General features: G+C 43.4%; 1 protein-coding gene across 2 annotated transcripts; it reads right to left on the reverse strand.

Annotated features, from left to right (window-relative positions):
* Positions 1–6039: 6039 nt before the first annotated feature.
* On the reverse strand, positions 6040–199432 carry LOC140204370 (tripeptidyl-peptidase 2-like). 2 transcript variants are annotated; one of them, XM_072271060.1, is made up of 29 exons: positions 199241–199432; positions 186895–187023; positions 183302–183397; positions 169113–169217; positions 168301–168425; positions 165969–166132; positions 163255–163409; positions 161739–161815; positions 148470–148597; positions 132467–132566; positions 114157–114305; positions 110583–110698; positions 109828–109999; positions 108418–108575; positions 103918–103994; positions 97778–97884; positions 95354–95508; positions 91029–91145; positions 83322–83422; positions 76900–76996; positions 58761–58898; positions 48464–48708; positions 44676–44754; positions 37664–37812; positions 34072–34159; positions 31571–31701; positions 20432–20642; positions 8173–8292; positions 6040–6965 (listed from the first exon to the last, which is right to left on the reverse strand). In XM_072271060.1, the coding sequence occupies exons 1-29, from the start codon at positions 199394–199396 to the stop codon at positions 6876–6878; spliced, it is 3735 nt and encodes a 1244-aa protein (XP_072127161.1). In that variant the 5' UTR covers positions 199397–199432; the 3' UTR covers positions 6040–6875. The 2 variants fall into 2 exon arrangements, with proteins under 2 accessions (XP_072127161.1, XP_072127162.1); XM_072271061.1 differs by lacking the exon at positions 199241–199432 and adding an exon at positions 198826–199094.
* Between the last annotated feature and the right edge of the window lie 88926 nt (positions 199433–288358).

Below are 288358 nucleotides of genomic sequence, written 5' to 3' on the forward strand. Positions count from 1 at the left end.
AAATTGGCAAATGAAATACAATATTGGAAAATGCATGGTCATGCACTTTGGTAGAAGAAATAAATGAGCAGACTATTGTCTAAAAGGGGAAAAAAATCCAAAAATATGAGATGCAAAGGGACTTGGGAGTCCTTCTGCAGAACACTGTAAAGGTTAACTTGTAGGTCGAGTCGGTGGTGAGGAATGCAAATGCAATGTTAGCATTCATTTCAAGAGGTCTAGAATACCAGAGCAAGGATGTGATGCTGAGGCTTTATAAGGCACTGGTGAGGCCTCACCTTGAGTATTGTGAACAGTTTTGGGCTCCTCATGTAAGAAGAGATGTGTTGGCACTGGAGTGGGTCCAGAGGAGGTTCACAAGGATGATTCTGGCAATGAAAGGGTTATCATACGAGGAATGTTTGATGGCTCTGGCTCTGTACTCACTGGAATTTAGAAGGATGAGGTGAGGATTTCATTGAAACCTTCGAATGTTGGAAGGCCTAGACAGAGTAGATGTGGAAAGTATGTTTCTCATGGTGGGGGAGTCTAGGACAAAAGAGCACAGCCTCAGGAAAGAAGGGCGTCCATTTAAAATAGAGATGAGGAAAAATTTCTTTAGCCAAAAGGTGGTGAATTTGTGGAATTTATTACCACAGGCAGCTATGGAGGCCAGGTCATTGGGTGTATTTAAGACAGAGATTGATAGATTCTTGATTAGACATGGCATCAAACGTTACGGAGAGAATGCCAGGGAGTGGGGCTGAGGAGGGGAGAAAAGGATCAGTTACGATTGAAAGGCTGGATCAGAGTTAATGGGCCATTGGTCTAATTTTGCTCACATGTCTTATGGTCATAGTGCAGTTTCAGTACCACGCAGTGATGCAGCTTGTCCAGATGCTCCCTGCTGTGCATCTGCAGAATGATGCGGGTATAGGTGTACAAAGTTGGGCTATCTTCAGCCGCCTCCTCATTATTGTGAGGCATTCTGAGCGGCCAAAGGTACAATAGAAATGCAGCTTCTTCCCTCTGCCCCACTTCCTGCCCTAGGGTATTTGAATAAGTCCCTCCATGGCACAGCAGAAGCTGCTAAATGGTAACTTATTACCTTCTGTGTTTGTGGAATCTTGTCAGGTTTGTGTAAAGAGTTGCAGTAGCGATTTCATGGTGCATAATAACATAACAAATAGAACAGGCGTAGACCATTCAGCATCTCGCGCCTGTCCCACCACTCAATGACATCAAGGCTCATCTTAAGGCAGCACAGTAGTGTCGCGGTTAGCATGGCGCTATTACAGCTCAGGGCGTCGGAGTTCAGAGTTCAGTCCCAGCGCAGTCTGTACGTTCTCCCAGTGATTATGTTGGTTTCCTACAGGTGCACCGGTTTCCTCCCACAGTCCAAAGACGTACTAGTTAGTAGGTTAATTTATCATTGTAAATGATTCCATATTAAGGCTAAGGTTAAATCGTTGGCAAAGGCTAACTGCTGATGAGACGTCAACTGTCTCAACTTCACCACCCCTCTCTCCAATTCCATTGGTCATTGTAAATTCTCCCATGTTTAGGCTAAGGTTAAGTCGCTGAGTTGTTTCCAGAATGGCTCCGGGGGCCGGAAAGACCTGTTCCTCACTGCAACTCTGCCAGCACATCCTTGGGTGTTTTGGTTAATATAAGTGACACATTTCACTGTACCTTTCCATGTACATGTGATAAACACATGAAGCTGAATCTATCTTCCTCATTTATGTACCTGTCTACTTCTCCCTTAAACATAGAGATTGTATCTGATGTCACCATCTCTTCCCGCAGTGAGACCAGCTATCAACCACTCTCTGTGGGGTGGGGAAAAATGTTTCCCTTCAAATCCCCTTTCAAGTACCTTCCACCTCTCCTCGATGATCTTTGTTGTCCTCCAAGCCTTTTTTCTGTCCCGTACATAAAAATTGCCTTCACGTTGGAGTTGTACAGTGAACAGCCTGAACTTCATACATTGTAACAACTCCTTGGAGCACCTTGTTTTGATAAGGCCGCAGAGTGGGGATGAGGAGGGGAGACACAGATCAGCCATGATTGAATGGTGGAGCAGACTCGATGGGGCAACTGGCCTGATTTTGCTCCTCTGTCTTATGGTCTACTTAAACATTTTCAGGGCAGGCATACCTCAAAGAGACTTCACAGCAGAGCGACAAATCATAAACGCAAGAGATTCTGTAGATGTTGGAAATGTGGAGCAATGCACGCAGCATCTCTGAAGGGGAATGAACAGTCACTAGCTTGTTGCAGTTGACTGCTTCGGGACACTGAAGAGTAACGGTGTTTGAGTTGATAATGCCATTATTGTTAAGTCAGTGAAATCCAATCAGTATCAGAACAATGTAGAGGTTGCGCACTTTGTCCGACTTCAGCAGAGGGAGCAGGTCAGCCACTCTACCTTCATTGTATGTCCACAAGTTCTAGCCATTCTCTCGTGCTTCATACACTTTGCATTGCTGGGATATTCTGCTGTGGCCAGAGAGAGACTATCACTGGAGTTCGCTTCCCAAAAGGGCTGTTAGCTCAAAAGAGGGGTCAAAACCAGGATTAAGGGACTATCGTTGAACTGAAAGCAGACTGGGAGGGTTGAAAAGCACAGTGTGAGTGATGTGTATAAGAGCCTTTGTAAAGGATCTTGAGAAAATGCTTTAGAAGAGAAGGCAAGACGATTATAAGCCTGCCTACAAACGATAGCCAGTCATACTCAGAATTCAAGTCAGTACAGAAACAGGCATGTCCATCGCTCCTGTCCCTGACTCTTTGTTAGTGCCCCCTACCTCTAACTGATGCAATGGCATCAGCACCGGACTCCAGAGTGAAGATTCCCGAGTTCAAATCCAAGTCGGGCCACCCCCCGAGCACGCTTTCTATCCGTGCAGGGTTGAGCATTGAGCTAGCCACTCGGCCTTGTAAAATAAAAAACATGAGTCAGGAACGTTCATATCGTGACCTGGTTAATCCGAAAGGAGACCAATTCTGACGCCACGCGCCAGACAAGATTGGCTGACTGTCTGGTGCAACACGCAAAGAAAACCTCAAACTCACTCTATCCCTGTCCCTAACCAGATCGCTAACTCCCCATTTTCCCCCCAAGCCATCCCTCCAAACCTAATATTGCATTAGAACCAGAGGCATAACCTGGATTAAAAAAAAAATCAAAGGGTTGCGATTTGGAAAGCATCACGTTTAGAAGACAGCGGAGCTGCCTTGGGCATTGCAACAACAATTGGGCAGCTCTTTCAACAGACTCTCAGAGCACTATTGAACAGAAGCAGACCAGTTTGGCCCAGCTAGTCCATGCCGAACCATTATTCTGCCCTAGACCTGTCCATGTCCATACCACTCCCATCTATGTACCTATCCAAATTTCTCTTAAATGTTGAAAATAAACCCACATCTACCATTTCCACTGGCAGTTCATTCTACTCTCACCACCCTCTGAATGGGGTGATGAGAGTAGAATGAACTGCCAGTGGAAGTGGTAGTTGTGGGTTTATTTTCAACATTTAAGAGAAATTTGGATAGGTACATTTCACCTTTAACCCATGACCTCTAGTTGTATTCTCACCCAACCTCAGTGGAAAAAGCCTGCTTGCATTTACCCTACCTATACCCCTCAATTTTGTACACCCCTATGAAATCTCCCCTCAATCTACTGTGTTCCAGGGAATAAAGTTCTAACTTATTCATTCCATCCTCGTAACTCAGGTCCTCAAGTCCTGACTATATCCTTGTAAATTTTCTCTGTAGTTTTATAATCTTATTGATATCTTTCACTTCGGTGACCAGAATTGCAAACAATACTCTGAATTTAGCACCATCAACGCCTCATACAACTTCAATCTAACTCCCAACTCCTGTGCTCAGTACTCTTGAGTTATACAGGGCAATGTGACAAAATGTCTCTTTACAATTCTATCAACCTGTGATACCACTTTCAAAGAACTATGGGTCTGTAAACCTCTTGCAGTCCAAGCATCCAACATCTGCAATGCTGAACTGCTTTCTATGAACCTTCATTTCCAGAGAACAGGAACATAAAATCACTCATCTGTTAAACAACTTATGATTTATTTGGTTGGAATATTTAGTAATTTTTGCAGAATGCATAATCACAATTGTCAGGAAGTTTATATGAAGTAGTCTTCTTTCCTTAATGTCACAGGGCAACACATTTCCTTCACTGGTAAGAAATGAGATCCACCAGTCCTTAATTAGCACATTGATCATTCGTTGATAAACACTGATATGCATTTACAAAAGGCTGCTCCACATCTGAAGGCACAATGGGGATATTCCTTCTTCCCCTGCGCGGTATAAAGAATATACTTTTCTTGTTTTGAAATAATGATCACGTGGAAAGCAACAACATGCAGTCCTAGATATAATTAAACAGCATTTATATAAATAACAGCTGAAATTATTTCATATTAAAACCTGCATTGCACAACAAAAGCAACGTAAAAATATTTATCCAATTCCATGACAGACCAATGTTGTTTTTTACCAGCTAATGGATTGTCTCAGGCTACCGAGTTGTTTGTCTCAGCCAGGCTATTTCGGCTAGAGTCTCAATTGTTCGTAAATCCCTGTCTCATCAAAAGTGAGGGAAGCTGGAATGGGGAGGGACACTGGGGGTGGGGGAAGAGGGTAGCTGGAGGGGAGAATTATTTCGGTGAACAGGAAGACAAGTTCTGACAACTATGGGACAATGGAACAAAGAAACATCCTGCAGAATTGGCGGCAACAGCCTAATTCACACTACAGTGGTTGACAATTTAATGTGTTTGTTTTTCCTGCGGGTGTAATGGTTATTGGTGGAGGTGACAGTCGTGGTTCTGCACTGAATACTTTGCTGGACATCCTTGAAGAGGAGACTCAACCGTTGCTCTCCTGGTTCTGGAGTCAGATATAGACCCAGCCGGGGCAGCAGGGAAAGGCCGTATCTTCACATCTGTCTCAGCTTCATGATGACGTTTACCAAGATAATTCTTATTTTTTTAATTCAGAGATACAGTGGAATAGGCCATTCCGGCCCAACAAACCGCACTGCCCAGCAATCCACTTACTTAATCCTAGCCTTATCACAAGGCAATTTACAATGGCCAATCAACATACAAACCAGTACATCTATGGACATAGGGTGGCTGTACAGAGGACATTAGAATTAAACTCCAAACTCTGACACCCTTGCCGTATCAGCATCGTGCTACCATAGCTTCCAGGAGAGTGTGGCCAAAAAACAGTGAAGACACAGATGCTGGAATCTGAGGCTACACACAATTTGTTCTTGGAACTCAGCGGGTTGAGCAGCATCTGTGGAGACTGCTGCTGGGGTTGGAAGAAATTACAAGTCCTGATGACAGTCTTGATGCAGGGTTTCAGTCTGAAACATTAACAATCCCTCCCCTGCAGATGCTGTTTGACCTGCTGAGTAATACCACCAGTATAACTGCTGGGCAGATGCAATGTTGCACAGGAAGTAGAGACCACATCAGGGCACAAAAGTGACTCAGGGCCACATACACCTAGCTGAAGTTCTGGAGTGGGGTAGTGGAAACTGCTTTTACTATGATTCATTCGGGGATTTGGGGAGGGTGGGGAGTTTTCAGCATATCTGTTCACAAGGGCAGAAGACAGGGAACAACACAAAATACTGAGGAACTCAGATTAGCAGCATCTTTTGAGGGGGAATACACAGTTGACCCAGGACATGCCCTCTTCTCATTGCTACCACTAAAGTGGAGATACAGGAGCCTGAAGACACACACTCGACATTTCAGTACCAGCTTCTTACCCTCCGCCATCAGATTTCTGAACGGACAATGTACATTAGCTCACTATTTTTTCCTTTTTTTTCGCTCTGTTTGTATTTGTTATTTCATTATTTATTTCTTATTGTAATTTATATTTTTAATTTTTATGTATTGCATTTACTGCTGGCACAAAACAAATTTCATGACATACACCAGCGATATTAAACCTGATTCTGATACTTACTTCATCCCCCCCTCTCCTACCCACCCACCCAGCCTTACCTGCAGCTTGTACTCCTGCCCCTCCCCTCACTTGCCAGCCCTGAAGAAGGGTCTCGATCTGAAATGTCGACTCTTTATTCATTTCCGCAGATGATGCCTGACCTGCCGAGTTCCTCCAGCATGTTGTATGTTGCATGTTGACAGGAGAAACATTATCCCAACAGCTGCCAATGCTGAAGGGCAATTGTTAGATTGACATTGGTAAATTTTTGATGGGCATTTGTCATTTAGAGTTATGGAACTGATCGACTGGACTGTACATCAGGTTGCAAAGACAGCTAGCTTCCTCCTGACTGTTCTTTCCTCAAAATCTCCCTGGTCTGTTCCCCCTTCTTCAGGTGTCCCAGGCCAGGTTCTGGCCACACTGTGGAAGGCCAGACCCCATCACATACAACACCCCAATGCCTCCTTTGGATTCGCTAACACTGCTGGTGCACGATTCCCAAATAGAAAGAAGAGCATGTTTCTTGTGGTTCTGAGAGGAAGGCATGAAGAAATCTACCGGGATTGAAGGAAGGATGTTGGATGGTGATGGAATTCTGACAAACCTGAAGGAGTCCCTGCCTTTTCCGAAACACAGCCTGGGCAATGTCACAAAGGGAGAAGATTCCTCGACCAGCTGGCAAACAAAACCTGAAGATTTCCTAACACCAACCACACACAATTATCTTGTAGATTCCACCACAGTCCAATTATTTTTTTTTAAAAGAAGGCGACATATGAAAATAATCCAAACATAAAGTCCACTCCAATCATCCATCTGGGTCCTCACGGACCAATCCTAATTAAATAAGCACTCGATATTCTTCACTCCACAGATGTGAATTAAAAGGGAACATAATCCGGAGGGTACATCACCAGCAGAGAATTCTCGCAGAGAGAGGCGCAGTGCTCCCAACCCAGGGACTTCATCAACTATAAGAGAAAACATGTTAGTTGACACAATCATCAACTCCATTTATAAACACAAAGAGATTCTGCAGATATTCATTTACTTATAGACACAGTGTGGAATAGACCCTTCCAGGTACGCCACCCAGCAACCCTGGACAACCCCGATTTAACCCTAACCTAATCATTGGACAATTTACAATGATCAATTAACCTACTAACTGGTATGTCTTTGGACTATGGGAGAAAACCAGAGCACCCAGAGAAAATCCAAACATTTCACAGCATGGACGTTCAGAGACTCGTTAAAGGGGATGCCGGGATTGATCTCCAAGCTCTGTTGCCCCGAGCAGTAACAGCATTGTGCTAAGCAGTGATGCCGAGAATCCAGAGCATCACACACAACATGCTGGAGGAACTCAGCAGGTCAGTCAGGAAATGAATAAATGGTCAATTTTTCAGGCAGCGATCCCGCATTAGGACTGGAAAGGAAGGGGGAAGATGCCAGAATAAGATGATGAGGGAAGGCGAAGGAATACAAACAAGAAGGTGATAGGTGAGGTCAGGTGGGTGGGGGGGGGGGAGATGAAGTGAGAAACTGGGAGGTGATAGGTGGAAAAGGTAAAAGGCTGGAGAAGGAGGAATCTGATAGGAGAGACAAGAGGAATCGTCTCAATTCACTGCGACTTCCAGTGAAGTCACGAACAATAAATGAAATCCAACTCAAGCACTTTTAGAACTCGCTGTATGATAAAAACATGCTTGTGGTCTTGTGTGAAATTACCTATCTCATCCTGTGTTGATGTCTGAGTGCCGGGAACACTAAGAGCAGAGTGAGGGGTCTGGCACAAGGCTTGGGTAATTTCTCCACATGGTCGTTGCATACAAACATCTCCCATCCAGCCAAATCTCCCCATCCCACACCCCTCCCAAAGATTAACCCTTTAATTCCAGGAATCATTCTGGGTGATAAACCATAAGAGACTGCAGATGCTGGAAATTCAGAACAACACAAATAAGATGCTGGAGGAACACAGCAGGTCACACAGCATCTAAGGACGGGAATAAACAGTCAATATTTCAGGCAATCCCAGCTTCACAGTCTCTTCATGAGACGGGGGAGCCAGGCACCACCCTGTCCGTGGGGAATGCAAGTTTAGCTGTACTACGTGAGGGCAGCTTGGATCAGCTCATCTTTCCTCACTTGTGAGCAAAGGACGTTTGCACCAACCTGAATACAGTTGTTCCAGTTCTCTTGGCTTGGCTTATTCTCAACAATTTTTGTAGCAAACTTCAATGCACGTCCAAAATGCTGCTTCACCAATGCATGCTTATACGCAAAAGTCAGTGCCTGGAAACAGAAAGGTGCACTATGAGAACACCAACAGTACTTCACAAATCCACCCATAAGGAATGCATTCCCTAATAATATATCCTCCCCTTAAATATCCTCTTCTAGATTAAAAAGATTCAGGTGTCAGGCTCAAGAGCAGAGGGTGTACTGGTGGTCAGCTCACTATTTTGTGAAGCTTTACACACTTCAGTGCTGAACTGACCCTGTAGTTATGGTCTGCAGCCATCAGCACTGAACTTGGCTGTGACCTGTAGCCATCAGCGCTTGCCTCAGCACTGAACTTGGCTGTGACCTGTAGCCATCAGCGCTCGCCTCAGCACTGAACCTGGCTGTGGCCTGCAGCCATTGACTCCTGGACTGGCTCTGTGCCACTTTTGGGGACACTGCTGTTCATGTTCTGTGTACTGTTTGTTTTTTTTTATTGTTTGCATGATTTGTGATTCTGTTATAGTTACTATTCTATAGCTTTGCTCAGTATGCCTGCAGAAAAATGAATCTCAGGGTATATGTGGTGACATATATGAACTTTTAAGCTTGTGTGCAAAAGGAGGAGGGTTGGGCATGAGGCTAACAACCCCATCTTGTAAAAACCCAGAGCAACAGATATAACAGTAGAAGCTCCAAAGACCTCATCCCTAAGAGGGGAAGATCCTTTGTCAATAAGATATACAAAGTTGTGTGGTGAAATCAGAAGCCACAGGACTGACAGTGCAGAACAGAGAAGTCTGTCAAGCTGCCGTCGGTAGCCTATGCCCCAGCAGGGGTGATGGGCTTAAGAAGAGACACAAATGCCACCATGTACTACCCTGAGATTCATTTCCTTGCAGACATTCACAGTGAAACAAAGAAATACAATAGAATCAATGAACAATTACACTCAGAAGAGACTGGCAATCAACGTGCAAAAGATGAAAAACTGTAAAAACAAAAAACAATTACAAGTAATACTAAATAAGTAAATAAATATTACTGTGAACGTGTTTTAGAGTGAGCTTATCGGGTTTGGAATCAGTTCCATAAAGAAGTACACAAGCCGACTGGTGGCGCAATGACATCGGCGCCGGACCTGGGAACGGAGGTTCCCCGGTTCAAAACCAGTCGGGTCCGCTCCTGAGTACGCTTTCCATCCGCGCCGGGTTGAGTGTCGAGATCGCAACTCGACCTCGTAAAAAATAAAGGGAAGAACACTGCAAAATGGCTGTGTGAGGAGCGGCGTGCCACACAGTCTCTCTCTCGCTCCGCGCCTTGTAAAAGCCATGAAAAAGATATCATCACAGACGGACGCACACGCACAGCCGTGCACGCACACACATGCAGACGCACACACACAGACTTGCACACACGCAGCTACACGGCAAAAAAAAAAGTACACAAAAATACAAGAGGCAGACATAGGGACAACTGTCAAAACCTTTTTGTCCCCATGGCAGGGATATCAAAACAAGGAGTTGTTAGGGTGTGCTAAGTTCACTGTTCAACTCCAACATGAGGGCACTTTTTTCTGTACAGGACAGACAAAAGGCTTGGAGGACAACAAAGACCATCATGAAGAGAGGTGGAAGGAACTTGAAAGGGAATTTGAAGGGAAAATCTTCCCCCACCCCACAGAGAGGGGTTGATATCTGGATCTCACTGCCAGAAGAGATGGTGAAATCTCTATGTTATAGGGATAACTAGACAGGCACATAAATGAGGAAGATAGATTCAGATTCATGTTTATCATATTTACATGAAAACTCACAGTGAAATGTGTCATTTGTATTAACCAACACACCCAAGGATGTGCTGGTGGAGTTACAGTGAGGAACAGCAGGGGCGTATCTACGGAAAATAGCACCCATGGCAAGCACTGAAATTGCGCCACTGTCCAAACATCTGACACCCATCTTTTAGATAACTTTACCATAATATCAGCTCAAAAATACAAGTCAAGCTTGTTAATCTTTTAATTAACAAATTATGGCACTACATGAAGATTATAACTGCACCTTCCTTGCTTTCACTGATGCAAATTGGTCTATGATGTGATCAAAGTCAGTTTTTTCAGTTTCTTCTCTTTCTACACTCAGCAGAGCAAGATCACAGAGTCCACCTTGACCCATGGAGGCTCTCAAATATGAAAGTATTAGTTTTAACTTGCTGAATGATCTCTCGCAGCTGGCGATGGAAACTGCGATGGTTAGCATTATCTGAATAGCAATGTGAAGATTGGGGAAGACGCTCTTATCTCCATACTGAACAATAAATTCAAAAAGCTCTTCAGGTTTGATATTTTCATGTTGACCCGCCTTAATAGCAACATTCTGCGATCTAAAATTTCTTCATATAGCTGCTGTCCATCAACATCAGAGCTGTACAATTCACCCAAACTTTTGCACTTCTTCTTTAGGTCATTACTGTCGGCACCATAACACAGTCCCTCGACATCGAGAAGTAAGTGTCATGCAAACGAACGAACCTTTTGTCCATTTCTCTGTGAAGACGGTCGAGTGTTCCCTTCATGACTCTTTCGATTTCCTCCTTAGCTGTTAACCCAGCATTTCTCGAGTTCTCATCAGCAATTCGTTTCTTTCATCTCTGACGTCTTTCAGCTCCACTGTCCTTCTTCTTCGTGAAGAAACGTTTCATGGTCTTCGTACACAATGCTCTGAAATAAGGCCATCCTAGTGCTTCTCACCCATGATAATCAAAGACAGATCATACATCTGAAGAAAATTCTTTTTTTGCTATCCGAAGATGGCTTGTCTGACTTTAATAGAAACTGCTCAGTGCCCCCATCCCTTCAAGTCGCACCCAGGACACGTGCCATACCTGCCATACCTTAGATAATGCCACTGAGGAACAGGCCTTTCTGGCCCTTGGAGCCATTGCGCAGGCAACTCAACAATTTAACCACAAACAAGGGAAATGCAAGCAACACACACAAAATGCTGCAGGAATTCAGCAGGTCAGGCAGCGTCTATGGAAAAGAGTACAGCTGACGTTTCGGACAGAGATCCTTCAGCAGGACTGTTGAAAAAAAGATGAGGAGTCAGAGTTAGAAGGTGAGGGGAGAGCAGGAAGAAACACAAGGTGATAGGAGAAATTGGGAGTGGGAGGGGTGAAGTAAAGAGCTGGGAAAGTTGGTTGGTGAAAGAGGTACAGGGCTGGAGAAGGGGGAAATTGATAGGAGAGGACAGAATGCCATAAAAGAAAGAAACAGGGGAGGATTACCAGAGGGTGGCGATGAGCAGGCAAGGAGATATGGTGGGATAGGGAAAAGTGGATGGGGAATAGAGAATGAGGGGGAGGGGGGTCATTACCAGGAGTTCAAGAAATTGATGCTCATGACATCAGGTTGGAGACTACCCAGACAGCATATACGGTGTTGCTGCTCCAACCTGAGTGTGGCCTCATTATGACAGTAGAGGAGGCCATGCATGGACATGTTGGAATGAGAATGGAAAGTGGAATTAAAATAGGTGGCCACTGGGAGATCCTGCTTTTTCTGGCAGACAGAGCATAGGTGCTCGGCAAAGCAGTCTCCTAATCTACGTCTGGTATCATTGACATACAAGAGGCCACACTGGATACAGTAGATAACCCCTACAGACTCACAGGTGAAGTGTCGCCTCACCTGGAAGGACTGTTTGGGGCCTTGAATGGTGGTGAGGGAGGAGGTGTAGGGGCAGGTGTAGCATTTGTTCTGCTTGCAAGGATAAGTGCCAGGAGGGCGATCAGTGGGGAAGGATGAATGGACAAGGAAGTTGGGCAGGGAGCAATCCCTGTGGAACACAGAAAGTGGGGAAGAGGGAAAGATATGTTTGGTGGTGGGACCCCATTGGAGATGGCAGAAGTTACGGTGAATTATGTGCTGGACACGAAGGCTGGTGGGGCGGTAGGTGAGGACAAGAGGTTACCTAACCCTGGTGGGTGGCGGGAGGATGGGGTGAGGGCAGATATGCGCAAAATGGAAGAGATGTGGTTGAGAGCAGCGTTGATGGTGGAGGAAGGGAAGCCCCTTTCTTTGAAGAAGGAGGACATCTCTGTTCTGGAACAAAAAGCCTCATTTTGACAGCAGATGTGGCGGAGATGGAGGAATTGAGAGAAGAGGATAGCATTTTTACAAGTTCATTTTGGTAGGTCAAATTTGAAGACAGAATATAATATTAATGGTAATACTCTTGGCAGCGTGGAGGATCAGCGAGATCTTAAGGTAGGACATTCAAAGCTGCTGCACACCTTCCAGTAAATGGAGGAGAGCGGTGGTGGTGGGAAACTGGTTGGGTCTGGAGTCTAGAAAGAAACGGTGAGCTTTAAGGCCTTCCTGTTGGGGGATGGAAACTGGACATACATGCTGAAAATAAGATGCTTGGAGCCAGGGAATTTGAGATCATTGAAAAGATCAGAAGTGTGTGAAGTGTTATAAAGTGGGAAGGGACTAAATCCAGGGGGGATAAGGCTGAGTCAAGGTATGCAGATATAAATTCAGTGGGGCAGGAACAAGCTGAAGCAATGGGTCTACCTGGACATACAGGTTTGTTGACCTTGGGTAGGAAGTAGAAATGGGAGGTGTGGGGTGAAAGAACTATGAGGTTGCTGGCAGTAGATGGGAGATCCTCAGAATTGATAAGGTCAGTGATGGGGTGGGAGTCAAAGGCCCTGTGCTCCTTAGTGGGATCCTGTTCAAGGGGTAAACAAAAGGAGCTGTCTGATAGATGTTGCTCAGCCTCAGCAAAGTAGCCTAAACGTGGGAGAATTTACAATGACCAATGGAATTGGAGAGAGGGGTGGTGAAGTTGAGACGGTTGATGTCTCATTGGCAGTTAGCCTTTGCCAACGATTTAGCCTTAGCCTTAATATGGGATCATTTACAATGACCAATTAACCTACTAACTAGTACGTCTTTGGACTGTGGGAGGAAACCGGTGCACCTGTAGGAAACCAACGTAATCACTGGGAGAACGTACAGACTGCGCTGGGACTGAACTCTGAACTCCGACACCCTGAGCTGTAATAGCGCCATGCTAACCACGACACTACTGTGCTGCCTTAAGATGAGCCTTGATGTCATTGAGTGGTGGGACAGGCGCGAGATGCTGAATGGTCTACGCCTGTTCTATCTGTTATGTTATTATGCACCATGAAATCGCTACTGCATCTCTTTACACAAACCTGACAAGATTCCACAAACACAGAAGGTAATAAGTTACCATTTAACAGCTTCTGCTGTGCCATGGAGGGACTTATTCAAATACCCTGGGGCAGGAAGTGGGGCAGAGGGAAGAAGCTGCATTTCTATTGTACCTTTGGCCGCTCAGGATGCCTCACAATAATGAGGAGGCGGTCGAAGGTAGCCGGACTTTGCACATCTATACCCACATCATTCTGCAGGTGCACAGCAGGGACCATCCGGACAAGCTGCATCACTGCGTGGTACTGAAACTGCACTATGACCATAAGACATGTGAGCAAAATTAGACCAATGGCCCATTAACTCTGATCCAGCCTTTCAATCGTAACTGATCCTTTTCTCCCCTCCTCAGCTGCACTCCCCGGCATTCTCTCCATAACGTTTGATGCCATGTCTAATCAAGAATCTATCAATCTCTGTCTTAAATACACCCAATGACCTGGCCTTCACAACTGCCCATGGTAATAACTTCCTCAAATTCTGGCTAAAGAAATTTCTCTGTGGCTCTGTTTTAACTGGACACCCCTCTATCCTGAGGCTGTACCCTTTTAGCCTAGACTCTCCCACCATGGGAAACATCCTTTTCACATCTACTCTGTCTAGGCCTTTCAACATTCGTAAGGTTTCAATGAGATCCCCCTCATCCTTTGACATTCTAATGAGTACAGACCAACATTCCTCGTACGACAACCCTTTCATTCCTGGAATCATCCTTGTGAACCTCCTCTGAACCTTCTCCAGTGCCAGCATATCTTTCCTTAGATGAGGAGCCCAAAACTGTTCACAATACTCAAGGTGAGGCCCCACCAGTGCCTTACAAATCTTCAGCATAACATCCCTATTCTTGTATTGTAGACCTCTTGAAATGAATGCTAACATTGCATTTGCCTTCCTCACCACCAACTCAACATGCAGGTTACCCTTTAGGGTGTTCTGCACAAGGACTTCCATGAATGACAGTGAGGCTTTAAAAGAGGAAGTCAAAACTGCCCAATGCATCAATGGGACCAGCATACACGTCATCCAGGACATATGTACAGAAAGATGCCAGCAAGGGGCCGGTAACATCAAGAAGGATGTTACCCTGCTCATGGACTGTTTGTCCCACACCCATCAGGCTGGAGGCAACGCAGTCTACACAAAAAACACCAGACTCAAAAACAGTTACTTTCCCCAAGCACTAAGGCTGATCAACACCTCCACCCACTAACCCACCTCTTACCGCTACTTCTTTATCATTTCCACAGACACACCTGTGCCTAGTGTCACTTGATGGACATACAATCAATGTAGGCTCTCTTATGTATATTGGTTGTGTTTTTTAAATTATTATGGTATTCTTTATGCATATTGTGTTTTTTTTGTGCTGCACCAGTTCCGTAGTAACAATTATTTCGTTCTTCTTTATACATATGTACTGGGAATGACATTGCTGAGTCTTGAATCTTGAAAAGTCACTGTTGTATCACTGGAGGCCTGCTGCCAATTCACACAATGCAAATTGCCTCCAGCAGCAAGGAGATAAATTACCTGTAAAGCCGATTTGATGACATTGGTCCAGGGTAATGCAGAATGGAAATGAGCCCTACAGCCCAACCAGTCAATGCTGACTAAAACATCCAACCCACTAGTACCAGCTGCCTATGTTTGGCCCACTGCTCCTTCTTTTCAGGTTGAGTCGATGGTCAGGAAGGCCATATGGTGGCAGCATATGTTTTCAGAGGGCTAGAATATAAGAGCAATGATGCAATACTAAGGCTTTAAAAGGCATTAGTCAACTGCAGTTGAGTATTGTGAGCAGTTTAGGGCTCTTTATTTCAGAAAAGATGTGCTGGCATTGGAGAGAGTCCAGAGGATGTTCAAAAGAGTGATTCTAAGAATGAAAAGGATTACGTTTGAGCTTTTGATGGCTCTGACCCTGTATTCGCTGGAGTTTAAAATAATGGGGGGGGGGAATATCACTGAAACCGATTGATTATTGAAAGACCTTGATAGAGTGGAGGTGGAGAGGATGTTTCCTATAGCGGAGGAGTCTGGGATCAAGAGGCACAGCCTTATAATACAAACCTGTCCACTTAGAACAGAGATGAGGAGGAATTTCTTTAGTCACAGGATTGTGAATCTGTGGAATTCATTGCCATGGGCAGCTGTGGAGGCCAAATCAATGGGTATATTTAAAGCAGAGGTTGATAGGTTCTTAATTAGTCAGAGTGTTAAACATTACAGGGTGAAGGCAGGAGAATGGGGTGGAGAGGAATAATAAGTCAGCCATGATGGAATGGTGTAGCAGACTCAATGGGCTGAATAGCCTAATTCTGCTCCTATGTCCAATGGTCTAAGAGTTGGGGAAATACACAAGTTAACAAAGTCAAAGAAATGCAGCTAATGAAGAGGTTTGATTTTAGAGGGCCAGAATGGAAAAGCAGGCATTATTTAAACTTGAGGACTGTGCCATGATCTGGATTTTAGACTTTGGAGGTGTCAGATTTAGAAGGATGCTTGACAACAGGATTTAGATGTTTTCCATACCAATAAGATTGAAGAGGCTAGAACAGTTCTGTGTCGGACAAAAGAAGCTTGTGTGAACTTGGTGGTGGCCTCAGATAACAAAATGGTTTGCCAGTTTCAACATAGGGTATACAGTATGTGCCCATATTTTCTAGAATTTCTAAATATAAGAAAGTGACAGAAGACATACTTTCACTCGTGGGTAGACTGTTGCAGGGTTTTTGACCTGAAACACTGACTCCTGTTCTTTGGACAGATCACGTACGAACTGCTGAGTGTTCCAGTATATTCTGGTTTGATTTTGCTACAAGGACTGGAGACTGGACTACACAAGTATTGTAGACAGATTTAAAGGGAAATATGCAAATCCAAAAGAGAGAAAAAGTTACACAGTTGTGCTGGCAGTCTGGGTGAAGTGTGTGCACTGCCTAAACACCAGCAGAGACCAGCCGAGATCAAAGGCTGGTTTCTGTGCTGTAGACAGATTTTAAACATCAGTTTTATTTGTCACATATACATTGAAACATCCAGTGAAGTGCAGTATTGTATACCATTCCATCAAGTGTCTTTCATTTAGATTTAGAGATACAGCACATTTCTGGCCCAACGAGCTCGTGCTGCCCACTTTCACTCATACGATCAATTAATCTTCTTGTCTATATGTCTTCGTAATGTGAGCGGAAGCTGAAGCACCCAGTCATGGAGGGAATGTACAAACTCCTTACAGACAACTGCAGGAATTATTAGAGCATTACACTAACCGTGACTGTGCCATCCCCTCAGAGAACTTCATAAGCAAGTGGTTGTATTTAGAAGCATCATAATATATGCATAGATAGAGCGAGCAGTCAGGAAGACAGCTGGTGGCCGTTACTGTCAGTCAGGAAGTCCTCTGACAATTTGTACATTGCTGTGTGAGACTACACCTCAAAGATTAAGAGTGCAAACTAAACTTATTGTCAAAGTATGTATTTGTCATAATAGACTACCTTGAGATTTAATTGAGATACCTTGAGACCATGTTTGATAAAAGAATATTTTTAAAATGTTAAACAAGTAAATGCTGGCAGTGGAGAATGTACAAACTCCTTACAGACAGTGGCGGATTTGAACCCGGGTTGCTTGCTTGGTAATAGAGTTATGCCAACCATTACACTAGCATGCCACCTAACTCAGTGGTCTGATCAATCATTAGCTATACTGATCTTACACAATTCCACATATGCAGCCTTCAGGGCAGAGAGAGCAACTGTATGTCAGGAAGGTATGTAAGCGTTTAAGGATCAGCAGCAGTATCAATTGGAAATGAAATGCAGTGAGGACTGACTCTCCTGTGTCGTTGTCTGCCTCTGATGTATGGGAAGGGTGCTGCTCAACTGCGTGCAATGTTGCCTAAATATAAAATGCTCCTGGCCTCCAAAGAGGTATAAGTTGCTAGGGTAACCCAGCACGTACACAAAAATAATCAGCATAGTTGCTACAGTAACCCAGAATATGCTGTAGATCATGAAACAGCTCAACAGCCTGTCGACAACATTAAAGCACCAATGTTCCATCGATGCCCATCACTGAACGTGAACAGATTATAGGATAGTGAATTCTGAAAATCCATTCAAAAGACTGCGGAACGTTTTGGGATGGCATTGTGTCCGACAGAGATCAGAGTTAGAATATAAAACATAGAATAGGCCATTCAGTCCACAATGTGCCGAACTAATTGGTAACACCGTTGGACAATGAGGTTGGGTATGGATCAGCCCAAATCTAGAAGACTGGCAGCCATACAGCAATTGGTGTGCTCCCATCAGGGAGGAGGCTACGAAGCATTCACACTAGGAACACCCACGCTATTCAGGGAGTCTGTCTCACTCGCATCAGCAAGGAGACTACGTAGCATCCATGCCTGGACCACCAGACTCAAAACAGTTACTTTCCCCAAGCAGTAAGGCTGATCAATACCTCCATCCACTAACCCACCCTCCACACCCCCAGCACCACTACTTTATCATTTCCTGTCAGTCACCTTATGTACAGACATCCTGTGTCCAACACCACTTTATCGACATACAATTTGAGCATATATCCTATCTGATGCATTTGTATTTTTTGTTTTTATTATTATTATTGTGCTTCAAAGGTACATTTAATGTCAGAGAAATGTATTTAATATACAGCCTGAAATTCTTTTCCTTTGCAACCATCCATGAAAACAGAGGGGTGCCCCAAAGAATGAATGGCAGCTAAATGTTAGAACCCCAAAGCCCCCCCCCAGCTCCCCCCTCCCACGTGTAAGCAGCAGCAAAGCATCAATAAAGACACAGACTTGCAGTACCACAAAGACTACTCGTTCACCAGGTAATTCGACATACCACAGGCTCTCTCTCACCCTAATAAGGGAAAAAGAGGTGCATCTGTTTCACAGCGAGAGGGGAGACATAACAAACAACTTTATCTTATTGTTTTTCTGTGTATTGCATTAGATCAGGAGTAACAATTATTTTGATTGCCTTTACACTTGTGTACTGGAAATGACATTAAACAATCTTGAATGTTGAAATGTGAGCATGTTCTCCCTGTGACTGCACTTCCTTTTCTTCTCGTTCCCTTGTACATTACAAACACACGCAGGTTGGTAGTTCGTAGTGTGAATGGCCTTATTCTACCCCTATGTCTTATGGTCTTGGCTAGCCACTGGAGTGTATCTGAGTGGTAGAGGGAATTGAGAGGAGTGGGGAAGGATGGGTTATATAAAAAGTAATGGGGAATAGGATTACTCTGTGAGCCAGTTTAGACTGGATATTGAAATAGTTTCCTCAATAACATGAGTTGAGTTTACTGTCATCTGCATGTCCACGTGTGCGCAGGTGCAATGAGAAACTGACTTGCAGCAGCATCACAGGCACAGAGCATCAGGTAAGCAGCATCCAGAAGTGAAAAATATAGATTAAACACAATTAAAAAAAGACACTTTAGTGCAAAATAATCAAAGTGGTCATAATGTTATTAAACTGCAGTGATTAGGGTTGTGCTGGTTGGTTCAAGAACTAAATGGTTGAAGGAAGTAGTTGTTCTTGAACACGACTTCAGGCTGCTGTACGTCCTGCTGAATGAAAGCTTCAAGAAGATGGCCTGATGGCGGGGACCTACAACACCTCCAGTAGATATTATGAACGGTAGCGAGGGATGTACCTATCACATACTGGGCAAAGTCCACAACCCTCTGCAGTTTCTTATGTTCCTGCACATTCAAATTACTGTACGAGGTCATGATGCAAACAGACAGATACTTTCAACAATACATTTGTAGAAGTTTGTTAAAAGTGTTCAGTGACAAGCTGAACTTCTTTAACCTCCAAAGAAAGTAAAGACACATGTGATTATATTTCTGTGCTGAGCCCAAGACAACAGACATGTTAACATCCAGGAATATTCTATGCTTTAAGGGAATATGGAACTTTCTGTGTTTTAAGGAAATATTGTAATTGTACCAGGTTTATGGGCAGTTTTGGATCTCGACAACAAGACAAGAATGCCATAAGACAATGAGACATAGGAACAGAATTAGGCCTTTGACCTATCGAGTCTGTTCCACTATTCCATCTTCATCATTATGTGCCATGTCATATGACGTAGGCACTCATGGTCTCTGTGACCATGATTGCTCTTGGCAAATTTTTCTACAGGAGTGGTTTGCCATTGTTTTCTTCTGGGCAGTGTCTTTACAAGATGGGTGAGCTCAACCATTATTAATACTCTTCAGAGATTTTCTACCTGGCGTCATTGGTTGCATAACCAGGACGTGATATTTACCAGCTGCTCATTTGACCATTCACCACTTGCTCTCTTGGCTTCACATGACCTTGACTGGGGGGTGAAGCAGGTACCACACCTTGCCCAAGGGTGAGCTGCAGGCTACAGGAGGGAAATCATGGCTGATTTATTATCCCTCTCGATTCCATTCTTCTGCCTTCTCCCTCTAACCTTTGAAGCCCCTACTAATCAGAAACCTATTAACTTTCACTTTAAATATACTTGGTCACCACGGCTGTCAGTGACAACGAATCCCATAGATTCATCACCATCTGGTTAAAGAAATTCCTTCTAATCTCTGTTCTAAATGGATATCCCTCTATCTGAGGTTGTGCCCTCTCGCCCTGGACTCCCCTACTATAGGAAACATCCTTTCCACATCCACTCTATCTAGGCCTTTGAATATTTGATAAGCTTCAATATTATTCCCCTTCATTCTTCTAGACTTTTTCATTCCCTGGGATTATTCATAAATGCACTTGTAACTGGTTGAGAATGTTGTCCAGACTGACTCCAGTAACACGGAGTGATTCAGTGAGAACAATACTGTTGGATGGGGCTATTGCTAGTACGGTTTAGAAACATGCAGAGGTAATACTTTGAAACACATGGCTCGACAAGACAGAAGTCAAGTCTATTATTTACCTTACTGTCAGTGAGATCGATCCACTTTTGGACATCGTGGAACGTTTCCGTCAGACTCTTGGATACGTCATCTACCTCATCCTCATTCTGACCGACTGATCTGATTGAAGCCACTTCACTTTGTGACTGGGATTGAAGACATGTATCAGCCAGGGCACATCCTTTCACACAGAGAGCTTCGATCAGTGCTGACTTCTGTTTCTCCATCTCACTGAAAATAGAATGATTCAGTCTAAGCTCTAGAGCTGTTTGTTAACGAGGTAGAGGTTTGAAGAACATATCAACCACTAACCAGCAGAAATAATCCTTTCATTGCAACACATTTATATCTCTTGCTTTGTAAGCTTATCTCAAACTACATCTGCTCACCAAACTCTGAAGTGGCTTGAGTACAAATACAGTCACACTCAAATAGTTATGTGTACATTGTGTTTTATAGGATTGCTTTTATATTTATTATGCTATTTATGCTTAGTTTGTTTTTTTTATGCTGCATCGGGTCCAGAGCAACAATCATTTTGTTCTCCTTTACACTCGTGTACCGAAGAATGACAATTAACATTCTTAAATCTCTACGTGTGATTGCTGAACTATCAGCAAATTCAACTGATGAAGGACTCGACCCAAAATGTAGACTGTTCATTTCCCTTTACAGATGCTGCCTGACCCACTGAGTTCCTCCAGCAGTTTGTTTTTTTTTGCTAATTGCATTTATTATTAGGTAACTGAGGAAAAAGGCAGTAAGCTTGAGGTAGTAATATACCAATTCACCAGAATTTAAAAGCGAGAAGAGTTTAAACAGAGACGATTATTTCTTCAGCAGTTTGATCGGGGCACGACTGCGCAAGTGCGTGGTCGTCAGCCAGTGAGAATAGCAAGAAGAGTTTAAAAGGAGACAGCTGTATAGATTGGGCGTGAGAGTAGAGGGAGACAGAGTAGGAAGACTTTGGCTCAACGGGGCTTCGGTGATAACAGGTCGAGGCGACGTAGGTTGCCTGAATAGAATACAGACAGGAAGTATGTGCATGAGGCCGGCTTTCTGTGCTCGATGTCAGACGTGGGAAGTCCGGGAGACTCCCAGCCTCACAGAAGGCCACATATGTGCCAGGTGTGTCGAGCTGCAGCTCCTTAGGGACCGTGTTAGGGAACTGGAGCTGCAGCTCGATGACCCTCGTCTGGTCAGGGAGAGTGAGGAGGTGATAGAGAGGAGCTATAGGCAGGTGGTCACACCAGGGCCTGGGGAGACAGGTAAATGGGTAACAGTCAGGAGAGGGAAGGGCAGGAGTCAGAGGCTACAGAGTACCCCTGTGGCTGTACCCCTTGACAATAAGTATTCCTGCTTGAGTGCTGTTGGGGGGGGGAACGACCTACCTGGGGGAAGGAACCAAGTCAGGCCCTGTGGCTCAGAAGGGTAGGGAAAGGAAGAGGATGGCAGCAGTGATAGGGGACGCTATATTTAGGGGGTCAGACAGGATATTCTGTGGATGCAGGAAAGAAGCACGGAAGGTAGTTTGCCTCCCAGGTGCCAGGGTCTGGGATGTTTCTGATCGCTTCCAAGATATCCTGAAGTAGGAAGGAGAACAGCCAGAGGTTGTGGTACATACTGGTACCAACGACATAGGCAGGAAAAAGGAGGAGGTCCTGAAAACAGATTTCAGGGAGTTCGGAAGGAAGTTGAGAAGCAGGACCACAAAGGTAGCCATCTTGGGATTACTGCCTGTACCACGTGACAGTGTGTATAGGAATAGAGTGAGATGGCTCATGATAAAGTAGCAGAGCAGACTCGATGGGCCGAATGGCCTACTTCTGCTCCTTTGTCTTATGGTCTTATGGTCTAAATGCATGGCTGTGGGATTGGAGCAGGGGGCAGGAGTGACCTGTATAAAAAGGACGGGTTGCACTTGAATCCCAGGGGAAGCAATATCCTGGCCGGGAGGTTTGCTAAGGCTAAACGGAAGAGTTTAAACAAGGATTGCTGGAGAGTGGGAACCGACCTGAAGAGATGGAGGAAGAGGCAGTTGGCTCACAAATAGAGAAAGCCTGGAGACAGTGCAAGAGTGAGGATAGGCAGGTGATAGAGAAGGGATGCGCTCTGACCGATGGTTTGAGCTGTGTCTATTTTAATGTAAGGAGCATTATGAACAAAGCGTGGGTCAGTACTTGGAGCTATGATGTTGTGGACATTACAGAGACTTGGATGGCTCAGGGGCAGGAATGGTTACTTTGTGTGCCAGGCTATAGATGTTTCAGAAAGGACAGACAGGAAGGCAAAAGAGGTGGGGGCATTGCTGATCAGAGATAGCGTCACGGCTGCAGAAAAGGAGGAAGTCCTGGAGGGATTGTCTACTGAGTCTCTGTGGGTGGAAGTTAGGAACAGGAAGGGGTCAATAACTCTGCTGGGTGTTTTTTTATAGACCACCCAATAGTAACAGGGACATCGAGGAGCAGATAGGGAGACAGATTCTGGAAAGGTGTCATAATAACAGGGTTGTCGTGGTGGGAGATGTTAATTTCCCAAATATCGATTGTCACGTCCCTACAGCGAGGGGTTTAGATGGCGTGGAGTTTGTTAGGTGTGTTCAAGATGATTTCTTAACACAATATGTAGATAAGCCTACAAGAAGAGAGGCTGTACTTGATCTGGTATTGGGAAATGAACCTGGTCAGGTGTCAGATCTCTCAGTGGGAGAGCATTTTGGAGAGAGTAATCACAATTCTATCTCCTTTACCATGGCATTGGACAGGGATAGGACAGACAAGTTAGGAAAGCCTTTAATAGGAGTAAGGGTAAATATAAGGCTATCAGACAGGAACTTGGAAGCATAAATTGGAAACAGATGTTCTCAGGGAAATATACGGAAGAAATGTGGCAAATGTTCAGGGGATATTTGCATGGATTTCTGCATAAGTACGTTCTAATGAGACGGGAAGGATGGCAGGGTACAGGAACCATGGTGCACAAAGTCTGTTGGAAATCTAGTCAAGAAGAAAAAAAAGAGCCTATGAAAAGTTCAAAAAACTAGGTAATAATAGAGAGCTAGAAGATTATAAGGCTAGCAGGAAGGAGCTCAAGAAAGAAATTAGGAGAGCCAAAAGGGGCCACAAGAGGATAAGACGTGAGAGAAAAGGACCAATCAAGTGTGACAGTGGAAAAGTGTGTACGGAACCGGAGGAGATAGCAGAGGTACTTAATGAGTACTTTCCTTCAGTATTCACTAAGGAAGAGGATCTTGGCGATTGTAGGGATGACTTACAGCAGACTGAAAGGCTAGAGCATGTAGATATTAAGAAAGAGGGTGTGCAGGAGCCTTTGGAAAGCATCAAGTTGGATAAGTCACCGGGACCGGACGAGATGTACTGCAGGCTACTGTGGGAGGTGAGGAAGGAGATTGCTGAACCTCTGGCAATGATCCTTGCATCATTATTGGGGCCAGGAGAAGTTTCGGAGGATTGGAGGGTTACGGATGTTGTTCCATTACACAAGAAAGGGAGTAGAGATAGCCCAGGAAATTATAGACCAATGAGTCTTACTTCAGTAGTTGGTAAGTTGGTGGAGAAGATCCTGAGAGGCAGGATTTATGAACATTTGGAGAGGCATAATATGATTAGGAATAGTCAGCGTGGCTTTGTCAAAGTCGGGCCATGCCTTACGAGCCTGATTCAATTTTTTGAGGATGTGACTAAACACATTGACGATGGTAGAGCAGTAGATGTAGTGTATCTGGATTTTAGCAAGGCACTTGACAAGGTACCTATGCAAGGCTTATTGAGAAAGTAAGGAGGCATGGGATCTAAGGGGAAATTGCTTTGTGGATCCAGAACTGGCTTGCCCACAGAAGGCAAAGTGTGGTTGTGGACGGGTCATATTCTGCATGGAGGTCGGTGACCAGTGGAGTGCCTCAGGGATCTGTTCTGGGACTCCTACACTTCATGAATTTTATAAATGACCTGGATGAAGAAGTGGAGGGATAGGTTAGTAAATTTGCTGATGACACAAAGGTTGGAGGTGTTGTGGATAGTGTGGAGAGCTGTCAGAGGTTACAGCGGGTCATCGATAGGATGCAAAAATGGGCCGAGAAGTGGCAGATGGAGTTCAACCCAGATAAGTGTGAGGTGATTCATTTTATAACCATATAACAATTACAGCACGGAAACAGGCCATCTTGGCCCTTCTAGTCCGTGCCAAACTCTAACCCTATCCTATTCCCACCGATCTGCACTCATTCCTCTCCTGTCCATATATCTACCCAATTTAACTTTAAACTTTAAATTTTGGTAGGTCAATTTTAATTCAGAATACATAGTATTAATGGAAAGACTCTTGGCAGTGTGGAGGATCAGAGGGGTCTTTGGGTCCGAGCCCATAGGACACTCAAGGCTGCTGTGCAGGTTGACTCTGTGGTTAAGAAAGCATACGGTGCATTGGCCTTCATCAATCGTGGGATTGAGTTTTGGAGGGACCCTGCTCAGACCCCACTTGGAGTACTGTGCTCAGTTCTGGTCGCTTCACTATAGGAAGGATATGAAACCATAGAAAGGGTGCAGAGGAGACTTACAAGGATGTTGTCTGGATTGGGGAGCATGCCTTATGAGAATAAGTTGAGTGAACTCGGCCTTTTTTCTTTGGAGCGACGGAGGATGATAGGTGACCTGGTAGAGGTATATAAGATGATGAGAGGCATTGATCGCGTGGATTGTCAGAAGCCTTTTTCCCAGGGATGAAATGGCTAGCACAAAAGGGCACAGTTTTAAGGTGCTTGGAAGTAGGTACAAAGGAGATGTCAGGGGTAAGTTTTTTTACGCAGAGTGGTGAGTACGTGGAATGGGCTGCAGGCAACAGTGGTGGAGGCGGATACGATAGTGTCTTTTAAGACACTCCTGGACAGGTATACAGAGCTCAGAAAAATAGAGGGCTATGGGTAACTCTAGGTAATTTCTAAGGTAAGGACATGTTCGGCACAGCTTTGTGGGCTGAAGGGCCTGTATTGTGCTGTAGGTTTTCTGTGTTTCTATGTCTCTAATCACATTGAGCACTGAACAACAGGAGGACATTTAGAATGTCGAGGATGATGTAAAGAGCAGTCTTAATTTCGATCTGGAAGCTTTACAGAGAGTGCAAAATAGCCTTTCCAGAATGTTGCCTGAATTAAACAGCGGGTCTTATGAAGAATGGTTGTGCGAGTTAGGGCTTTTCTCTTTGGAGTGAGGGAAGATTAAGGATGATAAGAGGCATAGATAGAGTGGACAGTCAGAAACATTTTCCCAGGGCGGAAATGGATAATACAAGAAGCATAATTTTAAGATGATTGGAGGTAAGTATTACGGGGATGTCAGAGGCAAGTTCTTTACACAGTAAGTGGTGAGTGCATGGAATGTGGCTAGGGATGGTAGTAGAGGCCATTAGTAGCATTTAAGAAACTGCTAGATAGGCACACGGTTGATAGAAAAATGCAGAGCTACAGTTGAAGTCAGAAGTTTACATACACCTTAGCCAAATACATTTAAACTCAGTTTTTCACAATTCCTAACATTTAATCCTAGAAAACATTCCCTGTCTTAGGTCAGTTAGGATCACTATTTTAAGAATGTGAAAGGTCAGTATAATAGTAGACAGAATGATTTATTTCAGCTTATATTTCTTTCATCACTTTCCCAGTGGGTCAGAAGTTTACATACACTTTGTTAATATTTGGTAGCATTGCCTTTAAACTGTTTAACTTGGGTCAAACGTTTTGGGTAACCTTCCACAAGCTTCTGACAGTAAGCTGCTGGAATTATGTTCCATTCCTCCAGACAGAACTGGTGTAACTGAGTCAGGTTTGTAGGCTTCCTTGCTCACACAGCTTTTTCAGTTCTGCCCACAAATTTTCTATTGGATTGAGGTCAGAAAATGATCTCAAATCTGGTTCATCGTTGGGAGCAATTTCCAGACGCCTGAAAAATTCAGTCAGGCTCGTAAGGCATGACCTGCCTATGAGAAAGCCATGCTGACTATTCCTGATCATATTATGCTTCTCCAAATGTTCATAAATCCTGCCTCTCAGGATCTTTTCCATCAACTTACCAACCATAGAAACCATAGAAACTACAGCACAGAAACAGGCCCTTTGGCCCTTCTTGGCTGTGCCGAACCATTTTCTGCCTAGTCCCACTGACCTGCACACGGACCATATCCCTCCATACACCTCCCATCCATGTATCTGTCCAATTTATTCTTAAATGTTAAAAAAAGAACCCGCATTTACCACCTCGTCTGGCAGCTCATTCCATATTCCCATCACTCTCTGTGTGAAGCCCCCCCAATGTTCCCTTTAAACTTTTCCCCCCCTCACCCTTAACCCATGTCCTCTAGTTTTTTTCTCCCCTTGCTTCAGTGGAAAAAGCCTGCTTGCATTCACTCTATCTATACCCATCATAATTTTATATACCTCTATCAAATCTCCCCTCATTCTTCTACGCTCCAGGGAATAAAGTCCTAACCTATTCAACCTTTCTCTGTAACTGAGTTTCTCAAGTCCCGGCAACATCCTTGTAAACCTTCTCTGCACTCTTTCAACCTTATTTATATCCTTCCTGTAATTTGGTGACCAAAACTGAACACAATACTCCAGATTCGGCCTCACCAATGCCTTATACAACCTCATCATAACATTCCAGCTCTTATACTCAATACTTCGATTAATAAAGGCCAATGTACCAAAAGCTCTCTTTACGACCCTATCTACCTGTGACGACACTTTTAGAGAATTTTGTATCTGTATTCCCAGATCCCTCTGTTCCACTGCACTCCTCAGTGCCTTACCATTAACCCTATATGTTCTACGTTGGTTTGTCTTTCTAACATGCAATACCTCACACTTGTCAGTATTAAACTCCATCTGCCATTTTTCAGCCCATTTTTCCAGCTGGTCCAAGTCCCTCTGCAAGCTCTGAAAACCTTCCTCACTGTCTACTACACCTCCAATCTTTGTATCATCAGCAAACTTGCTGATCCAATTTACCACATTATCATCCAGATCATTGATATAGATGACAAATAACAATGGACCCAGCACTGATCCCTGTGCAACACCACTAGTCACAGGCCTCCACTCAGAGAAGCAATTCTCTACCACCACTCTCTGGCTTTTTCCATCGAGCCAATGTCTAGTCCAATTTACCACCTCTCCATGTATACCTAGCGACTGAATTTTCCTAACTAACCTCCCATGCGGGATCTTGTCAAAGGTCTTACTGAAGTCCATGTAGACAATATCCACTGTCTTCCCTTCATCCACTTTCCTGGTAACCTCCTCGAAAAACTCCAACAGATTGGTCAAACATGACCTACCACGCACAAAGCCATGTTGACTCTCCCTAATAAGTCCCTGTCTATCCAAATGCTTGTAAATTCTGTCTCTTAGTACTCCCTCCAATAACTTACCTACTACTGACATTAAACTCACCGGCCTATAATTTCCCGGATTACTTTTCGATCCTTTTTTAAACAACGGAACAACATGAGCCACTCTCCAATCCTCCAGCACTTCACCCATAGACAGCGACATTTTAAATATTTCTGCCAGGGCCCCCGCAATTTCAACACTAGTCTCCTTCAAGGTCCGAGGGAACACTCTGTCAGGTCCCTGGGATTTATCCACTTTAATTTTCCTCAAGACAGCAAGCACCTCCTCCTTTTCAATCTGTACAGTTTCCATGGTCTCACTACTCGATTCCCTCAATTCCATAGATTTCATGCCAGCTTCCTTAGTAAATACAGACGCAAAAAACCTATTTAAGATCTCCCCCATTTCCTTCGGTTCCGCACAAAGTCAACCACTCTGATCTTCAAGAGGACCAATTTTATCCCTCACAATCCTTTTGCTCTTAATATACTTGTAAAAGCTCTTTGGATTATCCTTCACTTTGACTGCCAAGGCAACCTCATGTCTTCTTTTTGCCCTCCTGATTTCTTTCTTAAGTATTTTCTTGCACTTCTTATACTCCTCAAGCACCTGATTTACCCCCTGTTTCCTATACATTTCATACAACTCCCTCTTCTTCTTTATCAGAGTTGCAATATCCCTTGAGAACCAAGGTTCCTTATTCCTATTCAATTTGCCTTTAAACCTGACAGGAACATACAAACTCTGCACTCTCAAAATTTCCCCTTTGAAGGCTTCCCACCTACCAATCACATCTTTGCCAGAGAACAACCTGTCCTAATCCACGCTCTTTAGATCCTTTCTCATTTCTTCAAATTTGGCCTTCTTCCAGTTCAGAACCTCAACCCTAGGACCAGATCTATCCTTGTCCATGATCAAATTGAAACTAATGGTGTTATGATCACTGGAACCAAAATGCTCCCCTACACAGACTTCTGTCTCTTGCCCTAATTCGTTTCCTAACAGGAGATCCAATATTGCATCCCCTCTAGTTGGTCCCTCTATATATTAATTTAGAAAACTTTCCTGAACACATTTTACAAACTCTAAACCATCTAGACCCCTAACAGTATGGGAGTCCCAATCAATGTATGGAAAATTAAAATCCCCTACCACCACAACTTTATGTTTCCTGCAGTTGCCTGCTATCTCTCTGCAGATTTGCTCTTCCAAGTCTCGTTGACTATTGGGTGGTCTGTAATACAATCCCACTAATGTGGCCATACCTTTCCTGTTTCTCAGCTCCACCCATAAGGACTCAGTAGACAAGCCCTCTAATCTGTCCTGCCTGAGCACTGCTGTAATACTTTCCCTAACCAGCAATGCTACTCCCCCACCTTTCATTCCTCTGCCTCGATCACATCTGAAACATCGGAACCCTGGAATATTAAGCTGCCAGTCCTGCCCCTCCTGTAGCCAGGTTTCACTAATTGCTACAACATCATAATTCCACGTGTCAATCCACGCCCTCAACTCGTCCGCCTTCCCCGCAATACTCCCAGCATTGAAATATATGCACCTCAGAAGATTTTCAAGTACCACTCAAGGAAGACTCACTGGTCTATAATTTCCTGGGCTATCTCTACTCCCTTTCTTGAATAACGGAACAACACCTGCAACCCTCCCCCACCCCCCAATCCTCCGGAACCTCTCCTGTCCCCATTGATGATGCAAAGATCATCGCCAGAGGCTCAGCAATCTCCTCCCTCACCTCCCAGAGTAGCCTGGGGCGCATCTTGTCCGGTCCCTTATCCAATGTGATGCTTTCAAAAAGCTCCAGCACATCCTCTTTCTTAATATCTACATGCTCAAGCTTTTCAATCCGCTGTAAGTCATCTCTACAATTTCCAAGATCCTTTTCCGTAGTGAATACTGAAGCAAAGTATTCATTAAGTATCTCAGCTATCTCCTCCGTTTCGATACACACTTTTCCACTGTCACACTTGATTGGTCCTATTCTCTCATGTCTTATCCTTTTGCTCTTCACATACTTGTAGAATGCCTTGGGGGTTTCCTTAATCTTGCTCACCAAGGCCTTCTCATGGCCCCTTATAGCTCTCCTAATTTCATTCTTAAACTCCTTCCTGCTAGCCTTATAAGCTTCTTTGGAAATTCAAAGGTCTGAAGGTGGATAAGTCACCTGGGCCAGATGGTGCACACCCCAGGGTTCTGAAAGAGGTGGCTGAAGAGATTATGGAAGCATTAGTAATGATCTTTGAAGAATCACTAGATTCTGGAATGGTTCCGGAAGACTCGAGAATTGCAAATGTCAATCCACTCTTCAAGAACGGAGAGGCAGAAGAAAGGAAACTATAACACCAGCTAGTTTGACTTCAGTGTTTGGGAAGATGGTGGATTCAATTATTAGAATGAAGTCTCAGGGTACTTGGAGGCACATGATAAAATAGGCTGCAGTCAGTATGGTTTCCTTAAGGGAAAATCTTGCTTTACAAATCTGTTGGAGTTCTGTAGGAAGAAAGTCATGCACTTCGGTAGAAAAAAATGAAAGGGTTGTCTATTTTCTAAATGGAGAGAAAATACAAAAAACTGAGGTGCAAACGGACTTGTGCAGAATTCACTAAATGTTAATTTGCAGGTTGAGTTTATGGTGAGGAAGGTATATGCAATGTTAGCATTCGTTTCAAGAGGACCAGAATATAAAAGCAAGGAGGCAGCCAACTACAGCATGCAGTCAGGTCAGCACTGGCTGTAGTCTATCATCACTGCAGGACTTGTATGTGTCCAGGACAAAGCAGGCAGAAAAAAAATCATTTCAGACACTATCCGCCCGCATATTGCCTTTTCTAAAACATCTCTTCTGAAAAGCACTATAGGGCTATTAAAACAAAAACTTCATGCCACCTTAAACCTCTTTTCCCTAAGGCAGTTAGTCTAATCAACCATTCTAGTTAGCTACTCACACCTCCCATCCCATATCTATTACCTCAATCATTGCATTGCATAGTAAACCGTTTAAACCACTTTTTTAATACTGTTTACATTGTAAGTACATGCTGATATTTATGCATTTGTGCACATTTTATTCTAACGGTACTTTTAACCTCTCTGTATATAATTCTTTATTCTTTATAATTGTTGAATGTTGTTTTTTTTGTTGTGCTTGTTGTGCCAACATACCACAGCGAATTCCTCAGACATGTAAATGTATATCCTCCATGAGGACCATACCCTTATTGAAGGGTTTGAAGGCTTCTGTGTCTCAATGAATCAGAGAGCTATGTTGGCTGGAGTCAGGGCCTTGTGCTTTGACTCTTGGTAGGTCACTCATGCCATAAAGGTCAAAGGGTAGAGGCCAAACTAAGAGTGGTCCACCAGTCCTCCAGGTTTGGAGGTTCAGCTCCGGGTTAATGCCTGACTGATAAAAAAAAACTGTAAATGGAAACAGGAATGAAGAATCCTTCTACATCTGTGTGTGACAGTATTCCTGAGTCTCCACCCAAGACTTGTACGACTGACAGTAGTGAAGACCAAAGGAAACTACTGGTATGATGAAGGAAGGACTGAACACTGCCAAAACTAAGACAAAATTAGGTTTGATGGTCCAGGACAGACAGAGATGGAGGACCTTCATTGCTGCCCTAAACACCAGCAGTGTAACAGGCAGTAAGGTATATGGAAGATAAAGTTAATCCATGATCTTAATCTCCCCAGCCTTTTCATGGGCTATTGTTTACACACACATTTGGGCACATACCTTTTGATTGCTGCAGCATCTGGTCTTGGGTCAGTCTTCATGACCAAGTTAGTCACCAAGGCTTTTTGGTCAATGTGTGAGATAACCACATCAGCAGCTTGAACGATTTCATCTAGCTTCTTCAGCCGTTCCTAGGAATGGAAAGCAACCTGTCAACTGAGTGCCCACTGAGGCAGCCTTGAGAAGAGGTAAAAGGAAGCTTTTGGGTGAGAATAGTTCAGTGGGACAGTGGAGAGAATTAGTACAAGGGATCAGGTTGGAGCAATATTCTAGAAAGGAATGTCAATTATTCCTCTGCCTCAACAAATGCTGCCGACTTGCTAATTTCCTCTGCGGTATCTGTCAATAGAGATAATGGAAATGCAACAGTGCAGTATGAGAATTCAAATTCACCTAAAAAAAAGCACAACAGAATTAACAGTACAAATGAAAATCAATTCTTTTACTTAAGAAAATCAGGATAACATGCCTACACAACCTAGTCACTTTGACATCTGCCATCATGAAGTGTTTCTGGAGGTTGGTCATGCCTTGCATCAACTCCAGCCTTAAACAACCTCAATTGCCTACTGCTAAAACAAGTAAAGACGCCCTAGTTAGACTAGTGTTTATTGACTACAGCTTCAACTTATTACTGTAATTCCAAGCAAACTCTTACAAAAACTCCAGATCCTACAAGTCAACACCTCCTTCTGCAATGGGATCCTTATCTTCCTGACAAACAGACCCCATCCACCCTCTCTTCTCCCACTTCTCATTGGGCAGAAGGTAGAAAAGCCTACAAGTACATACCACCAGGCTCAAGGATGGCTTCTACCCCATTGTTATAAGAGTATTGAATAGTTCCCTGGTACAGTCAGATAAACTCTGGACCTTATAATCATTATGATTGTACTGTTTACCTGCATTGCACTTTGTGTTACATTTTACTCTGCATTTTATTATTTTACCTTGTATTGTATGTACTGTACATTATGCAAGACAAGTTTTTCACTGTACCTCAGTACATGTGACAATAATAAGCCAATTTACTGCTAAGGCCAGCATTTGCACCTTATTCTACAATGCTCTTTTAAAGATAGATCAGTAGCAGGATTACAGGATTCTACCCCACAAACCATGAAGGGGCTGTCAAGTTAGAATGTTGGCGTGATGGGGTTCCTAAGTGACCTTGTGCTCCTAGATGTTGGAGGCTGAAGATTTCGAAGGCATGTCAATTGTTAAATCAGCTGAATTATAAACTGAATTATAACTGCATGAAGTGAATAAGAATAGATCAAGAACACAAAGTAACTAAGAACATTTTTGGCACTGTTACAGCAGGTATAGGCAGCGAAGTCCTGATGCAGTCCTTGAGGACTGCATAACTCGGGAAAGCTGAATTTGCCTTAGTACTGCAGTACTATTACAATGCTAACTGCAATGCTACTTAGGGGTACCACGGTAGTGTTGCGGTTAGCATGACGATATTACAGCTCAGGGTGTCAAGAGTTCAGTGTTCACTTCCTGCGCCATCTGTAAGGAGTTTGTACGTTCTCCCTGTGAACTGTGTGGGTTTCCTCCGAGTGCTTCAGATTCCTCGCTCAGTCTAAAGATGTACAAATCGGTCATTGTAAAATTGTCATGTGATTGGACTAGGGTAACATCAGTTGGTTGCTGGGCTGTGTGGCTTGTTGGCTAGAAAGGCCTGTTCCACGCTGCATCTCTAAATAAAAAAAGATAAGATTCCCTAGATTAAATGCTGGGATGGGCAGATTGTTCATTAAGGTGAGAGTGGGTAGAATAGACCTAAATTTTCTGGAGTCAGGAAGAATATGAATGATCTTATTATAGTCATAGTCATACTGATCACGGGGGAAATTGGTTTTCGTTACAGTTGCACCATAAATAATAAATAGTAATAGAACCATAAGTAGTTAAATAGTAAAATGTAAATTATGCCAGTGAATTATGAAATAAGTCCAGGACCAGCCTATCGGCTCAGGGTGTCTGACCCTCCAAGGGAGGAGTTGTAAAGTTTGATGGCCACAGGCAGGAATGACTTCCTATGACGCTCTGTGTTGCTTCTCGGTGGAATGAGTCTCTGGCTGAATGTACTCCTGTGCCCACCCAGTACATTATGTAGTGGATGGGAGACATTGGCCAAGATGGCATGCAACTTAGACAGCATCCTCTTTTCAGACACCACTATGAGAGAGTCCAGTTCCACCCCCACAATAAACGTAGAACATCGACACTACAGCACAGTAAAGGCTCTTCAGCCCTTGATGTTATGTTGAACTTTTAACCTACTCTAAGATCAATCTAATACTTCACTCCACATAGCCCTGCATTTTTCTATCACCCATGTGCCCAAGAGTCTCTTAAGTGCCCCTAATGCATCTCCATCTACCACCACCCCAGGCCATGCATCTAGCACTCTGTGTAAAAATATCCTACCTCTGACATACACCCCTCCCCCCCCCCCCCCCCCGAAAGTAAGTAGGCAAGAGACAACGTACCTTTCCAGAATCAAGGCTGGTGAGGTAAGCAATATGTACAGGTAAGTTTTCAGGGTACATTGATGTCAGTTCCTCATGTTGTTCCAGTCTGTGAGAGAAGATAAAGTTCAGAGATAATCTGGGTCTGTCACTGTTTTGGAGAGACAGGTTCCCCACACAGAACTGGCAAGCTGCTGAAAGCTTTGGATCTCCAGCAGCTGAAATTACAGAATGGGTGCATAGAAGAGGTACAGCATAGGAACCAGCCCTTCAGTCCACAATGTTGTGCCAAATCAATTAAATTAATAGCAACTAAACTAATCCCTTCTGCTTATACAATGTCCATATCATCCCATTTCCCTCACATTCATGTGCCTATCTGAACGTCTCCAAAAAAATCCCTCATGTATCTACCTCTACCACCACCCCAGGCAGCACATTCCAGGCACCCAGCATTGTCTGAGTAAAAAACCTGCCCCTCACTTCTCCTTTGAAATTATATCCCCTCACCTTAAATTCATTTCCTCTGGTATTAGACATTTCAACCCTGGGAAAAAGATATTGCCTGTCTATTCTGTCTATGCCTCTCATAATCTTATAAACTTCTATCAACTCTTCCCCTCAGCCTCCACTGCTCCAGAGAAAACAACCCAAGTTTGTCCAACCTCTCGTTATAGCTCATGCCCTCTAATCCAGGCAACTTTCTCATAAACCTCTTCTGCACCCTCTCCAAAGCCTTGCCATCTTTCCTCTAACCAGAGGAGTAACCAGAACAGTATGCAATACTCCAGATTAGGCTAACTAGAGTTTTATAAAGCTGCAACATAACTTCCTGACTTTTGAACTCAATGCCTCGCCTAGTAAAGGCAAGCATGCCATATGCCTTTGTAACCATGCTATCAACCTGTGTAGCTACTTTCAGGGAGATACGAACTTGGATCCTTCCGCTCATCCCTCTACTGTCTCTTTACATTTAACCTACCAAGGTGCAACACTTAACATTTGGCTGGGTTAAACTCTATTTGCCATTTTTCTGCCCATATCTGCAACTGATCTATATCTTGCTGTATTCTTTGCCAGTCTTCTATGCTATCTACGATACCACCAATCTTCATATCATCTGCAAACTTACTCAACCATACAACCACCCTTTCAGGGTAAAAGGCTGCACCTTATAAGGGTACAGTTTCAGGTTGAATGGACAGGAAGGTTATTCAATTTGAACTACTTTTCAAGGGTTCAGAGATCAAATATCAATCGAAAAGAAATAAAGATGAAAGCAAACTTTTAAGTATAACAAGAGCAGAACATAAATTTCCATGAACTGGCTTTAGAACTTTAAGAGATACAGCATGGTAACAGGCCCTTCTGGCATAATGAGCCCTCTCTGCCATGTACCCACTAACTTGCAGGTGTTTGGAATGTGGGAGCACACTGGTGTACCCCGAGGAAACCCATGCTGTGACTGAGAAAACGTACAAACTCCTTACACACAGTTACAGAACTGAACCGAGGTTACTGGGTTTGTAAGGGTGTTATACTAAGTGCTATGCTACTATTCCGACCCAAACTCATCTCACCTCTCACATTACCCTATTTTTCACGATTACCTCATCAATCTCAGTGTCAAATGAAATGGAACGATGAAGAGCCACAGCTCCCTAGGCTAGAGAATTCCAAGAAGCACAATGTGCTGAGGTAAATACTGTCTTATCCCAATCCTGGATCACAGGATCGTTATCCCAAAACTATGCTCTTCAATTCTAGACTTTGCAGCAGCAGAATCAGTATTTCAGTTTCTAGTTTTTTTTAAATAATACTTTATACTCAAGTGGTGGGGTTGAGATATGTCTCTACCAAAGGAGGTGTAAGGTGCTCCTTCCCTCCACTGGCCTGCAAGTCATCCTTGGGCAAGGTGTAGCACCTGCTTAGCCCCCCCGATCAGGGTCACATGAACTCATGGAAGCAGGTGGTGGATGGTTGTATGAACAGCTTGTGCATATTACAAGACCACTGATGTCAGGCAATCTCTGAACAGTATTGATAATGGCTGGCGTCACCCATCTTGTAAAGACCCTGCTCAGAAGACAATGGCTAACCACTTCTTAGAAAAATTTGTCAAGAATAATCATAGTAATGGGACCATGAATGACTACCTCATACGACATGGCACATAATGAAGATGATGATACTTTAAACTGGCAGGTGGAGCTCAATCCGAAAAAGTGTGAAGTGATTCACTTTGCAGGTCAAACTTAAAGGTAGAGTACAGGGTTAATGGCAGGACTCTTAGAGTGAAGGTACAGAAGGATCTTTGGGTCCACGTCCATAGATCCCCTCAGGTTGACGTGCAAGTTGATAGGGTGGTTAAGAACATGTATGAAGTGTTGGATTTCATTAATCAGGGAATTGAGTTGTAGTTACATAGAACTCGGTTACACCACATTTGGACTATTGTGTCCAGTTCTGGACGCCTCATTATAGGAAGGATGCGGAAACTTTGAGACTTATTTTTACCGTGCCCATGGTCTGTTCTTCATCAAATTACATAGAACATAGAATAGTACGGCACAGTACAGGCTCTTCGGCCCACAATGTTGTGCCGACCCTCAAACCCTGCCTCCCATATAAGCCCCCACCTTAGATTCCTCCATATACCTGTCTAGTAGTCTCTTAAACTTAAGGTATTGCTTTGCACTGTTGTAACTATATGTTATAATTATGTGGTTTTTGTCAGTTTTTTTTTAAGCCTTGTGTTTCTGTGATATCATTCTGGAGGAACAAATTGCATCATTTCTTAATGCATGCATTACTAAATGACAATAAAAGAGGACTGCGTGTCCTCATAATCTAATCTAATAAGATTCTAAAGCGTTAGAGGGAGTGCAGAGTAGATTTACCTGGATTAGAGAACACGTTGTGTGTACTCTACCCTCAAGAGGATATGTTGAGCGAGTTACGACCATTCTCTTTGGAATGAAGGAGGATGAGAAATCGCTAGATACAATAAGAGGCATAAATAAAGTGAACAGCCAGCGCTTTTTACCTGGGAAGAAATGGCTAAGATGAGAGGCAACAAATTTAAAGTGACTGGAGGACAGTATCGGGAAAGGGTGTGTAAAAGGTAGTTTTTTTTATATATAGAGAGTTGTGGGTGCATGGAATGTGCATCAGGGGTGGTTGAGTTAGTGTAAGGAGTTTGTACATTTTCCCTGTGACCACATGGATTTCCTCTGGGTGCTCTGGTTTCCTCCCACTTTCCAGTTAGTTGGTTAATTGGTCATCTGGGGGTAATTAGGCAGTGTGGGCTCATTGGGCTGGAAAGGCCAGTTACTGTGCTGTATCAATAAATAAAAATAAATAAAACTAACCCCGCAACAATTGACAGACTATGCCTTCTTGTCACTAACATGATCACAGAAGAATACAGCCCCACATCATGCCCCTGTCTTGAGTACACTGAAACCTCTAGCATGGATTCATCCTGAAGAAAGATCATTGCAGGGACCATCAGCTATCAAGCTCCCACCTTCACAATGAGCTGTACATCCTGTTTAGCTGACCCTTAGCTCTTAATAGATTGGTTTTGATGGGCTGAATTTGCGTTACATACTTGGGCAGCCATTGGATCCTGAGGTCTCTTAAAGCCTCCTCATACAGTTCCTTTGGGTCTTTTTCTTTTTCTTTGGATGGCTTATCTTTGCTGCCATTCTTCATCTTGTTTGGAGGGGGTATCAGATGGTAGAACACGGTGTGCACGTCCTGAAAATAATTACACTATTAGTATGCATGGTAATGCTCACTTGGCAACAAGCTCACCACCGAATCAGAGTTACACGTGCAAGCTCCAGCCCAGAGACTGATCACAACTCCAAATGACATTTCAGTGACAGCAGCACAAGGCAAGAATCTGAATTTGTGTAACTTCATTTGCCACCTCACCTTCTGATTTCACTGGAAGGTTCTCGGCAGTGAAAGGTTTACTCAAAGTTCATACAACACCAAACATTACAGCACAGTACAGGCCCTTCAGCTCACAATGTTGTGCTGACCTTTTAACCTACTCTAAGATCAATCTAACACTTGCCTCCTACATATCCCTCCATTTTTCTATCACCCATGTACCTAAGAGTCTTTTAAGTGCCCATATGTATCTGCCTCTACCACCAACCCAGGCAAGCGTATTCCATGTAAACACCACTCTCTCAGTACTCTGACATCCCCCCTATAACTTTCCTACAATTACCTTAAAATTATGACCCCTCGTATTAGCATTTCTGCCCTGGGGAAAAGTCTCTGGCTTCCAACTAAATCTACGCCTCTTATCACTTTGTATACCTCTAATCAAATCAACTTGATCAATTATCTGTTTCATTAGTTTTTTTCCCTGTGGGAGGAGGCATCTGGGGGTCGATCTATGTTTTTTGTTTCTTTTTTGTGCAGGAGGAGGGATTTGGGGGTTGATGCGCCTGTTCCGTTTTGCTTGGTTTTTGTGTGGGAGGAGGGATTTGGGGGGGGGGGGGGGGTCAACGTGCCTGTTCTGTTTATGTTTGTTATCTTTTGTGCGGAAGGAGTTTGGAGTTGATGATTGTGTTCCCATTCTTTACTTTCTTGTTTCCATGGCTACCCGGAGAATTGAAGAATTTTAGCTGTTAACTTTGATAATAAATGAACCTTTGAATTATCGATCTATCAATTCATTTGATATCCAGCTATCTTAGGGACACTGAGTTTAGGGGCAAGGATAATGGCCGTCTAATACTATCTTACAGCTCATCCAAGATCTTCAAAATTGTGAATGAAGTCTCAAGGAAAATATAAAGGACGGTGGGATCCATTGGCACGTCAAATTTCTACATTCAATATAACAACAGATTATCTATCAGTCTTTGTCATTTGTAGTTTTTTCCTGAATTCTAATATCATACCAGGTGGTCTGATAAATATCTGCTTGACAGCATATAAGGCTATAAGACATAGGAGCTGAAATAGGCAGATGGGACTAGCTCAGCAAGTCAGCATTGATGACCAGGGCTAAAGGGCCTCTGTATGCTATATGATTCTATGACTTGATATATTGTACCGAGTCAAAAGGGCAACAGCGATGCACGGTGTTGGGATTTGCTGCCAGATGCAAAAAAACTCAGTATAATATTCTTTCAACTGAACAAGCTGAAGAAAGATGAAGAGCTTGACCAGAGTTGCCAGGTGCAGAGAGCACGGCTGATTAATTCAGTCTGTGAACAGAACCATGAAATCTACTTCCTATCAGAATGACCACCCGCAGTTACGAAACCTCGAACCAGCCAGACTGAATCATCGACACAAGGAGTAAAATTTCAACTTAACATCTGTGCTTTGCAAAAACAATTGTGCAGTTCAGCTGTAAGAATTGTAGGACCTTTGTTCAGCTTGTAGCACCTTTCTACTGCAAAAAAACACATTGATGTCACAGCCAAGAATGTTCACCAACACCTCTACTTCTTCAGGAAACTAAGTAAGTCTGGCAATTCCCATCGACCCTTACCAATTTTTATTGATGCACTACAGAAAGCATTCTGTCTGGATGCATAACTGCATGGCACGGCAATGGCTCTGCACATGACAGCAAGGAACTGCAGAGCTCAGCACGTCACAGGAACCAGCCTCCCCTCCAATGACTCTGTCCACACTTCTCGCTGTCTCAGTAAAGCCGCCAGCATAATCAAAGACCCCACCCACCCCGGACCTTTTCTCTTCTCCATCCTCCCATCGGGCAGAAGATACAAAAGCCTAAAAGCACGTACCACTAGGCTTAGGGACAGCTTCCACCCACTGTTACAAGAGTATTAAATGGTTCCCTAGTATGATAAGATGGACACTTGACCTCAAAATCTATCTCATTATGATCTTGTACTTTTATCGTTTACTTGCACTGCACTTTCCCTGTAGCTGTTACACCTTATTCTATATTGCTACTGTTCCTCCAGCATTTTGTGTGTTGCTTTGTTATTGTTTTCCCTTGCTCTATCTAAATACATTGTGCAATGATTTGATCTGTATGAAGAGTATGCCTGAAAAGTTGATCAGCCAGGGCATGAAGGGATACAGGGAGATGGCAGGAGACCTGGGCTGAGAGGGAAAATGGATCAGTCATGAGGAAATGGCGGAGCAGACTTGAGGGACCAAATGGCCTAATTCTACTCCTAAAACTTATGGTCTTATACATTATGGTTTTTCAGTGTATCTTGGTACATGTGACAATAATAAACTCATTCCAATAGAAAAGCTGTTCCATACAGACATTACCCCTTTGAAAGGACATTCAGTGCTTCACTCCAGGTTCTGGCTGCTCTGCGTTATATTGGATCACAGCAGAGTTTAATCATAAAGTGAAAAAGTCACCAACAGCAGCCAGCAGGGACTGGTTATTAAGAGCAATTGGCCTCTACTTTTCAGGTTCCAGAAGAGTAAAGAAAAAACGCAACATCAAGCACAAGGAAAAAACAGCTTCTTTCATGAATTCAATGTCACAAAGAATTTTATAACCAAAGGAGTACTTTTCCTATTGTAATATACAAAAGGAAACACTTAATGACAGCACACAAGATGATAGGGTGGCTGAGGTGGTGTATGGAATATTGGCCTTCATTAGTCAGGGGATTGAGTTCAAGAGCCGCGAGGCAATGTTGCAGCTCTGTAAAACCCTGGTTAGACCACTCTTGAAGCATTGTGTTCAGTTCTGGTCACCTCATAATAGGAAGGATGTGGAAGCTTTAGAGAGGGTGCAGAGGCGACTTACCAGGATGCTACCTAGATTAGAGAGCATATTTTTGTGAAGGAAGGCTGAACAAGCTAGGGTGCTTCTCTTTAGTGCGAAGAAGGATGAGAGGTGACTTGACAGAGATGTACAAGACGATAAGAGGCATAGACAGATATAGACAGCATCTTTTTCCCAGAACAGTAATGGCTAATACTTGGGGAATGGTTGGAAGTTTAGGGGAGATGTCAGAAGTAAACATTTTTTTTTAAACAGAGAGCACTAAGTGCATAAAACACTCTCAGAATTGGTGGTACAAGCAAATACATTAGGAGCATTTAGGATGCACATGGATGAAAGAAAAATGGAGGGTTACGGGCTGTGTAGGAGGGAAGGGTTAGATTGAGTGAGGAGTAGTTTAAAAGGACGTCACAGCATCATGGGCCAAAGAGATCAGTACTGACCCAGACAGTGGAAACAATCTTCCAAATAACTATGATTTTCCTTCCTTCTGGGCAATAGCTTCAGTTCTGAGGAAAAGGGAGAGGAGAAGGTGGAAGATAGCCCAGAGTGTGAAGCCTCAGAAAGAATGGAAGCCAAATGTGGAGCAAAGGGCAATGGAATTCAGGAACTCTACAGGTGCGAATACTGGTGGTCAACTGAAAAATTGAGAAGACTTTTTTTTAAAAAAGGATCAACGATCAAAGTTATTCACCATATACATTTACGTGTATTAGGAACATGCTGTGCTGTGTTGGTCAGGACGTTACATGCACAAACAAAAACATTCAACAATTATAAAAATTATGTAAAAAATAAAGTTAGAGGTTAAAGGATGGATAGGGAATAAAATGTTTATAAATACAGCACATAAATACCAGAATGTAAACAGCATTATAACAAGTGGTTTAAAGTGCCTACAATGCAGGACAGTGGCAGGCCTACTAGAAATTTTATGATAATAATAACTTTATCTATAGGGTACTTTTCAGACAGACAAGTGTAACTCAAGGAGCTTTACAACGGGATAAAAGTGCAAACATGAAAATACGATGAAGTGGTATTAGTTATAAACCAGGTTAAGTAAATAGGTCTTCAGTTGGTGTTTAAATTTGTATCCCATAAAGTTTTCTGATAGTTGTGGGTGTTCGGGGTTTCTTCTTTGTTATGTTAACCTTCTAAACTGCTGCATGTGTGGATGAAAATGGCTTTCTTGTTATGTTAAATGCTGAGAAAGTCTCTAGCTGGAAATTTACTTGGGTTAAAACAGACAACGGGGTGCTATCAGCCAGTGGGTGCTCATGGTATGTGATAATGCTGTCTCATATGACTGTGGACGGGGTTTTTGACGGGGAGTCGGAGGAGAGACGAGGAGGACGGTGGAGAGACGGGGAGGACGGTGGAGAGACGGGGAGGACGGTGGAGAGACGGGGAGGACGGTGGAGAGACGGGGAGGACGGTGGAGAGACGGGGAGTCGGAGGAGAGACGAGGAGGACGGTGGAGAGACGAGGAGGACGGTGGAGAGACGAGGAGGACGGTGGAGAGACGAGGAGGACGGTGGAGAGACGGGGAGTCGGAGGAGAGACGGGGAGTCGGAGAGACGGGGAGTCGGAGAGACGGGGAGTCGGAGGAGAGACGGGGAGTCGGTGGAGAGACGGGGAGTCGGTGGAGAGACGGGGAGTCGGTGGAGAGACGGGGAGTCGGTGGAGAGACGGGGAGTCGGAGGAGAGACGGGAGTCGGAGGAGAGACGGGAGTCGGAGGAGAGACGGGAGTCGGAGGAGAGACGGGAGTCGGAGGAGAGACGGGAGTCGGAGGAGAGACGGGAGTCGGAGGAGAGACGGGAGTCGGAGGAGAGACGGGAGTCGGAGGAGAGACGGGGAGGACGGTGGAGAGACGGGGAGTCGGAGGGGAGACGGGGAGGACGATGGAGAGACGGGGAGGACGATGGAGAGACGGGGAGGACGATGGAGAGACGGGGAGTCGGAGGAGAGACGGGGAGTCGGAGGAGAGACGGGGAGTCGGAGGAGAGACGGGGAGTCGGAGGAGAGACGGGGAGTCGGAGGAGAGACGGGGAGTCGGAGGAGAGACGGGGAGTCGGAGGAGAGACGGGGAGTCGGAGGAGAGACGGGGAGTCGGAGGAGAGACGGGGAGGACGATGGAGAGACGGGGAGGACGATGGAGAGTCGGGGAGGACGATGGAGAGACGGGGAGGACGATGGAGAGACGGGGAGGACGATGGAGAGACGGGGAGTCGGAGGAGAGACGGGGAGTCGGAGGAGAGACGGGGAGTCGGAGGAGAGACGGGGAGTCGGAGGAGAGACGGGGAGTCGGAGGAGAGACGGGGAGTCGGAGGAGAGACGGGGAGGACGGCGGAGAGACGGGGAGGACGGCGGAGAGACGGGGAGGACGGCGGAGAGACGGGGAGGACGGCGGAGAGACGGGGAGGACGGCGGAGAGACGGGGAGTCGGAGGACAGACGGGGAGTCAGAGGACAGATGGGGAGGACGGTGGACGTGCGGGGAGGCTCCGGTCGATCACTCAGGGAAGTCCCAAGCCGTGAGTCGACACGATCCGGGTGGTCGTCAGGAATCAATTGAGCTCTAACGGTTGCGCGCGAAGAACTTGGACTTTGATAAGTCTGGCACCTTTTCCCATTCCTTCTTTTTCTGTATTGAACTTATATTAATTTCATAGACTTAATAATATCTATAAAAGTGTACTTGATAAAATGTACTGTGGGTGCTGGCTGATGACTGACATTTGGGATTGACTCGGGCGGCAGGGGTACAGTAACCGACCCAGCGGGAAGCATTCAGGCGGGATTTCTCCGAGATACATACGAGCCAATATAGCTGAGCGTTACACAGGCATTAAAAATGCCTAAGGCAAAAAGGGCATAAGTTTAAAGTGAAAGCATGGGGGTGGGGAGGAGGTCAGAAGTAGTTTTTTTTTAAACACACCTCAAGAGTACATGGAATGCCCTGCTAGAGATAGTGGTAGAGGCAGATACATCAGGGATGTTTAAGAAACTCGTAGATAGGCACATGGATGATAGAGAGATAGGGGCCTATGCCAGAGAGAAGTGTTGGATTGTTCTTTGAGTAGGTTAAAAGGTTGGCAGAACATTTTGGGTCAAAAGGCCTGTACTGTGCTGTGATATTCTATGTTCCATATTAAATAAATGTTAAAGGTCAGGCAAAATTTGATCAACAGAGCCTCGTTGAAAGGTTTCCATATTCTAGGAATTGTAGAGTTATGCTGAAGTTGTATAAGACATTGGAGTATTGTGTATAGTTCTGGACACCTACTTATAGGAAAGATGTAAGTAAAATTGAAAGAGTGTAGAGAAAATTTACAAGGATGTTGCTGGGATTTGAGGACCTGAGTTATAGGGAAAGGTTGAATATATCAGGACTTTTTTCCCCAAGAGGGCAGAAGAATGTGCAGAGATTTGATAGAGGTATACATGGGGTAAATGAAAGCAGGCTTTTTCCACTGAGGTTGGGTGAGCCTACAACTAGAGATCACGGGTTAAGGGTGAAAGGTGAAATGTTTAAGGGGAGAGGGTGGTGAGAGTGTGGAATGAGCTACCAGTGGAACCCGTGGATGCGGGGTCGATTTCAACATTTAAGAGAAATTTGGATAGGTACATGGGTGGGAGGGGTTTGAAGAGCTATGGGTTAATGGGGCTAGGCAGATCAATAGTTTGGCATGGTCAAGGTAGGCCAAAAGGCTCATTTCTGTGTTGTAGTGTTCTATGCTAACAGCTAAATCTGGCAGCAGCTGGTTACCAAAACTCTTATTAACAAACTAACATGCAATGTAGACTGCAGGAGTTTAGGCTGGCCAGTGCCGAGATAGCGAGGATAAAAAACAATACTTACAGCTTTCTTGCCCATTTCAGTTTTAGAAAGGGTGAGTGTTCCCATAAGATAGCAGCCAATATCAATTCCTTTGGGAACTCTGCAGATGAAAAAGAAGGAATTAACATCATCCTTATTCATGGGCATAAAGACACAGCAGAAACAGTAAACACAGCCAGTTAGAGTGATATAACAGTTGACACCGAGAGCCAAGCCGAAGTTCCAGTGGGGTTGGACAGGAAGGAAGGAGGATCACAGATCATCTCACCTCAGAATGGAGGTCAATGGACAGAATACAAGTTGAAACTGCTTCTTCTGTGAGTGGACAAACTATTGCAGCTTTATCATTCTCATCTCCCTTTGTTGTGCAATCTTTTCCTCACACAAAGATGGCAGGCCAGCGTCTATATTTCATTAGTAGTTTGATGAGATTCAATATGTCAACAAAGACCAGCAAATTTCTACAGACGTACTGCGAACAGCATTCTAACTGGTTGCATCACTGTCTGGTATGGAGGCTCTATTGAACTGGATGGGAAAAAACTGTAGCGGGTTGTAAAATCTGCCAGCCCCATCACAGGCACAACCCTCCCCACCATCAGGGCCTTCTTCAAAAGGCAATGACTCAAGAAGGTGGAATTCATCATGAAGGACCCTCACCATCTGTGACGTGCCCTCTTCTCATTGCTACCATCAAGGGGGAGGTAAAGGAGCCTGAAGACTCACACTCAGTGCTGCTTGTTCCCCTTTTCTGAATGGTCCAGGAATCAATGAACACTATTTCACTATTTTTTAAATATATGTTTCTTATTGCTACCTATAATTTTAAAAAAATATATTGCACTGTACTGCTGCCGCAAAATACCACATTTCACCACATAATGTCAGTAATAATGAACTCATTTCTGATTACACTCAGTATCTTTGTGCTCCTGCCTAATGGATTGGAGATTCTCAATGTCATTCCAAATGCTGCATTTTAAGTAATCACAGGTCAGGAATTCCCAAAAGGAAGTGGGAATGTTATGCGTTGTCAAGGAGATTTTGAGAACATCTTAAAACTGTCACAGGTTAAGGTTAGTAAGTTATGGACATGTTTTGCTGGTACTGGAAGGAATGGTGCCACATGCCAGTTGTCCCCAGCACAATTGCAGACAGTGCTTGTCATTGATGCAAAAATGGCATGTTACTGTACGTTTCAATGTACATGTGACAAATAAAGCTAATTCTTATATACCCAGCGTGTACCGAATGAGTATAATTGGGACGTGGGGCTATTAACCTGGGAGAGGATACCATTGTTGGTACACTCATCTTGTCAGAAGTTCATGAGAATAACCCAGGAATGAAAGGGTTAACAGATGAGGAGCGTTTGCTGGCTCTGGGCCTGTACTCACTGGAGTTTAGATGAATGACTGGGAATCTCTTTGAAATCTATTGAATATTGAAAGGCCTAGGTATTTCCTAATTGGGTGAGTCTACGACCAGAAGTCACAGCCTCAGAGTAGAGATGAAGAGGAATTTCTTTGTTCAGACGATGGTAAATCTGTGGAATTCATTGCCACAGACAACTGTGGAGGCCAAATCACAGGGTATATTTAAAGTGGAATTTGATAGGCTCTTCAATAGTAAAGGTTACAGGGACAAGACAGGAGAACAGGGTTAAGAGGGAAAATAAATCAGCCATGATTGAATGGCAGAATAAGTGAATAAGTATTTTGCAACAGTCTTCACTGTAGAAATTCCAAATATCAGGAATCATGAAGTGTGTGAAGTTATCGTAACTAGAGAGAAGGTTCTTGGGCAACTGAAAGGTCTGAAGGTAGATAAGTCATCTAGACCAGATGGTGTCCACCCCAGACTTCTGAATTAGAATTTTATTTCTTGCATCCATCTCGCAGTGAGGGAGTAAAAATCTTGATGTTACATTTCTGTCACAATGTATAAGCAATACGGAAGGGAAATCTAGGAGGATATTGCCCAAACACTAAGATTGTATACATGCATGTACAATAGGATACAATGTACAGTCAGATATGCAATAAGATCAATGTGTATTGATAAATCTGTTGGCCTGGTGAAAGAAGCTGTCCCATAGCCTGTTGGTCCTGGCCTTAAAGCTGTGGTACCGTTTGCCAGATGGAAGCAGCAGAAAGTTTGTAGTTGGGGTGGCTGGAGTCCCTGATGATCCACTGGGCCTTTTTTGCAAAAGAGGAGGCTGAAGAGATTGGGAGGCATTCGTGATGATCTTTCATGAATCACTAAGTTCTGGAATGGTCCTGGAAGACTGGAAAATTGCAAATGTCTCTTCAAGAAGTGAGAGAAACTACAGGCCAGTTAGTCTGACCTCAGTGTTTGGGAAGATGTTGGAGTCGATTATCAAGGATGAGGTCTCAGGGTACTTGGAGGCAAAATGATAAGATAGGCCATAGTAGTCAGCAAGGCTTCTTCATGGGAAACTCTTGCCTGACAAATCTGCCGGAATTCTTTGAAGAAGTAACAAGCAGGATGGACAAAGGGGAAATAGGTTGATGTTATGTACTTGGATTTTCAGAAATCTTTGACAAGAGTCTGCTTAACAAGCTATGAACCCATGGTATTACAGGAAAGATTCTAGCATGGATAAAGCAGTCAGGAGGCAAAGAGAAGGAACAGAGCCTTTTCTGACTGGTTCTCAGTGACTAGTGGTGTTCCACTGCGGTCTGGGCTGGGACTGATTCTTTTTAAGTTATAAGTCAATGGAATTGATGGCTTTGTTGCAAAGTTTGCAGATGGTATGAAGATAGGTGGAAGGACAGTTTTGAGGAAGTACAGAGGTTACAGAATGACTTGGATTAGGAGAAAGGGCAAAGAAATGGCAGATTGAATACAGTGTCAGGAAGTGTATGGTCATGCACTTTAATAGAAGAAATGAAATGGTTGACTACTTTCTAAATGGAAAGAAAATACAAAACAGTGAGGCACAAAGGGACTTGGGAATCCTTGTGCAGGATTCCCTAAAGGTTAATTTGCAGGTTGAGTCTGTGGTGAGGAAGACAAATGCAATGCTAGTATTAATTTCAAAAGGACTAGAATATAAAAGCAATGATGTAATGTTGAAACTTTATAAAACACTGGTGAAGTCTCGCTTAGAATGTTGTGAGCAGGTTTGGGCCACATATCTTAGAAAGGATGTGCTGAAACTGGAGAGGGTTCAAAGAAGGTTCACAAAATTAAATCCAGGATTGAATGGTTTGTCATATGAAAAGCGTTTGATGGCTCCGGGCCTGTATTCACTAGAATTCAGAAGAATGAGGGATGACCTGATTGAAACCTATTAAATGGTGAAAGGCCTTGATAGAGTGGATGTGGAGAGGGTATTTCCCATGTGGTGAAAGACTCTAAGACCAGAGGACACAGCCTCGGAATAGAGGGGCATCCTTTCAGAATGGAGATGAGGAGCAATTTCTTTAACCAGAGAGTGGTGAATCTGTGGAGTTCTTTGCCAAAGGTAGCTTTGGAGGCCAAGTCTTTATGTATATTTAAGGCAGAGGTTAATAGATTCTTGACTGGTCAGGGCATGAAGGGTTATGGGGAGAAGGTAGGAGATTCGGATTGAGAGGAAAATTGGATCAGTCATGATGAAAAGCAGAGCAGACTTGATGGGCCAAATGGCCTAATTCTGCTCCTATATCTTATGGTCTTATGGTATTCAATCTTATTGATATCTTTCTTGTAGGTAGGTGACCACAACTGCACACAAATCACCAAACTTTCTCAAGCTTTAAGCAATGTGATTTAGTCAACTCCACTTTGTTCTAATTTCTTACTTGTCATCGGGCAACGTCGTGACGTAGAATGGGATGGTGTATTTTGGATCCAGCGTAATGCTGCCACACTTGTTCTTGGTGAGCAGGGCATTGACGTGGGTCCGGTATACGTCCAGGTTTAACGGGGCTGGGAGCTTGCGGCTGATATGGAACGGCAAGTCCGTTAAGTGTTCCAGCTCGCTCAGCGACTCATGCCGGATCTGGAGGCGAATCACATAGTCCCCTTTGTCCAACTTCAGTGAGTACTGCGGAGAAATGTAAAGTACTTAATGATAGCTTAGCTTGAATCTTGATTAATTATAGGAGCAAAGGAAATACATTTCAGGTGGTGGATTTCAATGATCTCAGATTCCCTGGCCCTTGTCATTTTATTTTTACTATGGATATCCAGTCCCAATACACCTCCATCCCCGACCCGGAAGGCCTCAAAGCTCTCTGTTTCTTTCTGGACATCAGACCCAACCAGTTCCCCTCCACCACCACTCTCCTCTGCCTAGCAGAACTTGTCCTCACTCTTAAGAATTCCTCCTTTGGCTCCTCCCACCTCCTTCAAACAAAAAGGGTAGCCATGGGCACTCGCATGAGTCCCAGCTATACCTGCCTGTTTGTCAGCTACTTGGAACAGTCTATTTTCCAAGCCTACACTGGTGACTGCCCCACACTTTTCCTACACAACATCGACGACTGCAATGGTGCTGCTTCCTGAACCCATACTGAACTTGTCAACTTCGTCCACTTTGCCTCCATCTTCCACCCTGCCTTCAGGGTGACGGGGCGAAGTCAAGATGATGCTGAAAGGCGACTCCTTTGCTTGTATCTTCGGAAACAGCTCTATTTCTATCTTTGATATTTCTTTCTTTTTCTTTTCGAGGTGTGGGGGGGGTCTTTTGAAGAGCCTGACCTGGAATTACACTCTGACCGGTTCTTTGCAGGAATGGGACCCACTCTCAGAACCTCAAGACTGGTCGCTTTTTGATATCCTAAGGACAAGGCCTGGGGGATGAGCATGCCTTCAGGATTCCAGATTTTCATGGCCCTGGGGACATGCTGATTCTGGGCTGGTGCCCCAACTGAAGCGTCACAGGAAAACACGGAGCATCAGGTTAGCTGCTCGGGGTTGGGTGTCCAGAGAGCTGTGCCTTTTTGGTGCTGACTCTGTGCAGAGCTCGGAAAAAGTGACGCAGCAGACTTTTAACATCGTAAACCAGCAAGTTGTTTGTTATGCCTCCCCCTCGCTGTGAAACAGGACACCTCTTTTTCCCTTATTGGGAGGGGAGAGAGAGAGCCTGTGTTATGTTGAATTACCGGGTGTACGAGTAGTCATTGGGTACTCAAGTCTGTGTCTTTATTGATGCTATGTTGCACGCATGAGTACTCGGTGGAGGGTGACGATGCTTTTTTTCTGGTGGGAGTGGGGGTGGGTTGTTTCCTTGCTGCTGCTTGTGTGGGGGAGGGGGAATTTTGGGGGGCTTTGGCGTTCTAATGTTTTAACTGTCATTCATTCTTTGGGGCACTTGTCTGTTTTCAAGGATGTCTGCAAAGAAAATGAATTTCAGGAGGTATATTGTATACATTTCTCTGACATTAAATGTAGCTATTGAAACCTATTGAATTTACCTGGTCTATTTCTGTCACCTCTCTCCCCTTGATATCTCTGTCTATCGCTGGAGATAGCTTATCTACTGATGTCTATAACAAAACCGCCAACTCTCACAGCTACCTGGACTATACCTGCCTCCCACCCTGTTACTTGTACAAATGCCATTCCCTTCTCTCAATTCCTCAGTCTCTGCCACATCTGCTCTCAGGATGAGGCTTTTCATTCCAGAACAAGGGAGATGTCCTCCTTCAAAGAAAGGAGCTTCCCTTTCTCCACTATCAATGCTGCCCTTAACTGCATCTATTCTATTTCACACGTCTGCTCTCACCCCATCCTCCTGCCATACTACTAGGGATGGGTTTCTCTTCTCCTCACTTACCATCCCACCAGGCTTCGCATCCAGCACATAATTCTTCAGAACTTCTGCTATCTCCAATGGGATCCCAGCACCAAGCACATCCTTCCCTTCCCCCCACTTTCTGGGATTGCTTCCCACACAACTCCCTTGTCCATTCATTCCTCCCCACTGATCACCCTCCTGGCAACTATCCTTGCAAGCAGGACAAGTGATATGCCTGTCCCTATACCTCCTCGCTCAGTACCACTCAGGGCCTCAAACAGTCCTTCCAGGTGAGGCGATACATCACCTGTGAGTCTTTTGGGGTCATATACTGTGTCCAGTGCTCCCAGTTTGGCCTCCTGTGTATCGGTGAGACCCAACGTAGATTGGGAGACAGCTTCACCGAGCACCTACATTCCACCCACCAGAAAAAGTGGGATCTCCCAGTGGCCACCCATTTTAATTTCACTTCCCATTCCCATTCCAATATGTCCATCCATGGCCTCCTCCACTGTCATGATGAGGCCACACTTATGTTGGAAGAACAACACCTTATATTCCATCTGGATAGCCTCCAACCTGATGGCATGAATAACGATTTCTCGAACTTCCGGTAATGCCCCCCGAACCCCCCTTCTCCTTCACCATTCCTCATCCCATTTTCCCTCTCTCACCTTATCTCCTTGCCCACCCATCACCTCCCTCTGGTGCTCCTCCCATCTTTTCTCTATTCCATGGCCTTCTGTCCTCTATCAGACTCTCCCTTCTCCAGCCCTGTATCTCTTTCACCAATTTTCCAGCTCTTTACTTCATCCCTCTCCCTTCAGGTTTCACCATTCACCCTGTGTTTTTCTCTCCTCTCCTCCACCTTTTAAATCTACTCCTCATCTTTTTTCCTCCAGTCCTGCCGAAGTGTCTCGGCCCAAAACATCGACTGTACTCTTTTCCATCGATGCTGCATGGCCTGCTGAGTTCCTCCAGCATTTTGTGTGTGTTGCATGGAATAGCTTTCAGAGTTGTATATATACATGCGTTGAAATAAATGAACTTTTGAACATGACCAAACTGGTGTTGTGATTTCCTTTGTAGGAGCAGTAATGGGCGCCACAGCAGCCTAATGATTAGCATGACATTGCTAAGGGTGTTGGAGTTAAATTTCAGTGTTGTCTGTAAGTTTGTATGTTCTATCCTTGAAACACATGGGTTTCCTTCCACAGTCCAAAGATATACCAGTTAGTAGGTTAATTGGTCATTGTAAATTGTCCTCTGATTAGGCTATGGTTAAACAGGTGGGATACTGGCCTGTGCAGCTCGTTGGGCCAGATGGGTCTGTTCTGCACTATATGTCTAAATAAATAAACATAAATAAAAATCAAGTAATAATCAGGCAGGAGATACTGGATCATTAGGATAAGAATTATTAGGATGAAAAACAGCTCCTTCCCCCGGGGCATATGACTATTGGACTCCCTGACACCACCCAGGTTTCATCACCTATGAAGTGCCAATATGGTTTATGTTTTAATTTGCATCATAAATGCACCTTATGCTAAGCGTCAATCTTCTGGATGTTGTTCTGGAATATATATTATTATTTGTGGTAATACAGGTTGAGTACTCCTCAACCAAAATGTTTGGGGCCAGAAGTCTTTCAGATTTTGGATTTTGGAATATATAATAAGATTGCTTGGGATTGACTCCGAATTTATAAGCTATCTTTGTCTTATACTTGTTCCTATGTACAGATGCAGTGTGTAAGATTTTCATCAGCGATGAACTTGACAAACTCATCAATGAATTTCTCTGCTGCTTCGTGATCAGCAAACGCTTTACCACCACAAATCTTTACAAATTCAATGCCGTGCCTTTTCTTAAATCTCTGCAACCAGCCTGCTGAACATTCACAATTACTTTCAATTTTCAGTTTGGCGTGATAGATCTTTGCTTGTTTCATGATCAGCATACCGTTAAGAGGCATATATTCATTCTGATGAATCCACTCTTTCAGTACGTACGCGAGATCTTCATTTTTAGCTTTCTGTAGTGTTTTTCTATTTTTTATTAGCTTCTATTCATTACTGTGGTGCGCAGAGACCTGAGCATTGCCTTGGAACCTTCCCAGTGACCTATGGAATTCTCCATTTGTGAAACAGTGTCAGCGCTCAAAATGTTTTGGGATTTCAGAGGTTTTCGGATTTTGGAATTTCAGATAAAGGATACTCAACCTGCATTACTTTATGTAATGTGTGAGAATTATACGTACTGTGTTGTGCACCTTGGTCTGGAGGAACATTGTTTCATTTGGTGGTATACCTGTATATGGTTGAATGACTTGAACTAATAATTCAGAGAACATGGACTTAAAACCTACCATGAACATTCAGTTGTTTTTTTTTATTAAGTTTCCGATTTTCCCCCCAAACCAATTAAAACTCTTGTGCAAGTAAGTGACTTTGAACCTGTAGCTTGGCACAGAGCACATACGGTTGACTGATTCAATTTATAGAGACTTCCACAATCTTTACTCTATGTGACTCTGAAAGAAGCTGGAAATCTGGAATAGAATGCAATGCTGAAAATACTTATCAGGTCAATATGCAACTGTGGAGAGGAGAAACACAGGCTTAACAGTTCAGGTTAGTTGTCAAAACATTTCTCTAAGAATGAGCTAAGAGAAGGTCAACAATTTCTGACAAAAGAGGCCATCTGACCCTGGCAAGGAGCTCTCCAGTCTAATCTCATCTTCCAGCACTACATTTACGGACAAGTATATACCGGTTTTTCAATTACACCTCCTGTACCTGAATGCAATCAGGACTTGGTAGCCTCTAGCACAGATTCAGGCCATCCATTCTATACCCTAACCTTCCCTCATTCAGCATCGATGATCATCCAGCAATGCCTCAGGAAAAGGCAGCGTCCATCATTAAGGACCCCCATCACCCAGAACTTCCCCTTTCCTCATTGTTACCATCACAGAGGCAGTACAGGAGCCTGAAGACACACACTCAACATTTTAGGAACAGCTTCTTCCCCTCCCACCATCAGATTTCAGAATGGACATTGCACCATAGTTGGACGCATCAGCAAGGGAGATGAGGCTGAGTACAGGGATACGATTTGTCACATGGTGTCAGCAGAATTATCTGCAGCTTAATGTGAAAAAGACTAAGGAGCTGGTGGTAGACCTGAGGAGAGCTAAGGTACCGGTGACCCCTGTTTCCATCCAGGGGGTCAGGGTGGACATGGTGGAGGATTACAAATACCTGGGGATAGAATTGACAATAAACTGGACTGGTCAAAGAACACTGAGGCTGTCTACAAGAAGGGTCAGAGCCGTCTCTATTTCCTGGGGAGACTGAGGTCCTTTAACATCTGCCGGACGATGCTGAGGATGTTCTACGAGTCTGTGGTGGCCAGTGCTATCATGTTTGCTTTGTGTGCTGGGGCAGCAGACACCAACAGAATCAACAAACTCATTCGTAAGGTCAGTGATGTTGTGGGGATGGAACTGGACTCTCTGACGGTGGTGTCTAAAAAGAGGATGCTGTCCAAGTTGCATGCCATCTTGGACAATGTCTCCCATCCACTACATAATGTACTGGTTGGGCACAGGAGTACATTCAGCCAGAGACTCATTCCACCGAGATGCAACACAGAGCGTCATAGGGAATCATTCCTGCCTGTGGCCATCAAACTTTACAACTCTTCCCGTGGAGGGTCAGACACCCTGAGCCAATAGGCTGCTCCTGGACTTATTTCCTGGCATAAATTACATATTACTATTTAACTATTTATGGTTTATTACTATTTATTATTTAGTGTGCAACTGTAACGAAAACCAATTTCCCTCAGGATCAATAAAGTATGATTATGACTATGATTACCTCAGTATTATTTTCCTCTCTTTTTGAAGAACTTATTTTTTATATGTACTTATTGTAATTTATAGTTTTTATTATTATGTATTACAATTTCCTGCTGCAAAATGCAGAACAACAAATTTTACAACATATGCTAGTGATATTAAACATGATTCGACTCCTTTAATGAATTACCCTTATTCAGTGCTCCTGCATTTTGATCCCTCAGGTAAAGGAAACAGTGCCTTCCTATTGATCTGTCCAGGACACAGCTGTACACATCTCAAGTACCACTCCACTCCTGTCAATGCTTGTGTCCTCTGGGAACAACATCATTCGTCCAATATTGAAGTTGAAATCATTAATATATAGGGTGAAGGCAAGGGACTGTGTAATATATAATATATTTCAGTATACTGAGTCAGAACCAAAGTCTATTGTGTTTGTGTCAAGGAGGTTGTGCTGTGAGCAGCCCACAAGTGACCGTAAGACCATAAAACACAGGAGCAGAATTAGGCCATTCAGTGCATGGAGTCTGCTCAGTCATTCCATCATGGCTGAACCCAGATCCCACTCAACCCTATTCACCTGCCTTCTCGCCATATCCTTTGATGTTCTGACTGATCAGGAAACTATCAACTTCTGCCATAAATATACCCACAGACTTGGCCTCCACTGCAGCCTGTGGCAGAGCACGTCACAGATTCACTACTCTCTGGCCAAAAAGAAAAATCCTCCTTACCTCTGTTCTAAAAGGCCGCCACTCAATTTTGAGGCTGTTCCCTCTAGTTCTAGATACGTCCATCAGAGAAAACATCCTCTCTATATCCACCCCAGATGGTTCTTTCAACATTCGGTAGGTTTTAATGAGATCCCCCCACATTCTTCTAAATTCCAGTGAATACAGGCCCAGAGCAGCCAAATGCTCCTGTGTGTCATGATTCACAACGAATAGCACATGACTTGTGGTGAGGGCTGCATACCATCACAGACTTCAAAACCAAATGCTGTGGTGCCACCAACATCGTGGCCTCTCTCCCAAATGAACTCAATTGCTTTTACGCTCAGTTCAATGTCACTAACTCTGAGCCTCCGAGGAAAGCCTCCGCTACAACCTGCAACCTGAGGTATGCAGATGTTTCCAACAGTCGCAAGGCTGCGGGACCGGACAGCATTCCCTGTCGAGTACTCAGGATGTGTGCAGCACAACTGGCAGGTGTGTTTACTGATATTTTTAATCTCTGCCTTTCCCAGTGTAGAGTGCCTTCATGCTTCAAATTATCCACCATTGTCCCTGTGCCTAAAAAGACCAAGGTACCATGCCTGAATGACTGGTGTCCTGTTGCACTCACCTCAATAATAAGCAAATGCTTTGAGAGGCTGGTCAAGGATTACATCTGCAGCTTGCTATCAACCAAACTGGACTCCCTACAATTCGTCTACTGACACAACCGATCAACAGATGACGCAATAGCCACTGCTCTACACACTGTCCTTACACATCTGGAGAAGAAGGATGCTTATGTGAGAACGCTGCTCTTGGACTACAGTTCAGCATTCAACACCATAGTTCCATCCAGGCTTGATAAGAAGCTCAACTGTGGCCTTGACCCTGCCTTGTGCAGCTGGATCCCGGACTTCCTGTCAGATGGCCAGCAGGTATTAACAGCGGGCTCCCTCACCTCCAACCCTCTGACTCTCAATACAGGAGCCCCTCAGGACTGTGTACTGAGTCTCCTCCTTTACTCCCTGTATACCCGTGACTGTATCGTCACCCACAGCTCCAATCTGCTAATTAAATTTGCCAACGACACTACATTGATTGGCTTTATCTCAAACAATAACGAGGTGGCCTACAGGGAAGAAGTCATCTCTCTGACACAGTGGTGTCAAGAAAACAACCTCTCCCTCAATGTCACAAAAACAAAGGAGCTGGTTGTGGATTACAGAAGCTATGGAGACAGGTTAACCCCTATTGACATCAATGGATCTGGGGTTGAGAGGGTAAACAGCTTTAAGTTCCTCGGCATAAACATCACTGAGGACCTCATGTGGTCTGTACACACCAGCTGTGTGGTGAAAAAGGCACAACAGTTACTCTTGCAGCTCAGACAGTTGAGGAAGTTTGGTATGGGCTTCCAAATCCTTAGAACATTCTACAGAGGCACAATTGAGAGCATCCTAATCGGCTGCATCACTGCCTGGTATGGGAACTGTACCCCTCTTAATTGCAGGACTCTGCTGCGAGGGGTGTGGACAGCCCAGCACATCTGTAGATGGGAATTTCCCATGATTCAGGACATTTACAAGGTTTCATTGGAGACCCAAGTCATCCCAACCACAATCTATTCCAGCTGCTACCATCCGGGAAGCGGTACTGCAGCATAAAAGCCAGGACCAACAGGCTCCGGGACAGCTTCTTCCAATAGGCCATCAGACTGATGAACTCACGCTGATTTGAGTGTACTCTATATTACATTGACTATTCTATTCATTATAAATTATTATAAATTACTACGATTGCACATTGCACATTTAGATGGAGATGTAACGTTAAGATTTTTACTCCTCATGTATGAAAAGGATCTAAGAAACAAAGTCAATGCAATTTAATTCAATTCATATGTTAACCCTTCATTCCCAGAATCATCATTGTGAACCTCCTCTGGACTCTCTCCAATGACCACACTTCTTTTCTGAAATATGAGGCCCAAAACTGTTGAGAATATTCCAAATGTGGCCTGACTAGTGTCTTATAAGTGCCTTATTTCCTTGCTTTTATATTCTATTCCCATGAAACAAATGCCAAGATTGCATTTGCCTTCTTTACCATAGACTCACACTGCAAATAAACCTTCTGGGAGTCTCGCACAAGCACTCCTAAGTCCCTCTGTACCTCTGATGCTTGAAGCTTCTTCCCATTTAGATAACAGCCTGCACTATTGTTCCTTTTACCAAAATGCATCATCATACATTTCCCAACACTGCATTCCATTCTGCCACTTTTTTGCCCATTCTTCTAATTTATCAAAGTCCTGCTACAATCGCATTGCTTCTTCAGTACTACCTACCCCTCCACCTATCTTCGTATCATCTGCAAACTTTGCCACAAAGCCACCAGTTTCATTATCCAAATCACTGACAATGTGAAAAATAATGGTCCCAATACAGATCCCTGTAGAACACCACTAGTCATTGGTAAACAACTAGAAAAAGCCTCCTTTATTCTCACTTGCTGCCTTCAGCCTATCGGCCATTCCTCTATCAATGTCAGTACCTTTTCTGTAATGCCATGGGATTTTATCTTGTTAAACAGCCTCATGTGTGGCACCTTATCAAATGCCTTCTGAAAATCCAAGTAAATGACATCCACTGCCTCCTCTTTGTCCCCTCTGCTTGTTACTTCCTCGAAGAACTGTAACAGATTGCTCAGGCAAGATTTCCCTTTACAGAAAGCATGCTGACTTTGACTTATTTTATCATAAGTCTCCAAGCACCCTGAAATCTCATCCTTAATAATAGACTCCAACACTTTCCCAACCACTGAGATTGGGTTAACTGGCTTATAATTTCCCTTCTTTTGCCTTCCTCCCTTCTTAAAGAATGGTGAGACATCTGCAATATTCCAATCCTCTGGGACCATGCCAGAATCAAGTGATTCTTGAAAGATCATGACCAATGCATCCATTATTTCTTCAGCAACCTCTCTCAGGACTCTGGGATGTAGTCCATCTGGTCCAGGTGACTTATATCCACCTTAAAATCTTAGAGTTTTCCTAGCACTTTTTCCTTTGAAATCACCATTTTTTTGGCACCAACATAGCCTGCCCATAACTTACAATCTCTAACCCACACATCTTTGGAATGTGGGAGGAAACTGGAGCACCTGGAGGCAACACAGGTTGCTGGCGCTGTAAAAGTGATGTAACAACTGCTATACTAAAGCAAGGTGGTGGGAGGAAGTAGAGTTTTAAGGCAATGGGGAAACAAGGTTGTAATCAGTTCAACTAATACCTTACTGAATAGTGAGAGGGCTCAAAGGTCAATGGCCTATATCCGCTCCTAATTCCCCTGACAACCAAGGTCTCACTTAAAACTCTAAGACCATGAGACATAGGAGCAGAATTACGGCATTTGGCCTATCAAGTCTGCTCTGACATTTCATCATGGCTGATTTATTTTCCTCTTCCATCCCAGTTTCCTGCCCTCTCCCCATAACCTTTGTGCCTGGATTAATCAAGAACCTATCAACCTTCACATAAATATACCACTGACTTGGCCTTCACAGCATCTGTGGCAATGAATTCCACAGATTCACCACCCTCTGGCTAAAGTGATTCTTCACAGTGATTGCTAATGCTTCGAGCTGTACTCTTCCTATCAGATCAATGCAGGGATGACATTATTCTGTCATAAACTCCACTCTTACCCTGTCAGGATAAGCACTGGATCAACACAGAGATGGCATTATTGCATGGCAAACTCAGCTCTTACCCTGTTAGGATACGCATCGCCCGATCCCATCAATCTCTTGTTCTGATCAAACAGCATCCACAGCTGACTGTCGTACTCGGACTCATATAGCAGGTCGGAGAGGAGAGGGCAGCTGGGGATCACCTCGCTGCACTTGGCCTGGAATAACAACACACAGGGAAAACCAATGATCAAAGTTCATTCTCTTGAACCTGCTCTGGCAGGATATGCAGGATAAGTGCACTGACAACAGTATCCTTTCCCAGGTCCCAACTACACTCATTCAGCACATATATAAGAATTGGCTTCATTTGTCACATGTACATTGAAATATACAGTGACGTGACATTTTTGCATCAATTACCAATACTGTCCAAGGATATGCTGGGGGAGTCTTCAAAGTTTAAGGTAAATCTATTATCAAAGTACATACATGTCACCATATAAAACCCTGAGATTCATTTTCTTGTGGGCATTCACAGCAAATCCAAGAAATGGCACAATCAACTTTATTTTTGTTTCTTCATTTGTTCTCATTGTTCAAATGCAGATTGATTAATCATATGTACATCAAACACGCGTTAATAATCAGCACATCGTAAGGATGTGCCAGAGGCTGCTAACAAGCATCATCATACATTCTAGCAGTAATAAAGCATGTCCACAATATTCAGCAGAACACAAATAGGCACAAGAGAAAAACATGCCCTTCCCCTGCACTCACCTCTACTGTGCTTAGCGCGAATGGTTTTTAAATAGCATCAGTTGCACGTGCTTATATTCAAAAAGCAGTGATTTTTGTTTATGATAGTTGGCCAGAAATAAGACCAGCTTTACTTTTTTTCAAAAATGGTCATGAGTGAAAATGAAATGGATTGACAAGTTAGGTACTATGAAGAATTTGAAGGTATCGACAATCATCTTGAATGTTACAATGAAAATGAAGATTGAGAATGTAATCATTGAAAGCATTGTATGAAGGCAGACAATTATCTGTACTAGGTGTCTGCACTGATTATGTTCATTTACAGCCAATCAAAAAAACACAGTGGCATACATGGAATGAATTCCTCCTTTGATGCAGTGGCATACAAAAGTTTGGGCATCCCTGGTCAAAATTTCTGTTACTGTGAATATCTAAGCGAGTAAAAGATTTCCAAAAGACAAAGTTAAAGATGACACATTTCTTTAATATTTTAAGCAAGATTACTTTTTTTATTTCCATCTTTTACAATTTCAAAATAACAAAAAAGGAAAAGGGCCCAAAGCAAAAGTTTGGGCACCCTGCATGGTCAGTACTTAGTAACACCCCCTTTAGCAAGTATCACAGCTTATAAACGCTTTCTGTAGCCAGCTAAGAGTCTTTCAATTCTTGTTTGGGGGATTTTTACCCATTCTTCCTTGCAAAAGGCTTCTAGTTCTGTGAGATACTTGGGCCATCTTGCATGCACTGCTCTTTTGAGGTCTATCCACAGATTCTCGATGATGCTTAGGTCGGGGGACTGTGAGGACCATGGCAAAACCTTCAGCTTGTGCCTCTTGAGGTAGTCCATTGTGGATTTTGAGGTGTGTTTAGGATCATTATCCTGTTGTAGAAGCCATCCCCTTTTCATCTTCAGCTTTTTTACAGACGGTATGATGTTTGCTTCCAGAATTTGCCGGTACTTAATAGAATTCATTCTTCCCTCTACCAGTGAAATGTTCCCCATGCCACTGGCTGCAACATAAGCCCAGATCATGATCAATCCACCCCCGTGCTTAACAGTTGGAGAGGGGTTCTTTTCATGAAATTCTGCACCCTTTTTTCTCCAAACAAACCTTTGCTCATTGCAGCCAAAAAGTTCTATTTTAACTTCATCAGTCTACAGGACTTGTTTCCAAAATGCAACAGGCTTGTTTAGATGTTCCTTTACAAACTTCTGACGCTGAATTTTGTGGTGAGGATGCAGGAAAGGTTTTCTTCTGATGACTCTTCCATGAAAGTCATATTTGTGCAGGTGTCGCTGCACAGTGGAACAGTGCACCACTGCTCCAGAGTCTGCTAAATCTTCCTGAAGGTCTTCTGCAGTCAAAGGGGGGTTTTGATTTGCCTTTCTAGCAATCCTACGAGCAGTTCTCTTGGAAAGTTTTCTTGGTCTTCCAGACCTCAACTTGATCTCTACCATTCCTGTTAACTGCCACTTCTTAATTACATTACAAACTGAGGAAACAGCTGCCTGAAAATGCTTTGCTATTTTCTTATAGCCTTCTCCTGCTTTGTGGGCATCATTTATTTTAATTTTCAGAGTTCTAGGCAGCTGCTTAGAGGAGCCCATGGCTGCTGATTGTTGGGACAAGGTTTGAGGAGTCAGGGTATTTATAAAGCTTTGAAATTTTGCATCACTTGGCTTTGCCGAACGATGACTGTGAACAAGCCATAGCCCTAACAAGCTAATTAAGGTCTGAGACCTTGGGAAAAGTTATCTGAGAGCTCAAATCTCTTGGGGTGCCCAAACTTTTGCATGGTGCTCCTTTCCTTTTTTTCACTCTAAAATTGTACAAAACAAAAATAATACACTAATCTTGCTTAAAATGTTGAAAAGAATGTTTCATCTTTAACCTTATGACTTTTGGAGATCAGTTCATCTTCTACTCCCTTAACTATTCACAGTAACAGAAATTTTGACCAGGGGTGCCCAAACCTCTGCATGCCACTGTAACTATTAGGAACTAATACATAGTTTTAGAGTACTATAGTAGTATTGCTAGTGTTATAATTTGTTCTATATTTCAATTAAATACATAAATCGTTTCTTAATTAAACAGCAGTTTGACTTTTTTATACTTTTTTTTTATTTCCATGAAACTTCAATTAATTGAGGCGACCGCTTAATTGGGCCAAAATGTACTGGTCCCAATGAAGAGGGGAGGGCGGTAGTGATAGGGGAATCAACAGTCAGAGGAACAGACAGGAGATTCTGTGGATGTGAATGGGCTACCTGGACGGTATGTTGCCTCCCAAGGTGCCAGGATCAGGGACATCTCAGATCGCGTCCAGAGCATCTTGGAGGGGGAGGGAGGGCAGTCGAATGTCTTGGTACATATTAGTATCAATGACATAGGAAAGAAAAGCAAAGAGGTCCTGAAGAGAGAATTTAGACAGAGAAGCAAGACCTCCAAGGTAGTAATTTCTGGAGCCATGTGCCAGTGAGGGTAGAAACAGGATGATTTGCTAGTTAAATGCGTGGCTGAGAAGCTGGTGCAGGGGGCAGGGCTTCAGGTTCTTGGATCGTTATGATCTTTTCTGGGGGAGGTATGACCTGTACAAAAGGAAAGGGTTACACCAAAAACCGAAGGAAACCAATATTCTCGCGGGGAAGTTTGTTAGAGCTACTGGGCAGGGTTTAACTAATTTGGCAGGGACTGGAAACTGGAGTGAAAGGACTCAGGATAGGACGGAGGCTAAAAAAAAAAAGCAAAGGTAGTGTACGGTCAGACTGTCAGAAAAGGAAAGCCGATTGGAAATAAGGTGGATGATCTTGTTGCGCTTTTACAGATTGTCGGGTATGATGTCGTGGCCATCACTGAATCGTGGTTGAAGGACAGTGGTAGCTGGGAGCTGAATGTCCAAGGTTACACATTGTATTGGAAAGATAGGAAGGTAGGTGGGGGGGGGGGATCTGTGATTAAAAAAATGGCATCAAATAATGAGAAAGATGTGACATAAGCTTGGAAGATGGTGAATCCTTGCGGGTTGAGTTAAGAAACTGCAAGGGTGAAAGAATCCTGGTGGCAGTTATATACAGGCTTCCAAACAGAATGAGAATCAGGTTTATTATCACCAGCATGTAACGTGAAATTTGTTAACTTAGTAGCAGCAGTTCAATGCAATACATTTTCTCTAGCAGAGAAAATAAAATAATAATAAATAAAATAAAAAAATAACAAATAAACAAGTAAATCAATTGCAGTATATGTACATTGAATAGCTTTTTAAAAAACATGCAAAAAACAGAAAAACTATATACTAGAAAAAGTGTGCAAGTGTCCAAGGGTTCAATTTCCATTTAGGAATCGGATGGCAGAGGGAAAGAAACATAGAAAATAGGTGCAGGAGTAGGCCATTCAGCCCTTCGAGCCTGCACCACCATTTATTATGATCATGGCTGATCATCCAACTTCGAACCCCGCCCCAGCCTTCCCTCCATACCCCCTGACCCCCGTAGCCACAAGGGCCATATCTAACTCCCTCTTAAATATAGCCAATGAACTGGCCTCAACTGTTTCCTGTGGCAGAGAATTCCACAGATTCACCACTCTCTGTGTGAAGAAGTTTTTCCTAATCTCGGTCCTAAAAGGCTTCCCCTCTATCCTCAAACTGTGGCCCCTCGTTCTGGACTTCCCCAACATCGGGAACAATCTTCCTGCATCTAGCCTGTCCAATCCCTTTAGGATTTTATACGTTTCAATCAGATCCCCCCTCAATCTTCTAAATTCCAACGAGTACAAGCCCAGTTCATCCAGTCTTTCTTCATATGAAAGTCCTGCCATCCCAGGAATCAATCTGGTGAACCTTCTTTGTACTCCCTCTATGGCAAGGATGTCTTTCCTCAGATTAGGGGACCAAAACTGCACACAATACTCCAGGTGTGGTCTCACCAAGGCCTTGTACAACTGCAGTAGTACCTCCCTGCTCCTGTACTCAAATCCTCTCGCTATAAATGCCAGCATACCATTCGTCTTTTTCACCGCCTGCTGTACCTGCATGCCCACTTTCAATGACTGGTGTATAATGACACCCAGGTCTCGTTGCACCTCCCCTTTTCCTAATCGGCCACCATTCAGATAATAATCTGTTTCCCTATTTTTGCCACCAAAGTGGATAACTTCACATTTATCCACATTAAATTGCATCTGCCATGAATTTGCCCACTCACCCAACCTATCCAAGTCACCCTGCATCCTCTTAGCATCCTCCTCACAGCTAACACTGCCACCCAGCTTAGTGTCATCTGCAAACTTGGAGATGCTGCATTTAATTCCCTCATCAAAGTCATTAATACATATTGTAAACAACTGGGGTCCCAGCACTGAGCCTTGCGGTACCCCACTAGTCACCGCCTGCCATTCTGAAAAGGTCCCGGTTATTCCCACTCTTTGCTTCCTGTCTGCTAACCAATTCTCCACCCACACCAATACCTTACCCCCAATACCGTGTGCTTTAAGTTTGCACACTAATCTCCTATGTGGGACCTTGTCAAAAGCCTTTTGAAAATCCAAATATACCACATCCACTGGTTCTCCCCTATCCACTCTACTAGTTACATCCTCAAAAAATTCTATGAGATTCGTCAGACATGATTTTCCTTTCACAAATCCATGCTGACTTTGTGCGATCATTTCATCGCTTTCCAAATGTGCTGTTATCACATCCTTGATAACTGACTCCAGCAGTTTCCCCACCACCGATGATAGGCTAACCGGTCTATAATTCCCCGGTTTCTCTCTCCCTCCTTTTTTAAAAAGTGGAGTTACATTAGCCACCCTCCAATCCTCAGGAACTAGTCCAGAATCTAACGAGTTTTGAAAAATTATCACTAATGCATCCACTATTTCTTGGGCTACTTCCTTAAGCGCTCTAGGATGCAGACCATCTGGCCCTGGGGATTTATCTGCCTTCAATCCCTTCAATTTACCTAACACCACTTCCCTACTAACATGTATTTCACTCAGTTCCTCCATCTCACTGGACCCTCTGTCCTCTACTATTTCTGGAAGATTATTTATGTCCTCCTTAGTGAAGACAGAACCAAAGTAATTATTCAATTGGTCTGCCATGTCCTTGCTCTCCATAATCAATTCACCTGTTTCTGTCTGCAGGGGACCTACATTTGTCTTTACCAGTCTTTTCCTTTTTACATATCTATAAAAGCTTTTACAGTCCGTTTTTATGTTCCCTGCCAGTTTTCTCTCATAATCTTTTTTCCTCTTCCTAATTAAGCCCTTTGTCCTCCTCTGCTGAACTCTGAATTTCTCCCAGTCCTCAGGTGAGCCACTTTCTCTGGCTAATTTGTATGCTTCTTCTTTGGAATTGATACTATCCCTAATTCCTCTTGTCAGCCACGGGTGCACTACCTTCCTTGATTTATTCTTTTGCCAAACTGGGATGAACAATTGTTGTAGTTCATCCATGCAACCTTTAAATGCTTGCCATTGCATATCCACCGTCAATCCTTTAAGTGTCATTTGCCAGTCTATCTTAGCTAATTCACGTCTCATACCTTCAAAGTTACCCCTCTTTAAGTTTAGAACCTTTGTTTCTGAATTAACTATGTCACTCTCCATCTTAATGAAGAATTCCACCATATTATGGTCACTCTTACCCAACGGGCCTCTCACGACAAGATTGCTAATTAACCCTTCCTCATTGCTCAAAACCCAGTCCAGATTAGCCTGCTGTCTAGTTGGTTCCTCGACATGTTGGTTCAAAAAACCATCCCGCATACATTCCAAGAAATCCTCTTCCTCAGCACCTTTACCAATTTGGTTCACCCAATCTACATGTAGATTGAAGTCAACCATTATAACTGCTGTTCCTTTATTGCACACATTTCTAATTTCCTGTTTAATACCATCTCCGACCTCACTACTACTGTTAGGTGGCCTGTACACAACTCCCACCAGCGTCTTCTGCCCCTTAGTGTTACGCAGCTCTACCCATATTGATTCCACATCTTCCCGGCTTATGTCCTTCCTTTCTATTGCGTTAATCTCTTCTTTTACCAGCAACGCCACCCCACCTCCCCTTCCTTCATGTCTATCCCTCCTGAATATTGAATATCCCTGAATGTTGAGCTCCCATCCTTGGTCACCCTGGAGCCATGTCTCTGTGATCCCAACTATATCATAATCATTAATAACAATCTGCACTTTCAATTCATCCACCTTATTACGAATGCTCCTTGCATTGACACACAAAGCCTTCAGGCGCTCCTTTACAACTCTCTTAGCCCTTATACAATTATGCTGAAAAGTGGCCCTTTTTAATGCTTGCCCTGGATTTGTCGGCCTGCCACTTTTACTTTTCTCCTTAGTACTTTTTGCTTCTACCCTCACTTTACACCCCTCTGTCTCTCTGCACTGGTTCCCATCCCCCTGTTGTGAACTAACCTCCTCATGCCAGCCTCTTTAATTTGATTCCCAAAGAAGCTGTTCCTGAATCACTGAGTGTGTGCCTTCAGGCTTCTGTACCTCCTACCTGATGGTAACAGTGAGAAAAGGGCATGCCCTGGGTGCTGGAGGTCCTTAATAATGGACGCTGCCTTTATGAGACACTGCTCCCTGAAGATGTCCTGGGTACTTTGTAGGCTAGTACCCAAGATGGAGCTGAATAGCTGACAGCTTCTTTCGATCCTGTGCAGTAGCCACCGCGCCCCCCCCCCATACCAGACAGTAATGCAGCCTGTCAGAATGTTCTCCACAGTACATCTATAGAAGTTTCTGAGTGTATTTGTTGACATGCTAAATCTCTTCAGACTCCTAATGAAGTACAGCCGCTGTCTTGCTGGGATGCGGACTAAAGATTACAATGGGAAATAGTAAAGGGATGTCAAAAGGGCAATGTTATGGTAGTCGGGAAATTTTAACATGCAGGTAGATAGGAAAAATCAGGTTGGAAATGGATCAAGAACGTGAATTTGTTGAATGCCTACGAGATGGCTTTTTAGAGCAGTTTGTCAATTATGGGGTCAGCTGTACTAGATTGCATGTTATGTAATGAACCGGAGGCGATTAGGGAGCTTAAGGTAAAGGAACCCTTAGGAGGCAGTGACCACAATATGACTGAGTTCAACTTGAAATTTGATAGGGAGAAGGTAAAGTTTGATGTGGTGGAGGCGGAGCAGAGTAATGATAGCGCTAAATGGCAACTCCTTTGGTTACATCTTCGGGAACAGCTCTATTTCCATCTTTAATATCTTTATTTTTCCCTTTCAGGGTTCTTTTGAAGACCCTGACCTGGAGTTACACGATGACTGTGGTTCTTTGCAGGAATGGGACCTGCTCTTGGGGTTTCATAACTGACTATTGCTGTTCAGCACACCAAGGGCTCGGCGTAAGAGTCCAGCTCGGCATTGGAGGCCAAAGATCTCGGGGCTTTGGAGACGGGCAGATCAAAGGTCGGTGTCACGGCAGAAGACCCGTGTGTCATCAGGGGAGTCAGAACATCTACGGCTGTGTGCCCAGATCTTTGGGCACAGAGCTCCATAAAAAGAGCAACGTAATGGACTTTTAACATTGTAAACCAGCGAGTTGTTTGTTATGTTTCCCCACTCGCTGTGAAAATAGAGACACTTCTTTCTCCTTTATTAGGAAGAGATAGAGAGAGCCTGTGGTATGTTGAATTCTGGGTGAAACGCAAAGTCTTTGGGGCAACTGCAAGTCTATGTCTTTGCTGCTGCTTTGCTCACACTTAGTGATTGGTGGTGGGTGCCGATGCTTTTTTCTGCTGTTTGGGGGGGGGGAGGGGGCATTGCTGCTTGCTGCTGCTTACTCACAGGAAAGAGGGGAGCTGGGGAGGGAGACTTTGGGGTTCTAACATCTAACTGTCGTTCATTCTTTGAGGAACTCTTTTGTTTTTGTAGATGGTTGTGAAGAAAAAGCATTTCAGGATGTATATTGTATACATTTCCCTGACATTAAATGTACCTTTGAAACCTTCGAAAGCAGTATTTCAGTGGAGTAAAGGAAATTAAAATGGTATGAGAGAGGAGTTGACCAAAGTAAATTGGAAGGAAATGCTGGCAGGGACGACAGCAGAGCAGCAATGGCTGGAGTTTCTGGGAAAAATGAGGAAGGTGCAGGATAAAAACAAAGAAATTCTCAAATGGCAAAATAGTACAACCATAGCTGAAAAGGGAAGTCAAAGGTGATGTTAAAAACAAAAGGGAGAGCATAAAACAAAGCAAAAATTAGCGAGAACATAGACAAATTGGAGGCTATTAAAAACCTACAGAAAGCAACTAAGAGAATTATTAAAAGGGAAAAAGTGAAATATGAAAGCAAGCTAGCAAACAATATCAAGGTGGAAAGAAAAATAATTTTCAAGTTTATAAAAAATAAAAGAGAGATGAGAGTAGATATAAGATTGCTCGAAAATGAGGCCAGAGAAATAATAATGGGTGACAAGGAGATAGCATACAAATTAAATAAATGTTTTGCATCAGTCTTCCCTGTGGAAGTCAATAGCAGTGAAGTGTTGAAGGGTGTGAAGGAAGAGAAGTGAGTGCAGTTACTATTACAAGGGAGAAGCTGAAAAAGACATAAGGATCCATTAAGTCACCCGGACCAGAAGAACTGCAGCCTAGGGATCTGAAAGAGGTAGTAGTAGAGATTGTGGAGGCATTAGTATTGATCTTTCAAAATCATTGGACTGTTGCATGGTTCTGGAGCAATGAAAAATTGCAAATGTCACTCCAGTCTTTAAGAAAGGAGGGAGGTAGCAGAAAGGAAATTACAGACCAGTTAACCTGACCTCAGTGGCTGGGAAGATTTTGGAGTCAATTAAGGGTGAGGTTATGGAGTACTTGGTGACACAGGATAAAACAGGACAAAGTCAGCATGGCTTCCTTAAGGGAAATTCTTGCCTGACGAACCTGTTGGAATTCTTTGAGGAGATTTCAAGCAGGATAGATAAAGGGGATGCAGTGGATGTTGTTTATTTGGACTTTCAGAAGGCTTTTGATAAGCTGCCACACATGAGTCTGCTTACCAAGTCAAGAGCCCATGACATTACAGGAAAGTTACTAGCACGGTTAGAACACTCGCTGATTGGTAGGAGACAATAAGTGGGAATAAGAGGATCCTTTTTTGGTTGGATGCCAGTGACTAGTGGTGTAACACAGGGGTCAGTGTTGGGATCGCTTCTTTTAATGCTGTACAGGTGCCCCCGCTTGATGAAAGTTTGCTTTACGCCACTTCGCTTTTACAAAAGACCTACATTAGTACCTGTTTGCGGAAACCGAAAGAGGATTTTCGCTTTTACGAGAAAAGGCGCCCACTTTAAACTTGTGTTTACCCCGAGAAAGACTACCATGACCGTGAAGCCTTGCGCGGGCAGGTGGGTGCGCATATACGTGTCGATGTTTTTCTACAAATTGGTTTTGGCTAAGTCTTCCCGATTCTGATAAGTGAAACTACACTGTACGTACATTATTTCTACTTTATATTGGCAGTGTATTTATCATATCATTCCTGCTTTTACTATATGTTAGTGTTATTTTAGGTTTTATGTGCTATTTGGTATGATTTGGTAGGTTATTTTTTGGGTCTGGGAACGCTCAAAAATTTTTCCCATATAAACTAATGGTAATTGCTTCTTTGCTTTACGCCATTTCGGCTTACGAAAGGTGTCATAGGAACGCTCTACTTTCGGATAGCAGGAGGAGAAGATGACGGCGCGACGCAGCTCACAGCAGCCACTCCGGTGGTAATGTCTGTTATTTGTCAAGTAGGGTGCCGTGCACAATCCTGATTTGATGGAGACGGACATGAGAGCACGGAGGAACATCTGGTGAAACTTCTGAAATACCTGCTTCGCTGCCGCTGCTACTGTGTGATCCAGAATCTCCGGAGGAGAAGACCCCGAGTCCTCCGCTTTGCTTGTTGCTTGGCGGCCGGGGCGGATTCGAAGCGCTCGGCAGGGGATGGTGCTCAGAGAGGCTGTGTCGGAGGCTCAAAGTTTTCGGACTGACTCAGAGTCCGCTGCGCTCAGGTGCTTCCAATGCTGCTGTATCGGCAAGTTTGCGGCGCTTGGAGGTTCATGGCAGGGAGAGTTTCTCCCTTCTACCGTCTACGTGAGATGATGGGGCTATCGGGACTTTGAGACTTTTTTTTTTTTTACCATGTCCATGGTCTGCTCTTTATCAAATTACAGTGTTGCTTTGCACTGTTGTAACTATATGTTATAATTATGTGGTTTTGTCAGTTTTAGACTTGGTTTGTCCTGTGTTTCTTGTGATATCATTCTGGAGGAACAATATCATTTTTTAATGCATGATTTCTAAATGACAATAAACGAGGACTGAGTGTCCTCATAATCTAATCTAAAAACCTGTATATCAATGATTTAGATTTGGTTGCCAAGTTTGGAAATGATACAAAGACTAGTGGAGGAAAGGTAGTGTTGAGGAAACAGGAAGGGTGCAGAAGGACTTAGAAAGATTAAGAGAATGGGCATGAAAGTGACAAATAAAATACAATGGTGGAAAATGTATGGACATGCACTTTGGTAGAAGAAATAGATGTGCAAACTATTTTCTAAATGGGAGAAAACCCAAATATCTGAGATGGAAAGGTTAATTGCAAGTTGAGTTGGTGATGAGGAAGGGAAATACAATGTTAGTATTCATTTCTAGAGGCTGAGAATATAGAGCAGTGATGTGATGCTGAGGCTTTATAAGGACCAGTGACGCCTCATCTTGAGTGTAATGAACAGTTTTGGGCTTCTCATCTAAGAAAAGGTAAGCTGGCATTGGAAAGGATTCAGAAGAGTTCACGAGGATGATTCTGGGAATGAAAGGGTTATCATTTGATGGCTCTGGGCCTGTACTCACTGGAATTTAGAAGGATGGCGGGTGGGGGGGAGAATCTCATTGAAGCTTTTTCAATGTTGAAAGGCCTGGACAGAATAGATGTGGAAAAGATGTTGCCCATGGTAGGGGAGTTTAGGACAAGAGGGCACAGCCTCAGGATAGAGGGGCATCTATTTAAAACAAGGATGTGCAGACATTTCTTTAGCCAGAGGTTGGTGAAGTTGTTACATTTATGGCAGATAGGTTTTTGATTGGCCACAGGATTAAAGGTTACAGGGAGAAGGCCAGGGCGTGGCGCTGAGGGGGTGGGAAATGGATCAGCCATGCTTGAATGGTGAGCACACTTGATAGGCCAAATGGCCTACTTCTGCTCCTACATCTTATGGTCTTATTAACTAGAATCCACTGTGCTAATTTTGATTACATGTTACTTAAATATTAAATTTTTTATAAAATATATACAATATCCATTTACTATATACTTTCCTTGTGAATTTTGTGCCTCTGATGAGTAGGATTTTTACTGCAGCTATGCATACACGTATATGTACATATGACGATAAACATGACTTTAACTTTATCAAATGAACTTCCACATAAGACCATAAGACATAGGAACAGAATTAGGCCATTTGGCCCATCGAGTCTGCTCCACTATTCCATCATGGCTGATACTCCCTTCCGCAGACCCACTCCGCGGCTTTCTCCCCATAACCTTTGATGCCATGTCCAATCAAGAACCATCAAGCTCTGCCTTAAATACACCCAACAACCTGGACTCCACAGCTACCTGGAGTAATAAATTCCACAAATTTATCACCCTCTGGCTAAAGAAATCTCTCTGCATTGCTGTTTTAAATGGACACCCTTCTATCCTGAGGCTGTGCCCTCTTGTCCTAGACTCTCCCACCATGGGAAACATCCTTTCTACATCTACTCTGTCTAGCCTTTCAACAGTCAAAAGGTTTCAATGAGACCCCCCCCCCCCCCCCACATCCTTCTAAATTCCAGCGAGTACAGATCCAGAGCTATCAAATGCTCTTCGTATGATAACTGTTTCCTGAAATCATCCTGGTGAACCTCCTCTGGACCCTCTCCAATGCCAGTACATCTTTTCTTAGATGAGGAGCCCAAAACTGTTCGCAGTACTCAAGATGAGGCCTCACCAGTGCCTTATAAATCTTCAGCATAACATCCCTGTTCTTGTATTGTAGACCTCTTGAAATGAATGCTAACATTGCATTTGCCTTCCTCACCACTAACTCAACTTGCAAGTTAACCTTTTGGGTATTCTGTACAAGGACTCCCAAGTCCATTTGCATCTCAGATTTCTGGATTTTCTCCCTGTTTAGAAAATAGTCTGCACATTTATTTCTACTACCAAAGTGCATGACCATGCATTTTCCAACATCGTATTTCATTTGCCACTTTCTTGCCCATTCTCTTAATCTGTCGAAGTCCTTCTACAGCTTTTCCTCAACACTACCTGCCCCTCCACCAATCTTCATATCATCTGCAAACTTACAAAGCCATCTACTCCATCATCTAAATCAATGATATACAACATAAAAAAAGCAGTCCCAACACTGACGCCTGCAGAACACTACGAGTCACTGGTAGCCAACCAGAAAAGGATCCTTTTATTCCCATTCGCTCCCTCCTACCAATCAGCCAATGCTCTAACCATGTCAGTAACTTTCCTGTAATACCATGGGCTCTCTTCTCACTGTATTAAAAATTATTTCCAAGGTGCACTGCAGTAACTCAAAGACACCCACAGTAACTGTCTGTGACCCTTGCCAGTCAGATGAACGACGAAGGCAAGACAGTGTTTCTACTTTCTTGGAAGTCTGGATAGATTTGGCATGTCACCTAAAACTTAGATAAATTTCTATAGCTGCACAGTAAAGAGCATCCTGACTGGTTGCATCACGGCCTGGTATGGAAGTACCAATGCCCAAGAATGGAAAAGTCTACAGAAAGCGGTGGATACAGCCTAGTCCATCACAGGAAAAACCCTCCCCACTATTAAGCACATTTACACGGAGTGGTGATGAAGGAAAGCAGCATCCATCATCAAGGAACCCCCAGCATTCAGACCATACTCTCTTCTCACTGCTGCCACTGGAGGGAGATACAGGAGCCTCAGGACCCACACTACCATGCTCAGGAACAGTTCAAAGTAAATTTATTAACAAAATACGTATACTTCAGCATATACTAGCCAGAGATTCATTTTCTTGTGGGCATTCACAGTAAATACAAAAAAATAATAAAATCACTGAGAAAACTACACACCAGGAAGCCACACAACCTACGTGCAAAAGATGACAAACGGTGCAAAATAAAAAAGTACACTGCGAAATGAGTCATTATCCTACAACCATCAGTCTTCTGAACCAGTGTGGATAATTTCAATCATCACAACTCTGAACTGCTCCACAACCTGCAGACTCACTTTCAAGGCCATATTCCCAGTTTAATTGTTTTTATTTGCACATTTTGTCTTCTTTTGCACAATGATTGTTAGTCAACCTTTATGTATAGTTTTCATAAAAACTTGTATTTATTTTTCTGTAAAAGCCTGCAGGAAAATGAATCTCAAGGTAGTATTAAGACAAATTTTGATAATATATCTACTTTGCTGTTGAACAAGAATAGCAAAGTGAGAACAGTACTTCCAGAACACACTTCTAAATCACAACTCGCTGATATATATTAGAATTTCTTTACTGTGCTTAATATCATAAACTGTAATTACAGATGTCCAATGTTGGACAGAACAGCTGCAATTTAAACACTCTTAGGCAAGTAATTTAAGAGTCCACTCAATATTTTGCTGATTCTTTGGTGGGTATGCAGGGAGCGCTTGGGCACTATGGTAGCGAAGCGGATAGTGGATCGCTATTATAGCTCGGGGCATCGGAGTTTGGAGGTAATTCCAGCATCCTCTGTAAGAAATTTTATATGTTCTTCCCATGTGCACGTGCATGGGGGTCACCGTGTTCAGACATCGGCTATTTGCATTGATATAGACGAAGGGAAAAATTAATGTATTTGCAGTTTGCTGACAACACAAATCTTAGTAGGAAGGTCAAACAGAAAATGCTGGAAACACTCAGCAGGGCATAATTGAAGGTTCTTTGAAATGGAACATTAAACCTTTCTCTTGAATACAAGAAATTCTGCAGTTGCTGGAAATCTTGAGCAGATCCACCATTTCCACTAGAGTGAGTGAGTGAGTGAGCGAGAGAGAGAGAAAGAGAGAGATGGATGTTCTCTCCCCATGATAGTCACCTATTGTATGTGATGATCCCCATCTGGCCTCCTCTACATTGGTGAAACCCTAGGTAGACTGTGAGCCTTCTTTGTCAAGCACCTTCACTCCATTTGCAACAAGTAAGATTTCCTGGTGGCTAACCATTTTAATTCCTATCCCCATTCCGACATGTCGGTCCATGGTCTCCTATTCTGCCATGATGAGGCCACTCTCATGTAGAGGAGCAATACCTCATATTCTGTCTAGATTGCCTCCAACCTGATGATATGAACATTGATATCTTCAAATTCTGATCATTTCTCCCCTCTCCTCTTCTATTCCCCACTCTGGCCTCTTGCCTCTTCTCAACCACCCATCACCTCTCCCTAGTGCCCTTCATCCTTCCCTTTCTCCCACAGTCCACTCCCCTCTCTTATCAGATTTCTTCTTCTCCAGCACTTTGGCTTTTCTAACCATCACCTCCCAGTTTCTTACTTCATCCCCATCCCCACACACCTGGCTTCAACTATCACCTTTTAGCTTGTCCTCATTCCCCTCACCCCCACCTTCATATTCTAGCTCCTTCTCCCCTCTTTTCCAGTTCAGACATAGGGTCTTGGACCAAAACAACAATAGCTTATTCATTTTCAGTGAAATGAATAAATAGCCGACCTGCTGAATTCCTCCAGTATTTCGTATGTGTTGGTCTGGATTTGCAGCATCGGCAAAATCTCTTATGTTTACTCTTTCCATAGCTGCTCCCTGATATCCTGAGTGGTTCCTGCATTTTCTCTTTTAGTTTCAGATTTCTAACATCTGGAATGTTTTGATTTCCATAGGTGTGGAAAGTTGGCTATGTTCAGGACACAGAGATTCAGCAAATGGGTTTGGGCAAATTACGTGAATGGATAAGGAAATGGTAGATGAGGGAACGCCAGGTTAATCTCTTCAGTATGGGAAGAGGAACCTGGAATATTACAGCACAGTACAGGCCCATGATGTGGTACTGACCTTTTAACCTACTCCAAGATCAATCTAACCTTTCCCTCCCACAGAGTCCTCCATTTTCCTTTATATTACAAAGAATATTATATGTATACATTTTTTTCTTTTTCTTTTCCATTTTCCATATAGCCTGTACGTAGACCTATGGACACATTATCAAAGACTCTACATCTCATGTTCTCAAAATTTATTATTTATTAATATTACTTTTTTCTCTATTTATATTTGCAGTTTGTTGCTTTTGTACCTTAGTTATTTGTCCTTCTTTGTGGTGTGCAGTTTTTTACTGATTCTATTGTTTGTCTTTGTAGATACTGTGAATGCCCGCAAGTAAAGGAATCTCAGAGTGGTATATAGAGACATATACTTGGATAATAAGTTTACTTTGAACTTTGACTATCTGACCTTCAGTATTATAAAAAGTATGTGCACTGTGCACTGGAACAGTTATACGTCTTGAAAGCATGGCCTGGATGGTCCTTGGTGATGGATACTGCTTTCTTGCGATAGCGCTAGATGCAGATGTGCTCAATGGTGAGGAAGGCTTTACCCTTGATGGACTGGGACATATCCACTATTTTTTGTAGGATTGTCTGTCAAGGGCATTGGTGTTTCCATAGCAGGCTGTGATACAGCCAGGCAATTTACTCTCCACCACACATCTATAGAAGTTTGTCAAAGTTTTAAATGACATGAAAATCTTTGCAAACCTCTAAGAAATTAGAGGTGCTGCCATGCTTTATTTGTAATGGCACCTACATGCTGGACTTGCATGTTTTCAGACTGAATCTGACTGATTTTTTGACCGTTAAAGGAATCAAGAAACATGTAAATTCAGTGGAAAATATTGAATGAAAATCACCCACGGATCAGCCATGATTTTAAACACTAGCAAATTAGACCCAAAATGCCAGGTAGCTTTGCTCTACTTCTGACAAAAGTGAAGTCCTGTTTTCTAGAAGAGAATCTTCAGTCATCACCTGATACGTCAGATTACAGCAGCATCACTTTGAACCAATAAGGTTGGTGTCTAACTTCATTGGATTTATATCCTTTTATTACCTTGTTATTCACCTTTGGAACTATTTTATTTATTTTTGTAACTTAATTTACTTTATGAATTGCTACAGAACAACAAATACCACGACATAAGATTGCAGCTCTATAACCTCTAGTTAGGCCGCATCTGGAATAGTGCATACAGACTGGTTGCCCCATTATAGGAAGGATGTTGGAGACTTTGGAGAGGGTACAGCAGAAGAGTCTTACCAGGATGTTGCCTGGATTAGAGATCACGTGTTATAACAAGAGGTTGGACAAACTTACGTTGTTTTCTCTGGAGAGGCAAGGTTGAGGGGAGATTTGATAGAGGTTTATAAGGTTATGAGAGGCATGGATAATCCAGACAGTATATTTTTCCCGGGGTTGAAATGTCTAATGCCAGAGGGTATGCATTTAGGGTGAGAGGGGGTAATATCAAAGAAGATGCAAGAGGCAAGTTGTTTTTTTTTTTTTTTACACAGAGAGTGGTGGGTGTCTGGTTTGTGTTGGGGTGATGGTAGAGGCAAATACATTAGAGACTTCTAAGAGACATTTAGATAGGCACATGAATGTAAGAAAAATGGGAGGGTACGGACATTGTGTAGGGAGAAGGAATTAGTTTGGTTGTCCATTTGATGATTAATTTAATTGGATCAGTACAACATTGTGGGCCCAAGGGCTTCTTCCTGTGCTGTACTGTTCTGTGTTCTATGTTCTATAGGTCAGTGATAATAAACTTGACACTGAGCCCCTTCCTTCTTGTTTCTTTCAAAGCTGTAGACCAAGAAGCTGTATCATCTCAGAAGGTAGGTTCCAAGGTAGACAGTCCAACCATTGACAGTACAATCACTTTCCCTTCCCATTTAAATCAGATTCAGATTTACCTCATGTACAGTGAAACATACCGTGAAGTGCATCATTTGCACTAAAAAACCAACACACCCAAAGATGTGTTGGAGGGCAGCCAGCAAGTACCGCCACACATTCTGGCACCAACGTAGCAAGGCTCAGCATCAATATATTCTAATGCATGGTGCCAGCCATTCTGTAATCGACTCGTAAGTCTAGAGACCTCACAAAGGAGAGCAATCCCAATCCCAGCATTTCTTTTTCCACATTTTTCTAACTGGCAGAACACTGAGGTTTGTAAAACTGATCTCCGTTTACTTTGGCAGTGCATTCAGAATGTGGACAACTACTGCATGTACACAGTTCACATTGTAGCTGGTAACATTAAACCCTAATGGAAAGCATCGTAGGAGAAATTTTTATTATAATCAGTTACCTGGCTGAAATTGTAGGTCAAGACCAGTTCATATAGGTGTCGGTTAGTGGGTAGGACATCGCGAGAGCCTAAAGGTCTTGTTTTAGCATCCACTGGCCTGTAGAAAGGGGTATGGAGTTACATTTCTGCTTTAATATTTAAATACAAACACATTAATTCTTAGCAATTCTTAGATGTTCATCATGTAACACTTGAATTCAAATGGGACACCTCCCATCTGAAGGAAGATAGCTATTTGTTAGTGAAGCAGTTACAAATAGCAAAGAGAGTGGATTCTGGTTAATTGGGCCATCAGTTAATCGGGATAGATGCTTATTTGAAACAACTCTTAAAGAACAAAAACTAATCAAGAAAATAGCTAAGGATCCCTTTGTTTATTTGGGACACCATGCCACCTGGTTGGGACAGGAGACTGTTGCTGAACAGTTTCAAACTAGCATCAGTCACGTGCACTTTTGTGGCCATTAGCCATGTCACAGCGCTTAGTGCAAACAGTTTTTAAAAAGTGTCAGTTGTGTGCATTTATTTTAAAAAAGCAGTGATTTTTGTCACTGACAGTTGGCGAGAAAGAAGCTATAAGACAATCCAGAACTGTTTTGCTCACTGCGATTTCAAGCATTCAGGCTTGGAGATTCCAAAAACAGCCAGGAGTGAAAAGGAAACGATTTCACTACTTCAAGTTAGGAACTAAGCAGAATTTGAAAGTATCAACAATCATCTTCTTACAATGAAAGTGAAAATTTGGAGGACAGAATTGTCAAAAGCATTGTACGAAGGCAATCCACTATTTCCACTAGGTGTCTGTGCTAATTTTGTTCCTTTAGTCAATCAAAAGAACATGACAGCATACACTGGATGAATTCCTCCATCAATAACTATGAGGAACTAATACACAGCTTTATAGCACTGTAGTAGTATTGCTAGTGTTATAATTGGTTCTGTATATCAATTAAGTAAGTGATTTGTTAGTTTCTTTTTTTTAAAATACCTTTTTAACTGTTTTCTTGAAACTTCAGCTAATTGTGACAGCCACTTAATTGGGCCAAAAGTCAGGTCCTGCTGTGTCCCAATTTACCAGAATCCACTGTAATTTTATCTACTGTGTACATTAAGTGACATGCTCTGCACTGTTTAAACACCTAAAACTATAGCTTTAAATTAACAAACATCTGTATAGCTATACCCTTCACCCCAGGATGTTCGAAACTTATAAACTTTAACTGCTGTGATAGTTAGAAACTACTAATAGGGCACATAGCCTAAAACTTCAACACAGACATTTCCATAAGACATAGGAGCAGAAATAAGCCATTTGGCCCATCAAGTCCGCTCCACCATTTCATCATGGCTGATCCATTTTTCCTCTCAGCCCCAATCTCCTACCTTCTCCCCGTATCCCTTCATGACCTGACTAATCAAGGATCTATCAACCTCTGCCTTAAATATACATAAAGACTTGGCCCCTACAAATTCCACAGATTCACCACTCTCTGGCTAAAGTAATTCCTCTTTGTGTCGGTTCTAAAAGGATGCCCCTCTATTCTGAGGCTGTGTCCTCTGGTCTTAGACACTCTCACCTTACGAAACATCCTCTCCACATCAACGCTATCAAGGCCTTTCACCATTCGATAGGTTTCAATGAGTTTACCCCACAGTATCATGAATTCCAGTGAATACAGACCAAGAGACATCAAATGCTCTTCATATGACAAGCCATTCAAACCTGGAATCATTTTTGTGAATCTCCTTTGAACCGTCTCCAGCTTCAATGCATCCTTCCTACGGGGCCCAAAACAGCTCACAATTTCACAGTGAAGTTTCATGGTAAACATTCTACAAAGGACGGCCAAAGCTGAAATGCTCTCCCACAAATAGTCAATTGTTCAGTTTAAATATTGTTCACTAGGGCTTTTCTCTTTAGATTGGAGGATGGCAGGTGACTTGATAGAGGATAATAAGAGGCTCAGATCAAGTGGATAGCCAGAGACATTTTCCCCTCAGGGTATAAATGGCTAATATGAGACGACATCATTTTAAGCTAATTATAGGAAAATATAGTGTGAATGTCAGAGTTAAGTTTTATATACACAGAGAGTGGTGGGTGCATGGAACATGCTGCCAGAGGTGGTGGTAGAGGGAAATATATTAGGGACATTTAAGAAACTCTTAGATAGGCACAGTTGATAAAAAAAAAACTATTTATTTATGTTTGTATTTAATTTATCTAGCAATACAATGCTGAGAAGGCCCTTAAAGGGGCCACGCCACCAAGTAACCCCCGACAAACCCGATTAACTGTAACCTAATCACTGGACAATTTACAATAACCAATTAACCTACTTGGCAAGTCTTTGGACTGTGAGAGGAAACTAGAGCACTCGAGGAAAACCTACATGTTCCATGGGAAGGACATACAGTCTCCTTATAGACGGCGCTGGAATTGAACTCCAGAACGGGATAAGCTGTAATAGTGTCATACTAACCACTACATTACTGAGGCACCTAAGAATGGAGGGCTAAGTAGGAGGGAAGGATTAATCCGAGCTTAGAGTAGGTTAGAAGGTCAGCACAACATTGTTGACTGTATTGTGCTGCAATGTTCTATATTCAATCTGAAACTGATGGATTTTGCTCTGCATGCAAAGTATTAAGGGATACAGGGAAAAGAGAATATGGAGGGAGGTGATAAGAGTTGCCTCAGTCTTGTTACATGGTCCAACTGCTGTTCCTACAAAGCCCTGCACAAACACTGAAATACTTCTATTATATCAGGAGTGGAGGACCTGAGTTACAGGGAAAGGTTGGACAGGTTCAGACTTTATTCCCTAGAGAGAAGAATGAGGGAGATTTGATAGAGGTATACAAAATTATGAAGGGTATAGATAGGGTAAATACATGCAGGTTTTTCCACTGAGGTTTGGGATAGACTACAACTAAAGGTCATAGGTTTAGGGTGAAAGGTGAAATATATAAGGGAACATGAGGGGGAACTTCTTCACTCAGAGGGTAGTGAGTCTGCAACTCAATTTCAATATTTAAGAGAAATTTGTTTAGTACATGGATGGAAGGAGAATGGAGAGTTGTGGTTCTGGTGCAGGTCAATGGGACTAGGCAAATAAACATCAAATTTCCAAGTAAATTTATAATCAAAGTACATGTTTATGCAAAAGTATTTGGCATATACATCTCTAAGATACCTAAGACTTTTGCACAATACTGCAGTAATTTTATGTATCGCACTGCACTACTGCCAAAAACCCCCACAAATTTCATGACACATGTGAGTAATGTTAAAACTGATTCTTATGTGGGTCTCTATTGCGGACTGAGGGTGGGAAGGGGGCAGGGAGAGAGGAGATCATGGTTGAGAAAAGGGGAAGAGAGAGGAGAGTGAGTAGAAACCAGGGAGACATTCTGTAATTATCAATAAACCAGTTGTTAGAAATCAAATGACCTTACCTGGTTTGTCAGGACATCAAAAGTCTTAGGCACAAATACAGTACTGTGCAAAGGAATTAGGTGCATGCACATAGTTGGAGTGCCTACGACTTTTATACAGTACTGTATTTGTCAACATGGAGTGGAGAGTGAGCTTCTAAATGGCGGGAGCAAGGGATATTGGGAATGGTGAGGGTGGAGCACCGCAAGAGGGGTGTGGGACAGGTGGCAGAGAAGGAGTGCCAATGGGAGGGCGTGGCGCAGGTGTAAACACACCCAGCCCTGAGACACCAGGCAACAGCACATGTCACCAGGCATATGTCAAATATACAACCCAGAGCTACATTTTCTTTCAAGCCTTTGCAGTAAGTACAAGTAGTAACAGAATCAATGAAAGACTGCACCCAAAAGGATGGGCAAGCAACCAAAGTGGAAAAAAAAAGCAAACTGTGCAAATACAAAAAGAAAGATAATAAATAATAATAATAATAAAAATAAACAAGCAATAAATATAGAAAACATGAGATGAAGAGTCCTTGAAAGTGAATCCATAGATTGTGGGAACAGTTCAGTGTTGGGGTGAATGAAGTTACCCCGTCTGGTTCAAGAGCCTGATGGTTGAGGGCTGTTCTTGAACATGGCGGTGTAAGCCATGAGGCTCCTCTACCTCCTTCCTGATGGCAGCAACGAGAAGAAAGCATGACATGGATGGTGGGGGTCCCTGGTGATGGACGCTGCTTTCCTGTGACAGCACTCCATGGAGATGTGCTCAAAGGTGGGGATGGACTGGGCGTATTTTTTGTTGGATTTTCCATTCCATGCACTGGTATTTCCATACCAGGCTGTGATGCAGCCAGTCAATACACTCTCCACCATGCATCTATAAAAGTTTGTCAAAGTTTTAAATGACATGCAGAATCTTCACAGACTTCTAAGGAAGTAGAGGCATTGCCATGCTTTCTTCGTAATGGCACTTATGTGCTGGGCCCAGGTCAGATCCTTTGAAATGATAACACCAAGGAATTTAAAGCCGCTGACCCTCTCCACCCCTGATCTCCCGATGAGGTCTGGCTCATGGTTTCTTCTTCCTGAAGTCAATAATAATCTCCTTGTTCTTGCTGACATTGAGTGAGATGTTGTGGCACCACTCAGATAGATTTTCAATCTCCCTCCGATACACCGATTCACCACCACTTTTGATCAGCCAATGACAGTGGTGTTGTCAGCAAACTTAAATATGGCATTGGAGCAGATGGGCCAAAGGGCTTGTTTCTATACTGTAGTTCTCTATAACTCTATATCGTTATCTTGTGATTGCGACAGCCTGTATACAAAAGCTCTTGAATGACAAATGTCAGGAATACCTGCTTTTAGTGATGTTCACTGAGAAAGCAGGCAGGACAAAAGATTCTGGCATCATGTTCTACTAGTCAAAGGTGCAGTAACTCAGCCAGAAAATTTAAAACACCCATGGCAAATGGTGACTCAATTTGAATAAATCTAATCTGTCAACTGGTTGCAGCTCATCAATGGAATCCAATTCTCACTAATGGACCTGCAGGGAAGGAAACGCTGTAGTTACCCAGTCTGATGCAAGCATCAAAGCCAGCAAATTACTTGCAGAGAAAGAAAGGGCGAAGGATATAGCCTACACTGTCCGTGCCCCGTGAGCGACACAACAAAATTTTCAGACTGTGACACCAAAGTCCCATGAGCAAGATGCTTTCATTGTTAGGTATCACTCCTTATTAAAGAATATTAACATAAATGTAGTGTGATCAATCCACTTAGAAATTTCCATGACATGTTTATAGTATCATTCTTGACCTTCAGTCATTCTAAAATGCTTTACAACCACCAAATTACTTTTGGAAATGAAGTTATTGTAATGTAGTCACTTTCCCCATGAGCAAAGATATAGAAGTAACTAAACAACATTTTAATGATATTATATTAGTTGGAACGTCAAAGACCAATCTTCCTCCAACTATTCTTCCTTTTAATCGTCCCATGGGATCCTTTATCTACACCTAAGAGTTTAATTACTTCCATAAGGTCGTCAGTCCCTCTGTACTGCAAAAGAAGAGTCAGACAAGATTAATGCTGGTGTCTCTGGGCATAAGACCAGAATCTGAGCAGCAGAATTAGGCCATCCTGCTCATTGAGTCTGCTCCACCACTTCACCATGGCTGATTTATTATCCCTCTCAACCCTGTTCTCCTGCTTTCTCCTCGTAACATTTGATGCCCCAACTAAACAAGAACCTATCAACCTCCATTTTAAATATACCCTATGACCTGGCCTCCACAGCCACCTGTGGCAATGAATTCCACAGATTCACCATCCTCCGCTAAAGAAATCCCTTCTCATCTCTGTTCTAAAGAGATGTTCTAAACTCCCCCACTATAGGAATGGGCCAAAGTGCAAACTCCTGACTCAGAGATACAGCACTAACAAAAAGCAAAAATCAAATCTTTTGAGAAGGATAATAAATCAGCCTTGATGAAATAGTGGATTAGATTCGATGGGCTGAGTGGCTTGACTCTGCTCCAATGTCTTACGTCTTAGTATGATGATAATGTAACTATCAACAACTGTGGAGGTGGGGGGCTGTGGTTAGTGCCACACTATTACAGCTCGGGGCATTCCAGAATTCAGAGTTCAATTCCAGCGCCACCTGTAAGGAGATTGTACATTTTCCCCATTTTCCCCATGAACTCTGTGGGCTTTCGGGTGTTCCAGTTTCCTCACATAGTCCAAAGACAGACCAGTTAGTAGGTTAACTGCGCATTGTAAGTTGTCCTGTGATTAGACTAGGTGGGTTGCTGGGCAAGCGGCGCAGTGGGCCGGAAGGGCTCGTTCTGCACTGTATCTGAAAATAAATAAACGTACAACATCACAAACAGACCCAACACACCATTACGGTGTGGCTTGCTGTGACATTTTCACATGAGCATTTATACTGAGTACAACATTTACATTACCGAAGCGTCTGCACCCAGGTTTTGAGAGTGAAGACAGGGGAAATTTCCTCATATTTCATTGAAGCTGTGGTATCAAATCGCACAATACCTTCAGAGGCATGCTAGACAGAAACAGAGATAGGGTTAATACTTCTATTTCTCTGTAAAAGCAAGCACAGTTGTTAATTGAATCTACTGGTGAAAAGTTACACATCCTACAGAATAACATTCAATACTCAAATCACACTTCTACTTACAATTACATTTATTATCTAAGAGTGCAAACTGTCCTTTACAGCTTCAATAAAGAAAATGCTTTTCTCTCAAAACGTGGACTTCAGTGCCAAAGGGTGAAAATGTTGTTCACCTCTCAATCTCCTCGTATCTGGAGACCAACCTGATCTAAGATTATATGTAGGATGAACAAAATAAGTGAAGGCACACATTCACACTGCTTTACTTCTTCTGAGTCCTTTCACAGACAACACAAGTATTCATTCATCGAATATAGAACATTAAAGCACAATACATGCTCTTCAGCTCACAATGTTGTCCTGACAACCAATGCAATGCCTCCTAGATTAGAAAGTTTAGCTTATGAGAGGTTGATCGAGCATAAGCCTACATAGGCCTCCCTTTTTCTTCCATTCATATGCCTATCCAAGTGTCTCCTGAATGTTCTTAATATATTTGCCTCTACCACTACCCCTCTCTTATAATTGTGCCATTACCCTTAGTACATGCTCTTTCCAGCACCCCTTGCAATCTCAACCCTACATCTTGGCTACTACTTGGAGGCCTATATATGATTCCCAAGATGATTTTTTTTTTTACCCTTGCAGTTTCTTAACTCAACCCACAAAGATTCAACATTCTCTGACCTTATGTCACCTCTTCTAAAGATGTAATTCCATCTCCTAATAACAGAGCCACACCACCGTCTAGGTCTTCCTGCCTGTCCTATCAATACAAAGTATATGCTTTGATGTTAAGCTCCCAATTATGGCCGTCTTTCAACCACGACTCAGTGATGCCCACAACTTCATACTGACCAATCTCTAATTGTGCCACGAGCTTGCTACACGCATTTAAATACAGCACCTGCAGTCCTACATTCTTCGCCCTTCTGAATTTTGCCTCTGAGGTGTAACTTAACTCTGCTCTGTGTGCATTTACATCCAATCATTGGCTTGTCCTTCCTTACATTCAATGTTACACCTATCATCTACTTGTAAACCTGCTTGCTCATCCTTATCTCTATCATACTGGCTCCCATCTTAGTTTAAACCACTCCCAACAGCTCTAGTAAATCTACCTGCTAGAATATTGGTCCCCCTCTGATTCAAGTACAACCCATCCCTTTTGTAGAGCTCACCTGCCCCAGAAGAGGTCCCAATAAACCAGAAATTTAGATCCCTGCCTCCTGCTCCAACTCTTTAGCCACGCATTCATCTGCCACCTCATTCTATTCCTATCCTCACTGTCACGTGGCATAGGCAGCAAACCCGAAATTACTACCCTTGAGGTTCAGCTTCTCAATTGTGTCAGGAACGTTTCCTGACACAATATGTAGATAAGCCAACTGGAGGAGAGGCTGTACTTGATCTGGTATTGGGAAATGAACCCGGTCAGGTGTTAGATCTCTCAGTGGAAGAGCATTTTGGAGGTAGTGACCATAACTCTATCTCTTTCACCATAGTGCTGGAGAGGGATAGGAGCAGACAATTTGAGAAAATATTTAATTAGGGTAGGATGAAATATGATGCTATTAGGCAGGAACTTGGGAGCATAAATTGGGAGCAGACATTCTCAGGGAAATGCATGGCAGAAATGTGACAAGTGTTCAGGGAACATCTGCATGCAGTTCTGCATAGGTATGTTCCATTGAGGCAGGGAAAGGATGGTAGGGTCAAAGAACCATGGTGTACAAGAGATGTAGAAAATCTAGTTAAGAAGAAAAGGAAAGCTTACGAAAGGTTCAAGAAACTAGGTACTGTTAGAGCTCTAGAAAATTACAAGGTTGCTAGGAAGGAGCTTAAGAATGGAATTAGGAGAGCCAGAAGGGGTCATGAGAAAGCTTTGGTGAGCAGGATTAAGGAAAACCCCAAAGCATTCTACAAGAATGTGAAGAACAAGAGAATGAGCCGTGTAAGAAGAGGACCTATTAGGTGCGATAGTGGAAACGTGTGCATGGAGTTGGAGGAGGTAGTGGAGGTACTTAATGAATACTTTGCTTCAGTATTCACCAGGGAAAAAGACCATGGCAATTGTGGGGATGACTTACAGCAGACTGAAACATTTCGGCACATAGACATTAAGAAAGCAGATGTGCCGGAGACTTAGAAAAGCAGTAAGTTAGATAAGTCACTGGGGCCAGATAAGATATACCCCAAGCTACTGTGGGAAGCAAATGTGGAGATTGCTGAGCCTCTTGCGATGATCTTTGCGTCAACAATAGGGACGGGAGAGGTACTGAAAGATTGGAGGGTTGCAAATGTTGTTTCCTTGTTCAAGAAAGGGAGTAGAGATAACCCAGGAAATTATAGACCAGTGAGTCTGACTTCAGTGGTAGGCAAGTTGTTGGAGAAGATCCTGAGAGACAGGATTTATGAGCATTTGGAGAGACATAATCTGATTAGGGATAGTCAGCATGGCTTTGTCAAGGGCAGGTTGTGCCTTATGAGTCTGATTGAATTCTTTGAGGATGTAACAAAACACATTGATGAAGGTAGAGCAGTGGGTGTAGTGTATATCGATTTCAGTAAGGCATTTGATAAGGTTCCCCATGCAAGGCCCCTTCAGAAAGTAAGGAGGCATGGGATCCAAGGAGACCTTGCTTTGTGGATCCAGAATTGGCTTGCCCAAAGAAGGCAAAGGGTGGTTGTAGCTGGTTTGTATTCTGCATGGAGGATGGTGACCAGTGGTGTTCTACAGGAATCTGTTCTGGGACCTCTCCTCTTTGTGATTGTTATGAATGACCTGGATGAGGAAGTAGAAGGGTGGGTTAGTAAGTTTGCTGATGACACAAAAGTTGAGGGTGTTGTGGATAGTCTGGAGTGTTGTTGGCAGGACATCCATAGGATGCAGAACTTGGCTGAGAAATGGCAGATGGACTTCAACTCAGATAAGTGTGAAGTGGTTCATTTCAGTAGGTCCAATTTGAAGACAGAATATAATATTAATGGTAAGACTCTTGGCAATGTGGAGGATCAGCGAGATCTTGGGTTCCGTGCCCATAGGACACTCAAAGCTGCTGTGCAAGAAGGCGTATATGTGTTGGCATTCATCAACCGTGGGACTGAGTTCAAGAGCCATGAGGTAACGTCACAGCTTATAAGACCTTGGTCAGACCCCACTTGGAGTACTGTGTTCAGTTCTGGTCACCTCACTACAGGAAGGCTGTGGATAGTATAGAGAGAGTGCAGAGAAGATTTACAAGGATGTTGCCTGGATTGGAGGGCGTACCTTATGAGAATAGGTTGAGTGTACTTGGCCTTTTCTCCTTGGAGTGACGGAGAATGAGAGGTTACCTGATAGAGGCGTATGAGATGATGAGGGGCACTGATCAGGGCTGAAATGGCTAACACAAGGGGGGACAGCGTTGTCAGAGGTAAGTTTTTCCACACAGAGAGTGGTGGGTGCGTGGATTGTACTGCCAGTGGCGGCAGTGGAAGCGGATACGATAGGATCTCTTAAGAGCCTCTTACATAGGTGCACGGAGCTTAGAAAAATAGACCACTATGCGCTAGGGAAATTCTAGGCAGTTTCTAGAGTAGGTTACATGGAGGCATAACATTGTGGGCCGAAGGGCCCGTAATGTGCTGTAAATTTCTATGGTGTATGTTCTACGTTCATCACAGACCCTGGCACCTGGGAGGCAAACTACCATCCATGTTTTTTTTGCATACACAGAAGTGCCTGTCTGTCCCCTTAGCCATAGAGTCCCCCAGTACCGCTGTCATCCTTTTCAGTTCTCTACATTTGTGACCCACAGGGTCATGCTCAGTGCCAGAGGCACGACCGCTGTTGCTGCCCAAGACAGGTCCCCCCACCCCCACCAATAGTACTCAAAATGGAGTATTCATTGTTGAGGGGGATGGCCACAGGGATGCACTCCACTATCTGATCTTTTTCATTCCCTCTCCTGACAGTCAATCATTTATCTGTCTCCTGTAATCTTGGGTGACTACCTCCCTGCAGCTCCTGTCTATCACCTCTTTACTTTCCCTAACATGCCGAAGGTCATCGAGCAGCAGTTCCAGTTCCTTAACACGGTCTCTAAGGAGCAGCATCTCAATGTAGCTGATGCAGATGTGGCCATCCGGGAGGCTGGTAGTCTCCTGGAAACCCCACATTTGACACCCAGAACAGAATACAACACTGGCCATGTAGACATACAATACCCACTATTCTCTCAAGAGTTAAATAAGTAAAAAAAAATTAGAAATAGGGAATGAACTTACTTACTTTACCTCCACTTGTTCTCGCTGAAGCCTTGCTGAGTCAAAGACTTACAGCTCTGACTCAAACCACTCCTACAACTGCTCTCACACCTGTTTTATGGAGACGGCGTTTTTAAAGCTCTTCACTGGACATGCGTGAGAACTCTCTACTGCGTTGGCACCGTACTCCAATAACCGATGTTTTGATGACAAACTACCAGCTTCATCAGGGATCTAGCTCGATGGTATTTATATCCCCGTAGTCTGTCCCTATCAGATTTCCGCTCTCCCACCTTGTTTACAATCAAATTCCAGTTCTTACTTAGGGTGAGACCTACGTCTTTGTTAAAATCCTTTTCCTGTAGCTTTATTTCAAAGGTTTCCTTTACCAAATAGTCCCAAAAGGCACTGGTGTGACACAGTTTTCTTGGACCATCGAAGTCAATCCTATAGCCATTGAGAATGCAATGTTCTGCTACCGCTGATCTCTCCAGGTAACCCAAACGGATACACCTCAAGTGCTCCTTAATGCGGTAGCAGAACATTGCATTCAATTGACTTTGACAGCACAAAACTACTGTGCCATATCAATGGTTTTTGGGACCGCCCAGTAAAGGAAGCCATTGAAATAAAACTTGAGGGAAAGAATTTTAACAAAGACGCATTCTCGAGCCATAAACAGTGGTACAAAAATGAGTAATTCCCAAAGCTTATTATCTGAACAGACTGCTAAGAAAATGTCGTATATTTGAAATATTGAACGCTACAAGGCAAGCATTTAACATGAGAGGTAGTACATTCAAAGGAGATGTGAGGGGCAACATTTTTACACAGAGAGTGGTGGGTATCTGGAATATGCTGCCTGGGGTGATGGGAGAGGCAGGTACATTAGACTTTTAAGAGGTGTTTAGATAGGCACATGAATGTGAGGGAAGTGGAAGGATATGGATATAAAGATTAGTTTAGTTAGCCACTTGTTTGCTAATTTAACTGTAAAAGACAGGGAAGAGGGACAGGATCGCTGGAAAACGATGCTGCAGAGGTAGTAATAGGAGACAAAATGGCAGATGAACTGAGTGAAGTATTTTGCATCAATTTCACTGTAGAAGACAGTAGCAGTATGGTGGAAGTTCCAGATGTTAGGGGTCATGAAGTGAGCGAAGTTACCATAACTAAAGAAAAGGTCTTGGGAAGCTGAAAGGTCTGAAGGTAGATACGTCACCTGGACCAGATGACGTACACCCCATGGTTCTGAAAGAGGTGGCTGAAGAGATCATGGAGACATTAATAATGATCTTTCAAGAATCACAAGATTCTGGAAAATTGCAAATGTCACTCCACTCTTCAAGAAGGGAGAGAGGCAGAAAAAACGAAATTATAGGCCCGTTCGTCTGACCTCAGTGGTTGGGAAGATGTTGGGAGTCAATTATTAAGATTGAGGTCTCAGGCACATGATAAAATAGGCTGTAGTCAGCATGGTCTCCTCAAGGGAAAATCTTGCTTGACAAATCTGTTGGAATTCTTTGAAGAAATAACAAGCAGGATAAACAAAGGAGAATTGGTTGTTGCTTTGTACTTAGATTTTCAGAAGGCCTTTAACAAGGTGCCACACATGAGGCTGCTGAACATGCTATGAATCCAGAGTATTACAGGGAAGATTCTAGCATGGATAAAGCAGTGGCTGATTGCAGGAGAGCAAAGAGTAGGAATAAAGGGAGCTTTTTCTGGTTGGCTGCGGTAACTAGTGGTGTTCCACAGGGGACTGCATTATGGCTGATTCTTTTTACATTATATGTCAATAACTTGGATGATGGTGTAATGCTCCATAAGGTTTTACTGCTAATGTAATAGTTTCCCTGTAGCAGCAGTGTTTGAGTTATGACTAGAGATAACAGGGGCTTTTGAATGTGTGCCATCCAATGAGAGGCATATTGTTTCTTTCTTGTGCGTCTGAGAGAAGGGATTTGCGGGCTTTGGCTCGGTGGAAGATGTTAGAGAGAAGATACCAGAATGGAGAGGTTGTAGACTGCAGGACTGAGTGGACGTGGAATGGGGTTGGGAGTCAACGATGCCTGGAGGAAATCAATGGAGAACGAATGGACAGGAAAATCATGAGCTCCAATTGTGCATTACACTGTTCCATTAAAATGGGCCCTTTTCTTTTTGTTTTCTTTACTAACCCTCTAGTTAAATTAAGAATTATAAAGCTCAATCATTTAATTGCATATGGTGCACTGTTTGTTATTTTGTGGTACTGATTTATAACAGGGGAAGACATCACAAGATTGGCGGGCCGGAGAGTGCCTTTCCCTAGACTAACACAGCCCACCGAACCTGGGGGTTACAATGGAATTGATGGCTTTGTTGCAAAGTTTGCAGACAATATGAAGATAGATGGAGGGGCAGGTAGTTTGGAGGAAGTAGAGAAGCCACAGAGGGATAGACAGATTGGGAGAAAGGGCAAAGAAGTGGCAGGTGGAATACAGTGTTGGAAAGTGTATGGTCATGCATTTGGTAAAAGAAATGAAAGGGTTGACTATTTTCTAAATGGAGAGAAAAGAGAAGATAGATAAAAACTGAGGCACAAATAAACTTGGGAGTTCTTGTGCATACATGTTGAAACTTTATAAAGCACTGGTGTGGCCTTAACTAGTTTTGGGTCCCTTGTCTTAGAAAGGATGTGCAGAAACTGGAGAGGGTTCAAAGGCGGTTCACAGAAATGATTCCAGGATTGAATGGCTTGTCATATGAAGAGAATTTGATGGGTCTGGGCCTGTATTCACTGGAATTCAGAAGAATGAGGGGTGACCTGATTGAAACCTATCATATAGTGAAAGGCCTTGAGAGAGTGGATGTGGAAAGGATGTTTCCTATGGTGGGAGAGGCTAAGACCAGAGGACACCGTCGCAGAATAGAGGGGCATCCTTTTAGAACGGAGATGAGAAGGAGCTTCTTTAGTCAGAGCTTGGTAAATCTGGGGAATTGTTTGCCACGGGTAGCTGTGAAGGCCTAGTCATTGAGCATATTTAAAACAGAGGTTGTTAGGTTCTTGATTGGTCAGAGCATTAAGTGGTACAGGGAGAAGGCAGCAGATTCGGGCTGAGAGGAAAATTGGATCAGCCATGATGAAATGACGGAGGAGACTCGATGGGCCAAGTAGCCGAATGCTGCTCCTATATCTTATGGTCTTAATTGGTTCAGCACAATCTTGTGGGCTGAAGGGGCTGTTCCTGTGTTGTACTATTATATATTCTAATATTAAAAAAGCAGAGAAGTCAATACTTACAATGTGCACTACATCAGTGCTGCATTTCAGCCCATGGAATGAAATGGTGTAGTCAATGGCAGTATGGCCCAGGCTCGACCACCAGTGAGCAATGCAAACCTCAATGGTCCCTCCTTCCTACAAAAAGTGAATAGGTTATTTTCATTCACTTCCTCAGAGTTATTTATTTACTTATTGTTTTGTATTTGCACAGTTAGATTAGATTATGAGAACACTCAGTCCTCTTTTATTGTCATTTAGAAATGCATACATGCATTAAGAAATGATACAATGTTTCTCCGGAGTGATATCACAGAAAACAGGACAAACCAAGGACTAACACTGACAAAACCACATAATTATAACATATAGTTACAGCAGTGCAAACAATACCATAATTTGATGAAGAACAGATCATAGGCACAGTAAAAAAAAAAGTCTCAATGTTCCGAGTCAATCGACTCCCGAGTCCCCGATAGCGGCAGCAAAAGGGAGAAACTCCCTGCCATAAACCTCCAGGCACCGTCAACTTGCCGATACCTTGGAAGCACCTGACCACAGCCGACACTAAGTCCATCCGTCTGAAAACTCCAAGCTTCCGACCAGCCTCCCGAGCGCCATCCTCTGACGAGCGCCTTCGACCTCTCCCCAGCCGCTGAAACACACAAAGCCAAGGATTTCGAGGTCTTCAGCTCCAGAGATTCCGATTACCACACAGTAGCAGCGGCAACGAAGTGGGCATTTCAGAAGTTTTCCAGATATTCCTCCGTACTCTCACGTCCGTCTCCATCAAATCAGAATTGTGCATGGTCCCCTATTTGACAGATAACAGATATCATCACCGAAGTGGCCGTATGCGCTGCCGTCGCGTCGCCATCTTCTCCTCCTGCCGGGAGGTTTGTCTTCTTATATACATTCGTTGTTTGTCAGTCTTTGTGTGTAGTTTTTAATTGACTCTATTGTAATTGAATGGGGTGCGCAGTAGCCTTGCAGTTATGGTGATGCTATTACAGCTCAGGGTGTCAGATTTTGGAGTTCAGTTCTGGTGACATCTGTAAGCAAGTTTTACGTTCCTTTCTGGGCACATGGGTTTTTTTCAGGTGCTCCAGTTTCCTCCCTCAGTCCGAAGACGTACAGGTTAGTAGTCTAATTTCTCATTGTAAAGTGTCCTGTGATCAGACTGCTGTTTAATTGGTGGGACAATTGATGGTGCAGCTCAAAGGCCTGGAAAGGCCTGTTCTGTGCTATATCGCAAAATGAAATAAATAAATATTTCTTTCTTATACTGTGAATGGCCACAAAAATATGACTCTCAAAGTAGTACATGATGATGCTGTAATAAAAATTTTCATGCAAATAAAATAAACTGTACAAATACAAAAACAAAATAATAATAATGGCTGGCTGGTGGCGTAGTGGCATCAGCGCCAGACTTCAGAGCAAAGGCTCCCGACTTCAGGTCCAGCCTGCTCCCTTGCACGCTTTCTATCCGTGCTGGGTTGAGCGTCGAGCTAGCAACTCGGCCTTGTAAAAATAAGAAAGCCTGCTAAAAAAAAAACACCGTCATGACGGCGTCCCGATGGCTCCACTCGGAGTTAAGAGCTTTCTGCTTCTTCTTCATAACAATACTAATTAATAAGCAATAAATATATATAAAACTTATACAGACTTGGAAGTGAGTCCACAAGTTATGGAACCAGTTTAGTGTTGGGGTGAGTGAAGTTATCCCCATTGGTTCAAGAGCCTGATAGTTGATTGGCAATAACTGTTCTTGCGTCTGGTGGTTTGGGTCTTGAGGCTCCTGCACCTTATTCTTGATGGCAGCAGTGAGAAAAGAGCATGTCCTGGTTACTGGGGGTCTCTGATGACAGATGCTGCTTTCCTGTGGCAATGTTCTTTGTAGATGTCTTGAGCTGCTTATTGCCTATTTAACTCCTTCTATGTTCTCTGGACTAAAACCCTATTGCTGCCCACCAAATCACCTCCAGTGATTTCCTATGGAGAGGTACCATTTCACCGCATCCCATCTCTGCTCTCCTGACACCCAACTATTTGTCTGCTCCCCCTCACTGAACAACTCATTTCCTCCGGCTTTTTCTCCATCCAAAAGTCTACATTCTCTGTGGCATCACATCCACTTTTGTTCAGAAATTCAGTTCTTCAAATTCCTTGCCACTCAGCACAACAACCTGTTTACCCCACCAGCTCCTTGAATTGCTGCTCAGGCTTCATCCACCATTCCTCCACTCTGTCTGGCTGAACTTGCTCTCAGAGTCAATACTTTCTTACACACAGCATTTCTTCCCTTTGCTCCCAGAGGTACATGAGACTTACCAGGGGTGATTGATAAGTTCGTGGCCTAAGGGAGAACGAGTCAATTTTAGAAAAGCTAGCACATTTATTTTTCCTACATTTACACACTTAGTCCGGTGGTCGTTGAGCATACAGATCCCTTCTTTGTAGAATTCGGCGTCTTGGACCTCCAAAAGGTGGTCCATAGCAAGGGTGATTGATAAGTTCGTGGCCTAAGGTAGAAGGAGGTGAGTTATACAGCTCTTGTTACATGCACGTGCAGTTCAACTCTGCGTGAAAATGCAGAAAGTTTGAAGTTAATAACTCATCTCCTTCTACCTTAGGCCACAAACTTATCACTCACCCCTGCTGTGGACCACTTCTACAAAGATGCTCCACGACCGCTGGACTAAGTGTGTACACGTAGGAGGGGACTATGTTGAAAAATAAATGTGCTAGGTTTTCTAAAATTGACTCCTTCTGCCTTAGGCCACAAACTTATCAATCACCCCTCGTACATTCCACACCATCAGATTTAGGAACATTATTGTCTTGAATCAGCGTGGATAATTTCAATCACCACTACTCTAGACTGAATCTGCAGCTTGCAGATTCACTTTCAAGGACTCTTTACAACTCGTGCTCTCAGTATCATTTTTATTTGCAGTTCGTCTTCTTTTGCATGTTAGTTGTTTGTCAGTCTTTGTTTGTTCGTGTATAGTTTTTCAAAAATTCTACCGAATTTCTTTTTTTCCTTAAAGGTCTGCACCAAATGAATCTCACAGTAGTATACTTTCTCATGGACAGTTTGCCCCACTCCTGTCAGGGAGGAGGCTACATAGCATCCACACCAGGATCACCAGACTCAAAAACAGTTACTTTCCTCAATCAGTAACACTGATCTACACCTCCACCCCCTAACCCACCCATCCATACCCCCAATCACCACTACTTTATCATCTCCTGTCAGTTACCTTATGTACAGACATCCTGTGCCAAGCGTCACATCATGGACATACGCTCAATCTACATAAGCTATCTTATGCCTTTATATTTATTGTGTTTTTTTATTATTGTGTTCTTTATCTTTTGTGTTTTTTTGTGCTGTATCAGATTCAGAGTAACAACTATTTCATTCTCCTTTACACTTGTGCACTGGAAATTACATTAAATAATTTTGAACTTGAGTAATGCATCCGTACTTTGATTATAAATTTACTTTGAAAACTATAACTAAACACTTCATTGACCCCTTCAGTCATCACATCATTTGCACAGGTCGAATTTTAAAATATTAATTTGTAGAATAAGAAATCAATAAACATATTCAACAACCTTCGCAGGCATTAGGGCACAAATTAAAAAATAGTCAACATGGATATAATTGGATTGTTTCAGGGAAATCGAAATGCATTTGGAGTACTGTGAACAGTTTTGGGCCCCATTTCTAAGATGTGCTGGCATTGAAGAGGCTCCAGAAGACGCTCATGAGAATGATCACAGGAATGAAAGGGTTAAGGTATGAGGAGTGTTTGATGGCTCTGGGCCTGTACTTGTTAAAGTTTAGAAGAATGAGGGAGAATCTTATTAAAACCCATTGAATATTGAAAGGTCTGGATACAGTGGATATGGAGAAGATGTTTCCTGAAGTGGTTGAGTCCAAGACCAGAGGCCACAGCCTTGGAATAGAGGGACATCCCTTTAGAACAGAGATGAGGAATTTCTTTAGCCAGATGGTGGTGAATCTGTGAAATTCATTGCCACAGATGTCTGTGGAGGCCAAGTCATTGGTTATAGTTACAGGGAAGATTGACAGGTTCTTGATTAGTAAGGGTGTCAAAGGTTACGGGAAGAAGGGTAGAGAATGGGGTTGAGAGGGTTGACGAATCAGCCATAATCAAATGGAGGAACAAACTGATGGACCGAATGGCCGAATTCTTCACCTATGCCTTATAACCTTCTGGTAATGAAGTTTCAGTCCATTCATTAAAAAGTCGAAATAAGAATACGGATCTTCGGAACGTGCTTGCAACCAGTAGTGGTGCAATACTCACACGGACTGCAAAACTATCCGTTGCGGTAGCTTTCTCCGACAGGTACAGGTGTCGGTAAAATTCATGCACCCGGAAGGCTTTCAGTTTCTGAAGCTGGACAGCATGCACTACAAACTCCGATGTTTTGTCTTCCGACCTCGAAGTTAAAGTTATCTCTGGAACATAGAACACAGAACATTAAAACACAGCGCAGGCCCTTCTGCCCATGATAATTATGCTGACCCTTTAACCTACTCTAAGCTTAATTTAACCCTTCCCTCTTACATAGCCCTCTATTTTTCTATCATCCACATGCCAATCTAAGAGTTTCTTAAATGTCCTTAACACATCTATCTCTACCACATCCATGGGAAAGCGTTCCATGCACCCACTAATCTCTGTTCAAAAAAAACATCTGACATCCCCCTTATGCTTTCCTCTAATCACCTTACAAATATGTCCCTCTTATTGGCCATTTCCGCCCAAGGGAACAGTCTCTGGCTCTCCACATGATCTATGCCTTGTAGACCACTGGAAACAAGTTCCTAAGAGAGGCATGAATTAATAGCTCCAAGAAGATCAACCCCTATATTACCTGTACTTGTGTTAACCACAGTATCCATACAATGCATTTCTAACTGTTAATATTACAACAGGAACAACATGGTACCAAAACAGTGCAGAGAGATGAGGAGGATAAGGGCCCTCACAGATGCTCTGAAACCCAAGGATTAAATTGTTACTCTCACTTGTTGCTCCACTGTGTCTGCATCAGCCGTCTATTAGTATAGGCACGCCAGCACTGCAATTAATGTAACGCTTTCCAGTGCCATTAATTGGGGTTTAATTCCCTCTAGCTCTCTATAAGGAGTTTGTATACTCTCCCTGAGACGATATGGGTTTCCTCTGGGCGCTCCAGTCTCCCCTCACATTTCAAAGACGTACAGGTCAAAGATAGTAAATTGTGGGCACCAGAAGTGTGGTGACACTTGCAAGCTGCCCCAGGGCACATCCTCGAACTATGCTAGTCGTTGATGCAAATGACTCATTTCACTGTACGTTTCTACGTTTAGACATATATGTGACAGAAACATTAATCTTTAAATTTCGACCTATACTAATTCCATTTAACAGCACTATGTCTATAATCTTCTATGTTTTGGCAATGCAAGTGTTATCTAAATGCTTTATAATGGTAATGGAGTATCCCAGCTCCACCAGCCCGTCAGGCACTGAGTTCCAGATTTTAACCTTCATCAAGGTCAAAACAATCTTCCTCAAGTCCCCTATCTTTCCTCTTACCTCTATCTCATCCTACCTCTTACTCCTACCCGATCTTACCTCTTCTCTATCACCTCTAGCCTGTCTTACCACTTACCGCTAACCTATCTCACCACTTACCTCTAGCCTATCTCACCACTTACCTCTATCCTATCTTACTACTTACCGCTAGCCTATCTCACCACTGACCGCTATCCTATCTCACCACTTACCGCCAGCCTATTTTAACTCCATCCTATTTTACCTCTCATCTTTATCCTATCTTACCTTTGGAGAAGGAAAAGTCTGATGTTAAACCTCTGCTGCCTTGCGGCCATACCCACCCATGGGAAAGGCTTCAGGAGAAAACCCAGTGGAAGCTGGAGTCTCTAAGGCAGTTTGATGTTGTTAACAACTTCACTCTGGCAACCTCTACGACGACACTGGTGTCAAGCTGCATCGGCGCTTGCCCTTCCCTTTGACTACATCAGTAACGTGGAGAGGGGGAACCCGCCGCATGGGCAACAGCCAGCTCTTCAAATCTTCCCACCCGGGCTTGTGCCCCGGAGAGGACACAGTCCACAGTCCACTAGAGGAGCAAACCCAAGAACCCTTGGGATCGACGACTGCCTACTACTATCTTACATCTTACCATCAATTTGGGCTCAGGAATGGTAGCCCAGGACAGCAAATCATGGCCAACACTCTATCAAGTGCAACTACAGATGACCAGTTACACTCACAGCACAAGAATGAGTTTTTGTTCAAGAATTCTTGGAAGATGTTTGAATTACTGATGTTCTATCATTTTTCCAGATCCATCTGTTGTGTTTATTAGGGGTACCATGGTAGCACAGTATTTAGCAAAACGCTATTGCAGCGCGGGGCGGAATTGAATTCTGGCCTCCTCTGCAAGCAAGTTTGTACCTTCTTTCCTGTGACCGCGTGGGATTCTCTGGCTGCTCCAGTTTCCTCCCACAGTCCAAGGGCGTACCACTTAGTAGGTTAATTGGTCATTGCAAATTGTACTATAATTAGATTAGGGTTAAATCAGTGGATTTCTGCGCAGCACAGCTTAAAGAGCCAGAAGGGCCTGTTCCATGATGTATCTCTAAATAAATAAATATAGCTGAATGACTTGAGCTATAACATATCTAAGAAAATTAGCAGGAATGTATCACGCACCAGCCCACGTAGCTCCTTGGGGTACTTCAATAAATTCTCTTCTGATGTCTCCAGGCTTGAAGGCAACATCTTTTTGCTCAATTTTGTATTCACAACCTGCATTTACCCTGGAGCCACACGGAGGAAGGAGAACAATTAAAATAGTTTTATTATCTACAACGTCAGTGAGTAGAAGAAAGCCACAAATGCAAACTTTGCAGTCGCTTCCATTGACATTATTGAATGATTCCTCTTGTGTGGGAATTCTGGACTCATGCTCAACCTATGGCTTTTGTTCTAATAATCAGAGGATCACCGGAGACTCCCTCCCCTCTATTTATGACATTCACTGAGAATTTTTGCAGACGAAGGACCCGGAGTATTGTTGAGGATCCCAACCACTCATTCCACAATCTCTCTGACCCACTGCTGTCAGGAAGGAGGTCCAGGAGCATCAGGACTAGGACTGCCAGACTGGGTAACAGCTTCTTCCCTCAAGCTACGAGACTAATCAATACCCTGGCATCACCAAGGGCTCCTCACTAGGACAGTGAGCTGTTTATTATTTATCTGTGCAGCGCACTGCATGCATTTCTGAATTATATTTTATGAACTTATTTGTGGTAATATTTTGGTTTATGTGCTGTGTGAGATACATGTTTTGTGTGTGCACTACATGTTTTGTGTGTGCACCAGAGAAACATCGTTTCATTTGGTTGTATATATGTACAGTCAGATGACAATAAACTTAAATTTGAATTAATACTAACTGTGAGGGTGATTAAATGTTTTTCCAGAATATCTTAGGATTCAACACCTGAATGATTTAAGCTATAGATGGGGAGTGAGCAGCCACGGAGAAACAGGGACGGATTTTGAACCTATAATTCCCAAAGCTCCTCCTGGGAGTTGCCTCTGTCTGTTTGGGTCTGTCGTAGATTCAATGATACCTACTCATCACCGTGATTAGTCAATAACTCCACGTGACTCCCCGAATCAACTATGGGATCTTTTTCCATAGAACCATAGAACATTACAGCACAGAAACAGGCCTTTTGGCCCTCCTTGGCTGTGCCGAACCATTTTTCTGCCTAGTCCCACTGACCTGCACCTGGACCATATCCTTCCGTACACCTCTCATCCATGTACCTGTCAAAGTTTTCCTTAAATGTTAAAAGTGAGCCCACATTTATCACTTCACCTGGCAGCTCATTCCACACTCCCACCACCCTCCGTGTGAAGAAGCCCCCCCCCATGTTCCCTTTAAACTTTTCCCCCTTCACCCTTAACCAATGTCCTCTGTTTTTTACCCTCCCCTAGCCTAAGTAGAAAAAGCCTGCTTGCATTCACTCTATCTATACTCATCATAATTTTATATAACTCTGTCAAATCTCCCCTCATTCTTCTATGCTTCAGGGAATGAAGTCCTAACCTATTCAACCTTTCTCTGTAACTCACTTTCTCAAGTCCCGGCAACATCCTTGTAAACCTTCTCTGCACTCTTTCAACCTTATTAATATCCTTCCTGTAACTTGGTGACCAAAACTGCACACAATACTCCAAATTCGGCCTCACCAATGACTTATACAACCTCACCTTAACATTCCAACTCTTAAACTCAATACTTTGATTTATAAAGGCTAATGTACCAAAAGCTCTCTTTACGACCCTATCTACCTGTGACGCCACTTTTAGGAAATTTTGTATCTGTATTCCCAGATCCCTCTGTTCTACTGCACTCCTCAGTGCCCTACCATTTACCTTGTCTGTTCTACCTTGGTTTGTCCTTCCAATGTGCAATACCTCACACATGTCTCTATTAAACTCCATCTGCCATTTTTCAGCCCATTTTTCCAGCTGGTCCAAATCCCTCTGCAAGCTTTGAAAACCTTCCTCACTGTCCACCACACCTCCAATCTTTGTATCATCAGCAAATTTGCTGATCCAACTTACCACATTATCATCCAGATCATTGATATAGATGACAAATAACAATGGACCCAGCACTGATCCCTGTGGCACACCACTAGTCACAGGCCTCCACTCAGAGAAGCAATCCTCCACTACCACTCTTTGGCTCCTTCCATTGAGCCAATGTCTAATCCAATTTACCACCTCTCCATGTACACCTAGCGACTGAATCTTCCTAACTAACCCCCCATGCGGGACCTTGTCAAAGGCCTTACTGAAGTCCATGTAGACAACATCCACTGCCTTCCCTTCATCCACTTTCCTGGTAACCTCCTCGAAAAACTCTAATAGATTTGTTAAACATGACCTACCACGCACAAAGCCATGTTGATTCTCCCTAATAAGTCCCTGTCTATCCAAATATTGTAGATTCTATCTCTTAGTACTCCTTCCAATAATTTACCTACTACCGACATCAAACTTACTGGCCTATAATTTCCCAGATTACTTTTAGAGCCTTTTTTAAACAATGGAACAATGTGAGCTATCCTCCAATCCTCCGGCACCATCACATGTAGATACCAACATTTTAAATATATCTGCCAGGGCCCCTGTAATTTCAACACTAGTCTCCTTCAAGGTCCGAGGGAATACCCTGTCAGGTCCTGGGGATTTATCTACTCTGATTTACCTCAAGATAGCAAGAACCTCCTCCTCTTCAATCTGTATAGGTTCCATGACCTCACTACTTGTTTGCTTTATTTCCATTGACTCCATGCCAGTTTCCTTAGTAAATACAGACACAAAAAACCCATTTAAGATCTCCCCCATTTCTTTTGGTTCCATACATAGCCGACCACTCTGATCTTCAAGAGGACCAATTTCATCCCTTACAATCCTTTTGCTTTTAATATACCTGTAGAAGCTCTTAGGATTATCCTTCACCTTAACTGCGAAAGCAACTTCATGCCTTCTTTTAGCCCTCCTGATTTCTTTCTTAAGTATTTTTTTGCACTTTTTATACTCCTCATGCACCTTATTTGCTCCCTGTTTCCTATACATGTCATACATCTCTCTCTTCTTCTTTATCAGAGTTCCAATATCCTTTGAGAACCAAGGTTCCATATTCTTATTCACTTTGCCTTTAATCCTGACAGGAACATACAAACTCTGCTCTCTTAAAATTTCTCCTTTGAATGCCTCCCACTTGCCAAACACATCCTTGCCTGAGAACAAACTGTCCCAATGCACGCTTTTTAGACCCTTTCTCATTTCTTCAAATTTGGCCTTTTTCCAGTTTAGAACCTCAACCCAAGGATCCGATTTATCTTTATATCCATCTAGCAATTCCCATTTTCCCTCTTGAATCTATCCTTAGTCACTTCTGGATTAACTCCAAACTCTGATCTTTCTCTGATCTTTAAAGGAGATGTTGACAGTAGAGTTATCTTCTTTAACCACACTCATTAGTACCACAGAAAGCAGGTTCAAAACCAGTTCTTGATGATTGCAAAATCCACAATTTTATTTTGAAGCTAACACATTTAATGTATGCATATTTATAACTAATGAATTAATAATTGAAATCATTGCTGGTGTTTTCTGTTCACAAAACCAATCTCTGACTGTCCTTCAATAGAGTTTAACAATTATTGACAGTGGCATCCTATTAAGGACATAGAACACTGTAGCACAATCCTGGCACTTCAGCCCACGATATTGTGCCAACCTCTTAAGCTACTCCAAGACCAATCTAACACTTCCTTCTCACACAGCCCTCCAATTTTCTTTCGTCCAAGTGCCTATCTAAGAGTGTCTTCAGTGTCCCTAATATATGTATCCCTGGTAAGATTTTTAGAGTGGTGGGTGCAAGGAATAATCTGCCAGGTGGGAGAGGCACATACATTAGGGACACCTACATGAGGTTTAGGAAGCAAGGATCGGATGGGTCTATTGAGAAATATAGGGTAGCAAGAAAGGAGTTTAAGAAGGGTCTGAGGAGAGCAAGAAGGGGGCATGAGAAGGCCTTGGTGAATTGGGCAAAGGAAAATCCCAAGGCATTCTTCAATAACGTAAAGAACAAAAGGATGACAGGAGCGAAGGTAGGACCGATTAGAGATAAAGGTGGGAAGATGTACCTGGAGGCTGTGGAAGTGAGCGAGGTCCTCAATGAATACTTCTACTTGGTATTCACCAATGAGAGGGAACTTGGTGATGGTGAGGACAATATGAGCGAGGTTGATGTTCTGGAGCATGTTGATATTAAGGGAGAGGAGGTGTTGGAGTTGTTAAAATACATTAGGACGGATAAGTTCCCCGGGCCCGCTGAAATATTCCCCAGGCTGCTCCACGAGGTGAGGGAAGAGATTGCTGAGCCTCTGGTTAGGATCTTTATGTCCTCGTTGTCCATGGGAATGGCACTGGAAGATTGGAGGGAGGCGAATGTTGTTCCCTTGTTCAAAAAAGGTAGTAGGGATAGTCTGGGTAATTATAGACCAGTGAGCCTTACGTTTGTGGTGGGAAAGCTGTTGGAAAAGGTTCTTAGAGATAGGATCTATGGGCATTTAGAGGATCATGGTCTGATCAGGGACAGTCAGCATGGCTTTGTGAAGGGCAGGTCGTGTCTAACCAGCCTGATAAGAGTTCTTTGAGGAGGTGAACAGGCATATAGACGAGGGTAGTGCGGTGGATGTGATCTACATGGATTTTAGTAAGGCATTTGACAAGGTTCCACACAGTAGGCTTATTCAGAAAGTCAGAAGGCATGGGATTCAGGGAAGTTTGGCCAGGTGGATTCAGAATTAGCTTGCCTGCAGAAAGCAGAGGGTGGTGGTGGAGGGAGTACATTCGGATTGGAAGGTTGTCACTTGTGGTGTCCTACAAGGATCGGTTCTGGGACCTCTACTTTTCGTGAGTTTTATTAACCACCTGGATGTCGGGGTAGAAGGCTGGGTTGGCAAGTTTGCAGACGGAACAAAGGTTGGTGGTGTTGTGGATAGTGTAGAGGATTGTTGAAGATTGCAGAGAGACATTGATAGGATGCAGAGGTGGGCTGAGAAGTGGCAGCTGGAGTTCAACCCAGAGAAGTGTGAGGTGGTACACTTTGGAAGGACAAATTCCAAGGCAGAGCACAAAGTAAATGGAAGGATACTTGGTAGTGTGGAGGAGCAGAGGGATCTGGGGGTATATGTCCACAGATCCCTGAAAGTTTCCTCACAGGTAGATAGGGTAGTTAATAAGTTGAGGGATAGAGTTTAAGAGTCACGAGGTAATGATGCAGCTCTATAAAACTCTGGTTAGGCCACACTTGGAGTACTGTGTCCAGTTCTGGTCGCCTCACTAAAGGAAGGATATGGAAGCATTGGAAAGGGTACAGAGGAGATTTACCAGGATGCTGCCTGGCTTAGAGAGTATGCATTATGATCAGAGATTAAGGGAGCTAGGGCTTTACTCTTTGGACAGAAGGAGGATGAGAGGAGATATGATAAAGGTGTACAAGATAATAAGAGGAATAGATAGAGTGGATAGCCAGCGCCTCTTCCCCAGGGCACCACTGCTCAATACAACAGGACATGGCTTTAAGGTAAGGGGTGGGAAGTTCAAGGGGGATATTAAAGGAAGGTTTTTCACTCAGAGAGTGGTTGGTGCGTGGAATGCACTGCCTGAGTCAGTCGTGGAGGCAGATACACTAGTGAAATTTAAGAGACTACTAGACAGGTATATGGAGGAATTTAAGGTGGGGGGTTATATGGGAGGCAGGGTTTAAGGGTCGGCACAACACTGTGGGCCGAAGGGCCTGTACTGTGCTGTACTATTCTATGTATTTAAGAAACATTTAGATAGGTACGTGTATGTTAGAAAAATGGAGGGCTATGTGGGATCAGATTGACCTTGTGTTCACTCAATAAAATGGGTTTCATATTCTCAACATCGTGGACTGAAGAGCCTGTATTGTGCTGTACTGTTCTATGTTTTACTCCTGTGGCCCGGTACCATTTTCATGCAGTGTTTCACATAGATAGGGTGAATGCACTATACTCTCAAGGATTGGGAACCAAAGCCCAGAGAACATAAAAAATAGAATAGTACAGGCCCTTTGGTCCAAGATATTGTGCTGACATTTTAACGTATTTCAAGATCCATCTAACGTTTCCCTCCTGCAGAGCCCTCCATTTTTTTCTTTATACAGATAGCATAGTCTCAGCAGGTATGGGTTCACAAGAACAAGCCAAACACTCGTTTGCACAAACCTCGAAGGGATAATAACTGTGACAGGAATTCGGAACAAAGGGCCAGCACCGGGAGCTGTTGTGTCATAAGCAATGACCTGAAGGAGGAGAGAAAAGAAAAGGACATTAGAAAAGGGAGCACAATATCGTCTGTTTCCCCATTTACTAACACTACAGGTGATTTGATCTTGGCCTCAGTTTTGCTTTTCTGTCTATTCTCTGTAATCCTTTAATATTTGGAGTAGAGAATCCAAAGATCCATTACATTCAGGCAAGGACTACCTACTCAACTCAGTTTTACCTCGGGAACCCCTCTTCTAAAACTCAGATTTCTGAATGGACAAGCCCCCTCAGAATCCTATACGTTTCATAAGGTCATGTCTCAATATTCTTAACTAATGAAGAGACACAACCTGCTCAAAGTTTCCTTATGACTGAAATAAGGCAAATTTTCAATCCAGGAGGTAAGTTATTGTGTTGTCCCTTAACTACAAACGTTTGTACATTAGATTCTCGTTAATTGAGCCATTGATTAATCGGAGCAGCTACTTGTTTGGGACAACTCTTAAAGAACAAAAACTAATCAAGAAAATAGCCAGGATTCCTGGCTTAGTAAATTTGCTGATGACGCAAAGATTGGAGGTGTTGAGGATAGTGTGGGGGGCTGTCGGAGGTTACAGCGGGACGTCGAAAGTATGCAAAACTGAGAAGTAACAGATGGAGTTCAACCCAGAGAAGTGTGAGGTGGTTCACTTTGGTAGGTCAAATATGATGGCAGAATATAGAATTAATGGTAAGACTCTTGTCAGTGTGGAGGATCAGAAGGATCTTGGGGTCCGTGTCCACAGGACACTCAAAGCTGCTGCGCAGGTTGACTCTGTGGTTAAATAGGCATGTGGTGCATTGGCTTTCATCAACCGTGGGAATGCGTTCAAGGGCCGAGAGGTAATATTACAGGTATATATGACCCTGATCATACCCCACTTGGAGTACTGTACTCAGTTCTGGTCATCTCACTACAGGAAGGATGTGGAAACCATAGAATTGGTGCAGAGGAGATTTACAAGGATGTTGCCTGGATTGGGGAGCATGCCTTATGAGAATAGGTTGAGTGAACTTGGTCTTTTTTCCTTGGAGCGACAGAGGATGAGAGGTGACCTGATAGAGGTGTATAAAATGATGAGAGGCATTGATCATATGAATAGTCAAAGGCTTTTTCCCAGGGCTGAAATGGCTTACATGAGAGGGTACAGTTTTAAGGTGCCTGGAAGTAGGTACAGAGGAGATGCCAGGGTTAAGTGTTTTTTTTTAAACACAGAGAGTGGTGAGTGCGTAGAATGGGCTGCTAGCAACGGTGGTGGTGGTCATTTAAGAGACTCTTGGATAGGTACATGGAGCTTAGAAAAATAGAGGGCTATGGGTAACCCTAGTTATATGCGTCTTCAGACAATGCGGATTCACAATTATGCGAGGAACCTATTTCTACCAACTTCTCATTATATGCATCCAAAACTCAGTTATGTGAGGAGCACTGCTTTCCCGCCAATACAAGTCATGTGCGCACGCCTCATAGTCTCACTGTTGGCACGAGAAGCACCGCTTTCCTGCCAAAACAAGTCACATGCGCACGCCTCACATCCTCACTCCCACCAGTCTCGCATTGGTTTTGGCAACGTATGGATGTGCTCTTAAACTTTTGTGTTTTTACCTACGGTGCAGTGATTTTGTGCTTGACTAATTTAAGTATAACTCCTAAGCATTCGATGTCAAGTCCTGGGCCATCAGCCAAGCGGTAGAGAACCGCTTTAACACTTGGAAAAATAGTTGGAAATTATAAACAGGGCAGCCTCAGGTGAAGGTAACACAGCTCTGGCACACTACCCTGTGCAGTTGCAGGCTATGATAGCTGAGTTAGGCATCACACCAAAGCAGGTGTTCAATGCAGACGAGACTGGGCTTTTTTGGAAGCGTATGCCGAAACGCACTTACATAAGTAAGGATGAAAAAACTACATCAGGTTTCAAGGCAGCAAAGGATAGATTGACTTTGCTTATGTGTTCCAATGCCAAAGGAGTCTGTAAGATGAAGCCTCTCTTAGTTTACCGTTCACTAAACCCCTGTACACTTAAAGGTTTGAGTAAGAATATGCTTCCTGTCCACTGGGCAGCTAACAAGAAAGCATGGGTCACTGGTCAAATCTTTGAAGATTGGTTTGCTAATCAATTTGTTGTTGAGGCTGAATGCTACTGCCGGGAACAGAAACTTGCCTTTAAAGTTCTTTTGTTGCTTGACAATGCGCCAGCCCATCCTAAACACTTGGACAGCATTCATCCTAACATAACAGTGCGTTTCCTGACGCCTAACACAACATCGCTGATTCAACCACTCAACCAAAGTGTGATATCCACATTCAAGGCGTAATTTTTTACAGCAAACTGTCTCTCAGATGCTGCAAGCAGCAGATGATTTTGAAGTTTACAACGGTGAGGGCATGGTGGAAGCCCTTCAACATCAGACATGCCATCAACAACACTGATGAATCCCGGGAAGAGGTCAGGTCTTCCACTCTGAAGCAACTGGCAGAATTTTTTAAGGCTGTGGAACACTTGACACAAATGGCGATGGACATGGACCCAAGTTTAGAACGGAGTCAGCATTTCAGTCGTTCCCTGCAGTCAACCCTTCTTCCCTGCAAGCAAATTTATGCTGAGAAACAAAATGCTGCCAAGCAAACAATCCTCACCACTTTCTCCCATCCGGTGTCATCCCCTGCTGCCGGCAGTACTGAGAGTTTTCTGAGTCTTCCTTCACCCCTTGCTGTCCTTGATGATCCTGATGACCACAACCATCCACCTCATCCATGTAAAGCTGCCCGACACCACAACAACCACTCATCTCCCGGAGCGAACACACCTGCCACTATACACCCTAGTATGTTAACTTTCTATGATTTATTACGTTGAATATCACTTAAGTTGCTGAAATATAATACAAATATTGCCTTATGGTACTGCTTTTGTGTCGTATTGGTATGAAAATGTGAATAAATTACATATAAAATATTTAGGAAGCCCTGAAGAACACATCCCTATTTTCTCCATTTAAATAATTATTCACATTATGTGTCGACTTCGAGGAACATATCCCCCACATATAACAAGGATAGGGTGTAATTTCTAAAGTACGTGTTTGGCACAGCACTGTGGGCTGAAGGGCTTGTAATGTGCTATTCCTAATCATATTATGCCTCTCCAAATGTTCATAAACCCTGCCTCTCAGGATCTTCTCCATCAACTCACCAACCACTGAAGTAAGACTCGCTAGTCTATAATTTCCTGGGCTATCTCTACTCCCTTTCTTGAATAAGGGAACAACATCTGCAATCCTCCAATCCTCCAGAACTTCTCCCATTCCCATTGATGATGCAAAGATCATTGCCAGAGGCTTAGCAATTTCTTTCCTCACCTCCCACAGTAGCCTGGGGTACACCTCATCCTGTCCCTTTGACTTATGCAACTTGATGCTTTCCAAAAGATCCAGTACATCTTCTTTCTTAATGTCTATATGCTCAAGCTTTTCAGTCTGCTGTAAGTCATCACTACAACCGCCAAGATCCTTTTCTGTAGTGAATACTGAAGCAAAGTATTCATTAAGTACCTCTGTTATCTTCTCCGGTTCCATGCACACTTTTCCACTGTCACACTTGATTGGTCCTATTCTCTCATGACGTATCCTCTTGCTCTTCACATACTTGTAGAATGCCTTGGGGTTTTCTTTAATCCTGCTCGCCAAGGCCCTCTCATGGCCCCTTCTGGCTCTCCTAATTTCATTCTTAAACTCCCTCCAGCTAGCCTTTTAATTTTCTGGATTTTAGGGGGACTAAAATTTCATGTGGATACTACCCACAGCCCATATAATAGTAGAAGACTCCCCTATTTTTTGTACTTTAGCCATTTCACAAGTAAAAGAAAATAATATTCCATTTAGCTGAAATATAAACAGAAGATGTTAAAAACACTCAGCAGGTCAGGTAGCTTTTGTGGACAGAAACGGAGTTAATATTCCAGGGTGATTATCTATCTTCTTGGGGCTGCCCTTGGCCTCTACTTGCTATTGAAGGTTAGGATTGGGGTTAGATTAATCAAGATATCATTTGAAATGGGAGCAACACCCATAAAACTCTGGAGGAACTCAGCAGTCTGTCAGCATCTATGAAGAAGAATAAGCCCTCAACCTTGAACTTTCAGGCCAAGATGCTACATTAGCACTGAGGGTCTTTGTCCAAATTATTGTCCGTTTGTTCCCCTCCATCAATGCTGACTGACCAGCTGATTTCCTCCAAAATTTTGTGTGCGCGCTCTAGATTTCCAGCATCGGCAGAATCTCATGTTTGTGATTTGAAAGGGGACACATTCACGTTCTCTCAGCCAACACCCTTTCTTCAAAGTAAGATGATTGTACCCTGACGCAACAAACACTAGCTCCAAAAGGATAAAACAGTGGACAGAGCACAGGACTAACCTCGGTGTAGTGTGACCCTTCCTTGAGACCGCGGGCATCCACCCGGATTGTCACCCGCCGTGACTGGTTCATCAGCTCCAGGTGGGAAGGAATCTGCACCCAGGATGCATTGCATGTCAAAGCCAGGTGTATCTGCAGACCAATCTTCTCACTGTTATCTACCGATTTAAATTAAAACAGCACTTCAGGTGTCTACATGACCAGTCACTTGGACTCACTAAACTTAGGGTGGCAATGTAGCGTCATGGTTAGTGTTACATTCCAAGAAAGAAGATGTACAGTCTATGGTTAGTAAATCGTGGATATGCTATGACGATGCTGGAAGCACGGTGACACTTCCAGGCCACCCAGAGCACATCCACTTCTGACTGTGTTGGTCAATAACACAAACGACACATGTAACAGCATTCCCAGAAGTCCAAATCGTAGCCCAAAGATTGATCGGAAGTCCAGAAGTCAGGGCCTGATGGCCAGAGCACTGAGTCTGTCAATCTCTGCAAGTCCACTGGGGAAATCAAGGCTCGATATCTGTGAGTCTCTGCAATTCCACTGGGGAAATCAGGGCTCGATATCTGTGAGTCTCTGCAATTCCACTGGGGAAATCAGGGCTCGATATCTGAGAGTCTCTGCAATTCCACTGGGGAAGTCAAGGCACAAAGTCTGTGAGTCTCTGCAATTCCACTGGGGAAATCAGGGCTCGATGTCTGTGAGTCTCTGCAATTCCACTGGGGAAGTTAAGGCAAAATGTCTGTCAATCTCTGCAAGTCCACTGGGGAAATCAGGGCTCAATATCTGTGAGTCTCTGCAATTCCACTGGGGAAGTCAAGGCCCAATGTCTATGAATCCACCAGTCCACTGGAGATTGGAGGCCAAAGATGGCCAGAGGCATGAGTCTGTGAATCTCTACAAGCCCACTGAGGAAGTTGAAGGCCAAATGTCTGCAAATCCAACAGTCCACTAGAAACTGGAGGCCAAAGGCGGCCTGTCTTAGTGTAAGCGGACTGCGTGCGTGTGTGCGTGGGTGGATGAGAGGGAGGGAGGAATGGGGCTTGTTTTGCTGTTGTTGTTTTGTCGTTTGGTTTGATCTGTTGTTGTTCGTGTTGTTCTGCTGAACCTAGTGGGCATTCTCAGCTGGCACCAGAACGTGCAGTGACACTTGTGGTGACTGTTCTACTGTAACAGGCCCTTCCGGTCAAATGAGCCCGTGCTGCCCAATTAACCTACTCACCCGTACACCTTTGGGATGTGGGACGAAGCTGGAGCACCCGGGGGGGATCCCATGTGGTTCATGAGGAGGACATACAAACTCCTTCCAGACAGTGGTGATTGGCGCTGTAAAGTACCATACTGCTAAATGCTACAGTACCATACATCCCACTATAGTTACAAAGAAGTTTGCTTTTTCCTTACCTGTGTCTTCAGGAAAGACTGGCTCCACGGAAACAGAGAAGTCAATTGGCACAGACAGATATGCTGGCTCCCTGAGGTAGATTCCACGCCAGTGGTATATCTTGACATTGAAGCCCAAATGGCTGCTTTTTACTGAGACATTTTGGCTGAGGTAGTCATAGGCTTTATCAATCTGACAGGAAGAAATTAAAGGCTATGTTATAATAAGGAACAGGGCTAAGGTGAGAGCGTGGCTCACTTTAATTGTATTATCATAACTCACCAACAGTAGCTGCCTACATCCACCCAATTATCTTTATGAAACTGCACATCACTCCATCTGCTCACGTTTAATGTCATTCAATCATACACATATAACAGCTAAATGAAACAGTGCTCATCCAGAGCCAAGATGCAAAACACAGCACCAACTGTCACACACAACACATACAGTCACAAAAAAGAAATAATAATAATCTTTGTCAGCACAAGTCCATGGCCTGATGACTGATGGTGCATAGGATGTGGTCCTGGAGCTACGTTTCTGCAAGAACAAGTCCGATCATCACGTGCAAGTGTAGCTACAGAAAACCGCAATCCGTCTTGTTTTCCACTGAGCGAACACTAGAGGGCGTCGCGGACAGGGGAGCCAGCCCCCAATCCAGCCTTTACCCAATGAAGACAAATGCATTTTTGAAATTTCTGAATGAATGAATGAAGACATCAACAACTGAGGCAAAGTATCTTCAGAAAGAAGGGTAATATATCTCGTTTACCTGAATGATTCCATGGCCTTGTGCAAACACTTCAACATTGTCCACCTTCATTGCTGTGTTCTCTAAAGCACGGCGCACTGAATGCACGGTATAACCAATGCCATTCCCTTTCAAACCTAATGTGAAAACAACAGTGAGGTTGGCACTGAAAAGGTGACACAGTAAAAAAAAAAGCAGGATGAACAGAAAGCAACACAACCATAAACTTTGTACACCAAGTGGAAAGAAAAGAAAGTGTCCAGTAAACTCACAGTGAACCCAGCAAAGAAGATTAAGTCAAAAGTGGGAAAAAAAAAGTTAATTGGTGGAACAGAACCATAAAATTTTGTATCAGGAGTTTTACTTGATTTTCAGAAAATGTTCCTCTTTTCACTGATGCTGTCTTAAGTTTTTAAGTTTCCAGAGTGATTAAATTACTAAACAAGTATCTGCAGTCCAGAGGGCAGTGAATCTATCCAAAGGGTAGTGAATCTGTGGAATTCATTGCCACAGATGACTGGTAGAGGGCAAGTCATTGGGTATATCTAAAGCAGAGGTTGATAAGTTCTTGATTAATCAGGAAGTCAAAGGTTACAGGGAGAAGGCAGGAGAATGGGATTAAGAGGGATAATAACTCAGTCATGATGGAATGGCAGAGCAAACTTGATGGACAGAGTAGTTTAATTCTGCTCCTCTCTTATGGTCTTGGGCCACTGAATTTGAACCTCGGCAGGAAGGCTAGGGGTATGAAATTTAGTTAATTAAATACATTTGGATTAATAGCTTGCATCTATAATGGGGAACACGAGTGTTCCATTAACAGGAGAGCAGAAGAGTGGCACAAGAGTAAGCGCTGAGGACACTGGAGTTCCGACTTCAATTCTAGCGTCCTCCATAAGAAATTATGTACCTTCTTCCCATGTGTGTGTGCGTTTCCTGCAGGAGCTCTAGTTTCCACTCACCGTCCAAAGATGCACCAGTTAGTAGGTTAACTGGCCATTGTAAATTGTCCCATGGTTAGGCTAGGGTTAAATAGGTGGGTTGCTAGCGGCATGGCTTGGTGGCCTGGAAGGGCCTGTTCCATGCCATATCTCTAAATAACACAGTCATAGTCATACTTTATTGATCCTGGGGGAAATTGGTTTTCATTACAGTTGCACCATAAATAATAAATAGTAACATAATAAACAAACAAGCAAAGAGCTGGTGTAACTGATGCTGCCAGCTCCTGAAACTCTGGTTCAACCCTGATCTCTGCACTGTCTGTGTGGATGGTGAATGTATTTGTGTCCTCTGGATGTTCAACTTTCTTCCCACCCCTCAAAGACGTGCAGGTTGGAGGTTCAGTGGCTGCCGTAAATTGGCTCTAGCGTGTGAAGTTGATGGAGATATAAAATGGGAATGGTGTGGCATTCGAGTAAAGGAACACTGTACGGTTGGTGCAGACTCAATGGCCAAATTGCCTGTTTCCATGCTGTAGGACTGTGAAATCTGTTAACTTTGTTCATCTGGTCTGTAAATGACTGCTGGCCCACCACAAGTCCTGAAACAGAGCAGGACAGATCTAAAAGGTAGTTAAGAATGACTCCATGGGTCGAGGAGACCAGACAGGGTAACAGTTTGGCACAGATTGAATGGGCCAAAGGGCCTACTTCTGTTCTGTAGTACTCTTTGACTCCAAAAAGTTAACAGAATACTTTCTTTTGCTAGCTGAGGCTTATAGCATTAAAGGCTTTGTCAGGACTGGGAAGATAATACAAAATCCTGTGCACAATTTTGGACCCCAATACAGGTACAAAGAAGAATTTTGAGAATATTACCAGGACTAATAAACAGAACCTCTGAGCAGTGGTTAATTCCTTTGGAACAGGGAATGTGGATGAATGATTTAACCAAGGTGTCTAGTAATGAGGGACCTGATGGATTAAGTACGAAGGGTCCTTTCCAATCAAAACTTTGAGGACATAGTTTTATAAAATTATAAAGATTGAATAGGTTAGAACTTTACTCTTTACTCCCGAGAACATAGAAGATTGAGGGGAGATTTCATAAAGGTACAGTTGAAAGAAAAAGTTTGTAAATCCTTTGCAATTACCTGGTTTTCTGCATTAATTACTCATAAAATGTGGTCTGATCTTCATCTAAGTCACAATAATAGACAAACACAATCTGCCTAAACTAATAACACACAAACAATTGTACCCTTCATTTGCTTATTGTTTAATCATTCACAGTCCAGACTGGAAAAAGTATGTGAACCCTTGTATTTAATAACTGGTAGAACCTCCTTTAGCAGCAATAACCTCTACCAAACGTTATCTGTAGCTGCTGATCAAACTTGCCCAAAGGCAAGGAGAAATTTTGGACTGATCCTTCAGACAAAACTGTTCTAGCTTATCAATATTTCTGGGATACCTTGCATGAACAGCCTCCTTCAGGCCGTGCCACAGAATCTCAATTGGGTTAAGGTCTGGACCCTGACTTGGCTATTCCAAAACATGAATTTTCTTCTTTTTAAAATCATTTTGTTGTTGATTTATGCTTGTATTTCAAATCATTGTCTTGTTGCATCATCCAGTTTCTATTAAGCTTCAGGTGATGGACCGCTACCCTGACATTCTCCTGTAAAACATCTTTATACAATTTTGAATTCATTGTTCTCTCAATGCTTCACGGTTGGGATGAGGGTTTGGTGTTGGTGCGCAGTGCCCTTTTTCCTCCAAACATAGCAACGTGCACCTCTGCCAAAAAGTTCAACTTTTGTCTCATCTGTCCATAGAACATTATCTCAGAAGTGCTGTGGAACATCCAGGTGTTTTGCAAACTTGAGATGTGCAGCAATGTTAGTTTTGAAGAGGAGTGGTTTCCTCCATGGTGTCCTTCCATGAATACCATTCCTGTTCAGTGGTTTTCTTATAATTCGCACATGAACAGGGACTTTAGCAAGTTCTAGAGATCTTGCAAATCTTTTGCTGATACCCTCAGGTTCTTTTTCACCTCCTTCAGCACTGCACATTGTATTCTTGATGAGATCTTTGCTGGTACTGTAAAGTGATGTGCTAACCACTACACTACTGTGCTGTCCTTCTTTAGCCAGAAAGGTGTTAGATATAGAAACTCATATCAGGTTTAAATAACAAACAACAGGAATTCTGCAGATGCTGGAAATTCAAGCAACACACATCAAAGTTGCTGGTGAATGCAGTAGGCCAGGCAGCATCTCTAGGAAGAGGTACAGTCGACGTTTCAGGCCGAGACCCTTCGTCAGAAGTCCTGACGAAGGGTCTCGGCCTGAAACGTCGACTGTACCTCTTCCTAGAGATGCTGCCTGGCCTACTGCATTCACCAGCAACTTTGATGTGTGTTTCATGTTTAATTAACGCATGATTTTATATATATATATATATATATATATATATTAAAAGCCATAACCTGCTGGGCTGTGGATTAAGCTCTAGAAGGTGGAGTTAGACTAGATTATTCCTTTTTATGACTGGCAAAGATATAACAGAGCAAAAGGACTCCCTGTGTGATACATTGTCTGTTTCTGCAGGGGAAATGGGAAGCAATAACTCTACAAACTATCTTAGTGTACCTGAGATTAAGACAGCAATGCCTCCACAAGCATTTGGAGAAGACATAGAGGTCCCATTCATCAGCTCCATGCCACACAGTGTCCAGTTCGGGACAGATGCCACGGCTCCTCCCGGGGCAGTGATGCACACTCCCAGTGCTCCATCAACACTAAGTGAAGACAAACAAAATATGTTAATTCAACCTCGTCCCAAAAGAACATGCAGCATGCAATCCGACAGATGATACCAAAATTGTAGAATTTGGGAATTCCATGACAAGCATGCTGTTTAAAACAAAAATATTAGGAGCTATTAAAACAAAAACTTTAACATGGCTATTAAAACGCTCCTCTATTAGATTTATTCTTCTCCAACCTTTACCTCTTCCACCTATCACTTACTTCATCCACCTCCCACACCCACCTGGTTTCACTTATTGTCCTTCTTCCCCTCCCCCCCTTCTTATTCTGGCATCTTCCGCCTGCCTTTCCAGTCTCATTGAATGTTATTGTTTTGTTGTTGCACGTTGTCCCCTGACCAACACACCACAGCAAATTACTAACACGTGTAAATGTATATAGTGAATAAAGTTGACCCTTGATAAAGTTAATTTAATTTACACCACTTGAATCAATGAAGAATGCTCGACAGTTGCGGTAGGGCTTGAACGCTGTCACTTTTTATAAAGTAAAATTAAGCAACACAGGCGACAACAGGCCTTTGCTTCCAGATGACATCTTTGCCTTCTAAGCTCGCTTTGATCATCAAAACATGGAGGAATCATCATGAACTCCCACAGCACCCAATGACCCTGTGACTTCAGTCTCTGAGGCCAACATGAGAGCAGCCTTCAGGAGGGTGAACCCACAGAAAGCATCTAGCCCAGCCGCTGTACCTGCCTCAGTACTAAAGACTTCTGCTGATCAACAGGCTAGAGTGCTCACTACGATTTTTAACCTTGTGCTTCAGTAGTCTGAGCTACTCACCTGCTTGAAGCAGACAACGTAGTAACCAGCCTCAAAGACTATCATCCAGTAGCATTTACTTCCACAGCGAAGAGTTTGAGAGGCTGGTGATGAAACATATCAGCCAGGTCATGCTCTCTTCTCGAGAAGAGAGCTGGACCTGGGTGATTTGCTACCGTCAGGTAGAAGGTACAGAATTCTCAGGAGTCACACCACTGACTCAAGAACAATTACTATCCCCTCAACAATCAGGCCTTTGAACCAAAAGGGATAAATTCAGCCGCCCCATTATTGAAATCTTCCCACAACCCATAGACTCACTTTCAAGGACTCATGTTCTCAATATATCTATTTATTTATAGAAACATAGAAAACCTACAGCACAATACAGGCCCTTCGGCCCACAATGCTGTGCTGAAAATGTACTTACTTCAGAAATTACCAAGGCTTACCCATAGCCCTCTATTTTTCTGAGCTCCATATACTTATCTAAGAGCCTTTTAAAAGACCCTATGGTATCTGCCTCTACCACCGTCGCCGGCAGCCCATTCCACACACTCACCACTCTCTGTGTAAAAAACTTACACCTGACATCTCCTCTGTACCTACTCCCAAGCACCTTAAAACTGTGCCCTCTTGTATTAGCCATTACAGACCTGGGAAAAATCCTCTGACTAGCCACACGATCAATGTCTCTCATGATCTTATACACCTCTATCAGGTCACCTCTCCTCTGTCGTTGCAAGGAGAAAAGGCTGAGTTCACTCAACCTATTCTCATAAGGCATGCTCCCCAATCCAGGCAACATCCTCGTAAATCTTCTCTGCACCAATTCTATAGTTTCCACATCCTTCCTGTAGAGAGATGACCAGAACTGAGCACAGTACTCCAAGTGGGGTCTGATTAGGGTCATATATACCTGCAATATTACCTCTCGGCCCTTGAATTCATTCCCATGGTTGATGAAAGCCAATGCACCACATGCCTATTTAACCACAGAGTCAACCTGCGCAGCAGCTTTGAGTGTCCTATGGACTCAGACCCTAAGATCCCTCTGGGATCATCTTATACACCTCTATCAGGTCACCTCCACACTGCCAAGAGTCTTATGATTAATACTATATTCTGCCATTATATTTGACCTACCAAAATGAACCATCTCACACTTATCTGGGTTGAACTCCATCTGCCACTTCTCAGTTCTGCATCCTTTCAACATCCCACTGTAACCTCTGATAGCCGTCCATATTATCCACAACACCCACAACCTTTGTGTCATCAGGAAATTTACTAACCCATCCCTCCACTTCCTCATCCAGGTCATTTATAAAAATCACGAAGAGAAGGGGTACCAGAACAGATCCTTGAGGCACACCACTGGTCACCGACCTCCGTGCAAAATATGACCCGTCTACAACCACTCTTTGCCTTCTGTGTGCAAGCTAATTCTGGATCCACAAAGCAATGTCCCGTTGGATCCCATGCCTCCTTATTTTCTCAATAAGCCTTGCATGTGGTACCATGTCAAATGCCTTGCTGAAATCCATATACACTACATTTACTGCTCTTCTTTCATCAATATCAGGAAAGACAGGCAGGTGATGGGCAAATGTGTAGCCATTGGGATGAGCTGAAGTGCAATAAAGTTGCAGTGAAATCAAAGCAAAAAGTATCAAATACTGGTCTTAAGGTATTGTACTTAAATGCATGCAGCATAAGGAATAAGGTGGATGATCTTGTTGTACAGCTACAGATTGGCAGGTATGATATCGTGGCCATCACTGAGACCTGGCTAAAGGATGCATGTCTCTGGGAGCTGAACGTCCAAGGATACACGGTGTATCGGAAGGATAGGAAGGTAGGCAGAGGTGGAGGCGTGGCTTTATTGGTAAGAAATGATATTAAATTGTTAGAAAGAGGTGATATAGGATCGGAAGGTGCGGAATCTTTATGGGTTGAGCTAAGGAATAGCAGGGGTAAAAAGACCCTGATGGCAGTTATTTATAGGCCTCCAAACAGCTGCAGGGATGTGGACTACAAATTACAACTGGAAATAGAAAAGGCTTGTCAGAAGGGCAGTGTTATGATAATTGTGGGGGATTTTAACATGCGAGTAGATTGGAAAAATCAGGTCGGCACTGGATCTCAAGAGAGAGAATTTGTAGAATGTCTGCGAGATGGCTTTTTAGAACAGCTTGTTGTTGAGCCCACTAGGGGATCGGCTGTACTGGATTGGGTATTGTGTAATGAACCAGAGGTGATTGGAGAGATTGAGGTGAAGGAACCCTTAGGAGGCAGTGATCATAACATGATTGAGTTCACTGTGAAATTAGAAAAAGAGAAGCCGAAATCTGATGTGTCGGTGTTTCAGTGGAGTAAAGGAAACTACAGTGGCATGACAGAGGAACTGGCCAAAGTTGACTGGAAAGAGACACTGGCGGGAAAGACGGCAGAGCAGCAGTGGCTGGAGTTTATGCGAAAAATGAGGAATGTGCAAGACAGGTATATTCCAAAAAAGAAGAAATTTTCAAGTGGAAAAAGGATGCAACCCTGGTTGACAAGAGAAGTCAAAGCCAAAGTTAAAGCAAAGGAGAGGGCATACAAGGAAGCAAAAATTAGTGGGAAGACAGAGGATTGGGAAGTTTTTAAAACCTTACAAAAGGAAACCAAGAAGGTCATTAAGAGAGAAAAGATTAACTATGAAAGGAAACTAGCAAATAATATCAAAGAGGATACTAAAAGCTTTTTCAAGTATATAAAGAGTAAAAGACAGGTGAGAGTAGATATAGGACTGATAGAAAATGATACTGGAGAAATTGTAATGGGAGATGAGGAGATGGCAGAGGAACTAAACAAGTATATTGCATCAGTCTTCACTGAGGAAGACAGCAGGATACCGGACACTCAAGGGTGGCAGGGAAGAGAAGTGTGCGCAGTCACAATTACGACAGAGAAAGTACTCAGGAAGCAGAATAGGCTAAAGGTCGATAAATCTCCTGGACCAGATGGAATGCACCCTCGTGTTCTGAAGGAAGTAGCTGTGGAGATTGCGGAGGCATTAGCGATGATCTTTCAAAAGTCGATAGATTCTGGCGTGGTTCCGGAAGACTGGAAGATTGCAAATGTCACTCCGCTATTTAAGAAGGGGGCAAGGTAGCAAAAAGGAAATTATAGACCTGTTAGCTTGACGTCGGTGGTTGGGAAGTTGTTGGAGTCGATTGTCAAGGATGAGGTTACAGAGTACCTGGAGGCATATGACAAGATAGGCAGAACTCAGCATGGATTCCTTAAAGGAAAATCCTGCCTGACAAACCTATTACAATTTTTTGAGGAAATTACCAGTAGGCTAGACAAGGGAGATGCAGTGGATGTTGTATATTTGGAATTTCAGAAGGCCTTTGACAAGGTGCCACACATGAGGCTACTTAACAAGATAAGAGCCTATGGAATTACGGGAAAGTTACATACGTGGATAGAGCGTTGGCTGATTGGCAGGAAACAGAGAGTGGGAATAAAGGGATCCTATTCTGGTTGGCTGCCAGTTACCAGTGGTGTTCCACAGGGGTCCGCGTTGGGGCCGCTTCTTTTTACATTGTACATCAACGATCTGGATTATGGAATAGATGGCTTTGTGGCTAAGTCTGCTGACGATACGAAGATAGGTGGAGGGGCTGGTAGTGCTGAGGAAACGGAGAGTCTGCAGAGAGACTTGGATAGATTGGAAGAATGGGCAGAGAAGTGGCAAATGAAGTACAATGTTAGAAAGTGCATGGTTATGCACTTTGGCAGAAAAAATAAACGGGCAGACTATTATTTAAATGGGGAAAGAATTCAAAGTTCTGAGATGCAACGGGACTTGGGAGTCCTCGTACAGGATTCCCTTAAAGTTAACCTCCAGGTTGAGTCGGTAGTGAAGAAGGCGAATGCAATGTTGGCATTCATTTCTAGAGAAGTAGAGTATAGGAGCAGGGATGTGATGTTGAGGCTCTATAAGGTGCTGGTGAGACCTCACTTGGAGGACTGTGGGCAGTTTTGGTCTCCTTATTTAAGAAAGGATGTGCTGACGTTGGAGAGGGTACAGAGAAGATTCACGAGAATGATTCTGGGAATGAGAGGGTTAACATATGAGGAATGTTTGTCCGCTCTTGGACTGTATTCCTTGGAGTTTAGAAGAATGAGGGGAGACCTCATAGAAACATTTCGAATGTTAAAAGGCATGGACAGAATGGATGTGGCAAAGTTGTTTCCCATGATGGAGGAGTCTAGCACGAGAGGGCAAGACTTCAGGATTGAAGGGCGCCCTTTCAGAACAGAAATGTGAAGAAATTTTTTTAGTCAGAGGGTGGCGAATCTATGGAATTTGTTGCCACGGGCAGCAGTGGAGGCCAAGTCACTGGGCGTATTTAAGGCAGAGATTGATAGGTATCTGAGTAGCCAGGGTATCAAAGGTTATGGTGAGAAGGCGGGGCAGTGGGACTAAATAGGATAAAATGGATCAGCTCATGATAAAATGGCGGAGCAGACTCGATGGGCCAAATGGCCTACTTCTGCTCCTTTGTCTTATGGTCTTATTGTCTTAATATGTTTTGTCACATCCTCAAAAAATTCAATCAGGCTCATAAGGCACGACCTGCCTTTGACAAAGCTGTGCTAACTATTCCTGATCATATTCTGCCCCTCAAAATGTTCATAAATCCTGCCTCTCAGGGTCTGTTCCATCAACTTATCAACGGCTGGAGTAAGACTCACAGTCTACAGTTTCTTGGGCTATCTCTACTTGAATAAGGGAACAACATCTGCTACTCTCCAAACCTCCGGAACCTCTCCTGTCCCCATTGATGATGCAAAGATCATTGCCAGAGGTTCAGCAATCTCCCCCCTTGCCTCCCACAGTAGCCTGGAGTACATCTCGTCCTGCCCCGGTAACTGATCCAACTTGATGCTTTCCAAAAGGTCTAGCATATCCTCCTCCTTAATGTCTATATGCTCAAGCTTTTCAGTCCACTGTAAATCATCCCTATAGTTGCCAAGATCCTTTTCCGTAGTGAATACTGAAGCAAAGTATTCATTAAGCACCTCTGCTATCTCCTCCGTTTCCATACACACTTTTCCACTGTCACACTTGATTGGTCCTATTCTCTCATGTCTTATTCTCTTGCTCTTCTCATAGCTTGTGGTTTTCCTTAATCCTGTTCGCCAAGGCCTTCTCATGGCTCCTTCCGGCTCTCCGAATTCCATTCTTAAGCTCCTTCCTACTAGCCTTATGGTCTTCTGGATCTCTATTATTACCTAATTTTTTGAACCTTTCGTAAGCTTTTCTTCTTGACTAGATTTTCAACAGCCTTTGTGCACCATGGTTCCTGTACCCTACCGTCCTTTCCCTGTCTTACTGGAACATACCTATGCAGAATGCTACACAAATATCTCCTGAACATTTGCCACACTTCTTCCGTACATTTCCCTGAGAACATCTGTTCCCAATTTATGCTTCCAAGTTCTTGCCTGATAGCCTCATATTTCTCCTTACTCCAATTAAACACTTTCCTAACTTGCCTGTTCCTATCCCTCTCCAATGCTACAATAAAGGAGATAGAATTGTGATCACTATCTCCAAAATGCTCTCCCACTGAGAGATCTGACACCTGACCAGTTTCATTTCCCAATACCAGATCAAGTACAGCCTCTCCTCTTGTGGGCTTATCTACATATTGTGTCAAGAAACTTTCCTGAACACACCTAACAAACTCCACCCCATCTAAACCCCCTGCTCTAGGGGCGTGCCAATTGATATTTGGGAAATTAAAATCCCCCATCACGACAACCCTGTTATTATTACACCTTTCCAGAATCTGTCTCCCTATCTGCAGCTCGATTTCCCTGTTACTATTGGGTGGTCTATAAAAAAACACCCAGTAGAGTTATTGACCCCTTCCTGTTCCTAACTTCCACGCACAGACAATCCCTCTATGTCTTCCTCTTTTTCTACAGCCGTGACACTATCTCTCATCAACAGTGTCACAGCTCCACCTCTTTTGCCTCCCTCTCTGTCCTTTCTGAAACATCTAAAGCCTGGCACTCTAAGTAACCATTCCTGCCCCCGAATCATCCAAGTCTCTGTAATGGCCACCACATCATTGCTCCAAGTACTGATCCACACTCTAATTATTATTTATTTTTGTATTTTTATATTTTGTTGTCTTTTGAACACCGGTTGATCGCCCAAGTTGCTGCAGTCATTCATTGATTCTATTAAGATTATCATTCTATTATGGATTTATTGAGTATGCTTGCAAGAAAATGAATCTCAGGGTGATATACATGTACTTTGATAATAAATTTATTTTGAACTTTGCAGAAGATGGCATTATGCTGGGCACATTTCACTTAATTAATAAAAGGCAATTGTCAGCCTTAGAATATTCTCCTTTAGGGTTTGTGGCTTAGACTCTGCCAGTGGTCTTCAAACCATTCAATATGTAAATAATTGAGCAACTCAACTCCCAGGGATCCCTAACAAATGTGTTAAGAACCCTTTTAAATAGCATCAATTTTGCCACAATTCTTCTACTAACATTCATGTCAATATTTAATTCCCAAAGAGTTCATTGAAAGAATGGAGATATGTCTTTATTGGTACATATCAAAAGAAATCCTGGGCTTGTCAGCTAACCTGTGTAGGAATATACAAAGAGAAGAATTTCAAGTCCCTCATGATCTCATTAAAAATCTGATACCTGAGGGCTTGGAGTATGCAATGTAAACATTATAAAGTGCAATGAGCATGACACCAAAGGTATTTAGAGACCTGCACAGACAGGATTATTATTATTATGATGATGGATTGTGTATGCCTGCAAGGAAATGAATCTCAGGGTTGTATATGGTGACATATATGTACTTTGATAGCAAATTTATCTTGAACTTTGAGGATGGAATCAGGCACTTCAGCCCAATAAGGTCATGCTGACCATTATTCACTCATTTTACACTAATCCGACATTATTTTTATTCTCCCCAAAATTATGATCACCTGCCCCAGATTCTCCACTCACCTGTACGTTGCGACAATAAACCAACTGACCTGCAGATGTTTTGCATGTGGGGGAGCACCCAGAACAAACCCACACAGTCACAGGGAAAACATAAAACTCTTTAATTAACAATTAATTGTCCGCTACCTATATATACGTCTAACTGCTTAGCATGCTTCTCAGTGGCCACAGTATGTATATACAGTTGTTCAGTATGTCCCCTACTGCTTACGTTTGTATGAATCTGGAAAGCTCTGGAAACTTCTTTGGTGCTGCATTATTTGAATAAGGGCTGTCTGATTGGCTGACTCTTAGCTATAAATCTGAAAGGAATGTTTCCTATGCATTTGAAAAGAGCACCATCTTTTTCTTTTATCTCTCCCTTCTGTTACCAGTCTCTGCTCCTGTTTGTCCATTTTAGATTTTCTTTTTTCTGTTAACACTTAATAAAATGACCGTAAAGTAAAAAATTTTGAGCCTCTTTCCTGACTTCTGAAAGAACCTTAGATTAAAAACATCAGAATCCAACACAAGCTTCAAGATGTTTCAGGCATTTTATAACCATTATCTCTTCATACATCCCAGATGAATCTGGAATCTCCCCACTGTTCCAGTCTTTCAGACAATTCAGTTGGAATAAAGTACTTGTTTCTCTGCAGTAACACAAGGATGTGCTCACCTACCTGTGATCAGCAGAAACTGTTCCTAACACCAGACCGACCTGAGAAATCTGCTCTCACCAATAATAAACCAAATCAAATGCAAACGGCCAATGGAGCAGAAAGACTAGATATCGAAGACACAAAACAAGCCCGGAGAAGCAATCAAGCAGGTCAAGCAGAGTCGAAAGAGAGAGAAACAGAATGAATGTTAGGGCCAAGGACCATTCACCAGAAAAAGAAATGAAGAGACAAGGCTGTTCTAAGTTGTTCTAAATGAAGAACAGGGTAAGGAGTTACTGTGGATCTAGGTTTGGACAGTTTTGCAATATTTACTTCACAGAACTTGATTATTGTAGAAGTGAAGCCAAATTGGTTCATAGCACAAAGACAAAGAAAGAAAAGTATCAAAAAGTTTCTGAAAGAAAAACAGCACAGGCCCTTCAGTGATGGAGCAAATGAAGGTGAGTGAAGTTATACCCTCGGTCCAACAACCTGATGGTTGAAGAGTAATATCTGTTCCTGAACTGGTAATGTGAGTCATGAAGCTCCTGTACCTTCTTTCTGATAGCAGCAGCAGCAAGAAGAGAGCATGTCCTGGGTGGTGGTGGGGTTCCCTGATGATGGATGCTGCTTTCCTGCAACAGTGTTTCATATAGATGTGCTCAATGGTGTTGAGGGCATTACCTGTGATGGACTGGGCTCTCTCCACTACTTTCCATAGGATTTTCCATTCAAGGGCACTGGTGCTTCCATACCAGGCCTTCATGTAACCAGTCAATATATTCTCCAACACACATCTATAGAAGTTTGTCAAAGTTTTAGATGTCATGACGAATCTAGGCAAACTTCTAAGAAACTAGAGGTGCTACTGTGCTTTCCTTGTAGTTGCACTTAGTGTTGTACCGAGGCCAGATCCTCTGAAACGATTTGAGGAATTTGAAGTTGCTGGCCCCTCGACCTCTGGTCACCCAATGAGAACAGGCTCATGGATTTCTGGTCTCCTCCTCTTTAAGTCAATAATCAGCTCCTCGGTCTAGCTGGCATTGAATAAAAGGTTGTTGTTATGGCACCACTCAGTCAGATTATCAATCTCCCTCCTATACGATTCGCCACTAACTTTGATTCGGCCAATGACAGCTTTGGGTCTGCAAATGAGGAAATCAAGGATCACTTGCGCAAGGAGGTATTAAGACCAAGGTCTTGAAGGTTATTGGTTAATTTTGAGGAGATGGGAGTACTGAATGCCAAACTGCATTGAATGAAGAGCATCTTGATGTATGCATCTTCATTGTCCAAATGTTCCAGGGTTGAGTGAAGAGTCAATCAATTGGCATCTGCTGTTGCAAACAAGAGAAAATCTGCAGATGCTAGAAATCTGAGCAACACACACAAAATGCTGGAGAAACTCAGCAGGCCAGGCAGCATCTAGGAAAAGAGTACAGTCAATGTTTCGGCCCAAAACGTCAACTGTACTCTTTTTCTAGATGATGCCTGGTCTGCTGAGTTCCACCAGCATTTTGTGTGTGTTGCGCGGGCATCTGCTTTTGACCTGTTATGCCAGTAGGCAAATTGGAGCTGATCCAAGTTGCTTCTCAGGCAGGAGTTGATATGTTTCATCACCAGTGGAGTGGAGAGACAGCGAGGATATTTGAGAGGTTAGTATTAGAAGAGATGCAAGGTATCTTTTCTCCCATACCTTTGCAAATGATCCTCTATCAGCTAGCTACATGCTTAACAGAGGGAATTTCAAACTGAATGAGGACAGTAGGTGAAGTCAGTGGAGGATAAAATCTTAGGCACGTGTACACAGCTAGGGTGCCTAAAACTTTTGCACCGTACTATATATTATATCTATCTAGTTATCAAATAACACTTAATACTATGAGCTAATACACAGCTAAGTCCTCTTAGTTGTTTCCCCATCACCTTCCTATTTTAAACAATATACAGCTGTATGCAGAAGTCTGAGGTACCCTATCTATTTAGATGCGCCTAAGATTTTTGTACAGTTCTGTAGGAGAACTTGGAAGCAGAATGTTTGCTGTAGTGCGATAGAGAAATATAGATGGGTAAAACTACAAAGAGAAGCAAATATATTGATCAAAGTTTTTAAACAGGAAATAGAACAGAGGTCAATCGCAGACATTAAAATAGAAAAGGAAGAAATTCCATCTCGGTTGCAGGGTGTCTGGTCAAACCATCTGGCGTAGTAGCTCAATAGTGCTGAATCATCCAGCTCATAGACGGCACAGTAGGATAGCAGTCAGCATAATGCTATTACAAAGCCAGCGACATAGGTTCAATTCATAGCACCATCTGTAAAGAGTTTGTATGCTCTGCCCGCGACTTTGTGGGTTTGTATACTCTGTCTGCGACTTTGTGGGTTGAAGCCCTTCCATTAGTAAATGGAACCATGCGCTTGGCTAATTTTTATTTTCACATCAAACCAATGAAAACTTACCAACTTTTGATTTAAATCTTCAAAGTGATGCCCTACCTTAGGCAAAATGTACTGGCTCAAAGTTCAAAGTAAATTTATTGTCAATGTATATGTCACCACACAAAATCCTGAGATTTATTTTCTTGTAGGTATTTACAGGAAATAAAGAAATACAATAGAATTTATGAAAAACTATAAATAACAAAGAATGAGAAACAGTCAATGTGCAAAGACAAATCTTGCAAATAAATGAAAAAGAGTAAATAAATAATGCTGAGTTGTAGAGTCTTTGAAAGTGAGTCTATGTTATGGAATCAGTTTAGTGTTGAGGTGAATGAAGTTATTCACACTGGTTCAGAAGCCTGATAAAAACTTTCTAGCCATAGGTCACTGTTTGGCATGTGAACCAATTTCTAAGTAATAACCCTACAAAAAAGAAGCAGCATGGTGGCTGGGTAGGCTCAATCTACAAATCACCGTCTAAAAAAAGCTGACAGCAAGGAAGGGCGCTCCTTAAGATTGTCAAAGGCTGGGGGAGGGAGTCTAGTAATGGGGATAAAGCTCTTATTACTCACTAAACATTCCCAACGGCGTGCATCTCAAGTACCCTCTAACTGCCAAGACCAGATCGTGGTCTTTACGAGTGGCTTAGCTACTAAGCTCGGTGGAACCACTTCTGCTGAGGGAGAAGGGACAAAGGCAGGTATTGGTGCTTAAAACCAGTTGCTCCGGGCAGATGGGGCTCATCAGCCATGGTTAGCAGCTTATCTAGAATGAATACTCTGATCTAAAACCCCATTGCCTTGTGGCTGTACCCACTCATGGGGAAGGTTTTGGGAGTAAACCCCGAGGAGAAATCTGGAACTGGAGTCCCTAAGAAGTCCTATGTGGAATGCAATGCTGACTGGCTCTACCTGTGAGGCTGCTGGTGCCAATCTACATCTGTCTCTGCCATTCCTTTGGATGCAACAGTTGCGTGGAGAGGGGGAGCTTGCTGAATGGGCCATAGCTTGTTCTCCATATTGTACTGCCCTGGCAGCTAGAACACAACATCAATGGTAAAAGTCGACCAACAGAGGGGCCGTTGAAGCAAGTGGTTACACTGGAGCGACAGAACATTAAACACTCAGCAGCTTACAAATGGCTCTTTGAGTTCCATTTGATTTTAAAATAATTTTCCTGATGATTTTTTTCCTCCCTACAGTTATTTGCAGAGCTATCAGATCACCTGAGGGATCAATTAATTTTTCACTTTTGTACTCAAACAACTTTAATTGGTAACACACAGAAGACATGCCAGGAGGGACACAACAAGAAATTGGCCAGTATTTAACAAAAGTAGAGACACCAACTGCTCGACAGCCTTTGCAAATAAATCCAGGCAAGGTAGACAGCAGGGAAGTGATGCTGAAATAAAAATACTCAGTGATCATGATTCAGAATCAGGTTTCATATCACTGGCATATGCCATGAAATTTGTTGTGCTGCGACAGCAGTATAGTGCAATACATAATAAAAAAATACTATGAAATAGAATTATAGCGTTTGTGTGGAGCCTATAAAAAGTATTAAGCACCCCCCCCCCCAAGAAGTTTTTCATTGAATCACAGTGGATTTAATTTGGCCTTTTTAACACTGTTCAACGTAAAAGTCTTTCATGTCAAAGTGAAACAAATTTCTCCAAATTGGTCTAAATTTTATTAAATACAAAATAACCGATTGCATAATTACTCACTCCCTTTTGTAGATGAACCAATGGCAGCAAATACGCCTTGAGTCAGTGTGGATAGGTGTCTATCAGCTTTGCACATCTGGACACAGCAATTTTTCCCCATTCTTCTTTACAAAACTGTTTAAGCTTTGTCAGATTGCATGAGGATTGTGAGTGAACGGTCCTTTGCAAGTCTAGCCACAAATTCTCAGTTGGATTGAGGTCTGTACTCTGACTTGGCCACTCCAGGACATTAACTATGTTGTATGTGTAACCTTGGCTTTATGCTTGCGGTCATTGTCTTGCTGGAAAACAAATCTCCTAAGTCACAGTTCTCTTGCAGACTGTATCAGGTTTTCCTCCAGGATTTTCCTGTATTTTGCTGCATTCATTTTACCCTCTACCTTCACAAGCCTTTCTCATCTCAGCCACTGAAGCTTGTAACTCCTCCAGAGTTATAGGTCTCCTGGTGGCCTAACTCGCTAGTCCCTTTCTTGCACGGTCACTCAGTTTTTGAGGACAGCCTGCTCTAGACATATCTGTACATCAAGGGATATGCAGTGACTTGGAAATTTTCTTGTATCCATCTCCTGACTTGTGCTTTTCAATAACCTGTTCGCAGAGTTGCTTGGAGTGTTCTTTTGTCTTCATGGTGTAGCTTTTGCTGGGATACTGGTGTATTTTTATTACAATCAATTGAAACATCTTGACTGCACACAGGTGATCTGCATTTAACTAATTATGTGACTTCTAAAACCAATTGGCTACACCAGTAATGATTTGGTGTGTCATATTAAAGAGGGCGAATACTTATGCAATGAATTATTTTGTGTTTTACTTTACACTTTATTGTTGCCAAACAATTGATACTAGAACGTACAATCATCACAGCGATAATTGGTTCTGCGCTTCGTGCTCCCAGAGTACAAATCGATAGTAAATATTAAAAATTGAAATTATAAATCATAAATAGAAAATAGAAAAGGGAAAGTAAGGTAGCGCAAAAAAAACCGAGAGGCAGGCCCGGATATTTGGAGGGTACGGCCCAGATCCGGGTCAGGATCCATTCAGCAGTCTTATCACAGTTGGAAAGAAGCTGTTCCCAAATCTGGCCATACGAGTCTTCAAGCTCCTGAGCCTTCTCCTGGAGGGAAGAGGGATGAAAAGTGTGTTGGCTGGGTGGGTCGTATCCTTGATTATCCATGCAGCACTGCTCCGACAGCGTGCAGTGTAAAGTGAGTCCCAGGACGGAAGATTGGCTTGTGTGATGTGCTGGGCTGTGTTTACGATTTTCTGCAGCTTCTTCCGGTCTTGGACAGAACAACTTCCATACCAGGCTGTGATGCACCCTAGAAGAATGCTTTCTACGGTGCATCTATAAAAATTAGTGAGGGTTTTAGGGGACAGGCCAAATTTCTTTACTTGGGAAGTAAAGGCGCTGGTGGACCTTCTTGGCAGTGGACTCTGCTTGGTTGGACCAAGTCAGGTCATTTGTGATATTGACCCCGAGGAACTTAAAGCTTTTGACCTGTTCCACTTGCGTACCACCGACGTAAATGGGGTTGTGCGGTCCGCTACTCCTTCTGAAGTCAACAACCAATTCCTTCATCTTGCTGACATTGAGGGATAGGTTATTGTCTTCGCACCATGCCACCAGGTTCTTAATTTCCCCTCTGTACTCAAACTCATCATTACCCGAGATACGGCCTACAATTGTGGTGTCATCAGCAAACTTATATATTGAGTTCAATGGAAACTTGGCTACACAATCCTGGGTGTACAGTGAGTACAGCAGGGGGCTGAGTACACAGCCTTGTGGGGCACCGATGCTCAGAGTAATATTTAAAATTAATTTAAGTCACTTTGTAGAGATCTGTTTACACTTTGACACGAGACTTTTTCTGTAGATCAGTGTCTGAAAAAGCCAAATTAAGTCCACTGTGATTCAAATGTTGTAAAACACTAAAACATGAAAACTTCTGGGGATGCGGGGAAGGGAGAGAGCACTTTTTATATGATTATACACACACACACACATATATATATATATATATATATATATATACACACACATACATACATACACATACATACATACGCACACATACATTAAATAAAAGGCACAAAAAGAAATAATGAAGAAGTGCTCATGCGTTCATTGTCCATTCTGAAATCTGCTAGTGGAGGGGAAGAAGCTGTTTCTGAAATGTTGAGTGTGTGTCTTCAGGCTCCTGTACCACCTACTTAATGGTAGCAGCAAGAAGAGAGTATGTCCTAGGTGATGGGGCCTTCAATGACAGATGCCATATTTTGAGGCATCATCTGTTGGAGGTGTCCAAGATGCGGACTTACCCAAGTGAGATCCACACTCAGCTGCAGGCTTCAATTAAACCCTGCAAATGCTCAATAAGATCAAGCTTCCTTGACTGGTCGTCATCCGGATGCGACCTCATTTATCCTTCCTATTGGATAATCCAGTAAGAAATTCTGATAAGAAAGTGGCATGCTCAGATGCAGTGGCCTCTCCAGGTCCAAAGTAAGAATTGAGTGTTGTGTAATGAACCAGACTTGACTAGAGAGCTTAAGGTAAAGGAACCCTTGGGAAGCGCTAATCATGATATGCGAGGTGAAAGACTCTTTGTCAGAAGTAGGTAAGAGAGGATGCTGTTGTTGGAGATGCTGTCTGCTACATGAAACAAAGCACCCATCGTAGATCCATTAAAGGAGTACCCTCTGTTTACTCCAGAAAATTCCAGCAAGTTTATTAAACAAGAGTGGCCTGTTGTGGCTGTCATGCCCAACATAGTAGCATAGGGATTAGCGTTATGCTCAACGACGACAGTGACCCTTGTTGAATTCTGCCACCGTCTGCAAAGAGTTTTCTACGTTTTCCCTGTGACCATGTGGGTTTTCTCTGGAGGCTCCTGTTCGTCCCCCATCCCAAAGATGCATGGGTCAGGGCTGGTAAGATGAGGACATGCTATGCTGGCATCAGAAGCTTGGCACTGCCTGCAGGCTGCCCCTCAGCACATCCTTAAGATGTGGTTATTGATGCCAACAACACATTTAACTATATTTTACACAGAGAATGCTAAGTGCATGGAACGCCCTGCCAGGGGTGGTGGTAGAGGCAGATATATTAGAGACATTTAAGAGGCTCTTAAATGGGCACATGGATGATAAAAAAAAATAGAGGGCTACGTGCGAGGGAAGCGTTAGATGACATTGAAGTTAAGAGTTCGAAACATCATGGGCTGTAATGTTCTGTGTTCTAACTCAGGTGTAACAACAATTTTTTTTTAATCCTTTGGGTTAAGCTTAATACTTAAACTTAATCTGGATCTACAAACAATGGATCACTGCTGTTCACGACCATTCTTTTGTTTGATTTTCATTTTGTTTCTCAGCCTTATTCTTCATTACCTACTGTGTCTTTCAAAGAGTCAATGTCTTAATTACTGCAGGGCACAAACTGCCATGCTGCAAGATAACAGCATGAGATTCAGGATCAAGACTGCTTAATCCCATTTCCAGTTCACAAGTTTACGGGGAATGAATAATCGTTACTCCAGACCCAATACAGCACAATAAAACACAAAAGATATGAACCCGATAATAATAACAATAAAATACACGATATAAATACATGAGATAGCTTATGTACATAGATTGATTGTATGTCCAGAAAGTGACTGACGGGAATTAATGAAGTAGTGGTGGAATTAGTGGGTGCAGGTGTTGATCAGCCTTACTGCTTAGGGAAAGTAACTGTTTTTGAGTCTGGTGGCCCTGGTGTGGATGTTATGTAGACTCCTCCCCGATGGAATGTGAGACAAACAGTCAAACAGTCCATGAGCACATGAACAGGGTTGGTGGGATCTTTCATGATGTTACTGGCCCTTTCTCGGCACCTTTCTATATATATATATATCTCTCTTTGATGGTGGGAAGGCTGGCACCGATGATGCAGTGGGCAGTTTTCACTACCCAATGTGGAGCCTTCTTGTCTTGTACCATGCAGTGATGCAGCTTCCTAAGGAGTGCACCTGACAGTCAGCATGGACTGGGTAAACAGAATTAAACCCAACTGTACTATTTGATTGCCCGCAGATTGGAAACAGATTCAGAGGCTGATGATAAAGGAAAAATACTGTGTCTAAATGTTGTACCTAAGCTCTAACAGCAAGAGGATTCTGGTGTCCAGCACAATGCACCTGCACCCCACAGTCTGACCAAGTAAATTTTTTAAGGAGATAACAAAGTGTATTGACGATATGAGGAAGCATATGACATAAGACATAGGAGCAGGATTAGACCATTGAGCTCATCAAGTCTGCTCCGCCATTCAATCATGGCTGATTTATTACCCCCCTCAACCCTGTTCTCCTGCCTTGTACCCGTAAACCTTTGATGCCATTACTAACAAGAACTTAACAACCTCCACTTTAAATATACCCTATGACTTGGCCTCCACAGCCATCTGAAGCAATGAATTCCACAGATTCACCAGCCTCTGACTAAAGAAATTGTTTCTCATCTCTGTTTGAAAGGGATGTCTTTGTATTCTGAGGCTGTGCCCTCTGATCCTAGACTCCCTCACTATGGTAAACATAAAAAATAGAAGAAGTCTAGAAGACATCTCAAAAATCTGGAAGCTAAATATTTTGTGATATTTTTTGTTGGACGGGGTAAAAACCACCGAACTTAAACAAAGAGTGAGACAAGGATCAGTTATTTCATTGCATGGCAGAACAAGTTAGAGGGGATAAAATGGCTGTTGTGTTCCTGTGTTCTCTCTAGCTCAGCTACAAGTTAGTTAGAAAATACACTCAGTGGCCACTTTACCTCCTGTACCTAATAAAGTGGCCACTGGGTGTATGTTCGTGGTCTTCTGCTGCTGTAGCCCATCCACTTAGAGGTTCAATGCGCTGTACATTCAAGAATGCTCTTCTGCACATCACTGTTGTAACACTTGGTTATTTGAGCTACTGTTGCCTCGTCATCTTGAACCAGTCTGGCCATCTTCCTCTGACCTCTCATTAAAAAGGCATTTTTTCCCCACAGAACTGCAGCTCACTGATGTTTTGTCTCCCTGTAAAATCTAGAGATTGCTGTGCATGAAAGTCACAGGAGATTAGCAGTTTCTGAGGTACTTAAACCATCTTGTCTGGCACCAACAATAATTCCATGGTCAAAGTCACTTAGACCACATTTCTTCCCCTTTTTGATGTTTGGTCTGAACAGCTAAACCTCTTAACCATGTCTGCATGCTTTTATGTATTGAGTTTCTGCCTCATGATTGGCTGATCAGATAGTTGCATTAATCAGGTGCCCACTGAGAGTATAATTCCTTTGAGTGTCAACACATTATTACTGAGAAAACCTTTTAGCATATAGGATTGTTATGGCCATCTGAAGACCCACCAATAGAGAACCCCTTTTGGAGAACATCCTACTCAACTTGAGAGATCACACTAATATTGTTACTCAACACAAGGTAGGAAGGATAATAAGCAATTACCAAGGTCCTCTTGATGACCACGTGTACTGGTTAGCTGGCAACTTCTCCCGCATAGAGTATCCGGCCACCATCATATCTGGACTGACGTATGCACCAACACCTAATAACACAAGTTAGGCACCATCATTTCCAATAATCTTAACACTGCTCAGAGAGAGGATCAACAGTTTCATCAAAGATGGATATGCCACTTGATTTAAAAATTTACCTCGGTTTGTTCAAATTTCACTATCTCTTTAATTTCATTTTTCCTTTACCATTCAAGATCTGTTGCTGGAGATTTGATTAATTCCAATTCTATTCCTTATTTCTTTTTTCTTATTTAACTCTTGAGAGAATAGGGGTATGTCTACATGGCCAGTGTTCTGTTCTCGGTGTCAAATGTGGGGTTTCCGGGAGACTGCCAGCCTCCCCAGTGGCCACATCTGCATCAGCTACATTGAGATGCTGCTCCTTAGAGACCGTGTTAAGGAACTGGAACTGCAGCTCGATGACCTTCGGCATGTTAGGGAAAGTGAAGAGGTGATAGACAGGAGCTACAGGGAGATAGTCACCCCAAGACTACAGGAGACAGATAGATGATTGACTGTCAGGAGAGGGAAGGAAGAAGGTCAGATATTGGAGAGTATCCCTGTGGCTGTTCCCTTCAGCAATAAGTACTCCATTTTGGGGATGACCTAACTGGGGGAAGCAACAGTGGTCATCCCTCGTGGCACTGAGTTCAGTCCTGTGACTCAGAAAGGTAGGAAATTGAATTGACTTTACTACTTACATCCTTAATATACTTGAGGAGTAAAAAATCCCTGACCCTAACTGAAGAGGATGGCAGCAGTAAAAGGGGACTCTATAGTTAGTGGACAAATAGGTGATTCTGTGGATGCAAAAAAGAAACACGGATGGTAGTTTGTCTCCCAGGTGCCAGGGTCCACCATGTTTCTGAACACGTTCACAATATCCTAAAAAGAGAGCGTGAGCAGACAGAAGTTGTGATACATATTGGTACCAACAACATAGGCAGAAAAAGGGAGAAGGCTCTGAAAACAGAATACAGGGAGTTGGGAAAGAAGCTGAGAAGCAGGACATCAAGGATCGTAATCTCAGGATTGCTGCCTGTGCCAAGCGACAGTGAGGATAGGAATAGAATGAGGTGGCAGATAAATGCATGGCTCAATAATTGGAGCAGGAGGCAGGGATTCAGATTTCTGGATAATTGAGACCTCTTCTGGGGCAGGCTGCATCTGTACAAAAGGGATAGGATGCACTTGAATCTGATGGGGACCAATACTCTTATGGGCAGGTTTACGAGAGCTGTTGGGAGTGGTTTAAACTGAAATGGCAGAGGGATGGGAACCAGTATGATGGAGCTGAGGATGAGACAGCAGGTTTACATGTAGATGACAGATGTAATGTGGATGGAAGGAAGGACAGGCCAATGATTGGGTGCAAATGCAGACAGAGCACAGAGTTAAATTGTTCCACAGAGGGAAAATTCAAAAGGGTGAAGAAAGCAGGACTGAAGATGCTGTATTTAAATGTACGTAGCATTTGGAATAAGGTGGACAAACTCGTGGCGCAAGTAGAGACTGGTCGGTATGATGTCGTGGGCATCACTGAGTCGTAGCTGAAAGAAGGCCATAGTTGGGAGCCTTTGTAACAAAAGGACAGGAAGGCATAGGCGGTGGTGTGGCTCTGTTGGTAAGAGATGGAATTACAGCTATAGAAAGAGGTGACAGAGGGTCAGAGAATGTTGAATCTTTGTGGGTGGAGTTAAGAAACTGCAAGGGTAAAAAAAGAACAAATATGGGAATCATATATAGGCCTCCAAATAGTCGCCAAGATGTGAGGTTAAGAATGCAAAGGGAGCTGGAAAAGGCATGTAATAAGGGTAAAGACACAATTGTAATGGGGGACTTCAACATGCAAGGGGTTGGGAAAACCAGGTTGGTGTCAGATCACAAGAGAAGTAATTTATTGAATGCCTATGAGATGGCATTTTAGAGCAGCTTGTACTTGAGCCTACTTGGGGAAAGGCTATCTTAGATGGGTTTTTGTGTAATAACCTAGATCTTATTAAAGAGCTTAACGTAAAGGAACCCTTAGGAGGCAGTGATCATAATATGATTGAATTTATACTGCAGTATGACAGGGAGAAGCATAAGTCACATGTATCTGTATCACAATGGTATAAAGGGAATTAGAGGGGCACGAGAGAGGAGCTTGCCCAAGTGGAATGGAGAAGGATACTGGCAGCAGAGCAGGGATGGCTCAAGTTTCTGGAAATAGTTCACTAGGTGCAGGATGGAGACTAATGATAAAATCAGCATCAGATGAAGTCAAAGTCAGCATGGTTTCCGTGAAGGGAAATCTTGCCCGACAAATCTGTTAGTAATGGGCAGGGTGGACAAAGGAGAGGCACTGGATGTCATTTACATGCATTTTCAGAAGGCGTTTGTTAAGGTGATTGAGGAGTTGCAGAATCTGGGCCTCTGTACATCCCTCTGCAATTGGATCCTTGACTTCCTAACTGAAAGTCCACAGTCTGTGCGGATTGGTGATAACACCTCCTCCTCGCTGATGATCAACACTAGTGTACCTCAGGGGCATGTGCTTAGCCCACTGCTCTACTCTCTCTATACCCATGACTGTGTGGCTCGGCATAGCTCAAATACCATCTATAAATTTGCTGATGTAACAACCATTGTTGGTAGAATTTCAGGTGGTGACGAGAGGGCGTACAGGAGTGTGATATGCCAACTAGTGGAGTGGTTTCACAGCAACAACCTGGCACTCAACGTCAGTAAGACGAAAGAGCTAATTGTGGACTTCAGGAAGGTTAAAATGAAGGAGCACATACCAATCCTCACAGAGGGATCAGAAAGTGGAGAAAGTGAGCAGTTTCAAGTTCCTGGGTGTCAAGATCTCTCAGGATATAACCTGGACCCAACATATTGATGTAGTTATAAAGAAGCCAAGACAGCGACTATACTTCATTAGGAGTTTGAAGAGATTTGGTATGTCAACAAGTGCACTCAAAAACTTCTACAGATGTACCATGGAGAGCATTCTGACAGGCTGTATCACTGTCTGGTATAGGGCAGTGGGGGGGGGGGGGGTGCGGCTACTGCACAGGACCAAAAGAAGCTGCAGAAGGTTGTAAATTTAGTGGGCTCCATCTTGGGAACCAGCCTACAAAGTACCCAGGACACCTTCAAGGAGTAGTGTTTCAGAAAGGCAGCATCTATTATTAAGGTCCTCCAGCACCCTGGGCATGCCCTTTTCTCACTGTTACCATCAGGAAGGAGGTACAGAAGCCTGAAGCCACACATTCAGTGATTCAGGAACAGTTCCTTCCCTTCTGCCATCTGATTCCTAAATAGACATTGAATCCTTGAACACTACCTCACTATGACTTCTGGTTCTAGTATCTCACCTGCCAGTGATAATAAACCTGAGGCTGCTTAACAAGATCCTATGGCATTACAGGAACGGTACTGGCATGGATAGTAGAACGGCTGACAGGCAGGAGGCAGTGAGTGGGAATAAGAAGGGCCTTTTCAGATTGGCTGCCAGTGAATAGTGGTGTTCGTCAGGGCTCAGTTTTGAGGCCGCTACTTTTCACATCATTTGTCAATTATTTAGATAATGGAATTGACAGATCTCTGGCAAAATTTATGGATGATATGAAGATAGGTGGAGGGATAGGTAATGCTGTGGAAGCAATGCAATTGCAGCAGCACTTGGACAAATTGGAAGAATAGGCAAAAAAGTAGCAGATGGAATACAGTGTTGGAAAATGTATAATAATGCATTTTGGTAAAAGGAACAATAGCGTGGACTATTATCTAAATGGGAAGAAGGTTCAAACATCAGATGTGCAAGAGTGACTTAGGAGTCTTTATGCAAGACTCCCACAAGGTTAATTTACAGTTTTAGTCTATGGTAAGGAATGCAAATGCAATGTTGGCATTTATTTCAAGGGAAATAGAATATAAAAGCAAGGAAATAATACTGAGCGCCTTTATAAGACACTAGTCAGGCCCCACTTGGAGTACTGTATTGTCAACAGTTTTGAGCCCTATATCTCAGAAAGGATGTGTTGTCATTGAAGACAATCCAGAGGAGGTTCACGAGGGGAGATTATGGAAATGAAGGGGTTAACATATGAGGAGCATTTGGCAGCTTTGAGCCTGTACTCACTGGAATTTAGAAGAATGTTAAATCTCATTAAAACCTACAGAATGTTGGAAGGACTTGATAGGGTCGATGTGGAGAGGATGTTTCCTGTGGTGGGTGCATCCAGAACCAGAAGGAACAGCCCTGAAATTGAGGGGGCGACCTTCTAGAACAGAGGTAGAGGAATTTTTTTTTAGCCAGAAAGTAATGAATCTGTGGAATGCTCTGCCACAGACTGTGGTACAGGCTAAGTCTGTGGGTATATTTAACATGGAAGTTGATCGTTTCCTGATCAGTCAGCGCATCAAAGGATATGGCGAGAAGGCAGATATATGGGGTTGAGTGAGATCCAGGAATCAGCCATCATGGAACGGTGGAGCAGACTTGATGGGCTGAATGGCCTATTGTGCTCCTATGTCTTATGGTCTTATTTGCTGAACTACTGTAGCCATGCCATCAGATACCCAAGTCTAAAGTTTTGAAATACTTTCCCTCACTTTTTACCTCTGTCTTCTTCTTCACCTTTAACAAAACTTTGACCAAGTGCTTTGGCACCTTCCCTAACATGGTTTGGTTTGGAGTCAAACAATACTTGACAATATCCCTGTAGAACAGTACAGCACCGGAACAGCCCTTTGGATCCACAATGTCCATATCCTTCCATTCTCCTCACACTCATGCACCTATCTGAACGTCTTTTAAAAGTCCCTAATATCTATCTACCTCTACTACAATCTCAGGCAATGCGTTCCATGGATGGGGCACTCGCAGTGCTGCCTGTAACCTTCACCCTTATGTTCACAAGCAAGTAATCTGTTTTCTTTGATATTTGGGGCAGACCAGGTAGCTACAATGTTTCCTTCCCTGCAGGTCCATGAGTGAAAATTGGATTCCACTGACGAGCTGCAACCAGTTGACAGATTAGATTTATATTCAAATTGATTCACCATTTGCTCAGAATGTTTTAAAATTTCTGGCTGAGTTACTGCACCCGTGATGTGTAAAACATAATGCCAAAATTTCCTATCCCTCCTGCTTTCTCAGTGAGCATCACTGAAAACAGATAATCTTGACATTTGCCACTCAATGTATTTAGGCTACCACAATCACAACATAAAGAATCATAGAACACTACAGCACAGAAACAAGCCCATCGATTCGCACCTCAACCATAGACCTCCCCCCCACCCATACCTCTCCCATCCCTGTACCTATGCAAATGTTGAAACTGAAACCACATTTGCCACTTCTGTTGGCACTGAATTCCACACTTTCACCACCCTGAGTGAAAAAGCTCCCCCTCATGTTCTCCTTCAACATTTCACCTTTCACCCTTAACCCGTGACTTCTGGTTCTAGTATCTCCCGACCTCAGTGGAGGAAGCCTGCTTATACCTACCTTATCTATACCCTCATAATTTTCTATATTTCTATCAAATCTTCCCTCATTCTTGTATGCTCTAGGGAATAAAGTCTTAACCTATTCAACCTTTACCTATAACTCAGGTCCTCAAGTCCCGATATAATAAAAGTATTTCAGTGTTTGTCAAAGTTTTGTAGGAACAGCAACCGGACCACATTGAAAAACCAAGGCAACTCTGTCACCTCACTCCATATTCTCGTCTTTTCTCCTTATCCCTTAATCGCATGTATGCAGAGCAAAATCCATCAATTTCAGAATGAACATAGAACCTTACAGTACAGTGGAGGTCCTTTGGTCCACATGTTGTGCCAACTGTTTAACGTACCTTAAGATCAATTTAACCCTTCCCTTCTACATATCCCTACATTTTTCTATCATCCAATTGCTTCTAAGAATCTCTTAAATGTCCCCAATATATCTGCCACACTCTGTGTATAAATGCCTTCATCTGACATCCCCTCTATACTCTGCTCCGATCACCTTAAAATTATGCCCTCTCATATTAGCCAATTTCACCCTGGTGGAGAAAAGTCTCTGGCTATCCACTATGTCTCTCATCATCTTGTAAGTTCTATCAAGTCATCTCTCTTCCTTTTTTGTTCCAAACCAAAAAGCCGATTGGAATAATATTTAAAAATAATCAACTATACGTGAATTTAAGGGAGAGGATTTCAACTTTGATCATCCTTCGTAGAATGTTTATAAACCTTACCATGAAGTAACAGTATTTACGTGTTACAACTCGGTGCCCTAATCCCAGACTCCACTATCTGTAGTTTCTCCCTAATTATCCCAACAGACTCTACTTATAAGGTTGGAGCCTACTGAGGTGACAGATATAGAGTGGCATGCAAAAGTTTGGGCACCCCGGTCAAAATTTCTGTTACTGTGAATAGTTAAGGGAGTAGAAGATGAACGGATCTCCAAAAGTCGTAAGGTTAAAGATGAAACATTCTTTTCAACATTTTAAGCAAGGTTAGTGTATTATTTTTGTTTTGTACAATTTTAGAGTGAAAAAAAGGAAAGGAGCACCATGCAAAAGTTTGGGCACCCCAAGAGATTTGAGCTCTCAGATAACTTTTACCAAGGTCTCAGACCTTAATTAGCTTGTTAGGGCTATGGCTTGTTCACTGTCATCGTTAGGCAAAGCCAGGTTATGCAAATTTCAAAGCTTTATAAATACCCTGACTCCTCAAACCTTGTCCCAACAAACAGCAGCCATAGGCTCCTCTAAGCAGCTGCCTAGCACTCTGAAAATTAAAATAAATGATGCCCACAAAGCAGGAGAAGGATATAAGAAGATAGTAAAGCATTTTCAGGTAGCCGTTTCCTCAGTTTGTAATGTAATTAAGAAATGGCAGTTGACAGGAACAGTGGAGGTCAAGTTAAGGTCTGGAAGACCAAGAAAACTTTCCGATAGAACTGCTCGTAGGATCGCTGCTAGAAAGGCAAATCAAAACCCCCATTTGGCTGAAAAAGACCTTCAGGAAGATTTAGCAGACTCTGGAGTGGTGGTGCACTGTTCTACTGTGCAGCAACACCTGCACAAATATGACCTTCATGGAACAGTCATCAGAAGAAAACCTTTCCTGCATCCTCACCACAAAATTCAGCGTCAGAAGTGTGCAGAGGAACATCTAAACAAGCCTGATGCATTTTGGAAACAAGTCCTGTGGACTGATGAAGTTAAAATAGAACTTTTCAGCCGCAATGAGCAAAGGTATGTTTGGAGAAAAAAAAGGGTGCAGAATTTCATGAAAAGAACCCCTCTCCAACTGTTGAGCACAGGGGTGGATCGATCATGCTTTGGGCTTGTGTTGCAGCCAGTGGCAAGGGGAACATTTACTGGTAGAGGGAAGACTGAATTCAATTAAATACTAGCAAATTCTGGAAGCATACATCACACCATCTGTAAAAAAAAGCTGAAGATGAAAAGAGGATGGCTCCTACAACAGGATAATGATCCTAAACACACCTCAAAATCCACAATGGACTACCTCAAGAGGCACAAGCTGAAGGTTTTGCCATGGCCCTCACAGGCCCCCAACCTAAACATCATCGAGAATCTGTGGATAGACCTCAAAAGAGCAGTCCATGCAAGACGGCCCAAGAATCTCACAGAACTAAAAGCCTTTTGCGAGGAAGAATGGGCGAAAACCCCCCAAACAAGAATTGAAAGACTCTTAGCTGGTTACAGAAAGCGTTTACAAGCTGTGATACTTGCCAAAGGGGGTGTTGTTAAGTACTGACCATGCAGGGTGCCCAAACTTTTGCTTCGGGCCCTTTTCCTTTTTTGTTATTTTAAAACTGTAAAAGATGGAAATAAGGAAGTAATCTTGCTTAAAATACTAAAGAAATGTGTCATCTTTAACTTTATGCCTTTTGGAAATCAGGTCATCTTTTACTCACTTAGCTATTCACAGTAACAGAAATTTTGACCAGGGTGCCCAAACTTTTGCATGCCACTGTAGATATACAGATGTTTCTCTTCTTCGTGGATTGTCACCTTGTCGCAGTGGAGAAGTTTGTGTGGTCCTGTGATCCTGAGAGCAATAGCGTCTGGAGCTATGCTCCTGGTAGGGTCACCCATGGCCGTAAGGTTGAGGGTGAGGTCCCTGACAAAGAACAATCTAACCAAGACCTCAACGGTGGAACAGGTGGACAAAGTTACTTCGAACTCAACAGCTGTGAAGGCGGATGAAGGCTGCAACAAATCCATCAGTTCCAATCGTCGTGGTTTCCATGTCATTGGAATCAGCTGGATGATTTGTGAAGTATCGTGTGCTTCTTGGAGTGCAACATCAAGTGCACGTTAAACAAATACACGCACAGGCGTCTTCACTCTGTGGGCCACTTCAGAATGAAGACCATCATCCTCGAACTCGAGGGATAGCCACAATGACGACAGATGTTTCTAAATTTTAATCTGTTGTTTCAGATGTTGAAATAGAGCAGAGCATGTTGCTTAATGAACACAGTGGATTCTGGTTAATTAAACACTTTGGGACCAGTGCATTTTGTTTCACGGAAAGAGTTAAAAAGGCATTAAAAAGACAAACCACAGTTTAACCAACTAAAAGTTTATGTATTTAAATGATATTCAAAACAAATTAGAACACTACAAATACCACTAAAAGACTGAGTATCAATTCCTAATAGTTACTGATGAAGGAATTCAATGTATTCCTTTGATTGACTGTAAATAAGTAAAATCAGCACAGACACCTAATACAGATAATGGACTGCTTTCATACAAAGTTACCAATGTTTGCAAGTTCCAAATCCTCACTAACATTCGAGATGATTTTGATACCTTCAAATCCTTCATTGTTCCTAGCCTGATGGGAGTAGTGAAGTTGCTTAATTTTTGATTCGGAGCAAGAAAGCTGTGAGTGAATGGCTAAAGATTTCCGGAGCAAAAGCAGTTTTACTACTTGGGGTAAAAGAGAGGCAAGACTGCGCAAGCGCGTGACGTCAGCCAGTAGAGCAGGAAAAGTTTAAAAAGAAGACCGCCATATCCAGCAGGCAGCAGAGTGGTAGAGCTTTGGCTCAACAGGCTTACGCAGTAACGAGGCGAGGTAGGTCTACCTGTGTTAATTGTGGACAGGAAATAGTATGTGTGTGAGGCCAGTTTTCTGTGCTCAGTGTCAGATGTGGGAGATCCTGCAGTCTCCCAGCCTCCTGAACGGCCATATCTGCACCCGATGTGTCGAGCTGCAGCTCCTAAGGGACCGAGTTAGCGAACTGGAGATGCAGCTCGATGACTTTCGCCTGGTCAGAGAGAGCAAGGAGGTGATAGGGAGGAGTTATAGGCAGGTGGTCACAGCAGGGCCATGGAAGACAGACAAGTGGGTAACAGTCAGGAGAGAGAAGGGGAAGAGTCATGTACTAGAGAGTACCCCCAGTGGCTGTACCCTTTGACAATAAGTACTCCTGCTTGAGTACTGTTGGGGGGACAGCCTACCTGGGGGAAGCAACAGTGGCCGTCCCTCTGGCACAGAGTCCGGCCCTGTGGTTCAGAAAGGTAGGGAAAGGAAGAGGAAGGCAGTAGTGATAGGGGACTCGATAGTTAGGGGGTCAGACAGGCGATTCTGTGGATGCAGGAAAGAAATTCAGATGGTAGTTTGCTTCCCAGGTGCCAGGTTCCAGGATGTTTCAGATCGCGTCCAAGATATCCTGCAGTGGGAGGGAGAACAGCCAGAGGTCATGGTACATATTGGTACCAATGACATAGGTAGGAAAAGGGAAGAGGTCCTGAAAAAAGACTACAGGGAGTTAGGAAGGAAGTTGAGAAGCAGGACCGCAAAGGTAGTAATCTCGGGTTTACTGCCTGTGCGACGTGACAGTGAGTATAGGAATAGAATGAGGTGGAGGATAAATGCATGGCTGAGGGATTGGAGCAGGGGGCAGGGATTCAGATTTCTGGATCATTAGGTCCTCTTTTGGGGCAGGTGTGACCTGTACAAAAAGGATGGGTTGCACCTGAATCCAAGGAGGACCAATATCCTGGCGGGGAGGTCTGCTAAGGCTACTGGGGAGAGTTTAAACTAGAATTGTTGCATGGTGGGAACCGAACTGAAGAGACTGGGGAAGAGGAAGTTGGTTCACAAATAGACAAAGCTTGTAGACAGTGTGTGAGGGAGGACAGGCAGGTGATAGAGAAGGGACGCGCTCAGATGGACGGTTTGAGTTGTGTCTATTTTAACGCAAGGAGTATTGTGAACAAAGCGGATGAGCTTAGAGTGTGGATCAGTACTTGGAGCTATGACGTCGTGGCCATTACAGAGACTTGGATGGCTCAGGCACAGGAATGGTTACTTCAAATACCGGATTTTAGAAGTTTCAGAAAGGACAGGGAGGGAGGCAAAAGAGGTGGGGGCATGGCACTGTTGATCAGAGATAGTGTCACAGCTGCAGAAAAGGTGGACATCATGGAGAGATTGTCTACTGAGTCTCTGTGGGTGGAGGTTAGGAACAGGAAGGGGTCAATAACTGTACTGGGTTCTTTTTATAGACCACCCAATAGTAACAGGGGTATCGAGGAGCAGATAGGGAAACAGATCCTGGAAAGGTGTAATAATATCAGAGTTGTCGTGATGGGAGATTTTAAGATGTTTAGATGAGTGGAGTTTGTTAGGTGTGTTCAGGAAGGTTTCATGACACAGTATGTAGATAAGCCTACAAGAGGAGAGACTGTACTTGATTTGGTATTGGGAAATGAACCTGGTCGGGTGTCAGATTTCTCAGTGGGAGAACATTTTGGAGATAGTGATCATAATTCTGTCTCCTTTACAATAGAATTGGAGAGATAAGAACAGACAAGCTAGAAAAGCATTTAATTGGAGTAAGGGGAATTATGAGGCTATCAGGCAGGAAATTGGAAGCTTAAATTGGGAACAGATGTTCTCAGGGGATATTTGTGTGGAATTCTGCATAGGTACGTTCCAATGAGACAGGGAAGTTATGGTAGGAGACAGGAACCGTGGTGTACAAAGGCTGTAATAAATTTAGTCAAGAAGAAAAGCTTACAAAAGGTTCAGAGAGCTAGGTAATGTTAGAGATTTAGAAGATTATAAGGCTAATAAGGAAGGAGATTAAAAAGGAAATTAGGAGAGCCAGAAGGGGCCATGAGAAGGCCTTAGCAGGCAGGATTAAGGAAAACTCCAAGGCATTCTATAAGAATGTGAAGAGCAAGAGGGTAAGATGTAAAAAAATAGGCCCTATCAAGTGTGATAGTGGGGAAGTGTGTATGGAACCGGAGGACGTAGCAGAAGTACTTAATGAATACTTTGCATCAGTATTCACTATGGAAAAAGATATTGGTGATTGTAATCATGACCTGCAGCGGACTGAAAAGCTTGAGCATGTAGATATTAAGAAAGAGGATGTGCTGGAGCTTTTGGAAAGTATCAGGTTGGATAAGTTGCCAGGACCAGATGAGATGTACCCCAGGCTACTGTGGGAGGCGAGTGAGGAGATTGCTGAGCCTCTGGTGATGATCGTTGAATCAGGGAGAGGTTCTGGAGGATTGGAGGGTTGCGGATGTTGTTCCTTTATTCAAGAAAGGGAGTAGAGATAGCCCAGGGAATTATAGACCAGTGAGTCTTTCTTCAGTGGTTGGTAAGTTGATGGAACAGACCCTGAGAGGCAGAATTTATGAATATTTGGAGAGGCATAATATGATTAGGAATAGTCAGCATGGCTTTGTCAAGGGCAGGTCGTGCCTTACGAGCCTGATTGAATTTTTTGAGGATGTGACTAAACACATTGATGAAGGAAGAACAGTGGATGTAGTGTATATGGATTTCAGCAAGGCATTTGATAAGGTACCCCACGCAAGGCTTATTGAGAAAGTAAGGAGGCATAGGATCCAAGGGGACATTGCTTTGTGGATCCAGAACTGGCTTGCCCACAGAAAGCAAAGGGATCTGTTCTGGGACCCTTACTCTTCGTGATTTTTATAAATGACCTGGATGAGGAAGTGGATGGATGGGTTAGTAAGTTTGCTGGTGACACAAAGGATGGAGGTGTTGTAGATAGTGTGGAGGGCTATCAGAGGTTACAGCGAGACACTGATAGGATGCAAAACTGAGCTGAGAAGTGGCAGATGGAGTTCAACCCAGATAAGTGTGAAGTGGTTCATTTTGGAAGGTCAAATATGATGGCAGAATATAATATTGGCAGTGTGGAGGATCAGAGGGATCTTGGGGTCCGAGTCCATAGACACTCAAAGCAGCTGCACAGGTTGATTCTGTGGTTAAGAAGTCATATGGTATATTGGCCTTCATTAATCGTGGAATTGGATTTAGGAGCCGAGAGGTAATGTTGCAGCTATATAGGACCCTGGTCAGACCCCACTTGGAGTACTGTGCTCAGTTCTGGGCGCCTCACTACAGGAAGGATATGGAAACCACAGGAAGGGTGCAGAGGAGATTTACAAGGATGTTGCCTGGATTGGGGAGCATGCCTTGTGAGAACAGGTTGAGTGAACTCGGCCTTTTCTCCTTGGAGCCACGGAGGATGAGAGGTGACCTGATAGAGGTGCATGAGATGATGAGAGGCATTGAACATGTGGATAGTCAGAGACTTTTTTCCAGGGCTGAAGTGGTTGCCACAAGAGGACACAGGTTTAAGGTGCTGGGCAGTAGGTACAGAAGAGATAGCAGGGGTAAGTTTTTTTACTCAGAGAGTGGTGAGTACATGGAATGGTCTGCCAGCAACGGTGGTGGAGGCAGATACGATAGGGTCTTTTAAGAGACTTTTGGATAGGTACATGGAGCTTAGAAAAATAGAGGGCTATGGGTAAGCCAGGTAATTTCTAAGGTAGGGACATGTTCAGCACAACTTTGTGGGCCAAAGGGCCTGTATTGTGCTGTAGGTTTTCTATGTTTCACTCCCAGCCATTTCTGGTATCTCCAAGTCTGAATGTTTGAAACTGCAGTGAGCAAAACAGTTCTGAAATGTCTTGCTGCTTATTTTTCGCCAACTATCAGCGACAAAAATCATTGCTTTTTGAACACAAACCCACACAACAGACACTATTAAAAACTGTTCGCTCTAAGCATGGTGTAGTGTCTAACCACCACACAAGTGCACGGGTCTGATCCTCCTTAGATGGCAGAGTGTACATTCACAGAGACTTCTACAGGATCAATCAAAGGTCTTGTTGTCCTTTTAAAATATATTTTTAATGATCACATAACACTACCAGACATTAAGAACTTAAATACTGCAGGAGTTGCTCATTGGTGGAGGAAGTGAAGGAGCTGGAAAGTGAAGGTGCAGATCTTGCTGCTGCCTCGATCAGAGAGGCGTTGGAGGAGTGGTACATGAAGGTGATATACAGTCTAACAACGACTGATCATCATAAGTCACTTTTCTCGTACTCACAAGACCCTGTTGGACATTATTAATCAGGAATGCTGCAAGTCCCATTACTGGCACATGGCAGGGGCATAGTGGGGGAGCTGCATGGCCTTGGCCAGAGCAAGGACTAAGCCTCAAGCCACAGTGCTGCCTGTTTGCAGCTACCCAGGAGAGAGATGTCAGTGCGCTCCACCACAGGTGCCGCGTTCAAGCTGCAGTTGGTGCTGCCCCCAAGTGTTCACTCGGCAGAAGACAAGCCAAGTGTTGCAGGGGTCAGACTGCAGACCTCTGCAAGATTCATGGACTCAGGGTCATGCACTATAAATTTTTTTTGTGTGACTTTAATTTAATGATATCTTATACATGTTTGCTGTCTTGTTTGTGCTATTTGCACCTTGTGCTGTGAGTGACTGTTGGTACAGTGTATCTCGGCCCTAGAGTAATGCTGTCTCATTTGGCTGCATTCATGAGTATTCACATATGGTTAACGGCAATTAAAATTGAACTTGTTAGAAACTGTTCAGCAACATTTTCCTGCCCCAATTAAGCAGCATAGTGTCCCAATTAAACAAAGGGAACCCCAGCTGTTTTCACAAATAAGCAGCTACCTCGATTGACTGACAGCCCAATTAACCAGATGACATTGTCTTTGCGGCCATGCTTGCAGATGATACAAAGATGGGTGGAAGGGCACGTGGTGTTGAGGAAGCAGGGAGTCTCCAGAAGAACTTGGACAGACTGGGAGAATGGGTAAAGAAGTGGCAGATGGATTCGTGTCAGGAAGTGTACAGTTACGGTAGAGAGCATAAAGGCGTGGAATATTTTCTAAATAGGCAGAAAATTCAAAAATCAGAGGTGCAAAGGGACTTGGAAGTCCTCGTGCAGCATTCCTTAAAAGTTAATTTGAGTCAGTGGTAAGGAAGGTAAATGCAATGTCAGCATTCATTTTGAGAGGACTAGAAAATAAAAGCAAGGATGACAGACTGCACGTAGAGTATTGAGAGTACTTTTGGGCATCATATACAAGCGATGTACTGGCATTGGAAAGGGTCCAGAGGAGGTACATGACAATATATCTGACAAGGAAAGGATTACCAAATATTGAAAGGCTTTGAAAGAGTAGACATAGAGAAGATGTTTCTTATCATGGATGAGTCTAGGACCAGAGGGCACAGCCTCAGAATAGAGGGATGTTCATTTAGAACAGAGATAAAGATAAGTTTCTTTAGCCAGAGCGTCGCGGATCTGTGGAATTCGGTGGCACAGACAGGCTGTGAAAACGAAATCATTGGGTATATTTAAAGTGGAGGTCGATAGGTTCTTGAATAGTAAGGGCATCAAAAGTAACAGGGAGAAGGCAGGAGAATGGGACTGAGGGGGATAATAATTCAATCACGATGGCATGGCAGACCAGACTCAAAGAACTGAATGGTCTAATTCTGCTCCTATGTCTTATGATCTTCTACACCAAGAAGCAAATTTACAGTGGCAGCAATCACTGATTGGGGTTCAATTTCCGCTGGTGTCTGTAAGGAGTTTGTATGTTCTCCCTGAGACTACATGGATTTCCTCCGGGTGCTCTGGGTTCCTCCCACATTCCAAAGACATGACATTTAGGGTTAATAACCTGTGGGCATGCTATGATGGTGCTGGAAGCATGGCAATACTTGCAGGATACCCCAGCACATCCTGAGACTGTGCTGGTCATTAACACACACGACACATTTCACTGACAACGCACTAGAGGAACTCAGCAGGTCGGGCAGCATCTGTGGAAACCATCAGTCAACGTTTGACACATTTCACTGTACGTATCAATGACTATATTTGCCATATGTCCAATTATTAATGTCCCATAGCACATAGAAGATGAAATTAACAGCAGCAGAAACACCTTAAAAGCTGAGTATGTCAACCCAAACCAGGAAAGCAAATATAAAACTACTTTAGGAAAGCGAGTTATTCCGATCAGTTTAATGAGGTCTATTCTCACAATTGTGGTACATGCGATATTCAGGTTGGGGTAGCACCTCTGGTGAAGGAGCTTGTCATGTCCACTCTGGGGCAGCTCACTCACCTTTGGGCTGCACCAGACACTCAACTCTCACCTGTGGCTCCAAGTAGCTGCTTGCATGTGACAGCGACTACACCCCAGTACACTTCTTTGACAGGCGGACTAAACCAGGTGAAGGTCGCTGGCGGACCTCACACCCCGGTGAGATAGGGTCATGCCTGTCCTAGCATGTGAAATCAGCTCCAGCGGACTGGTTGGAGAGATCCAATGGCTAGGAAGGCAGTTCTGCAATACTTTGTGGTGAGCAAAGGGCATGAAAAGGCAAAGAAGCAGCGATGGCCATCTACAGCAATAAAGGAAGATCCCAGTTGTAATGACTACCCGGATCCACTGCACCCAGACTTCCAAGGTCGAGAGAGTGAAACTGCCCCAGTACAACGGCTTTTCCATTTTAAATATTCTCCTGCACAGGTTTCCCCGTCATAGCCAGATACAACTGACAACCAACGACGACGTTCTCGAACTTACCAATGATACACGTGGAAGTACCCCCTGGAGCACCAACTGTGGACAGACAGGGTCCATTATTGCCAGCACTGGACACAAAGATAATGTTGTGCTTCAGAACTGCCTCTTCAATCACCTTGCATATCCTCCTGGATGAAAAATTAGAAAGCCAACATCATCAATACAGGTTCAGTGTCACCTGCATCAGGTTTAATATCATTGGAGTACATCATGGAATTTGTTGTTTTGCAGCAGCAGTACAAAATAACAATAAGAAATATATCTGAAAAAAATTAATTAAATATATAGTGCAAAAAGAAAACCAAAAAAAAAAAGAGAAAAAAGTGAGGTAGAATTCATTGTCCAATCAAAAATCTGACAGTGGAGGAGAAGGAGCGATTACTAAAATATTGAGTGTGTGCCTTCAGGCTCCTGTACCTCCTCCCTGAGGATAGTAATAAGAGGGCATGTCTCAATTAATCCCACTTCCATCTGCTACTACTACAATCCCCAGAATTTCTCCTGTTATATTGACCCAATTTCGTATCAGAAGTTGCAGCTGAAATTACTTCCACTGCTGCTTCAGTCACTACACTTCAGGTCACTGTGTGAACAATTCTCATCTCCCGACATCATAACCATTCGGAGAACGGCACAGTAGCATGGTGGTTAGTGCAACAACGTACAGCACCACTGACCCAGGTTTAATTCCCACCCTATGGGAGTTTGTACATTCCCAAACTTAGAAAGAAATCAGGAAGGCTAAAAGACATGTAGTTGCTTGAGCAGAAAAGGTAAAGGAGAATCCTAAGGGGTTCCACAGATATCAGAATCAGAGTTATTATCACCGGCATATGTCATGAAATTCGCTAACTTTATGGCAGCAGTACAAAGAATTACATGATAAATAAATATAGAGAAAAAACTGATATATAGAAAAATGCTGAGTTACATTAAATATGTGTGTGTGTACATAAAAAATCATACACACACATGCATATATGTGTGTCTATTAAATAGTTAAAGTAAGTAGCGCAAAAAAACAAAAATAAAAAAGTAGTGAGGTAGAGTTAAAAATCTTTCCCGACAGTAACAGTGTGAAGAGGATATGTTCAGAGCAAAAGGATTGCAAGGGACAAAATTAGTCCTCTGGAAGACCAGGATGGTAATCCATGGGTGGAGCCAAAACAGATAGAGATTTTAAATGCATTCTTTGCATCTGTATTTACTCAGGAGACAGAAACAGAGTCTACAGAACTGAGGCAAAGCAGCATCAACACGGATTACAGAGGAGGAGATGTATGCTACGCTGAGGCAAATCAGGGTGAATAAATCATCAGGACCTGACAAGGTGTTCCCTTGGACTCTATGGGAGGCAAGTGCAGGGCTTATCAGCGACAGCAACTAAGCTCGACGAACGAGTGCTTCACGCAGGTCAGAGGCGGTGATTTAAAACGAGAGCTTTGCGGGCGTTAGTCCATTGTGCGGGGCCCATCAGCGGCAGCAGCTAAGCTCGACGAACTAAATAAAAGTACCGAAGGGATAAGCAGAGCAGCCATCGTCGGGGAGGCCAGTTGTTGGGAGTAGGCCAGTGGAGGGAGTAGGAGTGACAGGCTTTGGCTCATTCAGGCTTCGGCAAGGTAAGTGGGTAAGTGGACTTTGCTTTTTGTTTTTTTTTGAGGGATTAGAGTGCATGTTGGTAGGGTTAGTATTTTGCTATGGGTGTCAGATGTGGGAGTCCTAGGAATCTTCCAGTCTCCCAGATGGGTACACCTGCTCCAGGTGCACCGAGATGCAGCTCCTGAGAGACCGTGTTAGGGACCTCAAGAGAGAGAATTTGTAGAACGTCTAAGGGATGGCTTTTCAGAACAGCTTGTTGTTGAGCCCACTAGGGGATCGGCTGTGCTGGATTGGGTGTTGTGCAATGATCCGGAGGTGATAAGAGAGCTTAAGGTTAAGGAAACTGAGGGAACAGGCATCACAATATCATCAAGTTCACTTTGAAATTTGAGAGGGGAAAAAAATAAAATCTAATGTATCGGTATTTCAGTGGAATAAAGGAAATTACAATGGCATGAGAGGGGAACTGGCAGAAGTTAACTGGAAAGGGATATTTGCAGGAAGGACAGCAGAGCAACAATGGCTGGAGTTTCTGCGAAAAATGAGGGGAGTGCAAGACAGATATGTTCCAAATAAGAAGAAATTATCAAAGGGAAGAAGGACACTACCGTAGCTGACAAGTGAAGTCAGAACCAAAGTCAAAGCAAAGGAGAGAGCATAAAACGAGGCCAGAGGCAGTGGGAAGATAGAGGATTGGGGAGCTTTTAAAAACTTGCAGAAGGAAACAAAGAAGGTCATTTGGAAGATAAAAGTGAATTATGAGAGGAAGCTGGTGACTAATATCAAAGCCAGCATGGCTTCCTGAAAGGAAGATCCTGCCTGACAAACCCACTGCAAACCTTTGAGGAAGTTACAAGCAGGGTAGACAAAGGAGATGCAATAGACGTGGTGTACTTGGATTTTCAGAAAGCCTTTGACAAAGTGCCACACATGAGGCTAATTAGCAAGATAAGAGCCCATGGAATTACAGGGAAGTTACTAGCATGGGTGGAGCATTGGCTGGTCGGCAGAAAACAGAGAGTGGCAATAAAGACATCCTATTCTGGCTGGCTGCCGATTACAAGTGGAGTTCCACAGCAGTCAGTGTTGGGACCGTTACTTTTTACGATGTATGTCAATGATTTGGACTACGGTATTAAGGGATTTGTGGCTAAATTTGCTGCTGATACAAAGATAGGTGGAGGAGCAGGTAGTGTTGAGGAAACAGAGAGCCTGCAGAGAGACTTAGATAGTTTAGGGGAATGGGCAAAGAAGTGGCAAATGAAATACAATGTTGGAAAGTGTATGGTCATGCACTTTGGTAGAAGAAATAAATGGGCAGACTATTGTTTAGATGGGGAGAGAACTCAAAATGCAGAGATGCAAAGAGACTTGGGAGTCCTCCTGCAAGATACCCTAAAGGTTAACCTGCAGGTTGAGTCAGTTGTGAGGAAGGCGAATGCAATGTTGGCATTCATTTCTAGAGGTATAGAATATAAGAGCTGGGATGTGATGTTGAGGCTCTGTAAGGATCAGCCCATGATTGAATGGCAGAGCAGACTCAATTCAGAGAAGATTCATGAGAATGATTCCAGGAATGAGAGGGTTACCGTATGAGGAACGTCTGGCAGCTCTTGGGCTGTATTCCCTGGAGTTCAGGAGAATGAGGGGGGATCTCATAGAAACATTCCAAATGTTAAAAGGTCTGAACAGATTAGATATGGCAAAGTTATTTCCCATGGTTGGGGATTCAAGGACAAGAGGGCACAACTTCAGGATTGAAGGACGGCCATTTAGAACTGAGATGCGGAGAAATTACTTTAGTCAGATGGTGGTAAATCTGTGGAATTTGTTCCCACGATCAAGTTCAAGTTTGTCATTCAACCATACATGAATACAGCCACATGAAAGTGTTCCTCTGAGGCCAAGGTACAAAACAAAGTACCAGCAGCACACAGCACATAGCACTTATTGTTACAGTAGCAGAAATACAGTCACAATTAACTCAAGATATCCAATGCCTATCCTAAATCCGAAATGGGTCTTTGAACTAAATATGAAAAAAATAGGGCAAAGGGTGGAGAAGGTGAGTATATGGAGTTAGCTCAAGTTCAACTATCATTAAACCATATGTGAATAAGCCAAATGGTATGGCATTCCTCTGGGGCCAAGGTGCAAAGCACAGTACCAGGAACACACAGCACATACGGTTATGACAGGAGAAAAGCATACAGTCATTAAGTCATAAAAAAAATAATATAGCCCAAGGCCCTCAGTGGCACTGCCTGAAAATTGATAGTGCATAGGATCTTGTCCTGGTCCAGCTTATCTTCTACTGAGTGAACAGCAAAGGGCAGTACCAATGGGAGGGGTTAAGAACATAAGAAATAGGAGCAAGAGCAGGCCATCCTGCCCTGCCATTCAATAAGATCATGGCTGATCTGTCCGTAAGCTCAGCTCCATCTACCTGCCTTTTCCCCATAACCCTCAATTCCCCTACCATGTAGCTCCTAACCCAGTACAGATGCCAGCAGGCCCACAGAGGCCTCTGACGCAGGTTGACAATTCCTTCTCGAGCACCATCCCACTACCAAAGACACGACTTGACCCACTGAATTCCTCCCAGTAAATTGTTTGTTGCTCCATATTCCATCATCTGCACTCTCTTGTGTCTCCAATATCTAGGGCATGTTTGACAGGAACCGCAACTATCATATAAGATTTTAACTTGCATGTTGATTGGGCAAAGTAAATAGGTAAGAGCATAAAAAGAAGAATTGTGGTGTATGTCAGGGATTGTGCTATGGAATCCAAAGGATAAATATTAAAAATTAGCTCTATTTGTCACATGTACGGTGGAACATCAGAACATACAGCATCATTTGCATCAATGACCAACACAGTCTGAGGATTGTGCTGGGGGGCAAGCTACAAGTGTCACTATATTTCCGGCACCAACATAGCATGCTCATATCTTACTATCTCTAACCTGTACATCTTTGGAATTTGGAAGGAAATCCACATTGTCATGCAATGAACTTACAAGCTCCTTACAGACTAGCTTGGTGCAGCATCCTCTCACAGTAGTAGTAGTAATACTAGTGCGATCATTCAAGTTAAGTATGATGTTCTCCTCAGGGGTTGTCTATTGAGAAGTCCTCAGGTGACTGTAGAGGCTGATCCGGGATCCACATATTCTGGTGCATGTGGGCAAGAGTAAGTTGTGGCTGTGGTTAGTGGTTGGGTCTTTTGGTTGTTCAGCCTTTCGTTTCACAGCTACCACTTATTCACTGCAGCAGAGTGGAGATGGTTCTCAAACAGTGCAGCTTCCTCTTAAACAGATTTCCTCTATGTGTATCTATTGAGTGGAATGTCTTCCCAGTTTTTAGATGTAACGTTGGATTTCTGCTATGTAACGTTGGATTTATGAAGGATTTGATGTAACTTTTAAAGCCTTTCCTTTGCTCACCAGGGGCTCACTTCCTTCAACTCACAATATGTGAAAAATACAGCAAACTATCAGGTCAGCAGAAACTATTATTGGCTGCAGTCTACAATAATGCAGGACATAGAAGCACACAGGAAGATTCATTGCAGATGCTACACACCCAGCAAGATGAATTTTCGAAAAGCTCCTTTCTCGAAAGTGCTATTGGGCTATTGAAACAAAGGCTTCATAAGATCTTAAAAGCTTCTTCCCACAGGCATTTAATCTTATAAACGCAAACACGAGGAAATCTGCAGATGCTGGAATTTCAAGCAACACACATCAAAGTTGCTGGTGAACGCAGCAGGCCAGGCAGCATCTCTAGGAAGAGGTACAGTCGACGTTTCAGGCCGAGATGCTTCGTCAGGACTAACTGAAGGAAGAGTTAGTAAGAGATTTGAAAGTGGGAGGGGGAGGAGGAGATCCGAAATGATAGGAGAAAACAGGAGGGGGAGGGATGGAGCCAAGAACTGGACAGGTGATTGGCAAAAGGGATATGAGATGATCATGGGACAGGAGGCCCAGGGAGAAAAGGGGGAGGGGGAAGCCCAGAGGATGGGCAAGGAGTATAGTGAGAGGGTATTTATTTTTATATATATATATATGTGTGTGTGTGTGTGTGTGTGTGTGTGTGTGTGTATGTATATATATATATATATAGAGAGAGAGAGAGAGAGAGATATATAGAGATATATAGATATAGATATAGATAGATAGATATAGGTATGTACATACACTCATTCTCTCCTTTTTCTCTCTCTGTCTCTCTCATTATACTCCTTGCCCATCCTCTGGGCTTCCCCCCTCCTCCTTTCAGTACCCGTAAGTGCATTTTGCTCCAACATTTCAGTTGTGAGATGGATGGTCAGATAACAATTTGTGGTTATCCTGGCAGTAATTACTATATCAGTTACAAGAGAATTGCGGGAAGTATTTCAAATGGAACTGTATTAAAGATAGCAAAGATGAAAGTGAGAAACAAGGTTAGCTTGGGAAAACATTGACATTTATGTTTATGAATGTGAAATAAATTATTTTAAATGAGGGGCAGGGTGAAAGGAAAAGATAAATAGGCATGAGACTGGGAGATTTTTTTCTTAGAAAAGAGTGAAATCAATTAAGAAAGGAAAAAGACATTGTTCCTTTGCATTTTTTAAAAACATTTGATAAAGTGTCACATGAAATTACAGCACATTGAACACAACAGAGGATTGGTTTATAGGTGGAAATCAAAATAGATAAAAAATTATTTTCAGGTTCTCAGATGCTGTTGAGAGGGAAAACAATGAAGAGGATTTGATCCTCAGCTACATCAATGTGACTTAAAAAGGCAGAGATTAAAACATCCAAGCTTTCAAAGCTCAGTGAGAAAGTAAATTATGAGTAAGATGCAAACCTATAAATTTTTTTAAGTTTCTTTGTTCTAGCCACATAATATAATCACATCCCTAGAAGAATAAAGGACAGTTTGATTGATGATTAGAATGGATTGTCAGCAATGACTTGAAAACCTGGATTTTGTGAACAATTATGTACAGAAAAGTGAACCTTTGCCTCCAATCAGCAAGTTTGGAACTTAAGTAAAGTCCCAAAATTACTGCTTGAGACCCACCACTGGTCTGAGAACAGAGGCATCACTTACACTAGGGAACGTACTGTCAGACAACGCACATGAAAGTGGGCAGGGATTCAGTTCCACCATTCAAGATGATCATGGCTGATCTGTCCCAGGCCTCATCTCCTCTTCCTGCCAGTTCGCCATAGTGTTCAATGCTCAATTACTCAACATATAGTGGACACAGCCTCTGAATCAGTTTTAATATAACAGGGTTTTGTCGTGAAAAAAGTAAGTGTGTGTGCGCGCGCCCATATACAACCCTGAGATTCATTTTCTTGTGGCATATTCAAGAAATCCATAATAGAATAACAACCATAATAGAACTAATGAAAGACTGCATTAACTTGGGTGTTCAACCAGTGAGACAAAGACAACAAACTGCAAATACAAAACAAAAGAAGTAATAACAATAAATCAATAAGCAATATCAAGAACATAAGATGAATCATTGAAAGTGACTCCATAGGTTGTGGAAACATTTCAACTGATGGGGCAAGTGAAGTTGAGTGAAGTTATCCCTTTTGGTGCAAGAGCCTGGTGGCTGAGTATAGCTTCCCAAACCCAGTGAGTCCTGAGGCACCCGTGGTGGTGGGATGCTGCTTTCCTGCGACAATATTTTATGTCGATGTGCTCAACGCTGAGGAGGGCTTTACCCATGATAGACTGGGCTGTATTCACTATATGTTGAGTAATTGAGAATTGAGTACTATGGAGAGCTGGCAGGAAGGGGCGATGAAGCCTGGGACAGTTCAACCATAATCATTTGGCAGGGTGCACGTGCAGTAAAATGAATATAAAATCACTTTGCGAGTCTGGCTAAGTAGGCAGAGGTAGACAGTGCCTCTCACCATAAGTAGCAAATCTCAAAGGAAAAGTCAGATGTGATGACACTGGCCTCCATTCAAAAACATCATGAGAGGTTAATTTCATTCACATTTCTGGTTAGTCTACCATTTCTGCAGACAGCCCTTCAGTTAACAGGAATGTGAGGATTTATTTTGCTAACGTTTGTTAATTTGCCAATCTGCTGAAATACTAAACATCAGTTAACTGGCTGATTCCTGTCTGCAATTAAAATTATGACACACTGAGCAGACTTTATCAAAGAAAAGGCCACTGAAAACAAACAAGTTTTATGCTTACTATATTTTGCAGCACAGGTTACTTCACTATGACTTAAGCAATATGAAAGGACAATGTCATGCATGAAACTTAGCTGTTAGGAGATCAAAATAGATGAGAATAATCAAGAATGATTCATTCAGGACCATTCCCCTATCCTCTCCCTACAGCCCTGCAGTCTCCCTCAAGTATCTATTCACTTCTCTTCCTCATTTCTTTCAAGTACCGAGTTCCGTAGATCATTACTCAATGTGTGGAGACTTCTTTATGTTGAGAGCGAGAATGTGGCACACACTACCACAGGCAGCAACTTAAATGATGAATATTAATGATAAATTGCAGATCACTGTGGACCCAGCTCAGCACATCACAGGAACCAACTTCCCCTCCATGGGCTCTGCCTACACTTCCCGCTTCCTCGGTAAAGCAGCCAACACAAAGACCCCAATTCTCAGCACTCTCTTCTGCCCTATTCCATTGGGAAGACTTAAAAGCCTGAAAACACACACCACAAGGCTCAAGGACAGCTTCTATTCCACTGTTATCAGACTCCTGAAAGACCTATTGTATGACAAGATGGACACATCCTCACATTCTACCTTGTTATATTTTGGACTTTGTTTACCTGCACTGCATTTTTTCGGTAGCTTTCGCACTCTATTCTGCATTGTCATTGTTTTACCATGCTCTAGCTCAGAGCACTGCGTAATGAATTTACCTATTTAAACAGCATGCAAGACCAGCTTTTCATTGTACCTTGGTACATCCATCACTAAGGACATTCATCACCCAGGACATGCACTTTTCTCACTGCTACCATCAGGGAGAAGGTACAGCAGCCTGAAGACACACAGCCAATGTGTCAGGAATAGCTTCTTCCTCTCCACTATCAGATTTCTGAAAGGACAATCAACCCATGTACACCATCTTGCCATTTTTTTGCTCTGTTTTTGCACTACTTTTTCCAAATATATACATAATACTTTTTCCAAATATATACAGAAATAGTAGGGGACAGAAGGTCCAGTGAGATGGAGGAACTGAGCGAAATACATGTTAGTAGGGAAGTGGTGTTAGGTCAATTGAAGGGATTGAAGGCAGATAAATCCCCAGGGCCAGATGGTCTGCATCCCAGAGTGCTTAAGGAAGTAGCCCAAGAAATAGTGGATGCATTAGTGATAATTTTTCAAAACTCGTTAGATTCTGGACTAGTTCCTGAGGATTGGAGGGTGGCTAATGTAACCCCACTTTTTAAAAAAGGAGGGAGAGAGAAACCGGGGAATTATAGACCAGTTAGCCTAACGTCGGTGGTGGGGAAACTGCTGGAGTCAGTTTTCAAGGATGTGATAACAGCACATTTGGAAAGCGGTGAAATGATCGGACAAAGTCAGCATGGATTTGTGAAAGGAAAATCATGTCTGACGAATCTCAGAATTTTTTGAGGATGTAACTAGTAGAGTGGATAGGGGAGAACCAGTGGATGTGGTATATTTGGATTTTCAGAAGGCTTTTGACAAGGTCCCACACAGGAGATTAGTGTGCAAACTTAAAGCACACGGTATTGGGGGTAAGGTATTGGTGTGGGTGGAGAGTTGGTTAGCAGACAGGAAGCAAAGAGTGGGAATAAACGGGACCTTTTCAGAATGGCAGGCGGTGACTAGTGGGGTACCGCAAGGCTCAGTGCTGGGACCCCAGTTGTTTACAATATATATTAATGACTTGGATGAGGGAATTAAATGCAGCATCTCCAAGTTTGCGGATGACACGAAGCTGGGTGGCAGTGTTAGCTGTGAGGAGGATGCTAAGAGGATGCAGGGTGACTTGGATAGGTTGGGTGAGTGGGCAAATTCATGGCAGATGCAATTTAATGTGGATAAATGTGAAGTTATCCACTTTGGTGGTAAAAATAGGAAAACAGATTATTATCTGAATGGTGGCCGATTAGGAAAAGGGGAGGTGCAACGAGACCTGGGCGTCATTATACACCAGTCATTGAAAGTGGGCATGCAGGTACAGCAGGCGGTGAAAAAGGCGAATGGTATGCTGGCATTTATAGCGAGAGGATTCGAGTACAGGAGCAGGGAGGTACTACTGCAGTTGTACAAGGCCTTGGTGAGACCACACCTGGAGTATTGTGTGCAGTTTTGGTCCCCTAATCTGAGGAAAGACATCCTTGCCATAGAGGGAGTACAAAGAAGGTTCACCAGATTGATTCCTGGGATGGCAGGACTTTCATATGAAGAAAGACTGGATGAACTGGGCTTGTACTCGTTGGAATTTAGAAGATTGAGGGGGGATCTGATTGAAATGTATAAGATCCTAAAGGGATTGGACAGGCTAGATGCAGGAAGATTGTTCCCGATGTTGGGGAAGTCCAGAACGAGGGGCCACAGTTTGAGGATAGAGGGGAAGCCTTTTAGGACCGAGATTAGGAAAAACTTCTTCACACAGACAGTGGTGAATCTGTGGAATTCTCTGCCACAGGAAACAGTTGAGGCCAGTTCACTGGCTATATTTAAGAGGGAGTTAGATATGGCCCTTGTGGCTACGGGAGTTAGGGGGTATGGAGGGAAGGCTGGGGCGGGGTTCTGAGTTGGATGATCAGCCATGATCATAATAAATGGCGGTGCAGGCTCGAAGGGTCGAATATCCTACTCCTGCACCTAGTTTCTATGTTTCTATGTTAATACACATACGTATAGTGGCATGCAAAAGTTTGGGCACCCTGGTCAAAATCTGGGAATAGTTAAGTGAGTAGAAGATGAACTGATCTCTAAAAGTTATAAAGTTAAAGAAGAAACATTTTTTTCAACATTTTAAGCAAGATTAGTGTATTACTTTTGTTTTGTACAATTTTAGAGTGAAAGAAAAGAAAGGAGCACCATGCAAAAGTTTGGGCACTCCAAGATATTTGAGCTCTCAGATAACTTTTACCAAGGTCTCAGACCTTAATTAGCTTGTTAGGGCTACGGCTTGTTCACAATCATCGTTTCAAAGCTTTATAAATATTATAAAGCAAATTTCAAAGCTTTATAACTACCCTGACTCTTCAAACAGATTGTCCCAACAATCAGCAGCCATGGGCTCCTCTAAGCAGCTGCCTAGCACTCTGAAAATTAAAATAAATGATGCCCACAAAGCAGGAGAAGGGCATAAGAAGATAGTAAAGTGTTTTCAGGTAGCCGTTTCCTCAGTTCACAATGTAATTAAGAAATGGCAGTTGACAGGAACAGTGGAGGTCAAGTTGAGGTTTGAAAGACCAAGAAAACTTTCCGAACTGCTCGTAGGATCGCTGCTAGAAAGGCAAATCAAAACCCCAGTTTGACTGCAGAAGACCTTCAGGAAGATTTAGCAGACTCTGGAGTGGTGGTGCACTGTTCTACTGTGCAGCGACACCTGCACAAATATGACCTTCATGGAAGAGTCATCAGAAGAAAACCGTTCCTGCATCCTCATCACAAAATTCAGTGTAAGAAGTTTGCAAAGGAACATCTAAACAAGCCTGTTGCATTTTGGAAACAAGTCCTGTGGACTGATGAAGTTAAAATAGAACTTTTTGGCCGCAATGAGCAAAGGTATGTTTGGAGAAAAAAGGGTGCTGAATTTCATGAAAAGAACACCTCTCCAACTGTTGAGCACAGGGGTGGATCGATCATGCTTTGGGCTTGTGTTGCAGCCAGTGGCACGGGGAACATTTACTGGTAGAGGGAAGAATGAATTCAATTAAATACTAATAAATTCTGGAAGCAAACATCACACCATCTGTAAAAAAAGCTGAAGATGAAAAGATATATACATACACACACACGGCTTCTACAACAGGATAATGATCCTAAACATCATCAAAAATCTGTGGATAGACCTCAAAAGAGCAGTGCATGCAAGACGGCCCAAGAATCTCACAGAACTACAAGTCTTTTGCAAGGAAGAATGGGCTAAAATCCCACAAACAAGAATTGAAAGACATAGCTAGCTGCAGAAAGCGTTTACAAGCTGTGATGCTTGCCAAAGGGGGTGTTACTAAGTACTGACCATGCAGGGTGCCCAAACTTTTGCTTCGGACCCTTTTCCTTTTTTGTTATTTTGAAACCGTAAAAGATGGAAATAAAAAAGTAATTTGCTTAAAATATAAAAGAAATGTGTCATCTTTAACTTTATGCCTTTTGGAAATCAGGTCATCTTTTACTCGCTTAGCTATTCACAGTAACAGAGATTTTGACCAGGGGTGCCCAAACTTTTGCATGCCATTTTATGTCTACATGGCCAATGCAGAATGGCAAATGGAATTTAATGCAGACAAGTGCGAGGTGTTCCACTTTGGTAGGACCATCCAGGGTAGGTCTTACACAGTGGGCATTGACGAGTATGGTGGAACAAAATGATTTGGGAATACAGGTCCATAATTTATTGAAAGTGATGCCACAGGTTGACAGAGTCATAAATAAAGCTTTTGGCACATTGACCTTCATAAATCAAAGTATTGAATAAAGGGATGGGATGTTGGGTCTAATTTGGAGTATTATATGCAGTTTTGGTCACCTACCTACAGAAAAGTAGTAAATAATGTTGAAAGAGTACATTGAAAACTTACAAGGACCCAAGTTATAAGGAAAGATTGAATAGGTTAATGGTTTATTCCTTGGAACTTAGAAGATTGAGAGGAGGTTTGACAGAGATATATAAAATTATGAGGGAATAGATATGGTAAATGCAAACAGACTTTTTCCACTGAGGTTGGGTGGGACAACAACTAGAGGTCATGGGTTAAGGGTGAAAGGTGAAAAGTTTAAGGGGAACATGAGAGGAAACTTCTTCACTTAGAGGGTTGTGAGAATGTGAAATGAGCAGCCAGAGTAAGTGATGCACGTGAGTTCAATTGCAACATTTAAGAGAAATTTTGATAGGTACATGGATGGTAGGGGTATGGAGGGCTATGGTCCCGGTGCAGGTTGATGGGAGTAGGCAGTTGAAATGCCTTGGCATGGACCAAACGGGCCAAAGGGCCTGTTTCTGTGCTGTACCCTTCTCTGATTCTATGTATTGCACTGTACTGTTGCTGCAAAACAAATTTCATGACATATGCCAGTGATATTAACCTGACTTTTATACATGTGACCACAATAAACCAATACAATTGGATACAATTAAGGAGAAGCTGAACAGTCAAGAGAGGAAGGAACAGAGAAATATACTCATATAGAGGAAGGGGCATCAGAGCAGCAATATCAACATTGCCTGGTTGGTGGTACAGCCCATTTCCAAACTGGATATTGCATATGGGCTCCGTACTGAATAATAATGGATGGACGAGAACTATGGTGACATAGCTCCATAAACAGAAAAGGAGATTCGCAGCTTAAAAGCTTTCTGTTGCTATAACTAGTTTGTCAATGGCACTGCACGTTAAAGAGTTTAGCATATGTCCATTTGAGACCAGTGTAGGCCACAACTGATTTCCACTTACCCAGAGTTAGCCCAGTGAGCTGATTCACCATAGCTGTAATTGACAAGGTCACACTTGTAATTGATCACCTCAATCATCTGAAAAGTGAAGGATTAACATGAAGCTCAATTTACATATTACACTATTATGTGTTATTAATTATTGCAACATTGAGTATAGAGGGGGTGGCACAGTGGTTAGCAGGAGACTTTACAATGCCAGTCATAATTTATTAATTTAGAGATACAATACAGAACAGGCTCTTCAGGACCCACATGCTGCCCTGCCACACACCTATTTGACCTTAGCCTAATTTACCAGACAATTTACAACAATCAACTGGTATGTTTTTGTACTGTGGGAAGAAACTGGAGGACCCCGAGGTGAATGTAAACTTCTGACTTCAACTGTATCTGAGTTCTTCCCTTCCCTTCCCTGACAGTCACCCGCTTGTCTAACTCCTGCAGCCTTGGGGTTGACTACTCCCCGTAGCTCCCATCTATCTCCTGCTCACTTTTCCTAATAAGCTGTAGGTCATCAAGTCGCAGCTCCAGATCCCTAACACGGTCTCTCAGGAGCTGCATCTCGGTGCACCTGGTGCACATGTGGCCATCTGGGAGATTGAAAGATTCCCAGGACTACCACATCTGACACCCAGAACAAAGTACTCACCCTACAGACCTGCTCTCTATTCCTCTAAAAAGCAGTTTCAGGTATTGGAGCGGCCATCACAAAGCCCTGACCTCAACCCAATAGAAAATTTGTGAGCAGAACTGAAAAAGTGTGTGAGAGAAAGGAGGCCTACAAACCTGACTCAGTTACACCAGTTCTGTCTGGAGGAATGGAACATAATTCCAGCAACTTACTGTCAGAAGCTTGTGGAAGGTTACTCAAAACGTTTGACCCAAGTTAAACGATTTAAAGCCAATGCTACCAAATACTAACAAAATGTATGTAAACTTCTGACCCACTGGGAAACTGATGAAAGAAATAAAAGCTGAAATAAATCATTCCCTCTACTATTATTCTGACATTTCACATTCTTAAAATAAAGTAGCGATCCTAACTGACCTAAGACAGGGAATGTTTTCTAGGATTCAATGTTAGGAATTGTGAAAAACTGAGTTTAAATGTATTTGGCTAAGGTGTATGCAAATTTCTGACATCAACTGTAGTAGATAGTATAGATAGGGTAAATGCAAGCAGGCTTTGTCCGTTGAGGTTGGGTGGATCTATAACCATGGGTTAAGGATGAAAGGTGCGAAGTTTAAGGCGAACCTGAGGGAAAATTTCTTCACTCAGAGGGTGGTGAGAGTGTAGAATGAGCTGCCAGGACAAGGTGTGCATGCAAGCTTGATTTCAACATTTAGAGAAGTTTGGAAGGCACATGGATAGTAGGGATATGAAGGGCTATAGCCCGGTGCAGGTCGATGGGAGTAGGCAATTTATATGGTTTAAAGCATGGACTAGATGGGCCAAACAGCCTCTGTGCTATATTTCACTATCACTTCATGGGCTTTAAGAGAAGGTCACTCACGGCACGGATTAAGCTGGTCCCAGTTTCCATCGTGTTTAACCTGGAGTCAGCCACTTTAATGGCCAAAACCTGGGCTCCAGGAGCTACACCATTCCTCTCTGGATCTTCTGGAAAGTGCCCAGCAGCAATTGCAGCCACATGTGTCCCATGGGATCCTGTTCATATGTAAAATAAAACATCTTTTACATACTATCATTTAGCAAGACCTTCATCCCATCCTGTCAAAAAATAGCAATTTGGTAGAACAACAAAACTACTGGAATAACTTAGCTGATCAAGCAGCATCTGTGGAAGCAAAAGGATATTCGACATTTCAGGTCAAGACCCTGTGTCAAGTTCATTGTTACCTGACTGTACATACATACAAACAAACAAAACAACGTTCCTTTGGACCACATTGCACCCACAAATAAGTTAAATAAGTTAAAACATTAAATACGTTTAATGCATGTAGTGCACAGCACCAGTAAACAGTAAACAATCCAGTAAACACCTCGTTGTCCTGGTGACGAGACCTCTGTGATGGCAGGGTATTCATTAGTCTCACAGCCTTAGGGAAGAAGCTGCTACCCAGTTTGGCAGTCCTAGTCCTGATGCTCCTGTACCTCCTTCCTAATGGTAGTGGGTCAAAGAGATCATGGGATGGGTGGCAAGGATCCACCACAAAACAATCAGCACGAGTTATGCTAGTAGTTTAGTTTATATTCCTGCATCTGCACTCTTTTGTGTTTCCACATCACTTTATTAGACTTAATAGAAGACATAGGAGCAGAAGTAGGCCATTCGCCCCATCAGGGCTGAACTACACCATTCCATCATGACAGATTTATTATCCCTCCTAAGCCCATTCTCCCAGCTTCTACCCAAAACCTTTAACGCTCTTACTAATCAAGAATCTAGCAAACTTTGCTTTAAATACACCCAATGACTTTCCCTCCACAGTCGTACATGGCAATGAATTCCACAGATTCACCACCCTCTGGCTAAAGAAATTCCTCCACTTCTCTGTTACAAAGGGTAATCTTTGTATCCCAAGGCTGTGCCTAAACTCTACTCTCCCATTACTGGAAATATCCTTTCAAAGTCACTCTATTGTCGGCTGGTGGCGCAGTGACATCAGCGCCGGACTCCGAAACGGAGGTTCCTGGGTTCGAATCCAATCGGGCCGTTTCGGAGTATGCTTTCCATCCGTGCCGGGTTGAGTGTTGAGCTCACAACTCCACCTCGTAAAATAAAGAAACATACTGTACTGCAAAATGTCTGTGTGTGGAGTGACGCGCCAGACAGACTCTCACTCCGCGCCTTGTAAGGCACGTGCCCGACGCTGGCCTTTGGTCTGAGTCGATGTCGATCATCATCATCTATCTAGGCCTTTATACACACACACCCACACACACAAACGTTGCAGATTCTCCTATGTTTATACTTCAATAGAGTTGTTCAGTCAACCCTGCTTCCCCAAGCAGTTTCTTTATGACTTACACCTTTTTCCTTCTCAGGTACACATCTCATTCTCAGTGAAAGTTACTGCTGACGACGCTTGCAAAGCCCTTTCAAATGATCACAGCAACATGTTGCATGGGGGATTATATCCTTATAATCTTGCTGGGTTGGGTGTCGAATTGCAGTTTAATTTCCAATGATTGCTTGTAATTTTATATAATCACCTATATACCCTACCTTTTTATTGAGATACAGCGCACAACAGGCCCTACAAGCTGCACCACCCAGTAACACCCAATTTAACCCTAGCCTATTCACAGGACACTTTACAATCCCCAATGAACAACCTACCAGTATATCTTTGGACTGTAGGAGGAGACTGGAGCACCCTGAGAAAACCCACACATTCCATAGGGAGAACGTACAGACTCGTTACAAATGACATTGCAACTATGAACGTCAATGCCCTGAGCTACAAAAACGTTGTGAAAACTGCTGTGCTACCATGACACCTGTGCAATTGTCCAGTAAATTTTCCAGAAATTATGGTATATTCCTTCGGTATTTTTCTGGAAGTTTCTTAGTTTTCAGTAGCAGGGGTCACGCACTGGAATCTGGCTATTTTAAGGAATAATTGTTATCACTGGAATTTCTGTCTGAGTAGCTGACAGCCATGATTGATCTTTCCCTTTATCTTTTCTTTGTTCTCTCTCATTTGCTTTTTGTTTTTGTGGCATTTAATAAAACAGCTGTAAGCAACAAGTTTTTAGCAAAGTTCATAAAAGAGATACAAGAGCGTCAGGACTAGGATCATCAGACTGAGTAACAGCTTCTTTCCTCAGTCTGTGAGCCTAATGAATACCCTGCCACCACCAAGGTTTCGTTGCTAGGACACTGAGCTGTTTACAGTTTACTGTACTGTTTACCTGTGCTGCACACTACATGCTTTTAAAATTGTATTTCATTAACTTATTCATAGTAATATTGTTTTATCTGCTGTGTGATGTATGTTTTGTGGATACACTGTGGTCCAAAGGAATGTTGCTTTTTCTGGTAGTATATATGTACCTCAAATGACAATAAACTTGAACTTGTTTAATGCCCCTTTCTCAACTTCTGAAGAACCTTTGGATCACTAACATATCAGGATACAACATCCTTAATCTTAATTCAAGCGATTCCAAGGGTTGTTTTCTGTAGATTGGAAGCATGGGGATGGTTTACTTCTGTACATAAAAAAAACAATAAATTCCTTTCTGTTGCAGGCTTACCAGAATTTGTGACAATGGAAAGAGTGTTGCCATCATCGTAAATATTGATGGAGTAATTCAGCATTTCTGATTTACCCAGCTGTGCATATTCATAGTCTTCCTTGTAGCTCCTTAGAGTTCGACAGCTACTCAGGTTTCCACATTCACTGGTGTCAAGACAAGCTCTACCAAGAGGGAGAGAAAAAAAATGAGAGAAGCAAAAAGGATAAACATCTTGGACTGTGTTGGCTGTTGATGCAAATGACATGCTTCACTGTATATTTCAATACATATATGACAATGAAGATTATCTTTAAATTTGAAAGAGATTAGATCAAGGAGGTGCCCAAAGATTTATAGAGTCAGAGAATTACAGCATGGAAAGATGAAGTAAATGAGAATTTTGCATTAGTCTTCCTTGTAGAAGACACTTCATTGTGCCAGATGTTGAAGGGTATAAGGGAAGGGAAGTGAGTGCAGTGAGTATTACAAGGGAGAAGGTGTTCAAAAAGCTGAAAGACCCAAAGGTACATAGGTCACCTGGACCAGATGAACTGCATCCTAGGGTTCTGAAAGAGGTAGCAGTAGAGATGGTGGAGGCATTCGTAAGGATCTTTCAAATCATTGGACTCTGACATGATGCCAGAGGACTGGAAAATTGCAAATGTCACTCAACTCTTTAAGAAGAGGAAGGCAGCAGAAAGGAAATTATAGACCAGTTAGCCTGACCTCAGCGGTTGGGAAGAAGTTGGAATCCATTGTTAAGGATGAGGTTATGGAGTATTTGTAACACAGGACAAGATAGGGCACAGTCAGCATGGTTTCCTTCAGGAAAAATCTTGTCTGACGAACCTGATGGAATTCTTTGAGAAGTATACACGTAGGATAGATAAAGGGGATGCAATGGATATTGTATATTTGGACTTTCAGAAGGCCTTTGACAAGGTGCCACACATGAGGCTGCTTACCATGTTAAGAGCCCATGATATTACAGGGAAGTTACTGGCATGGGTAGAGGATTGGCTGATTGGTAGGAGGCAGCCAGTGGGATTAAAAGGATCTTTTTCTGGTTGACTGCCAGTGACTAGTAATGTTCCGCAGGGGTTGGTGTTGGGACTGCTTCTTTTTATGCTGTGTATCATTGATTTAGATGATGAAATAGATAGCTTTGTTGCCAAGTTTGCAGATGTCACAAAGATTAGTGGAGGGGCAGGTAGTTTTGAGGAAACAGGTAGGCTGTAGAAGGACTTAGACTGATTAGGAAAATGGGTAAGAAAGTGGCAAATGAGGGGCATCCATTTAAAACAGATGCAGAGAAGTTTCTTTAGCCAGAGGGTGGTGAGTTTGTGGAATTTATTGCCTCAGGCAGCTGTGGAGGCCAGGTCATTGGGCGTATTTAAGGCAGAACTTGATAGGCTCTTGATCGGACACGGCATCAAAGGTTACAGGGAGAAGGTCAGGGAGTGGAGCTGAGGAGAGGAAAAAAAAGGATCAGCCATGATTGAATGGCAGAGCAGACTCGATAGGCTAAATGGCCCAATTCTGCTCCCATGTCTTATGGCCTTATGAAAACAGGCCCTTCAGCCTAACTCATCCATGTTGATTGTGTTTCCCAGGCAGGCAGTCCCATTTGTCTATTCACATCAAAACTGACTTTTCACTGGGCAATCAGGATATTGTCATTAACGCCACTGTCTCATGTAAACACAGGGTGAATCTGGAGTAAGCCGTAAGTAAGGTTAGCGTACAGTACTGTGTAAATGTAATATGTATATACACATAGTACTGATGAATCTGTGATATTCATTGCCACAGATGGCTGTGGAGGCCAAGTCATTGGGTATTTTTAAAGCAAAGGTCAAGAGTTCTGTAATTGTAAGGGGTCAAAGGTTACAGGAAAAAGGCAGGTGAATGGGGTTGAGAGGGATAACAAATCAGCCACGTGGGAATTCCAGAGCAGACTCAAAGGGCTAAATGGCCTAATTCTGCACTTGTGTCTTATAGTCCACACAATTCAATCACAAAGTTCACTTAAATTTGGTCATCTCTTTTAGAACTGTGACACAACTTCTGAAGATATGTTGCTGCAATTACGTGAACTTCCTTTGCCTCCAAGTCAATTCTTCATAATAATTAGATAAGTTATTGTAATTAGCTTTTATTAAAAAATGTGCTCTGAGTCATTACTGAAAATAAATATTTAATCAGAATTTCAAATAAGGCATAATTTCAATATTGGGAAATGCAAATTGTTCTTCAGAACTTGGCTGTAACTGTCAGAATTGTATGGTGTCAAATAAAACATACAAAGGTCTAATGACCTAGCATCAGAAATGACGTAAAATGAGTTCACCTCCAACTCTCTCCATCATGCCAAACCAAGCAGTCATATACAGGTCCAAGGTCAGAATATTTCTTCTCTTGTATATCCAACTGATCAATTTGGCACTGAAGATCTTCCTGTATCAGCTTCTCTTCCTGTTGAAAGTCCAATTCCAAGGTGAGATATTAGCACTCAAATTGCAAAACAATCCTCTACCCTCTGGAATGATGTCAGGGTAAAAGACCCCTGTCCTGGAAGAGACTGAAGGAGGATGTATAGTTCTCTTTTTACCAAAGTAGTCAAGCTTAAGGCAGAAATAAATAAACAGAAGCACGTACATAGCCACATGCGACTGACGCTATTTAAAAACGGTTCATTCTAAGCACGGTGTAAGACCTAACAACTACAGAAGTGTATAGTCTGACATTAGTTAGAAACTGTTTGTCAACGGTCTCCTGCCCCAATTAAGCAGCATCATGTCCCAAATAAACAAAGGGAATCCCAACTATTTTCTCGATTAGTCTTTGTTCTTTAATAGTTATCCCAAATAAGCAGCTGCCCCAATTAATGATGGCTCAGTTAACTGGAATCCACTGTACTTTGCTTTCCTAAATCTCTTCTACATCCTCGCTAAAGATTACACATCTTTCCTATTACAAGGTGACCAGAACCGAACACAACACTCCAAGTGTGGTCCAACTAGGGCTTTACAGAGCAGCGACATTACCTCATGGCACTTGACCTCAATCCTCCAACTAATGAAGGCCAACACATCATATGCCTTCTTAACCACCCATCAACTTGTGCAGCAGCCCTGAGGGATCTACGGACATCGACCCTACCTGAGATAGAGTTGCGGTGTTTTTGTTGAATTCCGTCAGCCTTCGGTGTGCTTCTGCCACAGCCACACGATGAAGAGGATCCCATCGCTTCTCCCGTCTCTCTTGCTGTTTGCAAAGGTGGGCAAAGGCACAAAATTAGGGCAGGAAAGAACAAAAGCATCAGGGGGAAAATATGCATGTTCCTTCGGTGCAGGTTGATGGGACTGGGCAGCTTATATGGTTTGGCATGGACTAGATGGGCTAAAGGGCCTGTTTCTGTGCTGTACTTTTCTATGACTATGACTCTATAAACTAAGTCCTATGCCACTGGGAAGAAAGATATAGCTTAGAACAAGTTTGTGTCCAGTTTTGGTCACCTACCTACAGGAAAGATGTAAACAAGACTGAAAGAGTGCAGAGAAAGTTTACAATGTTGATGAATTATAGGGAAAGGTTGAATAGGTTAAGACTTTACTCCCTAGAATGTAGAAGAATAAGGGGAAATTTGTTATAGAGGTATACAAAATTATGAGAGGTATAGATAGGGTAAATGCAAACCGGCCTTTTTCACTGAGAGCGAGCAAGACTAGAACTAGAGGTTAACGGTGAAAGGTGAAAAGTTTAAAGGGGACATAGGGAGAACTATTTCACTCAGAAGGTGGTGAGAGTGTGGAACGAGCTGCCAGTGGAAGTGGTGGATACAGGGTCGATTTTAACATTTAAGAGAAGTTTGGGTAGGTACATGGACAGGAGAGATACAGAGGGCTATGGCCCGGTGCAAGTCAATAGGTCTAGGCAAAATAATAGTTCAGTATGGACTGGATGGGCAGAAGGGGCTATTTCTGTTCTATAGTGTTCTATAACTCTCCGACAATGCCTAAATATTGTTGATGTATAAAAACAAACCTTGTAATACCAACTAGAGGTGCAAAAAAACAGACTGGCCAAATACATAATTATTTCATAATTTCTAGCCTTAAGATTCATTAACAGTCTTAATGAAATAATACCCATGTATAATTACACAAGTGATTAAGTCTGAGGATGACACCACTGTCATTGGACCAATGAGAATCAGGTTTAAATCATTGGCATATGTCGCAAAATTTGTTGTTTTGCTGCTGCAACACTTAATAAAAAATATTAATTACAATAAGAAATCTCTCTCTCTCTCTCATATAAACTAAATTTAAATAAGAAGAGCAAAAAGGGAGAGAAAAAATTAGTGAGATATTATATGTGGGGACATTGTCCATTCAGAAATCTACCTCCTCAATGGTAGCAATGAGAAGAGGACTTGTTCTGGATGATGCGGCCCTTAATTTGTCTAATCACCAGAGATGATTAATCCAAGTACCAGCAGGGAGTAAACTAGTTCGTGTCCTGGTACAATCACAACAACTTGGAACAAAGAGCCTCAAAACCACGGAGATGTTTTTCACCTTCAAGAGAAATGTCTCTCCTCTCCACCCACTCGTCATCTCTACAGTTAGCACTGTTTCAATTCAGGTTCCTGGGCATCATTATTTCGCAGGCCTCATGTGGGAGAACCCCATCTTCCCACCACCCTACCAGGGATAGGGTTCCTCTTATCTTCACCTATCACCCCACCAGCCTCCGCGTCCAGCACATAATTCTCTGAAACTTCCATCACCTCCAAAGAGATCCCACCACCAAGAACATCTTTCCCTCCCCCTCAATTTCTGCTTTCTGCAGAGGTCGCTCTCTACACGTCTCCCTTGTCCAATCGTCCTTCCTCACTGATCTCCCTCCTGGCACTTATCCTTGCAAGCGGAACAAGGCTATACCTGCCCCTGCATCTCCTCCCTTACCACCATTCAGGGCCCCAAACAGTCCTTCCAGGTGAGGCGACACTTCACCTGTGAGTCTGTTGGGGTCACTTACGGAGTTTGGGGCTCCTGATGTGGCCTCCTGTATATTGTGATGCTGCTTTGCTGAGCATCTATGCTCTGTCCGCCAGATCAAGCAGGATCTCCCAGTGGCCACCTATTTTAATTCCACTTCCCATTCCGAAATGTCCATCCACAGCCTCCTCCGCTGTCGTGAGGAGGCCACATTTAAATTGGAGAAACAACACCTTGAATTCCATTTGGGTAGTGATGGCATGAACATCGATTTCTCAAACTTCCAGTAATACCCCACATTCCCCCCCCCCCACTTCACCAATTCCCATCCCCTTTTCCCTCTCTCACCTCATCTCCTTGCCCACCCTTCACCTCTCACTGGTGTTCCTCCCCCATTTTTCTTTCTTCCATGGCCTTCCGTCTCTTTCACCAATCAACACCCTAGCTCTTTACTTTATCCCTTCCCCTCTAGGTTTCACCTATCACCTTGTGCTTCTCTCTCCCCTCCCCCATCTTTTAAATCTATTCCTCAGCATTTTTTCTTCAGTCCTGCCAAAGGGTTAACTGTACTTTTTTCATAGATGCTGCTTGGCTTGCTGAGTTCCTTCAGCATTTTGTGTGTGTTGCTCAAATGTTTTCAAACCTTAGTGCAAGATTTAATTGGATCATAATTACTATTCCCTCAAAATGCCTTAATTGCCAGATCATCAGTGACCTTTCCTCACAAAATGAAACATGATGTATTTTTTTGCTGGCTCCTCACATACTACTCTGGAATACTATTTTGCATGCAATTCACCCTCCACGGTATACTGCCAATTTGGTTTATTAAATCAATTTAATGAATATGTGGCTCAAGGAAAATGGTGCGCTCGGTCACAACAGTCATTCTGGGCCCAAACAAAGGTGTAATTTTTCAACCATTACTTTTTTTTTTACAATTGCAAGAGACTGCTGGATATTAAGAACATGTAATGAAGGTCTACCCCATCAACGAGTTGCTTGATAGCAGTGAAACTGGATTTGTTGGGTTCCATGTTGCTGCCTGCTACAGCCACCCAAGGAGGACGGTGGAGGCACTGGGTAGTCCAACAAATGGCACAAATGATCGTCTCGGATGTGCTTCTTGAGATTGCAAGACCTTGTTGGACATTGCTAAAGTAGAATACTACAAGTCCAGTTCACTGGCAGGACTGACGGCAAGGGAGCTACTGTAATTATATGTACTATATGTACTGTTACATACCTCGTGGGTATCTTGTAACTGTCTTATGACCATGATGTAATTGAGTATCTTGTGAGCATGATGTAATGGTCTTATGATGATGGGGTGATGTAATTTTCTTGCCAGCATGAGGTCACATGATGACATGTTCTCAACAGGGGTTGCCGGCTATGCATCTCCATCTTCTTCGATCTTGCGACAGCACTGAGTACAGCCTCTCCTCCAGTTTGTTCTCGCTGGCCGCCTTAGCACCGCCCGCCGCTGAAATTGAGCCCGAGGCCGTGTCGGCCTCCAGCCAATGGCCGCTTCTTCAAGCTCGGCCCTTCCTTAGGCGGTGGCCTTGGGCAGGTCCAGGCACATGGTGCAGCGCCCAAGTTCATCATGCCTCTTCTAACTAGGTGCAGAGCATACAGTTCGTAGATACGTGGTGAGGCTTTAATCTCTTCCACGGAAGATGGCCGTTGGCTCACAAAGAGCTCATCCGCCCTTTGTCAGGTCTTGTTTCTTTTTAGTCCTGCTAGAAGCCCCTGTTGTTACACAGTTTAGTTTGTTGTCCAATTCGCCAGTTACTCCGTTATGCTGCGTATTCGTCTCATGACGCAGTTTTGTTTTAAAGTTGAGTTTTACTTTCTTAAAGTACAAGAACCTGAAGGATTGAGTAAAGTTGGTGTCACTCAGCAGTTTAATACAGGATCGACCTTATTGAATCTTCATTCAGAAATAGTGACCTGCATCTGAGATAACCCCTGTAAGATCAGGAAGGTTTTTTGCAGTGTTCATTTGCCAGGAAAAGGTCAGTTCCTTTAAGCCGTTTTATTCCCTTTATCATGAATCCTTTGGAGAATTAGCAGTAATGTCAAGTCTTCGAGGAAATCCGTTTCCAGAGAAGTCTCTCCTTATTGACTGTGTAACACTTTAAGACTGTGTTCGAATTTACCACTTTAAGACTGTGATCGAATTCACCACTTTAAGAACCGTTCCAGATTTGCCATATAGCTGTTAACTTCCGGTTAACTTCCGGTTAAGTTAGTCGTTTGAATACTTTTTGCTATTGGTGAGCAGAGTTTAATAAATGTTTGTTTGTTCATAAAACCTAACTCAAATATATATTCATTATTGCTGGTCACGTGACAAAATTGGGGGCTTGTCCTGAATTGTTCCGATTTTGAGCTTAAGTGCTTGTTGAGTTATCAAAGGGAAATACCCGATCCTTTGGTTTGATTGGTCTGTGGGTGGTATTCCGCAGCAGCAATGAATATCGACGAGTTTATGGCAACGCCAGACCCGGAGTTATTAGGGAAGGCGAAAAAGGATGATGTATCCGAGATTGCTAGAAGGTTGGACCTTAAAGGAATTTCGAAGGTTACAACAAAGCCGGTAATTCAGAGGAAAATCGCAGAACAATATATAAATTCGGGAGTTTTTGATGAAGCGGAGTTAGATAGGTTCCCTGTAAGTAAAGCAGCGATCCAGTTGCACCTGGAACAGGTAGCGTTAGAAAAGCTTAGAGTAGAAGCTAACTCAAAACAGAAACAATTAGGAGCTGAATTGGAACAAAGTCGGTTAGAAGCTGCAAATAAACAGAAGGAATTTGAAGCTAGAGAAGCAGATAGAAAGAGGGAGTTTGAGCGAGCGATGTTGAAATTAAAGATGGAGAATCTGTCCTCTGGTTCTTGGAAACAGTTTGTTGCTAGTCAGGAAGTTACATTGGCTCCTCCATTTATTTAATGAAGCAGAAGTGCACAAATATTTCCAATGTTTTGAAACTGTTGCTCTGATTTCAGGGTGGCCGAAAGATAAATGGTCAGTGATGTTACAAAGTGTAACTAGAGGTAAGGCACAACAAGTTTATACAGCTTTAACTGCTGAGCAAGCTCTTGATTATGATATCGTGAAGCAGCATATACTAAAAGCGTATGAACTGGTTCCGGAAGCCTATAGAGAAAGATTCAGAAGCTTGAAGAAATCTGTGGAAAAAACTTACGTGGAATTTGCCTACAATAAATCTGTGTGATTTGAGAGATGGGTTTCTTCTAAAAATGTGAATGGGGAGTATAATAAATTAAAAGAGTTGATTTTATTGGAGGAATTTAAAAGCAGCATCCCTGTTGAAGTAAGGACATACTTAAATGAGAGGGACACTGCTACATTGCAGGAGTCTGCTAAATTAGCAGATGAGTATGCTTTAAACCACAGGAGTATATTTCCTTCAGGTAGAACTTTTAAAAGGAAAAACAGCACAGAGAGTCAAGGTAAACCATAAATTAAATCAGAAGTTAGTGAGAAAGGTAAGGATGAAGGGAAACACATGAAGGAAAGACATTTTGGTCCTATTTGTAATTATTGTAAGAAACCTAGTCACATAATAGCTAACTGTTTCCGATTGAAGAAGGAGGAGAAGGAGGCAGTCCCAGATGCTTGTGTGCAACATATTGAAATACCCGTAAATCCACAGGGTTCGACAAATACAAATGAAGCTTTGACAGAGTCTGACCAAGTTAAGAGGGGATATGATCATTTTATAACCCATGGATTTGTATCCTTGAAAGAGGGATCCACTCCAGCGCCAATAAAAATACTTAGGGATAGTGGAGCTTCTCAGTCACTTATGTCAGACAGTGTTCTAAAGTTTAGTGATAAGTCTGACAGTGATGAGGTAAACTATATATGAGGTGTTGGGAGTGCCCTTATGCCTGTACATTTGCATAAAGTAAATTTAAGGTCAAGGTTAGTTACAGGACTTGTTAAAGTAGGACTACAACCCAGTTTACCCATGAATGATGTTTCTTTATTGTTAGGAAATGACTTAGCAGATGGACAAGTTTTTCCTGAAGTGCATTTGACAATAAAGCATGTTTCTGAGGAACCAAAGATGGATTTCAAACACGGATTCCTCCTGTGTTGTAACCCGAGCTATGGCTAAAAAGATTGATGTGCAGGATGGGCCTGTTGCCCTTGACTGTTCAACGAGAGATTCGAATTTTGAGGAAGTGTCAGAAACTTTCTTACCTTCATTGTTTGATCAAGATTCTTGTAGTAAGTCTGACCATGAAGATTTGTCTTTATCTCGGAAGGAAATGATAGCAGAGCAGAGTAGAGATCCTGAGATTATCAAATTAAAGGAACAAGCTCTTCCAGATAGTGAAATTGAGAGGGTGTCAATAGGATATTATTTTGAGAAGGGAGTATTAATGAGGAAGTGGAGATCACCTACAATTCCTGCAAGTGAGGAATGGGAAGTTTTTCACCAGGTAGTAGTTCCTAAAGATTATCAGAATAAGATTTTAACTATGGCTCATAGTATGCCTTTGGGTGGCCATCAAGGTGTGAAGAAAACTGTGAACAAGGTTTTTAAACATTTTTACTGGCCTAGTTTAAGAAAAGATACGGCGACATTTTGCAGAACATGTCATACTTGCCAAATTGTGGGTAAACCTAATCAAGTTACTCCAGTGGCCCCACTGCAACCTATTCCTGCATTTGGTGAACCATTTTCAAAAACTATTATAGATTGTGTAGGCCCATTGCCAAAAACCAAAACTAGGCATATTTGCTGACCATCATGTGCACAGCGTCTAGGTTTCCAGAGGCAACACCACTTAAGAATATAATGGCTAAAACTCTAATAAAGGCTCTTACAAAATTCTTTACTTACTTTGGGTTGCCTAAGGAAATACAATCTGATCAAGGTAGTGATTTTATGTCTGGATTGTTCCAGCAGATAGTTTATAAACTGGGAGCAAAACAGATTACCTCGCCTGCATACCATCCATAATCGCAAGAAGCCTTGGAGAGATTCCATTCTACCCTCAAAACTATGATTAGGACGTATTGTGTGGAAAATGAAAATGATTGGGATGAGGGCATACATTTACTTCTATTTGCAGTCCAGGAGTCAGTGCAGGAATCCCTAGGTTTTAGTCCTTTTGAACTTGTCTTTGGGCATAGAGTTAGAGGACCTTTGGCCTTGTTAAAAGAACAGTGGATTAATAAAGAGGTACATACTAATTTGTTGGATTATGTTTTAAAATTTAAGGAAAGAAAGCATAAAGCTTGTAGCTTAGCTAAGGAAAATTTAAAATCGGCTCAGGAGAAAATGAAAACTTGGTATGATAAGGAAGCTAGAATTAGGTCATTTAAGCCTGGAGATAAGGTGTTGGTTCTTTTCCCAGTGCAAACGAACCCTTTACAAGCTAAATTTCATGGTCCTTATGAGGTTATATCTGAAGTTAATGATGTGGATTATGTGATAAAAACACCAGACCGAAGAAGGCCAACATAGTTTTGTCATATAAATATGATAAAACCATATTATGAGAAACAGTCTGCTGCTATGACTGTTGTGGTCAGTAATGATGAGTCTGATCCCACTGGGAACCTAATGGATGATTCATCTGAAACTCATTTTAAACCCAATATTATTTCTGCCAGGTTACCAAACTCAACAATTCTGGAAAATATTGATGAGAAATTAGCTCATTTACAGCCAGAGCAGAGGCAGCAGATGAAGTAGTTAATTTTTAAATATAGAGATTTATTTCCAGATGTCCTAAAAGAACCACAGTAGCTTCACATGATGTAGATGTTGGAGATGCCAAACCCACAAAGCAACATCCATATCGGATGAATTTGGAAAAATGTAAACTTGCTGAACAAGAAATTAAGAATATGTAAGAGAATAATATTATTAGTCCTTCTAATTCGAATTGGAATTCCCCATGTGTTATGGTGCCTAAGCCAGACAATAGTATTCGGTTTTGCACAGATTACAGGAAGGTGAATGCTGTGACAAAAACTGATGCGTATCCAATCCCTAGAGAGGATGATCGTGTGCATAAAGTGGAAAAGCAAAGTTTCTTACAAAGATTGGTTTGTTAAAAGGTTATTGGTGTGTTCCATTGATGGACAGAGGTAGAGAGATTTCTGCATTTGTAAACCCATCTGGGTTTTATGAATATAATGTTCTTCCCTTTGGGATGAAGAATGCACCAGGTACTTTCCAGAGGATGATTAATTCTGTAATTCATGGGTTAAAAGATGCAGATGCCTATATTGATGATTTAGTTACAGGAAATGATACTTGGGAAGCACATATTACTGCGGTGGAAAAACTATTTGAAAAGCTTTCAAAAGCTAACTTAACTACTAACTTAGCTAAAAGTGAATTTGGTAATGCCACGGTAACCTACCTTGGTTATGTTGTAGGTCCGGGCTCAGTTAAAGAAAATGGTTAAGGAAATAAATCAAACTCCAATTCAGCAACAAAGTTTGATGTTACAGGAGTATAATATTTTGATAACTCATATTAAAGGTAAAGATAATGTGATTGCTGACCGTCTAACTAGATGTTGAATATACAATGTAAATTTTTTTATGGAGTGGTATTTTAACATTTGTAACACTCCTATCGTATATTAGTTTGCAAGGTGCTGTATGATAATACTGTGTATATTGTGTATGTTGTAGATTTTATACATTTGTATTTTTTTTGTAATAGTTAGTTGTTAAAACTTTGCTCATAAAACACCAAAATTTTCCTTTTTTGGAGGGAGGTGTTACATACCTCGTGGGTATCTTGTAACTGTCTTATGACCATGAGGTAATTGAGTATCTTGTGAGTATGATGTAATGGGTCTTGTGATGGTGGGGTGACGCAATTTTCCCGCCAGTGTGAGGTCACATGATGACATGTTCTCAACAGGTATGTAACTGGAAACCCCTGTTGTTACACAGTTTAGTTTGTTGTTTAATTCGTCAGTTACACCGTTATGCTGCATATTCGTCTCATGACACAGTTTCGTTTTAAAGTGGAGTTTTACTTTCTATTGTAAGTCTAGTATTGGAGAGTGAAGACCTTACTAAAGTACAAGAACCTGAAGGATTGAGTAAAGTTGGTGTCGCTCGGCAGTTTAATACAGGATTGACCTTATTGAATCTTAGTTCAGAAATAGTGACCTGCATCAGAGATAACCCCTGTAAGATCAGGAAGGTTTTTTGCAGTGTTCATTCACCAGGAAAAAGTCAGTTCCTTTAAGCTGTTTTATTTCCTTCGTCCGGAATCCTTTGAAGAAGCAGCAGTAAGGTCACATCTTCGAGAAAATCCGTTTCCAGAGAAGTCTCTCCTTATTGACTGTGTAAATCACTTTAAGACTGTGTTCCAATTTACCACTTTAAGACTGCGTTCAAATTTACCACTTTAAGAACAGTTCAAGATTTGCCGTATAGCCGTTAACTTCCGGTTAAGTTAGTCATTTGAATACTTTTCACTATTGGTGAGCAGTGTTTAATAAATGTTTGCTTATAAAACCTGACTCAAATATATATTCATTGTTGCTGGTCACGTGACAGTACTTCGTGCTGTGTGTAACTATTGGCACTGTATTTTACACCTTGTTCCCAGATGATGGTATCAGAAATGATCTGGCATTTGTGGATTGGGACAGGCTGTTTTCTGGCAAAGGTGTACTTGGAAAGCGGGAAGCCTTCAAAACTGAAATTTTGATAGTACAAAGCTTGTATGTGCCTGTCAGAATAAAAGGTAAAGTTAAAAAGTGTAGGGAACCTTGGTTTTCAAGTGCTATTGAAGCCCTGGTTACAAGAAAAAGGAGGTGTATAGCAAGTATAGGCCAGTAGGAGCAAATGAGGTACTTATGGAGTACAAGAGATGCAAGAGAACACAAGAAAATCAGGAAGGTTAAAAGAAGGCATGAAGTTGCTCCAGCAGACAAGATGAAGGAGAATCCTAAGGTATTCTACAGGTATGTTAAGAGCAAAAGGATTGCAAGGAACAAAACTGGTCTTCTGCAAGACTAGATTGGTAATGTGTGGAGTCAAAACAGATGGGAAAGATCTTAAATGAATTATTTGCATCTATATTTACTCAGGAGCCGGATACAGAGTCTACAGAAGTGAGGCAAAGAGGCATCAACTTCATGGACCCTGTACAGATTACAGGGGTATTTGCTACCCTGATGTAAATCAGGATGGACAAATCCCCAGGGCATGACAAGGTGATCTCTCAGACACTAAGGGAGGCAGGTGCAGAAATTGCCGGGACCCTAGCAGAGATATTTATAACATTCTTAGCTACAAGAGAGGTGCCAGAGGATTGGAGGATAGCCAATGTTGTTCCACTGTTTAAAAAAGGCTCTAAGAAACCAGGAAATTGTAGGTCAGTCAGTCTGACATCAGCTGTTGGAAAGTTATTTGATCATATTCTAAGGGGTCGGATATATACTAGTAATTGGAGAGATATGGACTGATTAAGGATAGCCAGCATGGCTTCGTGCATGGTAGGTCATGTCTAAACAATCTTAAAGAGTTTTTCAAGGGAGTTACCAGGACAGTGGATGAAGGCAAGGCTGTGGATGTTGTCTCCATAGACTTTAGTAATGCATTTGACGAAGTCCCACATAACAGGACATTCAAGAAGTTTCAGTCACTTGGCATTCAGGATGGGGTAGTAAAATGAATTAGAGATTGGCTTTGTGGGAGAGTCCAGAGTGGCCTGTGACTAATGGTGGACTCGCAGGAATCGTGGCTGGGTTCTTTGTTGTTTGTCATTAATATCAATGATCTGCATGATAATGTGGTTAATTGGATCAGCAAATTTGTGGATGACACCAAGATTAGGCATGTAGTGGACAGTGAGGAAGGCTATCATTGGCTTGCAGAGGGATCTGCATCAGCTGGGAAAATGGGCTGAAAATGAAAGATGGAATTTAAAGCAGACAAGTGTGAGGTTTTACATTTCAGTAGGACCAACCAGAGTAGGGTTACATTTCAGTAGGACCAACCAGAGTAGGTTTTACACAGTAAACGGTAGGACACGGAAGAGTGTGGTCGAACAAGGGATCTAGAAAAACAGGTCCATAATTCATTGTAAGTGGTGTCACAGATAGATAGGATCATAAAGAAAGCTTTTGGCACATTGGCCTTCATAAATCAATATACTGAGTACGGAAGAGTATAAGATGTTGATGAGACCTAATTTGGAGTATACTGTGCAGTTTTTGTCACCTACAGGAAATAGGTGAACAAGGTTGAAAGAGTGCAGAGAAAATTTATAAGGATGTTGCTGGGTCTGGAGGAAAGATTGAATAGGTTACGACTGTATGCTTTAGAACATAGAAGATTGAGAGGAGATATGACAAGTATACAAAATTATTTGGGGTTTAGATAGGGTAAATGCAAGGTTTTTCCCACTGAGGTTGGGTGGAACTACAACCAGGGATCGTGGGTTAAGGTTGAAACTAGAGAAGTTTAATGGAAACATGAGGGAAAAACGTCTTCACTCAAAGGGTTATAAGAGTGTGGAATGAGCTGCCAGCACAAGGGTGCATGTGAGCTCGATTTCAATGTTTAAGAGAAGTTTGGATAGGTACATGGATAGTAGGGATATGGAGGGTTATGGTCTTGGTGAAATTCAATGGGAGTGGGAGTAGGCAGCTTAAATGCTTTTGTCACTGACTAGGTGGGCTGAAGGACTGTTCTGTGCTGTACTTTTGGTTGTATTTTATGTATGGTTGAATGACAACTGAACTTAGATAAAAGTCACCTTTTAAATTGATATTGGCCAGCCATCTTCAATCTCTCTTCACCACCCCATTACAAGAATCAATATGATGGATCTACATTGCCCCAACTCCAGAAGTATTCTCTAGCTAGAAGACCAAAACCACACATAGAATAGAAAATAAAACCTCTGTAAATCACTCCAGTCTCACTTTACTTGAAATTAAGGTAAACTGTCTGCCTTCCTACTTACTCGCTCAACAAGTATGTTAACTTTCCACCTCTAATGAATTAGCACATTAAATCCTTCTTGCCATTTAACATTGAACAATTCAGTATTGCAAAGGCCCTTTGGCTTATGATATTCTGCCGACAATTTAACCTACTCTAAGATCAGTCTAACCATAGCCCTCCATTTTTTTGTTTTCATCCATAGAATCATACTCATAGAAAATGAAAGCACAGAAACAGGGTCATGTGCCAATCGAAGAATCTCATAAATGTCCCTAATGTATCTGCCTTTGCCACCACTCTGGCAGAAAGTTCCATGCACTCACCACTGTTTATGTAAAAGCCCGACCTCTGACTTAACTTTCTTCCAAGCACCTGAAAATTATGCCCCTTCATATTAGTCATTCCCCCCCCCCCCGGGAAAATGTCAAAACTATCCTCTAATGATCATTGATATTGGCCAGCCTTCCTCAATCTCGCTTCACCATCGATTACAAGCATCAAAATGGTGGATCTACACTGCGCTGACTCTAGCAGGGCATTCTCAAGTTAATATCAATAATCTGCAAGAGGACATTCTCAAGTTATGAGACCAAAACCACACATAGGATACTAAATGTGATCTCCATAAATCACTCTGGAGTCTTGATTCACTTGAAATAAAGGTTAACTATCTATTTGCCTTTCTAGTAGCTTGCTAAATAAGTATATTTACTTTGAAGTTGCTAACTCTCTCCAAAACTGATCCACTGACAAAAACTGCCTCTTGGACTTCTAGTTTCCTCCTCCTGTAGTCAATAATCGGTTCTTTGGTTTTGCTGATTTTGAGTTAGAGGTCTTCGTTGTGGCACCACTCAGCCAGATTCTCAATCTTCCTCCTGTATGCTGGTTTTTTCATTGATTCTATTGTGTTTACTATTGTCTTTCTACTTACCGTGAATACCCACAAGAAAATGGATCTCAGGAAAATTCAGGAGAGAAATAATCCCAATGATTCACATGACATTAAACATATAGAGTACTTTCAGAGGCCTTCCTATATCCATTCCCAGCATAAAGCACTCATAACAGTTACTTTCCCCAAGCAGCAAGACTGATCAACACCTCCACCCACTACCCCACCCATCCACAACCTCTACTTTATCACTTCCTGTCAGAGTCACCTTATGAAAAGACACTCCTGTGCCTAGCATCACTTTTTGGACATACAATTAATGTATACAAGCCATCTTATGCATTTATATTTATTATGGGTTTTTTTTTACTATTATCGTGGTCTTTGACGAAGGGTCTCGGCCCGAAATGTCGACTGTACCTCTTCCTATAGACGCTGCCTGGCCTGCTGCGTTCACCAGCAATTTTTATGTGTGTTGCTTGAAATTCCAGCTTCTGCAGATTTCCTCGTGTTTGTGTCTTTTATCTTATTGTGTTTTTTTGTATTGCATCAGATCCGGAGTAACAATTATTTTGTCTCCTTTACACTTGTGTATTGGAAATGACATTAAAAAGTCTTGAATCTTGAATAAATAAAAGGGAACACATTAGGGTTTGAATTGGGGATACAATGAAAGCAAATAACTGATGGATTTGCTGTCAGGTTGGAATGTGTTTGCACTCAAGTGGTTGCAAGAGCAAGTAATTTACACCTGACACAGCTCCTCAACATGAGACTCCATGTAGTAATGACTATTTAATAATGCTGAAGGTGACCTCAACCCTAGTGAAGGACTGTTTCTGTACTGAGAAGCTCACATCATCCATGGATGAGGAATATTACAAGTAATACACACACATGCTGGATTGCATGCAGCACTCTAGATCCCCGCATCCTAACGTGCCTGCATTCCCCTGGTCCTTTTGGCCACCCTATCCTGACAATTAGTCCACACAGGCTAACATCAAGCTCCATTGCAAACATTCCTAAGAAATAAAAGAGACTGCAGATGCTGGAAATCCAGAGGAACAAACATAAACATTGGAGGAACTCAGCAGGACGTACAGAATCTATGCAGAGGAATAAGCAGTTAATGTTTTGGCCCAAGACAGCGCTTGTTTATTCTTCTCCATAGGTGCTGCTCAACCTGCTGAGTTCTGCCAGCATTTCATGCGTGTTATTTCTATAAAACACCTTGTGATGCTACAGACATATAAATGCAAGTTGTTCTCTATTTTCCATAATAAAAGCAAGAGAACAATATGTTCCAAATACTCCACTTCCCCAATTGTCCAATCCAGCCCCCAGTGAAAAACTTCTGTAACTGAAACCCTGAATAAGTATCTCCCTTGATAACTGACTCAACTGGTCTAATTGCAAAATTTGCTGCAGAGATGCACTGCGCTATCCAGACTTTACTTAGGGAATCTAGTCTTCTTACCTGAATTCTTTCCTTGAGTGGCACAGGATAGAAATCAAAGGCATTCTTGATACCAACATGGTATCTCCCTGAAGGGTTGATCCAGTCTGATGGTATCTAAATCAAAAGATAAACAGTAGTCAGTGCAAAGACTAAAGAACACACAGCATTCTACAACTTTTACATATTATCTGTTAATACTATTTTATGTGCTGCATGTGATATATGCAGTATATTTTGCACCTTGCTTCCTGAGGAACATTTAGCTATATACATACAGTGGCATGCAAAATTTTGGGCACCCCAGTCAAAACTTCTGTTATTATGAATAGCTAAGCGAGTAAAAGATGAACGGATTTCCAAAAGGCACAAAGTTAAAGATGACACATTTCTTTAATATTTTAAGAAAACTTATTTCCGTCTTTTACAGTTTCAAAATAACAAAAAAGAAAAAGGGCCCAAAGCAAAAGTGTGGGCACCCTGTATGGCAGTACTTAGTAACACCCCCTTTGGCAAGTATCACAGCTTGTAAACACTTTTTGTAGAAAACTAAGAGTCCTTCAATTCTTGTTTGGGAGATTTTCGCCCATTTTTCCTTGCAAAAGGCTCTTTTCATCTTCAGCTTTTTTACAGACAGTGTGATGTTTGCTTCCAGAATTTGCTGTTATATAATTGAATTAATTCTTCCCTCTACCAGTAAATGTTCCCCTTGCCACTGGCTATAACACAAGCCCAAAGCATGACCTTTGCTCATTGCGGCCAAAAAGTTCTATTCGAAAGGTTGGAAGGAACATCTAAACAAGCCTGATGCATTTTGGAAACAAGTCCTGTGGACTGATGAAGTTAAAATAGAACTTTTTGGCCGCAATGAGCATAGGTATGTTTGGAGAAAAAAGGGTGCAGAATTTCATGAAAAGAACCCCTCTACAACTGTTAAGCATGGGGGTGGATCGATCATGATCTGGGCTTATGTTGCAGCCAGTGGCACGGGGAACATTTACTGGTAGGGGGAAGAATGAATTAAATTAAATACCAGCAAATTTCATCACACCATTTGTTAAAAAAAAGCCAGAGATGAAAAGAGGATGGCTTCTACAACAGGATAATGATCCTAAACACACCTCAAAATCCACAATGGACTACCTCAAGAGGCGCAAGCTGAAGGTTTTACCATGGCCCTCACAGTCCCCTGACCTAAACATCATCGAAAATCTGTGGATAGACCTCAAAAGAACAGTGCGTGCAAGACGGCCCAAGAATCTCACAGAACTAGAAGTCTTTTGCAAGGAAAAATAGGCAGAAATCCCCCAAACAAGAATTGAAAGACTCTTAGCTGGTACAAAAAGTGTTTACAAGCTGTGATACTTGCCAAAGGGGGTGATACTAAGTACTGCCATGCAGGGTGCCCAAACTTTTGTTTTGGGCTCTTTTTCTTTTTTGTTATTTTGAAACTGTAAAAGATGGAAATAAAAAAGTTTTCTTGCTTAAAATATTAGTGTCATCTTTAACTTTTTTCCTTTTGGAAATCTGTTCATCTTTTACTCACTTAGCTATTCACAGTAACAGAAATTTTGACTAGGGGTGCCCAAACTTTTGCATGTCACTGTATGTACAGTTGAACGACAATAAACGAACTTGATTCTTCAGCAAGCTGTGCACAAAAACCCTACCATAACAAACTGTGATACATTGCTGTTTCATACTGGAAGATGGCAAGAAATTCTGTAGAACACTGCACACTTAATCCAGCATTTACCGCGCTGACTACTGAACTTCAGTCTGTTTCCAAATGCACCATCATACACCAAATGCATAAGACTTGAAAATGGGAAATAGGCAAAATTAATTGAGAATTAATAAATTTAAAAATATATTCCTTGGACATTTTCCAGATCTTGTGAAGTCTCAAACCATAAAAGCATAAAATTTTGAAAATTCAAATTGCAAAAACGGTCACCAAACAGCATGATCTTCAGCTTGCACCTTGGGTGCAGAATCAATAGAGATGCATGAAATACAGTTTAATTTTATCAAGCGCAGGCCGGGTGACACAGAATGGAACAACAGAAATTCAAACAAACTGTAGAATTCCAAACATAAATACAAGTTACTATACTAACTGCACAGCAATTTAACCACTCTACAATTCAGAACATAAATCAAATTCCTATACTTCCTGCAGAGCAATAAGCAATCTGATCAAAAATCACTTAATAATTTAAACATAAAAAACCTACAGTACAATACAGGCCCTTTGGCCCACACTGCTGTGCCGAACATGTACTTTAGAAACTACCTAGGGTTACCCATAGCCCTCTATTTTTTTAAGCTCCATGTACCTATCCAGGAGTCTCTTAAAAGACCCTATCATATCCGTCTCCACTACCGTTTCCAGCAGCCTACTCCAAGCACTCACCACTCTGTGTAAAAATCTTATCCTGAATCTCCTCTGCAATGACTTCCAAGCACTTTAAAACTGTGCCCTCTCGGGCCAGCCATTTCAGCCCTGGGAAAAAGTATGTGTATCCATACGATCAATGTCTCTCATCATCTTATACACCTCTATCAAGTCACCTCTCATCCTCCACCGCTCCAAGGAGAAAAGGTCAAGTTCACTTGCCAGGCAACATCCTTGAAAATCTCCTCTGCACCCTTCCTATAGTTTCCACATCCTTCCTGTAGTGAGGTGAACAGAACTGAGCACAGTACTCCAAGTGGGGTCTGACCAGGGTCCTATACAGCTGTAACATTACGTTTCGGCTCTTAAACTCAATCCCACGGTCGATGAAGGCCAATGCACCGTTTGCCTTCTTAACCACAGAGTCAACCTGCGCAGCTGCTTTGAGCATCCTATGGACTTGCACCCCAAGATCCCTCTGATCCTCAACACTGCCAAGAGTCTTACCATTAATACTATACTCCTCCATTATATTTGACCTATCAAAATGAACCACCTCACACTTATCTGGGTTGAACTCCATCTACCACTTCTCAGCCCAGTTTTGCATCCTTTCGATGTCCCGCTGTAACCTCTGACAGCCACAACCAACAACACCTCCAACCTTAGTGTCATCAGCAAATTTACTAACCCATCCCTCCACTTCCTCATCCAGGTCATTTATAAAAATCACGAAGAGAAGGGGACCCAAAACAGATCCCCGAGGCAGACCACTGGTCACTGACCTCCATGAAGATATGACCCGTCTACAACCACTCTTTGCCTTCTGTGAGCAAGCCAATTCTGGATCCACAAAGCAATGTCCCCTTGGATCCCATGCCTCCTTACTTTCACAATAAGCCTTGCATGGGGTACCTTATCTAATGCCTTGCTGAAATCCATATAAACTACATCTACTGCTCTACCCTCAATGTGTTTAGCACATCCTCAAAAAATTCAATCATGTTCGTAAGACAACACCTGCCTTTGACAAAGCCATACTGACTATTCCTCATCATATTATATCATAAGATGAAAGTAATACATGCAATGGAAACTGATGTAGTTGCAGCATTGTCAAGGATTTTCTCACAATTCAAACGAGGCAGTACTGGAGCCATGTCTGTGCAAAAGCTACACACTACAGAAGTGAACGTTGATATTTTATTATTGATACCTTGAGGGTTCTTCCTGAAAGGCCAACCAATTCACCATCCTTAGTTTCTAAAACAGTGGAAGTATTCACATCACCACTTCCAGAAGCATCAATGAAGTCAATAATCTTTGGTTTTCCATCCGTTGTCACCTGAACAATATATAAAAAAATGTAGTCAGCAAATCAAACAATTCATTCACATTCAGTCCTCCCAAGATCTGAAATACAGATGTGAACTGTTTCACAAGCAACCATACAGAAAAATGAATACCATGATAAGAAAGCAGGACAGCACCTCTACTTCCTTAGGAGTTTGTCAAGATTCAGCATGATACCTCAAACTTTGACAAACCTCTATCGACATGTAGTGGAGAGTATATTGACTGGCTGCATCACAGCCTGGAAAAGAAACACCAATACCCTTGAACTGAAAATCCTACAAATACTGGATACGGCCCAGTTCATCACAGGTAAACTCTCCTCACTGTTGAGCGTATCTATGCAAAACACTGTCGCAGGAAAGCGACATCCATCATCAGGGACACCTACCACCCAAAACATGCTCTTTTCTTGCTGCTGCCATCATGAAGATGGTACAGGAGCTCAAGACTCACATGACTAGGTTCAGGGTTAGTTATTACCCATCAACTATCAGGCTCTTTAAACAACGGAGATAACTTCACTCAACTTCACTAGCCCCATTATTGAAATGTTCCCACAACCAATGGACTCAGTTTCAAGGACTCTTCATCTCATGTTATTGATATTTATTGGTTATTTATTATTCTTTCTTTTTGTATTTGCACAGTTCATGTCTCTTGCACTCTGGTTGAATGCCCAAGCTGTCTTTCATTGATTTTATTATGGTTATGATTCTATTATGGGTATACTGCAAGAAAATTAATCTCAGGGTTATATATGGTGACATATATGTACTTTGATAATAAATTTATTTTGAACTTTAATATCCTATACAATCCACAAAACCTATAGCCTTAGACTTTAAATTTTTGTTCTAATAAACTAATTTTTTGCAAAACCAGTCTCGACCTTCAAATCTTTGACATGTTATGGGATTACATTGGCAAGCACACAAAATAATGTTTTCCTATCAAAATTTAACAGTATGTTGAATACCATTCTCTGTGAATTGATCATTAGACTGGTTTACCAAAAGGAGGTTATTCTGGAGAAGCAAAAGAAACTGCAGATGCTGGAAATCTGGAGCAACCCACAAAATATCAAAGTTTACTATCGTCTACACAAGTATACGTATGCACAGTTGCAATGAAATACTTTCTTGCAGTAAGACAGGTACAAGGCACCAGACAAGTAGCATTCACAAGAAACATTTGGTTCAAGAACTGTATAGATGCATGTACTTCAGGTTTCTGTATTTCCTGCCCGATGGCAGCTGCGAGAAGTTGGCATGGTCCAGATTTGGGGGACCTTTCTGATAGATACACTTGATCTTGGCCAAAAGGCCAAGAAGCGATGTTGCCTTCTTGAGGCAGTGCCCACTGATGATACTACCAATGAGAAGGAATGTGCCCCATGAGAGTGCTCTACTCTCTGCCCTCTCTTATATTCCTGCACATTTGAAATGCCATACCAGACTGCAATGTCAAGGAATTTAAAGCTGCTGACTTTTTACTGCCAATCCAAAATGAAGACAGGTACATTTCGCCCTCTTTCTCAAGTCAACAATCATCACTTTAGTTTTGCTAGCTTCGAGTTTTGCAGCATCAGGTGACCTATCTTAGCCAACTCATCACTACCTGTGAGTCATCCAACAATCAGCAAATTAGAAGATGGCATGGGAGCTATGCTTAAACATGTATAGCACACAGCGTTGAGGTGCCCATGTTGCGGTTCAAATGAGATGTTGTTACCAACCCTCACTCAGAGGTCTGCTGATAATGAGGAAGTCAAGCACCCAGCTGCAAAAGGAGGTACAATGCTGTGGGAATCCAGCGGGTCAGGCAGCATCTACGGAGCGAAATGGAACACTTACATTTTGGGTGGGACACTTCATCACAACAGGACTTCTACATTTATGCCAAATAAATCTCTATCATTAGAAAGCCATGACTTCAGTAAATTCAAATAATAAGATACTCAAACCTATCAAATTCAGGTTCAAGTTTATTTAAAATAATAATGTTTCGACTTCTGGACTTCCAATCGACCTTAGTGCTCGATCTTCAGTTTCAACCCACAGACGAGCTGATGATGCACCCAAACACCGTTACTCACCAAATTCTTTTTCTACTTTGCTACAAGGTTAGCACTTGCTCTTTAATGGCATATTATCTTACTCCTGAGCAGACAATAATTAATAGCATTGTACTGGGACAAGTTTGACCATAACTTTCTATTAAATAGACTTAAAAGTTCAAAACACTGTTTATAATTTGAATAAAGATGCAGTGATTTAAGTTATGTATGATTCACATTCTAACTATTGTTTTTGGGGTGACATTTTGCAGACTGTTATAGCAGGGGGTAAAATGAGCAACACACTGTTCTATGGACCGTATGGAATAAGTTTCATCCTGAAATTGACCCACTTCATCACCTCCATACAACACATCTGTCACAAATGGTACGTAGCATAGTAGTTAGCTTGATGCTATTATGGCTCAGGATGTCGGAGTTTGGAGTTCAATTCCAGCATTCTCTGTAAGGAGTTTATATGTCCTCGCCATGGAATAGGTGGGTTTCCCCCATGTGCTCTAGTTTCCTCCCAAACTCCTAACACATTCCAGTTTATAGGCTAATTGGTCATTGTAAATTGTCTTGTGATTGGGTAAGGGTTAAATCGGGGTTGTCAGGGGTTGCTGGGCTGTGCGGCTCAAAGGTCCAGAAGGACTTATTTCACACTGTATTACGCTGTAAGTAAATACTCCAAATGGAATTTTCCATTGCTAATGAGGAGCAGTGTGTCTAATATCGAAACCTCAGTTTGTAAACCACAGATGAGTGCTTACTGTACATGTGAATGAAAGGCATGTCTGCAAATTTCTTCTGTCCATCCTCCAGAAATAAACCATAAACCAAGTACTCCCCAGAAAATTCAACCCCAACTGTATGGAAAGCAAAACTCCATGCCGACTCAAATCAAAACCACAGTGCAGCAGGAAAAGTTAAATAGGTATCTGCACTTTGTTGTGCACCTCTCCCCACTGAGAGGAAGGGTAGAAGATCAGAAGAGTTTAGAGAGAGGCATACTTGTTTCAAGAGGAAGTAAGCACAAAATGGATAGTCATGGCGCACATCGACGCGGTCATCTAGACCCACTGAAATGCGTCAATTGCGAAAGCAGATCCATGGCAGGATCATATCCCTGGACCTACATTCATCTCTGGAGCATCTAGATAACATAGACATCCATATCAGACACCTATTCGTTGACTACAGCTTCACCTTCAATACCATAATTCCAAACTCATAAACCTAGGACTTGGCACCCCTTTTCTGCAAATGGATTCTTGACTTGCTGACCAACAGACTGCAACCATTAATGATAAGCAACAACACCTACAATTACCTACAAACACAACCACAGCGCCCTGTGAAGCTGTCTCCTCATCCCCCCTACAATACTCCCTTATACATTCAGGGTGACCAAATACCGCTCCCATTCCAATTTCAAGTTTGCAAATTGTGCCACTGTAGTGGTGAGCAGGACCTCAAACAACAATGAGATGCAGAACAGGAAGGAACAGGGTCACAAGAGGGGAGGGGGGGTATCTTGTGGCATGGTGCCAAGACAATAAACTTTCCCTCAATATCGATATACTTCTTCAATGATTCTATTGTGTTTCGTTGCATCTACTGTGAATGCCTGCAAAAAAGAGATTCTCAGTGAAGTATATGGTGACATATACATACTTTGATAACAAATTTACTTTGATGTCAACAACATGAAAAGAGCTGACCATTGACTTCAGCAAATGGAGTACCATATCCCATATGTATCAATGGTTCTGAGTTGGAGGTTGAGTTTTGCTCCTAGGTGTAGACATGGCCAACAACTTGTCCTGGTCCAGCCACATGCACGTACTGGTCAAAAGAGAGCTCGCCAATGTCCACCTCAGAAGACTAAAGAAACATGGAATTTCCCCAAGGGTTCACCATTTTTACAGATTCACTACAGAAACCATCCTACTTGGTTGCATCACAGCTTAGTATGGCAACTGTTCTGCAAAGACCACAAGTGTTAGTGGGTTATGGCCGAAAGGAGAAATGTCTGAGGAGAACACAAGGGGCACTTCTTCACTCAGAAGGTGGCGAGCGTGTGGGACAAGCTGCTAGCGAAAGTGGTGGATTCAGATTCCATTTCAACTTTTAAGAGAGATATGGATAGTACATGGATGGGAGGGATATGGAGGGCTATGGTCCAGGCGCAGATCGATTGGAGTAGGCAGATTAATAGCTCAGCACGGAATGGATGGACCTCTTCCATTAGCATTTTGCTTTGCAGCATTCCAGTTTGCTCTACAGTACGTCACACAATTTCACTGTTTTGTCCTTATTGTTGCTGTATTGATTGTTGTGTATATTGCTTCATGTGAGCAAGGAATTTCACTGCCCTTTGAAGTACGTGACAATAAACTAATCTGGTTCTAAATCACATGGCAAATAGCCCTGTGACTAAATGTTGGGGGGGGGGGGGGGAGCGGTGGTACCTGGGGCCATTTAAGCGTCGAAGCCATTGGCAAAGGACAATCGTGTGTTCAGTTCACCACTTTATGAAGTTTTACTCGCGTCAGCGCTAAACTGTCTCAGTAGCTGTGGCCTGCAGCTATTGGCACACGCTTCAGCACTGAACTGGCTCAATGGCTGGTGACTAATATTTGGGACTCTGCAGTTGATGTTCTTGCACATTGGATATTTGACAGTCTTTGTTGTGTGGGGTTTATGTGTATTCTACGGTTTCTTTGTTTTGTGACTGTCTACAGAAGGATGGAACTCATGGTTGTCTATGATATATAGTACATACTCCGATAGTAAATGTAATTTCAAATGTGTTGAGCAAAAACTTGCTGCCATCTGGAGACAAAGTAATCTGCTCTGTTTTGTGTATATCAATTCCAGATCCTGAGGTTCTGCTTCAGAAAGGGATATCTTGGGTTATTTTGTAAACTTCATGCTCCCCTGGAAGCTTTCCATCCAGTATTTTCTGGTGAATTAGGGGAGCCACCATGAATCTACCCAATAACTCCCACCACATCGATCTCAGCCAGGGGTTCCTACCCTGGGGTTAACAGTAAGGGTCCACAGCCTAAGCAGAATCTGAAAACGATACAGCTGTCTTTGGAAACGTGGGAGATGGTACCAAAGTCGCGGTTGCGGATGACAAGAATGATACATTGAATAGCAGAAACTCTGTAAGAGGAAGTATCTGGTGAGTAAATCACCCAACTCAGATAAAGCAGCAATCAGGTTGTTCAAAGAAAGGAAGGAAATTTCCGTGACTCTTGTGAACAACTTTTCAATCTTCTCTGGCTCTGCCAGAAAAAAATAGTGCAGCACTAAGTCATAGAGCACTACAGCATACAAACCCTTTTTGCCCATCTACTCCATGCCAAACTATCACTCTGCATAGTCCCATCAACCTGCACTCAGACCACAGCCCTCCCATTCATGTACTCAGAACCCACATCCACCACTTGCACTGGCAGCTTGTTCTACACTCTCACCAACATCTAGGTGAAGAAGATCCCCCTCATGTTCCTCTTAAGCATTTCACCTTTCACCTTTAACCCAGAACCTCTTGTAGTTCCACCTTACCTCAGTGGAAAAAGCATGCTCGCATTTACCCTATCTAACCCTCATAATTTTGTATGCCTCTATTAAATCTCCCCTTAATCTCCTACACTCTAGGCAATCAAGTCCAGATCATGCTGTAAGCTTTGATAACCTTCTTCACTGTCCTCTACACCCCCAGACTTAGAGCTATCATCAAATTTGCTAATCCAGTTTACCACAATATCATCCAGATCTTTGATATAGATGACAAACAATGGACTAAGCACCAATCACTGTGGCACTCTGCTAGCGACATCTACCATCACCCTCTGTGTCTACTGCCAAGCCAATGTCTAACTACTCCCTCAACCTGAATGCCAAGTGACTGAAATGTTTAATGACATTGTTAACCAACGGCTTACTACATTTAACAGGCATTTTGACATATTCTTTGATAGGAAAGGCATTAAGGACACATGCCTATTGCGAACAAATGCAATTAGCGTTACTAGGCATCGTGGTTGGCTTGGATAAGGTAGGTCAAAACGGCTAATTTTCTGGGCACACATTTCTATAATTCTTTTCTCTATTATTCCAAAAAGGAGAGGGATATAACAAGTTTTTACAAGCTAGTTTCTAATAAGGTTTTATGTTATAACTTGACTGATTTTCTTTGAGAAAGTAATGAGGATCCTTACCACCCATCCCACAATCTCTTTGATCCACTCCATCAGGAAGGAGGTACAGGAGCATCCGAACTAGGCCTGTCAGACTGGGTAACAGCTTCTTCCCTCAGGCTGTGAGACTAATGAATCCCCTGTCACCACTGAGGTCTTGTCACTGGGACAATGAGGCATTTACTGTTTACTTGTGCTGCACACTACTGCACTTTGAATTATATTTTATTAACTATTTGCGGTAATATTTTGTTTTATGTGCTGTGTATGAAAGATGTTTTGTTGGTGCACCATATCCAGAAGAACATTTTTCATTTGGTTGTAAATACTGTATTTACAGTCAGATGACAGTAAACTTGAACTTGACTTGATCATTATCAGATGAAATTTCCAGCAAATCATGAGAATCAGAATCAGGTTTATTATCACTGGCATGTGACATGAAATTTGTTAACAAAGCAACAGCAGTTCAATGCAATTCATAATATAGTAGCAAAAAAATTTAAATAATAATAAATCTTATTCAATATACTTTATACAGTATACATATATTGAATAGATCAAAAATCCTGCAAAAAAAAAACAGAAATACAATATATTTAACAAAAAAATCAAGGTAGTGTCCAAGGGTTCAATGTCCATTTAGGAATTGGATGGCAGAGGGGAAGAAGCTGTTCCTGAATCACTGAGTGTGTGCCTTCAGGCTTCTGTACCTCCCACCTGATGGTAACAGTGAGAAAAGGGCATGCCCTGGGTGCTGGACGTCCTTAATAATTGACGCTGCCTTTCTGAGACACCGCTCTTTGAAGATGTCCTGGGTATTTTGTAGGCTAGTACCCACGATGGAGCTGACTAAATTTACAACCCTCTGCAGCTTCTTTCGGTCCTGTGCGGTAGCCCCCTGCCCTCCCCCCCACAATACCAGACAGTGATGCAGCCTGTCAGAATGGTCTCCACAGTACATCTATTGAAATTTTTGAGTTTATTTGTTGACATGCCAAATCTCTTCAAAGGCCTAATAAAGTATAGCCGCTGTCTTGCCTTCTTTATATTGACATCGATATATTGGGGCCAGGTTAGACCCTCGGAGATCTTGACACCCAGGAACTTGAAACTGCTCACTCTCTCCACTTCTGAGTCCTCTACGAGGATTGGTATGTGTTCCTTCATCCTACCCTTCCTGAAGTCCACAATCAGTTCTTTCATCTTACTGACATTTAGTGCCAGTTTGTTGCTGCAGCACCACTCCACTAGTTGGCATATCCCACTCCTGCCTGAGATTGTACCAACAATGGTTGTATCGTCAGCAAATTTGTAGATGGTATTTGAGCTATGCCTAGCCACACAGTCATGAGTATAGAGAGAGTAGAGCAGTGGGCTAAGCACACACCCCTGAGGTGTGCCAGTGTTGATCATCAGAGAGGAGGATATGTTATCACCAATCCGCACAGATTGCGGTCTTCCAGTTAGGAAGTCGAGTATCCAATTGCAGGAGTTACAGAGGCCCAGGTTCTGCAACTTCTCAATCAGGATTGTGGGAATGATGGTATTAAATGCTGAACTACAGCAGATGAACAGCATCCTGACATAGGTGCTTGTGCTGTCCTGGTGATCTGAAGCCGTGTGGAGAGCCATTGAGATTGCATCTGCCGTTGACCTATTGTGGCGATAGCCAAATTGCAATGAGTTCAGGTCTTTACTGAAGCAGGAGTTCAGTCCAGTCATGACCAACCTCCCAAAGCATTTCATCACTGTACATGTGAGCGTTATCGGGTGATAATCATTAAGGCAGCTGACATTCTTCTTCTTAGGCACTGGTATAATTGTTGTCTTTCTGAAGCAAGTGAGAACTTCCGCCTGTAGCAGTGAGAAGTTGAAAATGTCCTTGCACACTCCCGCCAGTTGGTTGGCACAGTTTTTCAGAGCCTTATCAGGTACTCCATCAGGACCCTCCGCCTTGTGAGCGTTCACTCTCTTTGAAGACAGTCTAACATCGGCCTCTGAGACAGAGATCACAGGGTCATCAGGTGCAGCAGGGATCTTCACAGCTGTAGTTGTGTTCTCCCTTTCAATGCGGACTAGAAGGCATTGAGTTCATCTGGTAGTGAAGCATCGCTGCCATTCATGAAGTAATGTCTTGCAGGCCCTGCCAGAGTTGTCGTGCATCTGATGTTGCCACCAACCTCGTTCAAAATTGTCTCTTCACCCTCGAAATAGCCCTCCACAACTCATATTTCTGGGACAGGCCTGGGTTGCCAGACTTGAATGCCACAGATCTAGCCTTCAGCAGATGACGTACCTCCTGGTTCATCCACGACTTTTGGTTTAGGAATGTGCAGTAAGTCCTTGTAGGCACACTCATCCACACAGGTTTTAATGAAGTCGGTAACAACTGCAGTATACTCATCCAGGTTCAAAGATGAATCCCTGAATACAGTCCAGTCCACCGATTCAAAGCCGTCCTGCAGGAGCTCCTGTGTTTCCCTTGTCCATACCTTCTTGGTCCTCACTGCTGGTGCTGCAGTCTTCAGTCTCTGCCTGTACTCAGGGAGTAGAAGTACAGCCAGGTGATCAGAATTCCTGAAGTGAGGGTGTGGAATAGCACGGTCAGCATTCTTGATGGTGGTTTAACAATGGTCCAGTGTGTTGTTTCCTCTGGTATTGCAAGTGATCTGTTGATGGTAGTTGCTTAGTGATTTTTTCAGAGTGGCCTGATTAAAATCCCCCAAAACAATGAAGGTGTTAGGGTGTGCTGTTTTGTGCATTTTGATCCCATTGCTCAGATCATCTAAAGCCTGATTGACACTGGCCTGAGGTGGAATGTAAACTGCTACCAAAATGATCCCAGGAGAACTGCCATGGTAGGTAAAAAGGACGGCACCTAACTGCTAGGTATTCCAGGTCTGGTGAGCAGAATTGGGACAGCACTGATATATTTGTGCATCAAGAAGAGTTGATCATGAGGCATACTCCTGCATCTCTGCTTTTGAAAGACTCTAAAGATGTATCCTAACGGTGTTCAGTAAACCCAATGATCTGTAGTTCCCATAGATCCCATGAAAAGGCAATTCCATGTTAAGTTAGGGATCGCTGGACAGACAACAGTTGTGGCAGGTTTTGCAGGCCATTAATTTCGAAAACGCCAAACCTAACATCAAAAATGGCAGTGAAACTTTTCTCCAATGAGCACAACACCTGTACTAAGACCATAAGATTCAGGAGCAGAATTAGGCCATTTCATCATGACTGATCCATTTTTCCTTTCAGTCCCAATCTCCTGCTTTCCCTGGTACCTCTTCATGCCCTGACCAATCGAGAATCCGTCAACTCTGCCTCAAATATACATGAAGATTTGGCTACCACAGCTGCCTGTGGCAACAAATTCCACAGACTCACCACTCGCTGGTTTAAGAAATTCCTCATCTCCATTCTAAAGGGCACCCCTCTATTCTGAGGCTGTGTCCTCCAGTCTTAGACTCTCTCCATAGGAAGCATCCTCTCCACATCCACTCTATCAAGGCCTTTCACCATTCCATCGCTTTCAATTAGGTCACCCCTCATTCTTCAGAATTCCAGTGAATACGGGCACAGAGCCATCAAACACTCTTCATATGACAAGCCATTCAATTCTGGAATCATTTTGGTGAACCTCCTTTGAACCCTCTCCAGCTTTAGAATATCCTTTCGAAGATAAGGGGCCCAAAACTGCTCACAATACTCCAAGTGAGGCCTCACCAGTAAAGTCTTCTTCAAAGAAGACCAACAGATTTGTCACATAAGTTTTCCCTCGAGGAAACCATGCTACAGCCTATTTTATCATGTGCCTTCAAGCACCACAAAATCACATCTTTAACAATTGACTCCAACATCTTCCCAACCACTGAGGTCAGACTAACTGGTCTATAATTTTTCCTTTCTTGAAGAGTGGAGTGCCATTTGCAATTTTCCAGTCTTCTGAAACCATTCCAGAATCTAGTGATTCTTGAAACATCATTATTAATGCCTCCAAAATCTCTTCAGCCACCTCTTTCAGAACCCTGGAGTGTACATCATCTGGTGCAGGTGACTATCTACCTTCAGACCTTACAATTTCCCCAAGAACCTTTTCCTGGTGATGGTAACTTCAGACACGTCATGACCCCTGACACCTGAAACTTCCACCATACTGCTAGTGTCTTCCATAGTGGAGAGTGATGGAAAATACTTATTCAGTTCACCCATCATTTCCTTGTCCTCCATTACTACTTCTTCAGCATTGTTTTTCAGCAGTCCAATATCCACTCTCACCTCTCTCTTACATTTTATGTTCCTGAAGAAACTTTTGGGATCCATTGCGGCAACAGTACATGATGAAAAAATACAAAATTTACTCCAAAAAAATATATAAATTAATTTTAGTGAAAAGAGCAAAAGAAAGCAAGAGTACAAAAAGAGAGCAAAAAAGGAAGCAGCAGTTCCTGAATTGTTGAGTGTGTATCTTCAGGCTCCTGTACCACCTCCTTGATGGTAGTAATGAGAAGAGGGCATGTTCTGGGTGGCGGGGGGGCCCTTAATGATCGATGCTACCTTTTTGAGGTCAAAACAATTTGGGTACTGCCATCTGCAGGCACAGGAGTTAGCATTCTTTGTCACTTAACAACACTTAAAAGCCTCAAAAATGATAGTTGTGTCAAACAAACTCGGCTGTTTATAAGTCTTACAGTAAATCACTGCAGACAAATCACCTGCAAGTCCTGGGGGTTTGCCAGTTAGCTGTGCATTTTCTAGTGATTGCATGCTTTCATGGCTTGTCAGAGTCTTGAATTCAGGCACAGCCAGACAAGGGAAATAAATGGACCAAATCGATTTCCAGCGACCCACTATTCCGGGTCAAGATAAGCATTCTCAGTGCGATCATAAGCACAGATGGTGTACTCTTACCCTCTTGACACAGTGAGGCTCATATTGCCTTCTTTGTAAATTAATGTCAGCAATCAGGTCCACATGTTTTATATGAACACAACAAAAGTGTGGTTTAATTCCTTGTTAATGTTCTTGTCATTCTGCACTGGCAAACCTATCTGCTCACTGGAAGTGACTGTTCAGCTCAAAGGGCTGACAAGTTCACTTGTTTTCATCTGACCGTACATACAACCAAATGAAACAGCATTCCTCCACACAATGGTGCACCCACAAATCCTACATCACACACAGTCCAGAAAACAAAATATTACCAGAAAGTTAATAAAATGCATATAGTGTGCAGCACAAGTAAACTGTAAATAGCTTGCTGTTCTAGTGACAAGCCCACAATGGACAAGTCATTCCAGTTCAATGAATATTATAGCACAATACAGGCCCTTCAGCCCACAATGTTGTGCTGAACCTGCACTAAGATCAATGTAGCCCATCCCTCCTACCACTGTCCTCCATTTTCCCATCCTGCAAGTGCCTACACAGAGAGTAGTTAATGAGTGGAATGCTCTACCGGCTACAGGCAGATACATTTGGGACATTTAACAAATTCTTATGAAAAACTTACCTGTGACATCCTCCTTTACTTTCATCCAAACGCCTTACAATTATGCTGCCTCATATGAGCCACTGAAACCCTGGGAAGAAGTCTCTGGCTATTCACTCTATCTACACCTCTTATCATCTTGTACACCTCTAGCAAGTCACCTCTCGCCCTTCTTCACTCCAAAGAGAAAGCTCTGCTCATTCAACCTGCCCTCATCAGGCACGATCTCTAATCCAGGCAGCATCCTGTTGAATCTCCTCTGCACCCTGTGAAGCTTCCACAGCAGAGGGTGCGAGAGCAGAGGAAGGAGGTGGTGGTGGGGAGGCACGGGCGGGGTGGAATGGTGACGAGAGGGTGAGGGCGGGGGTAGAAGGGGGAGGGAATGTGGAGGAAGACAGCGTGGATGGGGCAAAGGCCACCCCCGCAGCTGTGATACCTGCAGCCCCGGCGCCGCCGGGTCCACTCCCGAGTCAAGCACGGCGATCAGTACCCCGCGGCCGTCACTCTCGGGCCGCCGGCTAAGAAAGGACAGCGCGCCGGTCTCCCTCTTGGGCAACAGCCCCTGAAACGGAAAACTGCTGCTCGCCGCCATCACGCCCTGCCTGACGTCACTTCCGCGGGGCAGCGCCATGGCAACTGGGGCGGGGCCTCGGGGAGGGGGAAACGGGAGGGGAGGGATGGGAAGGGAGGGGAATGCAGTAGAAGGGGATGGATTGGTAATGCAGAGGTGGGAGTGGGGAGAAGGGGAGGGGTGGGAATGGGAAGAAGAGGGAGGGTGTGGGAATGGGTAGAAAGGGGAGGGAGTGGGGAGAAGGGGAGGGTGTGGGAATGGGGAGGGGTGGAAATGGGAAAAAGGGAAGGGAGTGGGGCAATAGGGGAGGGGTGGAAATGAGTAGAAAGGAGAGGGGTTGGGACAATAGGGGAGAAGGGAGGGGTGGGAATGGGTCAAAAGGGGAGGGAGTGGGGCAATAGGGGAGAAGGGAGGGGTGGGTATGGGTCAAATGGGGAGGGAGTGGGGCAATAGGGGAGGGAATGGGGAGACAGGGAGAGGAGATGACAATGGGCGGCTGAGTCAAGTGGGAACGGGGATAGTGGAGAGTCTGTGGCAGGAGTGCCCACTGGAATTTCTGGGCCAGCGTTAATCCTCAACTGATATTAGTTGGTTTCCCTGTTCACATTGTTCATACTTATACAAATGAGATAGTATTTTCATAACAATTGAATCATACCATATTGATAATGGCAGATACCGATGGAGAGAATATCCAGCTTTCTTTCAATGATGTCAGAGGATGTTATCGTGATTCTGCGTTTATGCATTAGACTGTTCCGTTTATGGACTGTGGGCTTTTTCAGAACTATGGTTTTTACATTCTGTGTTCTTTTTTTGCGGCATCTTTCCCATTTTGTGCGGGGGGGGAGGGGGTTTGAGGGGTCAATTTTCTTGTTCTGTTTTGTGCATGGGAGTGGGTTTGGGGGTTGACAATCAGATTGCTGTTTCATTTTGTGCAGTGGGGTGGGTTTGATGTTTATCTCCGAATTACTTTCATGTTCTTTCTTTGTTTCATGGCTATCTGGAGAAGATGAATCTCAGAGTTGTATATAGACACATACTTGTATAACAAATAAACCTTTGAACCTATATGCAATTGATGAAATTGGCCCTGGTTTGTTATTGTCAAAAATACCAAGATACAGTGAAAACCTTGTCTGACATTCTTTTCATACATATCACTTTATTACACACTGCACTGAGGTAGAACAAGTTAAAGCAATAACAATGCAAAATAAAGTGTAGCAGCTACAGAGAGAGTGCAGTGTTGGTAAACAATAAGGTACAAGGTCACAATATAGATTGTAGGTAATGTTCCCTTTAAGGTGTGCACACACACATCTTTTGCTGCCACCACACAGAGGAATTTAAACTGTGCACAAAAGGTTGTCACCCTCTAACTCGTTGGCATGTTCAGTATATTTTACAATTGCACACAATCACATTTCCTTTCTTGGTTTTTGATACGAACAGGGTTGACAATGTGGAGTTTGCAATAAGTTGTCTGTAGATTTCAGAACTGGCTTATTTATAATGTTTTCATTGAAGAAATTATTGGTTCACTATTTCGAATTCCAAAGAAGCAAAGGTCATGAAGCACAAAAGAACTGCTAGTTCATTTAGAATAGAATGACTTAATGAAACAGCAAAAACTGCTGCACCAAAAGCTCACGAGGTCAGGAATATGCAGCTACAAGAAATATTTATGTACACGACAGAAACTGGTGTTACCTGTGTGTCTTGTCACGATGCAAAAGTTGCTGAAGAATTTGCAAGTGGGAAGAAGTGGAGTGATATTTGGAAACTTGACTTTGTAAAGCATCTTTTAACAAACCACATACGGTCAGTGTGCTGAAACTTCAGTGAGAAAATCCTTCATTACCTGCTGCAGGCCTGCTGCATATGTTTCGTGAGAGTGCAAATAAACGAGAGCGAAAATGATCAAACCCAAAGGAGAGTAAAGTCCTTATTGGTGGTGTTTTGCTAGCCGTTAAAATGAATACCTCCATATGTATATAAAATTTAGTGCACACATGTTATCACTGGGCAAAAAATTACACAGCACAAGATTCTTGCGCACACTGGTCATTACAAATTAGAGGGAACGTTAATTGTGAGGCCCATCTTATCAGACTAGGGAAGCCTTCAATAGTCTTATAACAGCTGGTAGAAGCTGTCCTTGAGTCTGTTGGTATGAGCTTTCAGGCTTTTGTACCTTCTGCCAGATGGGGTGGGTGGGTATCTTTGATTTTGCTGGCTGCTTTAGTAAGGCAGTGAGAAGTGGAAACCGAGGCAATGGAGGGGAGGCTGCTTACAATGAACAGAATCAGAATCAGGTTTATTATCACCGGCACGTGATGTGAAATTTGTTAACTTAGCAGCAGCAGCTCAAAGCAATACATAATCTAGTAGAGAAAAAAAATAAAATAATAATAATAAACAAACAAGTAAATCAATTATGGTATATGTATATTAAATAGATTTTTTAAAAATGTGCAAAATCAGAAATACTGTATATCCTTTCAAAACAGGTCATGATGGTAGAAGTCCGAGCCACTGGACTATCATTGTTAAGGGACATTTTATTGTCTTGCTCAGGTACCAGGAGGATTGGGTGGTGAGGTGGAGATACATCTGTTCCAAAGGAGGTGTAAGGAGCTCCTTCCTTCTGCTCGCCTGCAGGTTACTCTTGGGGAAGGTGTTGCACCTGCTTAGCATCGACACCCCCCCTCTCCCCCTACTCCCGATCATGGTCCTGTGAAGCCATGGGGGCAGATGGTGGATGAGCAGCGAGTGCATATCACAAACATAGAAACATAGAAAATAGGTGCAGGAGTAGGCCATTCAGCCCTTCGAGCCTGCACCGCCATTCAGTATGATCATGGCTGATCATCCAACTCAGAACCCTGTACCAGCCTTCCCCTCATACCCCCTGATCCCTTTAGCCACAAGGGCCATATCTAACTCCCTCTTAAATATAGCCAATGAACTGGCCTGAACTGTTTCCTATGGCAGAGAACTCCACAGATTCACCACTCTCTGTGTGAAGAAGTTTTTCCTAATCTTGGTCCTAAAAGGCTTCCCCTTTATCCTCAAACTGTGACCCCTCGTTCTGGACTTCCCCAACATCGGGAACAATCTTCCTACATCCAGCCTTCCAATCCCTTTAGAATTTTATATATTTCAATAAGATCCCCCCTCAATCTTCTAAATTCCAACGAGTATAAGACTCGTCGATCCAGTCTTTCATCATATGAAAGTCCTGCCATAACAAGTCCTGGTTATGTGACCTGTGACCCCAGACAGACAATCTCTGAAGAGAATTGATAATGGCTGGGGTTACCCATCTTGTAAAGACACAGCCCAGAAGAAGGCAATGGCAAACCACTTTTGCAGAATTTTCCACGTACAATCATGGTCGTGAGACCACGATCGCCCATGTCATACAACACGGCACATAATGATGATGATGACGACCAGGATGATCGTGGTCTTCTTAAAGTAGACGGGAGCCACAAATTGAAGCAGGAAGAGATTAAAATATCTGAAGATACCCTGCCAGCTGATCTGCACCAGGCCAGATGTTTTCTGAGGGTTCACTCTTCAGAAGACTGATCTTGCTTTACAATTGAAAAAGTATCACTCCATCTTTAAAACAAATCTAACAATTTGTCCACTTTAATAGTGAAGATTCAAATATTTGATATAATTTGGAAATGCAAAAGACTGTAAATGCTGGAATCGGGAGCAATAAACACACTGATGGTGGAACTCAGTGAGACAAGCAACATCTGTGGGGAATAGTAATTGATATTTTGTGTTGGAATCCTGCAACAGGATATAATTTGTCACCTGGTGATATGCGTGTTAAAATGGAATTTTTAATCGACCATTTCACCAATATTCCTTCCGTACACCATGCAAAGAATGAGTTAGAGTTAATTGTGGAGTAAAATTAATAAGATACATATCAATTATAAAGGATTCCACAATAGTGTGGTGGTTAATGCAACACCATTTCAGCTTGGGGCGTCGGAGTTCAGAGTTCAATTCTAGTGTCCTCTGTAAGCAAGTTTGTACTTTGCTTCCTATGTCTGCATGGCTTCCCTCTGGGTGCTCCGTTTTCCCCCACATTCCAAGGCTGTACTGGTTAGTAGGGTAATTAGTCACTGTAAATTGTCTCATGATCAGGATAGGGTTAAACCAGTGGGTTGCTGGGTGGTGCGGCTTGGTGTCAGCGCTGTATCTCTCAAAAAATGACTGAAATTTAAAAACCATGTTAGAATTTTTAAGAACAGTATTCCATTAGTGATGATCACTCTGTCTGTGGGCTTGTAATTGGTCAGGGAACTCAGAACATGACAAGAAGTGGGAGTAGCCTCATTTTCAACATTTTGGAATTGAAACACAAGTGACTGTAATCTGAAGCAAAATGCAGCCTTCTGGAGAAACTCAGTGGGTCAGGCAGAGGGATGGTCAATGCCTCCGGTCAAAAAGCAGTTCCTGGTCCAAAGCAGCAACTATTGCCTTACCTCCACAGCGTAAAGTCAAGAAGTTATACCGCAGCTTTAGAAAACTCTACTTCAGCTGCAACTGGGGTATTGCATACAGTCCTGGTCACCTCATTGTGAGAAGAATGTCAAGGCTTTAGAGAGGGTTCAGAAGAGGATTTGCCTGGATTACAGAGCATCTGCTATAATGAGCGGTTGGACAAACTTGGATTTTTTTCCTCTGGGGTGATGGAGGCTGAGGAGAGATCTGATGGAGGTTTATAAAATTATGAGAGGCACGGATAGGATAGACATGTCTAATTCCAGACAGCTTGCATTTAAGGTGATGGGAGAGGCATGTTTTTACACAGAAAGTGCTAAGTACGTGGAATGCATCTCTTGGGGGGGTGTTGGTGGAGGAAAATACACTAGGGATTTTTAAGAGATGTTTAGACAGGCACATGAATAAATTGAATTGAATTGAAATGAAAATGAGAGGAAAATGGAAGAACAAGGACGTTGTGTAGGCAGAAGAGATGAAATAAGTAAGTAAATCTTATTGTCAAAGTACATCTATGTCACCATATCCAAACCTGTGATTCTTTTGCTTGAGCGCGTACACAATAAATCCATAATAGAATAATAACCATCAGAGAATCAGTGAAAAACCACCCAACAGGGCATTCAACCAGAGTGCATTAAGACAACAAACTGTGCAAAAACAAAAAGAAGAAATAATAATAATAATAATAAAAATAATAAATAAGCATTAAATATTGAGAACATGAGATGAAGAGTCCTCAAAAGTGAGTCCATTGATTGTGAGGACATTTCAATAATGGGGCAAGAGGAATTATCCCCTTTGGTTCACTGCCTGATGATTGAGGTATTATTAACTGTTCTTGAACCTGGTGGTGTGAGTCCTGAGGGACTTATCCCTTCTTCCTGATGGCAACAGCGAGAACAGAGCATGGCCTGGGTGGTGAGATCTTTGATACCGGATGCTGCTTTTCCACAGCAACATTTCATGTAGATGTGCTAAATGGTCAGGAGGCTTTAACCTGTGATGCAGTGAGTTGAATAGACCAGGCCGTAATGCACCTAGTCAGCACACTTTCCACCACACATCTAAAGAAGTTTGTTTGCCGTGGTTTTTGATGACATACTGAATCTCCACAGACTCCTGAAGAAGTGGAGGAGCTATCATCCTTTCTTTGAAATTATATTCATGTGATGGGTCCAAAACAGGTCCTCTGAGATAGTGACACCCAGGAAATTAAAGTTACTGACCCTCTCCACCTCTGCTCCTCCAATGATTACCAGCTCATGGACCTCTGGTTTCCCTCTCCTGAAGTCTACAATCAGTTAATTGGTCTTACTGACATTGAGTGAGAGGTTTGTTGTTACTACACCACTCAGCCAAATTTCCAATTTCCCTCCTGTGTGCTGATTGATCACCACCTTTGACTCATCCCACAACAGTGGTGTCATCAGCAAACTTGTATATGGCGTTGGAGCTGTACTTGGCCATACAGTCATAGGTGTATAGTGAGTAGGGCAGGGGGTTAGGCACACAGCCTTGGAGATCATAGAGGAGATGTTGCCAATCTGAACTGACTGGGGTTTACAAGTGAGGAAATCCAGGATCCTGCACAAGGAGGTACTGTGGCCAAGGTCGCGGAGCTTATTGATTAGTTTTGAGGGGATGATGGTATTACATGCTGTGCTGAAATCAATAAACAGCATCCTGATGTATGCACCTTTACTGTCCAGGTGTTCCAGAGTTGTGTGATGAGCCAATGAGTTGGCATTCGCTGTGGACCAGCTGCTCCGGTAGACAAAACGGAGCAGATCTAAATTACTTCTCAGGCATGAGTTGATATGTATTATCATCAACCTCTCAAAACACTTTATCACTGTGGATGTAAGTACCACTGGACAATAGTCACTGAGGCAGGTCACCACATTCCTCTTGGGCACCAGTATAATTGAAGCCTGCTTGAAGCAGATGGGCACCTCACACTGCTGAAGTGAGTAGTTAAAGACCCTCAGTGAACACACCAGCCGGTTAACCAGCACAGGTCTCTAGTACTTGGCCAGGTATCCCATCTGGGCCCCATGCTTTTCGTAAGCTCTCTCTCCTGAAGGCTACAGCTTGTTGACATCAGAGACTGAAATCATAGGACCATTGGGTGGCATCAGGGACTGAAATCATAGGACCATTGGGTGGCATCAGGGACTGAAATCATAGGACCATTGGGTGGCATCAGCGACTGAAATCATAGGACCATTGGGTGGCATCAGAGACTGAAATCATAGGACCATTGGGTGGCATCAGAGACTGAAATCATAGGACCATTGGGTGGTGTGGGAGTTTGTGATGGTTCCTCCATGTTTTGAAGGTCAAAGTGAACATAGAAGACATTGAGCTCATCTGGAAGTGAAGCCCTGCTGTCTACATTTCATTAGGAGTTTGAGGAGATTTGGAATGTCACCAAAGACTTTTACAAATTTCTACAGATGTACAACAGAGAGCATTCTGACTGGTTGCATCACTACTTGGTACAGAGGGGCCGCTGCACAGGATCAGAAAATGCTGTCAAAAGTTGTAAACTCAGTCTGTTTCAACATGGGCACTCTGCCCCCCTCAGGGCATCTTAAAAAGGTGATGACTCAAAAAAAAGTGGTATCCATCACTAAGGACCCCCATCAATACCCTCTTCTCATTGCTACCATCAAGTAGGAGGGGCAGGAGCCTAAAGACACACATTCAATGTTTCAGGACCAGCTTCTTCCCCTCCACCATCGGATTTTAGAAGAGACAATGAACCCATGTACACTGTCTCACTATTTTTGCTTTCTTTTTGCAGCACCTGTTTAATTTTAAAAATATATTTCTTGTTATAATTTAGATTATATTTTATGTATTGCTCTCTTTTCGCTGCAAAACAACTAATTCCTCAACTTATTCCCAATTGATTTTGATTCTGAAGACCAAACATGATAATAGTTGACAATTTGAAGTCGTCATTATTGAAACTATTTTGAAATGTGAATGGAGAGTTCCCACACATTCTTTGCCAAGATTAAGCAGCAGATCCTACCAATGGTTTATAGTAATACTAACTGGGGGATTTGGGCTGAAAAAGTCCATTTCCTTGCAGTATAATTCTTTGAACGAGTCATCAAAACTGCCCAATGCAGCCTACCCGCCATCAAGGACGTACTGTATATACAGAAAGTTGCCAGAAAAGGGCCAGTAACATCATTAAGGATCCCACCCATCCTGCTCATGGACTGTTGGTCCCACTCTCATCAGGGAGGAGGCTATGTTTCATCCATTCCAGGACCACCTGACTCAAAAACAGTTACTTTCCCCAGGCAGTATGGCTGATCAACACCTCCACCCAGGACCACCCTGTACCTCTCAATGTCCTCCACCACCACTACGTTATCATTTCCTGTCAGAGTCACCTTATGTTCAGACATTCCTGTGCCTAACATCACTTTATAGATCTGTGTATAGAAGCTATTTTATGTATTTATATTTATTGTTTTTTATTATCATGTTTGTAACCGGGTGACCGTCGGATCTTATTCCGTATCGTTAAAAGTGTACTTAGGCATCCATCCGGGTAATGCTGGAATAGTTGTCTGTGCCTTTAAGGGAGACAGTGATGTCATTACGCACGCGCGGGATAGTGAGGAGAACATTTTACTTTCTGCTGAAGACATGGTAAGGCGTTGGAATTGGGTTCTTCCCAGAGTGTGCTGGGCATGGTGAGGAAAGGTGAGCATTAATTGACAATATTCATGTGAATTCGTTTATGCTTGTTGGCAGATTGAGAATATTGGTAATTTGCCATGTTTTACATGTGGATGCTTTAGATTTCCACGAGTGAAGAAATCAACGCTGGGTAGTGTGGCTTATACCAAGTTCCTCACCATCCAAGTAGGTCAGTCTGCCTGTAATTTAACTACCAGGCAATGCCTTGTAAAAGTTGTGCCAAAGTGTACCTTTTGTCTAACTTTATTGTATCAGGACTGATTGTGCATTTAACAGTGTAACGTGAATGTTTAGTCTCTGTTCGGAAGTTCAGCACATGCGTGCGTCTTAGATGAGATGTATTCGCACACATTTTTCGCTGTTATGTATAAAATGCAGGGTGGGTGGGATTCTAATGTTGTTTGTATTGTGTTCTTTCAGGATTGCCAGTACCGTATTTGTACCGTATTTCTACCGTATTAGTACAGTATTAGTTCTGGTATTTTTATACTGCATACTGTTGTTGTTGTTCGTCCATCAATGGCGTCGATGAGGACCTCGACACCATTATTGATGGTGTCAAGACTAGCACGTGATTTGGATTTAAGTGAGGGAGAGTTGCACAGCGTCAGCCTCACTCTCTCTTCCCAATTCCCATCTGGATCCAGTGGCAAGACAGAGTCTAGACGGCTGGAGATGGGACGAGGCGCAGTGGATGACCAGGACGTCTTCTGTGTCTTGTCCTGCTCTACACGTTCCACGACGCTTGCAGAGACCGCCTTCTTGACCGTTGGACCTTCCATTGGTCTCATCCGCTCAATCCGCCGGAGTCTGTCTTCACATGCTGGGATAGACAACTCCCTATCTCACCGAGGGTTTGAGACCCGTCGGCTACCCTCACCTGGTTTAGCCGGCTTGTCAAAGCCGTTGCCCAGGGTGTGGCCGCTGTCGCATGCAAACAGCTACTGGGAGCCACAGGTGAGAGCTGAGTGCCAGGTGGGGACCAAAGGTGGACTAACCACCCTGAAAGGGATGCGACATGTTCCCCCACCAGAGGTGCTACCCCCCCTGACACCCCATACACCCATACTGCATACACAATTCTGTCCATACACAAGGGTGTGGGTCGAAAGTTAAATTGAGATTGTAATGGCAAGAACTGGTTCTAAATTCATTCGTTTTGTTTTGAGACTCTCTTCTGGCACTTAAACGTCGAAAACCGATAAAAGAATTAAAACCCGATAAAGTCTTTGTGGTCCTGAGTGTGTACTTTTCCCCAGGCTACATGTTCTTTATCTTATTGTGTGTTTTTGTGCTGCATCAGTTCCAGAGTAATAATTATTTTGTTCTCCTTTACACTTGAGTACTGGAAATGAGATTAAACAATTTAGAATTTTGAATCTCTAGTACCACCAACAAGCAACCCTGAAACACTGCACTGGTGTAACTGTATTTCAGAAGTAAATAAAATTATTTAAAAAATCTGCAGGTGTTGGAAATTTACAATAAAAACACAAACTATTGAAGCACTCAGCAGGTCTGGGAGCATCTGTGGTATGAGAAGCCATAAACAATGAAGAGCTAAAGTGGTTTATTAATGTCGACATCTCTCCCTTGAATTTTATCAGCTTAACAATGAGCAGAAATAATTTCTTCCAGTTTAGCTCATCAAAACCTGGTAGTGCATTTCTAGATGAATGTCACCCTGCACTCTAATTGCTGGTCTATTAATACAGATGGTGCTAACTTTGTCTAGCCTCAGTGAGAGTAGTAACAAATCTCAAACGAGACAAGAAGAAACATCCATCCTCAGATCTTGAAAGAGTGAGCAATTTGGAACTCTTGATGGCTGCTATACTGAGGATATTAAAGAGTCCACAACAAATCTCTTCCAATCAATGAAACATAAATTTAAAGACAGCAAAGATCCAAGTGCAAACTAATAAGGTGATGTTCTGTGAATTACAATAGAACAGTTGGAACAACATAACTCCTAAAAAGGGACTGTAATATCTTGGGAATAACAGTGTTTTAAAAGTGTAGAAACATGTTTGAAATTCTCCTGGATAAAGAAGAGAACTAGCTCTAAGGAAGGAGAAGGAGAAGGGGCGTGTGTGTGTGTGTGTGTGCGTGTGTGTGTGTGTGTGTGTGTGTGTGTGTGTGTGTGTGTGTGTGTGTGTTTGAGGCTTTTATTTGTTAACTAATAACCCTGCTGGCTTTTATTTTGAAATCCCTTTGGACCACAACAGGAAGGCAGCCATTTTTTGTTTTTTAGTCGTTTTTCATTCAGACGGAACCACGTGTGCACAATCCTAGGCTGTTTTTCTTTCATTTGTGACATAGAAGTCATCATCTGTAAGTGTCTAGTTCATAGACACCATCTGAGCAATATTTTATGTTAATATTATGTAAAAGTTTATTCCTGATTATCGGTATACCACACTTTATACTTTATTGTCGCCAAACAATTGATACTAGGACGTACAATCATCCCAGCGATATTTGATTCTGCGCTTCCCACTCCCTGGATTACAAATCGATAGTAAATATTAAAAATTTAAATTATAAATCATAAATAGAAAATAGAAAAATGGAAAGTAAGGTAGTGCAAAAAACCGAGAGGCAGGTCCGGATATTTGGAGGGTACGGCCCAGATCTGGGTCAATCACTTGGTAATTTAAGGAATGCCTATATGATATTAATATTCCTGCATACTTTAAAATGTTGTTTATTCATATTGTGTATATTTTTGAAAACTTTGCATGTAACTCTAGTTTTATATATTTCTGATTTCTTATGAAATTGACACTTAATCATCATAATTTTGCTCCATTAAGTACTTATGGTACATTTCTATTTCTCTCTCTGTTTTTCTCTGGTTCAATTATTTCTGTGAGTACTGCCCAATAAAGCACCTGGAGCTTGGATGCTATATCCTGACTCCCATGTTCAGTTGAGTAGAGTTTAGCTTACTGCTGACTTGTGTACTTTCTACTTGACACACAAGAAGCGCAGTACAATGTATGTGTGTATGTCTATCTGTCCAGGAACATTCAAGGACAGAAACCACCTGTTTAGAAGTAAGGAAAACATTACACTTCTGTGACCATCTGTAGGTCTGTAACTACTGGTAGAGCTATCAATGAGGAAATTTGCAAGGAAATTGTAAAACTTGATAATGTGCAGCTTCCAAATGTGGACAGGGACAGCAACAGGCATAACAGAGGGGAGAGATGAGAGTTGTCTTCAGGAGAACTTTCTTGATCTGTCCCATTGAGGAAGGTGGTGATGCTGGACTTGCTTGTGGAAAATAAATCTGGTTAAGTGGAGCAAGCATCAGTGGGGAAATATCATAAAGTTTAGTTCTTTCGTGAAGATTCTAGCAGCATTCCTTGATGAAGACTAATGTAGATCACTCATCTCTCACCGATCATCGGCCAGCTGGTACTCCTCCCCTCTATTAATCTTATTCTGGTTTCTTTCACCTTACATCATTTGTGTGTGTTGCTCTAAAATTTCCAGCATCTGACCACTGCAAAGGATCGGGAAAAAAAACTGCATAGGGTTGTAAACTCAGCTGGCTCCATCATAGGCACGAGTCTCTCCAGATTGTGGACATCTTCAAAAGGTGGCAGCCAGCATTAAGGACCCCATCACACAGGATATTTCCTTTCCTCATTGCCACCATTAAGGAGGAGGTACGGGGGGGGGGGGGGGCTGGAGAAGGAGGGGGGAGAAGGGGGGTGAGAGAGAAAGAGAGAGAGAGATTCTCCGAACACCTTGTGTTTACCATCCCCCACGTTTTAAATCTGCTCCTCATTTTTTTTCTCCAGTCCTGTCTCATACTGAAACATCAACTGTACACTTTTCCATAGATGCTGCCTGGCCTGCTGAGTTCCTCCAGCATTTTATGTGTGTTGCAAGAGGTTCAGTTGTTGTCTTGACCAAGTATCAGAATGGGGGAAGAAATGTGATCTAAGTTACTTTAACCGTGGAATGAACATTGGTGCCAGATGGGGTGGTTTGAGTATTTTGGACATTGCAGATTTCCTGGGATTTCCACACACAACAGCTTCTGGAGTTTACAGAGAATGGTGTGAGAAACAAAAACATCCGGTGAGCGGCAGTTCTGTGAGTAAAAACACCTTGTTAATGAGAGAGATCGGAGGAGAATAACCAGACTGGTTCAAGCTCTCAGTAAGACGACAGTAACTCAAACAACCATGCATTACAACAGTGGTGTGCAGAAGAACATCTCTGAATGCACCACATGTCAAACCTGAGTGTAATTACAATGTTTCCTCTCACTTGTCTCCCTTCTGCCACTTTCCTTTCCAGTCCTGATGAAGGATTTCAGTCTGAAACATTGACTTCCTCTCCATTGACGCTGCCTGATCTGCTGAATTCCTCCTGCATTTTGTGTGTGTTATTCTCCTTTGTCTCATCAGGTTGAATTACTCAAGATCAAATTTCTTGTACTGCATTTCCTTGGCTAACTAGATATCTCCATATCTGACTAGACCAGGGGTTCCCAACCTTATTTATGCCATGGAACTGATTCATTAACCAAATGGTCCGTGGATCCCATGTGGGGAACCCCTGGACTGACCTTTACAATTGGTTGCTCCTTCCATTCATTCCAAAGGTTTCAAGTTCAAGTTCAAATTTATTGTGATCTGGCTTTACATATATACAACTCAACAAAACAATGTTCCTCCAGACCAGAGTGCACACACAAAAACATATATCATGCACAGAACATTAAACAAAATATCACCACAAATAAGCTAATAAATATAATTCAAAATGCATGTAGTGCACAGCACAGGTAAACAGTTTAGTAAACAGCTTGCTGGCTTAGTGACGAGACTTCGGTGATGGCAAAGTATTCATTAGTCTCACAGCCTGAGAGCTGTTACCCAGTCTGGCAGTCCTAGTCCTGATGCTCCTGTACCTCCTTCCTGATGGTAGTGGGTCAAAGAGGTTGTGGAATGGGTGGTAGGGATCCTCAGCAATGCTTTGGGCCCTCTGTCTACAACACTCCTGGTAAATTAGATTAGATTAGATTATGAGGACATGCAGTCTCTTTTATTGTCATTTAGTAATGCATGCATTAAGAAATCACACAATATTCTTCCAGTATGATATCACAGAAACACAGGACAGACCAAGACTGAATAACTAACAAAAGCCACATAATTATAACATATAGTTACAACAGTGCAACAATACCATAACTTGTTGAAGAATACGCCATGGCACAGTAAAAAAGTTCAAAATCTCTCGAAAGTCCCACATCTCACGCAGACGGGAGAAGGAAGAAAACTCTCCCTGCCCAGCCCGACCACAGTCCGACTCTGAGTCGTCCAAAAACTTCGAGCTCCGATCAGCCCTCTGACACCGAGTACTGAGCGCCATCTCTGCTGAGCGCTTCGACCCCAGCCCCAGCCGCCAGCCGCCAGCAGCAGGCAAAGCCGGGGATTTTGGGGCCTTCCCTCCAGAGATTCGATCGCACAGTAGCAGCGGCAGCAAACCAGGCATTTCAGAAGTTTCTCCAGATGTTCCTCTGTGCTTCTCACATCTGTCTCCGTCAAATCAGAATTGTGCATGGCATCCTACTTACAAATACAATATCATTTCACTGGAGAGCTGCGCACGCTGCGTCGCGCCGCCATCTTCTCCTCCTGCCTAAATGTCACAAATATAGGGTTAGGGGACCCTGGTGATCCTCTTGGTGGTTTTTACTGTTCTCTGTAGGTTTATTATTTTATCTGTACTTCCAAGGGAGCATAACCAACAAATATCCAAATACTGATGCTAGTGGGGTCTCAGTTGTCAACTTTATAGGTGCACCGCTGCCCGATGGGACTGTTCAAATGTTCTGCTATTATTTCATCTTAATGCCAATCTCCCACATGACATATTTTTATGATTAGAGATTAAAGATGAGTTTTATTTGTCACGGGGTACATCAAAACTTCAAAACAGTCAGTGAAATGAGTCATTTTGCATCAACAACCAGCACTCTGTGAGGATTTGCTGGGGGCCACAGGTGTAGTCATGCCAACATTAGACAGAATCAGAATCAGGTATGAGTTTATCTATCTATCTATCTATTTACTTGTTTGTTTATTTATTGAGAGATACAGGGCTGAGCAGACCCTACCATTCCTCTGAGATGTGCAGCCAGCAACCCACGATTTAACCAGGACACTTTACACTGACCAATTAACCTACTAACTGGTACGTCATTGGACAGAGAGGAAACAGGAGCACCAGAAGAATCACACGCACTCACGGGAAGAACGTCGGGATGGCACTGGAATTGAACTCTAAACTCAGACTCTCTGGGCTGTAACAGCATTACGCTAACTGCTATGGAACATCTGCTGTGAAATTTGGCAGCACCTCTTCCTAGAGATGCTGCCTGGCCTGCTGCGTTCACCAGCAACTTTTATGTGTGTTGCTTGAATTTCCAGCATCTGCAGAATTCCTGTTGTTTGCTGTGAAATTTGTTGTTTTTTGCAATAGCACAGTGCAAAACACAAGAATTACCATAAGTTACAAAAATAACTAAATAATGCAGAAGCAGAATAGTGAGTTCAGGGGTTCATTGACAATTCAGAAACCTGATGGCAGAGAGGAAGGTTAAGTGTGTGTCTTTATGCTCCTGTACCTCCTCCCTCATGCTGGCAATGAGGAAAGGAAATATCCTGTGTGATGGGGTCCTTAATGCTGGATGCCGCCTTTTGCAGGTGTCCACAATCTGGAGAGGCTCGAGCCTATGATGGAGCCAGCTGAGTTTACAAGCCTATGCAGCTTTTCCCCCGATCCTTTGCAGTGGCCCTGCCATACCAGACAGTAATGTAACCAGTCAAAGTGTTCTCTCCAAGGTACACCAGTAGAAATGTGCAAATCCAGAGCTAGAGTCTTTGATAGCATACAAAATCTCCTCAAATTCCAAATGAAATATAGCTGCTGTGCTTTATTCATGACTACATGAAACTCAAGTTAAAAGTTCAAAGTTCAAAGTAAACTTATTATCAAAGTATATTGTATACAACCCTGAGATTCATTTTCTCTGAGGGACCCACAGAAAAACAAAGAAATACTCTACAATAGAACCAATGAAACATAGATTGACAAATACCCAGTGAGGCAGAACTAGGATGGCACCCAATGCCTGCTTCTTCAAACTCATCTGCGGAAACAGCGTAAATTCCTCTCTTTAATGTCTCTTTTTTTCCTTTTCTAGGTGGTTGGGGCTCTATCGAAGTCCCTGATTTGCAACGGCACTCAAGCTATGGTTTTTCACGGCGGATGAGCTCTCATTCTTAGAGCTCACGGACCAACTGTTCATCTTCTGATATTCTGCAGGCCCAGTACGGGAGACGCTGGGGTGCAGTCCTGTGCAGGCCAGTTGCACCAAATGAGGCATCGCAGGGAAGAAACATCAGCATTTCATGGCGATGGATCCTGTGGACCGAGGTCTCTGTTGTCAAGTTCTCTCTCTCTCAATTGTGGGGAGAGTTTGCTGCCAAGTCAAGTCAAGTCAAGTCACTTTTTATTGTCATTTTGACCATAACTGCTGGTACAGAACATAAGTAAAAATGAGACAACGTTTTTCAGGACCATGGTGCTACATGAAACAATACAAAAACTACACTGATCTACATAAGAAAAAACACAAAACCTACACTAGACTACAGACCTACCCAGGACTGCATAAAGTGCACAAAACAGTGCAGGCCTTACAATAAATAATAAACAAGACAATAGGCACAGTAGAGGGCAGTAGGTTGGTGTCAGTCCAGGCTCTGGGTATTGAGAAGTCTGATGACTTGGGGGAAGAAACTGTTACATAGTCTGGTCGTGAGAGTCTGAATGCTTCGGTGCCTTTTGCCAGATGGCAGGAGGGAGAAGAGTTTGTATGAGGGGTGCGTGGGGTCCTTCATAATGCTGTTTGCTTTACGGATGCAGCGTTTGGTGTAAATGTCTCTAATGGCAGGTAGAGAGACTCCGATGTTCTTCTCAGCTGACCTCACTATCCGCTGCAGGGTCTTGCAATCCGAGATGGTGCAATTTCCGAAACAGGCAGTGATGCAGCTGCTCAGGATGCTCTCAATACAAGCTGAGAGTTTGCTGCCGATTCTCGAGTCAGAGAATCTCGGAATAAAAAGTGATGCAGCAGGCTGTAACTTCGTAACAGCAACTGTTGGTTGGTCTCCACTTTCACTCAGAAATGGGTGACAACTCTCTTTTCCCAATTAGTGAGAGAGAGAGAGAGAGAGTGTGTAGCATGTCAAACTGTCAGGTAATCAATAGTTTTTGCAGATCATGGTCTCTCTTTGGGGGCTTTGCTGTTGCTTGGAGGGTGGTGGGTACTGATGCTTTCCATTGAATGGGTGGAGGAGGAGAGAGAGGGGACTTTGGGGTTCTTCTGTTTTTCAGGATGTATACTGTATATATTCTCTGATAGTAAATGGAACCATCTGAACCAAGGTGCAAATGAGGATAAATTGTGTAATTAATAAAAAAAAATGTAATCAATTAACACAGAGATCTTGAGCTGCAGAATCTCTGAAAATGAATCCACAGGCTGTGGAGTCAGTTCACAGCTGAGGAGAGTGAAGCCATCCATACTGGTCCAGAAGCCCAATGGTTGTAGGGGAACAACTGTTCCTGAACCTGATGATGTGGGACCCCAGGATTCCTGCACCTCCTGCCTGATGGTTGTCGGGGGACAACTGTTCCTGAAGCTGATGGTGTGGGACTCCAGACTCCAGCACTTCCCACCTGATGGTAATAGTGAGAAGAGAGGGAGACTGGTCAAACACAGGAAGACAGGATAGGCCTGATGGGTGATCTTGGTTTGAACGGAGCAGAGGGGCTTAACACCAGTCCGTTATTCACTCTAGGGCGTTGACACTTTAATCCATCCCAGCACCATCTCTTCTGATCCGTAAAATCACTAGTTCATTTCCAGGGTCTTATCGGCTCCTCACTTAATGGGAAGGGCCCATGGCTTAAAAGGGGTTGGGGACCCCGATTTAGACGGTTCAAAGATACGTTTCTTAGAGGGGAATTACAGGCTGCAGATTGCAGGGATTGTAATTCAGAAGTATATCTCGTGGAATATCTAGCAGTTTTTGTGAGCTACCCGCAAAATATCATCATACATCGCCAGTACCCATCTTGAAATGTGTTGGGCCCAGGAAAGATCTTCTGAGATGTTGACTCCCAAACACTTGAAGCTGTTCATATTTTCCACCACTGAACCCTGAATGAGGTCTCCTGACTTCCCTTTCCTGAAGTCCACAATCAATTCCTGGGTCTCACTGATGTTGTCATCGTGTCACCACTTGACCATATGACCTATCTCACTCACCTACACCTCCCCATCTGAGACTTTGCCAACAACAGTGCTGTCATTGGCAATACACAAGTAAACATACAATTAAATATTGTAAACATTGCTTTGTAAGTGCCCCATTATACACCCTCTTAAACAACTATCTTTTTCCGTGCATTGGGCACCTGCCAATTTTATTTTCTGCTGCAATAGATTGAAAGGTTAACATGCCAGGTTGCAAGCTGATTGGCTGGATGTCACATTGATCAAAATTATAATCCGTGCTGGAGTTTCTCTGATTTAGCTCACATCTGTGGTGGAGGGAACAATTTTACATTGTGTTAAATTTAGTCTAATAGGTCAGCTTCTTACAGTAGCAGTTCCTGTTAATTTTTGTAACTGTGAATGAGCTTGCTAATTCTCACTCGATTCACAGCCTTGTTCAAAGTAAATTTATTATCAAAGTATATATATGTCACCATGTACAACTCTGAGATTCATGTTCTTGCGGGCATTCACAGGATAATAAAGACATACTAGAATTGTTGTACAGGTCATACTATTGGACCAGTGATTATTAGAACCATATAATTTTCATTAACGAAAAGACTCGGAAGAGGATGGACTGTTTATGGCAGTTGGTAAAATTCCACCTTTCCCAGAACATACTGGTGCAATTCCACGCTACCATTGTAGAGAGCATCTTCCCATCAGCCATGACTGTCTGGTTTGGTGCAGCGTCCTCAGGCAATGTTTGGTAACTATAGCAAATGGTCAGGGCAGTAGAAAAGGCCATTGGCTACAGGCTTGCATCACTCTAGGACTTGCATGTGTCTAGGACAACGCGACCCACCTTGCCAGCTGCCTTTTCTTAAAGCTTCCTTCTGAAAAGCTCTACAGGGCTATGAAAATGGAAACTTCACACCATCTTATAGATATGGTTCTTCCCCCAGGCAGTTACTCTGATCAATCATTCTAGTTAGCCTCCCCACCCCTCTCTATCTATTACCTCAGTTACTGCACTGCACTTGAAACACATTAAACCACTATCTATAATGTTGTGCTGTTTACCTCTACATTGTAATTACATGCTGCTATGTATGTATTTATGCACATTTTATTCCATATCCATACTTATAAATAATTTTTATATACATCTGTCTTGATCAGCATATCCACCCATTAAGCCACTCCACCACCACCCACTACATCCACATCACCCAGTGTCACTTCACACACATACAATCAGTCTGTGTTTATAACAGCTACGTGTACATTCTGATTGATAGGATTGCTTTATATTTATATTTATTGTGTTCTTGTACTGAAGCAGATCCTGAATAACAATTATTTTGTTCTCCTTTACACTTATATATTGAACAATATCAATAAACAATCTTGAATATACTTCTTTATTCTTGTTGAATGCTATAGTTGTTGAAAGTTGCTTTTGTTGCATGCCGTGCCCTGACCAATACACCACAGCAAATTCCCAAAACACGTAAATGTATATAGTGAGTAAAATTAATCAGCGTCTCTTTCACCTCAGATGGTTGAAGAAGTTTGGTATGGGCCCCCAAATTCTAAGAACTTTCTACAGGGACACAATTGAGAGCATCCTGACTGGCTGCATCACTGCCTGGTATGGGAACTGTACTTCCCTCAATCACAGGACTCTGCAGAGAGTGGTGCGGACAGCCCAGCGCATCTGTAGTTGTGAACTTCCCATAATTCAGGACATTTACAAAGACAGGTGTGTAAAAACGGTCTGAAGGATCATTGGGGACCCAAGTCAGCCCAACCACAAACTGTTCCAGCTGCTACCATCCGGGAAATGGTACCATAGCATAAAAGCCAGGACCAACAGGCTCCAGGACAGCTTCTTCCACCAGGCCATCAGACTGATTAACTCACACTGATTTGAGTGTATTCTATGTTACATTGACTGTTCTATTTATTATAAATTATTATAAATTACTATGATTGCACATTGCACATTTAGACTGAGACGTAACGTAAAGATTTTTACTCCTCATGTATGTGAAGGATGTAAGAAATAAAGTCAATTTAATTCAATTGTGAGGATTTGAAAATCAATCTTCCAAGGTTCTGAATGCAATTTATCATCAGGAGGGAAGGGGTGTGACTGTGGGGTGTGACGAATGTCAATATAAGTGAAAGAGGAAGTGTAAATGAGGACGCAGAACACTGTGAAAACACCGGCGGGCTATCAACATCTGTAATGGTAAACAATGAGGATCCACTGAGAGATCAGATCCTATCCTTTCAGATAGGATCCACTAAGTGATCAGGTTCTGTTCCTTCAGATAGGATCCACTGAGAGATCAGATTCTATCCTTTCAGATAGGATCCACTAAGTGATCAGGTTCTGTTCCTTCAGATAGGATCCACTGAGAGATCAAATTCTATCTTTTCAGATAGGATCCACTAAGTGATCAGGTTCTATTCTTTCAGATAGGATCCACTATGATCAGATTCTATCCTTCAGATAGGATCCACTGAGAAATCAGATTCTATCCTATCAGATAGGATCCACTGAGGGATCAGATTCTATCCTATCAGATAGGATCCATTGGGAGAACTCACTAACAGGGGAAAAGATATTTTATTTTCTGACAAGTTTTCATCCCGTCCTCCCTTAAGTTACTAAAATTTTTGCCAGTTATTTGTACTTATTACATTGATTGGTGAACACTACTTGTGTTAAACTTTCTTTCACCCATTTGGTTCTTGAACCATCTGTTACAACCCTAATAAATACCTAAAAATACATTCTAGCAACACTATGACCACTTTGATCACTTTGCACTAAAATTGACTTCTTTGTTCTAATTAAGTTCTTCTTGGCAAAATATTGCATGCAATTTATGTTGAACTGATGTTTTTCCCATGAATGCTGTTTATCTGCTGCGCAGTGCCTGTAATGCAGCTACGTCTTGTATTACACCTGTGCACACGTGGACTTGTGCAGATGGCATAAGGTGCCTCACGTGAGGCTGCTTAGCAAGATAAGAGACTAGGGTATTACAGGAATGATGCTATCATGGATAGGACACTGGCTGCTTGGAAAGAGGCGAAGACTGGGAATAGGGTCTCAGCCCGAAATGTCGACTGTACTTTTTTCCATAGATGCTGCCTGACCTGCTGAGTTACTCCAGCACTTTTGTGTGTTGCTCAGATTTCCAGCGTCCGCAGAATGTCTCTTGTTTGTGATAAAGAGGGACTACTCTGGTTGGCTGTCGATAACCAGTGGTGTTCCATAGGGGTCTGTGTTAGGACTGCTTCCCACATTATATGTCAATGATTTGGATAATGCTTTGTGGCTATGTTTACAGATGCTACGATGATACAGAAGGTAGAGGGGAAGGTAGTGTTGAGGAAGCAGAAAGACAGATTGGGGGAATGGGTAAAGAAGTGACAGATCGAATATAGTGTAGGGAAGTGTACGAACATGAACTTTGGTAGAAGGAATAAACGCATGGACTATTTTCTAAATAGAGTCATAGAAAAGTAGAGCACAGAAACAGGCCCTTCTGCCCATCTAGTCCATGCCAAAACCATTTAAACTGCCTACTCCCATCGACCTGCACCGGGACCATAGTCTTCTGTATCCCTACCATCCATGTCCCTATCCCAACTTCTCTTACACGTTGAAATCAAGCTCACATGCTCCACTTGCACTGGCAGCTCAATCCACATTTGCACCACCCTCTGCGTGAAGAAGTTTCCTCTCATGATCCCTTTAAACCTCTCACCTTTCACCCTTAACTGATGACCCCTGGTTGTAATCCCACCCAACCTCAGTGGAAAAAGCCTGCTAACATTTACCTTATCTATAGCCTCCATAACTTTGTATACTTCTATTAAATCTTCTCTCAGTCTTCTATAATCCAAGCAATAAAGTCCTAAGCTATTCAATATTTTCTTATAACTCAGGTCCTCCAGACCTGGTAACATCCTTGTAAATTTTCTCTGTACCCTTTCAACTTTGTTTACATCTTTCCTGCCGGTAAGTGGCCAAAACTGCACACAATGCTCCAAACGAGGTCTCATCAATATTTTTTACAACTTCAACATGACATTCCATCTTCAGTACTCAGTACTTTTACTTTATGAAGGCTAATGTGCCAAAAGCTTTATGATAAAATGGGAAGAAAATTCAAAAATCAGAGGTGCAAAGGGACATGGGAGTACTTGTGCAGGAGTCCCTAAAGGTTAACTTGCAGGATGAGTTGGTCTCAGAGCTCAGCTGCTATATCAGAGGGACATTAGGGCAGCGTGTGTCCTCTGCTTCATGGAACCCTGGTTAACCTCTTCCATACCGGAGGCAGCAATTCAGATTGATGGGTTCACTATATACCAACAAGAGGGGCCTGTTGAGTCTCTCAAAAGCAGAGGTGGAGGTGTCTGCCTCATGATCAACTCATCATGGTCTACTAATACGTCGGTGACGTCCCAATTTTGCTCACCAGATCTGGAATATCTCACATTTAAGGTCCAGCCATTGTAGCTACCCTGGGAGATACATTTTGGCAGTGGAGTACATTCCACCTCAGGCCAGTGTCAAACAGGCTTTAGAAGATCTGAGTAATAGGATCAACATGCACAAAACAGCGCGCTGACGCCTTCACCATCATCTTGGGGCATTTTAACCTGGCCAGCTTGAAAAAGTTATTAAACAATTATCACCAACAAATCACTTGTAGTACCAGAGGAAACAACACACTGGACCACTGTTACGCTAAATCAAGAGTGCTTACTGAGCTATCCCACACCGACACTTCAGAAAGTCTGATCACCTGTCTGTTCTTCTGCTCCCTGAGCATACACAGAGACTGAAGACTGCAGCACCAGTAGTGAGGACCAAGAAGGTATGGACAAGGAAAGCACAGAAAAACCAATGTGGATGAATATGTGCCTATGAAAACTTGCTGTACAATCCTACCCAAAAGCTGTGGATGAACCAGGAGGTATGTTATCTGCTGAGGGCTAGATCTGTGGCATTTAAGTCTGGTGACCCAGGTCTGTACAAGAAAACCAAGTATGACTTGCGGAGGGCTATTTCAAGAGCGAAGAGACAATTCCGAGAGAGGTTGGAGGCAATATCAGATGCACGTCAACTCTGGTAGGGTTTGCAAGACAGCGGCTATACTTCAGTAGGAGTTTGAAGAGATTTGGTATGTCAACAAATACACCCAAAACCTTCTATAGATGTAACGTGGAGAGCATTCTGACAGGCTGCATCACTGTCTGGTATGGGGGGGGAGGGGCTACTGCACAGGACTGAAAGAAGCTGCAGAAGGTTGTAAATCTAGTCAGTTCCATCTTGGGCACTAGCCTACAAAGTACCCAGGACATCTTTAGGGAGCGGTGCCTCAGAAAGGCAGTGTCCATTATTAAGGGCCTTCTCCACACAGCTGATAAGCCCAAGGGAGTGGCAGAAACCAATAGTTTGGCACCAGCAGCATCGCAAGTGTTGCTGACAACGGAGCGGCTGAGCCACGTCAGCCCAGAGCAACTGGTTTTAAAGTGCCAGTAGAAATGGTTCCGCCTTGCTTCGAAGCTAAGCCACGCCTGAAGACCAGGAGCTGGACAGTTGTCAGAGGCTATTGGAGATGCACGCCGTTGGGAGCATTACGTAGATGGTGGGAGCTTATCTCCACTACCCCCTCACAGCTATGTCAATCTTAAGGAACCAATGAACATGAAGTTATTCTATTGACCTGATATGACTACACTGTATAATGCTATCATACGGCAGAAAGTAATTTCCATCATAACTCTGGCCTTTGTGCAGGCAGTTCTACTTGTGTTAAAACAATAACTTTAGAGAACTTATATCGAGGTATGATGGTTTATTTACCTTGCAAATATTTCTAAATGAGACCATAAGAACAAATGACATTCCAGCAGAATTGAGCTATTTGGCCCATCGAGTCTAATCCACCATTTTATCATGTCTAATTTATTATTCCTCTCAACCCCATTCCCCCGCCTTCTCTCCATAACCTTTACACCCTGACTAATCAGGAGCCTATCAACCTCCACTTTAAATATACCCAATGACTTGGCCTCCACAGCTGTCTGTGACAATGAATTCCACAGATTCACCATCCCCTGGCTAAAGACATTTTCCCTCACCTCTGTCCGAATGGGATGGCCGTCTATTCTGAGGCTGTACTTCTGGTTCCAGGCTCCTCATATCCCTGGGATCATTCTCATGAACCTCCTCTGGACCCTCTCCAATGCCAGCACATTGCTGGTATCTCAGTAGATGTGAGTGCTACCCAGCATGATCAATGCTGAGGTTGGTAAAGGAGGTATATGGCTTGCTTGCTTTATTAGTTGAGGTATTGAGTTCAAGAACACACATACAAGAAGGACATTCAGTAAGATGATGACATGTTTGATTGCAGTGGCTTCTACAGGGACAACCAGAAGTGTTACTGTCATTTAAAATTTTTTTTTACACTCAAAAGACCCTGCTGTTCATTAAGAACTGACATTATTGTAGTTCTCCCCCTTCAGCGAGTTGCTCGTTGGCAGAGGGACTGAAGGAGCTGGACTTGGTTTGGATTGTGCTGCTGCCTGGATCAGAGAGGCACTGGTTCGCAGAGCAGGTGTGCAGTCTTCCAGCAAGCAATCGCCATAGTTACCTTTCTTGTGATTGAGAGACCCTGTTGGACATTGTCCGCGTGGAATGCTGCAGGTCCTATTCACTGATTTGTTGGTGGATGGCTGGGGAGCTGAGCGGCCTTGGTTGCAGCGAGGTCAACGCTCCAAGCTGCAGTGTTGCCTGCGTACAGTTGCCCAGGAGAGAGGCTTTGCAGTCGGTGTGGACTGGCATCAGCACCGAAGTCAGTGCTGTCCCCAGAGTTTGCTTGGCAGAAGAGAAGTCGTATTGCGCTCGACTGCAGACTGCTGCAACATTCATAGACTAAGTGTCTTGTATGATATATTTTTGTGCGTTTGTATTTCACTGATGTCTTAGATGTGCCTGCTCTCTTAGATGTCCAATATGTGCTTTATACTGTGTATAACTGTTCATACAGCATTTTGTACCTTGGTCCTAGAGTAATGCTGTTTTGTTTGGCTGTATTCATGGGTATTCATGTATGGTTGAATGATAATTAAACTTGAAGAATCAGGAAGGTTTGTTGCAACTTTATCTGGAGTATTGCATTCATTTCTGATTGTCCCGTTATAGGAAGACTTTGAAAGGGTGCAGAAGAGGTTCACCAGGATGCTGCCTGGAAGAGGATTTGAAGAAGATTAGCTATACTTCTCACATATACATCAAAAGACACAGTGAAATATGTCATTTGTGTCATCTCTTGCATCATAATTTTCTCCAATCACCTTAAAATTATGTCCTCTTGTATTAGCCGTCTCCGCCCTGGGAAGAACTCTCTGGCTGTTCACTCAATCTATGCCTCTTATCATCTTGTACACCTCAATCAAGTTACCTCTCATCATCCTTTGCTCCATTTTTCTGTTATTTCCATTCTGGGAAAGAATTGCTGGCCATCCACTCAATCTGTCTCTTATCACCATGTACACCTCTATCATGTCACCACTCGTTCTCCTTCGCTCCACAGAGAAAAGGCCGAGCTCACTCAACCAGTCCTCATAGGATGTGCTCACTAATCCAGGCAGCATCCTGGTGAATCTCCTCTGTGCCCTCTCTAAAGCTTTCACATCCTTCCTATAATGAGCTGAACAGAACTCAACACAATACTCTAAGCGTGGACTAACCAGGGTTTTATAGAGTTGTAACATTACCTCTCAGCTCTAGAACTCAATCCCCTGACAAATCAAGGCCAACACACCATATGCCTTCTTAACCACACTATCAATTGCTACTTGGACCCTAAGATCCATCCATTCCTTGATACTGCTATGGTTTGATTAAGTTTGATCTTCTAAACACTTTTCTAAACTGAAGTGCTTCTGCCACTTCTCAACAGAGCTCTGAATCCTATCAATGCCCCATTGTAACCCACGACAACCTTCTACACCATCCACATACCATCATGTTATCTGCAAAGACCATCATTCATTAGCCCAGATCCCAAAATGGAAAATAATCACAATGTATAAAATACTAATTTACAATATTATTAATATATCTGCTGTTTCTGTTTCTACCGACAGGAGAAAAGTGGGCTACTGGCGCCTTAAAACCAGTGGCTGCGGGCAGGTGGGTCTCTGATTTCAACCCTCCCATGCCTTCTGATGTACCCATTCATGAGGAAGGCTTCAGGAGTAAACCCTGAGGAAAAATTCGGAGCTGGAGTCCCTCAGGTCAATGCTGGCTGGCAACTCATGCGATGCCACTGGTGCCAACGTGCATCAGCCTCTGCCGATCCTTTGGATTCATCAGCTGTGTGGAGAGGGGGAGCTGGCGGCTGGTGGCTGGCGGCTGCGTGGGCAACAGCTTGCTCTCCATATGGTACTGCTCTGGCTTGCATACTGAGTTGACAGCTAGGATGCCACAGCTATGGTCGAACTTGACCGACAGCGGGCCTTAATATAAAATATATTACTATTTCATTCATTATTAATGCGAGGAAAAATCAAAACATTAGTGAGAATCAGCATGAAGTGAAATATCTCTCCCATTTTATCAAATAAATTACATTGCACTGACATCAGAAAATTAATCTTCTATAGATGAATGTTGGCTCTGAGCTATTGTTGTTCCACACACACTGTTGTATTGGCCTTTGTAATGGGAATGCTTCCAGTCTGTGACTGATGATGAGGTGAGGAATATTGATGCCGAAACAATTCAGTGATCTCAATTAATGCGCCCACAGCAGCTTTCAGTTTCATAAATCAGCGCTCTCACTGTCTACTGCTCAGGATGATCATGACCATCAGTGATTTCACCCTGACCAGTTGACTTCTCTCTCTTCCACCCAGCAGAGATATTTATCAAGAGCACTGTGTACACAGGGCCCTTAACACTGTCAATGATCCCTCCCAGCTGTCCAACAACCTGTTTGACCCCTTACCATCAGGCAGGAGGTACCGTAGCATTAGGACAGGGACTGTTAGAGTGGGAAACAGCTTCTTCCCCCAGACGGTTAAAAGTGACAACTGAGTCTGCATCCCTTATAGTTTTAGGCATTGAATTCCACAGTTTAGGAGGTAGTTCAAAAAAGCCGACCTGCCAATTAACTTTCGAGGGAGATTGTTTACATTTAAGAGATCAGCAGAAGAAGGCCTGAAAGCTCAAGCAGAATTATAAAATGAAAACAATTCTGTGACATACTCTGGTCCCAGACCATTGAGTGTTTTAAAAACAAGTAAGAGAACCTTAAAATCAATTCTCAAAGATACAGGAAGCCAATGCAGAGTAGCGAAGATGGGGGTGATATTTTCCCTCATCCTGGTTTGGTTAAAACTCTGAACGAGTTGAAGTTTGTCAATAGATTGCTTTGGAAGGCCAATAAAGAATGCGCTGTAGTAATCTAAAGATGTAGATTAGTTTTTCAGCATCATTATGTGACAGAAGCAGACAGACCCTTGCAATATTTCTTCAGAGTAGAAATGCTGCTCTGATCACTTCCTTTGATGTAACTTCTTGAAAAATCGCCACCAGTTCAGTCAGACACTGTTTAGCTTTAACAAATCCATACTGGCTTCTCGATTCAAAGCACAAACTTTTAATTTAGGATCTTGATATCCATACCCACATTTAACTGTGAGGGAACTGATTTGGTTGCAGGACTGTCTAATAGGACTTGCAAAGTCTCCGTGTGGATCTTCAATACATCTTAGGTGTTTTGATCTATGTTAAGAGTGTATAGTGAAATATTTAACGGGAACCGGAAGGGGATCTTCTCCAGAGGGTGGTCTGAGTGTGGAATGAGCTGCCCGTGGAAGTGGAGGGTGCAGGTTCAATTGCAAAATTTCGGAGAAGTTTGGATAAGGGCTGGGAGGAGTATGAAGGGATATGGTCCAGAGTCAATTGGAACAGACAGAACCATTGTTCAACACAGACTAGATGGGCTGAAGGGCCTGTTTCTGTTCTTTAGTGCTTTATGACCCTATGACTGTTTAGCATTTATTAAGCAATATTTTAATGTTGCTGTTGAAAAACAATGATTAGCAATGCTGCAATGATGGGGTTTAAACTAGAGTTGCAGGGGGACGGTAACCCGAGTGCCACAACAATCGGTGGAAAGATTGTGGAGACAGATGTTGGGAAGACCTCAAAGTGAGGAATCAAAAAGTTGAGCATGGTGCGACAGTGTCCTGAGCTGTACATATTCCAATGCAAGTAGTATTGTAGGAAAGGCAGATGAAATCAGGTCCTGGATCGACACCTGGAGTTACGCCACTGGAGCCATTAGTGAGACTTGGTTGCAGGAGGGGCAGGACTGGCAGCTCTCTATTCCGGGGTTCTATTGTTTCAGACCTGACAAAGCAGGAAGGATTGAAGGAGGAGGGGTGGTGTTACTACTCAGGGATAATGTCCCAGCAGTGCTCCATCAGGTCAGACTGGAGAACTCGACTGGAGAGGCATTATGGGTGGAAATGAGAAATAGGAAAGATATGATCATGTTAATGGGACTCTATTACAGACTACCCAACAGTCCGAGGGATTTAGAGGAGCAAATGTGTTGAAGGATTGCAGACTGTTGCAAGAAACATAGGTCGTTATAGCAGGTGATTTTAACTTTCTACATATTGACTGGGACTCCCAGACTGTAAAAGGACTAGATGAGATAGAGTTTGTCAACTGTGTTCAGCAAAGTTTCCTTCATCGGTATATTAGAGTCCCAATGAGCTAGCATGTGATACTGGATTTGCTATCAGGGAATGAGACAAGGCAGGTGACAGAACTTTGTGTGCAGGAACACTTTGCGTCCAGTGACCACAATGCCATGAGTTTCAAAGTAAATATGCAAAAAAAATAGGTCTGGTCTGCTGTTGTGACTCTAAATTGGAAAAAGGCCAATTTGGATGATATCAGAAATTATCTGGCAAGTGTGGATTGGGACAGTCTGTTTTCTGGCAAAAGTGCACAAGGGAAGTGAGAAGCCTTCAAAAATGAAACCTTACACACCTTTTATATACCTGTAAGAATTAAAGATAAACATAACAAGTGCAGGGAACCTTGCTTTTCAGGAGATATTGAGGCCCTGGTTAAGAGAAAAAAGGAGGTGTGTAGCAGCTATAGACAAGTAGGAACAAGCACAGTGCTTACTGTCTACAAGAGATGCAAGACAATACTTAGGAAGGCTAAAAGAAGTCATGAAGTTGCTCTAACAGACAAAGTGAAGGAGAATCCTAAGGAATTCAACAGCAATGTTAAGAGCAAAAGGATTACTAGGGAGAAAATTGGTTTTCTGGAAGACCAGAATGGTAATCCATGTGTGGAGCCAAAACAGATGGGTGAGATCTTAAATGTATTCTTTGCATCCATATTTACTTGCAAGAGGGACACAGAGTCTATAGAAGTGAGGCAATGCAGCATCAACTTCATGGACCCTGTACAGATTACTGAAGAGGAGGTGTTCGCTACCTTGAGGCAAATTAGGGTGGATAAATCCCCAGGCCTGACAAAATGTTCCTACGGACCCTATGGGAGGCAAGTACAGACATTGCTGCGGCCCTAGCAGAGATACTTAAAATATCCTTAGCCACAGGAGAAGTACCAGAGGATTGGAGGATAGCCAATGTTGTTGGCTGTTTAAAAAAGGCTCTTAAACAGAAACCAGGAAATTATACACCAGTGAGTCTGACATTCGTTGTGGGAAAGTTATTGGAAGGTATTCTAAGGGACCGAATTTATAAGTATTTGGATAGACATGAACTGATTAAGGATAGTCAGCATGGCTTAGTGCATGGTAGGTCGCGTCTAACCAACTTTATAGAGTTTTTTGAGGAATTTACCAGGAAAGAGAATGAGGTACCAGAAGATTGGAGGATAGCCAATGTTGTTCCACTGTTTAAGTAAAATCAAGTCAAGCCAAGTTAAATCACTTTTTATTGTCATTTCAACCATAACTGCTGGTACAGAACATAGTAAAAATGAGACATTTTCCAGGACCATGGTGCTACATGAAACAATACAAAAACTACACTAGACAACAGACCTACCCAGGACTGCATAAAGTGCACAAAACAGTGCAGGCACACAATAAATAATAATAAATAATAAACAAGACAATAGGCACAGTAGAGGGCAGTAGGTTGGTGTCTGTCCAGGCTCTGAGTATAGAGGAGTCTGATGACTTGGGGGAAGAAACTGTTACATAGTCTGGTTGTGAGGGCCCAAATGCTTCGGTGCCTTTTGCCAGATGGCAGGAGGGAGAAGAGTTTGTATGAGGGGTGCGTGGGGTCCTTCATAATGCTGTTTGCTTTACGGATGAAGCGTGTGGTGTAAATGTCTGTAATGACAGGAAGAGAGACCCCGATGATCTTCTCAGCTGATCTCACTATCTACTGCAGGGTCTTGCGAACCGAGATGGTGCAATTTCCGAACCAGGCAGTGATGCAGCTGCTCAGGATGCTCTCAATACAACCTCTGTAGAATGTGGTGAGGATGGTGGGGTGGGAGATGGACTTTTCTCAGCCTTCGCAGAAAGTAGAGATGCTGCTGGGCTTTCTTTGCTATGGAGCTGGTGTTGAGGGACCAGGTGAGATTCTCTGCCACGTGAACACCAAGAAATGTGGTGCTCTTAACGATCTCTACGGAGGAGTCGTCAATGTTTAGCGGAGAGTGGTCGTTCCGTGTCCTCCAGAAGTCAACAACCATCTCTTTTGTTTTGTTCACATTCAGAGACAGGTTGTTGTCTCTGCACCAGTCCGTTAGCTGCTGCACCTCCTCTCTGTATGCTGACTCATCATTCTTGCTGATGAGATCCACCACGGTTGTGTCATTGGCAAACTTGATGATGTGGTTCAAGCTGTGTGTTGCAGCACAGTCGTGGGTCAGCAGAGTGAACAGCAGTGGACTGAGCACACAGCCCTGGGGGGCTCCCGTGCTCAGTGTGATGGTGTTGGAGATGCTGCTTCCAATCCCGACTGACTGAAGTCTCCCAGTCAGGAAGTCTAGGATCCAGTTGCAGAGGGAGGTGTTCAGGCCCAGTAGGCTCAGCTTTCCAATCAGTTTCTGAGGAATGATTGTGTTGAATGCTGAACTGAAGTCTATGAACAGCATTCGAACGTACATAAACACAAGAAAATCTGAAGATGCTGGAATTTCGAGCAACACACATAAAAGTTGCAGGTGAACGCAGCAGGCCAGGCAGCATCTCTAGGAAGAGGTACAGTCGACGTTTCAGGCCGAGACCCTTCGTCAGGAGTAGGAAGAGGTACAGTCGACGTTTCGGACCGAGACCCTTCGTCAGGACTGGGAAGAGGTACAGTTGATGTTTCGGGCCGAGACCCTTAGGGTCTCGGCCCAAAACATTGACTGTACCTCTTCCTAGAGATGCTGCCTGGCCTGCTGCGTTCAACAGCAACTTTTATGTGTGTTATTTGAACGTACGTGACTTTTTTGTCCAGGTGGGTTAGGACCAGGTGGAGGGTGATGGCAATGGCGTCATCTGTTGAACGGTTGGGACAGTACGCGAACTGCAGGGGGTCCAGAGAGGCGGGCAGCAGGGACTTGATATGCCTCATGACGAGCCTCTTGAAACACTTCATGATGATGGATGTGAGTGCAACAGGATGGTAATCACTGAGGCAGGACACTGAAGACTTCTTCGGCACGGGGATGATGGTGGCAGCCTTGAAGCACGTAGGAACGCCGGCGCTGCTCGGGGAGATGTTGAAGATGTCAGTGAGAATCTCTGCTAGCTAGTCTGCACATCCTCTAACACTCTGCCAGGAATATTGTCTGGTCCAGCAGCCTTCCGTGGGTTGACCTGGCACAGGGTTCTCCTCACATCGACCACGGTAAGACACAGCACCTGGTCGTTTGGAGGAGGGGTGGTCTTCCTCACCACCACTTCATTATCTGCCTCAAAAATGTCTCTAAACAGAAACCAGGAAATTATAGGCCAATGAGTCTGACATCAGTTGTGGGAAAGTTATTGGAAGGTATTGGATATACAAGTACCTCAATAGGCATGGTCTAATTAATGATAGTTAGCATGGCTTTGTGTACAGTAGGTCATATCTAAACAATCCTATAGACTCGGCAGAAAATGGTTCGGCACAGCCAAGAAGGGCCAAAGGGCCTGTTTCTGCACTGTAGTTTCTATGGTTTCTATGGTTTTCTAATTTTTCGAGGGAGTACAAAGTGTACGAAAACAAGGCAGTGGATGTTGTCTACATAGACTTCAGTAAGGCTTTTGACAAGGTCCCACATGAGAGGCTGGTCAAGTAGGTTCAGATGCTCAGCATTCAGGATGGGGTAATAAATTGGATTAGACATTGGCTTTGTGGGAGAAGCCAGAGAGTGGTAGTATGTGGTTGCCTCTCTGACTGGAAGCCTGTGACTGATGGTGTGCTGCAGGGGTCGGTGCTGGGTCCATTGTTGTTTGTCGTCTAAATCAACGATCTGGATGATAATGTGGTTAAGTAGATCAGCAAACTTGTGGATGACACCAAGAGTGGGGGTGTAGCGGACAGTGAGGAAGACTATTATGATTTGCGAGGGATCTGGACCCGCTGGATAAACGGGCTGAAATATTGCAGATGGAGCTTAAAGCAGACAGGTGTGAGGTTTTGCACTTCGGTAGGACCAATCAGGGTAGGTCTTACATGGTGAATAATAGGGCACTGAGGAGTGTGGAAGAACAAATTTATCTGGGAATACAGATACATAATTCATTGAAAGTGGCGTCACAGGTAGACAGGGTCGTAGCGAAAGCTTTTGGCACATTGGCCTTTATAGATCAATATACCGAGTACAGAAGATGGGATGAAGCCTAATGTGTAGTACTGTGTGCAGTTTTGGTCATCTACCTACAGGAAAGATGTAAACAAGGTTGAAAGAGCACAGAGAAAGTATACAAGGATGCCACCGTGTCTGGAGGACCTGAGTTATAAGGAAAGATTGAATTGGTTAGGACTGTATTCCTTAGAAAGTAGAAGATCAAGAGGAGATTTGCTAGAGGCATACAAAATTATGAGGGGTATAGATAGGGTAAAAGCAAGCAGGATTTTTCCATTGGGTAGAATTACAGCCAGAGGTCATGCTTAAGGGTGAAAGGTGAAAAGTTTAAGGGGAACAATGAGGGAAAACGTCTTCATTCAGAGGGTCATGAGAGTGTGGAATGAGCTGCCAGCACAAGTGGTCCATGTGAGCTCGATTTCAACATTCAGGCAAAGTTTGGATAGGTACGTGGATGGTAGGGATATGGAGAGCTTTGGTCCCAGTGCAGGCCAATGGGAGTAGGCAGCTTAAATGGTTTCAGTATGCACTGTGAGGCTCTTTTCGGGCTCTGAGCGGGGACATGACCAGCTTGTCTCTGGTCTGCCTCTTTATTCCTACATCTCCAAACCAGAGGCTTTCAGATCAGGCACATCAGGCTGGATTCCAGCTGAAGGCTGTGCCATTAACATCCTCTTTTCCCTCATACATCGAATTATTCTTGTACACCATTTTATAATAAAATATTTATCCCGGATCTATAATGCTGGCAAGTAGTTGGTGTGATTTTAAAATGTTACACATGTACAATACCAACCACACCTACCTTATCATTCCCTATCAATCACTTATATATGGACAATTTGGTGCTTAATATCACTTTATGGATATACAAGCAATCTATGTATATGAACTAACTTATGTATTTATATTTATTGTGTTCTTATGCTTATTGTGTTTTTTATGCAGCATCGGATCTGGAGTAACAACATTTCATTCTCCTTTACACTCGTGTACCAGATCACCTTGAACGGAAGATGGGAACGCTCTGATAAAAATATATCTTATCTCCCAAATTCCCACCACAGGAAAGAGATAAGGATTTGAACTAAAGGAATTCAGAAGCGATCAGAGGAGGTTGGGATCACACTGGAGAAATCTATGCAGAGGCTAGCTCAGCTAAGCCTCATTCTACAAGGTCTGCATTAACTGGCTGTGTCTTGTCAGTAGCAGCTCTTCAGTTGGCCATTGCTCTGAGAATTGGATTAAACTATCCGAGGCTGCAGTGGCTGGAACTTCCATTGCTTTGCTGATCACTGTACCACATACCTGCAATTCCCCATCGTGTCTCCCCTCACAGTGTCCCTGGGGAGCCCAGCCCGCAGTCCTGTGGTACGACCCAGTGGGGCCCAGAGACCACTCAGCAAAGGCTCCACTCCATTCAGCAATCACACAACGGCTCTGTCAGCCGGCAACACCCCTCATTTTGTCAGAACCTTTGAATTGTTCATGTCAATGGATGTTTGTGAGTGCTTTTGACATTAAAAATATTTACTAACAGGGGACCTTGCTTTGTGGATCCAGAACTGGCTTGCCCACAGAAGGCAAAGAGTGGTTGTAGGCAGGTCATATTCTGCATGGAGGTTGGTGACCAGTGGTGTGCCTCAGGGATCTGTTCTGGTACCCCTACTCTTTGTGATTTTTATAGATGACCTGGATGAGGAAGTGAAGGGATGGGTTAGTAAAGTTGCTGATGACACAAAGGTTGGGGTGTTGTGGATAGTGTGGAGGGCTGTGAGAGGTTACAGCGGGACATTGAAAGGATGCAAAACTGGGCTGAGAAGTGGCAGATGGAGTTCAACCCAGAGTGGTGAGTGAGTGGAATGGGCTGCCAGCGGCGGCGGCGGAGGCAGAAATGATAGGGCCTTTTAAGAGACTCCTGGATGGCTACATGGACTTAGTAAAATAGAGGGCTATGGGTAAGCCTAGGTAATTCTAAGGTAGGGACATGTTCTGTACAGCTTTGTGGGCCAAATGGCCTGTATTGTGCTGTAGGTTTTCTATGTTTCTAACAGTTGAGATATTTATAAATAAAATGCATTAATCAGCTTGTGTAAAGCATCTATTGTTGTAACTATTTTGCAAAGGCTTGGATAGAGTGGATGTGGAGAGAATGTTTCTTGTCATGGGGGAGTCCAGGACCAGAGGGCACAGCCTCAGAATAGAAGGGTGTCCATTCAGAACAGAGATGAGGAGGAGTTTCTTTAGCCAGAGGATGCTGAATCTGTGGAATTCATTGTCACAGGCAGCTGTGGAGGCTGATAGATTCACAGAAACATAGAAAACCTACAGCACAATACAGGCCCTTTGGCCCACAGTGCTGTGCTGAACATGTACTTACTTTAGAAATTACATAGGGTTACCCATAATCCTCTAAGTTCCATATACCTATCCAGGAGACTCTTAAAAGACCCTATCATTTCCAACTCCATCACTGTCACCGGCAGCCCATTCCATGCACTCACCATTCTCTGCGTAAAAAACCTACCCCTGACATCTCCTCTGTACCTACTCCCCAGCACCTTAAAACTATGCCCTCTCACGTTAGCCATTTCAGCCCTGGGGAAAAGCCTCTGACTATCCACACGATCAATGCTTCACATCATCTTATACACCTCTATCAAGTCACCATTGCATCCTCCGTTGCCCCAAGGTAAAAAGGCCGAGTTCACTCAATCTGTTCTCATAAGGCATGCTCCCCAATCCAGGCAACATCCTTGTAAATCTCCTCTGCACCCTTTCTATGGTTTCCACATCCTTCCTGTAGTGGGGCAACCAGAATTGAGCACATTACTCCAAGTGGGGTCTGACCAGGGTCCTATATAGCTGCAACATTACCTCTCAGCTCTTAAACTCAGTCCCACGATTGATGAAGGCCAATGCACCGTATGCCTTCTTAACCACAGAGTCAACCTGCACAGCTGCTTTGAGCATTCTATGGACTTGGACCCCAAGATCCCTCTGATCCTCTACACTGCCTAGAGTCTTACCATTAATACTATATTCTGCCATCATACTTGACCTACCAAAATGAACCACATCACACTTATTTGGGTTGAACTCCATCTGCTACTTCTCAGCCCAGTTTTGCATCTTATAGATGTCCCACTGTAACCTCTGACAGCCCTCCACAGTATCCACAACACCCCCAACATTTGTGTCATCAGCAAACTTACTAACCCATCCCTCCACTTCATTATCCAGGTCATTTATGAAAATTAGGATGAGAAAGGGTCCCAGACCACTGGTCACCGACCTCCATGCGGAATATGACCTGTCTACAACGACTCTTTGCCTTCTGTGGGCAAGCCAATTCTGGATCCACAAATCAAGGTCCCCTTGGATCCCATGCCTCCTTACTTTCCCGATAAGTCTTGCATGGGGTACCTTATCAAATGCTTTGCTGAAATCCATATACACTACATCTACTGCTCTACCTTCATCAATGTGTTTAGTCACATCCTCAAAGCATTCAATCAGGCTTGTCAAGCACGACCTGCCTTTCACAAAGCCATGCTGACTATTCCTAATCATATTATCCTTCCCCAAATGTTCATAAATCTTGCCTCTCAGGATCTTCTCCATCAACTTACCAACCACTGAAGTAAGTCTCACTGGTCTATAATTTCCTGGGCTATCTCTGCTCCCTTTCTTGTATAAGGGAACAACATCTGCAACCCTACAATCCTCCGGAACCTCTCCAGTCCCCATCGATGATTGCCAGAGGCTCAGCAATCTCCTCCCTCACCTCCCAGAGCAGCCTGGGGTACATCTCATCTGGTCCCAGTGACTTATCCAACTTGATGCTTTCCAAAAGCTCCAACACATCCTCTTTCTTAATGTCTGACCCCCTAACTATAGAGTTCCCTACTACTGCTGCTTTCTTCCTTTCTCTACCCTTCTGAGCCACAGGACCAGACTCTGTTCCAGAGGTGCGGCCACTGTTGCTTCCCCCAAGTAGGGCGACCCCTCCCTCCAACAGTACTCAAACAGGAATACTTATTGTTAAGGTGGACAGCCACAGGGGTTCTCTCTAGTATCTGACTCCTGGCCTTCCCTCTCCTGACTGTTACCCACTTCTCTGTCTCCTGAGGCTACCTGTCTATAGCTCTTCTCTATCACCTCCTCACTTTCCCTGACCAGACGAAGGTCATCGAGTTGCATTTCCAGTTCCCTAACCCGGTCCCTAAGGAGCTGCAGCTCGACACACCTGGCACAGATATGGCTGTCTGGGAGGCTGGCAGACTCCAGGACCTCCCACATCTGACACCGAGCACAGAAAATTGGCCTCACGCACATTCCTCCTATTCCCATTCTTCACAGGTAACTTTCCTCGCCTTGACCTGTTATTGAAATGTTCCTGATTTGTTAGGTTGTCCAAAGTTATGGGAAAAGGCAGGAGAAGGGGATTGAGAGGGATAATAAATCAGCCATGATGGAATTGCAGAGCAGACTGGGTGGGCTGAGTGACCTATTTCTGTCCCACTGCTTTATGGTCGTAAAAAGGATAGACAACAGACAACTCCACAAACATTCAATAGAAATCATTCAGTCCAATCAATAAGCCATAAAAACACAACAACAGTCCAACTCCTCTGTGGTCGATGCCTCTCAGTCTGACTGAGGACAGCAGCTTTCGCTTCTAGTCTTGCCAAGATGGGCTCTGCCACCAATTATCCAGCTCAGGATGGGTGGTGGTGATTGAGGATGGGTGATGGGTGGGGAGAGGGAGGGTGGTGATTGTTGATGGGTGATGGGTGGGGAGAGGGAGGGTGGTGATTGTGGATGGGTGATGGGTGGGGAGAGGGAGGGTGGTGATTGTGGATGGGTGATGGGTGGGGAGAGGGAGGGTGGTGATTGTTGATGGGTGATGGGTGAGGATTTGGATTGGTACTGATGATGGATGGCTGATGGCTGATGGGTAATGGAGAGGCAATGGGAGGTTGGTCATTGTTGATGGGTGATGGGTGGGGAGAGGGAGGGTGGTGATTGTGGATGGGTGATGGGTGGGGAGAGGGAGGGTGGTGATTGTTGATGGGTGATGGGTGGGGAGAGGGAGGGTGGTGATTGTGGATGGGTGATGGGTGGGGAGAGGGAGGGTGGTGATGGTGGATGGGTGATGGGTGGGGAAAGGGAGGGTGGTGATTGTGGATGGGTGATGGGTGGGGAGAGGGAGGGTGGTGATTGTTGATGGGTGATGGGTGGGGAGAGGGAGGGTGGTGATTGTTGATGGGTGATGGGTGGGGAGACGGAGGGTGGTGATTGTGGATGGGTGATGGGTGGGGAGAGGGAGGGTGGTGATTGTGGATGGGTGATGGGTGGGGAGAGGGAGGGTGGTGATTGTGGATGGGTGATGGGTGGGGAGGGTGGTGATTGTTGATGGGTGATGGGTGGGGAGAGGGAGGGTGGTGATTGTGGATGGGTGATGGGTGGGGAGAGGGAGGGTGGTGATTGTGGATGGGTGATGGGTGGGGAGAGGGAGGGTGGTGATTGTGGATGGGTGATGGGTGGGGAGAGGGAGGGTGGTGATTGTGGATGGGTGATGGGTGGGGACAGGGAGGGTGGTGATTGTGGATGGGTGATGGGTGGGGATTTGGATTGGTACTGATGATGGATGGCTGATGGCTGATGGGTAATGGAGAGGCAATGGGAGGTTGGTCATTGTTGATGGGTGATGGGTGGGGAGAGGGAGGGTGGTGATTGTTGATGGGTGATGGGTGGGGAGAGGGAGGGTGGTGATTGTGGATGGGTGATGGGTGGGGAGAGGGAGGGTGGTGATTGTGGATGGGTGATGGGTGGGGAGAGGGAGGGTGGTGATTGTTGATGGGTGATGGGTGAGGATTTGGAGTGGTACTGATGATGGATGGCTGATGGGTGATGGGTGGGGAGAGGGAGGGTGGTGATTGTTGATGGGAGATGGGTGGGGAGGGGGAGGGGGAGGGTGGTGATAGTGGGTGGAGAGAGTGTCGGGTGGTGATTGCTTTCCTGATGAGAGTGGGACAAACAGTCCATGAACGTGGTAGTTTGGATCCTTCATGATTTTACTGGCCCTTTCCCCGCACCTTTCCACACACACGCCCTTGATGGTAGGTAGGCTGTTGCCAGTGATGCGTTGGGCAGCTTTGACTACATGTTATAGAGCCTTCCTGTCTGCTGCAGTATAGTTTCCGTACCATGCAGTGATGCAGCTGGTTAGGATGCTCTCCACTGTGCTCTTGTAGCAGGATGTGAATATAAATGTGCATAGTCTAGCTCTCTTCAGCCTCCTCACAAAGTAGAAGCATTGGTGAGCTGTCCTGATTATGTAGCATGTGTTCTGGGACTATGAGAACTTGTGTGAGATATGCCGCCGATATAGGTAGAGAGGGGTGTCAGTGGTGCCAACTCTCCGGAAGTTGATAACCATCTCCTTTGTCTTGTTGACATTGAGGAAGAGATTATTTGCCTGGCACCAGTCCTCGAGCTCTTCCACCTTCTAATGTGGTGGCATTAAGGCAAAGATTTGCCACACTTTCATATGAAATGAAAACAGTTGGTTGGACAGGTGACGTGTTTCAGCTACAATATGGGAGTTGGTAGAGTTTGGTAACCATTTGTGAAAGGAGTTATTTTAGAATTTCACTTATCTCTGTTCGCTAGATTAAACTAAGTTAACTAGTAATCTCATAATCAGGATTTGCTTGGGGAAGAGTGATCATAATATGATAACATTATGACAATTCAGGAGAGATACAAATAAATCAATAAGTATTCTTTGAAAGTGTTTGATGATTACAAATAATTGGTAAGTTGGTTAGTAAAGAAATATTTCAGGATTCTCAACAATTTGGCTCTCTTGAGGCATTTAAGAGACTCTCAGATTGACACATGGCTGAAAGAAAAATGGATGGTTAAAGTCTGTGTTGGAGAGAAAGGTTAGATTGGTGGCTGAATAAGTTAAAAGGTTGGCATGACATTTTGGGAAAAAAGGGCCCTTACTGTCTACACTGTTCAGTGTTCTAAATAAAATTTCAACTACTTAAGAAATAAAATCTCATTGAACATTGTGACCCATCCATGGCTGGCTACAGAGGTTAGGGATAGCAGATTTAAAAGATCAGGCTTACAATATTTTCTGGAAGAATGATGAGGCAGAAGACTGGAATCTGCAAGAAATGACCAAACCTCTGATTGTGTGGGAGGAAAGAAAGCCACAGAGTAAATTAGCAAGAAATATACAAACAAAGTCCAAATGATTCGAAAAGAACAAAGCAGTAATAATTAATGTGAGTTCCATTAAACAATGTGAAGTGCAATTATAATGTGTAATAAACAACTGTCTGTGGATGAATAGTTATTTATTTTTATTCACTGAGATAAATGGAGCAGAGCAGGATGAGAGCCAGGGGTGTAATCACCATCACTTGCTAATATTATGAAAGAGAGAGTGTTGGAGATCAAGGCAGAGCCTCGGGACCGAGGGACACCAGAGATTGCCAATGCTGAAATCTGCAGCAGCAGTTAAGCTGCTGCAGGAACTCTCAACAGGTCAAACAACATCTAAACCAAAGGTTCCCAACCTTATTTTATGCCATGGACCCCTACCATTAATCAAGGGGTCCCTGGACTTTAGTTTGGGAACACTGATCTAGTTCATAAGAGCCATATGAAGTTGAGAAGGATAATAAATCAGACATGATGGAGTGATGGAACAGACTCAAAGGTTCAAAGGTAATTTATTATTAAGTATACAACTCTGAAATTCTTCAATTTTCTGGGTGGCCTTGAAACCAAGAAAGAAAAGAAAGGCAACATGATCATCAAACCAGAAATGCCACTTCCCCACACAAAAAAAATTAACAAAAACGGAACAGGCACATCACCCCCCCCCCAATTCCCTTCACCCGCACAAAAAACGAACAAAATAGATTAGGCACATCGACCCCCAAAATCCCTCCTCCCACAAAAAAAAACGAACAAAATGGATCAGGCACATCGACCCCCAAATCCCTCGTCCCACACAAAAACCAAACAAAATTCCCTCTTCCCACACAAAAAGAAAAACCAAACACATTAGGCTCAATGGACTGAATAGCCTAATTCTGCTCCTGACTTATGGTCTTACAGAAAAACAGAAAAGGAATTGAAATGTGAATGCTTTGATCTTTAAGGATAGAGTATCATCTGTTAGAAAGAGACACCACAGCTTCGCTTCTTCCCTTATTGAAATGCAGCCATTGAAATAATGCAGAGACATTAAGCATCATTAGGAGATCTTTATGTTAAGTACCAGCCCTAACTTTCTGTATCAATATCTGTGAGCTATTCAAGTGCAAATGCAGCAAGTCTATGATCGGCAGAAGCAGACAGAAATGTCTTCGATGACGTCAATTTGTGGTAATTTGTAGGGTATTTCAGCCTCATGATAAGCTGCTGAATATCTGACTAATTTCCAGAGCCATTACTGTGGGACAAAGCAAAGTCCAAGTTGAAATTAAATTTATTTTTATGTCGCCATATACTACCGAGATTAATTTTCTTACAGGCATTTACGGGAAGATAAAGAAATACAATAGAATTAACAAAAAAATGAATGTAAACAAAGATTGACAATGTACAAAAGAAGACAATCGTACAAATAAAAAATAGGGAGATAGATATCACTGAGAGCACGAGTTGTGGAGTCCTTGAAAGTGCCCCAGTAGGTTATGGAATCAGTTCAGTGTTGAGGTGAGTGAAGTTAACCTCTCTAGTTCAGGAGCCTGATAGTTGAAGAGTAATAACTGTTTCTGAACCTGGTGACGTGTGACCTAAGGCTCCTGTACCCCTGCTCAATGGTCATAGCGAGAAAAGAGCATGGTCTGGATGAAGGGGGTCTTTAATGATGGATGCTGCTTTCTTGTGGCAGAGCTCCTTATAAATGTGTTCAGGGGGCTATGTAAACACCCAGAGAGAAACACCAACAACTGTGCACTGAGGATGTCACCTCGACAGGTGATGAATGGTCTCCCAGCTCGGTGAACACTGCAACATCAAAGTATAATCTCTACCCTGCATCTATAGAAGCTTGTCAACGTTTTTGATGACATGCTGGATCTACGCAAGCTTCTAAGAAAGTAGAGGTGCTGTTGTGCCATCTATTTGTAATGGCAGTTCCATACTGATCTCAGGACACATCCTCAGATATTGTACAAACAAGGAATTTAAAGTGTTTCCAACAACCTCTGGTTGGAGAAGGGTCCAAGTACCACTTTTTAGGAATGGGAATTTATTCTTATTTTGCTGAAGGGAGAGAGAAGTGTTCAAAGCAGAAAGAGCTGTCCATACAATCAATTGATTTTACCCTCAGAATCCCAGTACTGTAAATATCATACCCTCCGTAGCCACTTTATTAGGTGCACCTGTACACCAGCTTATTAATCCAAATATCCAATCAGTCAATTATGTGGCAGCAACTCTATGCATAAATAGCATACAGACGTGGTCAAAGGATTCAGTTGTTGTTCAGACGAAACATCAAAGTGGGGGAGAAATGTGATCTAAGTGACTTTGACCGCGGAATGATTGTTGGTGCCAGACAGGATGGTTTGAGTATCTCGGAAACTACTGATCTCTTGGAATTTTCACACAGAACAGTCTTTAGAGTTTACAGAGAATGGTGCAAAAAACAAAAAAATCATCCAGTGAGCAGCAGTTCTGTGGGTGAAAAACCATCTCGTCAATGAGAGAGGTCAGAGGAGAATGGCCAGACTGGTTCTTTTGTGTATTTATATTTCAATAATATTCCAGTAATACAGAAAAAATGTTGTTTGATTAAGCATTCTTTGTGATTACAAAATTCAATTTGGGTTATTGGAATCAGTTCAGTGTTGAGGTGAGTGAAGTTAACCTCTCTAGTTCAGGAGCCTGATAGTTGAAGGGTAATAACTGTTTCTGAACCTGGTGACGTGTGACCTAAGGCTCCTGTACCCCTGTACATACGTCATTACACCACCACATCATAAGTGACATGGTAAAAATGAAGTACACACTAAAGTAAAAACAAAGTACACATGTTTATCGCTGGTTCTGTGTTTTTCTTTCAGTTAGTTTATGTTTTGGAGTTACAAAGCATAACAGGTTCAATCTGACAGTAACTCAGATAACCATGCATTACAACAGTGGTGTGCAGGAGAGCACCTCTGAACGCACAACACGTTGAACCTTGTAGAGGATGGGCTGCAGCAGCAGAAGACCACGGGCATACACTGTGGCCACTTTGTTAGGTACAGGTGGTACAGATGGTATGTAACAAATTGACTACTGAGAGCAGAAAGGAACAGAAATAACTTTTACTTTGAAGTTTTAAATTACATTATTTTTAAAGACTTAAAAGTTATAAACATTTTCAGGAAAATTAGCTTCAGCTTTTACGCTCACACTCTGAACTACATTGTTATGGCAATCCATGTGCCTGCTGGGATTGTGTTGGTGCAGTAATTCGAGCTGCAGATCCTGAACATGTCAGAAATTATACCATGGTATTTTATGATCTTCTTGGAGCACTGTTCAAACAACTGCATCTTTTTCTAGTGCAATCTGTATTTACCCGTCACAAAGACTGGTCTAGCAGGGGGTTCTTGAGTTAGTGCTGGTCTCTGGTGTGCTTGTGCGCCAGGATGATAAGGACATTTATTGCATGTCAGAATTACATTCAGAATCAGGTTTAATATCACTGGCATATGCCATGAAATATGTTGCTTTGTGGCAGCAATACAATGCAATACATAATCATAAAAAACTATAAATTACAACCAGGAGTATTTATATAAATATATAGTGCAAGAAGAGAACAAAATAGAATTGAGGTAGTGTTCATTAGTCCATTGTCCATTTTATTTTATGTACCAGTTTAGAGATATTGTGCAAAATAGGCTCTCTGGACTTTCGGGCTGCGCTGTCCCCACACCCCGCAACAATGCTGGTTTAACCTTAACCTAATCAACAGGACAATTTACTATGACCAATGAACCTACCTGGCACCCGACAGGAAACCAGAGCACCAGGGGGAAATCCGCGCATTCTACGTGGAGGATGTCCTTTACCTTACAGCTCCACTAACCGCTACTGCCTCTTTAAGCAGCACACACAAAATGCTGGTGAAACGCAGCAGGCCAGGCAGCATCCATAGGAAGAAGCACAGTCGACGTTTCCGGCCGAGACCCTTCATCAGGACTAACTGAAAGAAGAGACGGTAAGAGATTTGCCTTTAACTTCTGTTTGTGGCATCATCAGGTATGCCACCCTTGTGAAACTTCCCAACCAGAGACCCAATACCTTATGGGCAATGACTGGGCCAAGGTTTCGGGTTCAGATTTATTTATCACATCTACATGGACATGTGGAGTGAAGTGTGTCACGTGTTAACAGTTGACACACCTAGGGATGTGTGTGTATGGGGGCAGCCCACAAATGTCGCCACACATTCCTGTGCCAGCATACACCCCTCATAGGAAACGTCGGAACTGAACTGAGGACTCTGATGTCCCAAGGCTGTATTGGTGTTGCGCTAACCGCTATGCTTACTCTGGCACTGTGGTAAACCATATATATATATATGTTGTAACTGGGTTACCTGTCTGGACACGCCCCTCTGCTGACTGCCCCTGTGGCTCCTCCCACAGACCCCTGAATAAAGGCGATTGTGTCACTGCTCCTCCCTCAGTCCAGGACAGATACTCAGCATGGACGTGGGTCTATTTTACTGTTAATAAAAGCCTTTCAGTATTTACTCTACTTCTAGTCTTTTGGAGTAATTGATAGTGCATCAGGCACAGTAGAGATCTGTCTCATCAGCCAGCTCAGAAGCTGGAGAAAATCAGCTTTGGAAGCATCTGAAGTCTGTCAGTGTTTTGAATGCTCATGTTCCAGGTTAGAAAAGTTTAGCACAAGATGATTAATTTTCCTTTTGTCAATATTCATAATAGAATACATCTGATGGTGGAGGGGAATAAGCTGTTCCCAACATGCAGAGATTCTGTCTGCAGTATCCTGTCCTTACTGAAGGTAGTAATGACATAGTCATAGTCATAGTCATAGTCATACTTAATTGATCCCAGAGGAAATTGGTTTTCATTACAGTTGCACCATAAATAATAAATAGTAATAAAACCATAAATAGTTAAATAGTAATATGTAAATTACGCCAGGAAATAAGTCTAGGACCAGCCTATTGGCTCAGGGTGTCTGACCCTCCAAGGGAGGAGTTGTAAAGTTTGATGGCCACAGGCAGGAATGACTTCCTATGACGCTCTGTGTTGCATCTTGGTGGGATGAGTCTCTGGCTGAATGTCCTCCTGTGCCCACCCAGTACAATATGTAGTGGATGGGAGACATTGACCAAGATGGCATGCAACTTGGACAGTATCCTCTTTTCAGACACCACTGTCAGAGAGTCCAGTTCCATCCCCACAACATCACTGGCCTTATGAATAAGTTTGTTGATCCTGTTGGTGTCTGCTACCCTCAGCCTGCTGCCCCAGCACACAACAGCAAACATGATCACACTGGCCACCACAGACTCACAGAACATCCTCAGCATCATCCGGCAGATGTTAAAGGACCTCAGTCTCCTCAGGAAATAGAGATGGCTCTGACCCTTCTTGTAGACAGCCTCAGTGTTCTTTGACCAGTCCAGTTTATTGTCAATTCGCATCCCCAGGTATTTATAATCCTCCACCATGTCCACACTGACCCCCTGGATGGAAACAGGGGTCACCGGTACCTTAGCTCTCCTCAGGTCTACGACCAGCTCCTTAGTCTTTTTCACATTAAGCTGCAGATAATTCTGCTCACACCATGTGACAAAGCTTCCTACCGTAGCCCTGTACTCCACCCTGTAATGAGAAGATGGCGATGGGAATCCTTAAGGATGGAAGCTGCCTTCTTGAGGCATTCCCTTTTTGTCAGCCACGGGAACTCATGAGAGACAGCTGGAGAGAAAGATATTGTCAGCAGCCCTCTTCGAATACATGGGCCTGGTGACAAAGCATTCAGAGCAGCAGAGGTATAGACACAAGAAATCCTGCAAATGCTGGAAATCCAGAACAACACATACAAACGCTGGAGGAACTCAGCAGGTCGGTCAGCATCTATGGAAATGAATAAATAGTCGATGTTTCAGGCTGAGACCCTTCATCAGGAGTGGAAAGGAAGCAGGCAGAAACCAGAATACAAAGGTAGGGTCAGTGGGTAGAGGGCACATGGTTGAGGAGCCAGAGAGCAGCAGGTGGGGGTGGCAGCCCACAAGTGTTGCCACACATTCTGCTGCCAACATGCCCACAATGTTCTGCTAAAGCGCTCCTTCCCTGCAACGTAGATCATACAGTGTGATTAAAGATGAACTTTATTTGTCAAATGAACATCAAGCATACAGAGAAATGAACTGTTTTGCATCAAACCTAATCAGTGAGGATTGTGCTGGGCAGCCCTTACAGCTGCATGGACCAACCATTGCTCTGAACAGGAACTTTTTACACGGCCTGAAAACTACACATTCTTTTTGTAATATGCATACTATGAATACTTAAAATGAAAACTGAATTAATTGAAAGGTTTTGTATATTTTCTCTCACCTGTCTTTATTGCAGCCTAGCCGGTGTTGTAGTGGCATCTGTTCTGGACTTCGAGGTGAGTGGTCCGGGGTTGAATTTGACCAGCTCCTTGCACGCTTTCTATCCGTGCTGGGTGGAGCGTCAAGCTAGTAACTTGGCCTCATAAGAAAAAGATCAAAAATGCTAAAGAAAAGTTGCTGCCTGATGCACCAGAAGGCACGGAGAGGAACAACAACAACAATTGTCTATGAACACAGTCCAGATACATTGTGCATCCAGATGACAGATACATCATAATCCTTATCAGCTCATCCAAATGTTCCACTTGTAGTCTTCTAGGATTTACACTTGATTGAATTCTTTAGACTGAATCCATGTACGCAGTCAGCACAAGAAGCTTGAAATGTTCCAGCACTGTCAAGAAGAATTGACAATTCTTCAAATTCTTCTGTTCTAAACTCATAGCTCAACATATCAGTGAATGTCTTAATTGAACCAGTCTTAACTATCTCAGAAACAACAAATGGTTACATGTCCATGAATTTCTTGCATTAAATGCATAGAAGCATTAATTTTAATTGTGAAGATGTTATCCATTACCACTTTGACCACATCAGTTAGAGTTCTTCCCCTTAACAGTGTACCGTCACGCCCTTTTGGGGTTTCAGTTAACATGCACAAATTTCCACATTTAATCTGTCTGCTTAATTTGGTAACTGGATCTATATGGATTCTCTGGTTTAGATGTCATTTTGACTAATCTAACTTCCATTCTTTGACAAGGTGCCACATACGAGGTTGCTTAACAATTTAGGAACCCATAGTATTACAGGTAAGATTCTAGCATGGATAAAGCAGTGGCTGATTTGGCAGGCGACAAAGAGTGGGAATACAGCCCTCAGTGCTGGGGGAAAAGTTCCATTCAATGAAGGTTAGCACTTCCATTGTATCCTGGATAATGGACTGCCTAATAGTTTGCACGGCATCAGAGCTCTGTGTCAGACATGGCTATCAGCAGCACTGGGGCCTCACACATGGGTGATGCCAACAGGCTCAATAAACTGATTAGAAAGGCTGGCTGTCAAACTGGCCACACTGGAGTCTCTGGGAGAACAAAGGACCTTACGGAAAATCCTGGCAATTCTGGACTATGCTTCTCACCCTCTACATGCCACCTTGGCTGAACAGAGACGAAGACAACTGTGTTGTTCCAAAGAGTGCTATATGAGGTCAGAATTACCCTTGGCCATTAAGCTCTATGATGAATCAACCTATAGCTGGGGAAGTGATGACCCCTTCCTGTTAGACTACTTGAAATAACTTATTTTTTTTATTCTTTTTTACTTCTGTTCTAATATTTATATCTGTGCACTTGTAATACTGCGTGTGGCGTGTGGCCAAGTGGTTAGGGTGTTGGGCTTCATGATCTGAAGGTTGTGGGTTCGAGTCTCAGCCAAGGCAGCGTGTTCTGTCTTTGAGCAAGGCACTTAACCACACACTGCTCCAGTCCACCCAGCTGAAAATGGGTACCAGCAAATGTTGGGGGTTAACCTCACGATAGACTGGCGTCCTATCCAGGGTGGGGGGAGTCTCGTAAATTCAGTCGCTTCACACCACAGAAACTGGCATAAGCACCGGCCTGATGGGCCGCAAGGCTCGGGACAGACTTTAACTTTTTTTAACTTGTAATGCTGCTGTGACACTGTAATTTCTATAAAGTTTCTATATATCTATCTGTCTGGTTGGCTGCCAGTGACTAGTGGTTTTCCACAGGGGTCTGTGTTAGGACTGATTCTTTTGTACTTTTTATGTCAATGATTTAGATGATGGAATTGATAACTTTGTTGCAAACTTTTCAGATGATACAAAGACAGGTGGAAGGGCAGATAGTTTTGAGGAAGTTGAGAAGCTATAGAAGGACTTAGACAGATTAGGAAAATGGGCAAAGAAATGGCAGATGGAATGCAGTGTCAGGAGGTGTGTGGTCATGCACTTCAGTAGAAGAAATGAAAGGGTCGACTATTTTCTACATGGAGAGAAAATACAAAACACTGAGGGGCAAAGGGACTTGGGAGTCCTTGTGTAGGATTCCCTAAAGGTTTATTTGTAGGTTGAGTCTGTGGTGAGGAAGGCAAATGTGATGTTAGCATTCATTTCAAGAGGACGAGAATATAAAAGCAAGGATGCAATGCCTAGACTTTATAAAGCACTAGTGTGGCCTCACTTGGGTTTTGGGCCCCTTATCTTAGAAAGGATATGCTGAAACTGGAGAATGTTCAATGGAGGTTCACAAAAATGATTCCAGTATTGAATGGCTCATCATATGAAGAGTGTTTGATGGCTCTGGGCCTGTATTCTTTGAAATTTAGAAGAATGAAGAGTGACCTCGTTGAAGCCTATTGAATAGTGGAAGTCTTTGATAGAGTGGATGTGGAAAGGATACTTCCTCTGGTGGGAGTGTGTAAGACCCAAGGACGCAGCCTCAGAGTAGAGGGGCGTCCTTTTAGAATGGAGATGAGGACAAATTTCTTTTACCAGAGAGTGGTGAATCCATGGCATTCGTTGCTATGGGCAGCTGTGGAGGCCAAGTCCTTATGTATATTTAAGGCAGAGGTTGATAGAGTCTTGATTTGTCAGGGCATGAAGGAATGCGGTGTGATGGCAGGAGATTGGGGCTGAGAGGAAAAATGAATCAACCATGATGAATAGCGGAATAGACTCGATGGGCCAAATGGCCTAATTCTGCTCCTATATCTTCTGGTCTAACCACAGCAACGCACACAAAATGCTGGAGGAACTCAGCCGGACAGGGAGAATCTATGGAAAAGGGTAAACAGTCGACGTTTCGGGATAGAAGGATCTTGGCCCAAAACCTCAAATGTTTACTCACTTCCATAGATGCTTCCTGACCTGCTGAGTTCTTCTAGCATTTTGTGTCTGTTGCTTTGTGTTTCCAGCATCTGCAGATTTGCCCCTAGAGCATCGAACAGTTCAGCAGAGGAACAGGACATCCAGCCCATAATGTTGTGCCAAATCAGCTAAAAAGCAAATCAAAATCACCCAAACACTAATCCCTCGTACCTGGAACATATCCATATCCCTCCATCTTCATTACATCCATGTACTTATCCAAATGTCTCTTAAAAGCCTCTAATGTATCTGCCTCTACCACCATCCCAGGCAGCACATTCCAGGTCCCCACCACTCTCTCAATAAAAAACTTACCCCTCACATCCCCCTTGAAACTACCCCCTCTGGTATTAGATATTTTAACTCTGGGAAACGGAAACTCCCTGTCCACTGTGTCCATACCTCTCAGAAACTTGTAAAGATCTATCAGATCTTCCCTCGGCTTCCGACATTCCACAGGAACTGGCCCGAGTCTATTCAGCTTCTCATGACAGCACATTCCCTCAAAACCAGGCAGCATCCTGGTAAACCTGTTCTGCTGCTTCTCCAAAGCCTCGACGTCCTTCTCATAGGGGGCAACCAGAACTGTACGCACTACTCCAGACGTGGCCAAAACAGAGTTTTATAAAGTTGCAACATGACCTGCTGACTTTTGAACTCAGTGCCTCGACTAATAAAAACAAGCATTCCATAAGCCTTCTTAACCACCTTATCAACCTGTGTAGCCACTTTCAAGGAGATATGAACATGGATCCCAAGATCTCTCTGCTCAACAACACTGTTAAGGATCTTGTTCTTAACAATGTACTGCCTCCCTGCATTTGCCCTACCAAGGTGCAACACCTCACATTTATCTGGGCAAAAATCCTTCTGCCATTTCTCAGCTCATATTTTCAACTGATCTATATCGTGCTGAGTTCTTTGCCAGTCTTCTACACTATCTACAACTCCTTGGAATATTGTCAACAGTTTTGGGCTCCATATCTCAGAAATGATGTGTTGTCATTGGAGAGAGTCCAGTGGAGGTTCACAAGGATGATTCCAGGAATAAAGGGGTTAACACATGAGCGTTTGGCAGCTTTGGGCCTGTACTGACTGGAATTTAGAAGCATGCAGGGGGAACTCACTGAAGTCTACTGCATGTTGAAAGGACTAGATAGGATGGATGTAGAGAGGATGGCTTCTCTGGTGGGAGTATCCAGAACAAGAGGGCAGAGCCTCAAAATTAATGAGTGATCTTTTAGAACAGAAGTTAGGACGAATCTTTTTAGCCAGGGAGTAGTGAATCTGTGGAATTCTCTGCCACAGACTACGGTGGAGGCCAAGAATGCGGGTATATTTAATGCAGAAGTTGATAGTTTCCTGATTGGTCAGAACATCAAAGGATATGGCAAGAAAGTATATGGCGTATGGATTTGAGTGGGATTCAGGATCACCAATGATGGAATGGCAGAGTAGACTTGATAGGCTGAATGGCCTAATTCTGCTCCTATGTCTTATGACCTTATAGTCTAACTCCATCAATCATGGTGTTGTCCGCAAGTTTACTAACCCACCCTTCGACATTTTAATCCAGGTCACTTATATACAATACAAATCGCAGAGCTTCCAGCACAGCTCCCTGTGGAACACCACTAATAACAGACCTCCAGTTTGAATAAGTCCCTCAACCACTACCCTCCGCCTCCTATGTGCAAGCCAGTTCTCAATCCAAACAGCCAATTCACCGCCGACTCCATGTATCTTAATCTTCTGGATTTGCCTCCCATGAGGGACTTCGTCAAATACATTAATAAAATCCATGCAGACAACATTACCTGCCCCACCCTCATTGACCTCTCTCATTACCTTGTCAAAAAATTCAGTCAAGTTGGTAAGACATGACCTGCCATGCACAAAGCCCTGCCGGCTCTCCCTAATCAGGCCATGGGTTCCCAAATGCTCATGTATCCTATCTCTAAGAATGTTCTCCAGCAATTTCCCTACAAATGACATGAGACTCACTAGTCTGTAGTTCCCAGGATTTTCCTTGTTCCCTTCTCAAGTAGAGGTACAACATTACCCACTTGCCTATTCTTCAGGACCTCACTTTCACTTCTGCACAAAAAGTGCAGACAACATGGACAATATCTTGATATTTTAAAAAGTCACCAATTTTTATTTTTGCTTTTGTTATGAGGATAATGGGTCAGTATATATGAGTTACAAAAACCATTCTACCTTAAAGTTTATACAAGCTTTGTTCTTCAAAGCATTTAATTTTTCTTCTGTTATTCTTGTCGACACCATAGCATACTAAAAATAATAATACTTATGATTTGAGAGTAACAAATATTAGTTTTTGATTAATGTAACCAATTAAGTTGAAAAACTTACAATTTTAGTAAAATAACCACAGTCATTTATAGAAATGACTTTTTAGAAACATAGAAAACCTACAGCACAATACAAGCCCTTTGGCCCACAAAGCTGTGCCGAACATGTCCCTACCTTAGAAATTACCTGGGCTTTACCCATAACCCTCTATTTTTCTAAGCTCCATATACCTATCCAGGAGTCTCTTAAAAGACCCTATTGTTTCCGCCTCCACCACCGCCCCGGCAGCCCATTCCGCACACTCACCACTCTCTGCTTAAAAAAACTTACCCCTGACATCTTCTCTGTACCTACTTCCAAGCACCTTAAAACTGTATCCTCTCGTGTTAGCCATTTCAGCCCTGGGAAAAAGCCTCTGACTATCCACATGATCAATGCCTCTCATCATCTTGTACACGTCTATCAGGTCACCTCTCATCCTCCATCACTCCAAGGAGAAAAAGCTGAGTTCACTCAACCTATTCTCATAAGGCATGCTCCCCAATCCAGGAAACATCCTTGTACATCTCCTCTGCACCCTTTCTATGGTTTCCACGTCCTTCCTGTATGAGGGGACCAGAACTGAGCACAGTACTCCAAGTGGGGTCTGACCAGGGTCCTATATAGCTGCAACATTACCTCTCGGATCTTAAACTCAATCCCACGATTGATGAAGGTCAATGCACCATATGCCTTCTTAACCACAGAGTCAACCTGCATAGCAGCTTTGAGTGTCCTATGGACTCGGACCCCAAGATCCCTCTGATCCTCCACACTGCTAAGAGTCTTACCTTGTTAAAACACCTGGAGGAAACCCTCTTGGTCAGGGGGAGAATGTGCAAACCCCTTATCCACAACGCCTGGAACTGAAGCCTGATCTAGTGGCGCTGTGAAGCATTATGCTATCCACTAAGCTACTGCACCACCCCTTTTAAAAACCTATCACTCAGAATCAAAACCAGGCTTATTATCACTGATATACAGTACATCATGAAATTTACTGTTTTGTGACAGCAGTACATTGCAAGACATAAAAAATCACTATATGTGACAATAAAAAATAAATAAATATTTTAATAATAATAAATAACTAGTGCAAAAGAGGAATAGTGAAGTAGTGTTCATTGTCCATTCATAAATCTGATGACAGCGGAGAAGAAGCGGTTCCTGGAACACTGAGTGTGTGTCTTCAGGCTCCTGCACCTCGTCTCTGATGGTAGTAATGAAGAGGACATGTTCTGCTCTTCCAGGGTTAACTTTGATCTCAGAGCTTCTGTCAAAGTGAGTGATCTGTTCTGCTGCAATCACTCTGGTGAGGAAACTAATAGATCCATTGTTTGTCTGTTGCTAGCACTACGCATTATGATCCTTTCGATGTGTCAGACAGAGATTGAAAGACGAAGCCCAATTATTTCATTAAATCTCTTCATTCTGTGTCTCCTGCTAGATATCATTACATTCAGTACATCAGCGACGCAATGGCTGAGCTTGAAGGTGACAACATTTGCAGTGAAGAATCTCAGAGAAGTTAGTTCATGATGACGTTGTGAAAGGCCTGTACACGCTAGAGTTTAGAAGAATGAAGGAGGATCTCATTGAAACATATCGAATATTGAAAGACCTAGATAGAGTGGATGTGGAGAGTATGTTTTCTATAGTAGAAGAGTCTAGGACCCAAGCGCACAGCCTCAGAATAGAGGGACATCATTTAAAACAGAGATGAGGTGGAATTTCTTTAGCCAGAGGGAGGTGAATCTGTGGAATTCATTGTCACAGATGGCTGTAGATGCCAAGTCATTGAGTATATTTAAGCCAGAGTTTGATAGGTTTTTGATTAGTCAGGGTGTCAAAGGTTATGGGTAGAAGTCTGGAGAAGGCGAATATCCAAGATGCATTGTACATGCATACTTTGACAATAAAATGAACCTTTGAAGTGATTGGAATGGGGTTGATAGATAGATAGGCATCCGTTAGTCTCATGAGACTATGGATTTGTGCCTTGGAAGGTTCCCAGGGCGCAGGCCTGGGCAAGGTTGTATGGAAGACCGGCAGTTGCCCATGCTGCAAGTCTCCCCTCTCCATGCCACCGATGTTGTCCAAGGGAAGGGCACGAGGGCCGATACAGCTTGGCACTGATGTCGTCACAGAGCAATGTGTGGTTAAGTGCCTTGCTCAAGGACGCAACACGCTGCCTCAGCTGAGGCTTGAACTCACGACCTTCAGATCACTAAACTGATGCCTTAACCACTTGGCCACGTGCCAACACGGGGTTGAGAGGCATAATAAATCAGGCATGATGGAATGCATAATTCTGCTCCCATGTCTTATGTTCTTATGAATAATATCTGACAAACAAGTCAAGTGCAGAAGGATGAAAACTGTGCAAATAAAATAGAAGAATAAATAACACAACCTACGTGAGTTGTAGAGCCATTGAAAGTGAGTCTGTAAGTTGTGGAATCAGTTCAAGGTTGAGTTCAGTGAAGTTATCGACACTATAGACAATAGACAATAGGTGCAGGAGTAGGCCATTCGGCCCTTCGAGCCAGCACCACCATTCACTGTGATCATGGCTGATCATCCACAATCAATATCCAGTTCCTGCCTTATCCCCATAACCTTTGATTCCGCTATCTTTAAGAGCTCTATCCATCTCTTTCTTGAAAGCATCCAGAGACTTGGCCTCCACTGCCTTCTGGGGCAGAGCATTCCATATATCCACCACTCTCTGGGTGAAAAAGTTTTTCCTCAACTCCATTCTAAATGGCCTACCCCTAATTCTTAAACTGTGGCCTCTGGTTCTGGACTCACACATCAGCAGGAACATGCTTCCTGCCTCCAGTGTGTCCAATCCCTTAATAATCTTATGTGATTCAATAAGATCCTCTCTCAGCCTTCTAAATTCCAGAGTATACAAGCCCAGTCGCTCCAATCTTTCGACATATAACAGTCTCGCCATCCCGGGAATTAACCTCGTGAACCTACGCTGCACTCCCTCAATAGCAAGAATGTCCCTCCTCAAATTTGGAGACCAAAACTGTACACAATATTCCAGGTGTGGTCTCACCAGGGCCCTGTACAGCTGCAGAAGGACCTCTTTGCTCTTAGACTGAATTCCCCTTGTTATGAAGGCCAGCATGCCATTAGCCTTCTTCACTGCCTGCTGTACTTGTATGCTTGCTTTCAGTGACTGATGTAGAAGAACACCTAGAGCTCGTTGTGCTTCCCCTTTTCCTAACTTGACTCCATTTAGATAATAATCTGCCTTCCTGGTCTTACCACCAAAGTGGACCTCACATTTAAACACATTAAACTGCATCTGCCATGCATCTGCCCACTCACCCAGCCTGTCCAAGTCACCCTGCATTCTCATAACATCCTCCTCACATTTCACACTGCCACCCAGCTTTGTGTCATCGGCAAATTTGCTAATGTTACTTTTAATTCCCTCATCTAAATCATTAATATATATTGTAAACAGCTGCGGTCCCAGCACTGAACCCTATGGTACCCCACTGGTCACCGCCTGCCATTCCAAAAGGGACCCGTTAATCGCTACTCTTTGTTTTCTGTCAGCCAGCCAATTTTCAATCCATGTCAGTACTCTGCCCCCAATACCATGTGCCCTAATTTTGCCTACTAATCTCCTATGTGGGACTTTATCAAAGGCTTTCTGAAAGTCCAGGTACACTACATCCACTGGCTCTCCCTTGTCCATTTTCATAGTTACATCCTCAAGAAATTCCAGAAGATTAGTCAAGCACGATTTCCCCTTCATAAATCCATGCTGACTCGGACCAATCCTGTTACTACTATTCAGATATGTCGTAATTTCATCTTTTATAATTGACTCCAGCATCTTTCCCACCACCGACGTCAGGCTAACCGGTCTATAATTCCCTGTTTTCTCTCTTCCTCCCTTCTTGAAGAGAGGGACAACATTTGCCACCCTCCAATCCACAGGAACTGATCCTGAATCTATAGAACATTGGAAAATGATTACCAATGTGTCCACGATTTCTAAAGCAACCTCCTTAAGTACCCTGGGATGCAGACCATCAGATCCCGGGGACTTATCAGCCTTCAGACCCAACAGCCTATCCAACACCATTTCCTGCCTAATATAAATTTCCTTCAGTTCATCCATTACCCTAGGTCCCTTGGCCACTATTACATCTGGTAGATTGTTTGTGTCTTCCCTACTGAAGACAGATCCAAAGTACCTGTTCAACTCGTCTGCCATTTCCTTGTTCCCCATAATAAATTCACCCGCTTCTGTCTTCAAGGGCCCAATTTTGGTCTTAACTATCTTTTTCCTTTTCACATACCTAAAGAAGCTTTTACTATCCTCCTTTATATTCTTGGCTAGTTTACCTTCGTACCTCATTTTTTTCTCCGCGTATTGCCTTTTTAGTTACCTTCTGTTGCTCTTTAAAAGTTTCCCAATCCTCCGGCTTCCCACTCGTCTTTACTATGTTATACTTCTTCTCTTTTATTTTTATGCTGTCCATTACTTCCCTTGTCAGCCACAGCCTCCCCTTACTCCCCTTAGGATCTTTCTTCCTCTTTGGAATGAACTGATCCTGCACCTTCGGCATTATTCCCAGAAACACTTGCCATGGCTGTTCCATTGTCATCCTTGCTAGGGTATTGTTCCATTGACCTTTAGCCAGCTCCTCCTTCATAGCACCATAGTTCCCTTTGTTCAACTGTAGTACTGACACTTCCGAGTTTCCCTTCTCCCTCTCAAATTGTAGATTAAAACTTATCATATTATGGTCACTACCCCTCCTAATGGCTCCTTTACCTCGAGGTCCCTGATCAAATCCGGTTCATTGCACAACACTAAATCTAGAATTGCCTTCTCTCTGGTAGGCTCCAGTACAAGCTGTTCTAAGAATCCATCTCAGAGGGATTCCACAAACTCCCTTTCTTGGGTTCCAGTACCAAACTGATTCCTCCAGTCTACCTGCATGTTGAAATCCCCCATATCAACTGTAGCGTTACCTTTGCGACATGCCAATTTTAACTCTTGATTCAACTTACACCCTACATCCAGACTACAGTTTGGGGGCCTGTAGATAACTCCCATCAGGGTCTTTCTACCCTTAGAATTTCTCAGTTTTATCCATACTGACTCTACGTCTCCTGATTCTATGTCCTCCCTCGCAAAGGACTGAATATCATTCCTCACCAACAGAGCCACCCCATCCCCTCTGCCCATCAGTCTGTCCTTTCGATAGGACATATACCCTTGAATTTTCATTTCCCAGGCCCTGTCCGCTTGAAGCCATGTCTCTGTTATTCCCACAACATCACACTTACCAATTTCCAACTGTGCCTCAAGCCCGTCCACTTTATGTCTTATACTCCGTGCATTCATATATAATACTTTTAATTCATTACTCCCCTCACCTCCCATATCAATTCCTATTTCACTTGGCCATACTGTACGATCCCTTCTTGAGCTTTCTGCTCTGTTGATTCTGCTGTCATTCTTAACTTTTCTTATTCTCACTTTCCCTTTATCTCGATCCTTATGTTTCCAGTTCATCCCCTCCCCCCACTACTTAGTTTAAACACCCCCGTGTTGCAGAGGCAAACCTGGCTGCCAGAATGCTGGTGCCCCGCTTATTAAGGTGCAACCCGTCCCTTTTGTACAATTCATCCTTACCCCGAAACATACCCCAGTGGTCCAAGAATGTAAATCCTTGCTTCCTGCACTAGTTCCTCAGCCACACATTTAGATCCATTATCTCCCTGTTCTTGCCCACTCCAGCATGGGGAACTGGAAGCAAACCGGAGATAACCACCCTGGAAGTCCTGCTTTTCAGCCTTCTTCCGAGTTCTCTGAAGTGGTGCTGTAGAATGTCTTTCCTCTTCTTCCCCACGTCATTTGTGCCGACATGCACCACCACTTCCGGATGTTCACCTTCACTCTTGAGGATTCCCTGCAATTGGTCCGTGACATCCTGGATCGCGGCACCAGGGAGGAAACACACCATCCCTAAATCTTGCCTGTTGCCACAGAAACCCCTACCTGTACCTCTCACTATGGAGTCCCCTACTACCACGGCTCTGCCTGACGTCTGTCTCCTCAGCTTTGCCTCAGCGCCAATTGTTGACTTGCAGACCCATCCGCCTCTCGGACTGGCACTGTCTTCAGTCCCAACAGCTTCCAAGAGGGAGAACCTGTTTACGAGAGGCACATCTCCCGGGGACTTCTGTACCTCAAGCATCCTTTCCTTGCTCATCGTCGTCCTCCTTCTCTCTTCCTGTATCCTGGGTGTAACGACCTCACTGTAGGTCCTGTCCAGATGTGATGCCAAACCAAGCTATCGGACGATTGATGCTAATGAGAGAGATAAGAGAAACAATGGAGAAACATTCAAAATGCTAATAAGAGAGGAGAGAGGTAATTAACGGAAAAGAAACACAATTCAGAATATTGACAGACCGGTTGCTTTGAACCTGAACTGTTTGAAGTTTGATGGACAGGCGATACCCCAGCAGGGGGATAAAAAGAACAGGTTCGCTAAGGCACGGGACACCACGAGATAACGAGACCCTGGAAAAAGCGGTGTGCCCCCACAAGTTGGTGGAAGTTTGGAGGTCCGGTTCACAGGAACCAACCATAGGCTCACAGGGTGTAAAGGTACGATCGGTGGGAACCTGGTGTGTGTGTCCGCCCTTGCCTGGGTGCCGGGTTCGCCGCGGAAGAACGATCGTATCCGGAACGGAGGGGTCACAGTCAGTAATCACAGCAGAATAGAAGACATCAAAAACAGTCTGCCCGAAACCACATGTGAAGACATCAAAGGTCTGACTGAACCAAATTGCATCCCCCCCCCCGCATCTCTCCAACGGCACAACAGCGATTCCTGCAAACTGTACTAAGCTGAACTGAACTCTGCTTCACTTAAGACTGATCATTTTACCCCTAGACTGCGATAGAGCTTGGTTGATTCCTATTACCCTAGTTCTGTGCACATGTGTGTTTTATCATTGCTAACCTGTTGCATTTATATCCTTACAATTAGAGTACTGTGTTACTCATTTCTTTAATAAAACTTAATTAGTTCCTAGTAATCCAGACTCCAACAAGTGGTCCATTTCTGCAGGTTTAGCAACCCAGTTACGGGGTACGTAACACAGAAAACAGGTGTAGGAGCCAGAGGCACTATCAGTGTCCCTGACCTCCCACGTCATGCCCACAGCACTCTGAATCAGCCTAGTGGTCATTTCCTCACCACTTCTCCCCCTCTCCAACTGTGGCGTAGTCTGTTCTCTCAGCCTCCTCGCCGAAGACTCCTGAGCCAAAGACTAGTTCAGGCGTCTGATGGTTGAGGAGTAATGACTGTCCCTGCATGTTTTTGCACGTTTTTTAAAAATCTATTCAATATATGTAATTGATTTACTTGTTTATTTATTATTATTATTTTATTTTCCCTGCTAGATTATGTATTGCATTGAACTGCTGCTGCTAAGTTAACAAATTTCACATCACATGCCGGTGATAGTAAACCTGATTCAGATTCTGATTCTGACCATGTTGATGTGAGACCTGAGGCTCCTGTATCTCCTTCCTGATGGCAGCAGTGAGAAGAAATCATGGCCTGGATGGTGGGGGTCCTTGACGATGGATGCTACTTTCTTGTGTCAGCACTCCATGTTGATGTGCTCAGTGGTGGAGAGGACTTTGTCTGTGATGGAATGGGCCATATCCACTACCTTCTGAAGACTTTTCTATTCCTGAGCTTTGCTGTTTCCATGCCGGTCATAATGCAATCAGTCAGGATACTCTCTACTGTGCATCTGTGGAAGATTCAGCCTCTTAAGACCATAAGACATAGGAGCAGAATTAGGCCACTTGCACATCAAGTTTATTCCGCCATTCCATCATTGCCTGGTATGGAAACAGCAAAGCGCAAGGATAGAAAAGTCTTCGGAAAGTAGTGCAACCTCTACTTTAAATATACCCAATAACTTGGCCTCCACAGCTCTCTGTGGCAATGAATTGCACAGATTCACACCCTCTGGCTGAAGGAAATCCTCCTCCTCTCCATTCTAAATAGGTGTCCTTCTATGCTGAGGCTGTGCCCTCTGGTCCTAGACTTCCTCACTATAGGAACCATCCTCTTCACATCCACTCCATCCAGGCCTTCAATACACAATAGCTTTCAGTGAAATCCTCCTTTATTCTTCTAAACTTCAGCATGTACAGGCCCAGAGCTATCAAATGCTCCTGATATCTCAGCCCTTTCATTCCTGGAATCATTTTCACAAGCCTCCTCCGGCCCCTCTCCAATGCCAGCACATCTTTACTTAGACAAAGTGCACCAAGCTGCTCACTATACTCCGAACATGGTCTGACCAATGCCTCATAAAGTCTTAACATTACATCCATGCTTTTATACTTTAGTCCTTGCATTTGCCTTCCTTACCATTGCCTCAACTTACAAGTTAACCTTCGTGGAATTCTGTACAAGGTCTCCCAAGTTCTCTTGCACCTCAGATTTTTATATTTTATATTAGCCTATGTCTTTATTCCTTCTACTAAAGAACATGACCTTGCACTTCGCTACACTTCAATGCACTCTATTCCATATGCCACTTCTTTGCCCATTCTCCAAACCTTTCTGTCCTGCTACAGACTCCCTGCTTCCTCAACACTACCTGGTCCTCCACCTGTCTGCAAAATTGGCCACAAAGCCTTCAATTCCATCATCTGAACCATTGACATATAACAGGAAAAGAAGCAGTTCCAAAACTGACCGCTGTGGAACACCACTAGTCACTGGCAGCCAAACAGAAAGGGCTCCTTTTATTCCCACTCTTTGCCTCCCTACAGTCAGCCAATCTTCAAAGGTCAAAGTGACATTTATTATTGAAGTACATAAATGTCACCATATTCAATCCTGAGATCCATTTTCTTGTGGACATTCATAGTAAGTACAAGAACCACGAAAGAATGGATGAAAGACCGCACCCAACAAGATGGACAAATATGAATGTGCGAAAGACAACAAACTGTTCAAATACAAAATAAAAAAAGAAATAATAATAATAATAGATAAATAAATAATGAATATCGAGAATAGGAGATGTAAGAGTCTTTGAAAGTGAGTCGAGAGTTTGTGGGAACAGTTTAATGATGGTGAGTGAAGTTGAGTGAAGTTATCCCACCCTGGTTCAAGAACTTGATGACTGAGGGGTGATAACTGTTCCTGACACTTCGTGCCAGTATCTTGCCTGCAGTATCATGGGCTGTTATCTTGTTAAGCAGCCTCATGTGCAACACCTTGTCAAAGGCCTCCTAAAAGTCCAAGTACACCACATCTAATGACTCTGCTTTGTCTATCCTGCCTGTTATTTACTCAAAGAATTACAACAGATTTGTCAGGGCAAATTTCCCCTTCAGGAAACCATGCTGACATTGACCCACTTTATTAAATGCTTCTAAGTACCCTGAAACTTCATCCTTAATAATGGAGTCCAAACATCTTCCCAACCACTGAGGTCAGGCTAACTGGCCTATAATTTTCTGCCTCCCCCCTCCCTTCTTAAAGACTGGAGTAACATTTGTAATTTTCTGGTGCTCCGGAATCATTCCAAAATCTTGGGATGGTTGAAGGATCATTACTAGTGCCTCCACAATCTCTGCAGTTACCTCTTTCAGAGCTCTGGGTTGTAGTCCATCTGGTCCAAGGGACTTACCGACCTTCAGACCTTTCAGCTTCGCAAACACCTTCTCCTTAGTAATAGCAATAACACTTTCTTATCTTTTTTGACACGCTTTACTAGTGAAGATTGACACAAAATATTTGTCCACTTTGCCTGCCATTTCCTTGTCCCCCATTACTACCTCTCTAGCATCATGTTCCAGCGCTCCAATGTCCACTCTCACCGCTCTTTTACTTTTTGCATCTCTGAGTACACTTTTGGTATCATCTTTGATATTACTGGCTAGCTTACCTTCATAGGAAGAAAAGCCAAACTCAGGTTGGAGGAGCAACACCTCATATACCGTCTAGGTAGTCTCCAGCCCCTTGGTATGAACATAGAATTCTCCAACTTCCGGTAATTCCCTCCCCCTCCCTTCCCCTATCCCTATTTCACTTTGCCCCTCCCCCAGCTGCCTATCACCTCTCTCATGGTTCCGCCTCCTTCTACTACCCATTGTGTTTTCCCCTATTCCTTCTTCACCTTTCCTGCCTATCACCTCCCTGCCTCCCCTCCCCCACCCCTTTATCTTTCCCCTTACTGGTTTTTCACCTGAAACCTACCAGCTTTCTCCTTCCCACCTCACCTCCCCACCTTCTTATAGGGCCTCTGCCCCTTCCCTCTTCAGTCCTGACGAAGGGTTTCAGCCCGAAACATTGACTGTTCGCTTCCACAGATGCTGCCCGACCTGCTGAGTTCCTCCAGTGTGTTGTGTGTGTATGTAATTTAATAATAAATTCACTTTGACTCTGACTTTAAATGAAGAAATCGGTCCAAGTGCAGAACTGTGACATTAAAATAGCGTCACTTTATGACAGCAAGCAGTTCCAATATACACTATTTATTTATTTGTTTGTTTGCTTATTGACATACAGCGCAGAGTAGACCCTTCTGCCTTCGAGCCACACCTCCCAATAACTTCCAACAATTTACAATGACCAATTAACCTATCAACTGGCATGTCCTTGCACTGTCGTAGAAAACCCACATGGTCATGAGGAGAATGTCCAACTCCTTACGGGCAGCTGTGGGAATTGAACCTGTGTCAGTGGAACTGTAAAGCACTGTGCTAACCACTACATTACTGTGTCGCCCCAACCACTGTCCTGTGACTTGTAAGAAACTCAGCATGCATAGCAGGATCCCACTCACGGTGCTGAGTGGATGCCTTGATTATCTGCTGCAGATGTTGGTTGAGGGATAAAAATTGTACAGAATGCCAGGAGAACTCCACAGTTCATCCAAAGACCAGTATCATCAGGAATGTTCCATCAGTGTGGACAGATGTGACCTTGTTACTGTCTCACCCAAGAGAAGAAAAAAAGGTATTAATACCCTGTAAAGACTTAATGTCTTTTTTAATGTCTTAATTTTTTTTTAGAAATTAGCAGTGTGGAAGTTATTTGGGTTTTGAAAATCCATGGGCTGTTGGCATCATTTAACGTCTGCACACATCAGTGGCACTGCCATTTAATAATGTGATTGAGATGGAGTGCGTAGTGTTCAAATTAACTAACTCTACATTAGCTACTACATTTCTGTCTCTGGCGCTGGCAAATTTCATTGCTGCTGTATTCTATTATAAATATTGACATAAGGAAAATTACTCATTTTGTTCTGAACTTCTCTAACTTGGAACATTAGCATTCAAAAACGCTGACAAACTGCAGGTGCTTCCAAAGGTGATGTATCCAGCTTCCAACTGGATAATCAGACCAATCTCCACAGAAGATACCTGACCACGGACTGATTGTATCACAGCCTGGTATGGACACACCAATGCTCCTGAAAGGAAAACCCTACAAAAAGTACTGGGTACAGCCCGTCCATCACGGTTAAAGCCCACCCCACCGCTGAGCACAAAAACATGAAACATTGTCAGGAAAGAATCATACACCATCATGGACCCCCACCACTCAGGCCATGCTCCCTTCTCACTGCTGCCATCTGAAAGAAGGTACAGGAGCCTCAGGACCCACACCACCAGGTTCAGCAACAGCTATTACCCCTCAGTCATCAGGCTCTTGAACTAGAGCAGATAATTTCAGTCAACCTCACTCACCATATCACTGAGCTGTTCCCACAACCTAGGAACTCAGGATTGCAGGTGGTGACATTCGTAGATATCTACATTGATAATAAGTTAACTTTGAATTTTGAACCTTCAACCACCCTCCAAGTTGTCTAATCAGACCAATCTGTGCAGAAGTTACCCGACCACAGATGCACCCATTTAAACATAATTTGAATTTTAAATTCTGCTTATTGACTCTGTCTTCAGGTCCTTGGGCCCTGTAATCTAAACACAGACATTACACCACAGAAGAGACCACAATGTTGTGCTGAATTTATAGCCTTCTCTGAGAACCATCTATCCCTTCCCTCCTACATAGCTCTCCATTCTTCCGAATCAGAATAAGGTTTATTATCACTGGCATGGGACGTGAAATTTGTTAACTTAGCAGCAGCAGTTCAATGCAATGCATAATATAGAAGAGAAAAAAAAAAATAAAATAAAAATAATAATAAAAATAAATAAATAAGTAAATCAATTACAGTATATGTATTTTGAATAGATTTTAAAATGTGCAAAAAACAGAAATACCGTATATTAAAAAAAGTGAGGTAGTGTCCAAGGGTTCAATGTCCATTTAGGAATCGGATGGCAGAGGGGAAGAAGCTGTTCCTGAATCACTGAGTGTGTGCCTTCAGGCTTCTGTACCTCCTTCCTGATGGTAACAGTGAGAAAAGGGCATGCTCTGGGTGCTGGGGATCCTTAATAATTGACGCTGCCTTTCTGAGACACCGCTCCCTGAAGATGTTCTGGGTATTTTGTAGGCTAGTACCCAAGATGGAGCTGACTAGATTTACAACCTTCTGCAGCTTCTTTCGGTCCTGTGCAGTAGCCCCTCCCCCCCATACCAGACAGTGACGCAGCCTGTCAGAATGCTCTTCACGGTACATCTATTGAAGTTTTTGAGTGTATTTGTTAACATGCGAAATCTCTTCAAATGCCTAATAAAGTATAGCCGCTGTCTTGCCTTCTTTATAATGACATCGATATGTTGGGACCAGGTTAGATCCTCAGAGATCTTGTCACCTAGGAATTTGAAGCTGCTCACTCTCTCCACTTCTGATCCCTCTACGAGGATTGGTATGTGTTCCTTCATCTTACCCTTCCTGAAGTCCACAATCAGCTCTTTCATCTTACTGACATTTAGTGCCAGGTTGTTGCTGCAGCAACACTCCACTAGTTGGCATATCTCACTCCTGTACACCCTCTCGTCGCCACCTGAGATTCTACCAACAATGGTAGCATCGTCAGCAAATTTATAGATGGCATTTGAGCTGTGCCTAGCCACACAGTCATGAGTATAGAGAGAGTAGAGCAGTGGGCTAAGCACACATCCTGAGATGTGCCAGAGTTGATTGTCAGCGAGGAGGATATGTTATCACCAATCCAAACAGGTTATGCTCTTCCGGTTAGGAAGTTGAGGATCCAATTGCAGAGGGAGGTACAGGGCCCAGATTCTGCAATTTCTCAATCAGGGTTGTGGGAATGATGGTATTAAATCAGTAAGGACCTGGACCCATTGCAATTTGCCTATCGCCACAATAGGTCAACGGCAGATGCAATCTCAATAGCTTTCCACATGGCTTTAGACCACCTAGATAACACAAACACCTATTCACCGACTACAGCTCAGCACTTAATATCATCATTCCCACAATCCTGATTGAGAAGATGTAGAACCTAGGCCTCTGTACCTCCCTCTGCAATTGGATCCTCGGCTTCCTAACCGGAAAACCACAGTCTGTGTGGATTGGTGATAACATCTCCTCCTCGCTGATGATCAACGCTGGTGCACCTCAGGGGTGTGTGCTTAGCCCACTGCTCTACTCTGTATACACATGACTGTGCGGCCAGGCACAGCTCAAAGACTATCTACAAATTTGCTGATGATACAACCATTGTTGGTAGAATCTTAGGTGGTGACAAGAAGGCGTACAGGAGTGAGAGCAGCACTCAAAACACACTGGAGGAACTCAGCAGGTCGGGCAGCATCTGTGGAAAAGATCGGTCCATGTTTCGGGCCGGAACCCTTCATCAGGACTGTAGGGGGAAGGGGCAGAGGCCCTGTAAAGAAGGTGGGAGGAATGTGGGAAGGATGGTAGGTTCCAGGTGAAGATATGCCAACTAGTGGAATGGTGCTGCAGCAACAACCTGGCACTCAACGTCAGTAAGATGAAAGAGCTGATTGTGGACTTCAGGAAGGGTAAGACGAAGGAACACATACCAATCCTTATAGAGGGATCAGAAGTGGAGAGAGTGAGCAGCTTCAAGTTCCTGGGTGTCAAGATCTCTGAGGATCTAACCTGGTCCCAACATATTGTTGTAGGCATAAAGAGGGCAAAACAGCAGCTATACTTTATTAGGAGTTTGAAGAGATTTGTCATGTCAACAAATGCACTCAAAAACTTCTATAGATGTACCGTGGAGTGCATTCTGACAGGCTGCATCACTGTCTGGTATGGAGGGGCTACTGCACAGGACTGAAAGAAGCTGCAGAAGGTTGTAAATTTAGTCAGCTCCATCTTGGGTACTAGCCTACAAAATACCCAGGACATCTTCAGGGAGCAGTGTCTCAGAAAGGCAGCATCCATTATTAAGGACATCCAGCACCCAGGGCATGTCCTTTTCTCACTGTTACCATCAGGCAGGAGATACAGAATGATTTCCTAAATGGACTTTGAAGCTTTGGACACTACCTCACTTTTTTTAATATACAGTACAGTATTTCTGTTTTTGCACATTAAAAAATATCTATTCAATATACATAATTGTTTTACTTGTTTATTTATGATGTTTTATTTTATTTATTTATTTTTTCCCTCTCTGCTAGATTATGTATTGCGTTGAACTGCTGCTGCTGAGTTAACAAATTTCACATCACATGCTGGTGATAATAAACCTGATTCTGATTCTGAAATTCTGAGCTATAGTTGATGAACAGCATCCTGACATAGGTGTTTGTATTGTCCGGGTGGTCTAAAGCCATGTGGAGAGCCAACGAGATTGCATTTGCCATTGACCTCTTGTGGCGATAGGCAAACTGCAATGGGTCCAGGTCCGTGCTGAGGCAGGAGTTCAGTCCACAGGTCTATCCAAGAGACTTGGCCTTCACTGCCATCTGTGGCAATGATTCCACAGATTTACCACCCTCTGGCTAAAGAAATTCCTCCCCATTTCTGTTCTAAATGGAAGTCCTGCTATTCTGAGGCTGTGCCCTTTGACCTTAGGCCCTCCCACTATACTGTAGGAAACGTTCTCACCACAATTGATTGGTTTCAGTAAGATCTCCCCTGATTGTTCTAAACTCCCAACAAAAACAGGCTGGTGCAATCAAATGTTCCTCACAAGTTAACCCTTTCATTCCTGGGATCGTTTTCATGAACTTTCTCTGGACCCTCTTCAATATCAGCACCCTTTCTTAGGTAAGGGGCCCAAAACTGCTCAGAATTCTCCAAATGCGGTTTGACCACATTACATGTTTCTGGCTCTACCATCACCTTGTTGGGGCGTTCCATGCACTCCCCACTTTCTGTGTAAAAAGTTTACCTCTGACATCCACCTGATATTTTCCTCCAATCACCTTAAAATGTTTCCTTCTTGTATTAGCCATTTCCGCCTTGGGAACAAAGCACTAGCTGGCCACTCTATCTATACCTCTTATTATCTTATACACCTCTATCAAGCCATCTTGCATCTTCTTTCACTCCAAAGAGAAAAGGCCTAGATCACTCAACTTATCCTCATAAAACATGCTCTCTAATCCAGGCAGCATCTTGGTAAGTCTCTTCTGCACCCTCTCTAAAGCTTCCACATCCTTCCTATAATGAGGTGACCAGAACTGAACACAATATTCTGAGTGTGTTCTAACCAGAGTCTTATGGAGCTGCAACATTACCTCGTGGCTCCTGAATGCAACCCCCAACTAATGAAGGCCAAAACACTCTATGTCTTCTTGTGCAGCAACTTTTGAGGTATTAATGGACATGGACCCCAAGATCCCTACATTCCTCCACACTAATGAAGTGTTGCAGTTACAGAGAAAATGGTAGACGATAATGTACATGTTAGATCAGGAGTTCAGATTTATCATGTTAGAGATCCATTCAACAGTGGGATAGAAGCTGCCCTTGAGAAATTGTTTCATGTAGTGGGTGAGTCCAGGACTGGAAGGCACAGCCTCCGAATAAAAGGACATCTGTTTAGATCAGAAATGAGGAGGAATTTCTTTAGCCAGATGCTGGTTAAGCTATGGAATTCATTGCTGTAGACAGCTATGAAATCCCAGTCACTTAGTGTATTTAAAGCAGAATTTGATAGGTTTTTGATTAGTCAAGATATCAAAGGTTATGGGGAGAAGGCTGGAGAATGGGGTTGAGAAGGAAAATGAATTAACCGTGATGAAATGAAGGAACAGACTTGGTGGCCGAATGGCTGAATTCTGCTCCTATGTCGTATGGTCCTACGGCTACAATACAACGAGTGCTCAATCCTGCCCAGTGCATCACCGGTACCCGTCAACCTGCCATCAAGGACACATATACAGAAATGTGCCGGAAAAGGGCAACATGAAGGATCCCACCCACTCTGCTCATGGACTGTTTGTCCCACTCCCATTAGGGAGGAGGCTACATAGCATCCACTCCAGGACCACCAGACTCAAAAACAGTAAGGCTGATCAACACCTCCACCCTCCAACCCACCCCCACCATGACTACTTTATCATTTCCTATCAGTCACCTTAAGTACTGACACTCCTGTGTCTAGTGTCACTTTATGGACGTCCCATCAGTCTTTGTAAATAAGCTATCTTATGTATTTATATTTATTGAGTTTTTAAAATAATTGTGTTGTTTATCCTGTTGTGTTTTTTGTGCTGCATTGGATCTGCAGTAACAATTATTTGGTTCTCCTTTACACTTGTGCACTGAAAATAACTTAAACAATCCTGAATCTTGAATTTTATGGTCTTATGAACTACATCTCAGTACATTTAACTGTATTCATGTTTGATTTCTTTCTGTCAATTTGGTTTGTTGCTTTAGTGCGATCTACCTGCAATTCAGGATGTGGTGACCAAGCGAATAAAGAGCATGCAAACAGAAATGAACATCTGTATTGTTGCTTTGCATAGTAATGGACGTTGGGTGTCTCAGTAAAGCCCAATCTGACTGATGCAATCGTATATCCATGGGTAACTCATCATTTAAAGCAACTGCTCAGATCAGTAGAGGACAGCAGAGAAGAGTGATTCCAGTGATGATTGTTCTCTCAGATTGGAAGGATGACATACCCAATGTACTGTAGATTGGGGGCGGGGGCGGGGGGGGAGCTGCTTTGTCAAGCACCTTCGCTCCATCCGCTAAAAAGCAGGATTTCCTAGTGGCCAACCATTTCAATTCCAGTCCCCACTGCCACTCCGACATAACTCTCCATGGGCTTCTCTTCTGCCAGACTGAGGCCACTCTCAGGTTGGAGGGGCAACGTTTCATTCCATCCAACCTGATAGCAGGAACATTGAGTTCACCAACCTCAAGTAATTCCCCCCCATCTACTTCCCTCTTCCTCAATTCCCAACTCTAGCCTCTTACCTCTTCTCACCTGCCTATCACCTCCCTTGGTACCCCTCCTCCTTCCCTTTCTCCCATGAATCACTCTCGAAGCTAAATCATTCTCCCATCAGATTCCTTCTTTTCCAGCCCTTTACTTTTTCCACCTCCCAGCTTCTCACCATCCCTCTCCCCCACCCACCTGCCTTCACCTATCACCTTCCAGCTTGTCCTCCTTCCCCTCCCCCCACCTTCTTATTCTGGCATTTTACACCTTCCTTTCCAGTCCTGATGAGGGATCTCTACCTGAAATATTGACTGCTCATTCATTTCCATAGATGCTGCCTGACCTGCTGAGCTCCACCAGCACTTTGTTTGTCTGGCTCTGAAATTCGGCATCTACAGAATCTCTTGTGTTGAGTCATGAACAATATCTGCCTCATCATCACAGCTGTTTCTGTCTTCACTCCAATTTCCAGCCTAGTTTTGTTGTTGACCTGAAGAAACTGAATGAGAATGAATGTTGAGAAGGTTTGGCACTGGTGAGGAAATTTAATAAGCCCAGAACTATCTGCCATGGATGGTGCCAAGCCTGGCTACAAAAGGAAGTGTGTTGGGTACGGGACGAGCAACCCTGTCCTGTTGTCAACCGAAGCTCCAGAAACCTCATCACTGGTAAGGGAAAGATCTTCGCCTAGAAGATGTGTGAAGTCGTGTGGTGAAAATGGAAGCCACAGGGCTGATCAAACTTTGGCCCAGGACCGAAGACTCTAGCAAACTACTGTCGGCAGCCTATGCTCCAGGAGGAGTGATGGGCTTCAGAAGAAGAAGGACTATCAGAGGTTAAATATCCTTCCACATTTCAAATTGGCCTGTGGTAGGAACAAAAACTAAAGACTTAGCTTTCATCTAGCTCCAAGAGATAAATCCTGCGTGGTTTAACGATGCCTCTCGCTAGCAGTCTGTTTCTTTGTTCAATCGTTTATCAAAGTGGGACCAGTTAAGCTTGCTGTGTGTACCTGCCAACTGGCTCATTACCACACCACTAATTACAGGGTTACTGATCAGCTCGCAGATTTCTGTCTCAGACAAGCATCACATTCTGCAACCTTCACAGAAAAGGTTGGATTTGTTTTTCAAAACACAACTTTGGTAAAATTTTGCAATTAATATCGTGAAATCTCAGCTCTGACAAAAATTGTTTTTTTTTAGATACTGTCCAAAGCGGTACAGTTCCTAGTCCAGGACAATTTACAATGACCAATTAGCTCACTAACTGGCAAACATGAGGAATTTTGCAGATGCTGGAAATTCAAGCAACACACATCAAATCTGCTGGTGAACGCAGCAGGCCAGGCAGCATCTCTAGGAAGAGGTACAGTCGACGTTTCAGGCCGAGATCCTTCGTCAGGACTAACTGAAGGAAGAGTTAGTAAGAGATTTGAAAGTGGGAGGGGGAGGGGAAGATCCAGAATAATAGGAGAAGACAGGAGGGGGAGGGATGGAGCCAAGAGCTGGACAGGTGATTGGCAAAAGGGGATACGAGAGGATCATGGGAAAGGAGGCCCAGGGAGAAGGAAAAGGGGGAGGGGAGGAAAACCCAGAGGATGGGCAAGGGGTATAGTCAGAAGGACAGAGGGAGAAAAAGGAGAGACAGAAAAAGGAGAGAGAGAGAAAGAATGTGTGTATATAAGTAAATAACGGATGGAGCACGAGTGGGAGGTGGGGCATTAGCGGAAGTTTGAGAAGTCAATGTTCATGCCATCAGGTTGGAGGCTACCCAGACGGAATATAAGGTGTTGTTCCTCCAACCTGAGTGTGGCTTCATCTTTACAGTAGAGGAGGCCGTGGATAGACATATCAGAATGGGAATGGGATGTGGAATTAAAATGTGTGGCCACTGGGAGATCCTGCTTTCTCTGGCGGACAGAGCGTAGGTGTTCAGCAAAACGATCTCCCAGTCTGCGTCGGGTCTCGCCAATATGTAGCAGGGGATCTCCCATCCACTGCTACCAACCTTATAGTTCCCACACCTCGCACTTCCCGTTTCTACCTCCTACCCAAGATCCACAAACCTGCCTGTCCTGGCAGACCTATTGTCTCAGCTTGCTCCTGCCCCACCGAACTCATTTCTGCATACCTCGACATGGTTTTATCCCCCCTTGTTCAATCCCTTCCGACCTATGTTCATGATACTTCTCACGCTCTTAAACCTTTCGATGATTTTAAGTTCCCTGGCTCCCACCGCTTTATTTTCACCATGGATTTCCAGTCCCTATATACTTCCATCCCCCATCAGGAAGGTCTCAAAGCTCTCTGCTTCTTTTTGGATTCCAGACCTAATCAGTTCCCCCCTACCACCACTCTGCTCCGTCTAGCGGAATTAGTCCTTACTCTTAATAATTTCTCCTTTAGCTCCTCCCACTTCCTCCAAACTAAAGGTGTAGCCATGGGCACCCGTATGGGTCCTAGCTATACCTGCCTTTTTGTTGGCTTTGTGGAACAATCTATGTTCCAAACCTATTCTGGTATCTGTCCCCCGCTTTTCCTTCGCTACATCGATGACTGCATTGGCGCTGCTTCCTGCACGCATGCTGAGCTCGTTGACTTTATTAACTTTGCCTCCAACTTTCACCCTGCCCTCAAGTTTACCTGGTCCATTTCTGACACCTCCCTCCCCTTTCTGGATCTTTCTGTCTCTATCTCTAGAGACAGCTTATCTACTATAAGCCTACTGACTCTCACAGCTATCTGGACTATTCCTCTTCTCACCGTCTCTTGCAAAAATGCCATCCCCTTCTCGCAATTCCTCCGTCTCTGCCGCACCTGCTGTCAGGATGAGGCTTTTCATTCCAGGACGAGGGGGATGTCCTTTTTTAAAGAAAGGGGCTTCCCTTCCTCCACCTTCAACTCTGCTCTCAAATACATCTCCCCATTTCACGCACATCTGCTCTCACTCCATCCTCCCGCCACCCCACTAGGAATAGGGTTCCCCTGGTCCTCACCTACCACCCCACCAGCCTACGGGTCCAGCATATAATTCTCCGTAACTTCCGCCACCTCCAACGGGATCCCACCACTAAGCACATCTTTCCCTCCCCCCACCTCTGCTTTCCGCAGGGATCGCTCCCTCCGCAACTCCCTTGTCCATTCATCCCCCCCATCCCTCCCCACTGATCTCCCTCCTGGCACTTATCTGTGTAAGCGGAACAAGTGCTACACATGCCCTCACACTTCCACCCTTACCACCATTCAGGGCCCCAGACAGTCCTTCCAGGTGAGGCAACACTTTACCTGCGAGTCGGCTGGGGTGATATACTGCATCCGGTGCTCCTGATGTGGCCTTCTATATATTGGCGAGACCCGACGCAGACTGGGAGACCGCTTTGCTGAACACCTGCGCTCTGTCCGCCAGAGAAAGCAGGATCTCCCAGTGGCCACACATTTTAATTCCACATTCCATTCCCATTCTGATATGTCTATCGACGGCCTCCTCTACTGTAAAGATGAAGCCACACTCAGGTTGGAGGAACAACACCTTATATTCCGTCTGGGTAGCCTCCAACCTGATGGCATGAACATTGACTTCACTAACTTCTGTTAATGCCCCACCTCCCCCTCGTACCCCATCCGTTATTCATTTATATACACACATTCTTTCTCTCTCTCTCCTTTTTCTCCCTCTGTTCCTCTGACTATACCCCTTGCCCATCCTCTGGGTCCCCCCCCATCCCCCTTTTCCTTCTCCCTGGGCCTCCTGTCCCATTATCCTCTCATATCCCTTTTGCCAATCACCTGTCCAGCTCTTGGCTCCATCCCTCCCCCTCCTGTCTTCTCCTATCATTTTGGATCTCCCCCTCCCCCTCCAACTTTCAAATCTCTTACTAACTCTTCCTTCAGTTAGTCCCGATGAAGGGTCTCGGCCCGAAACGTCGACTGTACCTCTTCCTAGAGAGGCTGCCTGGCCTGCTGCGTTCGCCAGCAACTTTGATGTGTGTAACTCACTAACTGGTACATCTTTGGATTACGGGAGGAAACCAGAGCACCTGGAGAAAACCCACATGCACATTGGAAGAACCTACAAACTAGTTTACAGAGGATGTCAGAATTGAACTTCGAACTCCAACGCCCTGAGCTATAAAATAATCACACTAACCGCTAAGCAACTGTGTGTCTCTGCCTCAGTTTGACTGGGTCCATGGTCTCGATCAAGGCCTGAGGGGATTGTGAAATGCTTTGCAGACAATGGAACCCTTCTGAATGGAGTTACTGTTAAGAAAGTCAACGGCCATTTAGCGCACAGAGAGATACCATTAAGCCCATTTTGGTAATGAACTCATGGAGTCACAGTACAACGCAATGCTATTGGCTCAGTCAGTCCATGTCGACCACAGCTCCCACCCGGCTAGTCCTTGTTTCCTGCATTTGATCTGTATCTCTCTAAGCTCCACACCTCCATGTTCCTGTCCAAGTGCTTCTTCAGTGATATTACTGTACCTGTCTCAACCACTTCCTCTAGCAGCTCACTCTGTATACGCGCCACCCTTTGGGTGAAACTCTTGCCCTTAATACCGTTACTCTTTTTTTATCAAAATCTGAAAGAAAGAGGTGTACCTGCCCCCACCACTGCCACTGCAGATATATTGGGGACATTTAAAAGACTCTTAGATAGACAGATGGATGAAAAAAAATTGGAAGGTTACATGGGAGGAAATATTGATCTTTGACTAGGTTAAAAGGTCAGTATAACCTTGTGGGCCAAAGGTTTTGTACAGAGCAGTACTGTTCTCTGTTCTGTCATCTTCCCAGCTGGTATCACCACTATTTGCTTTATAGAGTTTAGAAGGTTGAGGGGAATCTCATTGAAACCTATGGAATATTGAAAGGCCTAGAGAGAGATGACGTGGAGAGGATGCTTACTATCGTGGGGGAGCTTAGGACTAGAGGGTGCTGCCTCAGATGCCCATTTAGAAGAGAGATGAGGAATTTCTTTAGTCAGAGGGTTGTGAATGTGTGGAAATCATTGCTACTGATGGAGGCTAGGTCACTGAGTATATTTAAAGAAGAGGTTGATAGGTTCTTGATGAGAAAGGGTTAGAAGGATGTGAGTTAAATATGGCAAACAAGGCCAGGTCAGTTTGGAAACTTGGTTGGCATGAATGAGTTGGGCTGAAGAGCCAGTTTTCTACTTTCTGTAGCTCAATGATTCTGATAAAGAGATGGAAGAATGGACCAGGTGAATGTGTGACTGGACAGCTGGTGTATGAGGGAAAAGATTTCGATCTGGGACTAGTTTTGGGGCAGGTACGACCAGTACAAGTGGGAAGGGTCATATTAGAATCAAAACCTGAATCAGGTTTATAATCACTGACTCAAACACATGAGATTCTGCAGATGCTGGAAATTTTGAGAAACTACGTACACAAAGTGCTGGAGGAGCTCAGCAGGTCAGGCAGCATCTATGAATGTGAATAAGCAGTCAACGTTTTGGGCTGAGACATTGTTATTATTATCACTGAGGCATTGTATGTCATGAAATTTGATGTGTTGTGGCAGCAGTATAGTACAGACATAAATACTGCTATAATTTACAGAAATAAAATTTTATTTGATATAGGTGACAACATAGCTTTGCCCCCAGATGAACTCAATGCCTTTTATGCCCGCTTTGAACATTAAGCATGGAGCAACTTTCACAAACTCGCACAGCCCCCAATGACCCTGTGACTTCAGCCTCTGAGGTGACATGAGAACATCCCTTAGGAGGGTGAACCCACGAAAAGCATTCAGCCTGGACGGGGTACCTGGTTGACTAATAAAGACCTCTGCTGATCAACTGGCTGCAGTGCTCAATGATACCTTCAACCTCTCGCTTCAGCAGTCTGAGGTAGCCATCTGCTTCAAGCAGGAATTAATAACACTGGTGCCTAAGAAGAACGTGGTAACCAACCTCAATGGCTATCGTCAAGTAACACTTACACCCACTGTGATGAAGTGCTTTGACAGATTGGTGATGAAACATATCAACTCCTGCTTGGATCTTCTCCAATTTGCCTGCAGTCACAACAGGTCAACAGCAGACACCATTTCATTTGCTCTTCACTCAACACTGTCATATCTGGACAGTGAAGATACATGTGCTTCATTGACTGCAGCTTGGCTTTCAATTCTATCATCCTCTCAAAACTAGTCAACAAGAACAATTACTTTAGTCAGATAGTGGTAAATCTGTGGAATTTGTTGCCACGAGCGGCTGTGGAGGCCAAGTCATTGGGTGCATTTAAGGCCAAGGTAGATAGGTTCTTCATTAGCCAGGGCATCAAAGGGTATGGGGAGAAGGCAGGGGAGTGGGGATGACTGGAAGAATTGGGTCAGCCTGTGATTGAATGGCGGAGCAGACTCGATGGGCTGAGGAAGACACAGGAGCTTCAGAACTCACACCACCAGGTTCAGGAACAGTTATTACCCCTCAACCATCAGGCTCTTGAACCAGAGAGAATAATTTCACTCAACTTCACCTGCCCCATCTCTGAACTGTTGCACGACCTATGGACTCACTTTCAAGGACACTTCACCTCATTTTCTCAATATTCACTGTTTATTTATTTGTTTTTTTCTCTTTCTTTTTTTATTTGAATGGTTTGTTGTTTTTTGCACATTGGTTGGTTGTCCGTCCTGTTGTGTGTGTTTTACTATGTTTCTTGAATTTACCGCAAATTCCCGCAAGTAAATGAATCTCAGAGTTGAATATGGTGACATATGTACTTTGATAATAAATTTACTTTGAACTTTGAACTTAAATCAATAAATACTGCAAAAGGTGAATATTGAGGTAGTGTTCATGCATTCGTAGACCATTCAGAAATCTGATGGCAGGGGGGTACAAGCTCTTCCTAAAATGTTGAGTGTTTCTTCAGGCTCCTGTCATCTGGGCAGGACTGGAACAAATGTTTTTGTGTGGAGGTTTGAGAGTGTTTGCTGTGTAATTAAATAAGAATGTCGACGGGGTGGGGGACTTGAGTGAGGAGACTGAAGAGGAAACCAGGATGCAAATGAAAGACAGGCCTTAGTGTGAAATAACATTAGATTAATTTAGAATTTCTGAACCAAGCCGAAGAACAGAAGTATTCACAATAATTAACAGTGCAGATACATGTAAGCGGTTGTGATGTCATTGAGAGCAGAGAGAGAGAGAGAGGAGGCAGCAGGAACTGGGTGCGGGAGATGAACATCCAGGGACATTCTCGATGTTCAGAAAGGACGGGTGGAGCAGTGGTGTTGGTAACTGAGGATATCAATGCAGCCGTGAGGAAGGAGGTTAGCTCATTTCTCCACTCTGACCTCTCAACTCTGCTCCTCACGTACCCCTCCTCCTTCCATTTCTTCCATGTTCCACTCTCCTCTCTTATCAGATTCCTTCTTCTCTAGCCCTTTACCTTTTCCACTCATCACCTCTCGTCTTCTTACATCACCCCCCCCCTCTCCCTCTCACCTGGTCTCACCTATCACCTTCTACTTGTCCTCCTTCCCCTCCCCCCACCTTCTTATTCCCCTTCCTTTCCAGCCTTGAGAAAGGGTCTCAGCCAGAAATGGCGACTGTTTATTCATCTCCATAGACGCTGCTTGACCTGCTGAGTTCCTCCAGCATCATGTGTGTGTTGCTCTGGATTTTCATCATCTGCAGAGTCTCTTGTGTTTAAAATCTCATGATACATACCAGAGATATTAAAACTGATTCTGATTCTGGTCACGATTATGATTCTGATACTGGCGTTGTATTCCAGACTACTTATCAAACTAATATTAAACTCTCCATCTGCCAAAGTGGGATTTGAACTCCTGTCTATGGATCAGTCGTCCAGGCTTCAGAACACGGTGGTGAGATCTTGATGTGTACGAATTAGCTGACATATTTTCCTGCCTTATGACAGCGACCTCCTTTCAGAAGTGCCTAATTAGTTGTAAAGTGAATTCAACACCCTTTGGTAGGAAGAGGCTATGCAGAAATGCCAGTCCACCACAGGGTTGAAGTGAGGTGCCTTGTCACAGGGGTACAGTTACCACTGTGTGCGTCTTTTCCAGTCACCCCTCCTGACGTAAGCAGAACCAAAGCTACAGATCTCTTCAGGGTCAGAGCACAGCACAGCACAGAAAAAGCCCTTCATCCCATCTGGTCAATGCAGACCTTCGACCCACACCTGGATGGGAGGGGTGTACCCCTCTGTACCCCCCCAGTCCACATACTTATCCAAACTTCAAGATTCAAGATTCAAGATTGATTAATATCATTTCTAGTGTAAAGGAGAACAAAATAATTGTTACTCTGGCACAGAAAAAAACACAATAAGATAAAGAACATAACAATAAAAAGCACTATATATATATATTCATAAGATAGCTTATATAAATGAGCAGGGTGGGAGGGATCCTTCATGATGTTACTGGCCCTTTTCTGCCACCTTCCTGTATATATGTCCTTGATGGTGCGTAGGCTGATGCCTGTGATGCCTTGAGCAGCTGGAAAGCTGCAGCTTTCTTCCTCACAGAGTCACAGAACACTACAGCATGGAAGCAGGCCCTTCAACCCATCTAGTCTGTGTTGAACTACAGTATTCTGCCTAGCCCCACTGACCCACACCCGGATCATAGCTCTCCACACCCCTCCCATCCGTGAACTTATACAAATTTCTCTTAAATGTTGAAATTGAACCCATTTCCACTATGCCTGTAGGCAGCTTGTTCCACACTCTCACCACCCTCTGAGTGAAGAAGTTTCCCCTAAATATTCCACTGTGATCTTGCTGTTAATCATCATATACTCTAATCCTAGAGTTCTTTGCTGCTGGACAGGTGGAATGAGCCTTTCCTTAGGCATAAATATCAAGCATTTGGGATAGCATGATTCAAAATTGATTTAATATCAAAGTACGCACTGCATATATCATCAACTACTACCCTGAGATTCATTTTCTTGCAGGCATTCACTGCAGAACAAAGAAATAGAATCAAATAATGTGTAGCACTTGTTCCGCTTACAAGGATAAGTGCCGGGAGGGAGATTGGTGGGAAGGGATGGGAGGGGGGACGAATGGACAAGGGAGTCGTGTAGGGAGCGATCTCTGCGAAAGCAGAAAGGGTGGGGAGGAAAAGATGTGCTTAGTGGTGGGATCCCGTTGTAGGTGGTGGAAGTTATGGGGAATTATATGTTGGACCCGGAGGCTGGTGGGGTGGTAGGTGAGGATAAGGGGAGGATGGGGTGAGAGAAGATGTGCATGAAATGGGAGAGTTACGTTTGAGAGCAGAGTTGATGGTGGAGGAAAGGAAGCCCCTTTCTTTAAACAAGGAGGACATCTCCTTTGTTCTGGAAAGAAAAGCCTCACCTTGACAGCAGATGCGGTGGAGACGGAGGAATTGCGAGAAGGGGATGGCATTTTTGCAAGAGACAGGAATTTTGAGAAGGGGATGGGTCCTGACAAAGGGTCTCGGCCCGAAATGTCGGCTGTACCTCTTCCTATAGATGTTGCCTGGCCTGCTGCGTTCACCAGCATTTTTTGTGTGTGTTGCTTGAATTTCCAGTACCTGCAGATTTCCTCGTGTTTGCAACACAAATAATGTAGTGATCAGCGCCGGACTGTTACAGCATGTGAGTGAAGCACCTTCAATTACTCCAAAAGGCTGAGGTTTGGTAAAATACTGAAAGGCTTTTATTCGCTGTACAATACGACCTCCACAGTGAGTGTCTGCCCCCGGACTGAGGGGGAGGGGGAAGGCGAACACCTGTATACAGGACTCTGTGGGAGGAGCCACAGGGACAGTCAGCAGAGGGTTGTGTCCAGACAGTTAACCGAGTTACAACATATATACATGGTTTACCACATTCACCCCTCCTTTTTTTAAAAAAGAGTCCCGCGGGGTGAAGTGACTGACAATATTTACAAGAAGAATATTTACAGGTTAAGTCTATCAGGCGGTCGAGTCCGTCGCTGTGATCTACGTAGCACCGGCGATGGCGGTTGTGCTGGCTCCGGCCTGACTTCAGGTGCCAGCACGTTAGGCATCGGTAATCCTTCGTGCGTCTGCGTCGCACCTGGTATGGGAGTGTCGTGTGGTGTCTGTATAGGGTTTAGGGTGCACGGTGTCTCGTAGGTACATACATTGGTGGGTACGGGGTCAATAGTCACCACGGAGTGTTCAGGGTAGGGGCCCGGAGCTCCTGCGGGCGCCAGGTCGCGGATGGAGACCGTGTCCTCCTGCCCATCAGGTAAAACCACGTAGGCAGACTGGGGGTTCGCATGAAGTAAGTGAACCCTCTCGACTATCGGGGAGTATTTATTGCTCCTCGCATGTTTCCGGAGCGGCACTGGCCCCGGGGACATCAGCCAAGATGGTAGGGTGGTTGCAGTGGTCGACTTTCTGGGAAAAGAAAAGAGTCGCTCATGAGGGGTGACATTGGTGGCTGTGCATAACAGGGAGCGGATGGAGTGGAGTGCCTCGGGAAGGACCTCCTGCCAGCGGGAGACTGGCAGTCCCTTTGACCTGAGGGCTAAGAGTGTGGCTTTCCACACTGTGCCATTCTCCTTCTCTACCTGTCTATTCCCCCGGGGATTATAGCTCGTGGTCCTACTAGTTGCAATTCCTCTAGCCAGCAGATATTGGCACAGCTCGTCACTCATAAACGAGGACCCTCTGTCACCGTGGATATAGCATGGGTATCCGAACAGAGTGAAGAGCTTGCACAGGGCTTTTATAACTGACGTGGTAGTGGTGCCGGGGCAGGGGATGGCGAAGGGGAACCGCGAGTACTCGTCAATTACGTTAAGAAAGTACACATTGCGGTCGGTGGAGGGAAGGGGGCCCTTAAAGTCAACACTCAGTCGCTCAAAGGGGTGGGTGGCCTTGATGAGTGGTGCCTTTTCGGGTCGGTAGAAGTGCGGTTTGCACTCTGCGCAGACTTGGCAGTCCCTGGTCATCGTCCTGATCTCCTCAAGGGAGTAAGGCAGGTTCCGGGCTTTCACGAAGTGGAAAAGCCGGGTGACTCCCGGGTGGCAAAGGTCTACATGTAGGGCGTATAGCCGGTCGATCTGCGCGCTGGCGCATGTTCCCCGGGATAGGGCATTGGAGGGCTCGTTGAGCTTCCCAGGCCTGTACATGATGTCATAGTTGTAGGTGGAGAGTTCGATTCTCCACCTCAGAATTTTATCATTTTTGATTTTGCTCCGCTGCTGATTATTAAACATGAACGCGACTGAGCGCTGGTCAGTTAGCAGGGTGAACCTTTTGCCGGCAAGATAGTGCCTCCAGTGCCTTATAGCTTCCACTATGGCCTGGGCCTCTTTCTCTACCGCAGAGTGCCGAATTTCAGGGCCTTGAAAGGTACGGGAGAAGAACGCCACTGGTCTTCCTGCCTGGTTGAGGGTAGCAGCCAGCGCAAAGTCGGAGGTGTCACTCTCTACTTGGAAGGGAATGGCCTCATCCACCGCATGCATTGCTGCTTTGGCAATGTCCCCTTTTATGCGGTTGAAGGCCGCGTGGGCCTCGGCAGAGGTGGGAACATGGTGGACTTGACCAGGGGGCGGGTCTTGTCTGCGTAGTTAGAGACCCATTGGGCGTAATATGAAAAGAAGCCCAGGCACCTTTTGAGGGCTCTGAGGGTATTGGGAAGAGGGAGTTCCAACAGGGGGCGCATATGGTCGGGGTCAGGGCCAATGACTCCATTCTCCACGACACACCCAAGGATAGCAAGTCAGGTGGTCCCAAATACACACTTGTCCTTGTTATAGGTGAGGTTGAAAGATTTGGCCGCTTGGAGAAATTTTTGGAGGTTGTTGTCGTGATCCTGCTGGTTGTGACCGCAGATGGTGATGTTATCCAGATATGGGAACTTGGCCTTCAGTTGGCACTGGTCCACCATCCGGTCCTTTGCCCTCTGGAAGACAGATACACCATTCGTGACACCAAAGGGGACGCGCAGGAATTGATAAAGCCTGCCGTCCGCCTTGAAGGCAGTGTAAGGGCGGTCCTCCCGGTGGATGGGGAGCTGATGGTAAGCGGATTTTAGGTCTATGGTCGAGTACACCTTGTACTGTGCTATCTGATTGACCATATCCGCGATGCGGGGTAGAGGGTATGCGTCGAGCTGCGTGAACCTATTGATGGTCTGGCTATAGTCCACGACCATCCTATTGTTCTCCCTGTTCCGAACAATGACCACCTGCGCCCTCCAAGGACTTGTATTTGCCTCAATGACCCCCTCCCTGAGCAGCCGCTGCACCCCCGACTTAATGAAGGCTCTGTCCCCCGCGCTGTACCTCCTGCTTTTAGTTGCCACAGGTTTACAGTCAGGAGTCAGGCTGGCGAACAGCGGTGGGGGAGGGATCCTGAGGGTGGAGAGGCCGCAAGTGGTGTCGGTAGTGTGGCAGTTGGCATGATGTTGAGTGGGATGCGCGGGTCGGTGTGTGTGTGTGGTCAGTAGCGGGGTACGTGACATATCTCTACAAAACAGGGGATTTATGACAGTAACTGGCGGGAGGGGCCCATCATACTCCATTGTCACGCTCTCCAGGTGGCTCTGGAAGTCCAACCCCAACAGCACAGGGGCACACAGTTGAGGCAAGACCAGTAACGTAAAGTCTCGATATTCTGTGCCCTGCACCACTAGTGTCGCTACACAACCCCCCCCGGATGTCTGTTGTATGCGACCTGGAGGCCATGGTGACCCTCTGACTTACTGGCCGTATCATGAGTCCACAACGCTGCACCGTGGCCGGGTGGATAAAACTCTCCGTGCTGCCTGTGTCAAACAGGCAGCTTGTCCTGTGCCCCTCCACCAGGATGTCCATCATTGACCTTGCGAGCCGGTGGGGAGCGCTTTGGTCGAGGGTCACAGAAGCCAGGGTGGGGTCGCTGTCTTGGTCCGGCGCGGTGGGGTGGCCCGTGAGCACCCGTTGGTCGTAGGCGGTGGGAGGTGGCGCTGACCAAGATGGCCGTCCCCATGTCTCGCACGTGGTGGTGGCGTGCAGGGAAGATGGCGGCCCCCATGTCTCGCACGTGGTGGCAGTGTGCAGGGAAGATGGCGACCCCCACATCTTGCACGCGGCGCTGCTCGATCCCGCTCACGTTTTTGACTTACAGACCTTGGCGAAGTGGCCCTTCTTTCCGCAGCTGGAGCAGGTAGCTTGTTGGGCCGCGCAGCCTTTCCGGGGGTGCTTCTCCAGCGGACTCACAACTGGCGGCAGCCGAGGTCGATTCGCCGGCAGGTTGCGGGGTCTGCGGCGCCCACGAGGCCATCGGAGGATCGCGTGCCTCGAGAGCCTCGGAGTTATGCAGAGTGGCCTCCAACATATCAGCCAGCTCCATCGCCGAACTTAGGGTAAGATCGGCTTTTTCCAGCAGCCGCTGGCGCACGTACACTGACCTGGTCCCCGTAACGAAGGCGTCTCTCACTAGGAGTTCTGCATGCTGCGCCGCCGTCAGCTCCTGGCAATTGTAGACCTGCACGAGTGTCTGTAGGGCCCGGACAAACTCAGCACTCGATTCCCCGGACCGTTGTTGCCGTGTCGCTAAGCGATGCCAAGCATAGACGCTGTTTATCGGCCGCAGGTATTGTCTTTTGAGTGCGTTCATCGCGCCGTCGTAGCTCGGCTGGTCTCTGATCAGCGAATAAACCCGTGGACTGACCCTGGAGAGTAGAGCTCTGCGCTTCGCTACAGGGTCGGTCGCTTTAATCTCCTCTAGATACGCTTCGAAGCAGGCCAGCCAGAGTTCGAAAGCATTTCCAGCTTCAGGTGTTTGCGGATTGAGGTCTAATTTTTTTCTGGTCTCAGGGCCTGTTCCATGTTTTAAAACGTACAGCGAATAAAATTGAAGCACCTTCAGTTACTCCAAAAGACTGAGGTTTGGTAAAATACTGAAAGGCTTTTATTCACTGTACAATACGACCTCCACAGTGAGTGTCTGCCCCTGGACTGAGGGGGAGGGGCAAGGCGAACACCTTTATACAGGACTCTGTGGGAGGAGCCACAGGGGCAGTCAGCAGAGGGCTGTGTCCAGACAGGTAACCGAGTTACAACATATATACATGGTTAACCACAGTGAGCTCAGAGTCTGAGGTTTAGTTCTAGTGCTGTCTGTAAGGAGCTTGTCTGTTCTTACCACGAGCATACAGATTTCCTCCGGGTGCTCAGGTTTCCTCCCACAGGCCAAAGGCATACTGGTCATTTTAAATTGTCCTGTGATTAGGCTAGGGTTAAATAAGTGGGTTGCTGGGTGGTGTCGTTCATTGGGATGGAAGGACCTGTTCTGAGCTGTATGTCTAAATAACTAAATAAATAAGACTGAGAACGTGAGTTGTAGAGTCCTTAAAGGTGGGTCTGTATGTTGTGCAATTAACTCAGAGTTGAGTTGAGTGAAGTGTGACAGGGTCCTGAATTACCCCTATGAACTGTATTTTTGGAAAAGAGAGAGAGAGAGAGATAGTTATTTAACACCAATATCTTGTTTTGAAAAGAGAGAGAGAGAGAGCCGAAGTCTAACTGTTGGACTGTCACTTTAAGGCACGAGAAAGAACTGGCTAACTTTTGGATTTCTGCTGAGCTGGAGATGGCACTGAGCGGCTCGTAAGTTGCTATGGTGACCGAAGGCGGCGTTATTTGCTGGACAATTGATGTTACAATTTTTCAGCAGTGCGTTGATACCTCCCAAGGACATTTGCCTGCTAGTGCATTTCTTACACAGACAAAGGAAGGAGGAGTTATTTGAATGACAGTTGGTACCCAGTACAGTGAGATAAATAGGAGGTCAGATGATATACACCTCAGACACGTGTTTGTGGACACTGAATAAGCTTTGTTTTGCCCTCAGAAAAAGTGGTTTTTTGGAGGATCGATCAGGCAGGTCGATCAGTCGCTCTTGCAGTGAGAAAAGGGGTTGACTGGTGGGGAGTTGTCCATGTGTCCACCCTTGCCTGGGTTGATAGCTCCACCAGAGAAAACCAGTCCCCTTTGTTGTGGTCACAGTCGGTGACTTTTAAAGGATTTCGGAGGACAACGAGAAGATCAACGGCATCAGCTTACCTGAAGACTCAAATCTCTCCACCTCTCTCTCTCTCCATCACTACTCAACTCAATACCACGAACTGAACTGAACTGAACTTTACTCATCATCATAAGACTGTATCTTTTTACCCCTAGACTTGAAGAAGCTTGGTTTTTCATGCATATATTTCCACACTTACTGATATACTTACTTATATATATATAATCATTGCTAACCTGTTTGATTTATCTACATTTATATTACTGTATTGCGTAGTTACTAATAAATATTATTAGTTAATAGCAATACTGGACTCCAAAGTGTTTTCCATCTCTGCTGGTTCTTTATTCCTGTCATGGGGTACGTGACAGAAATTATGCACACTGGTTCAGTACCAGGATGGCTGAATAACTATTCCTAACCCTGGAGGAATGGAACCTAAGGCTCCGCTTACACCTTCTTCCCAATGGCATGTAGGGAGAAAAGTATTGCTATCATCAGGAAGTTTCAGAGAGTAATGTAGCAGCTAGCATAATGCTTTACAGTGGTTGCAATCAGTGTCCTCTTACTGTGTTGGTCATTGGCACAATAACTCCTTTTACTATGTTTTGATGTTTTGATATACATATGACAAATAAGGCTAATCTTTATATACCATAAACACAAGAGATTCTGCAGATGCTGGAAATCCAAAGCAACACACATAAAAAGCTGGAGAAACTCAGCAGGTCAGGCAGCATCCATGGAAGGAGATGAGCAATTTAGGGTGAGATCATGCCTGAAATGTTGACTGTTTCTTCCCCTCTTTAGATGCTGCCTAACTTGCTGAGTTCCTCTAGTACTTTCTGTGTGTTTTTCAAGACATGGACAGTCAATGTTTTGGGTAGAGACCCTTCATCTCAACTGCAAAGAAAGAAGGTAGATGGTGTGACAGGGTGGGAAGGGGAAGGGTGCAGCAAGAGATGGCAGGTGATTGGTGGGCCCAGGTGAGGGGAGGGAAAAGGGTGAGTGGGAATGATAGGTGGAAGGGCTGAAGTAGTGGATTCTGGTAGGAGAGGACAGTGCACTATGGAATAGAGGGAAGGAGGTGGGGAGGAGAATGGGAGGGAGAAATGTGTGAGCGATGGGGTTGTCTTTCTAATGCTGTTGTCATCCTGTCTGGCTGTGTGAGACTCTCTGGAACTACAGTAATTTGCTTGCCTCTGGTCACTCATTTGTATCCACCTCAATGTCAAATCATAATGGAAATAAAACTGAGTGGACACACCAGAATGGACCTCAGCCTTCCAGGCCAGTCAGCATTGTAAATTCTTCCTCACGGACATGCAAGGGACTTTGTCTGAGTTGGATGAGCTGACCCACGGAGAAAGAGCTGGCAGGACTCACATCACTGGGTTCAGGAACAATTGTTACCCCTCAACTATCAGGGTCTTGAACTAGAGGGGATAACTTCACTCAACTTCACTCACCCCATCACCATTCTGTTCCTACAACCTATGGACTCACTTTCAAGGACTCTACAACTCATGTTCCTAATATTTATTGCTTATTTATTATTTACAAAACACATTTTTTCCAACTCAAGTTGGTAAAACCCGAGGTATGGGCTTGGCCAAGCACACTCATTTTTCAATTGCTAGGAACTTAACGAACTATTCTACTGGTGGTTAGTTTTGTGGCTTTCTGAAGATTTGCATAAATATTGCTGAGTAGGCTTAATTATTTAATACTATTGTGTAGTGACTTTGGGATGATACCAGTTATAGATATTACTACTGGGAGAATGTTTACCCTGTTCATGTTCCTTAGTCTTTCAATTTCCTCTTTTAATTCAGCATATTTCTGATGTTTTTCACTAATTGATTTCTGTAAGTTATGTGTGTTTGGAATGGCTGTATCTAGTAAAAAAGTTGTTCTTGCTTGTTCATCCACTGTTATTATATCTGGATGGTTATTATGGATTGTCCTATCTGTAATGATGGATTGGTCGTAATATAATTTGTGAGATCCTGAGTCTAAAACTAGAACAGGCTTGTATTTATAGTAAGGTATGATTTCTTTTATGAGTTTGTATTTTAAAGCAAGATTTTGGTGAATGATGTTTGCCATTTGATTGTGCCTGTGTAAGTAATCAGATTGAGTTAAACTGTTAGGTGATCTTGTAATGTGCTGGATTGTTTCTGGTTTTTCTCAGCATTTTCTACATTTATCATCTTGAACTTGTTGGTGTTTTATTATGTATTTTTGATATTTTTTTGTGTTAACCACCTAGTCCTGTAATGCCACAAGGAACCCTTCTGTTTCTCCATCTCTAAGCCAAACATTTACTCTATTGCACCTTTCTTTATGGTTAACATTCTGCACTTATCCAGCCCAAAGTTCGCTTATATCTTTTGAAAATAGTTCTACTATTTGAACTAACTGCATTAGCTTTACTGATAATTTCAAATCATTCATGGAGAGAAGGTGGGTTAATATACAGCTTATTCTGTTGTTTCTGATTTGATACTCAAATTTCATCCAATTCCGTAAATTAGAGAATGGTTTAAAGCTAGACAGAACCATCATGGGCTTAATGAGTCATCCTGGAAAATGCCTTGGTTTACTTTGATAATGGTGGTTGTTCATTTTGGTTGTTAAAAACTCAATATTCATTGCTTATTAATTATTATTTTATGCTTTTTTAGCTCAAGCTGGTAAAACCTGAGGTATGGGCATAGCCAAGCACACTCATTTCTTCAATTGCTACGAACTTTCGGATTACTCTAGTGGTGTTTAGTATTGTGGCTTTCTGGAGATTTACGTAGATGTTAATGGGTAGCCCTAATTGTTTAATGCTACTGTGTAGTGCCTTTGGGATGACACCAGTTGTAGATATATCAGTCCGGGCAATGTATGCCCTGCTTATATTTCAAAGTCTTTAAATTTCCTCTTTTAATTCAGCATATTTCTTCTGTTTTTCACTTAATTCATTTCTGTAAGTTGCATGTGTTTCGAATGTTTGTATCTGTTAAGTAAGTTGTTCTTGCTTGCTTAATCTGTATTATTGTATCTGGATGGTTATTATGTATTGTCTTATCTGTAGTAACGGATTGGTCATAATATAAGTTGTGGTATTCTGACTCGAAAAGTGCATCAGGATTGTATTTATAGTAAGGTGTGATTTGATTTATCAGTTTGTATTTTAAAGCAAGATTTTGGTGAATGGTGTTTGTCACTCGATTATACCTGTGTAAGTAATCAGATTGAGTTAAACTGCTACAGAATTACGCAAATGGAATATGAGATGTTCCTCCACCAACCTGAGAGTGGCCTCATTGTAACTGTAGTGGAGACCATGGACAGACATGGGAATGGGCATGGGAAGTTGAATTGAAATTGGTGGCCACTGGGACATCCTCCTTTTGTGGCAGACAGAGCAAAGGTGCTCAATGAAATGGTTCTCCAGTCTGTGTTATGTCTCACCACCAGAGGAGGCCACACCAGGAGCACCAGATACAGTAGATAACCCCAATAGACTTGCAGATGATGTGTTGCTTCACCTGGAAGGACAGTTTGGGACCCTGAATGGAAGTGAGGGAGGAGGTGAAGAGGTAAAAAAAATTGTGGTGTCTGCACTAACACAGTTAAAACACGGTGTCTTGTGGTCTTGCAAATCAGTACATCAAAGGTTATGGGGAGAAGGCAGGAGAATGGGGTTGAGAGGGATAATGATTCACTGATACAATAACTAAATGCACAACAGACTCGATGGGCAGAATGGCCTGATAATGTTCTTATGTCTTATGGTACAAATCAGGAGCGAGCTATATAGGAACTAGAAGCACCTCATAAGCAGAAGTATAGGAAGGCCTTGCTTGGCTGACATCTTTTCTACCCAATCCCCATCTCCCCTCATTCTATTAGTGTCTATGAACATCGATCTCAGCCCTGACTATTTACAACAACAGACGTCCACGAGGAGAGCAGTCAGCTTCTTTCCATTGTTGGTAACTTCAATATTCTGTCATTAATTGAAAGCAGTTAATAAGGTCCCAAATGTACTATTCTGGTTCAGTACATTTCTTCTGTTGTCTGTAAGGTTTTTACGATGCTCAGTGCTGACAAATTATGTTTATAGATCTGTGCGGGGCAAATCGCGTCATGAAGGAGTATGTTGTTACTACGCTAAGCCAGACTGGTGTTGTGAGTCGACAAGACGTCAGGCAGAAGGAACACAATGACGACATGCTAAAAAAGCAGAATACTGTTAAGGTAGTATAGGGAAAACATCAAGAGTGCAGAACACACACAAAATGCCAAAGGAACTCAGCAGGTCAGGCAGCTTCTACAGAGGGGAATAAGCAGTCAACGTTTCAAGTGGAGACCCTTTGAGTCATAGAGTTATAGAAACGTACAGCATAGAAACAGGCCTTCTTCCTATCTAGTCTGTGCTGAACTATTTAAACTGCTTACTCCCATCGATCTGCACCAGGACCATAGACCTCCATATCCCTACCATCCAAGTACTATCCAAACTTCTCTTAAACATTGAAATTGAGCTCACATGCACCACTTGTGCTGGCAGCTCATTCCGAACTCTCACCACCCTCTGAGTGAAGATCCTCTCATGTTCCCCTTCAAATTTTCACCTTTCACCCCTAACCTCTAGTTGCAGTTCCACCAAACCTCAGTGAAAAAAGCCTACTTTCATTTACCCTACCTATACCCATCATAATATTATATACCTTCATAAATCTTCTCTCAATCTTCTATATTCCAAGAAATAAAGTCCTAACCTATTCAATATTGTCTTATAACTCAGGTCTTTCAGACCCATTAACATAGAACATAGAACATAGAATAGTACAGCACAGTACAGGCCCTTCGGCCCACATTGTTGTGCTGACCCTCAAACCCTGCCTCCTATATAACTCTCCACCTTAAATTCCTCCATATAGTAGTCTCTTAAACTTCACTAGTGTATCTGCCTCCACCACTGACTCAGGCAGTGTATTCCACGCACCAACCACTCTCTGAGTAAAATACCTTCCTCTAATATCCCCCTTGAACTTTCCACCCCTTACCTTAAAGCCATGTTCTCTTGTATTGAGCAATGGTGCCCTGGGGAAGAGGCACTGGCTATCCACTCTATCTATTCCTCTTATTATCTTGTACACCTCTATCATGTCTCCTCTCATCCTCCTTCTCTCCAAAGAGTAAAGCCCTAGCTCCCTTAATCTCTGATCATAATGCATACTCTCTAAACCAGGCAGCATCCT

This window comes from Mobula birostris, chromosome 10, assembly GCF_030028105.1.
Source record: "Mobula birostris isolate sMobBir1 chromosome 10, sMobBir1.hap1, whole genome shotgun sequence".
Lineage (NCBI taxonomy): Eukaryota > Metazoa > Chordata > Chondrichthyes > Myliobatiformes > Myliobatidae > Mobula > Mobula birostris.

Coding starts and splice junctions, on each gene's coding strand:
- LOC140204370 (XM_072271060.1), bottom strand. CDS start 199,396: ATGGCGGCGAGCAGCAGTTTTCCGTTTCAGGGGCTGTTGCCCAAGAGG. Junction 44,755..48,463: donor ACGACGTTGCCCGATGACAA/GTAAGAAATTAG, acceptor TTTCATCTGCAG/AGTTCCCAAAGGAATTGATA. Junction 37,813..44,675: donor CTGAAATGGGCAAGAAAGCT/GTAAGTATTGTT, acceptor AATTATTTTCAG/GACGTGCACACCGTGTTCTA.